Below are 288,358 nucleotides of genomic sequence, written 5' to 3' on the forward strand. Positions count from 1 at the left end.
CCAGTTTTCTCTCATAACTGATTTCTAGTTTCATACCATTGTGATTTGAAAAGATGCTTGATAGGATTTAAATCTTTTTAAATTTATTAAGAGTCATTTTGTGGCCTAACATGTGATCTAGCCTGGAGGATGTGCCACGTGTGCTTGAGAAGAATGTACCTTCTACTGCTATTGGATGAAATGCTCTGTACATATCTGTTACGTCCATCTGTTTAACATCAAGTTTATGTCCAATGTTTCTTTACTGATTTCATATCTGGAAGATCTGTCCATTATTGAAAATGGGGTATCAAATTCTCTGCTTTTATTGTATTGTTGTTTATCCTTTTTGAACTGTTAATATTTGCTTTATATATGTAGATGCTCATATATTGGTACAGATATATTTATAATTATTATATCCTCTTGATGAGTTGACCTTTTTATCATTATATAGTGACCTTCTTTGTCTCTTTTGACAGTCTTTGGTGTAAAGTCTATTTTGCCTGATATAAGTATGGGCACACCTGCCTTCCTTTGGTTTCCATATTTATGGAATGTCTTTTTCTTCCCTTCACTTTCAGTCTATGTGTGTCCTTAAAGCTGAAGTGGGTCTATTGTAAAGAAGAAACAGGTGGATCGTGTTTCAAAACCATTCAGCCACTGTATATCCTTTGATTGGGGAAGATAGCCCATTGATATTTAAAGTAATTATTTATAAGAATAGACTTACTCTTGCCATTTTGTTCATTGTTCCCTGACTGCTTTGTAATATGTTTGGTCCTTTCTCCCTCGCTTACTTTCTTCTTTTGTTATTTGATAATTTTGTATAGCAATACACTTTGACTTCTTTCTCTTTACCTTTTGTATATCTATTATAAGCTTTTGATTTTCCATTCCCATGAAGTTTATATAAAGCATCTTATATTTGTAACAGTATTTTAAGCTAATAATAATTTAACTTCAAATGCATAGTAGCACTTACATGTGGCATCTAAAAATGAGTTGAACCCATAGAAACAGAGAAAAGAAGTGATCGTCAGGAGAGAGAAATAGGGAGAGGTTGACAAAAAGGTACAAATTTCAAGTCTTAAGATGAATAAGTTCCAAGTATCTAATGTATAACATGGTGATTATATTCTATAATACTGTCATGTATAATTAAAATTTACTAAGGAGTAGAACTTACATGTTCTTATACACACAAAAAAAGGAAATATGTGAGGTGATGGATGTTATAATTAATTCGATGAGGGAATCTTTCCACAAGGTATACTTATATTAAATCATCACATTGTACACTTTAAATATCTTACAATTTTGGGGCGCCTGGGTGGCGCAGTCGGTTAAGCGTCCGACTTCAGCCAGGTCACGATCTCGCAGTCCGTGAGTTTGAGCCCCGCGTCAGGCTCTGGGCTGATGGCTCAGAGCCTGGAGCCTGTTTCCGATTCTGTGTCTCCCTCTCTCTCTGCCCCTCCCCCGTTCATGCTCTGTCTCTCTCTGTCCCAAAAATAAATAAAAAACATCGAAAAAAAATTTTTTTTAAATATCTTACAATTTTAGTTGTCAATTATATTTGTCAATAAAACTGAAAAAGTCACCCTACTGTTCTGTTTGTTCTTCATAGAGTACATTAGTTTTCAACAAGCTATTTCATTATAACTCTAAATAGAAGTCAACACAATTTAATCAAGCTGCTTAAATCATTGACTTAATGGGAAAGTTGGTGGCTTTCCTTTTTTAAAGGGAGACTTAGGGGTGCCTGGGTGGCTCAGTTGGTTAAGCATCAGATGTCAGCTCAGATCATGATCTCACAATTGGTGAGTTCGAGCCCCGCATCAGGCTCTCTGCTGATGGCTCAGATCCTGGAGCCTGCTTCAGATTCTATGTCTCCCTCTCTCTCTGCCCCTCCCTCACTCATGCTCTCTCTCTCTCTCTCTCTCTCTCTCTCAAAAATAAACATTAAAAAAAATTTTAAAGGGAGACTTAGTTTTGAATATATTGATATTCAAAATGACAACATAAAGATTAAAACAAAAATCTGAATTATGATTACTTTTTAAAGCTTAAAACATAATGTATATATCAACTTGTTTTCAATATATTTTCTTTATCACAGACACAATGTGATCTTAAAAAAAATTATTTTATATTCAAGATCTCCATCTGTGAAATTGGAGTAATATTTACCTCACCAGCTATTGTGAACTCTAAAAATGCTGAATCTGAATTAAAAATTAACATAGGTATACATCAATTATTTTACCTTATTTAATAATTCTTTGAAATAATGTTTTTTTTTAAATAATAGATTTATTTATGTTGTTCTTCTTCAGGAGGAGCTAGAGGGGAAAAAGAAAAACAGAAGGAAGAGATTGTCACTTCTGGCTGGAAATTTTATTTTTGCATAATTTATGGTATATATAAACTTCCACTTTTAAAATTTAGTTAAATATTTAATTCTTACGGTTGTAAATTTAAATTAAAAATCTTAAAGATCACAAAATATGTTATATATCATACATATTTATATACTCAATACCATGTCGTTTTATATATTACCAGTTGTCTGGTAATTATTTATTGTCTCTCAATTCAAAACACATTTTTCATTGCCCGCTGTTGCAAATGGAGCTGAGCCCTTTGCATAAGTATTTGTTCTTTGCTAGCCTCATGTCAAGAATTTCTGCAGCCTCACAGCTTCCCTGATGCCCAGCTCCAGCAGTTTAAGTGGCTTCTCTAAAATCAGGTAAGTAGTGTTCAAGAGTATCTCCATATAAAGGAATGGAATTCCTGGTCAATGGGTTAAGTAAGGTCAAGTAGCTATCTAAAACATTCGCACAATTTACATTCTTTCCAGCAGTGTGTAAGAGTTACTATGCTATAAATACTTGCAAACACTTGATAGTGTTTAAAACTAAAGTTTTATAAATGCAGTAGATATAAGAGGTATCCCAATTTTTAAATTTGAATTTTCCAAATAATAGTTGTCAAACATGTTTTCTTATTTATTGGTCATTCTGATTTCCTCACCTGTGAATAGTCTATACATCACCTTTGCACATTTATCTATTGCATAGGTTGGCTATCTTTTTCTGTAATGGGCCAAAGAGCTTAGGATTTAAGGCCAACAGGCAATGTCCTCAACTCTAACTGTTCTTGCCAAAAGGCTGAGTCTTTTCACTCACAGGTTATACACAAGCAGGAAGCAATCTAGATTTGGCCCACAAGAAATAGTTTGCCAACTCCTGATCTATTGGGTTGTTTGTATATTATTAAAGATTCACTTATATAATTTGGGTTCTAACATTTCATCAGGAATACAGACTGCAAATATCTTATATGTTAATATCTCTCTTACTGAGATCTTAATATTCTTATCATGGATTACATTTTTTTATTATTTTGACAATTTATATATTTGAGACTGTGGGCTTACATTTGTCCAAATTTACGTTTTTAATTATTTTAATGTATTATTTCTCTTTATCATTGTGGAGTCATCATTTTATCTTAAACAATCTTTTGTGCCTTGAGATTTATCTTATATTACTCTAGAAACACCAGTTAACTTTAGCTTAGAATTTACCTTAGGTGATTTTTCACTTTCAAATTCCCTCATACTATATTTTAGAAATATCCTTTTTAAAAGCTTATGAATGAATTTTTAATCCAATCTGAATATATTTTTCCTTAAATCTGAAATATTATAGGACTTACATTTATTGTGATTACCAGTATATTTATTTCCTCACTGACAAAATGGAGACAATAAAATATAACTAATAGTTAACTATGAGGTTAAATGAGTTAATATGTTCCACGTTTAGAAAAATACCAGTCAGATATATGTTTCAAATTTTAAAATTTACATATTATTGTTTTGGCCATCTTATTTTATAATTTTCCTTTTGTTTCCTTTTTTCTGTGATTCACCAGTTTTTAAATACTATTCTTAATATTATTTTAAAATTACTTTTCCCTCTCTATTGGTTAGAAATTATTTATCCTGCTTATATTCTTTTGGTTATTCTTATAACTTTACCAGGTATTTAACAAAGTATACAGTTAATCTTTTTCTCAAACACTATGAGAAACTTAGAACTCCTCAAATCTAACGATCCCTCTTTAGTTGTATATAATACAATTATATGTCAAATTATGTCAAATCACAATTATAATAAAAAAGTCTTATAATTCCACTTTCTCTTCAAATTAGTCATTGTTATTATTTTTATAGTATTAATATGTTTTAAACTGGCACATAATTACCAGTTACTCTGATCACTATTCTTTCTTGCATATCACTCGCTCATTTTTCCATTTTTCTTCCAGAAGAAAATGCATTTTTTAAAGTTTATTTTTAGCGAGAGTGAGCGAGAGAGAGAGAGAGAAAGAAAAAGGAAGAGTGAATGAGTTCAAGTGGGAGACGGGCAGAGAGGGAAAGAGAGAGAATCCCAGGCAGGCTCCGTGCTTTCAGCACACAGGCTGAAGCATGATTTGAGGCTGAAGCCCACAAATTGTGACCTCATGACCTGAGCCAAAATGAAGAGTCTGATGCTCAATCGACTGAACCATCCGGGCACCCCAAAAGAAAATTCCATTAACGATGAATATCTGTTAGTGGTAAACTCTTTGTTTTTACTAACCTGAAATTGACTTAATCCCCATTTGTAATTAGTAGTTCAACTGGACACAAAAATTTAGACCAACAATCACTTGCTATTAATATCTTGAGATTTTATTTCAGAATACACTGTATTTCTAAAATAATTTCCTTGGTAGTCTTTTCTTTGGTTACTTTTAAAGATGTTTTTCTTTAACTTCGCATTCTGCAATTTTAGTACTCTGTGTCTGGGTGTAGCTTGCTTTTTTATTTTGTTTGGGAACTTACTGTGTTTCCAGAATGTGAAGATACCCATCTTCGGAAAATTCTGAGGCATTTCAGATATTATCTACTGAATATTTTCCTCCATTCTCTACATTCTTGTTTTAAACTCCTAATAACATATGCTGAATATTCACATTCTATTCCACATCCTTAAATATAATTTTTTTCATCTGTCTCCCTCTTTTTAAGCTCTCCCAGTTCATAAATTATTATCAGCAGCTGTATCTAATCTAAATTTTAAATTTCAATTACTGTATTATTTTATTTCTACAAATTCAACTTATTCTTTTTAATTTTTATTTAATTTTATTTTAGAGACAGAGCACTCAAGCAGGGGAGAGGGGCAAAAGAGAGAGAGAGAGAGAGAGAGAGAGAGAGAGAATTAGGAGTGGAGCCTGACCTGGGGCTTTATTCCACGACCCTGGGATCATGACCTGAGCTGAAATCAAGAATCAGATACTCAGCTGACTGAGCCACCCAGGTGCCCTGTGAATTTATTCTAAAAAAACAAAAAACAACAAAAAACCCTATTTTGATAGTGTCTAAACCTTTCCCATATATTTCCTCTTTTTTAAATCATTTTGCTCTACATATAATTCCAGTATCCAAAGTTGTGAAGTGTAACTATGCCACCTGTTACTTTGGATTACTCTTACCTAAATATTTTATAATTTTTTCTTGTGCCATCACATCCCATTCTATGAAACATTATCTGTAGGGCTAATGTTTGGCGAGTATTTGCCCCTGGAGTGCCTTGTATGTGAGCATGCTCTTGAGAGGCTTGGCTATTCCATGGACCTGACCAATATTTAAAAAAAAATACATGTTGACTTGAAGAGGGGTGCAAATAATGAGGCAGTGAGACATTTCACTGTCCCACAAGTCACACTGTTATTGCAAAACATTTCTTTTCCACCAGTTAGGCCAGCATGGATTGGAGATTTTAGGTTTCAAGCATCTTAATGTGTATCATAATAAGAATTAGAATTCAGGGCACCTGGGTGGCTCAGTTTGGTTGGGTTTCTGAATTCAGCTCAGGTCAAGATTTCAAAGTTTGTGAGTTCAAGCCCCACATCGGGCTCTGTGCTGACAGCTCAGAGCCTGGAGCCTGCTTTGGATTCTGTGTCTCCCTCTCTTCCCTTCCCCCGCTTGCACACTGTCTCTCTCTCAAAAATAGATAAACATTAAAAAATTTTTTTAAATTAGAATTTATCAAGCACTGTTGGTGCTGGCAATAGATAGTGCTTTTTATAAGTTACATTGTTTAGTTTTACTTGTTAAGTGATTACATGAACAAATATCAGAATTTTGATACACTATGTCACCCCCATCCATCCATAGTGGACATCCATCCACTATGTCACCCCCATCCATCCATCCAAGTTGAAAATACAAACGATTGATGCAAAAAAAAGTTAATTTTAGAGGGCAATTGAAATTTTAAAAATAAATGCAAATAATACGACAGTAGAAAACCAAGGATGAGGAGAGGGTGCATGTTAATGCTTTTCTCAAAATACAAACCGTGTTATTTGGAATAATGTCCCACAAATGGCTGTAAGATATACATGCATGTATTATATTGCAGTTTTGACAGTCTGTGATCGCTTTTATTAGTGTTTATCTCTTTAACTAGAATTTAACCTTCACAGAAGCAAACGTGATTTTTTTTTCTTTTTCAACCTTTCATTAAACTATTAGCAAGTACTGAGCATATTAGAAGGCATTAAATTAAGCAAGTATTTCTGGAATGAAGAAATAAATGAAATAAGTGAGTGAATAAACTAAACTGCATGGTTGTAATAAGTCTTTTGGTTGGAAAATGACAAAACTTATTATGAAAGACCTTTTGTTCCCAGGGAATTCAAACACAAATAATAGACATTCAGTGGTATAAAAAGAACCTTAACAAATATATTAGATCCTTGTGGGAAATCTTCTTGCAATTTACTTTGATTTTTAATTATAGCCTCCTAAAGAATGTTCACTAAATATTTTTTTAGGATAGCTTTGTATATCTAAGCTTTATTATGTATAAGCCTTTCACTTTATTTGCTCTTTGTATTTAAATAAATCTTCCTATTTAAATAATTTAATGGCATGCCTTGAAATAACCCCTTCCCCCTGACCTCAACCTTAACACCATTATTTTAGCATTTAGCTGTCATTTCTGTGAGTCACTGATTCTGATGTAAAAATATCACAAGGGAATATAGATGCACTTTCACATTTTGATAAAAAATTATCAAATTTAATCCAATTTCTAAAAGTTACTCTTTTAAAAAAACTCCCAATGGAGCTTTTGACAGATATGAGATTTGTCAGTTCTTAGATTTGTTGTGTAGTTAAACATTATGACTAATATAATCACCCCTTTATATTATTTAACAGAAGAAACACTTGGAATTGGTTTTTTAAATGTAATTTTTAAAATACACTGAAGCACTAAGCACATGTTTATACTATTATAAATTGCTTTGAATAACCTTAGTTGCTATTTTGTTATTTCAGAAGCAAGTATGCTCAACACTTCGATAGCTGGCCAAAAATAAAATGCTGTATAACTAGTTTTCCAGCTATATGAACAACGTAGGTAGAGCAAAGTAAGAGCAAAGGGATTGGTAAAGCCAGTAGCTCGTATTCAGATAGAAATGACCCATAGTAAACGTGAGTAATTTCGTTATTCACTTAACACCTCCACCCTGGCCGCAAAGGCAAGATAAGACCCGGCTACCAGGACCTTTTATCCACATGTCTTAAGCCACATATCGGCTTCTTAAAGTCTTCTGTGTTCATTTGCTTTAACCCGGATATGTTGCCACTTACAAGTTTTCTCAAGTTAAAAGCTGATTTTACGGTTTTAATTTTTTACATAAAATATTGGATGAGAAGGGGGTTATATATAATGAGATGTGCTCAGGGCCCTATAATCCTTTTGGAGTCGTTCTGCGTGGTCTCTGCACCAGGACAGGCCTGGGGTCACGCGGTGAGCCTGGGTGCAGGTTGAATACGCTGGGGGTGGGCTGAAAGGAGAGCCATGAAACCAGTTGATGTCAAAAGAAAGCTTGAAGACTAATAATAACATCTCAAAATGTATTAGATCTGTGCATTGCGTCAATTATTTCCTAAGCTAATGGCAATATGTCTTAATTTTATAACAGTAACACTAAAGACTGACAGCTAACTATTCATCGGCAACCATTTACTATGCATTGAGGGATAAAAAGCTTTAATTCATTCGCAGGTCAGCTTTTTTTTTTTTTTCTTTTTGATATGCTCATTTTACCTAACTTTTCTTATTAAATAGAAGGTATTCCTTCAAGTTATAAATCTTTACGAGGTAAAGATTCCTGCAAGATTCCTGCAAATGCAATTGTTCCTGCTTTCTTCCTCCCGTGCCAGATTTCACAAGTGGTATTAAAGGTTTTCCAAAAAGCAAGTTTCATTCCCATTGTCACTAAACACAACTTCCAAACATTTTGATAACTGCCCTTAGTTTTAAATGTCACACATGGCTACAGTTTACTTTTAAAAGGTAACATTTACTTGAATGAGCTTGAGTAACCTTCAAGTAACATTTACTTGAATTCAAAGTAACATTGAATAAGATGTTTACATTTACTTCTGAAGAATAATAATTAGTCATTAGATGCTTTTAGAAATTTTCTCTGTGGGAGAACAAAATTTAGTATTTGAGGCTTACCCTGAAAATATATAGTAATAATAGAAACCAAATATGAGAGACTAAGAACTCTAAAAACAAAACTGGACAGCATTTGAATCTGATACTGTGATATATTAAAATTAGGCCTGGATAGCAAAAAGCCAGCCAATACAAGAAGGGGACGTTTGGAGACTTTGGAAATATTATTGTCTGTTCTTGTATACTTTCAAAAAATGTTGTTTTGTGAAATTATGCTAAGTCATGACCTCATAAATAGACTAGATTAATATTCAAGTTGACTTGAAAAATAATTTAATAAAATCATAGGAAGTAGGAGCAGTTTTTTTCTGTGGATAGCCAGTGAGGATTGTATACGAGTTAGAACTTTGGCAAATAGAGAGCACAACCAATATACTGATGTAGGGGTTGAAAATAATTTACAAAATTAATTTAATAAAACGCTTGAAACAGTAGCTAACAATAATTAACAAAATGACAACAAAGCTGTTTGTACTTGCAATTAACAACATATTTAAGCCCAAACTGAATTAATATAAAAATAATATGCAACGAATTGATATCTGACATAAGGTACGTTAAAAATTAATGTTCACATTGAAGACTTGAAGTTGTGACATCTCCAAATACCTTTTCACTTTCACTTCTCAGTTTTGTTGAATGCAGCTCGTTGTGGCCTAATATGATGTCAATGGTAATACCGAAAATATTTCTTAATGTAGAACACTACATTTCCCCTATCACGCCAGATAAAATAGTTTAATATATTTACTTTAACAAAAGTCCATGGTTACTAACTCTGAGCTATAGAGCAGGTTTTGTTTCTTTCATTTCTAGCACTAATTGTGGTTCTTAAAGATATCTACAGCTGATATTTGAATTGTCATGCTGTTCCTGAAAAGAACAATATATTTATCCTGAAAGTTTTACTGTAATTCACCCCTAAAGTGTACTTTACGTGGAAAAGTTTCATCATAAAAACACTGTCCACTATTTATACATGTCCAGATCGATTCGACTACATTTCATAGAACGAGCACAGATTTTTATATCAGACAAGCTGGCTTTCAACATCTCACTTTACACTGTGACCCTGGGAATGTTACATACCTTCTATGAGCCTCCAGTCCTGAATTACAAAATGAGAACATCACCACAATCCTCAAACAGAAAAAAAAAAAAAAAAAAGCTAGTGTCATGTGCCTAGCACCGGGCCAGGCATAGTGTAGACGTTAGGTGTTCATAATTTTTTCCTCCTTTTTGCTCACTCCTGATATATTTTGGCTAATTGAAGATTAGTGAAAAAATATGGAAGAAGTTTCTGGAATAAATCAGCTCCACTAGAAAGCTCATTATATTGCAGGCAATAGTGACACATTCCCAAAGTAATGTTCAATAAGAACCGAAGATTGGTTTTAAAAATGTATTTACATAGTATAATTCAAATGCAAGAAAATATTTTTCAGGGCAATGACAAAGAAAAGAAACAAGCTACACCTGTGTGTATAGTTTAATTTGTAAAAATGAAGAGAAATACCCAATTTTATTGAATGTCAAATGTTCATGGACAGGTAACAGAAACTAAGGTATTTCACGTAGTAATCTACGTCAACATCAAGACATATCAAAACAGAGTTTCTGTAAAGGAAAAAGCCATTTTTGTAATGGGGTTGATAATAATTAGACGTTCCTATTAATTGTCCATGAAATCTCCTAAGAAAGGTGCTACTTCAGACAGGATTCTAAGTAGAACTTGGCACATAAATTCTAACTTTTCCATCCCCCACTACGTTTCACCTTCTTATAGCTCCGCTCACCCAGACAACCTCACATATACACACACAATATTAAAAACACGCATGGCTTTAAAGCAGAAAATTCATTTTCTACAACAAAAGCAAGACACCGTATTTATACCCGATGTTCTCAGTCACGGAAATGGGTTTTCCTCATGGAGTTGCTAATTCACATACATTATTAAGTTCAACCTTTTGAAATGTGTGTCTCTAGGAGGATCTGTTTGATCATGTGCAAGAATTCTAAGGCATTATAAGTAGTTGTTCCACAGGACAAGTGCTGCCCTTGCAATGATATACTCTTGATACGTTTGACAAGTCTTTAGTCTTCAAATGCCACCAGACAGACATAGGGAGACATTCATAGTCTACAGGTGGTTGGCTCAAAGGTCAAAAATTTTGTTTAAAAAAAAAAAACGTTTATGGAATAGCACCATAGAAAGTCTTTCGGAAACAAATCCTTTTTTAACTGAATCCCAAGAAGAAAGAGAGAGAGAGAAAGAGAGAGAGAGAAAGAAAGAAATCTTTCAATGACTACATGGCCTACTTACACTTCGTTTCTTTCTTTTTTTTTTTTTTTAAATACAACATTAACCGTGACAACGTCAGCAATAACAGCTACGACAGGTTGACAACAACAGAAAAGACGATAGCAGCTCTGGTGACTTGAGAATGGACCATCCAGGCAGTCACTAGAAGAATTCTGTTCACACCTGTTGGGAGTTCTCTCACGCAGTTCTAAGACATCACAGCGCTTCTTAAGTTTGGTGTGAAAAGGCAGCACTTTCACTGAAAGAACTGAGTTTACCAATCAGATGGGCATTTTCCAGCATTTAAATAAATGATGTCTAGAGATTAATTGCAATAATGGACACTACTGACATTTCCAACTTGTCAAAATGCCAGTAAAATGAAGTGGTCACAAGATCATTTGCGTCTCAAAGAGGTGAATCTGGCCTGCAAGGAAAGTGACTAAGCTGAAGTATTCCAGTTTCCAAACATCGGACACACCCACAATTAAAGTACAAAGCACCCTCAAAAGACTCCCATTTCCCAACATCCTATACGGATCTGCATCCAAGATACAAAGCCAAAGCAATTATCCTCAGACGCAGGAAGAGGGTTTTTCTGTATATGACCTGCAAGACCATTTCATTTCTCCCAAATGTTGAAGAATTGTCAAAAAGAACACTTTGCAAGGTCACAGACCCTGAACTGAACTGCTTGCAATTGCAAGGCATCTGCATCAAGCTGTCAACAAAAGCTTGTGGAGTCTTCCTTGAAGTAACATGACGCCCTTCCGCCAGCTTTATTTCGATTTATACCATCAAGCATGGAGCTCCAATCTCCTGGTAATGCTGATCAGAGTTAGGTGAAAACTTCTCTTGTAGTACAGAGATAATTCTGGTCTTACAGTTTTCTTCTGTTCACACTTGTTATATAAAACATTTGTGCTAATATCTTCATTTAAAAAAAAAATACGTCTTCTCTCCATTCTGCACATTCCTTGATGTTCTGATGGAGGTTTTGGTGTTATTTTTTGGTATGCATGGTGTCTGGATATCTAATACTTTTGTATCTTATATGAAATCCTTTCTTGTTGATTGTGTCATCAGTGTGAAAATGAATTAAAACCGCATCCCCAATGGAGTAGATTTCTTCTGGTGGCTAAAGACAAAAAGAAACACACAGGCAAATAAACAAACAGAAGGAGTCATTTTTTTCTTCATTGAGATTCATATTTGGGATTGGGGGGGGAGTGGGGTATATATGACTTAATCCTCTCAACAACCTGGAATAGTGAATACGTGTGGCTTCTTCATTCTACAGATGAGCAAACGTGAGTTTCAGAGAAGCAAATGACATGCTCAAGATCATAGTTATAGGTAGTGGTATTGCTGGGCTTGGAACAGAAGTGTGTTTTCAAGTTGGTGTGTCGTTTTTTTCTTCCCCCAAAATTTTAAGCCAAGTTCCTTTGATTTAGAAATAAATAAGGTGAGGTTCAAAGAGCACAAAGAGCTATCAAATTTGTTTCAGAAGGTACTCTGAGGCAGAGACAGTTCCAGAATCCAAATCATCCCTCCCTTCCTGTTTCAATAATCTAAACACCAAGAATCTTTTTCGTTTCACTGCAGCTGGTATTTGGACAGGAGTTCAAGAGTATTCATGTTCAGTATTATTTAAGCAATAGACACTGATAGACAAAAAAAGAGCGGGGGCGGGGGGGCCTAATGTCTTCTGAACAAAGTAAGTCTTCAGAAGACCACTTGATATTTATCTTAAGCTTTCCTTTTTCTTATGTCTTGTGGCAACGCTCTGTGACCTGTACGCTGGCATTCTGTCCCATGCACAAGTGACACGCTGCAGTGGAACAGCATTCTGGTAGCACTGACTGAGTCCGCACAGCACTGGTGGACCCCACCACTCAGCAGGTGTATTCTTTGAGAGGGGAATGTCAACATGGGTTGTGTGCATATTACTTTGCCTTTATGCTTTAATTTAGGAAGTTGACCCAATTGTCAAAGGTGTGTGTTTAAATGTATTGCCTTTAGATTCTTCAAGGTTGAAATATTTATTACACAAGAAGAACATGAATAAAAAAGTTAGAATGTGGACACTAACAGCAAATTAGAGCTACCAAATTCATCCCTCTTGCGTGAGATTATTGAGAAAATTCAATAGAGATAGAGAAAGAGGTGAGGGAGAAGAGGCATAGTATAATTTGTCAAGCCAATAACAATACAGTGTAACCTTTTTTTTTTGTAAAAATATTGTCAATTTGTATATGGCACGCATAACAATCACCAATCATTGAGCTTTTTTTTTTTTAATCTGTCTATGGTTTCCTGCTGCTTCTGTATTTACCCCTGATCCACAGAATCGACCAAGCCCCACCGCTGTCGAATCGAGACCATCAAAGAGCTCAACATAGTCATAGCCACAGTCAGCTTCTTCCTCCACCTCGAAAATCGGGAAGGATAACTCCAGGCGAAAGCCACGTTCTGACACTACCAGCCATTCACAGTCGACCTGTCCTGGGTAGTTGTTATCACCAAACTGAGCATGTGAGTATAGATCTCTGGGTTTCGGTTCCGCTTTCAGTCGGCCGCCACACTCTGCCCGGGAAAGAAAAAATGAAATAAATCCAGTGAGGTGTCACAAGTCCCCTTTCAAATTTGATGTAGTCTAACCCTTCTCTACTTTCTGAATTCATTTTCATCACCGGATGTGTGTCCCATAATTGTGGGGTCTGTGCAACAGGTACTGACACGGGCACTACACACAGACTGCTGGGTTGGAATACCACCTCCAACACCTACTAGCTCAGTTAACTTTATACGAGTGATGCCATTTCTCTGATCCATAGGGCAAAATGCAGGTGATAACAATATAACAACAGTAGCAATCTTAGTGGGCTTTGAGGATTTAATGAATACATGAAAATCACTTAAAACAGTGCCTAGCGTCTAGTAACTCTTAATAAATATTTTTGTTGCACACGATACTGTTTTTAGTTCCAAATAACTAGTTTTAATAGAAAAAAGATCATTATCTTCATTCAAGTTTAATCTTAATTGATTAAGAACCCAGAATCCAAATGAATAAGAAAGAATGTAAAAATCAACAAAATATAAGACACCTGGGTAGCTCAGTCGGTTAAGCGTCCGACTCTTGGTTTTGGCTCCAGTCATGGTTTTGCAGTCTGTGAGTTCAAGCCCCACATCGGGCTCCCTGCTGGCAGTGAGGAGCCTGCTTGGGATTCTCTCTCCCTCTCTCTCTGCCCTTCCCCACCTCCCCACTCTCTCTCTCTCTCTCAAAAATAAATAAGCTTTAAAAATATCAACAGGGGCGCCTGGGTGGCGCAGTCGGTTGGGCATCCGACTTCAGCCAGGTCACGATCTCGCGGTCCGTGAGTTCGAGCCCCGCGTCGGGCTCTGGGCTGATGGCTCAGAGCCTGGAGCCTGTTTCCGATCCTGTGTCTCCCTCTCTCTCTGCCCCTTCCCCGTTCATGCTCTGTCTCTCTCTGTCCCAAAAATAAATAAACGTTGAAAAAAAAAATTTTTTAAAATAAAAATATCAACAAAATGTATAAAATTTCTATGTGTGTGTGCATGATATAGAACTCTACATAGAATATATAGAACAGTTTGACTTGGGTAGAAATATTCACCTAACTGGGTTGGGAAAAACATACACACATCCTTAATTGCAGTTACCTTTGTAGTTTCAGAAGCTACTAAGTATATTTGTGTTTGTAATAAATAAAAAAATTTAAATGCTCTTTTCACAGCTTCTTTTTCAGAGAGATATCAATAAACTTATGGATTACCAGTTATTGCTTTTGTCATTAGAGGTAAATACACCAAATAGATAAGTATGCATAAAAATTTATAGCCAGTGTAATTTAGATATAACACTTAAAATTTTTTTTTTCTCAGAAGCTTTGTAATCTCCACCCCCAAACCTCCTAATAACTAGGGCCTATATAGGTTATTATCCCTAATAACTAGGCATTATATGTATTATTATGGCAGAGGGTCGGGGGCAAAGGAGATAAAGAAAGGGATATAAACATGTCAGAAGCAAGTAGAGTTTCTTTCTATCTCTGTTTGTCAAGCACTGAGAGATCCCTGGGAAGCCACAATTTCAGTGCTAAGACCGGAAAAATCTCAGGAGAAGTGGAATAAGTTGGGAGGGGACAGACATGAAAGCCCAAGATGAAAAGATGTGGACAAGCAGGACACTGGCTATCAAACCACAACTGTGACATTGTCATGATCATGCGACCAAACCATCCTCAGCAGCACCCTGTGAGGATGGATTGCGCAATTACAAACACTTAGCTGGAGTTTTCAGGTCTGTGTACAGTTTACCCACACTGTGGCTTGGTGACTTTCAATAACAAAATATTTCTGAATCTCCAGGATGGAACCACCGTTCAGATGTGTCTAAATATATGTAGGCACAAAGACATTTAGATTCGTGTGTGTGGCTGACATCCAACTGGCGTTCCAACCACGAGAATGACTGCCCCCTAGGCTGTGCTCCATGGTGAATGTCAATGTCCCTCTATGTTCCCGGTGGCAGATGGGGCATCCTGCACAATCACTCGATATGGGTGCTACTACTGCCCGTGTAAAAAGCTGAAAGCTGGACTCATCTCTTAAATATTGTCTCTTGAGTCCTACAGACTGCGAACCTAACATCCTACCCTTCCTACCAGGGCAGGGCGCTCTTCTGAGTCCAAAAATTACGGTCCTTCCCCTGTGACAGAACCCCGCAGCCAAACTACCTGGGTCCAAATCTGGGCTCTGCCCTTCATCCGCTGTGGGACTGTATCTCACACTTCATTTCTTTTTTTTTTTTTTCTAATTTTTTTCTTAACGTTTATTTATTTTTGAGAGAGAGAGAGACAGAGCATGAACGGGGGAGGGGCAGAGAGAGAGGGAGACACAGGATCGGAAGCAGGCTCCAGGCTCTGAGCCATCAGCCCAGAGCCCGATGCGGGGCTCGAACTCACGGACCGCAAGATCGTGACCTGAGCTGAAGTCGGACGCTTAACCAACTGAGCCACCCAGGCGCCCCTCACACTACATTTCTAAGACAAGCATCATACACAGTAGCCCCACCCTGGGGTCTAGGCGAAGAGTGAATGGTTTAATATGTGTAAAATGCCTGGAAGGTAACTGGCACATAGGAAAGGCTATCTTAGTGGAAGCTACCACCATTTCTGCCGTAATTTTCCAGTGAGAACATTGAAATGCCATCATCTGTGCTGCTAGGGATCCATTCAGGTATGAAATGAAAAGCCGGAAAAAAATGAAAAAAACAATTGAAAACACTATTAATCTGCTACCATAATGGAAGACTTATATTTTTGAAGCCCGGGAAAATATTCTGTGAAAAATATTTCCAAATGTAATATGTAAGTGTATAAACCAGTGTAATCTCATTTAGAGGTTTTTTAGAATTCTACCTGTTCTCAAAGTTTGATATAATTGCCGGATTTGTTTTGGTTTCAACTTTTTAAAAAACTTTTATCCCACAGCCAGGAAGAGCTGAAGGCACAGACTGTGCGTTCGGAAGAAGGCTTTAGTTTCAGTGTGCCTGCCTTGTACAAACAAAGTAGCAAGACAAAGACCGGGATCCAGAAGATACAATTCTCTGCCAGTCCCAACTTCCAACAAAAATCAAGGAGGAAATGAACTAGTGGAACAAAATGGAAAAGGAGGGGCTCCTGGGTGGCTCAGTCAGTTGAACCTCTGGCTTCGGCTCAGGTCATGACCTCGCAGTTTGTGAGTTCAAACCCCGTGTGGGGCTCTGTGCTGACGGCTCAGAGCCTGGACCCTGCTTCAGATTCTGTGTCTCCTTCTCTCTATGCCCTTCCCCGCTCAGGCTCTGTATGTGTGTGTGTGTGTCTCTCTTAAAAACAAACATTTAAAAAAATTAAACAAAAATGGAAAGGGAGAGTTCATGAAACCACTCAGGCTCTGTGTGTGTGTCTCAAAAATAAACATTTTAAAAAAGTAAACAAAAATGGAAAGGGGATTTCATGAAATGTTTGTGAATCTGAAAATGACAGTGAAGGGTTATAACTGGGTTTTATTGAAAATTTCTAGAAAACGGCAATATTCAAAATAAATAAATTACATTTAAGGGTGACTAAAAATGTTTCAGAAAGTTCACCGGCTTTCGTTTATCTGTTTCAGAGCACAACTGCATTCCTATGGATCACTGCTAAAGCTAATAAATCTGGAATTAATGATCCAACAGTGAAAAAGAGACAGAGACAGAGACAGAGACAGAATTTAGTCCACAGAATAAAACTTTTAAGAACAAACATTTGAATATTATATGCAGAAGGGGTGTGATTTTAATATGCCCTGAGAGAAATTCCGTACGCAGAAAATAACAACCAGAATGAGGGCAATTGCTTACGAGTGTCTTTGAGAATCCTTGTGGCAATTCTTCAAAATTTAGTTCATGTATCATTTAATATGGTCCCTATAAAGGATGTTTTTTAGGTAAATACACTCCCCGCAAATATTCTGTTCATTTACTAAGTTGGAACAATATAAAAGTAGTGTAGCATGTCAGCAATATTGTTTTTAAATCAATTGTTTGAATGTACTTTATAAGCTGCCAGAACATCTTCTACGGAATTCTGGAAAATGAAAATAAAGCTGCATAAGATAGGTGACAAGAAGGGAAGAGAAGCCTGGGGGTGACTTTCCTTTTAATTTGGAAAGACATGATTGTTTCCTGATAAAGTATTAAATTCCCAAAGAGGTCCTGTAACTTGACCTACAAATGCCTTTAGTGGACATTCTAATTTAATTGAGTTAAATCAAAATTTCCTTGCTAAGAAGTTTAATAATGTATTATTTTTTTTTTAATGTCATTGATAAATAGTATGATGTTGTATGCTACAGGAAAGAAGTCCTACCAGACGGGCCATGTTTTATTTTATTCATTTATTTTCTTAATATTTCAAGTTTTTATTTAAATTCTAGTTGGTTAATATATAGTTTATATGTGTGTGTGTATATATATATATATATATATATATATATAGTTTCAGGAGTGGAATTTAGTGATTCATCACTTACATAAATACCCAGCACTCATCACAAGTGCCCTCCTTAATGCCAATCACCCATTTTGCCCAACCCCCCACCCATTTCCCTTCCATCAACCATCAGTTCCTTTTCTGTAGTTAAGACTCTCCTATGGTTTGCCTCCCTGTCTCTGTTTTCTTTTTTTTAATGTTTATTTATTTTTGAGAGACAGAGACAGAGAGAGAGACAGAGAGACAGCGTGAGTGGGGAAGGGGCAGAGAGAGAGGGAGACACAGAATCCAAAGCAGACTCCAGGCTCTGACCTGTCAGCACAGAGCCCGACGCAGGGCTCATACCTGTGAACTGCAAGATCATGACCTGAGCCTAAGTTGGATACTTAACCGACCGGGCCACCCAGGGCGCCCAGATTGACCATGTTTTAAAATATTATTTTCTCTTCACATTTCCCCCTTTTTCTGTATGATAGCCATATCCTCTGAGAGAATACACAGGAGATATATATCTATATATCTATATATCTATATAGATATATAGATATATAGATATACTTTTTTTTTTTTACTGGAGGATTTGTTTCCTTTCATAAGTTTATTTAAGGGTAGTGGAATACCATTTGTTACCTGATTAAAATATATTTAGGCTTAGAATTTGGACACTATCAGAGAATAAAAAGGACTCTTCCCAATAAAGTCCATTACTCATGGATTTTTTTTACATAGCATTACTTGTGAAAAAAAGTAGCCATAAAACCATATTAGAGCAATATTTCTAATCAGCTGGCTTCAAAATTCATGGTATTACAAACTTGTGGACAAAACTCAAATTTTATACAGAAATATATATAAATTTACTCAAGCAAATTAAAAGGTGTATTTCAGGGCCCATCAATAAGAGTTACAGATATTCTAGAAGCAGTTAAATAATGAATAAGAGTTTTATACATGTAGAAAAAATTGACTGATGTAGTACTGGACTTGGCTGTCTTGTCAGTAGAAATTGACTGAAAAATCCTAAGTACAGAAACATCTGAAAATCAGAAGTTTAACTTGCCAGACTGTAAGCTGTTAACAGGCAGGGATTCCTTCGATTTCTTTATCAACTCCCACAAATTGCTAAATTTTTTGCTATAAATTACCAATACCTTACAGTCTATCCAAAGCTGGTGTCAAATAAATATGTGATGAAAGACTATGGGATAAATTAACTTATTAAAGAGAAAGCTTTAGGAGACATAAATAGGAGGCAGCACCTCAGAGGATTTCAACATGTATGGCTACTAGAAAGTAACAGTATAAAACAAATCTACCCAGAAAAGATGCCTGGTTAAGTGAGAGCAAAAATTTATGCATCAAGAAAAAAAAAAACACAGATAATATGAAAAATTTTGATAACAGCAAATGAGCCCGAGTTAAGAAGCCAGGATTCTAATACCAACTACTATTTTTTTGTTCTACTTCAGGCATTTAAGTTTTTATTCAGAATCCTTAACTGTGAGATGACAGGGCCGGATTAAAAGATATCCAGGGTACGTTTTCACCTAATGAAAATAGGACTCACGTTGCTCAATTGGGTATTTGAATGAATGTGAACAGAACAGGGCAATAAAATAGGCCTAGCCGGTTACATACTTTAAACAGAGGGTTTTTTAAAACTTACATAAGGAAAAATTCAATCTCTACCATTGCTTCAATAACAGACCAGTTTGGTATCCTTTTTCTTCCTAATCTGAAACTTTTACGTTAAGAGAAAATATACTGTGGTGGAAAGTATGTGAGCTTTGGAGATAGGTAGTGTAAAGATTAAATTCAGGCTTTGACATAATTTTAGAAATCTCTACAAAATAATTAATCAATTTCTTTATCTGAAAAATGAGAATTTGGAGGATTAATTAATTTTTAGAGATTTCTAAAACTTCTTTATCTGAAAAATGAGGATAATAATACATCGTATAGTCTTTTGAGGATTCAGTATACGTAAAGTGTATATATTAAGTACATGTGTGTGCCTAAATGCCAAATGCATGCTATATAGACCATCAGATCTCAATATGTGATCTCATTGAGAAATTAGATCCTAACAATGGGTTCTTAAGGGTAATATAAACACTGCAAATAGGGTTCATGAGCAGAGGCCATGCAAAATTAACAAGTTGTGGAGTTTTACAGCTATAAGAAACCTTAAATAGTAGTTTACAGATAAAGAAACAGATCCAAAGAAACAGATCCAAAGAAACGATCCTTTCCAACGTTCCCAGCTAGGTAATGGCATCATTAGACCTAAACCCCAAATGTATCAACATACCAGAACATGATATAAGTCTTAATCCTTTTACTTACCAAAGGTAAGAAAAGATAGTATGAGATACTATAAAAGTAAGTTTTTACTAACGTAAGAAAGAGGAATTCATAGACAGGAAAATTAAAAATATGATATAGTCAGATATTTCAAGAACTTTGACAGCATATTTTTATACTGCTTCCTTGGAACTTATGATACCCAGGATATTAAAGTATGCATATATATGCCATAAACTCTGTGCTATCAGAAAAGTATTGATGAAGTAATGGGATTCCAATCATTCCACCCCTTCAATGCATAACAAGTTATCAGGAAAATATTTAAAGAGTACATGTCAAATGGGTGGAAAATCAGTACAAAATGTCTATAGTCCATGAAAAATTTTTCTCAAACATAATATATATAATATATAAATATAAATATATAAATAATTTTAAATATAAATATTTATACTAATCCTGAGAAACAATTAATTTGAATTATCAATGAGTCCAACAATTCCTAGTATGATCAATATTTTGACAATATTCACTTTTTTAAAATGTTTTTTTATGTTTATTTTTGAGAGACAGAGAGATACAGAGCACGAGTGGGGAAGAGGCAGAGAGAGAGGGAGACACAGAATCTGAAGCAGGCTCCAGGCTCTGAGCTGTCAGTACAGAGCCCGACTCGGGGCTCGAACTCATGGACTGTGAGATCATGACCTAAGCTGAAGTCGGATGCTCAACTAACTGCGCCACCCAGGCGCCCTGGACAATATTCACTTTCTCACATATAGACTTCAGTATAAATCTAATGCTCATAACAAAATGTATTAAACTGGAAAGTAATATTGGATAATGGAATAATTAAAATTCTGATTTCTCACATAAAATTAAAAAAATTCAAACAAAAAATCAGGAAACCATGATGAAAATTACTACACTCAAAATGTTTCCTGGTAAAATATGTATACTATTTCTAGTGCGTTTTACACCAAGATAGATTTCTACCAGGCGGTGTCTAAACGGTTTATGCATCATGAGTGCCACTAGGTGGCACTATAAGCTAAATGACTTTAGGAAACTACAATCAACTGATTTTTTATTTTTAACTGAATGAAAAAAAAGGACATTTCCTAGACATTTATGAAATATATGATTAGGCTCGCTCCAAGTTATAAAAAATGTTATTCTACATTTTGCCTAAAATTTTCCATATTTTTCTAAATTATATTTTATTTCTTGAAGATTTTCATTACAAAGTCAAATTAGGGATTAGGATTAGGAAAAAGATTGTGTTGCATACCTAATAAAGGGAAAAACAAATGAGGCTCTGTAAAACAGAGAGATAAATCTCAAAACTGAGATTTATAAAAATATATTAATTTAAAATCTAGGTAACCAGGTAGGATGTTAGATAAACATAATTCTTGAATACTAAGATATAGATTTTTAACTGTTAAACAGAACATATAAATCAAACTGCCAAAGTGAATATGGAACATATTATACAAATATTTAGAGATAATTCTACCTGGTCATACTGCATTGAACATGTATGAGATCAAATTATTGCATTTCCTTTTAATGTTCAACAACTACAAAGACATATAGGTAGGATGCAACATTGCTCTCAAATATTTTACAAAATGCTCCAGTGAGATTTCTTCTACTGTCCTCAGAGATTCGTTAATGTTCCTGTTATAGGATCCACTGCATTCATTCCCGGAAGAGAAACCTAGATCTTAAGAAAGAGAAACATGGCCCTGATTTGCTGACCTGTAGAATGTGTGGCTTGAAAGCCTTTTCTTTGAACAGATGCATCAGAAATAAACCGAACAAACATTTTATTTCCGGTGGCCACAAGGGGCTCTGGTATCTTGCTGCCACATAGTCGTCCAAGAATTGGTGATTTTTCTGTTTCTCCATCAAATACTTCCAAGTGATCATAAGCACACTCTTGATGCTGCTCAATCTCAAACTCACTAAAGGCCTAGTTAAAAAAAAAAAAAAAAAAAAAAGGAAGAAGAAAGGAAAAGAAAAATAAAAAATCACATATCACTCAAAATGGGTTCTTTCCTTTGGAGCAGAAATACAGATCAATAAAACATGCTCAGGACATATAAATAAAGAAATCCATGTGGAGCATTACTGAAAGAGTGTGAAATCAACATGATGTAAAATCTCTGCAAAAACATAAGGAGGAAAACAATGCAATAACTCCAGGTGAAATTCTACTATTCAACTATTTCAACTAAATCTACTATGACAATCTACTCCAAAATATAGACAAATTGTAATCACAAAGTGACATTTTATTCTGAATACAATTCTAAGTTTACACTGAATGCATCAGAAAACAAAAATTGAATTTTAACATTTTTAAATTGTTTTAAAAAGTTGAATCCTCTGGTTTTGATGATCATAAACTATTGAACATCATATACTACCTTGGATGTATTTTGTGTACAAGTACCTTGGGACACTTAAGCAGAAAACCTCTTACAGTTATTGTTATATCTTCACAAAAATTAAGCACAGTAAATCTTAATAGGATAACTAAAAGGGAATTTTCACTATATACTTCTTTATTTAGATCCTACAAACCCATATTATTAGAGAGTCCTAATATGATTTTAGGCTACATTATTGTTAATTTACTTTTAAGATAGATGGTATACTTATTTTAATATTTAGAGTCTCGCCAAGTTTAGTATGCCTTTAAAAATTATTTTAATTTTCCTGCGTAGTAATTTTTATGTATGAGTCTGAGCAATTAATTATTTTTTTATACTTGTAGCAAGAATTACTATCAAACTCCACTCACTGGGCCAGAAACCAGTGTTAGCGAAAGACTCGCCCTCATGTAGCACACTACCTACACTTGTGAGTTCATCAGCCAGCCAGCGGCCTCACTTCCATGCTTTCACAAAGTACAGAAGCAAATTCTTAAAATGAAAATTCATTAAATGTATAACACATATTAAACATCACAAAGGAACGTGTAATCGAGACAGACTGAAAATAGTAATGTCCAAACTATTAATAATTCCAGGAATTCTAGGTTATTTGCCATCGCCAATTAAGGCTTTTTCCTTTCCCTGAGAAAACCATCATGCCTTCAAGAAATAAACTATAGCTTCCACTAAAGTCTATGGAGCAAAGCTAAAACAAAATAATAAGGGAAACAACACCAAAGAAAGAGAACATGTACTCAAAAAATTCACTAATGTTGCTGTGGTCTCTGCAGCTTAAAATATTTGCACAAAACTTTTTACAGACATGTATTTAATGCAATATGGTGAAACTGTCACAATTCTAAGTTTAATTAAAACCATCAGTTTTGTAATTTTGAAAGAAAAAATCGACTAAGAATTAAGAATGGTTTTCCTTTGGTGCTGACCACAGTTATCTATCCCTTAACACGTTGCCATCTACTATCACTGACTTCGGAGGAGTAAGGGAAGAAACGAAAGAAGCAATTTATATTAATTAGGGAGGAGGAGAAAGCAATGGAAGCTACTTAAAAGAAGAAACAAAAGAAAAGAAAGAGGTCTGATCTCTGCTGTTGTATATTCCTCCGCATCCTACTTAAAAGTATAAATTAAAATGTTGTAACCAACGAGCCTCAGAGAGTCATTATGTATTATAATTATAATGGGTAAAAAGGATTGTTCGCTGCATTCTACCAAGACACTGGACAGTGTGAAAAAGATTAAATAGAGCACAAAGAGTCTTACTGGAAACAAATCAACAAAAAACAATGCAGAAAGATACAGTGAACAAGGAGACTTTAGCAGAGTGTATTTATCATGAAGTACAACATTCAAAGCAGGGTGATCACTGAAGTTTTCCCCTTCTGGGAATCCTGGGATTCTCTGCAATCCAGTGGCAGAGAATGGAGTAGAGCAGACGCAGTGTATGAGTGATATAGAAGACTCTGAACGGATGGTCGGCTGGACGTCCATTCGTTTACCTGTCTACCGATTCCATGTTTATGGCCAACCCCACGGACGGAAATGCTGTAAAAGGAGAAGGCCAACCCTTCAGGTTTTCTGCATCTCATGAGACGGTACTCAGTCAGCTTCTAGGACTTTTGTGACATATACACAGTCTCAGTGTCAGTTTGTGACTGTCAAGAAACCAACAGGAGAAAACTGGCTTATCCTCACTTAGAATTTCTGCGGATTAAATATGAAACCAAGCTTCTGAATTATAAGACCAGGGTTATTTCAAGAAAAAAACAACAACAACACTGTTTCAGGAAAATGACAACATCTGAAAACCATTGCATGTTGAATAACTATCTCTTTTGAATGTGGTTTAGAGTCATTCATCTAAAAAGACCAGAAAAACTTACTGTGAAGAAGTGAAAATTGTAAGAACGATGGGGGGTGCGGATGGGGGTGGGGGTGGGGTGATGGCATTCTCAAGCATATCCTGTGAGTAAAAGTTAAAATGGGATCAGAATTTACAGACCACACATGTTCAGTCCATTGAAAAGTAAGTGAATGAGATAACTAAGTGACTATTTCACTCCCTAATGAAATGCAGGATGTCTGGAGTGAATCATAACATCTGTTTTACAGAACAGAGCAACACCACACAGAGTGGCAGTGCGTTTGTGGGCTGGGGGCATACTGACACCTGGTTTGGAGCCAACTGGCTCCCGCTTTTTATCAAATTACTAATGGAATCGGACTGACTCTGGAAGAGTCAAATTAGGCAAAAGTTTTGCAGCTGACATATTCCCAAGTGATGCAAACAATTCTCCTTCATTAAGGTCTTAGTGACTTTTCCTCCTGGAATTGGTAGCAGCTTGTTAGTTCATCTGCAAAGATTGGGTGGTCCTTTTCCAGAAGTCAGTCTAACCTAAATGCTTCCACACAAGCAAAAGCGTGACCAATTCACATGCCGAGATCTCATAAATCTGGCCTTTCATATCATAGAGATATTCACATTAGAGACCTCCATATGTAGTGACATTGCCTCAATAAAAAACATTTCTAGGCCATTGAAAGGTATTACAGGGGTCCATGGGACACTGGGAAAACCTCAAAAAATATTTTTGTAGAATTCCTAAAGATACAGTGAGACACACAGTTTATTATTTTCTTTTATGATGCGTCCTGAGCCATGAATATCTATATCTAATTAATGCAGAATACGGAGATTTCCAGCCACCAGGAATCAATGTCACAGAATTGCTTCCCTCGCACCCCCGAAGACACTTAGAATCCCCAAACATCCTTCAACTACACAATGGTAACAGGACAGCTAAGCAAAGCTGATGTATGGAGCGGTAAGAAAGTCTGATTTCTGCTGAAACACTGCCCTCTTTTTTGGTACTTTATTTTTCTTAGGTGTTTACACTAAAACTTTATAGGCATTTTAGTATTCGAACATTTAAACCTTACTCATTCCATGATTATATTTCTATGATTTTAAGGTTACTAATCTAAGTTTAAAAAAACAAAACAAAACAAAACAAAAAAGAGCAAATAACCATGAGCTCTCATCAGAAATACTAATGGATTTCCCACAAGGCAAACCAAGAGCTTAAGGAGTCTCATTCAAAAGAAATAAAATTGAATTCTCATTTTGGGCTGTGGAAAGAATAACTATGTGTTTCTGGAACTCCCAAGCAAGCCTAATCTACCTAGCTGGCCCCCCGCCAGGCTTCCATATGCAGCCTCACATGAACATCTGTAGAGGTACTTTGATTGAAAATACAGGCGGTGGCTAAAGGGTAAAGTCATCCTGAGTTGCCTTAGATATTCATAAAGGACAAGAAAATAAAATGATAGCATTCAATGCAAAAATAAAATTTAGCCAGCGTGACCATTAAAAGCGAGCGAATGAAAGACGCTGATGCAATCTGAGCAGCTGTGAGATAAGATTTAGCACTCCCTGGGCCCAGCCATCCTTCGTCTTTTCCTGTCTTCGGTAAGAACTGTCAGTTGGTTTCCCACAAGATACTGGAAGGAGTAAAGGCCACTGGGAAAAATGGCAGCATGGAATACAGACCCTAGCCTTCTGATTCAAATGACCTTTCTTCCCCCCATGAGTCCTCTATAGCTGTGGTCAAATACACTTTCTGTGAATTTATAGTGGAGAATTATGTAACATTTGTAGGTGCTTTTGTTTTCTAAATATCCCATATCTAAAGCTATAAATTGCAACTATATAACTTCGCAAAACTCCAGGATAGGATAAGTCAAATAAACACGACATGAGCACATATTGCTATATGCTCCTATGCCTGGAATTTTGTTTCTGTTTTGTTGGTTTGTTTTTGTTTTATTTTCTATTTAATGTGGAGCAATTCAAAACATTAAAAAAGTACCAAAAATGTAATGATGAGTCTCCAGAATCAAGACAGGAGGAAACCAGGAGTAAAACAGATCCTTGTCTTATTCATTCAGAACTTGATCTCTTTTCTAATAAGAAGACATTTTTCCCCCCAACTACCTTTTAATCAAGGTTTCTTTCTATTATAAAGCTATTATCACATAGTCAGCATCTCCTAGTTAAACACACACACAAACACAGAGAAAGCAAATGTATTAGTTTCCTATTGCTGCTGTAGCAAATTACCGTAAATTTAGTGGCTTAAATGACACATTTTCACTCCCTGTCAGCTATGAAGGTTAGATGTCTAAAATGGGTGAGCAGCACCAGACCTTCCAGAGGAAGGTGATGATCTGTTTCCTTGCGTTTTGCTCATCTTCTGGGGGCCGCTCTCATTCCTCGGCTCATATCCCTTTCCTCCATCTTCAAAACCAACAGTATAGCATCTCCTCTCTGATCTCCTGCTCCTGTCTTGTAAGCACCCTGTGATTACATCAAGCCCACCCAGATAATCTAGGATAATCTCTCCATTTCAAGATCTTTAATTTAACCACAGCTCTTTTTGCCACATAAGGTAACACGTGCACAGGTTCTGGGGATTAGGACACGGGCATCTTTGGGGGATGAGGAACATTATTCTGTCTACCACAGAAATTAAGAGCTAAATATTTCCACCCTCTGTGATTTCAGGGAAAATAATCACAAACAATGATGGACTTCATGATTTCAAACCCTTTTACCCTGACCTTCTTAACAAACTAGGTAAATTCTGCCTGGCAAATCTAGTTTTCAGGCTATTTTTGCAATTAAACAGTTACTGAAACACAACCACGTCCATTCATTCGTGTACTGTCTGTGGATGCTTTCACACCAAAGCAGCAGGTTAAAATTGTTGCAACACAGACTACACAGTCTATGAAGTCCATATTATTTCCTATCGGCTCTTTAAAGAAAAGGTTTTCTGACAAATAATTATTAGCTGTAGTTTTAATTGTTGGTACTGAATTTCAACTTCATAAGGCTACACAAAAACTTGATCATGGTTCAATTACCCAATAAAAAGGTATATAATTTTTACTATTGATCATTGTCATAATTATAATTGCTATTTGGATATCATATATCAGTGTTTATTGGCTTCTACAGGGCATTATGCCAAATACTTAATATACAAGTTCATTTGATACACTTACAACATTCCTAAGTATTATCTCCAATTTCCTATCTAGAAATGGAGACTAAAAGGATGAGTATCTTTCTCAAGTATCATCTCAAGATGGCTAGTAAGTAGAAACCTGACGTTTAGACACAAGTCACTTTAAATTCAAAATATATATGGTCCTAATCTCTCTTTATTTCTCTGTTGTATGTTCATTTTACTTCATCATTATAACTTTGTCTTATTAACATTTCCCATTGAAATTAGTATATATGCACACATATGTAGCAATTATGGATCTTTTTTCTCTCTGATGCAGGATGCTAAAATAAATAAAACAAAATAAAGTAAAAGGTACAGAAAGAATCTTGGCCTTGAAGGTCCTTAGACCCCTGCCAGCTTTACACACTTACCAACCCCCCTAAACTGCATCCTTCTCCACAAGTGTCATTTGTGAGCCCAACTTGAGATGATATGCATGATTCCACTTTGAAACCATTAGGCATTATACTGACATTAGTTCTCAGTGCTCTTTAGTCCAAGCATGATGTTGTGAGGCGCAAGAAGTACCCTGTGAAGCTACATTTTATTATCTGGAGAGCACTCTTAAGAAAAGGCAAATTTGAGAACATTTATGTTTTTATTTGTGGAATTACGTATGAGAGAGTGCCTATTTTACAACTTTTTAAAACACACTATCAGGTTCTCAGGATCCCAGCTCTCCAGCTTTCATGTCATGATCTCACAGCTGGTGAGTTCAAGCCCCGCATTGGGCTCTGTGCTGACAGACCCTGGAGCCTCCTTCGGATTCTGTTCTCCCTCTCTCTCTGCCCTTTGCTTGCACTCTCTCTCTCTCTCTTTCTCTCTCAAAAATAAATAACTATTAAAAAATATTTTTAAAACATTTGCCTTTTTAAATTTTTTTCTTGTTTTTTTTAACGTTTATTTTATTGTGTTTTGTTGTTTTGTTTTTTGAGAGACAGAGAGAAAGTGAGCAGGGAGGGGCAGAGAGAGATAGAAAGAGAAAGAGAGAGAGACACACACACACACAGAATCTGAAGCAGGCTCCAGAGTCTGAGCTGTCAGCACAGGCCCTATGGGGGGCTCAAACTCACAAACCGTGAGGTCATGACCTGAGCCAAAGTTGGATGCTTAAGCAACTGAATCACCCAGGTGTCCCCCCCACTCAAAAAAATTGCCTTTGAAGATTTTCTGCTTGTGTATCAGGTGGTATATACTACAACCGAATAGTATTCTGGCTATACATTCTGGACTCTACAGAGTAAATCTGTCAGGAGAGTACATATCATCAAGCACAGGAGAGTGCTTGTTTTAAGCCATGAGGCTTTGGGTTAATTTGTTACAAAGCAATAGATAACTGGGGCGCCTGGGTGGTGCAGTCGGTTAAGCGTCTGACTTCAGCCAGGTCACGATCTCTCGGTCCCGGAGTTCGAGCCCCGAGTCGGGCTCTGGGCTGATGGCTCAGAGCCTGGAGCCTGTTTCTGATTCTGTGTCTCCCTCTCTCTCTGCCCCTCCCCCGTTCATGCTCTGTCTCTCTCTGTCCCAAAAATAAATAAAAACGTTGAAAAAAAAAAATTTTTTTTTAAAAATAAAAAAAAATAAAAATAAAGCAATAGATAACTAAAACAGTACATAAAATAGTTGCATTAAAATGCCAAAAGCTTTAAATTTCTGCATATCTGTAATAAACTGACCACTCCTTATATATAGCTCCGCCCTTATATTATTGTACACTAATATATATTAGATAGGGATTATCACAATATGAACCAAAAGAATATATTCATTATAAGTAAATATTATGCACAAGAATGCTCATATCTCTCAAAGGGCGTTGGATTTTATTATTCGTTTTACTCCATCATTCCAACACTGTCTAAATAGGCTCGATATTTGTAGTCTTATATATAAACCAAATTAACTAAAATATGTTTATCTCAAACACAGAGAAAGGTTGGTTTTACCCACAAACGATTACTTGCATGTCAGCCAATATAACTCAGTATCAAGTTAAAGGAATATTTGTGCTAGAAAGAACAGCAGGTCTCTTAAAATTCACAAATATGGTAGCTTTCTTTATATCTCATGAAATTCTATTTAGGAATAATTTCCTTTGCTTCTCTATGAATACGTGAAATATTTAGAAATGTTTATTTTTCCATGCAGCCTAAGTAAAGAAGGGTAACAATATATGAATTGTAAAGAAAGCTTCAAGATGCACCGAAGAGAGATCAAATGTTTTCCTTACTTTTTCTCTTTGCCTTAGCCCATAATAAAGAGACTAGCTTGTAGCTAAGTATCTATCAGCAGTTCTTGGCCTAAGGGCATTAAAAGATTTAATAATTTTTCAAGTTTCCTTGGAATTCATTTTCCAAATTCAGTTTGGGTTTCAGTTCTTCCATGAAAATTAAGAATTTCAAAGGAACCAGGCAAAATGCATTTATCTGGAACAATGTATCTTTTTGATAAAAATCTCCTATATAATAAATGTCTAACCATACAGGAAAGTGACTGAATGGTGTGATGTGGAATTATAAACAGTGTGGGCCAAACGTCCATTGGTTGCTACCTGCTACAGATGGTGATTTTGGTTTTAAAGTAGATTAGTTAGTAGTTATATAACAGGGAAACAATGACAGTAAACATAAGCAATAATGTTGAAATAGTAAGAATTAAAAACTATAGAACTGAAATATCACTTGAAGTTGGTAGCTAATGTTATGACGCACTTTCTAGTGATTCTAGCTCTTAGAGTGTATTGAGAGTTAGGTTTTGTATGAACACCATTTATAGGATAAGGGAATTGGAATTAGTATTATGTTTCAATGCAGAAACTTTGGGGTGTCAGTAATGTGTGTTTAACAAGCTGTCCAGGTAATTCTGATGAATGCTAATATCTGAGAAAGCCTGGCTTTAGACCATAACTACACCACAAAGATCACAAAGTCAAATGCAATCAACATTTGCCTAGAGCTTCTGTTTTCTTTCTGGGAAATTCCTTCTTAGGATACGAGTAGGCATGACTATTGTTGACAAACATGCTTTATGTTCTGACCCTCAAGTGGAATATCTGCATGAAAATTAAAGCTTGCAATTTGTGAAGGAATATACTGTCCTAGAATTGGAAGGGGTGTTCAATAAGCTGAAAGGTATATAACTAAGAAAGAATAAAATACTGTCGTGTTTAAAATTGGGGTAGATCAAGAGTTCTATTTCCTTTTGGATATAGATAGCGGGAACTAGTGTTGCTTCTACCCTAACAACAAGAAAAACCCATGTCAACTTTAAAGATCACTTTGCTGAATACGTCAAAGAGCTGATGTCATTAGTCAACCAAGTAATATGCAGTCCACTGAATCTCAGCCTCCTCCAAGGAGAGAGGAGACACAAACACCTGTTCACCAGTGGCAGACCCTGAAAGGAAGAGATGCTGGGTGCCATATAACTAGGTAAGAAGTCTTTACAATAAACTGGTAGAGGTCAGGTGTGGACTAGGGGAAGAGTCCAGAGCCCCTGGGAGCTGTAGACATAGGGGAGTTTGCACCCACTTGCAGTCTCTTCTCCATGGACCTCAATCTCCTGCTCATGAGAGAAATTGTGGGCACAGCAGGAGAAGGCCAAATGCTTTCCTCAGTGTTGCAGGCTTGGAGGAGGAAAGTGGTCACTGCCATGAGCAAAACCATGAAGCCCAGAGGCAGCCTTTCTCTGAAAAACAAACTGTAAACCTCTGGGAAAGGGAAAGAAAACCGTCACCACCAGGGCAAGGACAAAGACTCACGGAAGCCAGGGGAAAGGTAAAACAACAATGACAATGACAGAAAAAAAAAAAACAAAAAAAACCCCAAAAAAACACAACACAAGGAGCCACTTTTTCCCCTGGGGAACTGCTGGTCACAGGTTCTTAAGGCAGCAAGAGTAGAGACTTGCTACCACTATAGAAGGTCTTCTCTCATGGAAGACCAACCAGAGATAGAAGATGGAGTTTGGTCACCACAGAGAGAAGAGGCAGGACTGCTGAGGAAGGCCATTTCCAAGACCTCAACAATCGGGGCCTGTTTAAGGTGCAAGCTGTACCAAGACAACGGAGAACCCCTTGCCTTCCCCACCGGAGCAGCAAATACCAAGTAACAAGAAACTGGGGGAAGGAAAAGTATGGAGAGAGAAATAAGTCATGGTGGAGATGAACAGGGAAGCTAAAGTAGCAGTACTGCAAAAATGCCTCTGAAATCCCAGCCTCCAATCTAAGAAAAAGGTATTCAAGGCCAATGTCGCATTGAAGGTGATGGTAGGAACTAGAAAACCCACACTCAGCTTTACTGACTAGATTCCTCAACACCAGCCCCTGCTGCACCCACACATGTGCTAACAGCCTCCAGAAGAGATGTGTCTATTTCCAGACATAAAGTCTCTACTGTTATCCACATAATGTCTGGTATTTAATAAAAATTATATGACATACAAAAAGGCAAGAAAAACAAACCAAAAAAAAATCGCACCACTAAGAGAGAAAATAACCAACAGAACAGACTGAGACATGACCCCTATGTTTAAACTATGAAATGGAATTTAAAGTAACTATGATTAATATGCAAAAGATTCTAGTAACACTACAGACAACATACAAACAGTTGGGAAATTTCAGCAAAGAGATGGTGTTATGGACTGAATTGTGTTCTCCCCAAATCCATACATTCAATCCCTAGTTCACAGTGTGGATGCATTTGGGGATAAGGCTTTTAGGGAGGTAATCAAAATTAAATGAGGTCATACAGGTGATGCCCTAGTCCCATAGGGCTAGTGTCCTTGTAAGAAGATAAGAAGGCACCACAGCTTACTGTGTCTGTGCATACACAGAATAAAGTCTACCATAAACTGAGTGGCTAAAACACACAAAAAATACTGTCTTATAGTTCTGGAGGCTAGAATTTCAAGATCAAGGTGCTATCAGGTTTGGTCATGCCTCTTCTCCTGGCTTGTAGATGGCCACTTCATTGTTCTGTCCTTACATGGCCTCTATTCTGTGTATGCACAGACACAGTAAGCCGTGGTATCTCCTTAGGAAGAGGAAGTCTAAGGATATCAGTATCCATCTAAAAAAAGGGCAACTACGTGATGCAAAAATGACATTCCACAAGCCACAAGGCAAAATTAATTTTATAAAAAAATACATATGCTTTGTTTATGAGGCATACAGAATGGGCACAGCCAGTGCTATGCTGGGTTTAGGCCGATAGTCATTTTATTTCTTTCTTGCTGAATTTCTGATGTGTTTTTGTTCATTTACTTTCCCCATTTGCAAATATCATTACCAATAACATGTTAGGAAATAGAGCCTACTGTTTTGCAGTAACGCTGATAATGCCTTTTAAAGCATCCAGGATAAGAACACCACATGAGAGCTACATGGCTGTCATTGCTGTCACCTTGATCTAGGAAATCAGGGATTTATTTAGTGTAAGAAGGAAAGCATAAGAAAGAAAATATTTTCCAGCAGCCCACTAATGCAATTCAATTAAATAAACATTCAACTTATCTCCATGTGCTAGCCACAAAAGACATGGGCAGTCCACTTAATAGAAAGAGGGATGAGCTCACTTACTAATTTGATCCGATGGCCAGGAGTGGTACTGATTTCCCACGTGCATTCCTTCCTGCTTGGGTACTTGTCTGGCCAGTTTGGACTGGTGATGAAGCCACTTGGACTGTGGATCTTCTGTTCGCACTCAGCTGTGCCAACAACGATAATATAAGTCAGTCTGGAAATCTAGCCCAGGGTTGGTGTAGCAAGAAAGTAGCCCATTTACCCACTATCCCGCTGAAAGATTTTCCTCAGTACTAACTAATCACCATGCCAATCTCTGTTATCACAGGCATCTGCCTTGGCAAACATGTTGCTGAGCATAATCAGGCAATGTTTGTTTTCTTGCTCACATGAAATTGTTTACAATGAATCAGATAGATGCTTAAAAAAATGAACTATTTTAAATTGCTAGATCTGAAAGCTCAGATTTTAACAGAGCAACATATACTGACATCAAAGCTATCAACGCTTGGCATGTACAAAATATTTGAGTGCAATGCCACAAACGGGATTCAGTGGACTACACCATTTTCAATTCATTTTTTTTCCCATTGGCAGAAACATCATTTACAGCTAATTGACATCATTAAGCCATTTTATGGATCATGTCTTTACATTTTCCCTCACCCTTAGTTAAAGTAAACACTTGATATCTAAATCATAGTTTTAGCTGCTAAACTAAATGAACCCTAATTTCATCAAAGTAAAATGAAGCGTTAAGGGGAAAAATAACTAAACAGCTGCTAGTCATGGAAATAACTTTTAAACTAATTTCAAAGACTATTTCATTCATTTAATATGAAATTTCTTTTATGTTTTTCACAATAAAATAACCTTACCTTAAAAGAGACTACTCCACATTGTTTATATCAAACCTCAAAAACGTTTAATATAAAAAAAAATATTTAATATCCTCAGGCTGTGTCCATTCTCTGTAATTTATGAAGCAGCACCCTACCCATTCTAACTTAGACTGGGAGTTTTTTTGTTGTCTATTAAGTTTCCTATGAAATCCTTTCTTGAAAATATTTAAAAATATTTAATTTTTAAAAATATTTAAAAATAAGCAGAGAAATAAGGTATCTAAATTGTATTTGCTACTTGTGAGCCACAAGGTATATTCATACTTTGCAAAAGCTCTTTTTTTTCTCTGAATTATCTTCCAATGCTGTGAAATAACTGGACTATTCCCCAGCCTGTTTATTCAACAAAAAACTTTACTCAGTTACAAATATCAGTCTTCATGGGTTTATCTTCTCATATAGAAAGTGAAAAAAGGAAAAAAGAAATTCTTGTTTGCATATGATTCTGGGTAATATCGTTAGCTCAATGAAAAAGCAGAAAAAATAACCCTGACATGTGACAATATTTGAAAGAAACTGAATGGAACAAGGGTCAGTTCAGGATATCCTGTACAATTCCAATGTTAATACAAAGACCTGCTATCTAACCGTGATTCTAGCCAGGGACGTACCAATCTGTATGTGCTAATAACTAAAGTTATAAAATCTGCCATGGTAATTCTTTCAAAATGGGCACAAATCCAATTTAAGTAGAAAATTCAGGAGCAGACCCTCTAAGAATGAAATCAGAACTGAATAACTATTTCTTGTTTCCATCTAGCTCATACTGGTTAAGGAGATACAGATAATTGTTCTTATAAAATTAGAATATTTTAAGAGCTTAGGACCAAAAATGAATAGACTAATATTGTGCTATTAGAATGCTTTTTTTTTTTTTGGCCAAAATCATGACTTAAAACTTTAAATGGCACCATTTTCAAATGTCTTTCCTCTGGTAGGCATTTGAGTTTGATACTACTGGTATTTACAGTGCCATCGCTCATGTAGCATAGATGAGATATTTTGGGGAGGGAAATTAAACCAAATGCAAAACATTTAGCAGAAGTTAAGTTTAAATGTGGAGACTGTTACAGGGTCTGTTCTATAAGGACCTGGGGATAATGTGGTGCTTTTCTGGCTGCCAGATGGCATCACAGCCACTTCTATATCTGTTTATACAAAGTTATTCGAATGCCACCCGTGTGTGAAGTGTAGAACTTCTGGGTATTATGAAGTTTCCATTAGTAGGCTTGGATATCTGAACACCGTACATGGTTTTTTTTTTTTTTTTGACATTTGAACAGTCAACAATGATATTACTCATTGATATGATTAACTCTACTTGGAAGCAGTGCTTTACCCAAAGTGCATGAAATTCTGGATGTTGTCAAGAAAAGAACACTCCCTTCGTACCTTCCTTGCAGTCATGTTTATTTTCATGCAGCACAAATCCATTACGGCACTGACACATGTAGCTCCCCATTGTGTTGACACACTCATGTTGACACCCGCCATTATCCTTAGAGCATTCATCTTTGTCTGGTGAAAAGATAACCCCACACTTTAGTAAGTAGCTTTAAAAACAAAGGATATCAAAGGGGAGTCTTTTAGTTGCAGTTAACGCTGGCAAAGGGTAAACTAAGTTACAGCTTTCTTTGTTCCCAACATAAAAAAATAAATAAATAAGTAGAGTGTCTTAGTTTTACCCACTCCTTGTTTAGCTTGGAGCCTTAGACCATGAATTGAGTGTCTATGACTATTGGCTGTAGGATGACAACCTGTAGCCTTACACTCCGATGCTGGAGTAGGAGTTTTGAGTAGGAGAGAGGAAATGAATGGATCTTTCTCCAACTAATCTTAAACATTTATTGCCAATTTTTAAAAATAAATAAAATTGTGAGTGGTTTGAATAATTGCAAGAACTGGCATTTAAGTAGAGGGAAATTCTTTAATATGTTAGCCATGGTGTATAGACAGAGGCTAAACAAGGTTCCAAAACTTGTGTATAATCACTTAAAAAAAAAAAAAACACTCAGCATACCTACTGCAGTTGATTTTTTTTTTTTGTTAACTTTGCCGTTATGGTTAGCACTAATGAATCTGGACACTTCATAACAGTCCAAGACAAAACAAAATAAAACAAAACAAAACACAAGTATCATTAGATTATCCTAAAGAAGTAACTTAACTTACATATTTTAAGCAAATATACTCCAGTAGACCAGTTTATTAATAAGTAATACCCTGAAGAGGCTTTTAGTGTGTTAGAAGCAAAGGTTAGAATAGGAAACATGAGCTTTAAGAAATAGCCAACAAATTCACTACAGGGAAAAAAGCCAAACTAGATTAGCAGGCAGTCAATCCAGTGAGAGGCATCAGCCACCATACTATGTCACTCAGCTGTCATTCCATGGCTGGCTTGTCCATTAAAGTCAAAACTGGCAGATTGCTCCTGACACACACAGATGATGACACATCACTCAGACTTTCATCACTCCCACAGCATAGAGAACAAAAGGACACATGACAGTTACATCAGAGGTTGGCTAAATTCATAATTTATACTGTCAACTGATTTTTCTAGTGAGAATTTGTGAGCTCATGGTGGCACCCAGATAGCTAAAGCTATTTTTGTATTTTTATCAAATCAATATTCACTCTATGGAAATGGGTTTAGGAAAAACTTTTTTTTATCAAAGAATCTGATAGTAATTTTTAAGGATGCATCTATTTTTTTTCACTTTTGGAGACCGATTACATGACATAGCACACACATGGGATACTTTCATGTATTGGTAATATCGGAATACTCAAAATGCATACAGACAGTCCCAAAGTTTTAAGGAATGTATAAGAATCAATGTATCTGTGATTTATATGCTATCTTTAATACCTCCCCTACACTTTTATTACTTACTATGTAGCCTAAGAAAAAGAAAAAAGAGTAGAATAAAGACAATTGTTCTCTAACAGTGCATCAACATGTATAAGAAATCAGAAGCTAATATAGAATTAGCCTTCTAAAATTAATTTTAGAAAAATTTAAAATCATTTCAAAGCCCCACTCTCTTAATTGTGTCAACAGGGAAAATTATGGTTTATGAGTTATGAATGACTTCTGCAAAACAGGGGGATGGCAAGCCATACTTTTTACCATGATGGTTGTCAGCTAATTTTAAATTTTTTTCTCAACTTTTTTTATTTATTTTTGGGACAGAGAGAGACAGAGCATGAATGGGGGAGGGGCAGAGAGAGAGGGAGACACAGAATCGGAAACAGGCTCCAGGCTCCGAGCCATCAGCCCAGAGCCCGACGCAGGGCTCGAACTCACGGACCGCGAGATCATGACCTGGCTGAAGTCGGATGCCCTACCGACTGCGCCACCCAGGCGCCCCTGGTGTCAGCTAATTTTAATGTGACTTTCCAGAGACTCTTTAGTTAAGATGCTTCATATGTATACACACATATGAGTGGATGTAGAAACTCACTTCATCTTTGTTAAATGGAAATAACCAAGTTAAAATTTCTGGTGCCAGCATTACTTACTCTGAAACAGACACGTATTTCCCATGAAAATGTTTAAATAATGAATGTCTGGTGTACTTAAAACAAAACTTGATAGAGTGAACTTTAGTTGTACTATATGTCAACCAGACATTTTTTTTTAAGTTTACTTATTTATTCAGAGAGGAAACGGGGGGGGGGGGGGGGGGGGGGGAGGGGGGCGGGCAGGCACAGGAGAGGGGGAAAGAGAGAGGAGGACAGAATCTTAAGCAGGCTCCATGCCCAATGCAGAGCCCAATGTGGGGCTTAATCTCATGACTATGGGATCATGATCTGAGCCAAGATCAAGAGTTGGACACTTAACTGACTGAGCCTAGGTCAACCAGATTTCTGAGAGTTCTTTGGAAATCTAATAACTGCAAGCAAATTAGTTTAGAGAAAATGAGTTCCCATTTACAACCGACTGGTGAACAGATAAACTGCTCAGTGACAAACCCTATGATAGCAGGGACTACTGGAATTATCTTTTTATCTGGAGCTGGTTTTAAATTAAAAATAAGTTTTTATTTATAATTTTTAAAAATAATTTTAGTGGAAAAATAAGAAGGAGGGGAAGAAGAGAAAGAGGAGAAAGAAGATTTTATACGGTCATTATTGTCTAAGTAACCATCGTACTATTTTCCAGTTTCCTTGTTGATTGGTGTTTCCTGCCTTCATCTCCCCATCTGATGTGCCAAATATAATCAATGTCACAAGAAAATAAGAGTAATAAAAATGCAATGTTAGAATATCTATACTATATATACCATATAAATGTATATATTATATACACATTTATATATATATTTATATATACTATACATGCATTTCCATAGTATATATAGTATAGATATTTATATATGTACTACATATATCTATATATACAGATATATAGATATATATATACACACTAGAATTGAGCTAAAATTCAAAACTAGACTAATCAAAATCAAAACGGCAACTAAAAGCAGTAGTTATCATGCCCAGCAAAGTAGCATAGAAAACTGTGCCTCCACGTGTCAAATAATCAAATGAAAAGAGAAAGTTTCAGTTAATATTGGAATACTTAAAATTATGCACACAATTTACACTGGAGAGACAAAGAAAGCTATTTATTTAAATTAATGTTGTTATCTAGGGAGTAGTGCATACAGTGTGCTTATTTTAAAAACAGTTGTTTCAATAGAAGTAAATAAACTCTTCTAATTAAAGTGAATGTAATATCTGATCATCTGTTCATAAGAAATAGCATCATAAAAGACAAATTGCACAAATATATTCTGGACTTCTTATATATGGAAGTCATCAAACTAGAGATACAAACTATTAGCACACATGATTATATTTCACTTTCCTTTTCTCCTCCTAGGACACACAAAGTACAAATATGTTGAACAAGGAAAATCCAAAAGAGAGAAGGGAGGAGAATGGGGTTTTTAAATATTTCTCAGAATATTTGCATAATAAATTTAATAATTGAGAATTCTATCAACTTATTTTCATACTGTAGTTTCATACTGTAGTTTCATACTGTAGGCACAAAAATTTAAAAATAGTTTTTTATTAGTGAGAGAAACAAATGTTTTGTTCAGTAGAAATAAAACATTTATTTTCTGCAGATGGAAATTAGCCTCCTTCTTTGGAATGGACATATCTGCTTTCCATTCCTTCATGTTAGATAAAGGAAAGGTCCATTATTAGGAAAAAAGGAGGTGGCATTTTCCCATCAGAGGCCTTCAGAGTATCTCTGAGACTATCAGAAGCCATCAGTCTATGAATAATACATACTGGATGGAACTGAAGTGGTAACCTGTATCAAATTCTTGCAAGATTCAAAAATAAAAATTTTCTCTTTGCAGAAAGCTTCCTTGTCTGTAGGGGAAAAAAAAGTAAAGGGTCCATGCAAACAGAACAGAAACATATATGAGCAGACATACTCACACTAAATGACAAAACATAAAACACAGGCCCACGCACACTCCCACATAAACACATACACTCCCTTGCATATGGGCACATATACACGGCACATTCTAGTTTTAACATAGAACTAACAGTAAATGATCATCTTCAGAACAGCACTAATAAACTAATATTACACGGTCTGTTAACTAACCAGAACTTTAAAAAAAGTCTTGAGGAAACAATGGCACTAGTAAATTCTACTGAGAGCTATGACTAGGACAATTCGCTCTTTCCAAAACATGCAAAACTTTAAGTATCATTAATAATAAAAACTTGTCAAAATCATAGGAAAGTTTCAATTGTTTAATTATTTGAAATTAATCACATTAACATTTGAAGTTTTCTTAGAATAATATCAGGCTGAATTTCTAAAAATATCTACAAGCATTCCATTGGAGAGCTGGTGTACAGGAGGAACAAGGTATAGAACTAACTGTAGGAAACATTAAAAAAAAATTCCTTAAAAGAAAGGCGGGGGGGCAGGGGAGGAGGTGGCGACTGGGTGGCTCAGTCAGTTAAGCATCCGACTTTGGTTCAGGTCATGATGTCACACAGTTCATGAGTTCCAGCCCCGCATCGGGCTCTGTGCTGAGCTGACAGCTTAGAGCCTGGAGCCTGCTTCAGATTCTGTGTCTCCCTCTCTTTCTGCCCCTCCCTTACTCTCTGTCTCTCTCTGTCTCAAAAATAAATAAACATTTTTAAAAATTCCTTAAAGAAGTAACTGTATGCAGTGAAAGCTGGAGAAAATGAAGAGCATGTCTGCTGAAATCACTTGAATTTAGAGGTAGAAAAGTCACACAGATTATTTTATGACTTCTACATCTGTCACAGACAAACTGGAAGTCAGGAAAGCTGGATTTTATTCCATTTCGGTCACTGAGCAAGTCACTGGGTCCATCAGTACTTGATCTGTGAGAGACTGCTCTTAAATGAACTTTATTCTCCAAATTCTCTAATACTTAACTCTAATTTAATTCTCACCAATACATCGTCACCTAAAGAAGAGAGAATGTTTAATTCTTATTGGCCAAATCATTTTTAACAGTCTTTTCAAATAATGAATGCTAAAATTAAATTTTTAAAAACCCATCAAGTTTGACAAATATTGCTGCTTTTGCAGGCATAAAATCCTACTAATATTTCCTTTAAGTTTAATCCATTTAAAAAAAAGTAACTTTCTTCTGAGAAGAATACAGTTAACTTTGCTTAACCACATAAAATAAGTAAACTATATCATGTATATCTGTGCAGATTTATGTCCTTGTGTTCAAGTATAAAATCGTGCAAAATTAAGTGTGGTTTTACTATCATATGAAGTAAGGTATTAGTGTTAACTGAAAAACAAACCTCATTCAGTTAAAAAAGATAACAGTAACATATTGTTTGACCAGATCATCTTTTAGGAAATGCTTATGCCATTTCTGATTTAGCTAAAAAACTGAAGAGGTACACAATTTTATATCATGACTTTGTCCTTATTTCCTTATTAGCTTTCCTAGTACTTCATTATATTGTTTTTAGAATATATTCTAAAATCAGTACAGTATAGGACACTTTGATTTTGGTGGTGGACCTTGTGGACTTTCTGCTGTATAATATAGTAGTAACTCCTAAGTGTTCAAGCTATAGCATTTTTCATGTCTAATGAAAGATTTTATTATGTTAAGGTTAAGATTTTAAATCATAACTTATTGTGATGGTTTCTTATTTTCATCAACATGTGACAGAATTCTTTATTTTGCTAATAAGTTCTCTTAAAAGTCATTCTTCTGATTCCATTTCTTAGGTCTATAAAGTGCTTATTTAAAATGAGAAGCTATTGGCACCCCTGGGTGACTCAGTTGGTTAAGTGCCGACCCTTCATTTTGGCTTGGATCCTGATCTCACAGTTTTGTGAGTGCTGACAACTCAGAGCTTGCTTAGGATTCTCTCTCTCCCTCTCTCTCTGCCTCTACCCTGCATGTGCTCTCTATCTCTCAAAATAAATAAATTAAAAAAAAAATGAAATGAGAAGCTGTGTACGAAAATAACTGGAATATCTATGTGATTATTTTATTAAATATTTCTCTTTTGGAAATGATGCTATAAATATTTTATTTCACTGTACACATTTAAAATCTAAACATATTTTCTTGTCTTTTTATTCTTGATGTATCACTTAGCTGCAAGAAATCTAGATTTTGAATATTTTTTGTTTCCAAATAATATGGAATCACCTACTATCAAATGTTGTTTCTTCTATTTATTGAATTCCTTGGTAATTATTCCTAGTACAAGACTGTGGAAAAAATAGCTGAACATGTTATGTTCTTCCCTCTGTTTTCATAAACTTATAGTCACTTCTGAAATATTTAGAACGCTGGTTACAAATAGAATCACTTAGGACTTCATATCTCTCAATTAACATATACAATACAGTAATAACACATTTATTCCATTGTCTATAATAAGATAATACTATTAAGTAACTATAAAGTTAAAATTATAAAATTTAAATCAACTGAAAATACTTACATTAGGATTATTAACCTGTATTAGTATTTATGAAGTAATTAATGAAAGAGATGACTTTAAAATTTTCTTCACTCTCAAAGGTCAAAGTCTATTAGGTAAATGTTTGCAAATTTAGAAACATTTGGGGTAACAGTTAGAAATATGCTATGTGTTTTTCTTCTAAAGTTATTTTTGTATTTGATTTGAAAATTGAAAGAAATTGGACAAAAACTATAATGCACCGTCTTCCCACCTTAGCACAAACATTCTTGGTATTTTTATACAGCAACTTTCAGGTTTGTTCCCCTCCACATGCTTAGCTGTATGCATAGCGTGCAGATAGTTTGTACCTAGATTTCCATTAATGTTTTGTCACATACAACTTTATACACCACAGAATCTTTAAACCATCTCTACTGTGTGGAAAAGTACACAAAGTGTATTTGATATAATTTACTTACCATTTTCTTCCTGTCACAAAATTAGGTTGTTTCTAATTTCTATCACTATCATAGTATATTGAAATCCTTCTTCCAGATTTTGAAATATTTCTTTACAAATATGTCTCAAGAATGAGATTTCTGAGACAACTAGAATAGTCGCTGTAAATGACTCTTGATCCCTATGCTAAATTTCTTTCTAAAGAGTTTGTTACAATAAATCCAGTAATACGTTTTATCAAATACCCCAAGAGTAAATTTTAACAAACAAACAAAAAACTTTCAATTTTGTTTGTGAAATATAATATCCCCATGGTTTACATGCCTACTTTCTAATAAATATAATGAATTATTGAACTTTGAACACATAATTATATATTATTACATTTAAAGCATTATTAGATCTCTGAAATAACATTTTTAATGTGAATAGAGCATGTCTATTAAAATAGGTGATCTTCTGTAAATTATGACTTTGTAAGAGATCATGTTTAGGACATTAGGTAAACTACGAATGTGTTACCGTCTCTTGATAGTACCACAGCAGCTCTTTATTATAATATAATGTTGTTACCTCCCCTTTCCCTGAGCAAACATCGTCTCCACCAACCTAAACTCCCAGGAAATTAAACGTAAAATAGATTTAATACTCATCTAGAACCACAGTATTTTAAATATGAATTTGACAAACGGCTGATATTTTTCAATGCATCACAAAGAAACAATGGAAATGTATAGTTAATGATAATTACCTTGGAGTTACAAATTATTAATCTAATAAAGAAGTGAAAAGTATATCTGTTGTTTTTCAGGTCACAGATACGTTGAGTGTAACACATAACGAAGGCTATTTGCAAAGGGCATGATGGGCTCTTAGACAAACCAGGACATGCTGGGGTTTAAATGCTTGTGGCACTGAGCCGTTTACTTAACTCCTCAGCTGTTTCTTCTGTCAGGTGACTATAGTAGTGAGAATATTACATCCTTATTTTGATTATTAAAGAGGTGATGCATGCCTGCATAATAAATTTTCAAAATGGAAGCTATCCTATGAACACCCGGGGTTTAATTTCCCCCTTGAAATTCATTGTTCCATTTACTTCACTACCTACATTCCATCAAACAATCTAGACTAGACTCAATGTTACCTAGTTGATTTATACTTTTTAAATATAGCACTGATAAATACCAAAAACAGACACAATTTCCTAAAATGATCTGCATCAGTGAATATGATTTACAGCAAATTAGTTGTTTTGGGCTCAAGTACTCCCAAGGTACTCAGATAATTTTACAAAGCACAGGTACACAGACAGGAATAAAGACTTGTACTTGGATGTGCTGGAGAACATCATCTTCTTTATGTCCCCTTATATTTGTATCATAAGAATTAAAGTAGCATGCTGTATATTTCAACAGTATCGTTCTAAAGACACAAACAATCTGTCTTTACAATTTGAAAGTTTTTCCTGACCAATAATATCAGATAATGAGTTTTAAATATTCTGAGTAACTTTAAATTTAAGCATCCTTTGCCACCGGTATATGGAGAATGTATCTTTTAAAAAGGTAATTATTTAGTAAAATGTCGGACTATGGACAGTGAAAAAGATCCTGAATATTATTAATATTATGATAAAATTTATTCACTTTATAATTTCCATTTTTAAAATAAATACTTTGGTGGTTCTAAAATAAGAACCCTTATCTCTAACCACTGAGTCACGTAAAATTTGTAAAACATGCTATGCAGAAAATAGTGAAGTCTAAGAAAGCCTTGCTTTCATCAAATTAGGATATTAAAATGCTACTTTGAATAACATAAATCTTAAATGAATGCCTGAGATGAATTTTTAAAAGGCAATTAAATCTGGGGGAAGAAAGGCAAGGTGAATAAGACAGCCAAGATCCCTTGTATTTTGAATGTACTTCTGTGTATGACGTGGACCTCAATGGAGTTTGTGAACCATTAACTTCAATTACACTGAAAACCCCAAACAAACCCCGGGCACTGTAAATCTCATTAATTTTAAACACATGGGGACTGGAATAAATGGACTTTGAATTAACTCAATCCAAATTACCTAATATTAAAATATAATTGGAATTCAGTTGCTTTAAACTGCTTGCCAGTCTGAAAGGCAGAATAGATTGCTATACTAGGGTTTATTATAATTTTATCTACTTTTGAAGTTTCAGCATATTATCTTTATAAGTAAAGTATGATTCCAAAATTGGAAAAATAAAAGGAATTTTCACTGATATTTCCATATATTTCCTTAAAGTTGAGGGATGTTCTAACAAATACAAGCTCTAGAAGAGGGACATTTTGCTATGAGTTGGTTAAACTAAATATTAAATTCCAAACAGAAGGGTCAACTGTTAAATATACCTGATAATCTCTTATTTTTAGTAAAATTATAATGTCAATATTTGTAGGTTTCATACTATAATCTTTTCTATAGTGGTAAGGCAAAGTATGATTTTCATATCAATTTAGCAATAAGAATGAAAATATAATAAAAGGAAGAAGAAAAAGGTTGTTAAATAATAAGAACAAAAAATGTGTTGGTTAAATGAGATCAGATATTCCAAAAACAAAGATAAACCATTTTGAAAAAGCCTGCCACTTTTTCAAAGTCTTGTATCATTATCCCCATCCATTTATAAAGTCACCGTATGAAAACACTGTAATAACTTTGTGTTATTTGTATTAGCCTTCATAAAATTTGATTGTTAAGTGTTTAGGAGCTACATTTTATCAGGGCCCCAATTATTAACCTTCTATTTATAAGTAAAAAAAAATTGTTAAACCTACAATAAATGTCCGTGCATTCTATGTCCCTCCAAGTTACATTTACAGAAAACTATGAAGAATAGATAATAATTTAAGCCAATCCACCTTGAAAGTCCACGATATACACATGGAATATTGATACCTGAGAAGAAATGTGCTTTGAAGCCCTTCTTGGATACAGTGTTGTCAGATCTGAATTCAATTCTCATATTGTTGAACTGAGATGTGATCACTTCAGGCACTTCGGCACCACAAAATTTGCCATGCAATTTAGACTCCGAGGAAAGGCCACTCCAAATCTCCACATAATCATATTTGCAAACCTAGAAAAAACAAAAATATTATAGACACCAGATTTTAAGAGTCTCATGCTCTACTGACTGAGCTAGCCAGGCACTGTATAGTCACAGATTTTAAAGTGTCAGAGGATTGACATTCATTTTTGAAAAGTCTACTATTTCTTTCTCTCTTTAGTCCTCTGGTAGTCAAATTGGAATTAACAAGTAAACAAACAAACAAACAAAAAAATCAGAGAAAGAGTCCAAATATGAGGTGGATGGCATGAAAAATAGACTAGTGAATTTTGCTCTGAATACCTATTTGTATATACAAATGTGTGTTTGTTTATATGTATTCACAATATATTTTTTTCCCAAAGAATAGAGTTTAGGAGAACTGAGATGAATATTTGTTGAGATAATGGTGCTGATGGTCACGAGAACATCCTTTGCGGCCTTAAAAAAAAAAAAAATTAAATGTTTAGATATTTTCACTAGGAACTGTGAAAGAACTTGTCATGTGCTGTCTTAGTTAACGCTGACAACAATTACATCAAATTGCCATTTAGGGACACCTGGGTGGCTCAGTAGGTTAAACATCCGACTCTTGGTTTTGGCTCAGGTCATGATCTCACATTTTGTGAGTTCGAGCCCCACATCGGGCTGTGTGCTGTCAGTGCAGAGCCTGTTTGGGATTCCGTCTCCCTCTCTCTCTGCCCTTCACTTGTTTGCTCCCAACCTCTCTCTCAAAACAAATAAACTTTAAAGAAGAAAAATTTTAAAAATCTAAAAAAATTGGTACATTTAAAGTCTATAAAACAACCATTAACAACAGAAACCTTCCTTTCTACCGTAAAGATAAGAAAACTGAGGTTCAGAAATTTTTAAATAAAATGTCCAAAATTATACTTATCATGCATGGCAGTTCAGTGAAAACAGCACAGAGTTTGCCTTGGTCCAGTGCTGTCTCCCAGAAACACTGTGTCCTAATCAGAAGAGTACCCTTAGGAAATTTCAAAGACACAGACACTGTGGTATACAAGAAAAAGGATACCTCGTCTTTCAAATTCATCAAACAAATTGATACTGCTTAACTTCTTTGAGTTGCTAGGCACTATAAAGTTACTCTGTCCCTATACCATAGAATTGCAAACAAATAAAAACTCTATGTGGTCGAATGGAGAGGGGAATTTACACTAAAATAAAGTAGACTCATTCTGTTTTATATGTAACGCACTAACAACACCAAAGTGGAAGAAGCTACGTGAACACCAGGCATTATTAAGCAATTTTATGGCTACTCTAACAGATGTTTCCATAATACACTTCTCCAAAGTTCCAAGAGAGCACATTCTAAAGAATATATCTTGCATGAATGACCTTATTACATAAATGTGTAATTAGCAAGGTTTAACAATGCATATGATTGAACCCTGGGGCATGATCTGTACTTTGCAATATGTCAACTCAAATTGAAGTTTCTTGTGATATTAATTAGGTGATAAATAAGCAAAAGGTTGTTAGGAAAAAATTAAAAGTTTACAACTTCAGCCTCTGTTTAGAGAGGGCTCTGGCACAGACTAGGAGAATGTTACCAAGGTTAAAGTTGTTTGACATCATCTTTCCTTTGGATATCAATATAATGAATACAACAATGGACTTTAAACTTTGTCCGATATTCTATAAGTCAAGTTTTTGCTCATGTCTTTAAGTAAGCAAGACATCAAACCACAAAAATACACAGAATTCTATAACAGCCTTCCACATAGTAACATCATTATAAGTTTAAGAAACTTGGGATATCTTATCGAGTTTATAAAGGGTCCTTCCAGGAACAAAGAACATAGCACCCATGGGAAAAATGCTTTCAGAATAGTGACCCATTTATTTAAAACCACATATCCCCCCATCCTCTTGAATACAAACTTCTAGCCTTCCTAGTAACATCTATCAACTAATGAATCAAAAATGTTGTATCTGTCACAACTAATAGCTTCAGGGGAAACTGACAGAGTAGAAGTCATTCAACACTAAGTTCATACCACATCACAGAACTGGTAGGGAGATGATCATTTTCAAAAAGGGTCGCTCATATGAAACCTTTTCTAAAATTGCTATAAAAATCTGTTCTTCATTTCAATATTTCTCAAAATTTCAGGGAATTATTAAAGGAAAATGATATGTCATGTGGACAGAGTATGTTAGAAACATAAACAGTTTTTGCCATCATAAAATGTACACATGATGTAAGGAAGGTCTCAAAAGAGACCAGCTGAGCTCTCATTTCTATAATTCTCTGAAATACATAAGTTCATCACCTGTCAGATGTTAATTTCCTTTAAGGAAACACAAAAGTCAGGAACTTCTTACCTCAAAACCATTAGTAGGACTAAAAAAATGCACACGAGTGCCTTGATGGACTACTACAGGCAGAATTAACAGAAAAAAAAAATAAAAGGAATTAAGAAAAAATAAAGAAAAGCAGGAGAGGTGAAAAACAAAGACAAAATAATGGTGTAAAAATCCCTAAATATTACCAACTATTATTTCCCAGGAGAATAGATACATTATATTTCTGTTATCTCACTTCTTTATGAGTGTTCAACATATATATGTATGTGTGTGTGTGTGTGTGTGTGTGTGTGTGTGTGTGTGTGTATGTCAGAGACAAAATAATTTTTGAGTTAATTTTATCATACTTAAAAGTTTTAAATCATGTTTGTTTTAAAACAACCACAGAAGTCATTGGAAGAAAAGATATGGAAGTTAGAAAATTAAAAAAAAAAAGAAAAGGAAGTGGGAAAACTCAACAAAACTGAAATTAAACCAATGTTGACCAATTATACAAAGGACACAGTCCTAAAAGTTCTCATTTCTAGACTTGACATTCCATTCGAATTTGGTGTGTGTGCACTAGCAAGCACCTAGGAATTCTTAAATAAATGATTTCGCTTGTTTGAATGTGGCCACCTGGCAGAAAATGGGTCCTTTATTACAATAAGCTATATTTTGTAAAGGAAAGATAGAGTCAACTAAATGCTTCTTTGATTGAGATTAAAAAATTAATCTTTATTTATAATCACGAACATGTTCATAATGAAAAACTACTTAACGCTGAAAATATACTCATTGCCACAAGTAAAATAGAGCAGGTTATTCTAAATGGCTTCTTCCCCCACTTTATTTATTTCAAAGAGTTGGGGGATAGGGGCAAAGGGAAGGAGAGAAAGAATCTTAAGAGCTCTGTGCTCAGCATGGAGCTCGACATGGGTCTCAGTCGCATGACCCTGGGATCATGACTTGAGCAGAAACCAAGAATTGGATGCTCAACCAACCCAGGAGATAGCTTAAATAGCTATTTTTGTTTTGACTCAAGCAGTGGATATTAGTTGATTGATGTTTTTAGAAAAGTCTCTGTGACATGAAGTTGACCTTAATTTTTCCATATTTCTTGGATAAATGAAGCTGTATAATAATACACTAAGTAAAAACTGCCTCTAGGTAATTTTCAGTCTCCTAGAAACAGTCTAAAATATCATCCAATGTTGGGGCACCTGGGTGGCTCAGTTGGTTAAGTGCCCTACTTGGGCTCAGGTCATGATCTCGTGGTTCATGACTTTGAGCCCCACATTGGGACTCACTCTCCAGCTCAGAGCCTGGAGCCTGCTTTGGATTCTGTGTCTCTCTCTCTGCCCCTCCCCTGCTCACACTCTGTCTCTCTGTCCCTCAACATACATAAACATTAAATTTTTTTTCTTTAATGTTTATTTATTTTTGAGACAGAGACAGAGCATGAACGGGGGAGGGGCAGAGAGAGAGGGAGACACAGAATCGGAAACAGGCTCCAGGCTCCGAGCCATCAGCCCAGAGCCTGACGCGGGGCTCGAACTCACAGACCGCGAGATCGTGACCTGGCTGATGTCGGACGCTTAACCGACTGCGCCACCCAGGCGCCCCTAAAATTTTTTTTTCATTAAAAAAAATAATAATAAAAATAAATATCATCCAATGCCAACAGAAATTACAAACAGTTGCAGAAATGAACAGTACAGCAAAGACTATAACATCTATATGACTGTACTTCTGTAACCCTTCCCTCCTTCTCTCTTTCCTCCCTTCCTCCCTTCCATTTACCAGGTTGTCTTCAGAGGTTCCCAAAACACAACAGAAAAAAAAATTGCATTTATTATTCACTTACTTCATTGCCTTCCAATTCAAAAAACTCAAACTTCATAGAAATTCTGTATTGGGTTGGTGCAACCACTTGCCACACACAGTTTTTATTAGGAGGGTACTCCTTGGGCCACCCTGGAGTGGTTATAGTGCCATTAAGTTTGGTAAGAAGTCCGCCACAAGCCGCTAGAAGGAAAGAAAAGGACAAAGTTTTCTCCTATAGAGTCATTCCCTTCTTAGCATCTTTCCATCGATAACCAAACATCTCAGCATTAAATTTCAACCATCTTCCAGATTTTTCAAAATCTAGAAAGTCTCAGTCTCGGCTCCTTAGTTTTTACTACAACTATTTTAATTATCTAATCCCATTTATAAGGCACTAATTCGTAGTTTTGGATCCAAACAAGCTACGACTGTGTAACAACATTTCAGATCACTTTAAAGTTAGGAAAACAACATAAAGAAAACTGGGTGTCAGTTCTCTTATCTTTTAAATGGGTAGTATAATACCTACACAGTATGGTTGTAAGCATCAATATAGGCTGATGTAGTGAGACCAAAATCAGTTGTTTATCTCTTCAAACTCATTTTGCCCAAGATGAGCAAGTCTTGGGAGTTAGTGAGCTAGCAAGCTAGATACACTAGAGTAAATAGATCATATTTGTTATTTGAAAACCTCATTTAACAACTGTTTTTTCTTCCCCTTTTGGATGATCTATTTAAAAGAGGTACTATTTAATACCTTACCTCTCTTGCTTATTGTTAGCGAAATTAGCAAAACAGGGTATCCAAAAGTAAAAAGAACACATATTGTACAAGGTTTGTAACTAATTCCTAGGGAGTCAAGAGTTACCTAAAGTAACTGCTCTCTTTAATTGCCTTTGTATATATATGTGTATGTATGCCTATATGCGTGTGTACATATGTATATTACTACATTTATTCATGTATTGTAAAAACTTCCTGTACTTTCACATCTACCACTTTTTGGTAAATTATTATAAAGTAAAACAATTATTCTTAGGCACCACACTGAACTAACAACCACATTGTCTGGTATACAATGTCCTCTGTTTTAAAGATACTGTATCGCCTACTGTGTCTATTTTATCTGAGTACAGAGAGCAGATCAGTAGTTTAATAGACAGGATGGAGACTTTTGTCACAGAGAAAAGTTGAAACTTTTAAGAAGAAACAGAGAGACTGACTCTTTAAACTAGGTCAGGAAGCAAAGACGTCCGCCATGTTTGCCACTGTTATGTCCTCTATTGCAGACACCAGAGAGAGCAAGGTGCTCATTTTTAGGGAACTTCCATTTGCACTTTTGTGGGCACCACCAAAAGTAATCACCAAAGTAATAAATACATCATGATAAGTAATGCTAAATTGCTACAAGCTTTATGAAGATGATTTGGGCAGACATGTTGAGAGAGGAATAAAGGAGGAAGTGACCATTGGAAGGAAGACCAGTGTGTTTATTTTGTAATCCAAGCATGGGGCCTGTAATAGGATGAAGCAGGGGAGATGGGAAAAAGACAAAGCTTTAAATTCTGAAGGAAGACATCACAGGACATGGCAACAAAACATTGTGCAAGAAATCTCCTCTTAGAATGTGTAGAGGAAATGGGGAAAACAGCAAGACCTCTTTGTTTATGAATCATTTATCGATAAAACACATTTAGCTCCAACTTTATATTTGTGCTAAATGCTAAAGATACAAAAAAAATTCAGATTCAGGATTCTGCACTTTAGTAAGGGAGATGTACCCATAAAATATGTTAAGAAAAGGTAAAAATAAATGCCAGACAGATGGATAAAAATCTAGGTTTCAATAGAGACAAAAGTAGAAATAGATGGATAGATAGATGGATGATATAGATAAATAGTGACAGCAAGAGAGAGAGAGAGAGAGAGAGAGAGAGAGAGAGAGAGAGAGAAATACACATATAAACAAGGTGGCCTGGTAACCAAAGGAGGAAATGACTGATTCTATAACAAGAACCCAGGCTAGGAGTCATGTTAGCTATGACGAAACACTGAGTCTTAGGACTCTTGAGGAAACCTCTTGAGGAAAGAGGTTTCTGTGGAGGAAAGGAAAGAGGGAAGCAGAGGGGAAGAAAATGACAGGATAGGAAAGAAAGAAGGAATGGAGCCGCGGTGGTGATTTGGAGGATTCAGGCAGGAAGCGCCACCTGCAAATGCAGCCCTACCTTCACAGCCCCTCTTGTCAGGTCCCAGCTCGTAGCCGGGCTCACACACACACTGGTAACTGCCCAGTGTGTTCAGGCATCGCTGTTCACAGCCCCCACGGTCAGGTTTGGCGCACTCGTCTTCCTCTGCAAAGATGGCGAAAGTTAGAGAACAAGAGACACAGTATTTGGTTTTACATAGTAAGGTGTAAAATTTTCTGAAAATGTGACACTTAATAACTGAATAAAACAGGGACAATTGATTTCTTCAACAAAGGGGAAGGGGCAATTTGTAAGTCCTTGACAGCTGGTATACCAGAATTCATGTCACTACAATCTAATTAGTGTATAAGAACCAAGGGAGGGACTGGAACCTTCTATCAGTGCCAACTGAAGATCACCTTATTTCAGACAAGTATGTGGGTTTTTTTCTGATTGTTAAGGGCTAAAAGAATTCTTACAATGTATAAAATTTCCAGAATAAAATAGAAAGGCTTACTGAAAAAATATAGCTTCACCTGTTGATTTCATAGTATAGTTTGCTAGATATCCTAAGAAATGCTTTTAAAGAAATGCCATTAACTGCAAAAATGTAGTGCACAAAAAAAGTTACAATACAATCTTAGATTTAAAAAAAAAAAAAGCCATGAAGAAACAGCTTATGGTAAATGTAAATTAAAAAGAAAGAAAATTCAGAAACCTACTGGACCTCTTTAGGGGCGCCTGGGTGGCTCAGTTGGTTAAGCGTCCGACTTTGGCTTAGGTCATGATCTTACGGTTTGTGAGTTCAAGCCCCACGTCGGGCTCTGTGCTGACAGCTCAGAGCTTGGAGCCTGCTTCAGATTCTGTGTCTCTGTTTCTCTTTCTTTGCCCTTCCCCAGCTCATGCTACGTCTCTCTCTCTCTCTCTCTCTCTCTCTCTCTCTCTCTCAAAAATAAATAAACATTAAAAAAAAATAAAAGAAACTACTGGACCTCATTAAATGTAAAGCTTTCAGCACTTTCTATATAGACATACTGATCCAGGAAATATTAAAATTCCGTATTTTGTAAATACATATGCTATTTTAATTACACATGGAAATATAAATATATATATGAAATAAATACATATAAAAATATACACTATTTAAAACAGCATAGATGATAAGATATTCCATAATCTCAACCTTCAGAAATAACCTAGTGTGAGTTAAGAAAATAGCAAACAGTATTCTCAGCAGAAACTCTGCGTTGGCCAAAGTCCAAGCATTTTTGGTAACCAAATATATAAACATCACAGGAGAGAATCTTGATAGAATTTTTCTTCTACTGTAAAATCCTACATATAGAGAAGAACTAAAGCATGTAAACGTACATTTTAATAAACACTTTTAATACATCTAGTGAAAGCGCCAATGTTTTATGCCTTTCATATCATATGGTGAATAGCGAAGTAATGCTCAGGGAAAATCCATTATAATGTTCTTTAAATAATCAAATGTTAAAATGTTTGGTTATTAATCACACTAAATTTTGACATACACAACTAAATCCATCATTTATTATATAAAAATCAGTGTAGAGAAAGTTTTGTTTCTCTCCCCATAAAAGAGTTTTTACAATGACACACTTATGGTTAAGTGCCTATGAATTTTCCAAATGCAAATTTGACACTATGTGCACTAAAATGACTTTCTTTTTACCTAAGTAATACACCCCAAATATGAGACATGAAAATACACTAAAATTTGGTTATGTGAGTAAATATTAAAGCTGATCAATAATAATTCTTTGTCAAAAAGGCATTTTCGGTATCAGAACATCCTACGAAGGAGGCCATACATTATTTTCAACGTGGTGAGATGTTGTTATCTATAGGATGGTTTAGAAATGCTGTCACTTGGAAATCAATTGATGAGTGATGTATCAGTAAACTTTCTTCTGATCATGAATCCCATGTTCATTATATTGCAAATGTTTTCTCCCTGTCTGCATTCCCTTTCTGGATTTTGCCATCTTGACTGTTTCATAAAAAGCAGATGACAGAATATCCTAATGAGGCTCCCAGCCTGTTCTAGAAAGTTCCTAATTCCAGTATTATACCGGTAACCTTCTACTATCAAAAGTCATCCAAATATCTTTCCCAACAGTGCATTCAGTATAACTTTCCTCTCTTAACTCGAAGTTAAAGATCACATTTATTCCTCACAAAGGAAATATCACACTTTAAATCACTTCAAATTACCTTTAAAAAAATTGGCAGCAAACCCAGCCTTGTTCACAGTTCCGTCAGAAACGAATTTCATCCACAAGGTGTTGGAGGTAGATCTGATATCTTCAGGTTTATCATAACCACAGAAACGCCCTATCAAAGGGCTATTTTCACTGTTTCCATCTCGAACTTCTAGGTAGTCATAGGCACAGTTGTCATGTCTTTCAATCTGCAATAACAAAAATATGCGAAGATATACATATTTTGAACTTTTTAAATGTTTATTTATTTATCTTGAGAGAGAGTGTGTGTGTGTGTGCATGAGTGGGGAAAGGGGCAGAGAGAGGGAGAAACAGAATCCCAAGCAGGCTCCTTGCTGTCAGCAAGAGCTGGAATCAAGAGCCAGATGCTTAACTGACTGAGCCACCTGAGCGACCCTGTGAAGATATATCTAATTAGCAGATAAAATAATTTCTATACAAAGACTATTATATATGCTCAGTGCCATAGTGCTGACATAGTCACATAACAAATTACTTACAGAGCTTTTCTTGTGAGTGTGCATGACAATATCACAACACCACCACCCATGAATAAAGGGCATAGTTTTCTGGTACACAGGAAGAGGTAAAAAAAAAAAATCTATGGAAGAGTGCATCAGAATCAACAAATGCTAACTGCTTCATAAAAGAAAACAAAAATACAAGTAGTACAAAGCAAAAGAAAATACAGACTGAAAGTTATTAAAAATCTGGGCCAAATATGGTATAAGCAATGTATAATTTGTCCTGAAACATAAAATCGCTGGTAGTTTATCAACAAAACTGTTATTTTATTCACAGAGAAGCTTGATCCAAATTCTGTTGATCAATATTGCACTGTTTAAGTTCATAAATCTCTTTTTAAAGAAAAATCTGATAATATAAAATTACATTCTTTCTTGTCCATGAAATTCTTTACCCATAATTAGCACAGCTATAGAAAGACTGCTATATAGTAGAACGATACACTAGTATATTACTAGTGTATGTAGAATCAGCACTGGCTAGCCCTTTTTTTTTTTTCAACGTTTATTTATTTTTGGGACAGAGAGAGACAGAGCATGAACGGGGGAGGGGCAGAGAGAGGGGGAGACACAGAATCGGAAACAGGCTCCAGGCTCTGAGCCATCAGCCCAGAGCCTGACGCGGGGCTCGAACTCACGGACCGCGAGATCGTGACCTGGCTGAAGTCGGACGCTTAACCGACTGCGCCACCCAGGCGCCCCGAGGCTAGCCCTTTTTCAAGGTAACATGGCTGTTCGGGTGAGCCTTTTTACCCCTACACACTCCTCTTAACCCCTATAATCTACAGGAACTCAATCTCTTTCTTCAAACAACTAAATGCAAATAAAAGCTCAGACCTTTGGCCTATAAAGCTTTATGAAGAATTGCATGTTCATGGACCTATGTTTTGGTCCCCAAACTTCTAAAAACAACAAACCAAAATTTACAAATTCGCTCTCAAATTATAAGACAATTTCTAAACAAAATCCTTATTCTTTTCATAGAAAATGGGTATTAGCCCTGAAGTCTTAGTAAGTCAACTACTGATTAGATATTTAAAGCTAGAAAGCACAGACGTCCATAATTAATAAACCATGCAAAGTATCACATCTTGTCAACTATTTTTCGACATACAATTCACTACTTATTGGAATTCTGTTACACGATGCAAGTCAGGAAATACATTCATTCCATGGAATCACAACCTGAATGGATGAAACTGCTGGTAAAGTTGGTTGAAGAATCTATTTCATCACTTGTTGATTTGTCAATACGTTAAAAATGACAGACTTCAAATAAGAAAGCATACGAACAAATAGAAGAAACAGACTTTGAAACACAGATTAGGTCAGAACTAATCACCACATTTGCTGCTTTCCTTTTGCCATTCACAAATCAGGATTCATTCACTCCTCCAACAAATATTCAGTGGTTATTCTATTTTAGGCACTCTTCTCACTGCTTGCTATGCAATCTTTTTTTTTTTCTTTCCAAGATTTTATTTAACTTTAAGTTAGTTAACATATACTGCGGTACTGGTTTCAGGAGAAGAACCCAGTGATTCATCACTTATATATGTAACACCCAGGTCTCATCCCAACAAGTGCCTTCCTTAATACCCATCACCCATTTAGGCCTCCCCCTTACACCTCCCTCCAGCAACTTTCAGTTGGTTCTCTACAGTTAAGAGTCTTTTATGGTTTGCCTCCCTCTCTGTTTTTGCCTTATTTTATTTTTCCTTCCCTTCCCTAATGTTCATCTGTTTTGTTTCTTACATTTCACATATGAGGGAAATCATATGGTATTTGTCTTTCTCTGACTTATTTTGCTTAGTATAGTATACTCTAGTTCCATCCACATCATTGCAAATGGCAAGACTGTATTCTTTTGTATGGCTGAGTAATATTCTGGTGTGTGTGTGTGTGTGTGTGTGTATACCAATATATATATACATATATATATATATACCTACATATATATAAACGTATATATATATACAAGTGTGTGTGTATATATACATATATGTGTGTGTGTGGGTGTGTGTGTGTATACCACATCTTTAGCCATTCACAGTTGACGGACATTTGGGTTCTTTTCATAATTTACCTATTGTTAGTAGTGCTGCTATAAACATTGGGGCAGGTGTGCCTCTTCAAATCAGTATTTTTGTATCTTTTGGATAAATACCTAGTAATGTAATTGCTGAGTCGAAGGGTAGTTCTATTTTTAAGTTTCTGAGGAACCTCCACACTGTTCTCCAGAGTGGCTGCACCAGCTTGCATTTCTACCAACAGCATAAGGGGGTTCCCCTCTAATGCATCTTCACCAACATCTGTTGTTTCCCGTGTTGTTAATTTTAGCCATTCTGACAGGTCTGAGGTGGTCTCATTGTGGTTCTGACTTATATTTCTCTGATGATGAGTGATGTTGAACATTTTTCCATGTGTCTCTTAGCCATTTGCATGTCTTGCAAAGAATCGGTACCATTTATAATTGCACTAAAAACGAAAAGACACCTAGAAATAACCTAACCAAAGAGGTAAAAGATCTGTATTCCGAAAACTATAGAACACTCATGAAAGAAATTGAAGAAGACACAAAGAAATGGAAAAATATTCCATGCTCATGGACTGGAAGAACAAATTATGTTAAAATGTCTATGCTACCCCAAGTAATCTACACATTCAATGTAATCCCTATCAAAACAACACCAGCATTCTTCACAGAGCTAGAACAAAGAATTCTAAAATTTGTATGGAACCAGAAAAGACCCCGAATAGCCAAAGCAATCCTGAGAAAGAGAAACAAAGCTGGAGGCATCACAATTCCAGACTTCAAGCTGTATTACAAAGCCTGTATACAGTATAGTACTGTACAAAAACAGACACATAAATCAATGGAACCAAAGAGAGGAGCCAAAAATGAACCCATAACTATATGGTATGCATCCTTCAGCAAAATGACAAAGAGCCTTACCCTCCTGGACCTTACACGTTACTGGTGGGTAGAGAGCAAAGGGATAACAAACAGGATAAATAATTAAATCATAAAATATTAGTGACTAATAAATTCTATGGAAAAATATTCAGTGAAACAAGAAGTGTGAGAAGTAGCATATGCAGGGGAGGGCAGAGGGAGAGGAAGAGGGGGAGAATCTTAAGCAGGCTCCATACCCAGAGCGGAACCCAATGAGGGGGCTCGATGCTGATGCAGGAGGACTCAATCTCACATTGTGAGATCATGGCCTGCACCAAAATCAAGAGTCAGATGCTTAACCAAGTGAGCCACCCAGGTGCCCCTACTCCTTTCAAAATCAGAGTTCTCTATAAATATGAGAACATTTCCAGATGCCTAAGGCTTTTTCTTCAGTCAAAGGGACACATAAATAAATATCCCCAACTCTCCAAGTGTAGAGTCGGTATCGATAAAAGAATAAATAACAACACGGAACTAGTGACTAACTGTAGGGAAAAGAACCAAAGGTGTCAGAAAGCCAACCTCTCCTCACCTGCTTGAGCAGCACAGAAAGAACTGCTCCTGACCCACGAATCATTTTGGAAGAGAAGAAAAAGAATGAATTAGAAGAAGAAAAGAAGTGAGAACACACAACAAAGAAAGAAGCTGCTTTTCAAAAGTCAATTAAGAAAAACAAAATTGCTTCATATCATAAGCCATACTGAGTAAAAATAAGAAGGTTAATTAGAATTGGTTTTCAATCACTACTTTGAGTAGATAACTGCTTTTCAAAATTACTATTTTAACAAGGAAGAAAACAAGATAGACACTACTGAAAAAGAAGCCAAAACATTTGTACTCCTACAGTGATTCAAAAGAAATAGGATAATGGATATTTCCCTGCACATAAAACTTACTCTGTCCTTGCAACAGATATATAACAGATCCTTCTAAATTTTAATTTAAAGTACCTGCATATTCAGGTTACTTAGTCAACAAGTAGAGGTTTAAATATTTTATACGATAGACAAAGTGCAAATACTTCATGGGTGAAATGCATCAAAACGGCCGATTTTAGGATTAATTCTACTTGTATCTATTTATGAATTACGTATTACTTATTAAATATCACGCACTTGGTGTTAAGGCTAACAAAACAGAAACATATACTGTATTCTTACAGAGTAAACGCCACAGCTGTTCAACTGCTTACAAAATAAAAGTTGCCTTATATATATGATATTTATGATATTATCCCTGTATAACGACACTTCTAAATATCTTATCAATGATCTCAATGCTCTTTGTTTACATATTTTTCCAGTTTAACTGCCTTAATCCTGATTGCAATGTGAGCATAATGACTCTCCTCTATTGGTGTTAATTATAATTATGCCTCTTCAACTACATCTACACAACAGTAATGAGGGTGAGCACAAATGAAAGTTTGAGTTCTCTTATTTATGTCACTTGTGTAACATTTTCTCCAGCTATATCAATTACTTCATAAATACACAGAACAGACAGACAGAAATAAATATGATTGAAACTAAAGGGTTGATAAGTGTTATGTCAGTAAGCTCCACGAGGAAAAAGAACACCAAAGTCAAAGATTTATAAAAACAGAAAAAAAGAGGGGCGCCTGGATGGCTCAGTTGGTTAAGCGACTGACTTCGGCTCAGGTTATGATCTCACAGTTCGTGGGTTTGAGCCCCTTGTCGGGCAGTGCTGACAGCTCAGAGCCTGGGGCCTGCTTCGGATTCTGTGTCTCCCTCTCTCTCAGCCCCTTCCCTGCTCACACTCTGTCTCCCTCTCTTTCAAAAATAAATAAATGTTAAAAAAGAAAAGAAAAGGAAAAGTAGTTTCTTCTTGAATTACATCACAGACACAGTTCATATCTGGAACCTGAATGCAATGTCATGCACAATTACACATATAATAAATGTGGTTTGATAATGATGATGCTGATTTATTACAGACTTTAAGATAATCAGAGCATAAACCATATTCCAATGGGGCAAGGTTATCATAATGTAAACAGACCTAATATGTACACATAGGATACAACGAATGTGACAGTAAGCTCTGAACAGTTTTTGGAAAACTGTGTTTAAATGATATTGGAAGTAGATCCAAACACACACAAAAGGAAGAATGACTACCAAGACCAGCCAGAAGGGGTTAATGTTACGTTTCATTACTACGTGGGCGCTCATGCCTGTCCTGGCATGTTAGAGAGGAAGCATGTAAAAGCCGAGTGACGTTTATTTAGCAAGAACCCAAATCAATTAAATGTAACCTACAGTAGTCAGCCTCTCATTCCAAAACTGCAAACTCACGCAGAGCTTTGTGCTCAGTGCATGTGAGTGAGCTCTGACACTGAAGGAAAAGCCAGCCTCAAAAGAAGGGATCGTGCCCAGGCTTAGGACCCATTTGCACACTTTTCCTTCATTTTATAATCAACTTTCCAAATAAATATTGCAAAAACATCTACCTAGTTATTTGTAAAAATCTCTGAAAACTCCAAAACTTCCCGATAATAGTTTCAATAAAAGCTCTCCCATGTCCCTGAAAAAGTGAAAATGGATTGAAAAATTCTCTGCTTGATTCAACAATCCCATTTCTGCATATATACCTAAAAAAAACTGAAAGCAGGGTCTCAAAGAGATGTTTACACATTCATGGTTATACCAGCATTATTCACAATAATCAAAGGTCATAATAATCCAGATGTCCATCAACGGATGAATGAATGCACAAAATGTCAAATATATATACAATGGAATGTTATTTAGCCTTACAAAGGCATGAAATCGTTTCATGTGCTGCAACAGGGATGAACTTTGACACTGGGTGAAATAAGCCAGTCACAAAAAGGCAAGAAGTGAATGAGTCCACTTACATGAGGTACCTAGAGTAGTCAAATTCATAGTGACAGAAAGTAGGAAAGTTGTTGCCAAAAGTCGGGGGGGAGGAGAGAAAGGGGGTTGTTTTCTGAGCACAGAGTTTCTGTTTTGCAAGGTGAAAAGAGTTTTGGAGACTGGTTGTACAACAATATGAATGTACTTAACACTAATGAACTGCACACTTTAAAAATGGTTAAGGTAGGACCACCTGGGTGGCTCAGTCAGTTAAGTGTCCAACTCTTGGTTTCGGCTTCGGTCATTATCTCATGGTTCGTGAGTTCAAGCTCTGTGCTGACAGTGTGGAGCCTGCTTGGGGTTCTCTCTGTCTCTCTCTCTGACCCTCCCCTGCTAACTCTCTCTCTCTCTCTCTCTCTCTCTCTCTCTCACTCTCTCTCAAAATAAATAAATAAACTTAAAAAAATGGTTAAGATAGTAAATTTTATGTTATATTTATTTTACCATACTAAGGAAAACAAGTCTCTCCTATGACTGTTAGACTGTAGTTCTAAAACATAATTAATGTAATCCACTACATAAGTGATTAAACTTTTAAAAATAATATAATTTAAAATCTTATACACAGGGAACGATGCTAAAGTCATTACTTTTTGCTTTGCAGGAAAAAATTTTTAAGAAAAACATGACTAAAAAACAATGTAGATTAGCATTTACCGTTAAACTAATTCAGGAGAAGTTCATTGTCTGTGTGGATTCCCCATAAGTACACTACTAAATTTGATTTTCTTTTGTTAAAAACATAAAAATAAAAATGAATTAATTTTAATAATGGGAAAAAAATCCAGTAAAGTTTGAGACATAATGCTATCAACAAAATGAATTTTGAATAAAAGAAAAGACAGGCTTAACAATAGATCATTATTTTGCTACTATAATATTTCATATTTCACTACTTAATATTATTTTACTATTACTATTAAATATTTAATATTAATACTAGATCATCACAGGTCAAAAACAGAGAAAATATATATATGTCCAACCGTGTGAAAATGAAAATCATGACTCTGCATTAGTTCTATTTTCATGTGACTTGGGTTTTTTAATGCTGCCACTTGGATTTTTTTTTCCTTCATTACACAAGTATTTTAACTCTTTAATTTTTTTTTTTTTCAACGTTTATTTATTTTTGGGACAGAGAGAGACAGAGCATGAACGGGGAAGGGGCAGAGAGAGAGGGAGACACAGAATCGGAAACAGGCTCCAGGCTCTGAGCTGTCAGCACAGAGCCCGACGCGGGGCTCGAACTCACGGACCGTGAGATCGTGACCTGGCTGAAGTCGGACGCTTAACCGACTGCGCCACCCAGGCGCCCCTTAACTCTTTAATTTAATAAATATTTACTGAAAACCTACTATTGCCTGGAAATATACACTTGACAGTGGATAAATGGTGGAGAATAAAACAGACATGTCTCTGAATGACAAACACGTGTTGATTAAACAACACAAGTGCACAAATGAAGATAGTCATAAAGGGAAAGAATTAATACTATGAGAGAATATAGATGCCTCTCTCTGCTACCAGGATGTGGGCTCAAGAGTGCACAGGCTGTGGAACTGATTTCAGTCATAGTGCTACCAATTATGAATTGTGTGACTTTGAGCAGGTTATTGGAAATGAACACAAGCTAATCTTTCAGAGTAGAACTAAAGCCTCAACCATAAATCTGAAGAGCTACTTAATTCTCTTTGAAGTCATTAATCAAGATATATTCTTAGCCAAATAGTACAATGTGAACAGAAAAATGTTAACTAATTAAGATCTCTTTGTCTTGGCTTCCTAGGTCATTTAAAAGACTACTTAACTTAACCAATATAAATTATTTAGAAGAATGAAAGGATTACTTTTAGTTGGGCAAGCCACAAAGTATCAAGATAAGAACTTTTGTGTATAGTTTACAGCTTGCAGTAGTGATGGGTAAGACTATTAAACATTTGCGATTTTCATAAGGGAAGTATAACCAAATCAGCGTGTCTTGAAAGGTTGACAAGTACCTCAAACTTAATCCTACTTAAATTAATGATGTGGGATTTCAATGTAAACATAAGTAAGCTCTGGGTTTATTTCACTTCTTTTCTGCTTTATTGACGTTTCTTTGAAGTTGTTACTATAAACATTTCCAGTCTCCCAAACTTTTTCTCTTCTGTATTTCTGCACACTGAAAGTGCTCCAGTTAAATAGCAGTATAGAGATTTCTTTGCAAATAACTCCAAAATGATGTCCGACATGATAAACAGTCATGTACAAACCCACTTCCGTATCGCCCTTACGAAGCAATGCACCAGTAACTACTAGAGAGGAAAAAGCTTCCCAAATATAATTACAGAAGTATCAGGACTCTATTGGCCTCCAGATAGTATCCTTTCTTGCTCAAAGATAACTGAAATTCATTAATAAAACACTTGTTCATATTTTCGTTCTGTACCTACATTAAAATCTAAGTAGCATTAGGAGAGGTAAAATCATGACATAAATTCATAGAAAGGTATAAATAATAGATAACTAGTAAGTTCTTTACTGTAGACTTCAACAAAATGATGGGCAAATTTATCTTAAAGGCCCTTTTACCTGAAAGGGGAGAGTGTACCATAGAGAATAAAACAGTTATATAAATAGAAACAGTTTTTGAAAAAAGGCAAAGACTGATAAAAAACTGTTTTGTCAGATAAAACCACAAAACACTATGAAGTGGTGAGGGCTGTTTTTTTTTTTTTAGTTATACATCTTCAATATAAAATGTATAAGCTGAAGATTGAAAATATATTACATAAATAAAAATAAATTGACATGAACAGATACAAATTAACTAAATGAAACAAATCACCTAATAACCACCAGAACAAATTAAAAACATAACCAGTTGATTCTCAGTTTTCATGGTAGTTAGTTATATAAAGTTGCTAAAAACACTGAATTAGTGAATACTGATTTATTGTTCCTGGAAAACTACAAAATTAGGTTCTTGTGAGCTTCTAGTCACAAAATTTTTGTCAACCAATCAATACACAGCCTTGTTTTATGTGTGTTTCTGGTGAAAGACACCTTAATATATTGCCAATTCATGAATACAACTCACAGGCAACTGCATTATAACGCATGCCTGAACAATGTTTATATAACACATACATTTCTCCATAAGGCACATCATAGCTGGGAATGTGCATGTCAGATGACTCAAATATTTTGCAACTCTGTGCATGTCCATGAGTGACCCAGAAAGAACCATGAGTATTAATTTGGGGGTTACAAATTAACTTTAGTTAGTAGGAAAATTTGAAAATATAGAATCTGTAAAAAAATGAATATTGACTATACCTGGATTTTGATGCTGGTTTAGTACTGACTTATATGATACTAAGTTAATGGCATAAGTTCACTTGCCATATCTAAAAGATTTAGATGATATATTAGAACATCTCTAAATTCCTTGTCACTTCTCAATTTCTTAGAACCTAGGATCTAGTCTAAATTGAGCTATATGGCATATCAGGTCCACATAATCCAAATTTTTCTTATCTACCTATCTAAACTTGTTTCCCTCTATATAGAAACATTAGTATCTTTGATAAAGGAAGAATATATTAATTTCCACCCACCAATAATCATGCATTCACACACTCCCTTACCTATAATCCACCCATTCTTTCATCTCTCCCATTATCATGTATTAATCACACATCTGGTGGTGCTGGAGATATGGTAATTGACAAGACAGATTAAGATCCCTACCCTTTGGTGATCATACTTTAGTGAGAGAGACAGTAACCATGTAAACAAACAGACCCATAACACAAATTCCAGTAGTTATAAGTCCAATGAACTGAAATAAAACAGAAGACTGGTTTATAGACAATTGTAGGCAAAAAAAAAAAAAAATATATATATATATATATACATATATATACATATATATGTGCATATATATATAGAGAGAGAGAAAGAGAGAGGGAGAAAAAGAGAGAGAGAGAGAGAGAGAGAGAGAGAGAATGGTGTCTCTGTCTTCATGGCAGAAACACCAGGGGAGTCCAGGCATCACCCATGAGCCCAGAGACTCTCTCGCCTCCACGTGCAGGCTGTGTAATACGTTTCTTTGGTACTTACCTCTACGCCTTTGCATGTGCCATTTAATTTCCCAGACATATTTCCTTTTATCGTGAAAAAATCGTCTTCTCTTATGTTATCATGAGATTGTGTTATATGCTCCTGATAATTTTGCATTGCTGGAAAACTTAATTCTTGAAATTATTTGACTCGTATTTGAATTTTGATATTTAGAGTTACTAAGCAAGGACTTTTTAAGTAAGTGATGATAAAGCAGAGATCCAAATGAAATGAGAGGAATAAAAGCATGGATTTAGAGGTGTTAAGAGCATCAGAGATAAGAAGACCAAAGGGGCTGGCTCAGAGAGAGTAAGAGGAACTTGGGACCAATCATGAGTTGCCTTGGGCTATGATCCTTCAGTCTGGGTTCTATTTTAGGTGTAACGGAAAACTCCTGAAAGAATTTAAGCCTAGCGTTATGACCTAACTCACACTGTAAAAGTATCACTCTGGTTGTTGTGTGGAGATCAGGATACGTGGGGCAAGAGTAGAGACGTGAGGCTCTCACTAAGCTCCAAGAGAAGGAGTAGCGGTGAGAACCGAGTAGCTGCCAGAAAGTGGGATAAAGTGGTCATGTATGGGACATTGTTGAAGACAAAGCAAATGAAATATGCTAATCGATTGTCCTTGGGGTTTAAGGGAAATATTGGAATCAGGGGTATTCCTTGAGTAAATAGTGACATACTGAAATAGTAAATACGAAAATAGGGAAGACTGAAGAAGAGTGGGTTAGTGAGCGGCACAAGACAATCAAAGGTTTGGTTTTGGTCATTTAAAGATGAGAGACCTATCTGACATTTAAATATGTCCAGTATATTAAAGAGGAGGAAGAAATATAAGGATGGACAGAAACCTAGACATAATAGATAAAATGTACTGTCAGCCAAACTATGACAGGACTTTTCCCCAATCCCAAATCTCAGTAACAATTTATTCACTCACTCAATCAATAAGTATTCCTTAAGCAAATACTCTGTGTCAGCTATGGTTCTAAGTGACTGAGATGTAAATCTTTCCAGTCATTACACTATCCTATTGTTGAAGAATATCACTGTAACTATATTGGCCTTAAAAAAATAAATAAATAATGACTGCAAACCAGCTAAGCCTCCTGTATCTCAGAAATTGTATCTCAGTTTTGGGGTGCATGGAATTTAGTTTTATATGCCTCCACTGAAAACACTTCTGTAATAAAATTGCATAAAACATTCAATTATATATTAAAAGAGAGCTCATCTCTTAATTATCTGCAACATCACAAAAATACAAATAAAGCAGTCTTAGGTAGATAATTTTTCACTGAACTGGCTATTTTGGTCTAAATAGGAGGTGAATCTTATGCAGTCCTAGTTTACTGTTAACAATAAGGTGGTCTATTTGAATAATTGTTGCCATATTACTGACCCATGAAAATAAGAAAATTCCAGGCACCTGGGTGCCTCAGTTGGTTAAGCGTCCAACTTCAGCTCAGGTCATGATCTCATGGTTCGTGGGTTCGAGCTCTGCATTAGCCTCTGTGCTGAGAGCTCTGGAGCCTGGAGCCTGCTTTGGACTCTGTGTCTCCCTCTCTCTCTGCCCCTCCCCCACTCACACTCTGTCTCTGTCTCCCTCTCTCTCTGAAAAATAAACACTGAAATTTTTTTTTTAATATCAAAATTCAAATACGAGTCAAATAATTTCAAGAATTAAGTTTTCCAGCAATGCAAAATTATCAGGAGCATATAATACAATCTCATGATCGCATAAGAGAAGACGAGTTTTTCACGATAAAAGGAAATATGTCTGGGAAATTAAATGGCACATACAAAGGGGTAGAGGTAAGTACCAAAGAAACGTATTACACAGCCTGCACGTGGAGGCGAGAGAGTCTCTGGGCTCATGGGTGACGCCTGGACTCCCCTGGTGTTTCTGCCACGGAGACAGAGACACCACTACACTCACTGCACTCAGTGGCAAGGATACTCTGGCAGAGGATGGGGTTCTCTTCAGCCTTCTGACTGCTTGGACAGAGAATCAGCCTTCTAATCAGTGAAGAAATAATCTCCAATTATGGCATCTAGATCTCCGACCCCTGTCTGCCCCTACTCACACCACCTCATTATTCCTTCCCACTTCACCTTGGGGTCTCAATTTCCAGGCCGACTCTTTGATATAAAATACCATGGAGTTCTTGACAAATGTCCCCATCTGCTGGCTTCGAATCTGAAATAAGTTCCGCCAGCCCCACCAAAATGACTCATCAGCCAGCTGGGTAGTTTGGAGCCCAGACTTTGCTCCAGAATCCTGACTAACCTTTGGTTTATTGTTCCCTCATCTCAGAACGCAATGTTGGTGCTGATCTCCTCCCCGATATACATTTTTGATGAAATCAAAGGCGAAAAACACTCAAATCTCTATTTCTGATAGGAAGTTTTCTGCCTAATGGTAAAAAGGTGAAGAAGGGATTTTCTCCATAACAACAACAATAAAAAACGAGGGTCTACCTTTTAACCTCTTAGTTTACAAGAGAAGTAAAAGTTCTATTATTTAATGGATTCTTCAAGCAGTCTTGGGAAGGAAGCCTGTGCATTTGTCAAAAGAAACTGTGGTCAGCACTTCAAACATTCTAATTCAAATGGCACAGTTAACGTAAACTCACTTTAATCTTCTTGAAAATGTCTGCAACAAGAGGAAAGAAGGAAAGAAAAAAAAAACACCTCTTTCACTCTTGATGTTACATTTTATAGGCAATCCTTTGCTTCTCTGCTGATTGAAAAGTGGATTCTCTGGTTCTCTGCTCATTTAATGAGGATCCCCTTAAATGGCACTGTCATTTATGGAGGATATGTTCCGTGAAGGTTGCCCAAAAGACTTTACCTCAAAGGCCTGAAAGGTCAATCCGACATAGTAGTCTTCTGACACTGTTATTTTCCACACACATTCCTTCATCGGTCTGTAGTCATCAGGATAATTAGGAGACTGAATCTGTCCCTCGTTTTTACGTATCTCACCTCCACAGATTGCTGAGGGCAAAAATAATCAAATAAATAAACCCAGAAGTGCCATTCCGTTTTCATTTTCTTCTGAGATAACATTTTAGTTCAGTGCCTGTGGCTGAGTACATAAAGACCAGGTTATAAAAATCAAAGTTGGCTGGTTGTACTGTTGTAAATATTTAGATGGCAAAAACGTAGTCAGTTAACTATAAATATTAGATAACAGCAGGGGACTATAGGATTTTTTTGGTCACTATTTATTTACATCTTTGTAAAAGACAGCATTTTTTTTTTAACTTTTAAAAACCTTTGGAGATTTTGTAAATATATTCTATGTGACAGAATATTCTATCATATTCTGTATGATTCCCTGAACTGGTTCTTACAGTCTTTTGACCTTTAGGTAAAATAGTTGATCAAGAGAGACGCTCCACAGAACTCTCTGGGCCTCTGGCAGTAGGCTAGCATCATGTGCTCAACATCTGTGGCCTCATCCAAATAACCCTCTTCACTGCCATACAGTTAATCTCTAAAACAAAATGCTTCTGTTTATTCAAAAGTTTAAGGGAAGCAGAAATTTTCTGTCTTCTAAATTACCTAAACTCGTGTGCTAGCAGAGGCAGGAGCAAGAAAGGTCTCTTCAGCCCCCAACCTGGCAAGAAAAGGGCTGCTTTTAAAGCCTGGACGCACAATGCCAGTTTATTGTTTTAGAGAAGTATAGGACAAAGCATCTAGTAAATTCTCCCTTGAATGCCGACTCTCCCACTTAGACAAAGCATGCCCTAGAAATGTGTACAATTGCTTTCTGTGCAGTTTCCTGTGACAGAGAATTTCAGCAGTATAGGGACCAACTAGACACAAATCTAGTACAAAGGAAAAATCATAATTTCTTCATGACATTTTAATACTATCATGGAAAGAAATGGAAATTTAAGAGCTCTTGTGCCATTTTCCCGTCACATACCCCTGCATACATTTATATGCTACTCTATCACTGGTATCAAAAAACAGGTTCTTCTTGCAATTTAAATGGACTGAGTATTTTTCTTAAAATCAGTCTTGTGGCTATTATAACCCAGATTTAGAAAACTTCACAATTAAAATATGGTTACAATATCATTCTAATGACATTGAGAGAAAAGACATCTCTGCTAAGAGATCTAAGGGGAAGTAATCTCTAAAACTTAATGTGACTTGCCTTCATAGACAGCTGCAAAGCCTTTTCCCACCCAGTTACTGCTGCTACGAAACTCAATCCACATTCTGCTGTCTGTAGAGGTAAGAACTTCAGGCAACTTGTCCCCACAGAATCTACCTAAAAGAAATAAAAGAATAAAGAGAGACTCCTAAATATGACTCTATATTCTAGTTGCTTTCCACTCTAGCTACAAATTATATATATATATATATATATATGTATATATATAATTATATGTACATATGTATGTACACATGTATATACACATTATATATAGCCTGACTTGGTTCCTATACTCTATCCTGAGTAACTAGGGCTAGAAGTATGCTTAATATTTACTTAATAAAGGTATACAAATAAAATAATCTCTTCAAATCTATTTATAAAATACAGGAACATACCATCCTCAGATTGGCTGGCTGATGTCAGTATCATGGTCTCCAGAATTAAGAAACAGCTAGTGCAAAAGACATATTTGTAAAAGGACAGACAATACATTAAGGTCGGGACTATTCTTTCATGGAGAACAGAAAAAGGTACAAATGATCTGAGATCAGAGTGGTCACTGTAGAGTATAGTAACTTGGTTAACGATGTGTCTCAGCCCGAAGTGGAGTTCTTGGTCTAGTTCGGCTCAATGACGACCCATCGGGGAGACCCACATACTGCTTCAAGGATCTTACACTACTGGACATATTCCATCTCATAAATAAAGTTATAATCTGTAGTGCAGTAGGCAGGTTGGCAAACAGGACCTGAAGACCTGGGTGTGAGTTGTGATTATTTTCTAATTGTGTATCCACAGCGGAGTATAATACCAAATGAATATTATAATACCTGTCATTCCTTTTTTCTTCCCTCAACCTTATGCAAGTATTTATTGGCTCGCTGTATGTCTGCTACTGTGCTTTAAATTTCCATATGAGGACAAAATGGTTGAATACAGCAATCCACACGAAATAATTTTACAAACAATACATTGTCACCCATTTTTGTGTGCCCCTGGCAGGGATGTCATACATAAGTTTAGTAAATGAAAAATGGTAGTCAACTTAAATTCATACTAAGAAACAACTGATGAAGAAGCGTCTTCCTAAATGGCAAAGTAAATTAGGGATATGCAAAAGAGAGTAGTGTTTCTTAAACTGTAATGTGCATAAGAAATGCCAGCGAGTATGGAAAGATACAGTCTCTAATTCAGAAAGAATGGAGTAGAACCTGAATATCTACATTTCTAGCAAGTGATTCTGATGTTGCCAATCTGATGGCTATACTTTAAGGATCAGATCTTGGGGGAAAGAGTGGGAAAAACTTTCCACAGAAAACCACGATCAGGTTGAACCAGTCTGGTGAGCCACTATATACTGAAGCATATCCTGAAGCATACTATATACTTATAGCATCCTAAAAAAGAAGTGTGCTTCAATACTTAGCTTTAGATTTGGTTCTTCAATATGAATTTAATGAAATGTGCTCTTATGAACACACGTACACACATAACTGCTTCACCTAGACTAAGAAACTAAGTGTTCAAGACAATGTGTTCCTCAATCTAACTTATCAAACTAGTTCAACTCTTTATTTTTTCCTTATTTTTAAACACTTCTAGAATCTCTTGGACTTATTAAGGCTTTTAACACACTTTTGACTACAACAGCGTCCATTCAGCAGGTTTTAGATGTTAAGAAAAAAGATCTGTATGGCACATAAACACAACTGAACAGAGCTACTCCTAAAAATAAAGGCATAGTTGCCATTTCAAAAAATGTATATAAAGAGAGAGTAGATACACGCTCACAACAGCACTCACCTTTAAGTAAAACAGAGGGCAACAGTAAAGTGCCTCATGCAAGTTAATGGTGTGGTCTGTGGTTAAACTTTGGCAGTCGACTTTTGTAAGCACCAAATATGAGCTACAATTTATGATACAAAGTACAAATGGCTCTTCTCAGCCACAAAAAACTCTCTGAGAAGCAAAACTGTGACGCCTAGAGGAAGGGCTAACATGCGTGGCATAAGAAATCAGCCACCAAACATGTAGCTAACAGCTCACATTCTACTGCCTTAGCAAACAAAACAAAACACTTATAAGCACACTCACATAATCGATCTGGTTGCTGCATTAAAACAATAATGCTCAAATTAAAAATATATAGGCGAAAGCTATTCTAAATCGTTATACTCAGATCCAAGTATTTCCTCATAATGTAAGCTACTTTAAAATCAATCTACTTATTTGTATTTTTGCTGAAGTTGAAAAGAGTACAATAGAAATTAAAATGTGCACCCCATACATTGTTAACTCTAAGATAACTCTTGAGTGAATCTACTCTGGGGGGCACCTGGGTGGCTCAGTTGATTAAGCATCTGATTTTGTCTCAGGTCACAAACTCACGGTTCGTGAGTTTAAGCCCCATGTTGGGCTCTGTGCTGACAGTTCAGAGACTGGACCCTGCCTGAGGATTCTGTGTCTCCCTCTCTCTCTACCCCTCCCCAGCTCGCACCCTTTCTCTTTCAGAAATAAGTAAAAATTAAAAAAATTAAAACAAAACGAAACAATCTACTTTGGGCAGGACAGACTATATGTGTGGCCACATAGAGGGTAAATACTGTCTTACCAAGGAGGGGCGATTTCCTCCAGCAGCCATCTCTTACTTCAATATAGTCATACCAGCACAAACTGCTCTTGTATAGGTCCATCGTGGTAAAATTTAAAACGATCTGCAAATTGGAGCAAAACGACACAAAGACGAAAACGATTGTTACCGCACAGGCTAATTTGATTGCTGGAGATTAGGAATCCGGGACTACAAAGAAAACAGATTCATAGCTAATTCTTTTTTTTTTCTTTTTTCTGTTAGTATACCCTTAATATAGTTTCTTGACAAATGCCCCAAAGAAAGAAAATATTTTCTCATTCTCATTGATGTCTGACAATATAGAACCACCATGTCAACAGTTAAACTAAACATTTTAGCAATCAAAGCCAAGTTTCTGTAGAAGTAGTTTAGACAATATTGAAACAAACAGAAATCTTTATTCAAATAGTTTGTTTTGAATGTTTTAAGATAAATATGACTTAAACCATGAGAAATTCTGATTTTGCCATGAACGTCTTCTTTTTAATAATTTATTTCAAAGACGACCAGTCAGACATCTATAATTATGTTAAAAATTACCACCATGTGCTATGTTCCAAGAACATAATATCATTGTGTATGTTGAAATGTTTTAAATACAGCTCTAAAATTTGAATTTGTCCATGTAAGTATAATCAAAGACAGATGTCATTATGCTTCTCTAGATCCAAGAATATATATTCAAAGACCTTTTAAGTTAGAAGATCTTGCACATGACCCCTCATTTTGTACTTTGTTTTGAAGTGATGCTGCTTTTTGTGGAGATGATTCAGATAACTCAAGAACAACTCTAGGAGGGATAACTTTCTTACTGCTTTATAACAAGAGTTTGTTTTTCAAATAATTAACTCTTCTTGATTACACTAAAAGTAGAGCCAAACTAACATGAGAAATGTACCTACCTGAAGTAAAATTCACTTGGAAAATAGTTTTGTTATTCCCAAAAACTCATTCTAAACTCTATTCTGCTTAAAGTATCTAAGATACTTGAGGTGTGCAGTAAACCTGTTTTTTACTCCAGAACTGAAATGGACTTTGGCCCAAAGTGACCAATTATGAGTATTTAAATAAATGCTTCTAATCTAAAACTATAGCTTGTGATAACATTGAAAGAATCCTCTGGTGACAATATAAAAATCTGAATGTAAGGGTACTCTCGAGCTCAAGAAATGAGTAAAATATATAAATAAGCAATCAATGCTAAGTCCATATTCCAGAAAAGTACCGCCATTTTTGTGTAAGGAAACATATACTTCTCCCCTTTCTTGAATATAATACTTAACATAAGTTAACATAAGTAACTTAACATAACACTTAACATAAGAAAGAAACTATGGCAAATCAATCCTTTTTTAAAGATTTTTAAAATACCTTTTTATAGTTTATTTATTTTGAGAGAGAGAGAGAGAGAGAGAGAGAGAGAGAGAGAGAGAGAGACTCCCAGACAGGCTTCAACTGTCAGCATGAAGCCTGAAGTGGGGCTCAAACTCATGAACCAGGAGATCATGACCTGAGCCGAAGTCGGACACTTAACTGACTGAGCCACCCAGGCGCCCCTATGTCAGATCAATCCTAAACTAACTTATTTCTTCCAAGAATTGAAGATATAGCATAATAATAAATATTTCTCATGGCATCTTATATTTCAGCAACACAATGATCAATAAAACTGTACGCCAACATTGATGATACTTGCCCATATACTCATTTTATAGAGATAGAAACTAAGAATCTACCTATAATGAAAGTCTGTACTTTATAATGGCATTAACATCTCACCATTAAATTCGACCTTTTTTGGTTTCCTTGAACATGTACTTTCTTAATTCCAAGAGATGAAAGTAGAGGCACACTGTTCTGTTTTTTAATGTAATACAGTAAATGTAGCACAACTTGGTTTTATTTAATTGTTCATTTATTTCTATCTTATTTATAGTTTCTCTTTTTCTCCTTTTTCTTTTCCTTCACCTAATTTTATCATTCAAAATATTCTCAAAACTGTTACAAAAATTTCCAAAATATCCAAGGACACAGGACTGATCATATTTTTCTTTCTTTTTCGGTACTCCTCAACATTCGATTACCAAAATACATAGTTTCGAACCATTTTTTTCTGAGGTTCCCAATACATTTCGACTCCATCTCTGAATACCAATGCAACATTAGGTTATTCTTACGACATAATTGAGAAGTAATTTCTGGTTTTTCTCCTTAATTTTGTATTTACTTTAAGCCTGCTACAAATGCAAAACACTACCACTGCCTGATATTAGGTTTCATTCTACATTTGTGTTTTCTCTACAGCAACCACCAGGGATTCGAATCTGTAGGATCATATAAGAACTCAGTTATTATAGTAAAAATGGCAAAACTAGAATTTAGACACAAACAGTAGACCCTAAGGCTCATTTTATGGTTTCCTTCTTGGATCTAAAGGTGGATTTTATAATGGTGTGCAAATAGTATCACTTCCTCTTCTAGGAGGGAAAGAAATCAGCTAAATTGGAAGTATGTATATGGTCAAATTGTATTCAAAATTGAAACAATGTGGTTGGATTGCTAACAAGTAGTTAATATTTGAAGTTCGGAACACACACACACACACACACACACACACACACACACAGTTGGAAGGGGATAACTCTAAACAGAAAAGTTTCCTATCTTGTTTTTAATCTTCTATTTTAAATGCCAAGCACTGTGGAGGAACAAAAATGGCCGATTTTAATATAAAACACAGAGTCCTTTAGAAGCAGAAAATGCAATAAAGATAGGTTTTCTAAAATCAAATCTTAGGGCTCTGACCTAGAAGTAAAATGCTGGCCTTTGACTAAGGTTGCTAGCAGAATCCATACTTGAACTGCAAATCAAAAGCACTTGGAAAATATCTGGTTGTCTTACATTATATTATTTTATGAAATATGTTGCACCTTTTTTAAAGAACGATGAAGGAAAAACTACCTAGCACAATTATATAAATGTTTATTTCTTACTGTAAGTATCAATTTAGCAGTATCAATTTAAATTTAGTCATGGCTCCCCTGGAACATGAGATTGAAGGAGATACAAGGAATAATTTTAAGATCTCCTGTGATCTGTTATGAGTCTTAGTTGCTAAGTTAAATTGATACAATTGCTGTGGAGTTTGCTTATTAATACTTTGTACAGAGTACAGAGTCTTGAAGAAAGGCAGATCAACAGACAAGGGACTGGATGCCTGCGTATCTCCAGAGAAAAAAATAATCAAAAAACTACTGTCAGCATAATGAAGACATTACTGACTACCTACACTAATTCCATGAGCACCACAGAAGGACTAATTAGAATAATGTTTATACCTTACAGTGCTGAGGATGAGGAAGACACAAATCTTATCAATTAGACTGATATCATTAAATGGCTTTTTAGAAAAAAAATATTAGAATCAAAAGCAGTAAAATAAAATAGATTTCTGGGTTCCAGCCAGAAGGAGCTTGGAAAAACCTAATTATCTCTAGCGGGACTATAGGTTTCTTCTCAGGAATAAGACTAAGGGGTGAGAAGATCAGTAAACTATCCTCCATGGGTCAAATCCAGCCTTCAGTCAGTTTTTGTAAAAGTTTGTTGGACCCATTCCTTTACACATCGTCTGTGATTGCTTTTGCAATATGATAGAATTTAACATTTGAAACAAACTGTATGAACTGAAAAGCCAAAGATATTTACTGTATATCCTTTCCAGAAAAATTTCCAAACTCATGGAATAATTGATCATTACGCTTTTGTTCAGCCCTGAATTGTATCATGCCAAAGGGAAAAAATTTACATCTTTTTTTCTGCAACTGAAAGCTATTTATGACTGGGCATCAGAGAGCATGGGTTCAGGTTCTAGCTTCTTGGTTTGCTAGTTTACTTAAACTTTCTTAGTTTGAATATATTTTCTTACCATAAAAGCCCTGGAGGCCACAATATCAAGCTGGTCTCAGCAGAGTTAAATCAGAAGGATTTAATTGGATAATGTTAGCAAACCACTAAGGTAATCTGAAAGCATTGTTAAGATTCTCATGTATTAATATTTTCATGGTAAATATAAATCCTCATAATATAAATCCTGAAGATAGTTATCAAATAAATAAAACCACTGACCCAATTTACTTAATCCAACTGTGCTGGGAAACATAAAAATATCAGCTTAATTATAAGGTTTCACAGGAAAATCAACACATTAAAGTAAGGGATTCTTACTTTAAAATCTAAAGAATAGACAGGAGAACCTGGGGCCTTGGCTCAAGTCCCTGCTTTACAACAAACTAGTTGTATGCATCAGGTAGATCCCTAATTCCATCAGGGATTTATTATATGACAGGTAAAAAACAGGCATTGGATTATGACATAGAGTAATTTCTCTACTTAAAATTATATGATAACACCTGGATTTTGACATTTTGATGTGTCATTACCAACTACTCAGAGGAACATTTTTCACACCTCCTCTTCCTTAATTCCTACTCCACTCCATACTTAATCAATTCCAATTTGCACAATTCCCCTAATGTTCTCCCTCCATTTTCACTGACCTCGTTCTCCATACCTCTTTGCATTAACTGAAATAATTTCAAAAGCCGTGTTTGGTTTTCAGGTTCACTGGTCTCTAATTCACCCTACCTGTATGGCCACTTTAATCCTTTCAAAGTTGGGTACCAGTGGGTTCACATTCAACTCAACATAAATTTCTAAACCTGGACATCACGACTCTAGGGTCATAACCCACCACTGCAGCCTCATCTTTCACTACCTCAAACACAGAATCTGCATCCCACCCATCCCTGACTTCTTGCCGTTGTGCCCTGGAAAAAGCACCCCCAATTCCAGCACTCCTTTATTCAGGGTGTACGTAATTCCTCCCAGGACACCACTCTCACTTTCCCTGTTTCTGGAATCCCTTTATACCTTTCAAAGTCAGTATCAAAAGTCTAGATCTCTCAAGAAGATCTGAGCTCTCCTATCTCAGCATTTCCACTTTGCTTGCTTCTTATTTGTGGTGTTGTATGATTAAAAAAAGACTTGATTTATTTAATTATTCTCATGTATTATTTTTCATTATCTTATTTTTGATTTGTGTACTCAACACCACTTTTCCAGAAACACAAAACAAAACAAATCACTTACGTTTTCTTCAGAAAAATATAAAGTGTAAGTTTAATTTCTTTTACTTAAAAATGATTTCATTATTATTTATTTAAAAAAATTTTTGCCCAACTTATTTGAAAAATAATCTTTATAAACAAATATATGACAAGTCTTTTTTTGCCCTCAAACACAGTTCTGGTCTTTTTAGTTTCTTCTATTGATTCAGAAGCCTGTTTTGACATTACCACAGAGGATGAATTACCAAAGCTCCATAATGTTTTTCTATCATCTTACAGTGCAATCCACTTTTCTTCATTTTTTTCTAACTTGCCTTGGTTATTCCAACCCTTAATATTTAAATTTTTTTTTAACGTTTATTTATTTTTGAGACAGAGACAGAGCACGAATGGGGGAGGGACAGAGAGAGAGGGAGACACAGAATCGGAAACAGGCTCCAGGCTCTGAGCCATCAGCCCAGAGCCCGACGCGGGGCTCGAACTCCCGGACCGCGAGATCGTGACCTGGCTGAAGTCGGACGCTTAACCGACTGTGCCACCCAGGCGCCCCAACCCTTAATATTTTATAAATAACCTCTGAAATAATTGGGTATACGTATAAAACAAAAATCTATTGGAAATTTACTGCAATTACATTAAAGCTATACATTAATTTGGCCTACTTAAAAATTTTTAAACATTTAAAAAAAAAGGGTGGTTCAGTCAGTTAAGTGTCCGACTCTTGATCTCAGTTCAGGCCTTGAGTTTAAGCCCCACATTGGGCTCTGCGCTGGACATGAAGCCTACTTAAAAATAAATATATAAGGGCACCTGGGTGGCTCAGCCATGATCTGGTGCTCAGGTCATGATCTGGCAGTTTGTGAGTTCAAGTCCCAGCTGTTCAAACTGTGCTGACAGCTCAGAGCCTAAAGCCTGCTTTAGATTGTGTGTGTGTGTGTCTCTCTCTCTCTGCCCATCCCCTGCTCACGCTCTGTCTCTCTCAAAAATAAATAAATATTTTTAAAAACTAATAGATTAAATAAGTAAATATTAAAAAAAAACACCTATATATTTATTTGGGAAAAACTGACAATTTTAATATATCCTGACATATGATACATATCTCAACATCCTGCTACATGACAAGCTAGTTTTTTTAGTCCCACATTAAAGTCTTCAGTTTTTAAACTCTGTTCCATTTTAACATATTTGTTTTACCTGATCAACTTAAGTGTGTTTTTTTAGTTGATTCTTCTGAATTTGTAAAAAGATAAAATATATTCTCTATAACTAAAGAAAAATTTAATGATTAGCTCTGCCAATTGCAAATTGTGTGGTGTCAAGGGGGTTACTCAATCCTTTCTTAAGTTCAACTTCTTCATGTATAAAATAGAGATAATTACAATACTAAACCCGATAGGGCATGAGAAGTTTAACACGGTGCCTGGCATAGTAAATACTCAATAAATATTAGTTTCTTATATTTACTAAATTGAAAACATTCCTGCTATGCTTAATTCATCACGTTGTCATTCAAAATACATATTGAACTCTAGTGTTGCCAGCATTTATGAAATTTTTAGCCAGCTTTTTCTTTCCATTTTGATACAATTATTTGACAAAATAATAGATTTTATAATACTGAACTATCCTCATAATACTGAGCCAAAACATTTGCAATCTTGTAAATTATGCGGCTTGATTTCATTTGATTAAATTTATACAACATTCATGTTTTTATATTCATATGTAGGGCGCTTGACAATTTTTTCATATGTGTTGTGTATGCTTATCAGATTTTTACTAGTTTAGTAACATAAATGGAGAGATTACACATTGTTATACAATGCATTTAAAATGCATTTTATTACATGGGAGAAATCTTGAGATTTTAGAATTTGAAAAAACTGCCATGAGAAATCATCTGCAAACAGCGTAATTTTATAATAATTTCTGTAAACTTATTTTATATGGTTATAATTTATTCAATTTTTAGGTGTCATTAAATCACTTTTGGTATCTTCAATTTCCAGGATCCTACATTAAGAAATATTTCAAATGAAAATATTCCTGCCGGGGTGCCTGGATGGTTCCATCAGTTAAGCATCTGACTCTTGGTTTCAGCTCAGGTTATGTTCTCACGGTTCATGGGATCAAACCCTGTGTCGGGTTCTGCAGTGCAGAGCTTGTTTGGGATTCTCTCTCTCTCCCTTTCTTTCTACCTGTCACTTGCTTGCATTCGTGTGCACTCTCTCTCTCAAAATAAATAAACAAACATTAAAAAAAGAAAGTATTTCTGCAAGTTTTGATATGTCGCAAAGTTAAACGTATAGCCAATTATATACAGTGAAACTACATTATCATGAATTCAAGTAAAAAAAATATTTCACATTTGCAAACAGAAAAAAATACTTCCCAAAAATGCTAATAAAAAAAATAATCTAAAGTATAAACCATAGGCAGGACAAAAATGAGATTTAATGGAAGTCAGAAATGCAAGAAGAAATAATGAATAAAAGTATTTGATAAATCTTCAAATGCTATTGAGAATGAATACTCATGTACAAGAGAATGAAGTCACCTTTAACTTAAGCCATATGCAAAAATTAATTCAACAATGAATTAAAGACCTAAATGCAAAACCCAAAACTAGAAGAAAGCATAGAGGAAAAGCTTCATGATTCAATGATTTCTTGGATATGGCACAAAAGCACAAGCAAAAAAAGCAGGAAGAGTTAAGCGGTGCTATGTCAAACTAAAAGGCTTTTTTGCAAAACAAATAATCAACACGTTACAAAGGCAACTACAGAAAAGAAGAAAATATTTGCAAATCATATATCTCATAAAGGGTTAATAGTCGGAATATATAAAGAAATCCTAAACTCCACAAGAAAAAATAAAAGAATCCTTTTATTTACAGCTAAATAATAAATTTAGATGTAAATTTAAAAAAATAATAAAGTTAATTAAAAAAAGAAAAGAAAACCCTGCAATGAGATATTACCTCTGACCGAAAAGGATGGTGACTTCCAAAAAAAAAAACAAACAAAAAACAAACAAACAAACAAACAAACAAAAACAGAAAACACTACATACTGGTGAAGATGTGGAGAAATTGGAACCTTTCTACATTGTTGGTGGGATTGTAGAATGATCCGACCACTGTGGGAAACAATATGGAAATTCTTCAAAAAATGAAAAACAGAACTACCAAATTATCCAACAATTCCACTTCTGGGAATATATCCACAAGAATGGAAAGGACTGTCGTGAAGAGATATCTGCATACTCATGTTCATGGTCGCACCATTGACAATAGCCAAAAGATGGAACCAACTCAAATGTCTATCAATGGATGAACGGATAAACACATGCGGTCTATACATATACTGGAATATTATTCAGCCTTAAAAAGAAAGAAAATCCTGTCACAAGCTAAAACATAGTTAAACTCTGAGACCATTATGCTAGATGAAATAAGCCAGTCACAAGAAGACAAATACTGTAAGCTTCCACTTATGTGAGGTATGTAAAGTAATCAACCTCACAGAAACAAACAGAATGGTGTTTGCCAGGAGTTGAGGGGTGGGGAAAATGGGCTTGGTTAAAAGGTACAGAGTTTTAGTTTTGCAAAATGGAAATGCTCTGGAAATCACCGTCATCACAATGTGAATGTACTTAACACTACTGAACTGTACACTTAAAGATAGTTAAGGCAGCAAGTTTTCCACGTGTTTTTACCAGAATAAAAAAAATTGGTAAACATCTGTGCATAGTTTCACAAATGTTAAGTGCAAAAAAACAATAAATCTCATTTATGTCAGGATGAAACAAACTGGAAGAAAAATACAAAAATAACAGCATCTAAAAATGAAGATAATGAGAATTGTAATCTTTTTTTAGGATATTTTTATGGTTTGGGAGAAGGATAAAAATACTAATTAAATATGACTCCATTAAAAAGACTGCTAGAGCGGTGCCTGGGTGGCTCAGTCAGTTAAGCCTCTGACTTCGGCTCAGGTGATGATCTCACAGTTCGTGGGTTTGAGCCCGGTGTAGGGCTCAGTGCTTACAGCTCAGAGCCTGGAGCCTGCTTTGGATTCTCTGTCTCCCTCTCTCTCTGACCCTCCTCCACTAATGCTCTGTCTCTGTGTCTCAAAAATGAATAAACATTAAAAATATTTATAAAAAAAGACTGGTAGAGGGGCGCCTGGGTGGCGCAGTCGGTTAAGCATCCGACTTCAGCCAGGTCACGATCTCGCGGTCCGTGAGTTCGAGCCCCGCGTCGGGCTCTGGGCTGATGGCTCAGAGCCTGGAGCCTGTTTCCGATTCTGTGTCTCCCTCTCTCTCTGCCCCTCCCCCGTTCATGCTCTGCCTCTCTCTGTTCCAAAAATAAATAAATGTTGAAAAAAAAAATTAAAAAAAAAAAAAAGACTGGTAGAAAAAGCGTACCAAATATGAAAATACACACTTAAAACTTTCAAACCAATAGAGAGAAAATAAATGAAACCATAAATTCAATACATAAAAAGGCAAAAAGTAAAATAAAAAAAACAGAGTGGAGCATACAGAATGCAAAAAAGAAATAATAATATATCAGTAATCACAATAAACGTAACTGCAATAAACACTCTAGCTAAAGACAAAACTAGCCATCATGAATTAAATAAAAAATTAAACCAAACTATTTGCTTTCTAAAAGGGACACACGTAAGACACAAGATCATAGAATGACTGAATGTCTAAAGCAAGATGAATATATATCAGGCAAGAATATTAATCAAAAGAATGTGCATCCTTATTGATATCAGAAAAAAATAAGGGTATTGACCTAAATCATAACTAGAGATAAAGAAATTTAGTATATAATAACAGTTTGATTATCAAAAAGATGTTATATTCTAAACATAACATGTATATAAAATTTAATAATATAAAACAAAATATATTTTAAATAGTATTTATTTTAGAAAGTAAAGAGAAATTAGTAACTCCTTTGAATACTGACAAATATTAGCATACCTTTCTATTTGATAGATGAAGTAAAAAATAATCATTAGAGAATATAACACTTCACAATTAAAACACTAATGCATATATAGAGAACTTGGCATCCAATTACTGCACAAAACACATTTTAAAGAAATAATTATTCTTTATGAATATTGGCCACTTCCAAGGTCATCCTGCCAGCCTCAAAATATTTCAGGGACTGACACCTTACATACTATAATCTCTCATCAGAAGTGACTAGAGGGGAAATTAATAAGAAAAAGTTGATTGGAAAAACATGTGTTTACAAATAAGAAAATGTATGTTACCAAAAAATATGTTGGTTGAGAAGAAATAATAAGAGACAAAGAAGAAAATGAGAATTGAAAAATAGCAAAAACACAGTGTCAAGCTAGTGAAATTCAGATAAAGTAGCTTTTAGAAGGAAATCTATAGCCTTGAAGATTTGTATTGGAAAAGAAAAAAATTCTTGGAATTAGTGAGTTAAACTTCCAACTAAAGAAGTGAAAAGAATGGCGAATAAACCCAAATTTTGAAGTAAAGAAAACAATAAAAACATAGAATGAAAAATGAGTTGATATTGTTCATTGACCACTTAATTGAATTTATTTGCTCATCATCATACACATTAAGAAAAATAATTTTAAAAGATGATAAATGTGTTGATTTCTTCCTATTTGCAATATTTTGGAAAACACAGTTTTATTGGCACTCATACTGATAAGAAAAGTGAATTAATTCTAAATACTGATGGTATGGGTGCTGCAATTGGTTAGGAAGAACAATTTTTTTCCTGATACTATTTTGCTCTTATGAGTTGATTAATTTGATTAATCTTGTTCCAAAACTTTTTGTATTCTAGAATTTTATTTTCAAAATTATGTATAGTTTTAAACTTACTCTCATTTATCAGATATTATATTTTGCTTTTCAGCACCTTTTTAAGACTGACTTTCATAATATATTCTCATAACGTTTACTCAGAAATCTAAACAGAAATTGATCAACACCTGTAACTACATTATAACACAGAGTTTTCGTTCTTTTTTTTTAATTTTTTTTTTCTTAATGTTTTTATTTATTTTTGAGACAGAGAGAGACAGAGCATGAGCAGGAAAGGGACAGAGAGAGAGGGAGACACAGAATCAGAAGGAGGCTCCAGGCTCTGAGCCATCAGCACAGAGCCCGATGCAGGGCTCGAACTCAGACTGTGAGATCATGACTGAGCCGAAGTCAGACACTCAACCGACTGAGCCACCCAGGCGCCCCGAGTTTTAGTTCTTAAACGGAAAACAACTGTATGAAGAATTATGTATGCATTCCTGTATTCCAAATGAGCTGTAACTTTTTATGTTTAAAACTCTTCACATCGCACAAATGTTTCATTCAATTTTCATTTTGAGTTTTTGCAACACCCTGGACAGCTCCATACCAATGATCCTCTTAACATTCAATTATCAGGAATATCAAACTTTCTTTAACCTTAACTGAATTTTCACCAAAACTCTAAGTCTATTTGCATCATTCCAGATAAATCAGCCACAAGCAAATGATAGAAATTATTTAATAAGTATCAAAAATAAATATAAATATCAATACAATCTTGGTCTGGGAAGACTTTTAAGATTAGCATTCAAGACAGAATCCAGAAGTTAATAGATTTATTCATTTCCTTTCTGACTAATTTTTAAATGTATAACCAAACTAAATATAATAAGGGAAACTTTCTTCCTTTTCAATCCTTATTATGCCATGACTTCCAACAAAAATGTTGAAAAAGAAGTGGTGTGATAGAAATAAATACTTTCAGAATTTTCCCAAGAATAATGATATTTGCAGTAATTTTTGTCAATTTTCTTTCTGAGATTAATAAAGTATCCTATGCCTAGTTTGCTCAGGGTTTGTTGTTGTTAAATAAGCAATAGAGATTTCTTCTTGATTTAACCGAGAGACACATCTAATAGTGTTTGTGTATACACACGTACACGCATATACATTTACCTTTGGTTTGGTACAGAGGATTTTACATCCATATTCAACTGTGAGTTTGGATTATAATTTTCCTTTCTTATATTGTCCTTGTCAGGAATGCTATAAAGTTTTTGCTAGCCATATAAATAGCAGAATGGATCTTCCTTTTTATTCCCTGGAAGAGTTTATATAAGATTACACCTATTTGAATGTTGGCTAGAACTCACAATTATGCCATCTGAGACTGAATGTTCATTGCTGAAAAAGATCTAACAATTTAATTAAATAGGAATTCATTTTCTTTAGTGGTTATAGGAGTATTCAAGTTGTTTTTTTCTTCTTGAGTTAGAAGTCAACAGTATTTTGTAAGAATTTTCCCATTTCATCTCCATATTTAAGTTATTGGCATAATGTTAGGCATCTAGAGCATCTATGGTTATGATAACCTTTTTATTCTGATTATTAGATAATTGTGCTTTCTCTGTTATTCTTTTTCTTGTTTGATCTATTTTCAACCATGTTCCTATTTTGCTAAGTTTTCTCAATGTATCAACTTTTTCAGACTTTATATAATGCTATTTTCATCTCATTAATTTTATCTTTTATCTATTACTTCCTCCATTATGTACTTTTCTGTTTATTTTACTACTCTGTTTCTAGTCACTCAAAAGGGATGTCTAACTCATTAGTTTAAGGCATTTTTTATTTGCTAATGTGAGCATTTAAGTTGTGAATTTCCTTCTAAGTACTGCTCTAGCTGAATCGTACAGACTTGCTATTCAGTATTTTTGTTGCATTATAGTTGAAAATAATTTCTCATCTTCCCTATAATTGCTTCTTAGTTGAACTGGATATCTGATATATATTTCTTAACTTTGAAACGTGTGGGATTTTCTAGTTATCTATCTAATACTTATTTTTAACTTAATTTCATTGTGCCTGAGAACATAATCTGTATTATTTCAACACTTTTAGAGAATTTACCATTTTTTAAAGTACATGTTTCAGAAAGTTCCCAGAGTTTAAACAATTGCCATTATAAAATTTTTGAGTTTTCAGTCTATTATTTGAAGAATCAGATAACAATAAAAATAAAGCAAATTATATTTAAAAGAAGATGAATCTTAATATTTATATAAGACTAAATAAGAACTCTCGATGGTATGCACTACCTTCTCCCCTGGGGTCACTGAAACTCTCCAGATGCAGTGTGTATAAGAAGGATAGCCATTTGGAAATCCTGGAGAGGAAAGGTTGCCGTTGGATTCTTGAAGGGTTTCTCCACATGCTAAAAGGAAAACAAAAAAGATATATATATATATATTTGATTTTTTAAAGAGATAAGGTCATTCTTTAATTTTTAGGAAAGACATGGACACCATAAACAAAGCCCTGAGTCTTCTGTTGCTAGACAAGAATGTATACTTGTACACTATAAAGACTTTTCGTTCCTAAGTTTCTTCTTATGGCTCTATTACCAGGATTTCAGCGTACTTAATGGAATCATTAGGGCTAACCATAAAACAAGATTAAGAGATAAATAATATGGCATTCATACATTTCCTCCTCATGGGGACCTTCCTCATTCATTCCTGAGGAATCCATAGGTCACCCATACTCAGATTCAGGCCAGTGGGTATCTGGTTGATGTAGCTATGGGATCACATGAAACATTATTAATATTTTCAGTATAAAATGAGGCTCAGTTTAATAGCAAATATCACATCAAAATTGACAACAGAGAAATCTTAAATAATCACTAGAATACAACCAATAAACGTGGTATCTAAATATCATACACAATGAAAATTTTTCTCAAAATGAAAAAAATTGAAAGGTTAAAAACATGAAGGAAGAATAAAATTTTCCAACAAGATGTAGACATTTATTTACTCTTTCATTTCTGTTGATCATAAGTAAAAATTACTGGGAAAGCAATTATGTTTTCCTCTTACTAAGGCTGTCTAATTTCTTGGAAGTAATTATCAGTCAACTGAAAGAGCAAATTATCAGCTGCTCAGCCTCAAGATCTGTGTGATTGACATCTCTAAGGCCATTTCAACAAAGATACAATTAGTTCATTGGTTCAGGTTAGTGGTCAGAATCGTTCTGTAATGGGTTTTCCTGTTGCTTTTGTAAGACATAACATGTGCCATATGAACCTAGGCTGCTTAATTCAAGAATAATTCCTCCACTGCAGCCTGTCATCTTTATAACCTTCACTCAATAACTTAAAAAAAAAAGTCCATCCTCTCTGAAGGAGACTGAAATCAGACTGAGATATTACCATATTATAGAGTCATAGCTACCAGCAGGTGAACTCTCATCTCAACAAATCCTCCATAAATAATAAATGGTTTTGCATATCTTAAGTTAAATGAAGAAAGAAAGATGGTGACTTTGCAAACAAAACAGAGCTGTAAAAAGTCTGATATATAAATATTTATTTGAAAACATAGATATTAAGTTTGCACAACAAAATACATTTTAAGTGGAAGTAAGCAGTGTTTATTCTGATGAATAGGCAGATAAAACCAACTTTAGAATAAAATAACAATGCTCAAGGTCAAATACATAATTCAGCACTTTCCATGAATCATGTAAGGGCTCTTGATAAATGTAACATTACAAGAATCCTTAGAAAAATGAAAATTTATTAAGATTTTATTAATGCAAACAATGCACTTCTGAGTAGGATCAGTTCAGATGCTAAATAATCATTTGGGAGTTGAGTGTGTGTCAGTAAAAAAAACTATAATTCATAGCAGTATAAAAATAAATTCTTTAATGATTGAAAACTACACTAAGCCACACAGAATGCTGGTACTGGATTTACTAAGTGGAAATAAATCAATTAAGTATATTTCATTCATAGATGTACACAAATAATACTGTTCTGATAAAATGGAAAACTCTATAAAGTTAAAATAAACAGAATACACAGTTTAATTCAAAATATTAAGTAAATTTGGGGCAACTGGGTGGCCCAGTTGGTTGAGCATCCAGCTCTTGATTTTCAGCTCAGGTCATGATCTCATAGTTCATGAGATAGAGCCCCACATGGAGCTCTGTGCTGAAAGCACAGAGCCTACTTAGGATTCTCTGTCTCCCTCCCTCTGCACCTCGCCCACCCCACATACACACACACGTGAACTCTTTCTATCTCTCAAAATAAATAAACTTTAAAAATATATATTAAGTAAATCTATTATATAGTACTTGCTCATAATGCCTATAACTGTTTGTGCATTTACCTCAGTAAGTGTGGTTGTCCCAGGCTACCTGATCCCTACTACAAAAGATATTTCACTTTCCCCAGCCATACATTAATTAACGCTCAGGTGTAAAAAGCAAAGTCTATTATTAAAAAACTAAAGGAAAATCAGCAAGAAAAAAAAGTGGCACTACTAAGTTAAAATGCATTGTCGGTTCATTTACTCAACAAAGTCCATGGATGAGAAAACTAAGTTTTAGTTATGGCATTACCACTTATTAATTATGCCATACAATTAAGTCACAAAAGTTTCAGCTTCAGTTTTCTCTTGTTAAGTGGTCATCTTATTAACATATACTTAATAAAGTTGCTTTGTAGGGGTCAAATGTTATTATGCCCTGAATCCTCTTAACCCATAGAAACCTCTTCCAGGAAGATTGTGGTCTAAAGGGTTTGAGTACGTGTTTGAACTTAATATGTCATATTTAGGAGGGAAAAAAAGACATAAAGAAATATAAGCAGGCAAATTATTATTATAACTGTCCTAATAAAAATTACTGTAAAACTAAATATAATTCAGAAATTAAACTTCTATCTCTATAGGCAGATGACACAATCTTAAAGTATAAAACAGTAAACATTCCACATACACATAAAACTGTTAGAACTAATAAACAAATTCAGCAAAGTTGCAAGATACAAAAAATCAGTTGCATCTCTATACACCAACAGCAAACAATTTCAAAAGGAAATTAAAAAAATAATCCTATTTATAATAGCATCAAAAATAATAAAATACTTGGCAATAAACCAATGAGGCAAAAGACTTGTACACCTTAAACTACAAAACACTGCTGAAAAAAAAATTAAAGATAACACAAATCAGTGGAATGATGACCTGTATTCATGATTGGAAGACACAGTATTGTTAAAATATCCATATTACCCAAAGGAATCCACAGAGTCAACACAATCTCTATCAAAATCTCAATGGCATTTCTTGCAGGAAGAGAAAAAACTAAATCCTGATATTCACAAAGAACCACAGACCCACAATAGCCAAAACACTCTTGAGAAAATCTAAGCTAGAGTCTCCCACTTCCTGACTTTAAAACATATTACAAAGCTACAGTATTCCAAACAGTATGATACTGGCATAGGATAGACATATAGACCAACAGAAGAGAACAGACAGCCCAAAAACAAACCCATGTATATATATATATATGGTCAAATGATCTTCAACAAGGGTGACAAGACTACTCAATGGGGAACGGATAGTCTCTTTAACAAATGGCATTGAAGAAACCAGATATACACATTACAGAAGAATGAAATTGGACACTTTTCTTATACCATACACAAAAGTGAACATAAAATGAATTAAACACTTAAATGTAAGACCCAAAACTATAAAACTTCTAGAAGAAAACAGGTGAAAAGCTTTAGAACAGTAATTCTGGCAATGATTTCTTGGATACAACACCAAAAGCACTGGAAATAAAAGCAAAATGGACAAGTGAGACTACATGAAACTAAAACAGCTTCTGTGCACCAAAGGAAATAGTCAACAGAGTGAACGACAACTTTCTGAATGGGGGAAAATATTTGCAAATCATATATCTCATGAGGGGTTAGTATTCAAAATATATGAGAAACTCCTACAAGTCAATAGGAAAAAACAAAATAACCCAATTTAAAAATGGGCACAGAAGCCATATAAATGATCCACCTGCATACGAAAAAAAAAATGCTCAACATCACTAATCATCAGGGAAATGCAAATCAAAACTACAATGAAGTAACACTTCACATCTGTTAGGATGGTCATTATCAACAAACAAACAAAAGCAGAAAATAAGAAGTATTTGCATGGAAATGGGAGAAAATGTAGACTTTGTGCACTGTTGGTAGACATAAAATAGTGGAGCCACCATGGAAAACAGTGTGGAATTTCCTCAAAAATTATATATATATAATTCCCAAACGATCCAACAATCCCACTTCTGGGTATTTATTCAAAAGAATTGCAAACAGGATCCTGAAAAGACATGTGTGCTCCTGTATTCACTGCAGCATTATTCACATTGGCCAAGAGACAGAAATACTCTAAACATCCATCAGTAGGTGAATGAATAAAGAAACTACGGTATATACATAAAACAGAATATTATTCAGCCTTAAAACAAAGAAATCTGTCATATGCTACAAAACAGATAAATCTGGAGGACATTATGCCAATGTCAGTTACAGAGACATTACAGTTACGGAGAGATAAGTACTGCATGATTCCATTTACACAAGGGTTCTAAAGAGTCAAACTCATAGAAGTGGAAAGTGGAATGCTGGTTGCTAGGGGCTGGTGAAGAGGGAAATGAAGAGTTGCTGCTCAGTGGGTATAGAGTTTCAATCATGCAAGATGAAAAAGTTCTGGAGATCTGCTGTACAACCATGTGCATAGAGTTAACAGTATTTACTGTGCAATTACAAATTTGGTAATAAGACAGATCTCATATTATGTGTTTTGCCAAAATAAAAAACAGTTAGTAACAAAAAGGCAGTTAAACTTCTAAGTACTTTATCATAGGATTAATTTCACTTCCGAATCAGGTAATTCACATATACCTTATTCTTCCAGAATAGAACATTGTGTTTAAATTGTATAAATGCTATTTGGATTGTGTTTTGTTGAACAATTATTACAAACTCTTTTCTTATTAATTACATGCTTAAATTTGCAGCTGTCTTCACTTCCATCTACAGATACTGTCCTTATCAAATGTCTGTAATATTATCAAATACCAAAGATTGAGAACTTAACTTTCTCCATATTCCATAGGATCACAATGATAATTTTATTAAGGTTACAGAAAACATAGGTAGATATACACAATAATTTCTGTTAGATAAATCTCTTCCCATAGGAGCTTGACAAATTCTAGATTAGGGGAAGAAATAAAATTGTATCCAATCAACTTAGTACTACCTAATTAACTTATATTTATATCCGTAAGCTTTTAAATATAATAAATAAAATGTGGGTTTAAAATGACTTTAAGACAAGGAAATGCTAAAAGGAATCCTAAATCACCTGAGAAATAATGTGAGATTAATTACTCCAATTATGTTATTTCTTAAAATGTTTTATTTTTGAGAGAGAGAGACTCACACTTGCGAGTGGGGGAGGGGCAGAGAGAGAAAGGGGACAGAGGATCTGAAGCAGGCTCCATGCTGATAGCAGCAAGCCCAATGTGGGGCTTGAGCTCACATGTGGGCTCAAACTCACCGTGGGGCTCAACCTCATGGGGGTTCGAAGTCCTGAATCACAGGATCACAAGATCACAACCTGAGTCAAAACCAATAGCCTGGTGCTCAGCCCACTGAGCCACCCAGGTGCCCCTAATTACTGAAATATTTTAAAGCACATTTCAATAGTAACTACCTAGCCTAGTCTGAATCACCCTTTAAAATGAAGCATAAGCGCCCACTCCAAGGAGCCATGCTCCCCCAGTGTGCACTCCTCACAGAACTGCAGTAGCATCCTTTAAGGATGAGAGTTACTTCCTCACTAAGTGATATTGTCTGTGTGATACCCCAGAGGCTCAGCCATTTGTGTGTGTTGTCTATGCTTCCTCTTCTGTGGCCACAGCATCTGGCACGGTGCCTTTCACGGGTTAACGGTGACTCATTCATTCATACAGCAACTATTTATTGAGCACTTAATCTACATCAGATTCAGAACACCAAGAGGGAAACCCCAACTCTAAGCCCACGACAGCTTATACTCTAGTGTGGGAAATGGCAAATGAACTGATGATTAGATGAGTAAGATACAAAGACCAGGATCAAATAAGGCATTTACCGCCGTAGAGTTCTGGGAGACCAGAGAGTCTTTAAGGAGGACGTGACATAGGAGCTGAATCCTCAATATGAGCTAGGATTTACCAGGATGCAGTTGCCAGCCTTCTGGCTGGAGGAAGAGGCCAGAGGCAAGCATACTATGGTGTCAGGAGCGTGACGAAGGAGAGGTGACAAACTAGGCTGTAGAGGAACTAACTAGAGAAAACACTCAGGGAAGAGTGGAAAAACTCTTGAAGTGACATAATGGAAAGGAAATCAGCCTTTATCCTACAAATAGGCAGAGCAACATTTGAATGTTAAACAGCCACTTTAGGAGCTCCCGGTGGCTCAGTCATTTAAGCATCCGACTTAGGCTCAGGTCATGACCTCAGGTTCCTGAGTTCAAGCCCTGCATGGGGCTCTATGCTGACAGCTGGGAGCCTGGAGCCTGCTTTGGATTCTCAAAACTAAAATAAATAAACATTTTTTAAAAAGCCACTTTAACAGAAACATGGCCAGAGAAATAAAGAGATGTAAGAATGGAAGCAAGAGGTGAATTAGGAGGCATTTCAGCAACCCAGACAAAAGCGGAGGTTCCCTGGACTAGGGGATGTGCAAGAATCCAAGATTTTAGGAAGGCAGCAGGACTGACTCACTGCAAGAAGTGAGGGAGGAACGAGGTGAGAATGCTCACCACAGTTCTGGCTTCGGCTGCCTGAGGACCTCTGCACGGTATCATCCACGGAACTAGGGAATGTTTACAGGGAGATGAATAAATGAGTCCACGAATAAATGCGGGAAAAAATGTCTGAGTTAATTCTTTTGCATGTGGGGCAGTATTTTAGCCAAGAATTCTGTATATACAAGCCTGTATAGAAGGTATATACTACCTGGAATCTCAGAAAATTAGATGAGGAACCAAGAGATTAATGCTTTGGCAAACTGCCAAGAACCTTATATCAATTTTAAAGGTAAATTTAATGAAACAAATGTTTAAAGCAGTGTGAAGTTTTTAATATTCAGACTCTATGCTTGCTGAACCTGGCCTTCCATCCCTAAAACCTCCACACAAATGCGCATCCATAGACAGGGATATCCTGCACACATACTGTGTGTGTACCACACTGAGAGCTTTTAAATCTGTGAACACGGACTGTACGTGTGCTAATGTGTGAATACGTGTATGCTTCTATGTAACAAAAAAGATTCTAATCCTCAGAAGGCTCTTTCTTTTTACATAACCATTTATTTTATATTTTTCCTGATTTGATTAGGTTACTTGACATATTTAGTTGGGGAAGATTTACTGAGAGAATATTAGGGTTGATAGTGGGTATAAGTACTAAGTAAAAAAAAAGGGTTATGGCACTAGATAAAAACTAAATTAAGACAAAATGCAAATGAAGACCAGTGACTGTTAAACAGTTTAGAAATAAAAAAGGAAAGGAAATCCTATGATTAGATCAAAGTAGAAAAATACACTGAGAAAATGATAATCACAAGGAAAACAAAGAGAGAAACAATAGCACACATTACTGATTTATGAAGAGAAGAAATATCCACTCCAACTCATGTGCCCTAGAGAAGATCTCCTTCAGAAGCAAACTGCTGATTACTGGCATAAAGGGAAGATGAAGAGTATGATGATAATAATAATAATAATCCACCACTACATGGGTGTATCTGGTCCTGACAGGATGTAGGATGCAAGGGATTTTAATGACAGGTGTTGAAAGCAGCATTAGTGGGCATCCTTTTAGGGTTCCTTAATGCTAGAAAGACTTGGCAGCTGTCCAAAGGACACAGGATTGGCCTTTGAGCAGCACTGTCCTGAAACCTAATGAATCCTGGGGTTTAGCAGCTCTCCCTTTGTTTCCCTTCCTTCCCCTTTCTGGGCCTACGTGGCCTAGCGATGGATGACCAGCTCTTATGTCGGAAGAGTGCCAGGGCTGTGAAGGATCATATTCTCTCTTTATATTAACAATGCATAAGGAGATTGTTCTTGTCTGCTTCTAAAAGAACAAGAAATGGCAATGAAAATAATTCTAAACCAAAGGAAACGTTATCTTTGTTCCATCACCTTAAAAACACAACTTTATTCCTGAAGGGAGCTTTTTCATAATTAGTAGGCACCGACTGCATAAGTAATTCAGGTTTCACATACAAATCTAATTTATATCTTTGGCATATGTATATAGACAAACATAATAACGGATTACACGTTCTTTATCAGCTAGAAAGTCTCACAAAAAACAACAGTGCCTATTGTTTTAATGGAATTAGAAATACATATATTTTAATGCTGTTCATCTCGAATAGATAAAAACACATTTCCTATGTTATTAGTGGAACAGCAACAATATTTTCAGTCTGCGAATTATAACCTGCCCATTAGAAGTCTGCCCTCTTGGACCCAGGGCCCCTTGGACTTATCACAGACCATAAAAGCCACAACGTCACATATTTAAGTGTGAATCAGGTCGGCATTCCTTTCAAGATTAAACTTTCAAGGAATACCTTTATAAAATGCAGATCTAATAGAGCTTTCAGCATAAACTGATACAAAGTAAAGAGTTGGAATGGTGTAGCCAAATGCCTCTGATTGGATCTATTCACGAGCAATTTCTAACAAAAGAAAACAAGAGAAACTCCAAAGGAATATGCAGTTTTATACCTTCTTTCTGTATTAAAACCAAGACATAGCTAGGGGCACCTGGGTGGCTCAAGTGGGTTGTTTCCCACTCTTGGTTTCTCAGGTCATGATCTCAGGGTTCATGAGTTCCAGCCCTGCATCGGGCTCCATGCTGAGAGCACGGAGCTTACGTGGGATTCTCTCTCTTGCTCTCTGTCTCTCTGTCTCTCTCTCTCTCTGTCTGTCCCTTCCCCCGGTTGCTCGCTCTCTCTCTCTCTCTCTCTCTCTCTCTCTCTCAAAATAAATAAACTTTTTAAAAAAGTACAAATAAAAAAGACACAACCAGATTTCATTTTATAAACACTTTCTTCCCAGGTGATTCTCAAATAAGTCATCCTATTTAGTCTTCTATGTACAGTTATGACTCTTTAACATTATTCCACTGATATTCTTGGAGTTACTGGTAAACCTACTACATCAGTGTAACTTAAGTTTATTTGGCCTATATTTATACCAATATCATTAGGACTCCCCATTGTAAAGTAATGAAGAATGTTAAATACATAACCATATACAGGGCTCAAAGCTAAGGACTGCAGAGAAAGACACACACACACACACACACACACACACACACTGGCAGAGAGAGAGAGAGAGAGAGAGAGAGAGAGAGAGAGAAACAGAAAGAGCAAGAGACAGAAAAAAGAGAGACAAGGAGGGATTTGTTTGGTGGGCATTAAAAAATCCAAGATAGGAAAAAAGTCATTCTCAAAGATTTCGTGAACTAAAAGTTAATATATTTTTATTTTTTAATACATATATTTCTTAGTTCTGTCTTCATCATGCCATTAATAAGCAACTTGCCTTTTATACTGCTTTAAAAACACAAGATATCTTTCTCACTGATGATGATACCTTCATGAATGTGGTTTCACTGTATTAACAAACCAATTTACACATTATTACTGCATTTAAAGAAAAAAAATAGCCTATTTATGTATGTACATAATGAAAATCTCAAGTGAAAACTATACTTACCTTCCTATTAATAACTTAAATATTTAAGACCTATAGGCTGAAAATTATAGTGTCACAAATTTTTACTACTTTGATTCCTAGTCACTGCCTTTCTTACAATTCAGTGTGCAAACGTATCTCCAGTTTGCTAAGTGTTATATATATGTATATATGTTTTTAGAGAGACAATCAAACTGGTTTTATATGTGAACTTTCTACTCATTTAAGTGCTATTAGTCACACAATTTTCCCACAAATTTTCTACACTCAAAGTTAAAAAGTATGGTACATCCAGTATTGACAGAAATTACCCAAAGATCATTCATTTCTTTTGTCACAGTGGTACCATTCACTTATAAATCCATCTTTCCTGTGGAAATTTACATTAAAAAAATAAACACCACACATACATTCATATATACATGAACCAAAATTGGGGGGAAAGCTGTGCTAACCAAAGCTAAACATATTTCTTAGAATTAGGATGTTTCAAAGGATTTTGACTACGGAGGAGGAGCATAAAATATGCAGTATTTCCATTTTGGAAGCAAACCCTTTTTTCTCTCTTAGATGATTGAGTCTTGGAACATTCTTACTAACACCTTCCCTTAATCTCTTTTTCACAACTTTATCCAGTAGCAAAACATACAGTAACTCACTAGCAACATGGCTAGAACTCAGTTTTTTCAAAAAAAGTTATAAAATTCAAACTAATAAAATTTGAATTTGTATACCATTAATGATAGTATTTGCAAGAAAAAAAGATCATTTAGTACTCAATTCTGAAATTGAAATAAAAAATATTCTTTTTACGTTGGCAAGAAAATTCAACATTTGACTCTGAAATCATGCAACTATTTAATAACAACTATGAAACAATCATGCTTTTTTGCTCTTTTACTTGTTAAGTTAAAACAAATAAAACATACTATCCCTGTGCCTTAAATTTGATTTCTAGCAATTTGTTTTTAATTATATCAATGGGTGTTCCAGAGTTCTCTCATTTCATTTTATGATTAACTGACTTTGAACTGAATACGTCACTTGCCAGCATGGAGAGACACAAGTAAACAGTTCAGTAAACTGTGGCTTATTCATCTGGAAGAGCGCAATCAGGCACAATTATGGTTCTGTTTTCGTATGGTGCAATACCTGGACATCTATACAGCTTTCTTGCCTGTGCAATATCTCCTTTGCTTAAACGGGTTCGCTGACCGATTGCAGGACGTATGCCATTATCATCACGAGATGGGAGGATAGTATCCAGAAACATCCCCCTGAAAAAAATCAGAAGCAAGCCACACATAAGTCACCAAATTAAGACAATTACATTCCTTACAAGTATAAGATTATTTTTTTTCAAAATCGTGTCAATTAAAAGGAAAAAGCATCAGTGTTGAAATTTAAATAGTGTGCCAGACTTTCAAAACACGTTCATCGAAGTAGGAAAAAAAAACAGTTGTGTTAAACTGTATACCTAGCATAAAGTCAGTGATGAAATTCACTTTAATTTAGAAATTATTTTTAAAATCTAGAATTCTACATAGCTTCCCACACCAAGTAAACCATGGTTTTTATTTTAGTCTTTTAAGCAGATCTAAGAACCCTTGGATTACTAAATTGTAAAACAAATTTTCCTCATAGAAATCTATTTTCAAGGACAATGTATAATACATATTTTTAAGGTTACTAAGATTGTAAAAGTCAAGCAAAATATGTTATTTTTTAGTCAAATTACTAATTAACCCATGTATTCTTAGAAGTCCAAGTATCAAAGTATATATTAAAAGAACAAGAAAAAAGAAAGTGTCAAATTTTAGAAACAACAGTTTAAAGCAAAATAGTTTTTTTGATAAATGCACACACAGAAAGAAAATAAAATTTTCGGGGTGCCTGGGTTGCTCAGTTGGTTAAACATCAGACTTCGGCTCAGGTCGTGATCTTGCAGTTTGTGGGTTCGAGCCCCACGTCAGACTCTGTGCTGACAGCTCAGAGACTGGAGCCTGCTTCGGATTCGGTACCACCCTCTCTCTCTTCCCTTTCCCTGCTTGCACTCTCTATCTCTCTCAAAAATAAACATTAAAAAACAAACTTAGGGGCGCCTGGGTGGCTCAGTCGGTTGGGCGGCCGACTTCGGCTCAGGTCATGATCTCGCGGTCCGTGAGTTCAAGCCCGCGTCGGGCTCTGTGCTGACGGCTCAGAGCCTGGAGCCTGTTTCAGATTCTGTGTCTCCCTCTCTCTCTGGCCCTCCCCCGTTCATGCTCTGTCTCTCTCTGTCTCGAAAATAAATAAACGTTAAAAAAAATTTTTTAAAAACTTATAAAATGAAATTTTCGTGGTAAAATTAAGAGGATAAAACTAGCAATGCACCCATGATGCTAACTTAGAGACACTGAGTTGTGAGACCAAGGTCGTGATAAAACTCAACATCTTCTTAATATTCAAAACTACAAATTCTGAATATACTGCACTAAAGATAATCTTAATTTTGCAATGAATATCAACATTTATAGCTCTAAAGGAAGAACTGAGCTTAAAAGTTAGAGTGGGAAACTATTCCAGTGGTAAGAAGGATTTCAAAAAAAGAAAAGCTTTCTATAAAAGTATTTGAAATTAGTTTTTTTATTATTATTATTCTAGGGAGAGAGAGAGAGAGCAAGAGCAGGGGAGGGACAAAAAGGAGAGAGAGAGAGAGAGAGAGAGAGAGAGAGAGAGAGAGAGAATCCTAAGCAGGCTCCATGCTCAGTGCAGAGCTCAACACGGGGCTCAATTGCATGTGGGATCTTGACCTAAGCCAGATTCAAGAGTTGGAAGCTCAGCCAACTGAACCATCCAGGTGCTCCAAAAGTATTTGAAATTAAGAAATACAATTGTAGGGGCGCCTGGGTGGCGCAGTCAGTTAAGCATCCGACTTCAGCCAGGTCACGATCTCGCGGTCCGTGAGTTCGAGCCCCGCGTCAGGCTCTGGGCTGATGGCTCAGAGCCTGGAGCCTGCTTCCGATTCTGTGTCTCCCTCTCTCTCTGCCCCTCCCCCGTTCATGCTCTGTCTCTCTCTGTCCCAAAAATAAATAAACGTTGAAAAAAAAAATTAAAAAAAAAAAAAGAAATACAATTGTAAAAAAAAAAATTTTAAATAAGATGAAAGACATGATACGCCTTTCCAAAACTTTAATGAATACATTGTATATTAAATACAAGTTAAAGGAAATTTCACCTCTACTTATTCTTTCCTTTAGGGAATACTAACCAAGCACTGTTGTAAGTCTGGATTTATAGCCTTTAATAAACACTTATGATTCTCACATTTTAGTGTGGGGTGAGAGACATTAAACAAAAGATTGACAACTGAGATAGTGACAGGTACTATGGAGAAAAAGAAGTGAAGATGGATATTGATTACCCAGTGATGGGGTAGCTTTTAAACAGTGAGATCAAAGGAAAATTCACTTGGAAGTTGACAAATTGGGCAAACATGAAGGGAGTGAAGGCGGGGGCATTGTGGGTAAATGGGAGTAGAGACTTCCAGAGAGAAAAACAGGAAATTCAACGGCTCAGAGATGGGAGGATCCTTAAAGTGTTTGAGTGTCACACAGATAATGTGACTCTTAGCCTGAGGAAAACTGTTAATATTTGGAAGATGGTAAACAGAGGAGTGACATGATCTATGAGTATTTTATGACTAACCTCTCTGGTTCCGAGGTCAGGGTAGTGATCTTTTAGATAAAACCTGGATAACGCAAATAGAGAATGGAACTCTATAAATTTAAGTATCTATAGAACGCCACATGCATACTGCCTGAGATAAAAGTAGGGAGGGAAACTAATGATTTATGGGAGTTGACTAGCAAAAGTGAGAGCTTGCACATACTTAATTAGATACAACTACAGCTAGGCCAGTGCAACTGAAGGGGAAGTAGAGCTATAAAATAGGGTAGCATTGAGAAAAGCCATTCTTCAACTACACTTCATGAATCAACATATACATTAAATAGGGTAAGTCCAAATTAGTGAAGGGCTGCCATTTCTGTAGTACTTCAGCACCAACAAAGTATTCACTGTTTTCTATTTCTAAAAACAGATTTGTAATCTTTAAAGGTTGATTTTTTCCAGTTTTCAAAACAATTCAACTTGAAAAGGTCAAGGACATCTTGGCATGGATATATTCAAATTCAGACAACAGAGTGATGAATTTTGACTTCTCTCTACTGAGGTAACCTCTCATTCAGAAGGGGGTAAGTCACCATTTCTTTTGTTCTTTCTTTGTGGTCAGGAAGTTAACAATTCTCTCCCTCCACATCCAGGCCATTAATTAATGCAGGCTCTTCCTGACTATCCTCAGTGAGGCACTATCAATAGTCCAGAGACAGATTACAAAAGGCTTCACATACTAATCTTCACTGGCTCCATCTACATGAGAAGAGTGAATGAGCTATGCTTTTTAAAGAAACTTTGTAAAATTTTGTAATTTTTTTATTAATGAAAAATGAGCAATCCCAGTTAACAAGCCTCTATATTCCAAATTACCCATGCATATAAAGATCCCATTTATCTAGTCCTATTCTCCCTAAAAGTAAGTACCCAAATCTGCTGATGGGCTACATTCATGAAAACAACTAAAACTTTTACAGACTCCCTGGATCCAGAATAGAAAAAATACATAAAATTTCAAATATCTGCATTAATAGAATGAAGAACAAAAAACCACATGTTCATCTAACTGATGTAGAAAACTCATTTGACAAAATTCACACCTTTCAAGATAAAAACTTTCAATGAACTAGGAATAGAAGGAAACCATCTCAACATAAAGACCAGGAATGAAAAACCTACAGCTAACATCATACTCAGCAGTGAAAAACTGAGTTTTTCATCTAAGATCAAGAACAAAGCAGAAATGTCCACTCTCACCACTTCTATTCAACATAGTATTGGAAGTTGTAGCCAGAGCAATTAGGCAAGAAAAAGAAGTAAAATAAGAAAGAAAGAATTGAAATCTTCTCTCTTTGCAGATCATATAATCCTATATAAGGATCATATAATCCTTAAGGAGTCCACAAAAAAAGTTAGAACTAATAAATTCAGCAAAGTTGCAGCATTCAAACTGAACACACAAAAACCAGTTGCAATTCCATACAATAACAATGAACAATCTGAAAAGGAAATGAAGAAAAACAATTCCAGGGGCATCTGGGTGGCTCAGGCGGTTAAGCGTCTGACTTCAGGTTATGATCTCACAGTTTGTGAGTTCGAGCCCCATGTCTGTCAACACAGAGCCTGGAGCCTACTTCAGATTCTGGGTCTCCCTCTCTCTGCTCTTCCGCCGCTTTTGCTCTGTCTCTGTCTCTCTCTCTCAAAAAATTAATAAACATTAAAAACTTAAAAAGAAAAAAGAAAAAAATCCATTTAAAATACCATCAAAAAGAATAAAGTACTTAGGAATAAGCCCAACCAAAAAGGTGAAAGACTTCTAAATTAAAACTACAAAACATTGTTGAAAGAAATTAAAGAAGACAAAAATAAATGGAAAGACATTCCATTCTTATGGATGGCATGGACATTCTATGCTTAATTTGTTAAAATGTCCACATGACACAAAATGATCTATAGATCCAGCACAATCTCTATCAAAACCCAATATAATTTCTTGCAGAGATAGAAAAACAGACCCAAAATTCATATGGAATTTCATAAAACCTCAAATAGTTAAAAAATTTTGAAAACAACAAAGTTGGAAGACTCACACATTGTGATTTCAAAACACCTTATTAAGCTAAAGTAATCAAAGCAGTGTGTTACTGGTATAAAGACAGACCTATAGACCAATGGAACAGAATAAGAATCTCAGAAACAAACCCTAGTAAATACAGCAAATAATCTTTAACAAGGGTGCCAAAAACAATCAGAAATGTATATATCTATTTTTTCAATAAATGATACTGGGAAAACTGAATATCCACATAAAACAATAAAGTTAGGCAATTATTTAAGCTATATAAAAAGTTAACTAAAAACAGATTAAAGACCTAAACACAAATCCCAAAACTATAAAAATCCTAGAAGAAAATAGTGGAAAACCTTCATGACATAGAATCTGGCAATAATTTCTTGGATATGACACTAAAGCACAGTTAACAAAAGCAAAAACAGGTAAGTGGGACTACACAAATAAAAAAAAAACTACTATGCAGCAAAGATGAAAAAAGGAAAATATTTGCAAATTATACATCCAATAAGGAGTCAGAATGTATAAAGAACTCCTACAATTCAACAACAAAAAATGAATAATCTGACTTTAAGATGGCCAAAAGAATTGAATAGACATTTCTCCAAAGACAATACACAACTAGAAAGCACACAAAAGGATACTCAACATGATTAATCATCAAAGAAATGAAAATCAAAACCGCAATGAAACATCAAGTCATACCCATTAGGATGGCTACTATTTAAAAAGAGAAAAAGAAAAAAAAAAGAGACAATAACACATGTTGGTAAGGATATGGATTAATTGGAACACTTTGTGTACTGCTGTGGGATTGTGAAATGGTGCAGCTACTATAGAAAACATGATGAAGTTTCTTCAAAAAATTAAAAATAGAACTACCATATGATCCAGCAATCCTATGTCTGGGTATATATGCAAAATAATTGAAAACAGGATTTGGCAAAGATATTTGCATACCCATATTGATAGCAGTACTATTCACAATAGCCAACAAGTGGAAGCCACTCAAATGTCTATCAGTGGATAAATAGATAAACAAAACACGGTATATACATACAATGGAAAATTATTCAGCCTTGAAAAGGAAGGAAATCCTTTCACATGCTACAACTTGGATAAACCATGAAGACATCATGCTAAATGAAATAAGCCAATCACAAAAGGACAAATACTGTATGATTCTACTTAATGAGGTATCTAAAGTATCCAAGTTCATGGAAACACAAAGTGGAATGGTAGTCACCAGAGGCTGGCAGGAGGGGAAATGGGGCATTATTGTTTAATGGGCACTGGGTTTCAGTTTTGCAAGATGAAAAAGTTCCAAACATCTGTTTCACAACGATGTGAATATACTTAACATCACTAAGTGTACACTTAAAAAATAGTTAAGATTGCAAATTTTATGTTCAGTGTCTTTTAACACACGCGCGCGCACACACACACACACACACACACAGAGCTTCAAATACTTTGGAGGTGATGGCTAAGAACTGTGACAACTAATTTTTCTCCTGGAATTCGGTTTTTAAATATATGTACGAGTTAGTAAACATTCTCTTTAAAGATCAAAACAATAAAATAATGTGAATTGCATCAACTCTTCTCACAGGTAGATATAGTTACTTTCACTCTAAGTTCACTGGGAAGACTGAATAGGATAATTTTGGAAGAATAAGACAAATAATGGGTCAAGACTGGTTGGCATGCAGCACCATGGTGTGGGGGGGTGGGAGCGATGGACTTCAGGCAGCAAGAGCAGAATGGCTTATGGAAAAGAAGAAAAAGAAGCAATTTAAACATGTAAAAGAAATGCAGAATGAGAGGAAATATATATTTTAGATTTTGGTATAGATTCATAATCTATAAAAGACAGAAAGAATGAATTATTTTCTCCTCTTTCCACTACTTCCTATGTTCCAAAGAATCAAAAGTCAGTTTAGCTCTAAATAATATAATACACCAACATACGAGAGGTGTCTTGGCTGAACTGGGACCCGAATCCCATTTGTTACATGTTTCTATGAAAAATTCAATTCCAAACACTGATCTAAAAATAAAGTTTTATAACTCTTTGAGATTAATTTCAGGCCAAATTTATGGGTGTATTTCTACCAAAACTTAAAATTCAATTCCAAAAACAACATATATATTATACCTGTATAATACATATATATATATATATATATATATATACACACACACACACAGTATATAAATATATAAACTACAGGTATAAACTATATATATGTATATATACACACTTCAGTAGAAAATAATTATTAAATACAGTGAATAATTATTAAAATAGAATTCACACTCAATTTTTTAAATAATATAATTTTGTCTTTTTAAAGGAGCATAATTTAAAAATGTATCTAAGTATTAAAAGCTCATTGACACATCATTCTTTACTTTTTATTAAGAATTATTTTAGGGGGCACCTGGCTGGTTCAGTTGGTGGAGCATGGGACTCTTGATTTCGGGGTTGTAGGTTCAACCTACAACGTGGGCATTGGGTGTAGAGATTACTTAAAAAAAATAAAAATCTTTAAAAAATGAAATATTTTAAAAAAAAGAATTTATTTTTCAAAAGACAGGGGTATTAATTTGAATTTTTTATCTCCTTTCGGACCCTGCCCTTAGAAACAGATGTTTGAGGGGCATCTGGGTGGCTCAGATGGTTAAGCATTGTACTCTTGACTTTGGCTTAGGTCATAATCTCACGGTTTGTGGTTTTGAGTCCTGCGTCTTCTTTCTCTTTCCTTCTCTGCCCCTCCCCCGCAAAATAAATAAACTTAAAAAAAAATTTTTTAAAAGAAATAGATGTTAGATGAGTTGTGAAGTGGACATAAGTGGACAAAAAAGAATGAGTTAGACATGTGAGTGTAAAATGAGCATAAATGGGGAAAGGGGATGATTTCAATGATTTGACAGATTTAAATTCCTTACCTGGGAACTATTTGCTTGATGACGTCATCTTTAGAATAAAGTTATTGAAACCCAAATTTATTGCATTCTTTAAAAATAGCATTAAATCTTTAATGAATTTAAGGTTAATAAGTGGTGAAATTCTAAATTACATGAGGCAAAATATCTTCATAATATGTTCTTTGAGAATTAAATTAGTTAAGCACCTTTCAAGCATAACCAGTAGTTGAGCAATAGAAAATATACAGTAGAGAACACAGCTTAAATAGAGAATAAACATTCCAACTCAACAACCAAGTACCCTATGTGATTTGTGAATGCCTAAGTTTCCTTAAATGATGCTATGCCAATTTAAAATACTGATTGGTTTAATAATCATTTTCATTGAACTTTTAAAATTGACTTAGGAATATAAAATAGTTTTAATTAATTCATACCATTTTAATTTTTAATCTGAATGTATGTATTTGATAGGAAATGTGAAAACATGTTTTTAAAATCTCAAATGCTGGTGTTGGCTATAAACCTTAATCAAGTATTTTTGTACTTGAGGGCAACAGTATTTGAAAGAGCTTCAAGTTCTAATGTTAAGCATAGCTTTGTCAGGAGCCACACGGAGGAAAGGAATTAAAAGTCAAAAGGTATAACCTGAGACTCCAACCTTGAGAAGGTGTTCCTGGCATAGTGCATGATACTGTCAAAATCGTATCTTTCTCCAAGTGAGTTTACTTCTCCAGGCTCCATCTTCAGAAAATTGTATTCTTGACCTAAGAAACATTTCAGAAGCCTTTTAGCAGACAGAGACAAGAACAGAAGAGCCCCTCCTAAGCCTGCATCTGCTTTTTAGTAAATGCAAGTTGCAGCTAAATGCGAACACCCAGGTACGTGCAAAAGTATGCATGCTGTTTTCACTTAACATCACGTTGAAACATTAATACTGAATTTCATTAATAAGTTAATTTGGGGGGAAAAAGGTAGATTATCAACAACATACTTTGGATTGTTTTGCATGTATATGCTTTATGTTCTTATAAATACTTTTTTTTTTTAATCTCACTGCTTTTTTCAACACTGCAGGAATGATTATAAAAAGTTACATCGTTACCAAATGGGACTCCACCTTTCTCTTAGGACTACATTTTCCAAGATCAACCAAAATTATCTTTTGCTTTAGAGTCTTTCTCTGAAACACTGAGAAAAATATAAAAAGAGTATTTGCATGTACACATAACACTGCAGGCTTTAGCTATGTGACTTTGTCACTAAAGGCAAAAACAATAGCAGCAGATTTCACTCAAAATTGAAACAAGATTCTCTCTGATGAATCCATTCCAACCTCTACTTGGAGGGTGTTTTGATCGGGAAGAATATGCTTGAGAACTTAATAATTTATTTTTGCTTTACTTTTCACAACTGTTATTTTAACTTCTGGACATTTTCCTTTTAATAGGTTTCTCAACTGGTTGTTTCTATCTGTATTGTTACACGGTTTCTTGCAATTTGAAAATAACAGACTTAGATTTGTACATCCATGGCAGTTGTTCCAGAAACAGAGAATTTCCTCAGATAGAGATGAGACCTCAGTGACTCTGTTTTCATAATTTCAGTAGCCGAAGACAGCTGCTTTAGTGGCTCACGTAACTTAAAAAGCTTTGAAAGATCAAAATGTAAAGGTGAGTTCCTAGAATTCCAAATTCAAGGTTCCAACTTAAAATGGAACAACACTCATCTAACTATGTTTTTATTCCACTCATCTAACTAGCTTTGTATTCTAGAGTACAACACTCATCTAACTAGGTTTTTATTCCAACTGCCATATTACTATGAAAAATATAAATATCACATTAATAAAATTTTCCTAACGACAATAAAGAAATAGAGTGATACCAAAGTATAGTATGTCTTCTGCATGTGATAAGGAAAAGTGGTGTGCGCAGCACTAACGATTAAAGAATCATCCTGAAGTGACAGAACCCAAGTCCCAGACTAAAGTGTTTTGGTCTATCTTTCAATTAATTCACACATTAGCTAGTTTTTAATGAGCTAACCAGCTTGTACAGTGAAATATGTGTTCCACAAATCTCTGATGTGCCTATTTGTACTATAACTATTTTCAGGAAATACTCTGTATTCTTGCCAACCTCTCACAGAAGCAACTGTTAAAACTCATATTCATTATTCATTATTCATAAGGAATAAAAACTCATAAAAACTCATTATTCATAAGGAATAAGTATGTTTTAACATATCCAGTTCTGAGGTGAGGTTTTCATAAAGCTATGGAGTTGATTTTATAGATACTAATCTATGCCCAGTGGAGAGTGGAGATTTCAAAATCCAAGCACACTATGGGAAGATATTCTCTAGTTAAAGCAAAATGCTTCATAAAAATTTCTGAAAGTGGAACATTAAGCAACTTTAGTCATAGATTCTGAGGCATATAATTGAGCACTTAACATGCAGGTGACTCAGTGTTTTGTGCTAAATAAAAACAATATAACCATACATGGTCCAAATAAAGAAAACTGAACTTATTTCATGAGTAAAGGGAAGAAGACCAGAGATACAGAGAACCAGGGGAACTCACCCTAAACAATTAAAAAAAAAAAAAGATGATGAACCTTCTTCTTGAAGGCATATTCTAAAATGGATTAAAGTGGGGCACCTAGACGGCTCAGCTGGTTAAGCATCTGACCCTTGGTTTCAGCTCGGGTCATGATGTCATAGTGATTTCAGTTCAGATCATCATGATCTCGCAGTTCATGAATTCAAGCCCTGCGTTGGGCTTTGCACTGACAATGCAGAGCCTGCTTGGGATTCTCTCTTCCTCTCCCTCTCTCCCCACTGCTCTTTCTCTGCCCCTCCCCTGCTTGTTCTCTCTCTCTTTCTCAAAATAAATAGAGAAACTTAAAAAAAATAAAAATAAAATAAATAAAATGGATTGAAGTAATACAATCCTTGTAACAATCTGGTTCCTATTGTAGTTACTAATTTTGCATATAAATGTGAGGCTAAAGTCTGCACTTATTAGACATTGCCCTTGAATAACAGTTGATCTTAAGTTTCTGAGCCAGAGCAAGTCATAAATTTGTTGAAGATTAATCTCCAGCATGAACTCTTTCATACTAGAGTTGCCCTGCTACACTAGTTCCAAATACTCAGAAAATCTCACACAATAAATTCTTTCTTTTGCATTTGCCTGAATGTTGAGTCACCCAGAGTATGAATAGCCATAATTTCCTAAGCACTGTGTTAAGTATTATACATTTATATACTACTTACATATTTCTTGCTTGTTTTAAATACATCCTTATGTTAAAACAGAGTCCTATTATTAAGAGTAAGAATCATTCTTGAAAGTTACTTCCTTTATAAGATGTTTTCTCCACGTAATAAAAGAAACTTAATAGCTATGGTTAACAGCAAACTTCTCATTAATTGATAGTTGAAATCATTTCCCGAAATATTGTCTCCTTTTTATTTCTTTCTTAATGATATAAAGTAAGATGAACTTTGATAGCTGGCTCAGGCATTTGAGCCTCCTATATTGGGAGTAAACGTTTGCTTTACTTCTCCTTGATAATCAACACTACAAATGATTTCATCATTTTTTAAACTGATGTACAATTGACATACAATATTATATTAGTTTCATGTGTACAACATAGTGATTAGATGCTTGTATACACTGCAAACTGGTCACCACAATAAATCTATCACCATCAATCACCATGCGGAGTTAATAAAATGCTGACTGAATTCCCTGTGTGGTACATTACATCTCCATGACTTACTTATTTTATAACTGGAAGTTTATACTTCTTGATTCTGTTTACCTACTTCATATCCCCAAATCCCCTCTCCTTTGGCAACCACCACTCTATTCTCTGTATCTATGAATCTCAGTTTTGTTCTGGTTTATGCGTTTGTTAGTTTTGTTTTTTAGATTCCAATTAGAATTGAAATCATGCGGATTTGTCTTTCTCTGTCTGACTTATTTCACTTAGCATAATACCCTCAAGGTCCATCAATGTTGTCACAAATGGCAAGATTTCATTTTTCATGACTGAGTAATATACCAGTGTGTGTGTGTGTGTGTGTGTGTGTGAGAGAGAGAGAGAGAGAGAGAGAGAGAGAGAGAGGGAGAGGTCTTCTTTATTCATTCATTTATTGATGGATGGATACTTAAGTTGTTTTCCTATTTTGACTACTGTGGATAACGCTGCAATGGAGACAGGGATGCATATATCTTCTTGAATTGGTAATTTTGTTTTCTTTGCATAGATACCAAGAAGTGGAATTGTTGGATCATATGGTAGTTCTATTTTTAATTTATTGAAGAACCTCCATCCTGTTTTCTATGGTATCTTCACCAGTGCATGAAGACTCCCTTATCTCCATATCCTTCCAAGACTTGTTATCTCTTGTCTTTTTTATAAAAGCTGTTTTAACAGGTATGAGATGATATCTGATTGTAGTTTTATTTTGCATTTCCCTGATGATTAATGATGTTGAACATCTTTTCATGTGCCTGTTGCCTATCTGTATGTCTTCTTTGGAAAAATGTCTATTCAGAGCCTCTGTCCATTTTTTTAAATTTTTTTTTTCAACGTTTATTTATTTTGGGGACAGAGAGAGACAGAGCATGAATGGGGGAGGGGCAGAGAGAGAGGGAGACACAGAATCGGAAACAGGCTCCAGGCTCCGAGCCATCAGCCCAGAGCCTGACGCGGGGCTCGAACTCACGGACCGCGAGATCGTGACCTGGCTGAAGTCGGACGCTTAACCGACTGTGCCACCCAGGCGCCCCATCCTCTGTCCATTTTTTAACCAGATTATATTTTGTTGTTAAGTTATATGAGTTCTTTATATATTTTGGGTGCTAATAACCCCTTATCAGATATATGATTTGCAAATGTCTTTTCCCATTCAGCAAGTTGCCTTCCATTTTATTGATGGATTCTTTCACTATGCAGAAGCGTTTTAGTTTGATGTAGACACATTTATTTTTTCCTTTTATTACCTTTGCATTTGGAATCAGATCAAAAAAAAAAAAAAAAAAAAAAAACATTGCTAAGCCTAAAGTCAAAGAGCTTACTGCCAATGTTTTCTTCTAGGAATTTTATGGTTCCAGGTCTTACATTGGACTTTAATCCATTTTGAGTTAATTTTTGTGAATGGTGGAAGATAGTGGTCCACTTTCATTCTTCTGCATGTAGCTGTCCCGTTTTCCCAGCACCAATTATTGAAGAAACTATCCTCTCCTCATTGCATTGTTCTTGCTCCTTTTGCTATAGATTAATTGATCACATATGTTTTAGTTTATTTCTAGGCACACTATTCTGTTCCACTGATCTATGAGGCTGTTTTTAAGCCGGTACCATACGGTTTTGATTACTGTAATTGCGTAGTATAGTTTGAAATCAGGGAGCATGATACTTCTGGTTTTGTTTTTTCTTTCTCAAGATTGCTTTGTCTATTCAGAGTCTATTACGACTCCATACAAATTTTAGCATTATTTGTTCTAGGTCTCTAAAAATTGCCATTAGAATTTTCATAGGGATTGCACTGAATCCGTATATTGCTTTGGGTAGCATGGATATTTAACGATATTAATTCTTCAATCCATGAATATGGAATATGTTTTTACTTATCTGTGTTTTCCTCAATTTCTTTCATCAGTGTCTTACTAGTCTTAGTATATAAGTCTTTCACTCCCCTGGTTAAACATATTCCAAGGTATTTTATACCATCTGATGCAATCATAAATGATTGTTTTCTTGATTTCTCTTTCTGATAATTTATTAGTGTATAGAAATACAATAGTTTTATATATTAATTTTGTATTCCACAAAATTTACTGAATTCATTTATTGGCACCAGAAGTTATTTTGGTGGAGCCTTTAGTTTCCTACAAATAGCATCATGTCATCTATAAATAGTGGCCATTTTACTTCCTTTCCAAATTGTATGCCTTTTACTTCTTTTTCTGATCGAACTGCTGTAGCTAGAACTTCCAATAGTATTTTGAATAAAAGTGCCAAAAGTGTCTTGCTCCTGACCTTACAGGAAACACTTTCAGTTTTTCACCACTGAGTAAGATATTAGCTGTGATTTTGTGATATATGGTCTTTATTATGTCAAAGTACATTCCCTCTATACCCACTTTGTTGAGAGTTTTTATTATAAATAGATGTTGAATTTTCTCAAGTGCTTTTTCTGTATCTTTTTAATTGATCATATGATTTCTATGTTTTGTGGGGTTTTTGTTTCCAATTATTATTTTTTAATATAATTTATTGTCAAATTGATTAACATACAGTGTGCTTTTGGTTTTGGAGGTAGATTCCCGTGATTCATCGCTTACATACAACACCCAGTGCTCATCTCAACAAGTGCCCTCCTCAACGCCAATCACCCATTTTCTCCTCATTTTTATATTTTGTTAATGTGGTATATCGCATTGGTTAATTTGCACGTTTGAGCCATCCTTGCATCCCTGGAATAAAATGCACTTGATCATAGTCTATGATCCTTTTAATGGATTATTTTGGTTTATTAATATTTGCTAATACTTTACTGGGGATTTTTGCATCTATATTCATCAGGGATATTGGCCTGTAATTTTCCTTTTTTGTGCTGCCCTTGTCTGGTTTTAGTATTAGAGTAATGCTGACTTTGTAAAATGAGTTCAGAAGCATTTCATCCTCTTCAATTTTTTGGAATAGTTTGAGAAGGATAGGTATTACGTCTTCTTTGAATATTAAGTAGAATTTACCAATGAAGCATTCTGGTCCTGGACTTTTGTATGTTGGGAGTTTTTAGTTACTAATTCAATCTCTTTATAAGTAATTAGTATATTCAGGTTTTCTATTTCCTTATGATTCAGTCTTGAAAGATTGTATGTTTCTAGGAACATAACTAATTCTTCCAGGTCACCCTATATGCTTACCTATAATTGTTCATATTAGTCTAATGATCCTTTGTATTGCGATGGTATCAGTTGTTACTTCTATTTCATTTCTAATTTTATTTATTTCAGCCTTCTCTTTTTCCTGGTGAGTCTAACTGAAGGCTTATCAATTTTACCTTTTCAAAGACCTAACTTTTAATTTCATTGATCTTTTCTATTATCTATTAAGTTCTATTCCATTTATTATTTCCTTTCTTCTACTAACTTTGGCTTCATTTGTTCTTTTTCTAGTTCCTTTGGGTGTAAAGTTAGATTGTTTATTTGAGATTTTTGTTTGTTTGTTTGTTTTGTTTCTTGAGATAGGCCTGTATTGCTATGAACTTAACCTCTTATAATTACTTTACTGCATTCCATGGATTTTGGTATATCATATTTCTATTTTCCTTTGTATCTAGGTATTTTTTAATTTCTCTTTTAAATTCTTCAATGACTCAGTGGAGAAAATATCTTTTCTCCATTCTTTCACTTTCAGTCTGGTGTCCTTAGTTCTTAAGTGAGTCTCTTATAGGCAACATAAAAGTGAGTAGTTTTTAAAATATTCAGCCACTTTATATCTTTTGATGGGAGTATTTAGTCCATTTACATTTAAAGTAATTATTGATAGGTATGTACTTATTGCCATCTTGTTGACTGTTTTCTGGCTGATTCTGTAATTCCTCTCTGTTCCTTTCTTCTTGTCTTTCTTTTTATCCTTGTGGTTTGATACCTTTCCTTAGTGTTATATTTAGATTCCTTTCTCATTTTCTTTTGGGTATTCACTATAAGTGTTTGCTTATGGTTACTGTCAGATTCACATATAACATCCTATGTATATAACAGTCTATTTTAAGTTGATAGCAACTTAAATTTGAATACATTCCAAAACTACATTCTTACTCCCCCCCGCCCATGCTTTGCTTTTGATATCACATTTTCAATATTTTTATTTTATGTACCTTTGAACTGGTTATTATAGTTAATCTATCTTTTTCTTTTGACCTATTTCATACTAGCTTTATCAGTTATTAACCTGTTACCTTTACTATACATTTTCTTTTCCCAGTGACATTTTTACTTATGTTTTATTGTCATTAATTACCGTCAGTACTTTTTTATTTAAAGAAGTCCTTTTAGGGGTACTTGGATGGCTCAGTCAGTTAAGTGTCTGACTTCAGCTCAGGTCATGTTCTCACGGTTTGTGAGTTCAAGCACCACGTCAGGCTCTGTGCTAACAGCTCACAGCCTGGAGCCTGCTTTGGATTCTGTGTCTCTCTGTCTCTCTGCCCTCCTCCATTCATGCTCTGTTTCTCTCCCTCTCTCTCAAAAATAAATAAACACTAAAACAATTTTAAAAAGAAGTCCTTTTACAGTTTCTTGTAAGTCTGGTTTAATGGTTATGGATTCCTTTAAAGTTTTGCTTGTCTGGAAAACTCTCTCTCTCCTTCAATTCTGAATGATAACTTTGCTTGGTAGAATATTCTTGGTTGGAAGGTTTCCCGCCCCCCCCCCCACTCCTTTTAGTATTTTGAATAGGTCATGCCACTCTCTTCTGTTCTGCTAAAGTTTCTTCTAAAAATTCTGCTGATGGCTTTATGGGATTTCCCTTGTATGTAAGCTTTTTTCCCTTGCTACTTTTAAGATTATCTCTTTGTATTTAACTTTTGATGTTTTAATTAGAAGGTGTCTTGGTGTGGACCTCTTTGGGTTCATCTTATTTGAAACTCTATGGGCTTCCTGGAGCTGGATGTCTGTTTCCATCCCCAGATTAGGGAAGTTTTCAGCCATGATTTCTTCAGATAACCTTTCTGTTCCTTTCACTCTCTTCTCTTTCTGGGACTCCTATATGCAGATACTATTCTAATTCATGTTGTTCCATAAGTCCCTCAAGATATTCCACCTTTTTATTTTATTTTTTTATTTTTTTTTCAACGTTTATTTATTTTGGGGACAGAGAGACAGAGCATGAATGGGGGAGGGGCAGAGAGAGAGGGAGACACAGAATCGGAAACAGGCTCCAGGCTCTGAGCCATCAGCCCAGAGCCTGACGCGGGGCTCGAACTCACAGACCGCGAGATCGTGACCTGGCTGAAGTCGGACGCTTAACCGACTGCGCCACCCAGGCGCCCCTATTCCACCTTTTTAAATTCTTTTTTCGTTTTGCTACTCTAAGTGAGTTCCATTGCTTTGCCTTTCAATTCTCTGATCCATTCTTCTGCTTTATCCACTCTATTGTTGAACCCCTTTAGTGTATTTTTCATCCATTATTGTATTCTTCAACCCTGTAACTTCTATTTGGTACTTTCTCATATTTTCTTTGTTTAAGTTCTCATTGTATTCATCCATTCTTCTCCCTGGTGAAGTGAGCAACGTTCTGGCCATTACTTTGAACTTTTTATCAGGTAGACTATGTATCTCTGTTTCATTAAGATCATTATCTGAGGTTTTGTCTTGTCTTTCATTTGAAATATATTCCCCTGTCTCATTTTGCCTCTTCTGTATTTGTTCCCGTGTATGAGGCAGAACAGCTACATCTCCCAGTCTCGAAGAACGGGCTTTGTGTAGAAGATGACCCATGAGGCCCAGGAACAAAATCCCCTTGGCTACCAGAGCCAGACACTCCAAGGTATCCCCTGTGTGGGGTACATGCACCCACCAGCGGTGGCAGAGCCACAGCCATGGCTGTGAGGTGCTTGCCCGGCTGTGGTATGGCTATGGCACAGGAGGGGTAGGGCATTTGCCTAGCTGTGGTAGATCTGTGCTTTGGGAGGGAAAGCCTCTTGTCTGGCTGACTGTGACATGGTTCTAGTGTGGGGAAGGGTGCTCTCCCAGCTGGCTGTGGCATAGCTGAGGCACGGTGAGGGGGTCTGCGCCTACCTGCTCAAGCAGGTTAGGCAGACATTGCTAAAATGGCACCCACCAGTGTCGGCATTAGCAAGGAGAAAGAGGTTGAAAAAAATGGCACCTACCACTCCTTCTGTCCCTGGAGAGTCCCAACACATTCCTTCCTGTCTAGTGGTCACTTTACGATTAGTCATTGGGTCTGCTTCACATAAGGACTAGGTGCTTTTCAAGCTGCTGTTTTTGCACTGGGTCATAGGGTGCGTGAGCCTGCATGTGAGCCCCTTAAAGGCAGGTTCTCCGTTCCTTCCAGTTCTATTCTTCTCCTGGATACAATCCCTCATGGTTTTATGTTTGGGGGGCTCATCTTTCCCGTGCAGGACCCAAAGGTTGAGGTGTCTGATGTAGGGCCCAAACCCCTTGCTCCACAGGGGGAAGTGCTGTACTTTTGAGATCTCATCTGATTAGGGGTCATCAGGCCTAGAACTGGATTTTTTGGCAGCAGGTATGTCTCCACCTCTCCTACCCTCTCTCCATGTGGGTCTTTAATCCTTTGTTGGAGAGGCCCTGTTCATCTAGTTATCAAGATATTTTCAGAGAAAGTATTCCACGCATAGCTGTAGTTTGTTGTGTCCATGGCAGGAAGTGAGTTCAGGATATTTTTAGACTGCCATCTGGAACCACCCTCTCCTCTTCTCCTACTTTATCAGTCTTGAAATGACCTCTTCCCTAGGACATCATATTCAATGATTTTTCTTCTACCTTTTAGACCAAACCTTATTGGTCTTTGGGGGGATTTTTTGCCATCTCCTGCTTTCTATCCTCAGGTGTATTTTCCTCTCCCTTCAATATTTCCCTAGACAGTCAAATCTACCATCAAATTTCCTTCTCTAGATACAGGCTGAAGTTTAGACTCACTTTTCCTTTGTGTACTAACCACTTCCATTTGGATAATCCAATGGCTTCTCAAGATCAAGGATTTCCTAAATAAAATCATTATCTGTCTTTCTCACTCTAAAAATTATGTTGCTTTATCCATATTTCTTCCTTCATTTGATGATGTCACCATTCATCCTGTTGCCTAAAAATAAATCCTTGAAGATTTTCCTTCCTATGTTAGTGTTCCTCTTAAAATATATTTGAAAGGTCACTGCCTCTTATTCTTCTTGAACTGCACTTCCGTGACTGAAGACTTAGTCATCTCTTATAAGTTACTTATTTAATCTTCTTATAGGTTTCCTTAACTTAAGTTCATCCTCCCCACCTCAACTTTCCCATCCTCAGTTAAGGATCTCCAAGCTGAAAGAATTCTTTTTTTTTTAATCTTTTTTTTTTTTTAAATCAGAACTTGTTCTGCTTTCAATCATCAATTATTCTCAGTAGCTAAAAGATAAAATCCGGGGCACCTGGGTTGCTCAGTTGGTTAATCGCCAGGCTTCGGCTCAGGTCAAGAGTTCAAGCCCTGCATCAGTCCCTGTGCTGACAGCTCAGAGCCCAGAGCCTGCTTCAGATTCTGTGTGTCTCTCTCTCTGCCCCTCCCCCCACTCACACTCTGTCTCTCCCTTTCTCTCTCTCAAAAATGAATAAATATTAAAAAAAAAAGATAAAATCTAAGTTCCCTAGCTTCATATAGAATATCCCCTACGATGTAACCTCATTAGGTAATTACCAACTCATCTCCCATTTGCAACATACCATGTAGCCATAATGGGAAAATAAAAATGATTTGATTTTCTATAATTATAGCTATGATCATGATTTTTTTTACAGCTTAAAATTCTATAACTCTTCGGTGCACTTTCAACACTTTTCAGTTCCTTTGTGACATCTCCCTTGACTCACCAAGGCATTTTGTTACACGTTGCTGGGACTTTATGGTATTCTCATCATATGACTATAATTACTCTTCTCACCCACTTACAATCATGTATATATACGCACATACCCCACATGAAGCCTTATATTTTTCATCACAGCATTTTCAACATCTAACAATGCCTCAATAAATAATTAGAACCAAACATGTGATGAGCAAATACATAGATCAATATCATTAATTACAAGAAATTCTAAGGAATTCAATGTTTGTAACTTAAAACTTGCCACGAATAAAGAAATAAGGACAAATATTTACTTTTCTAATGCTTGAAATACATATGACCTTATAAGATGATTCCAAAAAACAGAATTCATCTTTTGGTAATTGAAATGTACTGATCTTTAAGAATTTATGAAAGTTAAATAAAAAGCTTTAAAATAAGGTTATTATCACACATCGACTATCAGAGAAAATTAAATTTTAATTATATCTGATATTTCAACTACTGAAAAAATTCTTAAGAATTTATCTTCAGGGTAGTTGAAGGAGAATTCTCAAAGAAACTATTTAGACTATCCCAGAAATGACTCATTTCCCTGAAATTTTCTCCAAAAATTGTCCCTGGTATAATATAGATTTCTAAAGTAGCAGCACATTTCATGTCAAACCTGGGATCTTTTCTAAATCCCTACCACATAAAGTATAGAGCTAAGTATTAAAAATGCTGTTAAAAATTTAATACTATCAATTTGTGGCTCAATAGCCTACACCCACTCTTGGAAAGCACAGAAGTTTAGAAATAAAACAGCTAAAACTTAAGAAAAAAGATCAAGCATAAAAAGTACCTAAGATCATCCAGTCTGAAGGAAAACAAATTAAAAATATAATACCATCATGGGTATTTTTTTAATCAGCAAAACGCTGATTCTACCATATCGAAAAATCAGTTCACATTTTTTTAAGAAAAACTTAAATAAATACTGTAAACACAACTAAAAGATATTCTGTCAACCTTAAACCCAACATATTCTAAAGCCTCTCACCTGGCTGGATGTTTTCTCTTATGATAGTGACATGGTTATCTCGATCTGGTCGTGTGTGTTCATGCCAAAAGCCTATCACATGGCCCAATTCATGAACAACAATTCCAAATTTATCACAGTTCTTGCCAATAGAGATTGCCTGAGGCCCATTTCCACGCCGACCCACATAAGAGCAGCATCTGCAATAAAGGAGAAAAGGGAGATGGTGGTGGAAATGATAAATGAGTTACAGTATGATGAAACTTTGGCAAGAATTACAATGGCCTACAAAGCCCAATACATTCAGAGGCAGAACAGCCTTTCATCAATAAATACAGCCCATTTCTAATATCCTGGTAAACTTACATACAACACACATCCTCACATAATCACTGGAAGTGCTTTTTCACTAACTCATATGTTACAAGATATGCCTTCACTCATCATTGGGAGAATTCAAAAGATATCAGAAAATCAAATACTTATGATGGTGATTAATGTGCTAAACCCACAATTAATTATCAGCCCACATTTAATACTAATATAGTTTTTTATTCTCAAAATCCATCTACTGTGGTAAGTAACTACTTTGTCACTATGGTTACCTGGCAATAATCCATTATTTCAGTTTTGAATATAAAAACAAAGTTTATTGTTCCTCTTTAAAATAAACAGAATTAAATTTCTTTATGAAAGAAAGACAGTTAATCAAAAACGGAGTTACTTTTCCTACTCATGGGAGAATTTATCTCAAGAAGAAAACTTTTAAAAGAAGGAGCCAATGAAGGAAAAATTAGTTTCAAAAGGTAAATTATCTAGAGTTAACTGGTGAAGAAAAATCAACAGCCGGCATAATTATGACATTTGCTAATATAAATATAATTATATCTAAAACTTTGATACTTAAGGTTTACATTAAAATGCTTATCTATAGAATCACACCCTGAGACATCAATTGAGGGTAAGTAATTGGTCTTGGATAGTTGGTGATCATGATACACAAGACGCCAAACAATTTTGTATTTCTTTTTATTTCCTCTTTATTTTTTTAAAATATGAAATTTATTGTCAAATTGGTTTCCATACAACACCCAGTGCTCATCCCAACAGGTGCCCTCCTCAATACCCATCACCCAATCGCCCCTCCCTCCCACCCCCATCAACCCTCAGTTTGTTCTCAGTTTTTAAGAGTCTCTTATGTTTTGGCTCCCTCCCTCTCTAACCTCTTTTTTTTTCCTTCCCCTACCCCATGGTCTTCTGTTAAGTTTCTCAGGATCCACACAAGAGTGAAAACATATGGTATCTGTCTTTCTCTGTATGACTTATTTCACTTAGCATAACACTCTCCAGTTCCACCCACGTTGCTACAAAATGCCATTTCATTCTTACTCATTGCCACGTAGTATTCCATTGGGTATATAAACCACAATTTCTTTATCCATTCATCAGTTGATGGACATTTAGGCTCTTTCCATAATTTGGCTATTGTTGAAAGTGCTGCTATAAACATTGGGGTACAAGTGCCCCTATGCATCAGTGCTCCTGTATTCCTTGGGTCAATTCTGTGTCATAGGGTATTGCTATTGCTGTGTCATAGGGTAGATCTATTTTTAATTTTCTGAGGGACCCCCACACTGTTTTCCAGAGCGACTCAGCAGTTTGCATTCCCACCAACAGTGCAAGAGGGTTCCCGTTTCTCCACATCCTCGCCAGCATCTAGAGTCTCCTGATTTGTTCATTTTAGCCACTCTGACTGGCGTGAGGTTACAGTATCTGAGGGTGGTTTTGATTTGTATTTCCCTGATGAAAAGCGATGTTGAGCATCTTTTCATGTGCCTGTTGGCCATCCAGATGTCTTCTTTAGAGAAGTGTCTATTCATGTTTTCTGCCCATTTCTTCACTGGGTTGTTTTTCGGGTGTGGAGTTTGGTGAGCTCTTTATAGATTTTGGATACTAGCCCTTTGTCCGATATGTCATTTGCAAATACCTTTTCCCATTCCATTGGTTGCCTTTTAGTTTTGTTGATTGTTTCCTTTGCAGTGCAGAAACTTTTTGTCTTCATGAGGTCCCAAAAGTACATTTTTGCTTTTAATTCCCTTGCTTTTGGGGTTTGTCAAGTAAGAAATTGCTGTAGCTGAGGTCAGAGAGGTTTTTTCCTGCTGTCTCCTCTAGGGTTTTGATGGTTTCCTGTCTCACATTCAGGTCCTTTATCCATTTTGCGTTTGTTTTTGTGAATGGTGTAAGAAAGTGGTCTAGTTTCATCCTTCTGCATGTTGCTGTCCAGCTCTCCCAGCACCATTTGTTAAAGAGACTCTTTTTTCCATTAGATATTCTTCCCTGTTTTGTCAAAGATTAGATGGCCATACTTTTGTGAGTCCACTTCTGGAGTCTCTACTCTATTCCATTGTCTGTTTTTGTGCCAATACCATGCTGTCTTGATGACTGCAGCTTTGTAGTAGAGGCTAAAGTCTGAGATTGTGATGCCTCCTGCTTTGGTCTTCTTCTTCAAAATTACTTTGGCTATCCGGGGCCTTTTGTGGTTTCATACAAATTTTAGGATTGCTTATTCTTGCTTCGAGAAGCATGCTGGTGCAATTTTGATTCAGATTCCATTGAATGTGTAGATAGCTTTGGGGAGTATTGACATTTTAACAATATTTATTCTTCCAATCCATGAGCACAGAATGTTTTTCCATTTCTTTATAACTTCTTCAATTTTGTTCATAAGCTTTCTATAGTTTTCAGCATACAGATCTTTTACATCTTTCATTAGGTGTATTCCTAGGTTTTTTATGTTTCATGGTGCAATTGTGAATGGGATCACTTTCTTTATTTGTCTTTCTGTTGCTTCATTATTAATGTATAAGAATGCAACTGATTTCTGTACATTGATTTTTGTATTCTGCGACTTTGCTGAATTCATGTATCAGTTCTAGCAGACTTCTGGTGGAGTCTGTCGGATTTTCCATGTATAATATCATGTCATCTGCAAAAAGTGAAAGCTTGACTTCATCTTTGCCAATTTTGATGCCTTTGACTTCCTTTTGTTGTCTGATTGCTGATGCTAGAACTTCCAACACTATGTTAAACAACAGCAGTGAGGGTAGACATCCCTGTGGTGTTCCTGATCTCAGGGGGAAAGCTCTCAGTTTTTCCCCATTGAGGATGATATTAGCTGTGGGCTTTTCATAAATGGCTTTTATGATATCTAAGTATGTTCCTTCTATCCCGACTTTCTCGAGGGTTTTTACTAAGAAAGGATGCTGAATTTTGTCAAATGTTTTTTCTGCATCGATTGACCAGGATCATATGGTTCTTTTCTTTTCTTTTATTAATGTGATGTATCACATTGATTGATTTGTGAATGTTGGACCAGCCCTACAGCCCAGGAATGAATCCCACTTGATCAAGGTGAATAATTCTTTTGATATGCTGTTAAATTCTATTTGCTAGTATCTTATTGAGAATTTTTGCATCCATATTCATCAGGGATATTGGCCTGTAGTTCTCTTTTTGCTGGGTCTCTGTCTGGTTTAGGAATCAAAGTAATGCTGTCTTCATAGAATGAGTCTGGGAGTTTTCCTTCCCTTTCTATTTGTTGGAACAGCTTGAGAAAGATAGGCATTATCTCTGCTTTAAATGTCTGGTAGAATTCTCCCGGGAAGCCATCTGGTCCTGGACTCTTATTTGTTGGGAGATTTTTGATAACTGATTCAATTTCTTTGCTGGTTATGTGTCTATTCAAGTTTTCTATTTCTTCCTATTTGAGTTTTGGAAGTGTGTGGGTGCTTAGGAATTTTTCCATTTCTTCCAGGTTGTCCAGTTTGTTGGCATATATTTTTTCATAGTATTCCCTGATAATTGTTTGTATCTCTGAGGGATTGGTTGTAATAATTCCATTTTCATTCATGATTTTATCTATTTGGGTCATCTCCCTTTTCTTTTTGAGAAGCCTGGCTAGAGTTTATCAATTTTGTTTATTTTTTCAAAACACCAGCTCTTCGTTTCATTGATCTGCCCTACAGTTATTTTTTTTAGATTCTATATTGTTTATTTCTGCTCTGATCTTTATTATTTCTCTTCTTCTGCTGGGTTTGGGGCATCTTTGCTGTTCTGCCTCTAGTTCCTTTAGGTGTGCTGTTAGATTTTGTATTTGGGATTTTTCTTGTTTCTTGAGATAGGCCTGGATTGCAATGTATTTTCCTCTCAGGACTGCCTTCGCTGCATCCCAAAGTGTTTGGATTGTTGTGTTTTCATTTTCATTTGTTTCCATATATTTTTAAATTTCTTCTCTAATTGCCTGGTTGACCCATTAATTCTTTAGTAGGGTGTTCTTTAACCTCCATGCTTTTGCAGGTTTTCCAGACTTTTTCCTGTGGTTGATTTCAAGCTTCATAGCATTGTGGTCTGAAAGTATGCATGGTATGATCTCAATTCTTTTATACATATGAAGGGCTGTTTTGTGACCCAGTATGTGGTCTATCTTGGAGGATGTTCCATGTGCACTCGAGAATAAACTATATTCTGTTCCTTTGGGATGCAGAGTTCTAAATATATCTGTCAAGGCCATCTGATCCAATGTATCATTCAGGGCCCTTGTTTCTTTATTGATCCTGTATCTAGATGATCTATCCATTGTTGTAAGTGGGGTATTAAACTCCCTTGCATTACCACATTCTTATCCATAAGGTTGCTTATGTTTGTGATTAACTGTTTTATATGTTTGGGGGCTTCTGTATTTGGCACATAGATATTTATCATTGTTAGCTCTTCCTGATGGATAAACCCTGTAATTATTATATAATGCCCTTATGCATCTCTTGTTACAGCCTTTAATTTAAAGTCTAGTGTGTCTGATATAAGTATGGCTACTCCAGCTTTCTTTTGACTTCCAATAGCATGATTGATAGTTCTCCATCCCCTCACTTTCAATCTGAAGGTGTCCTCAGGCCCAAAATGAGTCTCTTGTAGACAGCAAATAGATGGGTCTTGTTTTTTTATCCATTCTGATACCCTATGTCTTTTGGTTGGAGCATTTAGTCCATTTACATTCAGTGTTATTATAGAAAGATATGGGTTTAGAGTCATTGTGATGTCTGTAGGTTTCATGCTTGTAGTGATGTCCCTGGCACTTTGTGGTCCTTGCAACATTTCACTCACAGAATTTTCCTTAGGATCTCTTGTAGGGCTGGTTTAGTGGTGATGAATTCCTTCAGTTTTTGTTTGTTTGGGAAGACCTTTATCTCTCCTTCTATTCTGAATGACAGACTTGCTGGATAAAGGATTCTCGGTTGCATATTTTTTTCTGTTCATCACATTGAAGATTTCCTGCCATTCCTTTCTGGCCTGCCAAGTTTCAGTAGATAGATCTGCCACTAGACTTACTGGTCTCCCTTTATACGTTAGAGCCTGTTTATCCCTAGCTGCTTTCAGAATTTTCTCTTTATCCATGTATTTTGCCAGCCAGTTTCACCATAATATGTCATGCAGAAGATCGATTCAAGTTACGTCTAAAGGGAGTTCTCTGTGCCTCTTGGATTTCAATGCCTTTTTCCTTCCCAAGATCAGGGAAGTTCTCAGCTATGATTTGTTCAAGTACACCTTCAGCCCCTTTCTCTCTCTCTTCCTCTTCAGGAACTCCTATGATATGGATATTATTCCGTTTGAATGCATCACTTAGTTCTCTAATTCTCCCCTCACACTCCTGGATTTTTTTTTTAATCTCTCTTTTTCTCAGCTTCCTCTTTTTCCATAATTTTGTCTTCTAATTCACCTATTCTCTCCTCTGCCTCTTCAATCTGAGCTGTGGTCGCCTCCATTTTATTTTGCACCTCATTTACAGCATTTTTTAGCTCCTCATGACTGTTTCTTAGTCCCCGGATCTCTGTAGCAATAGATTCTCTGCTGTCCTCTACACTTTTTCAAGCCCCGCGATTACTTTTATGACTATTGTTCTAAATTCTTGCTCTTGATCAAAAATGATTTAAGCAAACAATTTTTTAAATTTATCAAATTAAAATAGAAAATTTCCAAAAATTAATTGCCCAAATGATTCAAAGGAATTTCACAAGTTTTCACTTTCCACAGTAAGCATATTCAGTAGTCCTTTTGATTGTTCACAAATACAAATATTTGTCATTGCAATTATTTCTGTAGGCTTTAAAGCCTTAACCATCTTATCCTATGCCACAGATTTATTATTTATGAGTCTATTATAACAGTTAACAAAGCTTGATAAGTCAATAACAAAAAAAGAGGTAACCAGTAAGAAAAAAAAACAGGAAATCTTGGTTTTGCTCCCATATTTAATAGCATTTTTCAACCTAAACACAGATATTTATCAAATACCCAAACAGTAAAGTATTAGATGTAGAAAAACACAAAATTTGCAAATTTTGGAGATATTTAAACTGAATCATTCACTACCATAGAGCAGAAGTAGTTAAACAAATATCTGATGACTATATAGCAACTAAATTACACATGCTAAGTCATTCTTGCTGGTTGTATTCAAATAAGAAAATACCTCGCAAATCAAAATCTGGGAGATAGTCAAGCCATGTGGTCAACTTATTTAATCTAAAACGCCTTCTTTACCATAATTTCACCCTTAGCAATTTCCAATATACAAGGTGGGATTCCATAACAGAAATTGAAAATACATTTCCCACTGACTTACAATGCTCCTGTGAAAGAAGAAAAATATGGTGATTTGATTCATAGTGTTTTAGGTCGAGAATAATTCTGGATGCTCAGATGAATAAATAACTAAATATATGCACATAGAACTAGGTGTGGAATGACAGTGTAATATGTGTAGTTTATAAAAAAGTGGTTTAAGGATGTCTAGGTATTAGCCTCTAATGTAGCTCAGGTGATGCCATTTTTCTTGTATATGGCTTTTGTTTTTTTTATTTCTAATTCGTGTGCTGCTTTTAAAACTTGACCACCAAAAGTTCTATTTATTGTCTCAAGAAAGTTTCACCATCTATAGAGAAGTGACACCTCTCTCTGAACCACAGACAGTAATCAAGTAATCTCAAACCTGCTACTCCTTACCTTTGCCTCAGACTGGGGAACCAAAGCACCATTGGAAGTTGCCTATAAGATAATCTATCATGACATCCAAGAAGATGTCCTCTCCACAGCAGTCTTTACTTAACACTGAAATAATTTAAAAATGTAAAGTCATATTATGTCTCTTCTCAATATTCTCCAATGGTTCTATGACAAATTGTGTCAATGTTCAAAAACATTCATTACCCCTCACTGGAAGATAATTATACTTCCTTATACCATTGATGTTGAGTTTGGTTATGTGACTTGCTCTGGATAATGTCATGTGAGCTGTGTAAATTCTGAGAGAATCTTTAATTTTTTTTTTATGTTTATTTTTAAGAGTGAGAGAGACAAGAGTGTCAGCAAGGGAGGGGCAGAGAGAGTAGACACAGAATCTGAAGCAGGCTCCAAGTTCTGAGCTGTCAGCACAGACCCTGGCGCAGGCTTGAACTCACGGAACCTGAGATCATGACCAGAGCCAAAGTCAGATGCTTAACCATCTGAGCCACCCAGGTGCCCCCAGAGAGAATCTTTAATAGTCAACATGGTTGTCAATACTGTCTCTGTTTGATCTGCCACAATTGCAATGTTCTAAAAAGAGGTTTCGGCATCATACTGAACATTAAAGTGATAACTCTGGAGTGAGACACAGCCAACCAGTGATGGACATGCAATATAAATAAGGAATCAATATCTGTATCCAATATCCTTATAAATAAGGAATCAATACATTACTCTAAGCTACTGAGGTTTAAGGGTCATGTATTACAATGACATAAGTTGTTTCAGCTGATTAATAAAGCTCAGAGGAAAATCTAAAGTACAGTACTTACAAATAACTGTAAAGATCCTACATGGTCTTCACACATAAATGTCTTACCATACGGATCCCATCTCTTCTTACTGTCCCTGTAACTCACTGTACCTGAGCCATGTGGTCTCCTTGCTGTGCCTTGAGCATACAGACAAGCTCTTGCCTTAAAGCCTTTTTACTTGTTATTTCCTCTGTCAGGATCTCTATTCTCTCAGGCAGCATACGACTTGTTTCACCTGCTTTTTCAAGTTTTTGTGCAAATGCCTTTCCATACCATTTACATGACTTTTCTTTCTGTCCCTAGAATTTACCGTCTATTAATACATTTTATATTTCATTTATTTTCATGGTTTTTTCTGACGCCTTATCCTAGAACATAAGCTATTTGTGGGCAGACAACTTACACGTTTTACACACTGATATCTCTAGCGCCTAAAATATAGTCAGGCTATAGATAGTACAGCTCCATAGATACCTAGAACACACTGGTAATTGCAAGAGCTTGGGGTGGGAAGTAGTGGGTGGGTCAAATGAGTGAAAGGGGTTAAAAGGTACAAACTTCCAGTTACAAGATAAATAAGTCCTGCAAGTGTAATGTATAGCATGGTCACTGAAGTTAGTAATACTCTATCACATACTACAAAGTTGCTAAGAAAGCAAATCTAAAAGTTCTCATCGGGAAAATAAAAATGTTGCAACTATGTGAGGTGATGTCTGTTACCTAAATTTATTGTGGGAATCATTTCAAAAAATTTTTAATGTTTATTTATTTTTTAGAGAGAGAGAGAGTGCAAGCAGGGGCGGGGCAGAGAGAAAGGGAGACACAGAATCTGAAGCAGGCTCCAAGGCTCTGAGCTGTCAGCACAGAGCCTGATGTGGGGCTTGAACTCACAAACCATGAGATCATGACCTGAGCTGAAGTTGGATGCTTAACCAACTGAGCCACCCAGGCGACCCGTGTGGGAATCATTTCACAACATATGCATATATCAACACTTCATGGTAGACACATTAAACTAATACAATGTTCTATGTTATTTACATTATAATCAAACTGGGAAAAGATCATTTTCAAAATAAATAAATTAATAAATTAATAAATACTGCTACAAGAACAGGTCTTGTTAAGTGCAGAAGGGAGCTAAGACTCTGGTGGTTATCACAGAGTACCCAAAGCAGGGGTGAGGATGTTTATGGCCAGGGGTTAAACATAATCTTCCCCCAATACCTCCGTCAACCTGGCTCTCCACTTTTTCCATTCATGTGATTCTATACATTATGTAGTAATCCAATGAGTTGTTGTTTTCTGCTTACGTTAACCAGTCCCTATTGTTTGCAAGCAGGAATCCTGGCTGGCACCCCTCTTCTGTCAAACTGTAACTTCCTTGCAGAGAAAAACACCTCATGTTCAATTTTATAGTCCGCCATTTGGGACAATAAGTGGCACAAAATGAAAATGCTGTAGGTAAGGATATAAGTGACTACTGCCATAATCTGAATAACCAAACTGACCAAAGCTAAAGACAATTTAAAACATAAAATCTAAAAAAAATAAAAATAAAAATAAATAAGTAAATAAGTTAACCCTAAGCTTATTTGTTTGGTTAGCTGTTTTTAAGGAATCATTAACATTTAGCAGGTAGGAAAACAGTAAGATTGTTCAAGAAACTATCTAGTAGAATAAGAGAGGTAATATAAAATAGAGGATATTCATGGGTTAAATACCTAAATCTGAGACCTGAAACCATAAAATTCCTAGAGGAGAACACAGGCAGTAATCTCTTTGACGCTGGCTGTAGAAACTTCCTTCTAAATAGGTTTACTGAGGCAAGGGAAACAAAAGCAAAAGTAAACTACTGGGACTATAAGAAGCTTCTGCGCAGCAAAGGAAACAGTCAATAAAACTGAAAGGCAACCTACTGAATGGGAGAAGATATTTGCAAATGACATATCTGATAAAGGGACAGTATCCAAAATATGTAAAGAATGTATCAAACTCAACACCACAAAAAACAAATGATCCAATTAAAAATGGACAAGTGTGCACTAACTGATGAATATATAAAGAAGATGTGGTATATATATACACAATGGAATACTCTTCAGCCATAAAAAACAATGAAATCTTGCCATTTGCAATGACCTGAATGGAGCTAGGGAGTATTATGCTAAGTGAAATAAGTCAATCAGAGAAAGACAAATACCGTATGACTTCACTTCATATGTGGAATTTAGGAAACAAATGAGCAAAAGGATAAAAAGAGAAAGACAGAGACAAAGTTAAGAAACAGACTCTTGGGGCACCTAGGTAGCTCAGTCTGTTGAGCATCTGACTTTGGCTCAGGTCATTCATGATCTCATGGTTTGTGGCTTCGAGCCCTGCGTGGGGCTCTGTGCTGACATCTGAGAGCCTGGAGCCTGCTTCAGATTCTGTGTCTCCCTCTCTGCCCCTCCCCTGCTCATGCTCTGTCTCTCTCTGTCTCTCAAAAATAAATATTTTTTTAAAAAAATTTTAAACAAACAGACTCTTAACTATAGTGAACAAACTGATAGTTACCAGAGAGGAGGAGAGTAGGGGATGGGCTAAAGAGGTAATGGGGATTAAGGAGTGCACTTGTTGACATGAGCACCACACGATGTATAGAATTGTTGAATTGCTGTATTGTACACCTGAAACTAATATAAGACTGTAAAAAATTTAAAAGTTGTGCTTAAAAAATAGAGGATATTCAGCAATATAAGGTTGTATAGTAGACAAAAGTAATATATAAATTTCTGCCTTACAAAGAAATAAATCAAACCAGTTGTTATAAAATAATCATTTTGCTAATAATTAATAATCTTGTGAAATAAACAAATGCCACTGACGACAATAAATATTCACTTAAAAAGTATTTATTGTTAAGTTTAAACGTTTTGCCAACATAGGAAGAGAGAGTTAAAGCATACGTCTCATTGAAGACAGATCAAAGATATCATATACTAAAAAGTTCTGAACTTTACCTTTTGTTTTTTAAAAACTTTATTATTTTCCCACTTACCAAAGATGTGATATGGAATTAGGCACCCAATAAATATTTAGTGAAAAAAAGCTGATTCTAGCAAAATAAGAGGGGAAATAGAACGTGCTAAATAGTACAAGTTGTTTCACATTTAATAATTCTTCTATTAATATGAGGACATTATTTTAGCTTCTATTTTTATTGTTTTATTTTATATTTTTAGTATTTATTTATTTATGTATTTATTTTGAATGAGAAAGCACTGAGAGAGTGCAAGCGGAAGAGGGGCAGAGAGAGAGAGAGAGAGAGAGAGGGAGAGAGAGAGAATCCAAAGCAGGCTCCATGCTTTGCACAGATGCCCCACACAGAACTCCATCTCACCCCAATGACCTGAGCCCATATCAAGAGGCAGGCGCCTAACCAACTGAGCCACCCCGGAGCCCCCTGCTGTTTTGTTAAAAACTACAATAGCAAGGTGCCTGGGTAGCTCAGTCAGTTAAGCCTCTGACTCTTGATTTCAGCTCAAGTCATGATCTCATCGTTCATGAGACTGAGCCCTGCATTGGGCTCTGCGCTGACAGAGTGAAGCCTGCTTGGGATTTTCTTTCTCTCTCTCTCTCTCTCTCTCTCTCTCTCTCTCTCTCTCCCTCTGCCTCTCCCCTGCTTATACTCTTTGTCTCAAAAGAAATAAATAAACATTAAAAAGAAAAAACTACAATAGCTACAAGTTGCCTTAGTGGGTAAGCTTAGTGGGTAAGTAAAAGGAAAAAAGTGATATGAAGTGGTAAGATGTGTTTGCCTACCATTTTAAAGCCAGAAATAGAACGGTCAATGTTGCCATCAGTATCAGTGGCCCTACTTTACAGCCTCTCCGTACTCAATGGAGAGTTACACTAGATATTATTAAATTTGATGCCCTATGTGCAACAGCTTTTATGATATAAAAGACACAGTACTAAAGTCCAATAGGAGTGTTATGTGTTTGACTTGACATATATCTGACTGCAGTGGCCCTCAGTATGTTGTGTAATTACCAACAACCAAACACTTTAATAATTTTGATTAATATCTATGAGATTTAAATACAGCATCATCACAGAAAAATCTCCTTAATGATGAAATAACTGTTTCATGAAATTATGGCCAATAGTGGTAGTTCCAAATGAAATTTAGAAGTCATAAAATGGTCAGAATGGTTAACAAGCCAATGGTCGATTCCTATAAAATGTATCAATCTTCCCATCACTGAAAATGTAAAAAGGGAAACTGAGTATCAAAACAAATGATCAAATGCAATATTACTACCAAAACAGTCAAAATTATATGCATATGTAAATACTCAAAATTTAATTCCAAGAGTGTAAATACAGATTTAAAGATCTGAGGGCAATTCACACCTTCAGTATGCATTTCTCTAAAGTCATTACAGTAATCATTAAAGTGCATGCTCTACAATACGTCTTTAAATCCTTACATAATTTTATTTTAGGATTACATTGAATGTGCTTTAGCTGATGCATAAATTGTCAGGATTTTCTCGATCACCTATCTGTAAAGCAACATGCTGGGTGTCCCAAGGGACACAGAGATAAGCTACCAGCCCTCAGCACTGATGAAGGCAGACCTATGAACCAATGGTGGGAATGTAACTATTATAGCTGTGGGTAGAGCAATGACCCACTGAGGGCAGCTCAGAAATGGGTGACAAAGAAATATGTGAATGATTTCCACTGATAAAAATGGAAACAAAGGCAGTCCAAGCAATCAGAAAAGCACAAGCAAAAAACATGAAGAAATGACAGTGAATAGCAAAAATAGTTTAGCAGAATAAAACAAGTAAAATGAAAAATTTTTTTTAAAAAAAGCCAAATTAATGAAAGAACATGAGCGGAACTATGAATTTGTTACAAACAGAAATTTATCAATAAAATAATGTATGCCAGTGCTTTGTTTGTATTTGTTTTACAAAATTGAAAGGTGGTAAAGAAAAAAGAAAGATGTATTGATCTAAATACATTATGTATTTAGAAATATGTAAGCTGAGCTATATCCATTCCTATTAGATAACCAGAAGGAAGGAAGGACAGTCTAGATTTGGATCTTTTAAATATTAAATAGATATACAGAACTAGGAGGCATTCCAAATGTAACCAAAACCTGTCAAGCTAAAATTAGAGTAATTTGGAAGAAAACATTACCTGAATAAGTCAAAACTAAAAAATTATAGCATTTTCCAAAACTATACAGAAAAAAATAATGTATTATTTTGACCCCTAGATAGAGCCAAAACTAAAACTGATTACTTAAAAAATGATTTTTAATGTTTATTTATTTTTGAGAGAGAGACAGAGACAGAGCACAAGCTAGAGAGAAGCAGAGAGAGAGGAAGACACAGAATCCGAAGCAGGCTCCAGGCTCTGAGCTGTCAGCACAGAGCCCGATGCAGGGCTCAAACCCACAAACCATGAGATCATGACCTGAGCCAAAGTCAGACACTTAACTGCCTGAGCCACCCAGGCACCCCTAAAATTTATTACTTTTTAAGTGAGGTTAAATGTTGTAGGAATACATGATAGAAAAATCCTCCCCCAGTACCTAGTGGGGGATCACATAATCCTCCCCCAGTACCTAGTGAAATATACATTCCCTCCTCCCAAATTATATGTGATCGGGCAAGGACTATTTCCTCCAAAGGAATTAAGCATTTTTACTTCCTCATTGTAAACTATACTAGAGGGTATTCAGATAGTTATAGCTGACTAAAGAACATCCCTCTGTATAGAAGGATTCTAGCTAATAAGTGTAGACGGGATCAAAGGAAAGAACCAATTAGAGCATCACTCTTTTGCAATGATGAGAACTTTTACCATGGAGGGACTTGGCTGTCAGTGCTGGATTCCACTGCTCAACAGCAGCATCACTGACGTGGTAGACCCAGAGCGCGTGCTTCCTGACGGGATGCAATGTAAAGCAGACGGCAAACCCTAGCAAGTGTTCTCAGCAAGCACCCATTCCATTTAATCAAATGTTCGAATGTGGAAGCAGAGGGGAGAGAAGCTCGAAACCTCTCACAGTAAACCGTCTTTAAAGGACACAGCACTGCTTGGGGAGCTGCTATTAATGTCACTTGGCTACATTCTAGGATTTGTGCAGAGACGTGGTGGCAGAAGAAGCTGCAGATGGAAGCTGTGGTAAGTTCATGGCATTCTTTAAATGTTATATCAAGGGATTTGGATCTTATTCGCAGGCTAACATTTCTGGGATACTGATGCGTGTTCTTCACTTTTGAAAGAGGGGCATGGGTGCTCTCGTGTTTCAAGAAATTTAAAAAACACTGGGTTCTATATTCTCTTCAATTGGTTGAATATTCATAGCGCTCCTTAGCACATTGCTGCAGAAATACCTACTGAAATGTAACACAGCATTTCACAACTTACAGAACAGTTGTTTTGGAGAGTATTCGTTACCCGCCTGTAAGGAGAAAATCTAGAAAACGCCACTGTCCGAGGAAGCACTGAAACACCTCAAAAAGTGTGGTATCTTGCTCAGTCCAGCATTTTTTGAAGATAATTCTAGTGGCAGGAAGTTGGTGAAGGAACACGGGAGAGCGTTCGGAATAGATCAGGTGTGGCACGACAAAGAGATAAATATGCACTGAGGCACTGACATAGGCTAGAGGTGGAAATCAACAGACACGGTGAATATCAATGTAATCTTACTGCATAGGTTTTAGACGGAGCACAAGAGAATCACCAGACAATGTTACCAGTTTCCAATTCAGATGAGTGGGATGTTGGCCATACCACTGTTACAGTTGCAACACAAAGAAAAGTAGTTGACCTGGTGGAGAAATACACTTGGGGTAGGTGTATCATCAAAGTGTGTGATCAGAGAATATATTTATTTAAAATATAATATTTTCTTGGGGCACCTGGGTGGTTCAGTCAGTTGAGCATCCGACTTCGGCTCGGGTCATGACCTTGCACTCTGTGAGTTCAAGCTCCCTATTGGGCTCTGTGCTGACAGCTCAGGGCCTGGAGCCTGCTTGGGATTCTGTGTGTCCCTCTCTGTCTTCCCCTCCCCCACTCACACACCATCTCTCTCCCCAAAATAATAAACATTAAAAAAAATTTAATCTATTTTCTTATGTAAAATTCACACTTTCTCATGGGCAAAATGCTAATTCAAATATTGAGACATGAATCCTACTTATGGATTTTTTCCCCCCCGTCTACACTTGCTTAAGTCATTCCCTGGTTCCACTTACCCACAAGGTCTATACGTGAATACAATGTAACTTTCTTCATCACTTCTTTCGATAAAAGTCACACACGTGTGCTTTTCCCAATGCCTCATGGCTTGCTTGAACATGGCTCGCTGGCTGCCTGGAAAAATGGCAGGATGTTAATAAAAGAGTGTGTGTCTTAAGCAGTAGGGCTATATGCTGGCCCCTTCGTCCTGAGTCCGCATGGGCAGTTCAGATGCCATCACGCTCACTAACCAACAGAGGTAAGCCTGGAGCACCACAAGCGAGCGCTCTTAAGAATGGACACTCCCCTTACAATCAGAGATTTGAACTCAATGCCTTAATACATGTGTACAAGACTCTATAAACCGGACATACACTCTACCTGACAGTGGAAGAGAAATCAGCTTCCAGACATGAGCACATTTGAAGCTCAGTTTAAAAACCAGAATAGTACTTTCAACCTTTAGAGCTCAACACTAAAGACATTTTTCAATTCCAAAAACATTCTAAACTAACAAGCAAGGTGACTGGAGTATTTCTCATGCTTGATTTAATACTATGTATTATATATTAATTATGTATATATATATATATATATATATATATATATATATATATATATAACTCTGCAAAAATACACACTTAATCTGTATGATAATACTTCTTCATAAAAATAAACACTCTGGGAATATCTTACCAGTGAAGTTGCCTCCTATAACATAAGGAATAACACCTCCGGGCCATATTCTTTCTGTTCTTGATGTAGCAGCTCTGGGAACTCGATTTTTCTCATTTTGCCCTGAGAATTTTAGAGGTACTTTTCCCTTCACTGTGTTGTTTTGCTCCAAGCCTGCAGTGACATTTAAAACATTCTGTGAAACAGAAGTCCTTGGTCAGGGAATCATTTCCTCTTAAAAGACTGAAGTTAAAATGTCTTATTTACATATTTGTGTAAATATGCCTAAAGTCAATGCATTAAAGAACTTCATTTACCTTACATACTTGAAAAACATTAAAATATTTAAGCGTTTCACGTCAAAATCCTATTTCTTAATGATGCTCTCTTAGCAACTTTAATGAATTCTCATACAACAGTCTACAACAGATAGAAGTCAGGCAGACTTGTAGGCCACAAAAAAAACCTGTTTCCTGTATTCTAATACTAGAGCACTGCCAATTCACCACCAGACGATAAAATAAATGTTGTTTAAAAAGTCACAAGATATTCGAAACTCCTCTTAACTCTTGCTAAATCCTTCATTCTTTTAAATCAGGATTGATATTCTATCGTATGGCCTAAAATTATGAAGATTGCATTACAGAGAGGGTAAATGAAATAATGTTGAGCTAGATATGGTCTCGGCCTCCTGGAATGCCAGTAGATCTCTGTTCAAATTTCCTCTGGATTCACATCCAGATGACCTAGCATTATTTAGAGATCAGTACACAACGTGAACAAGCCAACATAAAATGCAACCTACTCTTAGAGAAGCTTTTGAGTCTGTAGTCATTAATTTTCTTGGTGGCCTTTCAAAATATTTAAAAAAATTTTTTTTATGTTTGTTTATTTTTGAGAGAGAGGGAGAGACAGAGCATGAGTGGGGAAGGGAAATAAAGAGAGGGAGACATAGAATCTGAAGCAGGCTCCAGGCTCTGAGCTGTCAGCAGAGAGCCCGACATGGGGCTCAAACTCACAAACTGTGAGATCATGACTTGAGCTGACGTCGGACGCTTAACCGACTGAGCCACCCGGGTGCCCCAAAGTATTTTTGTTACTGTTTTTGTTTTTCCTAAATCTTCATTATTATTCATTCTTATTCATCTACTACCATTGACACAAATAACCCACTGGTTTATACTTCAGACACAACAGTGAAAGTATGCCCCTATTCCCGTGTCCCTAACAGGTCTAGTTTGCTTGGGAAAATTATCGCTTGGAAGTGTGTACTATCAATTACTTAATTAACAATTCATTAATTTAAAAAAACATTAGGATATAAACTTTGAACAGAAAACTCTTCTAAAAACTCTAAAATATACGAACAGTGTTTAACAAATTCAATACTAGAAGTATTAACTAATTATGAGACCAGAAGGCTGTTTTTCTATGTATGTTTTTGGAAGGATCAAACATTCTCAACTATTTTCTTAATCTAACAAATCAGTTTCTCAATTTACTTTAAGTGCAATTTATTTCAAAACAAACATTTTTTGTTAGATTAAACATTTTTTGATTTGATTAAAACTGATGTAGTTCCATGCTTGATAAAAACACCTTAGTGTGATAACCATTGCACCGAAAATAAATATCAACCGTAAAATAACCCCCAAATACATCTTATAATAAGGAGAAGCTGAAAATAAGTTAAAAAAACATTTCAACTTTACATTCTATTCATTAAATTTAAGTCCCAACTTAAGTTCTAAGAAACTTACATTAAACATCAGCTAACAAAAATGATACAGGACTTTTTCTCAGCCTATACCCTTTACATGCTTTGCATATTAATGGCAAACTGAACTGCTATTAGTATAATATTTACTGTACATCAAGTCAAGCGTCTGCAACTTTAAACATTGATATACCAGAGCCAATTCTTCTTATCCTGTCTATAAGCCGGTAGAGAGCCCCTCGTTTCTTTGACATACTATGGTCTCCAAATCCACCTTAAGAATAAAAGAAAACAGTTAAGTTAAACTCATTGTATTTAACTCTTGCAAATAAACCATAGCAACAGGCTACATTGGTTTCTCTTTGGACATCTTTTTTTTCATGGGGTCTTACAGTGTTAGAGTCATGAATACCCATAAATCTTAGGAGAGTGTAAACATTCTACAAACACAATTTTGGTAGCTGAAATCAAGGGGGTGAGGGTGATCCAGAGAGCAATCTAAATGACTTTATTTGGACATCATGGCAATTGAGTCATCTATTGATAATTCAGAACATTTTTCTTCACTGTGACCTTGACATCACATAGTGTTATATAGGATGACAGCAAGCTGTTCTGCCCTGTTGACTGCATTCCAGCTATGTCTCCAATGTAAACTGAATATTTTCAGAAGTCAAATCAGCCATTGGAAATAAAAACATTAGAAAAGCAAATGTATAGTGCAAGTCTTGCTCCAAGGCTGTGATCAATTTTGAAAACATTTTTAAAAGCATGTTATACTTTATAATATGTTCACATAAAACTAGAAAATTAGTTTTGATAATTTATAAAAAACAGTAACACATAATTAGAAAAACATCACAGGAATCCAAAAGGATGTTCAGCAGCAAAATGCATTCCGTTATGCTATGTAATTGGCAACACTTATAAAAATAGATGTAAAGAATTTTATAGCTCAAAAGGTAGAAGAAGAGGTCAGGATAAGGAAATATGTCCTTTCGCAGTTTTACCAACTAGAAAAAGGCTAGAAAAGGTAGATTTCCTGTCATCAAGTCAGAAACCAGAGCATTTAAGGAAAACCCAAGTCCTATGATTCTCATTCCAGGGCTTTACTAAAATGCTCTCCTAATTTTATCTCCTATTTTCCTTTTTTGTTTAATTTTCAATACACAAATAACAAAAAGTCAGCACTGAGCAAACAATATAACCACTAATGATATCTGAACAAGTGCAGATGAATTCATATCACCAGAGTATGGTTCATGAGTCTCTTTAGGCTAAGACGATGAAAGGGCCAGAAACCCATAAAGACAACCAACTGTTCTTGGACCTTGAACTATTTCTTTCCAATACCTTTTCCCCCTTTGAAATTAATACCAAAACTTATTTACCTAGATTAAAGCTAATAAAAACAGAAATAATAACAAAAACCATTACATTATATAAGCCTCTTGGAGGAAAAAATCAATTAAGTCCTTATAAGGCAAATAAGTTAGAGTGCTTGTTCACTGACTAATAACCTGCTTGATTATTTGCATTACACAGTCACATTTTTGCTGTGCTACTTGAGAAAAATTTTTGAAATTTTTTCATTGAACATTCTAGAAAGATGAGGTAATATTTGAATGTATTCATTCCTAAGTAGTTATAAGAAACATTTTTGAAGAATGGAATTTATATGTTTGAAATGATGATTTTGTAACAATTATAACTTCATATTAGACAGGCCTGAAACACATATAAATAGGTTTAGAAGAAGGTTAATTATGAGGAAAAAAAAGTGTCTTTAGTTATAAAATTATAAGGATAACAGTAATTATAAAACTTTACAAAAACAATGCCTCAAGACTACTAACAGCAATGATGTTCCTCATATTTAGCAATCTTTAAAAATTTTTATAGAAATCAAAATTGCAAAAAAATTCTGTGTAGGCAGTTCATTAAAATAGAAAAAAAAAGAAATTGATAAAATAAGTGGTTATTTCTCACATATTCTAAAAACAAACTAAGTATATATTATGGGAAAGACAATACAGTTTGAAAGAAGAAAATAAGAAATACAGTTAATTTGATCTCCTCACTTGTAAAAATATTAGTATAGCTACCCCTCATAGGGTTATTATGCAGATTCAAAAGGTTAATATCTGAAAAGCACTTAAATCAGGCCTGAGACATGGTAAACATTACAAAATGTTTGTTAAATTAATAAAATTAAAACTATTAACAAAATATAAATTTGCAAATAGGCTCATTTATGTTTAAGAAATGGAAGTTGATCAGCAGGACATGAAAAGTGATTGAAAGAGTACTTTTAGCATTTCAAAAGTATCTTTTCTGCAAAATGAACACAAATTCAATCAAATAATCAACCATACCTGTGGTATGTCCAAGTCCAAAGGGATTCTGTGTAAGGTCAATTGTCCTATCAATTTGAAAGATACTTAAGTCTTCATCATCTAAGGCAATATCACCCCAAAACACAGCTAAAAAAGAAAAGTTCAATTAAAATGAAATACTTCAGAGCAAAGTCAATGCAAACAAAGCTAATCAGAAAATTTTGAGAAAATTATGGAAATGTGGTTCAGATAGATATTTCAGAAAGTACTTATAACTGAATAGAATATTGAACCTGTAATAGTATAATATGAGCCACTTATAAAAGGATATGACCCACATTTCCTTACTTTAATGTTTGAGGGAGGGGAGGGAGTAAGTCATTTCTCTGAACCAAATGGTCACTAATTTATGGGGGATCTTAGGAAAGAGTTCAGCACTCATGGCTCATTTGCAAATAAATGAAAGTGTGTTTGAATTTGCGGTGGATGCCTGTGACCAAAAGCAGGTCTTCACAGCCAGGTAGCAGGAGAGGTAGTATTAACTAAATATTTTACTGTCACAGCACCTTACTCATCACACTTGTATACAATTATGATACACTTCCTCTAAATATGGCATTGCCTCTGAGTTTCTGTGAAATGTATAAATACTGAAGTCAGTTCATTGGCTTAGTCAATGTTAGTTGAAGTGACTAAGTCACTTCACTGACTTAGTCAATGACTAGGTGCTACACCTTTGATCTTTCATATTAAATAAAACATTGTCCAAATTTTCAGGAGCTTCAAAATCATTGACCCAAATCCTGAAAACACGCTATCTTTTATATCCAGTCTTTTATACTGCTTAATAAAATAAAGCTCTACAAACCATTGTGGGAAAAAATGAGATAATTTCTTTAAAATCAGTATATGGGGGAGCCTGGGTGGCGCAGTCGGTTAAGCGTCCGACTTCAGCCAGGTCACGATCTCGCGGTCCGTGAGTTCGAGCCCCGCGTCAGGCTCTGGGCTGATGGCTCAGAGCCTGGAGCCTGTTTCCGATTCTGTGTCTCCCTCTCTCTCTGCCCCTCCCCCGTTCATGCTCTGTCTCTCTCTGTCCCAAAAATAAATAAATGTTGAAAAAAAATTAAAAAAAAAATCAGTATATGAATTTCTCTTTTAAAGTCAGAAATATACATCAACAAAAAATGTATATTTGAGTCCAAAGCTAAACTAATCAATCTCTTAGTGCTGCCAGATGTCAAAATATAATAACTTTAAGAAACACAGCAAATATAGAGAATAATCATGAGATTAAACATTGACAAATGCCCTGGAAGTTGTGGGATATTGTTTCTTGATACAGGCTTACAAATTTTCTTTTCTAAAATTTACTTCAAATGTTTCTTTTGCAAAACCAAATGGGAAAGGGGGAAAATGCATTAGAACTTTAGGAAGTGGAAAAAATCCTCCATACTTTTCCAATCACTGTCTTTTAGTAGATTTAAAACTTAATACTTACGAATTTTCACTATAAAAAACTAGTTAATAAAGTGAGTTAATTTATACAATTTACATTTCAATGCCGAAAGCAATACAATACTTTAGGCTTTGGTCAAAAGTTTATTATGTAGAATTATTCACCCAGTTTAGTTCCCTCATGCAAAATGATATAAGAAGGGGTTAGATTTATGTGTAAATCTAGAGAGGGAGAAGATAGAAATTAGTTTAAGGAAGGTTATCACCTCAACATGCGGAAAAATATTCACTAAAATTTGAATCCTCTCATCAACCCCTCTCTTGTGCCCTACTGTCAATGGAAAAGCATGAAGTAGGGAAATGCTTACTATCTTTCACTATTGTAGAGACAAAGTAATGAAAGGTCTGTAGAACAGTTTATAGCACTGGCTAAGAGGCTGGTCTTGATGCCTGAAATTGAATCCAGATTCTAATCAGCTTCATATGCATGTGGAAGAAACCGTTGATGCTCCACTCCCCTAAACCCAGACATCTCAAGAAATAGATGACCTGCCTAAATAAAAAAAAAATTGCAATTACATAAAAGACTGGCTAGTTTTCATAAAAAATAAATTTTGCACCTTTTCCCCCCAATATTTTACACTTTAAGGTAAATTAAAGTTTGCCAGTTATTTACATCTTCCATCGTATGTATTTACGATACAAGTAGTTGAGGGCATGGACTGGCAGTGACTCTCAGCCTGGCTCTTCCTTTCTTAGAGCAACTAGAGACACTAAAATAGTGTTACTCTAACATTAATTCGAATAGGAATCACAGCAGATCTGGTTAAAATGGAAGCTCTGATTTAGGAGGTCTGGAGAGGCTCAGATCCTACATTTTTAACAAGTTGCCATTACTGCAAATAATTGTCATTGCCATCATCTTGACTAGCATCATTTTTTTTTTCTCAAGAATAAACTCCTCTCTGAATCAGCTTGTTAACTTGAACACTGAGGCACTCAACCAAACAAAACGTAGTTTGTCAGTACCCCATTTATATAATAAAAGTAGTATGAGTAAAATAAAACTCAAATGTGTTTTAGATTTTTATTTTCTTGTAACGACTTTTCACATGCAATAGGATTCATGTCTTGATGGATGGATTATATCAAAAACAGATCTGCAGTCCAAAGATATAACACTTCACAGGAGCAAAAACATTACTTCTGGGGAGAAGAAAAGGCACAAGGCCAGATGATTCTTAAGAGGAAACAAAACCGTTCTGGAAAACATAAACCCATTTTTTTTTTTTTATTTAGTGTTATTTTTCCTGAACTCAAAGCTTCAGAACGGTGTGGCAGGTCTGAATACACCATGAACCGCTTCAGGAGAAAACCAAATATTTCTTTGAGAACAAGCAGTAGTGAACGACAAAGCCAATTCATTTCTGTGCAGACTTGATATACACTGCAGGCCATATATATCTTTAAATGTTGATACTATCAACATTAACAAAAAAAGAAAAAGCAGCCATCTTAAAATTACAACCCATCACACAGTTTAAAACGCACAATTTCTTTCTTTGTATTGCACACATCTGAGGGTTTCCTTAATCCATCTTCTACTTAAATCTGAGTGTCTTATTTCTCCATGCTAGAATACTTTACTTATGCATTGGTGTAGCAAACTGAACCACAACCCCTTATATTACATGGATTTAGAATTTGCATTATAATCTAGTATGTATTTGTTATTCAGGCTCCAAGATATTTCTAATTCTCAAATCCACTTTGGGGTTTTTTACTTTTCTTTCTTTATGGTATTTTCTATTTGTTTTGCATCACAAAAATGAGAAATAGTTTGAAAAATATGAATTACTACTCACTAGCCCCATTTAGTACAGTGATTTGAGGTTGGGGCTATCAGAACTGAAAGGAATACAGGAAACTGGTTATAGATCATAATACTAGGGAAATGCTCAAGTGCAATTGGAATATTTACTATCTGTTTGGAATTCTGCTTGGATTCCTATGGTCAAAAATGGGTTTGGAGCTAACCAATAGGCCAACATAAAATGTCAAGAACAATTTTTAAACTACATGGAAAACCACAGGTATTGTTTTTCTTCTGAAGGCTATTTGCATTCATTGTACTACATTTTTATTTCTTTAAATCGAAGACCAAGGAAGGCAAGTAGCTTTTATTGTAGTAGGTAGAGTAAACATATCTTATAAAAGAAGGTATGGTCAGAATAGGCAATCCAAGGTTGGGACTCCCTACACCACGACTTTCAGTGACACTTCTTCCACCCACTTCAGGATTCCCCAAAGATCTTTAGCCCTTCCTTTCTGAAGCTGGGATCCAGAAGTCAACTTTAAGGAGGCTTCGACCCTGCGATTTCCTAAAAGCTGTACACAAAACATACATAGGAGTTTATGCACTCAGTCACATGTCTTGCAGGGGAGAGGTCCACCACAGGCTGTCAGAAAGGATCACACAAAGTAAAGAGCCACTACTTTTGCCAAAAGCAAAGCCTTCCCGTCCATTCAGGAGAAAATGCTTGCAAACTAAACACCCTCACAAAAATGGATGCATTTACTTGAATTAATGCTAAAGAATCTGACAGCTGGTTACTACTTGACAGTGTACTGTAATGGAGTCTCCTTGGGCATTACCTACAGAAAGTCCTTCCAGAAGGACTTCTGTGTCCTGCCTGTGCTTCCGTCAGGAGTAGGCCAGCACGCAAGATTTCATACCATGTTTTCAACAGTCTGATTCGTCAGTCTAATTTTGAAAATGCTGACCACAGGAAGCATGTGTCACTCATCTTTAAACCCTCACTTGCCAGAGTGCCTGACATAAAGTAGGTCCTCAATGTGTTTTGAGACACACAAAAAATGCGAATGAGAAAATACTGTGCATCGGGCTATAAATCGTGCATGACAAAAATAAGGCTAGCCAGGCTATGTACTTCACAGGTTTGCCTTAAGACCCAAAATACTGATATTCACCATTCCACGGAAGGAGTATTTTAAATCCTTTCAATCCAGAGTGGATTACTGTTATATACTCAAAAAAAAAAAAAAATTTAAAGGGCAACTGTCTTTTTTTTTTATTCCAGTACTATATATTATTAAGTGCAGTCATGGGAAATGTGTCTGCTTTTCTCTACACATCACACTGATATGGTCAGGAAATACGGACTGAACTAGGAGATCTGTTATCATGAGATTTATGGGATTTGAAGAGATAGCTCAAAGATTCAACAATAGCCATGACCACTTGCTCATTACACTGTTTTCATATACAGTTTAAACTTTCTGCTTTTATTGATATTGGATTTAGGGAGGAAGAATGATGCCATGTGAAGGCCTGACAAGGCTGCTTTGGCTGCTGTAGCCTACAATAAAGGCTGAGTAAAAATTTCCTCGGACAAGGACAACAATGAAGTCTCAAAAGTCAACTATTTTTACTTGATTGACAACCACTAAGCAAATTCCCAAGGAAAAGTAAGATTTGGCAAAATTCTAATTACACATTTTGGAGACAAGGTTCCAATACTTAAAAGGGAAAATAATTTTCAGCTGGCATCTCATATGCACAGAATAAAATTTTCCCCCAGAATGACACACATAAAAGTCAATTTAAGTTCCAAGTTTGGGAAACAATTATCTGAAATTTTTAAAATCTTAATACAACATAGAAATAAATATGTATATATTTATATAGACTTTCATAATTACTCTTCAAAAAATATAAGAATGAGAATTTTTTAAACTTTTTTAATGTTTATTTACTTTTCAGAAGGAGACAGAGACAGAGTGTGAGTGGAGGAGGGGCAGAGAGAAGGAGACACAGAATCCAAAGCAGGCTCCAGGCTCTGAGCTGTCAGCACAGAGCCTGATGCAGGGCTTGAACCCACAAACTGCCAAGTCATGACCTGAGCCAAAGTCGGACACTTAACTGACTGAGCCACAACAGGCATTCCAAGAATTTTTTTATGCAGTATATCTCCTTCTTAAATTTCTTTTTTTTTTTTTAAATTTTTTTTTTCAACGTTTATTTTATTTTTGGGACAGAGAGAGACAAAGCATGAACGGGGGAGGGACAGAGAGAGAGAGGGAGACACAGAATCGGAAACAGGTTCCAGGCTCTGAGCCATCAGCCCAGAGCCCGACACGGGGCTCGAACTCACGGACTGCGAGATCGTGACCTGGCTGAAGTCGGACGCTTAACCGACTGCGCCACCCAGGCGCCCCTCCTTCTTAAATTTCTAATAATAAAAAAGTATTTGCAGTCCAATTATTGTAGTGAGTGTTATTAAGAAAACAGCCCATGCCATCATAAAGAATGAAATCTTGCCATTTGCGATGACCTTTGGAACTAGACTGTATTATGCTGAGCAAAATAAGTCAGAGTAAGACAAATGCAATTATGACTTCACTCCTATGTGGAATTTAAGAATCAGAACAAATGAACATGGTGGGGTTAGAGAGAGGCAAACTGTAAAACAGACTCTCAACTGTAGAGAACAAACTGAGGGTTGTTGGAGGGCTGGTGGGCGGGGGGGGGGGGTGCTAGATGGGTGATGGGTACTAAGGAGGGCATTTGTGATGAGCACTGGGTGTAAGTGATGAATCACTGAATTCTACTTCTGAAACCAATGCTACACTATATGTTAACTAACTTGAATTTAAATAAAATCTTGGAAGGAAAAAAACAGCCCATGAAATGTTTTATTTAAAATAATTTCTAGGTTGTTTTTTTTTCAAGATCTGCATTTTCACTTCTACCATATATTATCACATAACATGAGCAAAGCCTTCTCATCTGCATTAAAAAGTGTTCATAGGCTGCTAGGTGGCTCAGTCGGTTAAGCATCCGACTCCTGATATCAGTTCAGGTCATGATCTTGCTCATGAGATAGAGCCCCATGTCTTCATTCAGCATGGAGCCTGCTTGGGATTCTCTCTCTCCCCCTCTCTCTGCTCCTCCTCTGCTCACTCGTTCTCTCTTTGACAATAAATAAACATTAAAAGAAAACTGTTCACATAGTGAGATACAAATGATGAGTTAAATAAAATCATACACTGGGGTGCCTGGGTGGCTCAGTTGATTAAGCATCCGACTTCCGCTCAGGTCATGATCTTGCGGTTGGTGGGTTGAACCCTGCGTCAGGCTCTGTGCTGACAGCTCAGAGCCTGGAGCCTGCTTCAGATTCTGTGTGTCTACCTCTCTCTCTGCCCCTCCCCCACTTGTGCTCTGTCTCTCTGTCTCTCAAAAATAAATGAATATTAAAAAAATTTTAATAAAGTGGATTATATATCCTTCCCTCATAAACTGGATTGAAAGGTGCCTCTGGGTAACATGATTCTTATCTGGCCATTTTCAAACAAGATGTCTTCATCCACCAAAGACAGAATTTTTGAAGGGAGGGGATACAGTGTGACATAAAAATCTAGATATAGTTTGGATTACTGATTATATATTAAAAAAAAAAAAAACCTGTCCAAACATCCTCCAAATTGAAAGGTCCCTTCAAAGAACCCATAACTGTCACTAGAGTGAAACACAGTCTTCTTTGATTATTTCCTAAATCAGGAAATAAAACGTAATCACAATACAAAATCAAATGTTCAATCTGAAATGCAAAACAAACATATACATATGCACATACATACACACATACATATATATACCACGCTAAAGCAAAGAATATTTCTCCAGAATATGGAGACATTTGATAATAAAGTCATTTTCCATGATATTAATGAGTTTCAAGATGAATCTAGATTGACCAATACATTATGAATACAGATCACAAGCAACAAGTTGTCTTCTTTAAATCTTATATTTTTCTACTCTAATGCAATTGTACATTATGGATATGAGTAAATGCTAAATTTTCAAATAAACATCTTTCTTTTTAAGTCAGAAAACAAAATTGTTCTCATAACAAAAGATCCATTGAAATACCATATCAATCTGCATTTATAGCCCACAATGCCCATGGATAGGATTTCTCAGAACATTTTTAAAATATCACCCATACCACAAATATTCATTCTGAACTCTGTCTCAAAAGAGAAAACACTGACAAAAACGTACTTTGATCAAACAATGTAAAAATAAATACTGAATTTTTTTTTGCATATGACCTAATAATTTGTTACAAGCTTTAAATTTAGAAAACAAATTACTGTAGTCCGTCAGTTTTTAAAAACTGCCATTCTTACACTGCTCAAAAATGAATATATAAGCAACCGCTACCGAGATTTGGTTTATTTATGTTTCCCACATCATACATCTTGTAATGACAGAGCAAACACTTGTTTTTTCTTCCCTCAGGCCTTTAATTGTTTACACTTGTGGCCACTTGTGTGGGCGTCAACCCTGATACTTCTTTCTTAATTAAGTTTGTTTATTTTCTAAATATTGACACTAGCTCTTGGAATAAATCTTAATGTCTTCCTGGAAGTAAGACTGTTCATGCAAATTTGTTGTTTTCTATATTTTAGCTACATTTTACCCACTGGCTGGTCATCTATTCACATAAACAGAATCTTTTTTTCCCCACTTTTTTCCATTTTTTATTTAGTCTACTGTTAGGAAAGACTGAGAGAAAATGCTACATTCCAACCTTTGTATAAGATTTCCTCTTGAGCACAAGTCCAAGGCGGGGTTTTTCTTTGGTTAATATCCCCCACTGCCAACCCATAAAACAACATGTACTCAGTGAAATAAACTTTACAGAATTTAAAAACTCACTGATATCCTAAAAAACTGGATTCCATGCACTGATTTCTATTTCTTACTCCCATAGTCTCAGGGATTTTAAATAATTGGGAAGATAAAGGGAACTTTACTCACACCAAAACAAGCAAAAACTGAAACAAACAAACAAACAAACAAACAAACAGTGAAATATCCTGTCAATATTATTTTCAACCTTTTAAACTGGTACTTTAAAAGATCTATAGTGGCACCTGAGTGGCTCGGTCAATTAAGCATCCGACTTCGGCTCAGGTCATGATCTCATGGGTCCTTAGTTCAACCCCCCATCAGGTTCCATGCTGACAGCTCAGAGCCCGGAGATGCTTCAGATTCTTCATTTCCCTAGCTCTCTGCCCCTCCCCCACTCACGCTGTCTCTCAAAAATAAACACTAAAAAAAATTTTTTTAATAAATAAAAGATCTATAAAGTTTCGGTAGCTTATACTAACATTAAATGTGTAGTGTTTCCACACTTGTCCAAAGGACAAAAATACAGATTCAAAAGGGCACGTGCACCCTGATATTTATAGCAGCATTATCAACAATAACCAAACTATGGAAAGAGCCCAAATGTCTATCGACTGATGAATGAATAAAGAAGATATAGTACACACACACACACACACACACACACACAGGAATATTAGCCATCAAAAAGAATGAAATCTTCACCATTTGTAACAAAGAGGATGGAACTAGAGTATATCATGCTAGCGAAATAAGTCAAAGAAAGACAAACACCATATGATTTCACTCATATGCAGAATACAAGAAACAAAGTAGATAAACATATGGGAAGTGGGAAAAAAAGAGCCTGAGGGAAACAAACCATAAGAGACTTCTAACGATAGAGAACAAACTGAGGGTTGATGGAGGCAGGTGGGTTGGGGATTGGCAGGTAGGTGATGGGGATTAAAGAGGGCACTTGTTATGTTGAGGACGCGGCATTATATGTAAGTGATGAATCACTGAATTCCAACTCCTGAAACCGATAATGCACTGTATGCTAACTAACTAGAGTTTAAATAAAATTTTTTAAAAATTGAAAAATAAAAGATAAAGCAACTTCCAAAAAAATAAAAATAAATGTGTCGTGCTTGTTATTAGTAAAATGCCCTCATCGACATTCCATTGAAGGCTCAGAAAACCCTCGGATAGTATTGATTCAAATCACTAAACCTGCTGATAGAATTTAATTTTAAAAACTTACCAGGCCTTATTGTTCATCATAGAATGTATGCCTTTTATTTTATGTAGCAGTTTATTAGCATTGGCTTTAGATTATTTGTTACAGTTACAAGATTCTGAGTTGAGAAGCTGTCTAAAAACTTCAGTTTGAGGTCATGCTGGTGACTCATCTTAACCACATGAAGAAGGTCTCACATGGGGAATGAAGAAATAAGTGTTTCCCTTCTTTTCAGATTTGCAGAAACAAGAATGTTACCTGCATTGGCATATGGAGATGACATACTTTATTGAGAAAATGGAAGTGATCTACAAAGGAAGTATGCACTAAATGAAACTGAGTTAATCATAATGTGCATATGGGAAAGGATAAACCACCCAACTCTGCTTACCTAGTTGTAATATTAATGTTATTGAGTAATCTGCCCATAGTGTTTCAAGCCTTGTTTAGGGTAATAAAGGAAAAGAAAACAGATGTTGAAATATAAATAGGGGCACCTGGGTGGCATAGTCAGTTAAAAGTCTGACTCTTGATTTCGGCGCGGGTCATGAGCTGGAGCTCTGCTCTGACAGCGTGGAGTCTGCTTGGGACTCTCTCTCTCTCTCTCTCTCTCTCTCTCTCTCTCTCTCTCAAAAATAAATGAATAAACATTAAAAAAAAATGGCCATTAAATCCACAATCTCTCTGTAGTGTTACAGATGAGTTCATTTTAAAAGAGAATAAATTACAAGTTCTTAAAAAAAGCTTCCAAATGCATAACCTGAATAAAAATTTTACATATATATATATATATATATAATTGAGCAAAATAATCCAGTGGCATAAAAAAACAATCCATATATTAATTCACTTTAAAAGTTGTTAGAGGCTTATAGGGGTGCCTGGGTGGCTAAGGTCGGTTAAGCGTCTGACTCTTGATTTCAGCTCAGATCATGATTTCATAGTTTGAGTTTGAGCCCCACATCAGGCTCTGTGTTGAGCATGCAGAACCTGCTTGGGATTCTCTGTCTCTCTGTCTCTCTGCACCTCACTGCTCTCTCTCTGTGTGGCTCTCAAAAATAAATAAACATTTAAAAAATAAAAATTAAAAAATGACATAGAAGTTGTTAGAGGCTTGGGGCACCTGGGTGACTCAGTCGATTAAGCATATGACTTTGGCTCAGGTCATGATCTCCTTGCTAGTGAGTATGAGTCCCATGTCAGGCTCTCTGCTGACAGGTCAGAGCCTGGAGCCTGCCTTGGATTCTGTGTCTCCCTCTCTCTCTACCCCTCCTCCTCCCCTGTTCATGCTCTGTCTCTCTCTTTCAAAGATAAACATTAAAAAGAAAGAAAGAAAGAAAGAAAGAAAGAAAGAAAGAAAGAAAGAAAGAAAGAAAGAAAGAAAGAAAGAAAGAAAGAAAAGAAAAGAAAAGTTGTTAGAGACTTATAAAACAATGTCTAAAAAAAATTTTTTTTTAATTTTAAAAAGGTCTTAAAGAAGCCCTCCAGAAGGGACTAATGTTTAATGTTTAAAATCCATTTTTTTCTTGAATTTCATTAGTGGTCTCTTATGAAGTAGCAAATAAATAACTATCAGAGCCACAGTCTCTGAGAAAAAAGTAATTTAAGTGTGTACTGTAGCCAATTGTAATGATGGACTGTCATTCAGGGACAGCGTAGTTAGAGCTATAGGTATATAACGTAAAACTTATGTTGTGAGAAGTTGCTAGGGCGATGTGACTAATTCTGGCAGTTTTATCTATTTTTAATATTCTTTGCAATGATTCAAAGTGACCCTCAGGAACCTGAGCCTACTAATGTTTTGAATGGTAAAATAGAAAAAAAAAGAAGGCTAAATAGTCCATTTGTCTTTAAATGGTTGTTAAAGGAACCTACCTAATATACTAAATTGTTTTCCAGCTTTCTTCAATTACAATTGACATATCACATTGTATAGTTTAAGGTGTACAAAGTAGTGATTTTATATATGCTAATATATCCATTGTCTTATTCACTTATAAATTTTATGTGTAGGGCAACAACTTTTAAAATCTACTCTTTTAGCAACTTTCACTATACAATACAGTATTATTAACTTAGTCGCCATGCTGTGATGTACTAAATTATTAATCCCTAAAGAAAGAGATTTTGCCTTACTTATTTTTGAGTTCCTAGTACCTAGCATAATATCAAGCACAAAATAGAAGTTCAATAAATAATAATCAAGTTGTCTGCTCGTTTTTAACGTAATAAAAATAATATATACACATATTTCCTAACTCTGACCTAGAAAAAAAAATAAAGCCTGGGGGGGGAAAAATGAATGACCAACATACTGGTAATAAACACCGTGAGCACCCAGGAAAACTTCCCAGTAAAGCAATCAGGGCTCTTTGGGAAAAATTACTGATTCTAAGTTTTAGTTAGGAAATGAATAAGATGGGCCTGGAATATATACCATAAACCAGAAAGCAATGAAGCTACCAGAGATAAAAGTGTTATGTTAAAGGATTCAGAAATCAGTAAACAAGCCTCCACCGGCCAAAACTGGGACAATTGAAGCATCGATAAGGATAATCAACAATCGTATTGTACACCATTTAGTCCATTAGCACATAACACTAAAACAGCAATTGAGCACCTTTGAAGGACACTAGGAAATCAATTCATTTTCTTTATGTAAAGGTACATATAAAGAGAAACAAATCTTAAGAAACACATTGCATGATAACTAGTGAGACTAAGTATTGTGTATACATTTTTAGAAAAGTCTTCTCTTTTGAGAATGGGCTGTTCCCACTTTGGGGATGGTTTTCCTTTGAAAGGTTTGTCATTTGCTTATTGATTGTAGGTTCTTGTTATACACTCTTGATACCAATTTTCTTTCATGACAGTAGTTTCTGATTTATAGTCAATGTTGATTATAGTTAATTCAATGTACTCAATTCATATAAATGCATTTAATTTCAACACAATAAATTTGATACACGTTTCCTTTATGTTTTGTGCTTTTGAGTCATATTTAAGCAGCACATCTTAAACACTTTATCCAGTTAGAGAAGACCCTTATGCACCTATTTTGGATTTTAGCATTTTGATTTATAAAAGAAATTGACCCATACTATTTTTGCTCTTATTTTCATTGTCTAGCTTTAGAATCAAAATTATACTAACCTTATAATATGAGCTGGCAGACATTATTTTTCGTAGTCATCATTTGTGTAAGAATGGGGTTATTTGTTCCTTAAATAGTTGGCAGAAATTATTTGTAAATGTGTGTGGGCATGGTATTATAGTTAAGGGCATGGTAACCTAGATGTTCCCTGTCTGCACTGCCCCTATAACTATAGAGAGTGATACCACTAATAAAGTCTTTTCTATGGCGTATTTTTAGAGGATGCTTTGATGGGCTGCCCAGATCCCACCTCTTGATTGATTCCCAGATGCTGGAAAGGTTTTGACTGAAAGACATCAATGTTAGCTCTCTTGGCTGAAGAGCAACAAAATCCATAGCCAAACCCACTTCATATATGTAACCGGCATCATATGTCTGGCAGAGGACAATGCTTAAAGGTATAGTCACATCACCCCAACTTCAGACTCTCATCCTAACATCAGCTCTCATCCTCTACAGACTGATGGCAGAGAAAATTTTTAAAAAAGGTCCAAAGCCAAATACTAAGAGTTATAGAACTTTAAAGTAGGGTTATCTTCCCAATCTCAGCAGGTAAGCTATACCAAAGTTATGTTCGACTTACAAAATAATGGTACACTGACACATGGGATGAAGAATAGGAGTTGAGGCACCTAAAAATCTTGAACCTCAAGATTTATCTGAAACTTCCAGGTCTGAAGAAGGGCCTACTCCATCTTATTAAGGACCAGTGTCCTTCCTTTTTTTTTTTTAAAGATTATGCAGTGACCCTATCCTGAAAAACAGCATGCACCACTCAAGATCTGCCTTTGCCTCCCTTTCTGGCTACTAAACCACTAACTAGGGTTAAACAACAATATAACCTGACCAGGATGAGCTGGGCCCAAAATAAGCAAGGGCTATATCCCAAAGGACCTATAGAACCTAGCCAACTTGTACTTTGAGGAGCCCAGAGATTGCTCAAGGACTCAAATCTAAGAGTGGGACATAAAATTATGTAAGACAGAGTTTATTCATCTGGAAGCACTGTCCTGTGATATAGGTTTTAATACCCTTTAAAGGACACCAAAGATGATGCAAACATGCTATTAGGAAAAAGCACTGAACTACCTTAAGTGAGAGAGAAATGCCAGAAGGGTCATGTCAGAGGGATTACAAGTCTCAGAGAAGTAAGTATGCTTGAATGGACGTACTATGCTCAGTCAGAAAACCCACCAGATGACTATACAATATCAAAGGGCCTTAAAGATTCACCACTTTACCAAGGCTATAAGGAACACACTATTGAAAGAAAAAACAGAATCACTAAGAAGTGGTAATCTTCTGAAAGCCAAGACTGATGGCAGAAGATAATAAGTATTACAGAACTGGGCTCACTGACAACAGGTGTAACAGAATCCAAAAAGAAACAAAACAAACAAAATAAAACCAAGGTCGTAGGATTCTGCTCCTTTACCATAAGCCAGATAGAGATAATTATCATAAGGCATGGTGAGGGTGTAGTCTCATGCAAGAGCCCTGACCCTCAGAGTATTATGATACAATTAATAGAACATGGTATCCAAGGGTAAAATAGATGGGCAGCCAACAAAGGGTATTATTCAATCAAAAATATGAAAGCTGGATGTTCAGGAGATTAAGAGTAGTTCTATCCCATCTCCCCCAAAGTATCCTGAGCTTCAAGATATAAGCCAGTTTTCAGAACTGGAATCCATATACTGAAGGAGGAATCAGGGCTCCAACAGAAATAACTCTTTAATGCCATAAAAAATATTTGATAATGATTCTCCAGTCCTTTCACAGAGGCCTACAGCTATATCCTTGGATGAACCATACACAGATATTTTGAGAACTGTTGGAAACAGAACATGAAAGGAAGACATAGCCCTTAAAATTGAATAGTAAGAAAACATGTAAAATTAGCAAATTCTTAACAACTGAGTGTGGACCAGCATCACAAAAAAAAGCCAAGGAGAGAAACAGAAATGACCCTGTTACCATCACTCTCAGCTGCCCATATCTCCACAGCTCAGGACTCTGAGCATTTAGACATCCTGGTTCACAAGAAAAGAGCTTTTCTACCAAATGACAAGACAAGATTCCCACCGAACTTTTAAACTATGATGGCTGCCAGGGCGCTTTCAGCTTTTTGTGCCAAGGGACCAGCAGGTAAGATAAGGTGTCACCATCCTGACAGGGTAACTGATCCTAATCATCAGGAACTAGGACTGCTGCATACCTGGAAATGGAGAAATATGTTTGACAGCGAGTAATCCTCTTGGGCACCTCATAACACTTTCTTCACCAATTGTGATTATAAATGCAGGAGCCATGGCCTGAGAAGGGTACCGTAAGCAGTGGCTTAGCATCCTTAGGGATGTGGGTGTAGGTGACACCACTAGATAACCCACCTAGACTAGGCGAGGACAATCTAGTATCTAATATTGCCAACCCACAGGGTGATACTTTGGAGAAGAAAAAAAGAACTCATGAATTCCAATTTCTGTTGCACAGGATAGATACCGGATCACAAGCGAACCAATTCAATTTTATATATATTATTTATTCTTCAAAAAAGAGTAATTATAGTCACTTAAATAATGTGTTAATTTGGGGGTACCTAGGTGGCTCAGTCGGTTAAGCATCCAACTCTGGATTTTGGCTCAGGTCACGATCTCATTCTTCGTGGGTTTGAGCCCCGCATCGGACTCCATGCTGACAGCACAGAACCTGCTTGGGATTCTCTCTCTCCCTCTCTCTCTGCCCCTCCCCCACTCATGTTGTCTCTCCACTGTAGTGGATTCCCATTGGATCATTTCCAAAACCATCATGAATGTGTATGTTTGTGTTCCTTTATTTGTACATTTTAAAAATGTCACAGAAAGAAAGGTTCTTTAAGGAAGCAGCAATGTTTACAGTATTTTTAGAATATTTCACTTCTAGTATAGAGCATCTCTAAGCACAAAAGTAGTGAATAAATATAAAAATTACCTGATTAATTATAAAAATAGGTAAAAGCAGAGACTAAAATTTTTTAATTTATTTTTTTATTCAAAAAGAGGTCTTCCTTGGCCTTAAAATGCCATCAAAAGTTTAATGTTTACATCTTATGAAGTAATGAGACACTCAGAATCTGCTCTAGCTTGTGTATTTAAGTTAATGAATTCCCTTAGATTTTTAAAGAATTAAAATCTGTGTGGGAACTATAGATTCCTGTGAAATTATACATACAACATTACACACAGTAAAACTCTAGCTAGGAATAATAACTTCTCACACACTTTACATGATAAGAATGTGCTCTAGCAATGATAAAATATACAAAAAAAAGATTCTTCAAAGGATCAGTTAATGTTTTCAACATTTTAATATGAAAATTACAGTAAAGCGATTCTGTACAGTACAGTACTTCTAAGTACAGTGATTAATAATTCTGAACTCGCGTTCTACAGTTTATTTTCATGACATCAAGAAGGCCACACATCCGTGAAAAAAAGAAAAAAGCAGACGCTGAGTAATTTCTGTTAGATCATCTGTAAAATAATAACCAAAAAAACCCAAAACAATTTATGACACTCTCTGTTATCATAACTTGCATCCATTTGAGGATATTTTCCATATATTTTTTCTCAGAACTTGGCTTAGAGCTAGAATTGTTGAATTTGGAGCCTCTTTGAATATATGCGACATATATGCAGCATTTTTAATGTGTGTATAAATAAATACTTATGATGTTATGCATGCCAACTCTACCATATAAAAGTTACAGACAGTCTTGATGCTTAACGGGTTAGGGTCCTGAACTCTTTCCCTACTGAAACACAATAATAAAGGTAAAACTACATACATAATGAGAAGATAAACTAGTTAAGCATTTCCATATAATTAAACATGACTGACGATATTTGGCCAACCATCAAGGCATAAATTAAAACTGTAAACTGAACTCAAACTTTCTGGACCAGAATACAAGTTAATATTGGCAAGGCAATATTTCCAAGTTCAAAGAAGAAGGTCCCATAGTTATCAGAAATCTCTCATAAAATACTTGAAATGGATCAGTAATTAGCATACTGCTTAAAATACTCAGAGGTATAAACTTAAGGGAGAAAGCAATCTTCCAAATATGTTTTGCGTTTTGCTAAACACAAAACATCTTAATGTGCAACTTAATTTTGCCAAGCTCAAAACACTTCCAGGTTTTCCAAGGCTTAAGACGTACACATTTATATCCTTTCTTTTCACCACCCAGGCAGCAATGAAAGTAGCTTTCCAAAACCACAATCAATATGTCTTTGACCCAAGTTCCCTATGTAGCTCATCATAACTATTGCTACAGTCACACAGACAAAGAAGCTAGCTTTTAATTCAAGAGATGAACTACTATAACAATTCCAATCCCACGGTTTGAAAAAAAATGACACTGTGGTAGAAAATATTGCAGTTTGAATCTCTTTTTCGTAAAAAAATATTGGCAAAACAAAACTTATCATCTCCCCCTTTTTTAAGCTATCAGTGTGATCAAATTGGCTTAGCTTTTCTCTGGGAGAGCTAATACCTCCATGTTTTAATAAACACGTATTTAATACAGCTATTTAGCAAATAATGGTTCTCTAACACATAGCCCAAAAAAGTAAGAACTGAGCCTGAAACTGATAACCTCATTTCTAAAGAGCAGTGAAAAGGCAGTGTTTTTAGCCATTCACTTGCTCAGTCTATGTTCTGACGCAGAGAACTAATGAATTAGCGGCCGGGGATAAGGATTCAGCATTGGCACTGCATGCAGAAGAAGTGTACTTAGAAGTGCTTTGGCCTAGAAACAACAGTTTGCTTACTGTTAGAAGCACATGAGTCCTGAAGGTATGTTATATTATGGCTACTAATACAGTATTTCTTCCAAAACAATCTCAGAAATTTAGATATGTACTTCGTGTTTAGAAGGTCCAGGTTGTGAAAGAAAAGGCAACATGTACAAATTAATTAAAATTCTTGTTCTGCAAACGGGATTCTGAGACCGAAGACAAATAAAGCATCATAGATGGCTTCTCTCTGATGCTCACAACTTGGACAAGGAATGCAAAACGTGCTATGCATGCACTTAATTCGCATAATAATCCTATGATGTTGGTCCAGTCCTTTCATGGATATGAACAATGAAGTTCAGTGAGGTAAACAAACTTGTCTTAATTTAATTTTGGTTGGGGCTGAAATTCAAACCCGGCATTTTATTGTTATGTTATATGAACTGATGAGTAAATCTTAAATAGAAAGTAGAATATTGCATTATTAACTCATGAATAAACCTTAAATAAAAACTAGATTAATTATAATCGAATAGGGGATAAACCCAACATAAATTCTATCCCTTGCCTTTAAAATTGTTTTCCTTTCCAGCAATATCTTAGTATGTGAGCTTTGTGATTGCCCTCTCCCTCTGCTCTATCCTATATTTAGGGTGGATCATCCCATTCTGTTTACTTGGCCTTCATCCCATTCTGTTGAGCTTTTCCATCTTTTCTAATGTTTCTGTCAGTATGCCAGGCCAGCCTCTCATCACCAAATAAACGAACTCATCAGTAGCTTTCATATTGGCCTCTGGCATACCACTCCATCAGATTAATCTTTCTAGAACACTTCTAACATTACCTTTCTGCACAAAATGGTGCCTTCAACAAATGGCCTCATCTTCAACAAATGGCCTCATCTTCAACAAGTGTGAGCCTTGGACTGTACACATTAGAATTAGCAAGGAGTTAGGAAAAGTGTTGATACGTGGCCTTGAACTCCAATGCAATGGAATCTATCATCTCAAGATAGGGCCCATAAATCTGTACTTTAGCTCGAAGTATGATAGTTATTTATAAGCCCTAAGGTTGGGTGCCCCCCACGTCTAAGTCTGGTTTCATCCTTTGTCCATCTTGTTGGCCTTCTCATTGTCCTGTGGCCACAGGCTTTGTTCCACTCTTTGCCTTCATTCAAGCTGCTTGCAGTGGCTCCCTTTCCGTCCCATCCTTGTACTTTCTAAGTTCAAATCCACATCCTTTCCTGATGCCACTCTAAATACTGTAATGCTTCTTAGTATACTGGGCAACTAAACATTTCGCATCAAATTCTTAGATGACAACAAAATAAAACAACACACGTGTGCCTCACTTCATGAAAAGACTACTGACATTCTTTCTCAGTGACTCACAGTAGGCACTATGAACACAGATGATTGCAAACTGCAGGAATACACATCTATGTTGACATGAAGGTCACTGTGTCCTCCTCTGGTTATATGGGGCCACTTCCCCAGCGATCTGTATCCTTCCTTCCAAAAGCTTTGCTCCGTCCTCTTCTAGTTTTTAGACTCAAAGCCAGTAAGTAAGCTTATTTAAAAGCTCTGGCAGTAAGGTTCTGATAGAAATTCCAAGAAATAAAATAAAGTGCCCATTTAACAAATGGTTTTATGACACAGATTTGTGCTGCATGTTGGAGCTCTTCGTTTACTTTGATCCAAAGCTCGACCTTTTAGGGTTCAAAAAAGCTCTAAATCTAACTTCAGAGTAAATGGGTGTTCGTAAAATCTTTTGTAAAGGGGTTTTAATCTGTAGGATTTCTTAAAGGTAAATGTAATCTCATCAAAAATTATCCAAACACGTCTACAAAAAAACGTAGTATTAAGTCTTTTTGAGTCTATGATATGTCTATATTTAGGTTTTGGTTACTCTTATTTAACACAGAAACAAAGTCATGGACAAAGTAAAAATGGAGTTTTAGAAATCTAAACATTCTGAACATAAGCAATCAGGTAAGATCAATCAACACAGTTCTCAGATATTAAAAATGAAATATAAATGCCCCAAATTATGCAAGGATGACTGAAACGGATGGGTTTATTTATGTTTGGCAGAACTTTCAGAGAATCTTTTTATACCCATACCGCAACCCTCTGAGGTAGGAATTACAACATATGAGGACATTAAAGAGAAACTCAGTGGATCATCAGGGTCAGAACTAATTGGCATTAAGGTCAGAACTGGGGCCTAAATCTGTGTGACAACTTAAAAAGTCTGAGTCTTGGGTGCACCATTTCCAAACATGTGTACACACACACACACACACACACACACACACACTCAAACACACAAAGAATTTGACACCTAAAACCTGCAAATCCAAGGTAGTTCTCACAACATATTATTCATAATTATTCTCATAACTAACTTATTGTGTATAACGAGCACTTAGTATGATACAAGGATTGACACACAACAATTTACAAAGTAGTCTAATTTTTTCCCCATATTTTAAAACACTAATGAAGAAATTGAGTCTTAAAGAAATTCAGCCAGTAAATCACTAGGTTCAAACCCAGTCTGATTCCAGAGCCCAAATATTTAACTACAACTACTCTCCTAGTATCGTTCTTTTATCGCACTTCATTTTAATGTAGATGCCACAGTGAATAATAATAACGTATAATGATGTATATGCTATAATATGTCTCCCTCCACCCTGCCCACATTGTAAAATCTTAATGGGATTCTGCCATATTTAGTTCAAAATCTTGAGATTCTGGCACATCAGCTTATAGAAGTTTTTCATTAGGTGTTAGTGACCACACAACACCAGCAAAGACATCACTTAACACATGTTATTTCAGTAATTGGCAATGTTTTTAATAATGTACTGCAGCCCTGGTATCTCTTTCTTCCATTTCTCCCAACCACACACTTCTTTCATTGCATCTGTGTTCATGCTGAACGCACAGCTGCTGTGAATCTGCAAACCTCACAGCCATTACCATGGAGACTCATCCCCTCCTATCACGTATAGGAGACAGACTCTTACCTATTGAGATTTCACCCTTACTCCTCATAGTTTATGATAAATTATAGAAAACTGAGATCCTTCCAGCCTCCCAATGATATTATGCATTTTCCCTTCACCTGGATTATTTTTTCTTGTTTATTCATTATTTTTCAGTCCTCACTATAAAATCTTAAAATTACAGAACCAAAGTGCAACCTTCCTTGAGCTGTAAGGAAAATATAATTTCCCCAATTCACCCTCCCAAAAAAATAAAATACAATATATGATGAACATAACGTAGTTATAACCATCATGAGAAGAAACTCATCCAAATACGTGCTCATTTAATTCAAATATGTGCTCGTTCAAATCTTTGTATTTGAATCTTAAAAACCCAGGGGCGCCTGGGTGGCTCAGTTGGTTAAGCAGTTAAGTGTCTGACTCGTGATTTTGGTTCAGGTCATGATCTCACAGTTCGTGGGATCAAGACCCCGTCAGGCTCCATGCTGACAGCACAGAGTATGCTAATTCTCTCTCTCCCTCTCTCTGTCCTCCCACTAGCGCTCTCACTCTCTCTCTCTCTCCCAAAATAAATAAAACTTAAAAAAAATCTAGAGTGGGGTGCCTGGGTGGCTCAGTTAGCTAGGCTCAAGTCATGGTCTCACAGTTTGTGAGATTGGGCCCCATGTTGGGCTCTGTGCTGACAGCACGGAGTCTGCTTGGAATTCTGTCTCTCTGCCCCTCCTGCCCCTCTTCTGCTCATTCATTCTCTCTCTCTCTCTCTCAAAATAAATACATTTTTAAAAATCTAGAGTATCAGACCATTTGCTTTCTTTTTCTATAACACCCTAGTATTGTGTTTGGCTGGTTTTTCCTCCACCGTCCACCATACTATTATTAAGCCTATAGTCATAATTTGTTCCATTTATCTTCTTATGAGTCCACGAATATTTTCCAGATCTTTTTTTTTAAGTTTTTTAACGTTTATTTATGCTTGAGAGAAAGAGAGATAAAACATGAGTGAAGGAGGAGCAGAGAGAGAGGAAGACACAGAATCTGAAGCAGGATTCTGGCTCTGAGCGGTCAGCACAGAGCTCAATGTGGGGCTTGAACCCAAGAACTGTGAGAGCATGACCTGAGCCGAAGTCAGATGTTTAACTGACTGAGCCACCCAGGTGCCCCACATTTTCCAGATCTGTAAAAAATATCTTCCTTTTGGGGAACCCATTTGCTTCCTCTGTGTATCTATCCCTTTTACTTTTCTCAAATGTACGGGTATTCTGAGTATTTCAAACAAATAGTTACAGTCATTCTTACAATAAGATATTCTTAGAATCCTCCTCTCCCAGTATCCTTTGGTGTTCCTATTGTTATTGGGGAATGTTGTGTGGTCCTCTGCAGCATTCTTACACAAATGTAATTAGTGAATATTGGAAAGAAGCCAGTAATTATTTGGAGGAGTTACAGTAATAAAGATCTAAAATAAGATATAATAAAAATAAATTTTGAGTTTAAAAATAAAAGCCATATGACAGTACCCAAATTAAGAATTCTAGCCAACGGAGTAAAGTTTGTAATACCTAAATTAGGTGAGCACCTATGTTTGATAAATAAAAATCAAGGAAGGCACAGATACAAGGAAATATTACAACTTTATTACAAGAGAATCTGCCACAGGGTCCCTTCTTAGGTCTAGAACCTTCTGAGAAGGTTCCCCATTGGAATTTATTTCAATTACAGAAGGCTAGCATTCACATTCCAATTCAGAAACAACTTTTCCCTGATAAAGTTAAAAAAAGATTGAAGGGAAATGATGACCTACTATTAAATAAAGAGAAGTGTTTAAGTAGCATTGTGTCCTTGACTAAACCGAGTGAAATTCACTCTTCACTTGTACAAAATATATGACGAAGAGCAAATGGACGACCCATCTGAAAGGTGTTTTTTATGACGAATAAATACCATTGTGGTTACCATCTCGGCAAATGGAAAGCAACGATAACAAGAGCAGCGGGGTGCTGCAGCATGAGGTGATATATAAATAGATGCTCCATGGAGAGAACACAGCCGGGGAGAGGCAGGTAGAAGTTTGCTACTGGTGCTGCAGCATTGGCACAGTTAACCAGACTCCAGATGGAGAAGGGAAGCTTGGGGGAGCCAAAGTATGCAAGAAGCACAAGCTGTCCATCTGGCAGTAAGCACCTCATGGTTCCTAAAAACTGCAGGTTGCGTGAGAACCTGCGTAATGACAATAAATATCAAAGGACAAGTACTATACTCACTCACTTGGACCTGTCGCCCACACTGGATCATCCGATCCTCTATTACCCAAATCCCGGGTTTAGTGTCAAAATGTTGAAATCACACATCCTTTCACCAATGACGCTCATAATCGCAATATCAAACCCAATACTTATATTACTATGCCTTGACAAGACAACTGCTTTTCATATCTTATTTTGTCCTTCATTATTACTGCACATGAGACAGGTTAAGGCTCTTGGAGAAATTTTGGGGAAAAAAATGAATCTACCAGCATTATAATTAAGTGAAGTTGTAAATGAAGCAAATATGTCAGCAATGAAATCTGTATCATACCTCAAGTTTCCTTTTTCTTTTCTTTTCTTTTTTTTTTTTTTTTATTTTTGGGACAGAGAGAGACAGAGCATGAACGGGGGAGGGGCAGAGAGAGAGGGAGACACAGAATCGGAAACAGGCTCCAGGCTCTGAGCCATCAGCCCAGAGCCCGACGCGGGGCTTGAACTCCCGGACCGTGAGATCGTGACCTGGCTGAAGTCGGACGCTTAACCGACTGCGCCACCCAGGCGCCCCAGTTTCCTTTTTCTTTTTAAGCTCATTCTTACTCCTTAATAGGACACGCTTTGCCTATTATAATTTGGAAGATAAAACAAAGACAATTTTTCTTTACATTACCGGATCTATAGACTTTTTGAAAGTATTTATGTTTTTCTCCCACTCTTTAGAATCACAAAAACAGTAACCATGTATGTCTCTAGAAGGCACTCAACATCCTGGGGCAATAATCCTTCACTTCTTCATTTACTTGCATCTCAAACCCTTCAATCCATCCGTTCTCATCAATTTTCATAAGAAATCTGTAAGACGCAAGAACAATTATTAAGTGAAGGGTCCCAGGTCACAAAATGATGAAGAGTATCTAAAATTCAGGCTTTTAATTCCTTGTCCATGATCTCCCTACTTCACTTCCTCATTATTCGAATCACTATTCAAGATCAGGGGCACCTGGGTGGCTAAGTGGGTTAAGTGTTCAACTCTTGATTTCGGCTCAGGTCATGATCTCAGGGTCATGAGATGGAGCCTTGTGTCAGGCTCAGTGCAGTCTCTGTGTTGAGCCTGGCTAGGATTTTCTCTCTCTCCTTCTCTCTCTGCCCCTCCCCTGCTCGTACTCACTCACACTTGCTCACACCCTCTCTCTCTCTCAATATAAATAAATAAACAAAACACATTCAAGATCATTCACAATTCAGAACTCACTCCCAGACAAGTTTTCTTCAAAACCAGAATATAGTTCCAAATGCTTTCTTGAGATTGTGCAAAAATTTGTAGAAGTTTTACCTGATCTATAAGATTTCATAATTTCAATGGGCTAGCAATATATACAAAGTAATTATGAAATATTATAGAAATTCAGTATAACCTTGAATATTTTTCATATTTAAAAGAGAATCATTTCACATTTTCCTTGACATGGCCAAATTGTAGAGTACGCTAATTTGATGAGCAGGAAACTCTTTGTTTTCAAATATGATGAGACATATTTTACTACAGGTACTATTTGTAACTGCAAACATCAACCTTTTTATTTCTACCTGTTCAGGGCTACCTGGCCATCAGAGCAGTTGTTCAGATTTGTAACAAAAGTGTGAAAATAAGCACAACGCTATACAAAGTACGATACGAAGTGAATTAGCAGTATTCTAGCACCGTGCTCTTTATTCTGTTTTAGTTTTGTAAATGTTTTTATTTATTTTTGAGGGGGGGGCAAGGAGCAGAGAGAGATGGAGGCACAGAATCTGAAGCAGGCTCCAGGCTCCTGGCTGTCAGCACAGAGCCCGACGTGGGACTCAAACTCATGAACCTTGAGATCATGACCTGAGCCGAAGTCAGACGCTTAACTGACTGAGCCATCCGGGCGTCCCTAGCACTGTGTTCTCTAATATTAACAACACTACTCTAAAAAGGATGTAAATGCATGACTAACTGAAATTAGGTTGACTTCATAGAAATGGACCAATGAGTATAAAAGAGTTAAAACTCTTTCTAGAGTATAGCAAGGTGCTTGTATTGGTCACCTAAAGAAACTTCACTCCCCTGTAGAACACAGTGGCTGAGCAGGGAGCATATGGAAGCACCCAGCGCTAAAAGGAGGAACTATCTTTGCCACCGGTACCACCAAGTCATACACAAGTGACACTCAATTTAGTCAGACACAATTACGCAGACATAATTTAATCAAAATTCTTCTCAGCATACCCACTGGATCACTCTGGGAATGCACATCATTAGCCTTCCCTTTTTGACAAGACATGTCCTCTTGAGACTCTTTCTGCCCTTCAAAGACCACCTAGACCTTCTTGAATATAGCTACTAAAGCCTGGTATTAATTGTTCATGGGCCAATGAGACCAGGACAGACCTCTTGTCAGTGGCCCCATTTCTGCCAGCGGGTTGAATCTGGGATTCCCTTTGGTGCCATAAACCTGTGTTTGGCCACTGCCCCATAGCCTGACCAGTCTTGATTTGTCCATTATTTTGCTGACTCCAACACTTTGCCCTAAATTCCAGCCCTCCTGCACCTGAAGGTTTCTCTCCTTGAAGGATTTTAACCAGAATTTGATTTCATTAATACACACAGGCTATTCAGGTTACCATTTCTTCTTAGATCAGTTTTGGTACTCTGTGTCTTTCAAGGAATCAGTAAGCGGTCACACTTAGGTGCATAGGAGATTTTTTGTAGTTTTCCATTTTACTAATTCTGGGATCAGTAATTACAACCTCACTTTCATTCCTGGTATTTGTAACTTATGTGTTGTCTTTTTCACTTGGCCAATCTAGATAGAAGTTTGTTAATTTTATTGAATTATTTCCAAAGAATCAGCTTTTGGTTTCATTGATTTTTCTCTAATGATTGTCTCTTTTCAACTTGCGAGATTTCTGCCCTAATGATTGCCTTCCTTTTGCTTGCTTTATCTTTTGTTTTCTCTTCTTTTTCTAGATTCTGAAGGCAGAAGCTCAAGTTACTGATTTGATAACTTTTTTCTTAAAAAAATTTTTTAATGTTTATTTATTATTTTGAGAGAGAGAGAGAGAGAGAGAGAGAGAGCGCACAAGCAGGGTAGGGGCAGAGAGACAGGGAGACACAGAATCTGAAGCAGGCTCCAGGCTCTGAACTGTTATCACAGAGCCTGATGTGGGGCTCCAACCCACAAACTGTGAGATCATGACCTGAGACAAAGTTAGATGCTCAACTGACCGAGACACCCAGGGGGCCGATTCAATGTTTATTTTTGACAAGAGTGTGTGAGTTGGGGAAGGACAAAAAGAGGGAAACTGAAGCAGGCTCTGCACTGCCAACCACAAAGCCTGACGTGGGGCTCAAACCCACCAACCATGAGATCATGACCTGAGCTGAAGTCGGATGCTCAACCAACTGAGCCACCCACGCACCCCAGAGAACTTTTTTCTTTTCTAATGTAAGCATTTGACACTATAAATTCCTCCCTAAAAACTGTTTTAGCAACAACACAAATATTTTGATATGTCACAGATTAAAATTCTTTCAGCTCAAAATATTTCCTAATTTCCTTTGATATTTCTTCTTTGATACATGGATTATTTTGAGATATTATTGATATATTATTTAGTATTTCCAAATATTTGATTTTCCATCTGTTCTTCTGTCATCAATTTCTACTTTATTCCATTATAGTAAAACAATATAAAACATAGCTTAAATAATTTTTTAACTTAATAATAAGGTTTGTTTTATGACCCACAATGTGGTCTACCTTGGTTACTGTTTCATGTACACCTCTATTGAAAGAATGTGTATTCTGCTATGAGAAGAATTTTCTGTAAGTGTTGGTCAGGCCAAGTTGCTTATGTTGCTCAAGTTTTCTGTATATATTTGCTTATTTCCTGTCTATTTGTTGTATCAATTAGTGAGAAAGTAATGTTGAAGTGTCCAAATATAATTGTACCCTTCATTATTTCTTTCATTTCTTTTGATTTTTAATTCACATATTTGGAAACATTATTATAAAAGCCCTGCACAAATTATGTCTTGGTGAGTTGACCCTTTCATCATTACATAATATTCCTTTTTGTCCCTGGTCGTTTTCCTTCTTCTGAAGTCTTCTTTGTCTGACATTAATATAGTCAGTCTAACTTTTATTTTTACTCAGATTTGTAGAGTATATCTTTTTCAATCTTTTTATTTTTAACCTATTAACATTATATTTCAAGTGAGTTTCCTTGTAGACCACATATAGCTGGCTCTTTCTTTTACAGCTAATCTAATAATCTTAGTCTTTTAATGCTGTGAACCATTTACATTTAATGTAATTATTGATTTGATTGGGTTTATAACTGCCATTTTAGTATTACTTTTCTACTTGTTCCTTATGTTTTGTTGTGTTAGTTTTCTATCACTACTGTAGCAAATTAGCAAAAATGGAATGTGTTAAAGTAACATTCACTTATTATATCAGAGTTTCCACAGGCCACAAGTCCTAGGCACAATGTGGTTCAAATGGTTCCTCTGCTTGGAGCTTCACCAAGCTGAAACTGAGGTGTCGGTAGGGCTATACTCCTTCATGAAGGCTCTAGGGAAGAATCAGCTTCCAACCTCTTTCAGTTTGCCAAAAAAATTCAGTTCCTTGCAGTTGTAGGGATGAGGTCCCGTTTTTTGGGTTTTTTTTTTTTTTTTTTTTTTTTTTGGCTGGCTGTTAGCTGAGAACCTCTCTCAGGTCCTTAATGTTACCTGTATTTCTCATCACCTTACCCTCCAATAACAGGGGTTCAGTTCTTCTCCCACTTCATATCTGACTTCTTTTGCTGAATCTCTTATGTTCTTACCTACCTCTTCTTCTGTATAAGGGCTCTTGTGATTACAGTAAGCCCATCTAGATAAACCGGGATAAGTTCCCCATCTTAAGATCAGCTGGTTACACCTTAATTACATCTGCAATGTCCCTTCAGAGCAGTACCTGGAGTAGCTTAACTGAATCGCCAGAAGAGAATTTGGGGGGGAACACTGTTAGAATCACATCTACCGCAGTCTGCCCTCAGGCCCCCAAAGTTTCAGGTCTCTCCCAAATGCAAAACACATTCACATCTCTCCCAATGTCCCCCGAGTTTCATCCCATTACAGCATCAACTCAAAGCATAAGAATCTCATCTAAATCTCATCTGCTCAAAAGTCCAAAATCTCTCAGCTAAATCAAGTGTGGGTGAGTAATCCATTAAAGTGAACTCCTAGGAACAATTTTTCTCTAACCATGGACCCATGAAATTAAAGACACATGTTATCTGCCCCAGTACAGGACTCTGAGACAGGCATAGGTTGTCAGTAACAAACATGCTGGTTTCAACAGGGGAAAAATGAAAGGTAAAGCAAAGTCCCAGGCCCAAAGCAGTTTCAATATCTAGGCAGGAAAAATACATTAGGTTACAAGGCTTGGGAAGACCCCTCGTTGGCACTTGGTTCTGCCCTCTAGGGTCTTAGTTTCACTCTTTGGGCTCATGATTCTGCTCTCCGACTCACCTTCTGTTTTCTCTAAAATGTAGCACCTGCTGCAGCTGGGTAATTCTATCCGTGGTAGTTCTATCTACCTGCCAGCAAAATTCTCGAGATCAAACAGCCTTATGTCATCTCAGACTCTCTTGTCCCTTTCTGTCCCAGCTGGCAGCATTTCTACCAGTATACAATTCTCAAGAACCTTGAGGGCTTCATGCGAATTTCACACCAGTAGACAAGATGCCTCTCTACAAATCTTTCCTAGGTAATCTTTTCTCTAATTCTGGGTTCTGTTGAGATGGGCAGAGGGACAACACACTTCAGATGACAAGAAGCCCCTTGGTTTGAATGAGGAGATCTGTAAGTCACCCTTAATCTCTTCAAAGAGCCTTTTAGTACCTGAAGGCTTGATATTTTTATCTTTCTGAAATTTCTGAAAGAGTTGTAGAGTCACACCCTTAGCCTTTTCTCCAGAGCACTCTTTACTGACAATAAATCTTTTAATTTCAGAGTCTTCTCCCATCTGGGTAGACGAAGAACCTCCAAAAGCATTAAATCCTTCTTCCTTTTTGTTTAATAGTTTTTCCTCCAATTTATCTTTCTCTTCTCACATTTTATGATAAGCAGCAAGAAGAAGCCAGGTGTTATGGAGTGAATGTTCGTATCCTCCCCACAAAATTCGTATGTTGAAATGCTAACCCTCAGTGTGGCTGTATTCAGAGTAGACAAGTAATTAAGGTTAAATGAGGTCATAAAGGTAGGGTCCTGATCCAATAGGACTAGTGTCCTCATAGGGATAGACAGGAGGAATTTTGCTCCTTCTTTGCGAGAGCACGAGAAGTCACAAGAGCCCACAGCAAGATGTCAGCTGCCTACAAGCCAAGAGAAGAGACCTCGGAATGAAATCTACCTTGCTGACACCTTGATCTTAGACTTCGCAGCTTCCAGACCTGTGAGAAATAAATTTCTATTGCCTAAGCCATCCAATCTGTGACATTTTCTTATGGCAGCCTGAGCAGACTAATACACCAGGTAATAATACCCTTAACATTTTCTTTGGATGTATCAAGTAAATATCCAAGTTCATCACTTACAAGTTGAGCCTTCAGGACAGTTTTTCCAAGTGCTCTGCCACTATATAGAATTCATCCCTATTCCTCCAGTTCCCAATAACATGCTCCTTATTCCCATTCTAATTCCTCACCAGAAGCATCCTTAATGTCCATATCCTCTACTGGCCTATTCAAGGCAATCTAAGCTTTTTATTTTTTTCCTATCATGTTCCTCAAAATGTTTACAGCCTCTGCCTATATATAGTCTGATTCCAAAGCCGTTTCTACATTTTTAAGCATTTGTTACAGAAGCTCCCTACTTCCAGGTAGAAAAGTCTATACTAAATTTTATTGCTGCCATGACAAATTATGACCAATTTTGTGTCTTAACACAACACCATTTATCTCAGTTGCTGTAGGTCACAAGCCGAGGCACGGTGTGGCTTGGCTGGTTCCTCTGCTTCATGTATCACTAGGCTGACACTGCCCTCTTTACTGGAGGCTCTGGGGTAGAGTCAGCTTCCAAGCTCATTCAGGTGGTTGGCAGAATCCATTCCCTTGGAGCCGTAGGGCAAAGTCCCTGAGGTCTGCTATTCCTCGGGATCTCCTTTCAGCTTCTTAAGGTCACAAGCCTTCCTCTTCACCTTGTACCTCCAGCAACAGCAGGTTGAGTTGTTCTCACTCATTCTCACACTTCAGATCTCTGACTTCTGCTACATCTTTCTGACTCTTCTGTCTTCTGCTTTCAAGAGCTGATGTAGTTACCTGAAGAGTAGGTAGCCTCCTTATTTTAAGGTCAACTGTTTAGTGACCTGAATCCCATCTGCAAAGTCCCCTCACAGTAGGGGAAATCTATTTTGATTTCATATAATCTTTTCAGTGGTTGTTCTAACGTGTAGAGTCTACAGTTGACACTTTATATCACTTTATAGCTAACATCAACTTATCTCTCTCAAAAATAAACATTAAAAATAAATTTTTTTAAGTTATCTTTACATGCTACCTTTACCCCTCCTCTACGGTGTGACCAATTCCTGCCCAACTTTTACCACCACAACAACACTGAAACTTCTCTTGCCAACACTGGTGATATTTCAGGTGGTTTACTCCAACCTCTTGGAAGCATCAGGCAATGCAGACCACTCATTCTTCTCTCAGAACTTCACAATCCTAGCTTTCCTCTTGTGCTACTTGCTGTTTGTCCTGACTCTCTATGCTGAATCCGCAAAAATCTGCTTCTTAAATGTTGGGATTTCTCAAGATTCTTCCCTGGACTTGCTTCCTTCTCAGTAGTGCCTCCCAATTAATTATATCCGGTTCTGTGTATCTGAATAGTAGTAACATACCAAAGATTGCCAAATTCCTTTCCTTAGTTGAAACCTCTTTCCTGAGTTTGAAACTCATATATCCACTAGTTGCCATCTTTACTTGGATCTCAGATATCTTCACCATAGCATGTCCACAACCTTTTTTTTTAAGCTTGTTTATTTATCCATTTATTATTTATCTATTATTTATTTTGAGAGCACACAGAAGCAGTTGAAGAGCACAGAAAAGGAGAGAAAGAATCCCAAGCAGGCCCCTGCATCATCAGTGCAGAGCCTGATGCGGGGCTCGATCTCACAAACTGTGAGATCATGACCTGAGCCGAAATCAAGAGTCAGACACTTAACTGACCGAGCCAGCCAGGTGCCCCACATCCAAAATCTTTTAATCCTCAAATCCAAACTTGTAACACCAATGCCAGAATTACCCATCTACAAAAACGGCACCAACAGTATCTTCTCTCAATTTCTATCTTCTTTTTTTTCCCACTCTACAACTACCACTGTGTCCAAATGCCCATCTCCACCCCTAGATGTTATACAAGTCTCTGAATGGGATTTCCCAGTTTACTTTCCCACATCCAATGCAAGTCTCTGAATGGGCTTTCCCAGTTTACTTTCCCACATCCAATGCTTGTCTCCAAGAGCAGTGAATCAGAATTCCTTTAATTATAGACCTTTTCATCCCTGCATAAAACCTTACAAGGATTTCCCCTTATACAATGAAATAAATCTAATTTTGCTTAAAATGGTCTTCCAGTCCCTGCTAAACTCTGTAACCTCATTTCATGCCATTATCTTGCTATTATGCTCCAGCCACACTGGAGCACACAGGAACACATAAAGCTCCTTCCTACCTCAGGAACTTTGCTTTGATCTCCTTTTGCTTCTCTTCAAGGTCTACTATTTACAGTAGAGAAGACAATAAGAAAAAACACAAACATAACACATAACATAGGTATAATCAGGTAAATAAATAATATTATGACAGACAACATGGGGGAACAAGTAATTTTGGCTTGATGGAGAAGGCCTCTCTGAGAAGGTAATTTTTAAATTGAGACCTATATAATGAAAATGAGTCAACTAAGTAAATAAGCCATGAGCACTGAAAGCAAAAAGAAAAGTGTATGCAAAACCATGAGTCCAGAAAGAGGGTCTGTGCTAGAAGAAGTGAAATATGACCATGGAGACGTAAGTGCTTAGAGTCAGAAGATAAGGTCCTCTGACAAAGTTGGAGAGCAAATAAAGGCCAAGTCAGGCAGGGTCTTAAGACAGCAGATGAGAAATCTGGATTTTATAAACACATTGGACAGCTTTGTACAAAAATAAGCTTCATGTAGTGCATTTTAAAACATCTTCCCCTAAGATACAGCCTCAAATCAACTGTTGGGATCACTAACAATAAGCGCATCTCCAAACACTGAAGGTCCTCCAAAGGGGCATTTTATCCCTTTATAATGAAGTTGTATCAGAAGACTGCGTATTCTCAAATAGCTGAGTCCATAAGGCCTGAAACAAGAATTTGAAACTACTAAAAATACATACACACAGGCGTAGAGAGGTCAATCCCCATAGGAAGGGGGAAGAGCTAAACGCAATAATATTATGATGGGCAAAAGCCAATACATATTGTGCATATGCAGCAACAATAAAAAAAAATAACGATAAATATTCAACTCCAATAAAATACACGGCAAAAAAGTCAGAAATGAAAAATAACTTCAATCTACTTTAGCAGCTTTATTTATATGGTGCATGCATTTTCTTTTTCATGATTTTGCCTTACTATGGCTTTAAATGATGAGGTCAGTAATGAGTATTTTGCTTCACATTTTCCAAAGAGTACATGTGGCTTAGGAGGACTATAGGAAACAATTTCCAAATAACCACAACTAGAACTCAGATTCATGGTTTACTTAATACTTCCTGGCATGAGTATTTTAAAGGTTCACTTTTAAGGAGATAAGCAGTTTTCTTTTAAAGGAAGCTTACTTTATTATATAAATTTAATCTACTATTTAGAAAAATCGTGTTAAGAATATCTGACAGAAACAAAAAAAGTAAAATGCTACCAAGAGAGAAGAGATGGTCTTTTTTATGATCTTTTAAAATGTGGAACTCCAAAGCTCTCTAAGAAGATTTCTAAAGGCATAAATAAAATTGACATTATAGAGTATACAACTAATAAAGTAGGGCTCTTTTTTATTCAAGGAGATTTCTAAGAAAATTAACATTTGCTTCTCCATAAGAAAGCTTAAAATTTATAGTTGGGAAAATAAGTTTTTAAATTGTTAAAGAATTTGATTGGAAAGAAGAAAAACCCATTTCAGCAATTATTCTATTTGCATGAGCCAGCAATCCTTTCTCATATGCTGAGTATAGTAAATGAATAATGGAATTAATCCTGCAGTGCAATTAATTTTGATTTAAAGCACCCGGATAAATATTGCAAGTTTAAAGAGAAATAAAAGGAACTTAAATTTCCCATTCACCTTTGATAATTAAAGGAATTTTTCTGCTGTTTTCAACCATTAAATGAAATACTTTACCAAACAAAATGTTTTCTGACACGAAAATAAATTGTGTTCAAGAAGATACAGGACCAGTAATATACTACATTGTTGGGTGTTCTGAGAAAGCCCAGGCATGTGAATAATCTCGGACACTACTAATAATCCCCAAAACAGCTCTCATTTGTTGTGTAAGCTTCTCATGGCATGCATGCACATTTAGCATATTGTATCTCAATTCTCACAGTTATTCTTTGAGGATGAAAAGAGTATTGAACCCATTAGTACAACTGGAGAGGCAAAAGCTAAAAAAAGGAACTTGTTCAAACTATACAACTTGTAATTCAAAAATTATATACTTCTCTCAATCACTATACTATAGTATACTAGTACTGAGAGGTACTTATCTAGATTCTGGTAATAGAAACACAGGTCGTTAAGTTCTGCTTCGGCCTGTCAAGGAGGTAGACCAAAAAAGCAATGAGTATAATGCAAAATTAAAAGATAAAACACAACAAATGCCATAGAAGCCCAGCATCATTTTTTTTTTTTTAATTCAGCCACAGGCGCACAGAGAAGGAAGCCTTTCCGCTAGAAGACATGCCAGGATTTGAACTTGGTCTTGAAAGGAGGATGAAGAGTTAGGCAGGAGAAGAGACGGGGAGGGAAGAACCTCACAGGAAAGTGCATTACAAAGCCACGCGGATGGGAAATGGCCAGATAGCTTCCGGCAACTGCAAGTGCCAACATTGTTGACAGCATGAGGCTTGTGGAGAGAAACGGCCAAAGGCGAAACTGGAAAAGATCTCAGCAGATAGCCCTGATGAAGAAATTATGATGTATGGTCCTTTCGGGAAAGCTACTTAGTCTTGCTCTGCTCCCATTTCCTCATCTGCAAAATGGGTTAATAATACCTACAGGTTTTGTGAGGAGTAAATGAATTAATGACCACAACTGGAAAGAATGGCACACAGTAGCTATTCAAATATTTGCTATTCTTGGCCAACAGAGGAAAAAGCAGCTGGGCCCAGATTATACAGCTAGTAAGTGTCCTGGCCAGGACCTAAACTCAGGCCGGAGGAACTCCTAAGGCCATTATTCTAACACAACCTGAAGTCCAGTGGCTTAAAAAAATGCATATGCTACAATACGATTCAAATAAAAAATGTTGGTTTTCCTCATTTTTTATTTAAGAGCTCCCAAATTTTAAAAAATCCAAAAGTTTTAAAAAGTCAAGGTAACAGGAAAGGAGAATGAAATAACAGGAAAAAGAACCTGAGTACAATAATTACGTTTTATGATCTAGTAAAATAAAATCTAAAAAATAAAAAAAACAGAAAGAATAAAAGGAAGGAGGAAAGGAAGGAAGACAGGCAAGCTAATAAACATTAGGTATTGGTTATAACATTTACTCTCTGCATGTGGGAGTACTTTGTCCAGGCAATTATTTCCTATTTTTAACTTAATTTTAGGTTCCTTTTCAAATGCATATACTTCAAACTTAAATACATTTTCAGGTTGGCATTGGGCTATAAAAATCCCAATGATTTGTTAAGGTGTCATTCTAAGTTAGATCAATTGCTAAGTTTCACCAACAATGAATTATTAAAATATGTCTAAGCCTCATCATTCATTAAATACTTTGTTCTCTGTTTCCCTCCTCACAGATTCTATAATGGCTTGTACTTCTGTTTCACTCACTCCTGGTATATGCTCTCTTTATGCTCAATTTCTTGTCTTCATTTTACCTCCACTTTTCTCCTGAAATTTAATTCTTGCCTCATCATTGGAACAAGCTCACTTTATTCTATAGGACCTCATAGGAATTACACTTTCTCAAGGCCTCCCTTTTATAACTGGCAAACAAGGAGCAGAATCTTTTTTTGCATCATTATAATAACAAAGTGATATTTAGCAAATGCTTTAGGTTCAGAAGTAAGGACAGTAGAACAAAAGTCACCAAAAAGAAAAAAAAATCACATCTTTCAAGTTTACCAAGAAGGCATCTGTTTTAAGCTTTTATATAACTTTGAGCCAACTACAAAGCTCTGAAGATACAGGAAACATGTCTTATTCTCAGATCTAAATGATATAGAGTGATCATGAATCTCTGGTGTAACAAAATCATGTTAAAATTCTGAATTATTCTGTATATAGAATAGTAAGATAAGTGATTCTAAGAGACAGGACTGAGCAAATGTATAACATTTACAGCAGGATATAGAATACCAAGAAGAAACAACCCAATAAATGGTGAATGCTTACAAAATGCAAGGGAGTCTGTCCCCATCCAATACTGTATCTGCAAGACCCACATAGATAATAGAGTTTGCCTATGTGCATTCTGCTCTGTAAGAAAATAGATGACACAAAATATGTAAAAGGTTACATATCCACATCACGTCTGTCTTAACAAAAATATAGACAGGAATGTCTAGAAGGGCAAAAATCACATGCTATTTTCTTTAAAAGTTTCTAGTTTACACATGTACATATTAATGTTAAATCTTCTTTTCTTGAACAAATTAAAAAATAAATTTATCTTCCCCATACAACCAGTTTATTCATCATAAAATTACCAATCTCTTGGTTATTTTTACGCTGTGTATGTGTGTATGTGTGTGTGCGTATGTGCAGAGAGAGAGAGAGACAGAATTATTTTGTACAGTTCTTAGGAATTTCAGCTTCCTGATAACGGTTTGATGGAATTTACACCCAACAGATTACTTTACTTATACAAATGTGTGATATATATCTCTTACTAGAATAATAAGAATAATAAAGGAAAAAATAACTCAAACTGTATTCAAGCAGCAGCAATGGAAAGAAAACATGGAATGCAATCACATATAGTTTTGAAGAAAGAATCAAATGGATTGCTTCACTCTCCAATTAAATATGCAGGCTGTAATTAAAGGCAATTCTAAAATATCAAGCCTGATTGCATAGGAAAATTGTAGTGTCCTGGTTTAGCAATGTGAAGAGGAGAACTGATTTGGTAAGGAAGAGATCTTTAATTTTATTATTTGACTTTTATTAAAAATGGGTAGAACACATAAATAAAAATGCCCAGTAAGAAGATGGAAATCTAGAACTACTGTTTGGTTACAGCTCAATATGATAGTCTAAGTGATCACTGATGGAAAGACAGAAAATTGATAATTTTACAACCCAGAATTCTATCCATGTGTAAGACATAATATGGATGAAAGTGGCATCATAAGAATAAACAAAAGAATAAGGTAGACATACAAGAATAAGAGTAAAGAAAACCAGGAAAGCCAAAGGGAAAGAAATTCTAGCAATAGTAGTACATTGTGTCAAATGCCACAAAAGACTACAGTTTATATATAAGAAGTCCACAGGGGTATTCAGGGTGCAGACTTCTCAAGATGGATGTGTGAAGACATTTCCATACACTTAAACTCCCAAAACTCCCCCTAAGCAATAAATACAATAAGAAAGAAAAGTCTAGACACCATCTAGGCTGAAACTTACAAATATCTGTAACCCAAACAGTAAGTAGATAAAAGGAGAGTAAGTGACTTAGTAGAGTGGAAGAAAGATAAGCTTCACAGAATTAATGAAGAGTGAATAAGCCAATTTGCCTTGTGGAACCCTCAAAATGTTCAACGATGGAAAGTTCCAAGTATAGTGGAAGGCTGAGATGAACCTGGGCTGAAAACAGTCGGGTCATCTTAAAATCTATTTAAAAAATGGTTGAGTTCCCAGACCCTACTCCATTGAGATCTGTCAAGCTACCCAGAAGAATAAAAGTTTTATAGATTCTGAAGAAACTGAGCCAATTAGACGTCAGATTTGGGGACACTAAACACAGAATAAACCCAGGATGAGAAGTGATATTCAAAACACAATGGTTAAGTGATATTTTGCATGGTCATCAATGAGATCCATAGTCCCCTTTTCTTGCCCCAAATTTATAAGATTGGAGGCTCATAATACTAGGAAGGACACTAGTGACTCTTTCTTTGAAGGTAGCATGCCAACACTAAGAAACACATTTACAGATAATTTTGCAGTTACCAGTGAATGACCAGCTAGTCCTATAATCACTCTATAGTGAAGCCCCAAATCCTGCAAGACCCACCCAGGCGCACAGAACTTCCAATTTGCATTTTAGTACTTGACACTTATTATAATTGGATAGTTAAGAACCATCAGACATCTAAGAAACATAATCAACTTGGGGGTGGGGGGTGCAGGGGGAAGAGCAAAGCAAAGAAAAAAGGGAACTCTGAGGAAATACAGAAAAACTTCTAGGAAACCATAATTAATATCCATAGACAGACAAAATGACATTCTAGCCATGAAACAAGATGTTAGAAAAAATTTTAAATATAGCTTAAATAAAATATTTAGTAGAAAGGTAGGTAAGGAAAAAAAACTATATGCAAGTTGCAAAAGCCTGCAAGATAGAAGAACAGAAGAACAGTGATTTTAAGGGGAAACTCTAGGAACAGAAAACAGAGTCAAGGTTGCCAGGAGACAAGGGTGGGGAAACGGACTGATTACAAAGGAGCACAGGGAATGGGGGCTGGGGTGGGATATTGTGGTGCCAGCTTAAGGACTGCATACATTTGTCAACATATCAAACTGTAAACTTAAAAAGCAACCTCTAGTGCATGAAAATTATGTTTAAAAAGCACAAGACATAGAGATGGAGTCTTAATCCTTTGGGGCTGCTATAATACCGCAGACCGGGTAACTTATAAACAACAGACATTCGTTTCTCACAGTTCTAGAAGCTGGGAAGTCCAAAAGCAAGGCGCCGACCGTTTCAATGTCTGCTGAGAGCCAGTTTCCTGGTTCTTAGCAGGCCAAATTCAGGCTGCGTTCTCACATGGAGGTAGGGGCAAGGGAGCTCTCTGTGGTCTATTTTATAAGGGCACAAATCCTATTCATGAGGGCTCCACCCTCATCACTAAACTACCTCCCAGAGGTCCCACTGCTAAATATCATCACATTGGGAATTAGGGTTTCAATATATGAAGTTTGAGGGAACACAAACAGTCTATAGCACATGGAAAATGGGAAAACAAAAGAAAAAGTAATTAGAAAATTATTCCAGGAGGCTAAACATTCAACTAAGGGGCACCTGGGTGGCTCAGTTGGTTAAGTGTCTGACTTCAGCTCAGGTCATGATCTCACAGCTCATGAGTTCAAGTGTTGGGCTCTGTGCTGACAGTTCAGAGCCCGGAGCCTGCTTCAGATTCTGTGTCTCCCTCTCTCTGCCCCTCCCCTACTCACACTCTGTCTCTCTCTCTCTCTCTCTCAAAAATAAATAAACGCTAAAAACATTTAAAAAGTCATTATAAAATGAGAAAATTAAAAGAAGAGGAGAAAATTAAAGAAACATAGACAAAAATCTTCTTCAAGCTGAAGAACCAGATTCTCCTCATAAAAATGTTTCACCTAGAGCCTATCCAATGAATGAATGAATGAAGACTTACACTAAGGCAAATGTTGGAGAAATTTCACAACAGTGGGTATGAAAGCAGAAAAAGGAGAAGCATGCAACTTAACGGGAAATAGAAGGGCTGCTGATTTTTACATAATATTAGATGCTAAAAAACAGTGAGGCCATACTTTCAAAATAATTAAGAGAAACTGTGTCCACTCTATTATTTTATACCCAGTCCCTGAAAGAAACAAGACAGCTGATAAAGATTATGATTTTTAAAAATCCTAAAATAAGCATATTTGAAATTATATATTAAGAAAGCACATAGTGTACCTGAAAGTATCCACCCATAACTATCAGCACCAATATATAATCTAGTAACATTCTGGACTTGAAAGAAAAAAGCAATCCTGTGGGCATCTAGACAAAAGGAGTATAGGGCATATTAAGGAAAGAAAATAATTTTCTTTGAGAGTAGTGCCTTATTTCAGAAATAAATGGAGAGTATAATTAAGATTCTCAAAAAAAATAAAATAAAATATGAGGCAAAGGTTTTTACCCAACAAAACTTTCAGTGTAAAGAATACAAACTGCTAGCAACATGAAAGAACTCAGAGAATGTGGCTACTCTTAGCCTTCTTACAGAACTACTAGAGAACGAACTTTAGATAACCAAAATGAGTAGAGGCACATCAACAAAAGAGCTTGTGTGCAGCATTTAATAAATAGGCACTTAGAGAACAAAAGAAAATGAAGGTTAGAAGGAAGAAAAGATTGTATGTTGCTGTTAGAAACTGACAAAAAATGAAGGCTAATAGATGTATCATATGCAAGGACATTTGTTTTATTATTTTTAGTAATCAGAACTGGTAATAATAGTCCTAGTATTGTTGTTCAGAAAACACTGTGTATAGTAACATGGGATAGAATAATTATGGAATTTTCTAACTCCTCTGTGTCCTTGAGAACCAAAGTGACATAAAAAGATTAAGTAAAAACCCAGGGATCCAAAATTTGAATTGGCAGTGTCTGAATGAACTCATAGGTAATTTATCTTTAAAAGTATATAGTATTTCCTAGTTTTTTCCAGTGAAGAGGCTAAGAAACAATGATAAAAAATAGATGAAGAAATCTTGGAACATGAGAAGGGAGTAGGAACAACAGAAGGACCAGAAAATTAGGTGTCTACAGGAAACTATGCTCCTCGCAAGTATTATAAATCATATTTGATGATTGATACAAAAATTACAACATGATCTGATACTCAAGACAATGATTTCATCCCAGTTTTACTGAGACACAATTGACATATAACGTTGTGTAACTTTAAGGTGTACAACATATTGATTTGATACACGTGAATATGGTGAACCAACTACCACTGTAGCCTCAGCTAACACCTTATAACATCACATAACTACCATATCTGTTTTGTGGTGAGAACACTTAAGATCTATTATCTCAGCAACTTACAAGTATATACTATGTATTATTAACTATAATCACTATGCTACACATTAGATCCCCAGATTTATCCCTCTCAAAACTAGAAGTCTGTACTATTTGAGTAACATCTCCCCATTTCCCTCACCACACAGTCCCTGGTAACCACCATTCTAGTCTCTGCCTCTAGAAGTTTGGCTTTTTTAGATTCCACACATAAGTGATATCATAGGGTACTTAAGACGATAATACTTAAATATGGCAATGGTAAAGGGACCTAAATGGAAGGTAGGTTTTCATGCTTCAATTAACACAGTACAATGTTCATACCAGTAGATGGTGATAAGTCACATATGTATATTATAAAACCCGGAGTAACCACTAAGAAAACTACCCAAAAAAAGAAAAAAAAACCCACAATTAAAAGCAGTACATGGGGCGCCTGGGTGGCTCAGTCAGTTAAGCGTCCAACTTCGGCTCAGGTCATGATCTCATGGTCCGTGAGTTCAAGCCCTGCGTTGGGCTCTGTGCTGACAGCTCAGAGCCTGGAGCCTGCTTCAGATTCTGTGTCTCCCTCTCTCTCTGACCCTCCCCCGTTCATGCTCTGTCTCTCTCTGTCTCAAAAATAAATAAACGTTAAAAAAAATTTTTTTAAGTTTTAAAAGCAGTATAAAGGAAGACAGATTCTCAATTTTATTTAATTGCTGTGAAATAAAATATATCAAATGTGTTCAAATTAGTTAATTATGATTTTTTAAAATAGTCATTGGTCCCTTTTAGAGGATGACAGCAATTGAAATTATTGTCTTCAAAACCATGTAAGTAAAAGGAAAGATTCAAACATTTATCGTGCCTTTCCTATATGAACTGTACCTCTGACTACTAGCCAAAAAATAAATGAGAAAAAATATTTTATGAAATTATTTATATAAACGAAAAAGAATGACCATTCTTGTAACTCTCAAAGAATTAATGGAATTATTATAGGCCTTAAGTGTCAACAGCCACTAACACAAAAAGTTAAAACTAGGCATGATGTGCCTGCCTCCTGATAAAAGGAACATATACCACCAGAGAGATGTAACTTGAGTCTGATTATACGTCTGGATCCGGTTGCTAAGTGCAAGAAATCTAGAACGCGGAAGAACAGGCTGAATGCACCACAAGTTTCCAAATCAGCAAAACATAGATCAGGGTAAACTATAACACTTAAAGGGTACAAGTTCTTCCTGAAGGAGATTACAAGGGAAAGAACAAGATTGAAGGGGAACCTGTAGATTAAGAGACTTCAAAGATCTATCACATTTTTTAATGGGCCAGACTAAACTACAGTGTCTAGGAATGCACTCATAGCTGATAAAGCCATAGGGAAAAGTGGTTATTACAAAAATCAGGGTAGTGGTTACACGGGCAGAATAGGAGAGGCCTCTGACCGGGGTGGAGCTCGCGGACGGCTTCTGGAGCCAGGGGCATGGTTCTACTTCTTGACCTGGGTAGTGGTTACACCTTCTAATTCACTAAGCTATAGGTTCATTTTGTCTGGTTTCCCACATCCGAGTTTTATTTTTAAAATAGTAAGGCCTAAAACAGGTTGAACTTAGATCACGTGCACGAAGTCAGTACTGCATTAAATTGATATATTGCTACAGCAAAAGAGACTGATGTCAGACAAGTAATGTGGACTCTTCCTGCATCACTCCCTCAGCATGTTCCTGAGGGAACTAAGCGACAAACATTATTTGTCACAAGGTCTTTTGTCACAGAGCTACTTCTAACATGATCTATTTACTGAAGCTTAATAACTTGAAAAGGCAGGGGTGTTGACTTCAGACAGATGTAAATTTTAATCCTGATCCCACTTCTTTTCAGTTCTATGACTGATCCTTTCTGATTTTCAGTTTCCTCATCACAAAATGGGAATAACCACTGTCACTATTGTTTTTAACACTGGAAAATTTTTACACCAAGTGCCAGAAACAGTTCAGGCCCTCAAGAAATATCATCTACTATTAATCAAAAATTAAATTATTAAGTTACTAAAATTCTTTTTCAAATTCTTATTTTTATCTTCAACAAAACATCAGATCCCAGAATACGGACTTTCCGGAACAAAGGAAAAACAGAAATTCAGTTCATTCCATTTCCCACTAGTAGCTTCCATGTATTTTGAAGCAATAAGAAATACTACGGCTATCGTTTATTAGGGGATCCTGTGGCCATTGTGATAAACACATTAAAATGTATTAGATCTGCCACAAAGTAGACGGAGCTAGAGTATATTATGCTAAGTAAAACAAGTCAGAGAAAGACAAATACCATATGATTTCACTCAGATGTGGAATTTAAGAAACAAAACAGATGAGCATATGGGAACAGGGGAAATAGGAGAAAGGGAGGCAAACCATAAGACACTCTTAAATACAGTGAACAAACCAAGGGTTGCTGGAAGGGAGGTGTGCAGGAGATGGGCTAAATGGGTGATGGTTACTAAGGAGGGCACTTGTTGTGATGAGCACTGTGTGTTATACGTAAGTGATGAATCACTAAATCCTATTCTTGAAACCAATATTGTACTACACGTTATCTAACTAGAATTTAAATAAAAACTTGAAACTGGGGCGCCTGGGTGGCTCAGTCGGTTAAGCGTCTGACTTTGGCTCAGGTGATGATCTCACAGTTCATGGGTTTGAGCCCCATGTCGGGCTCTGTGCTGACAGCTCAGAGCCTGGAGCCTGCTTCAGATTCTGTCTCTGTCTCTGTCTCTGTCTCTCTCTCTCTCTGTCCCTCCCCTACTCATTCTCTGTGTCTCTTTCTCTCTCAAAATTAAATAAATTTTTTTAATTTTAATAAAAAAAACTTGAAGCAAACAAAAAAAAGAAGATCTGGTATACAATGGAATATTATTCAGCCACAAAAAAGAACAAAACCTTGCGCTTTTGCAATGACATGGATAGAGCTAGATAGTCTAATGCTCAGTGAAATAAGTGAGTCAGAGAAAGACAAATACCATTTGATTTCACTCATATGTGAAATTTAAGAAACAAAACAAAACAAAACAAAAAACAAAAAAAAGAAGAGAGAGAGAGGCAAAGCAAGAAACAGAGTCTTAACTATAGAGAACAAACTAATGGTTACCAGAGCAGGGGGAGCAGAGATGGGTGAAACAGGGGATGGGGATTAAGGTGGGCACTTGTTGTGATGAGCACCGGGTGATGCATGGAAGTGTTGAATCACTATATTGTATACCTGAAACTAATATTACACTGTATATTAGCCAACTGGAATTTGAATAAAAAACTTGAAAAATAATTTAACAATTAGATTCTAGAGGGCACTAAGAAGGGGATGTGGCCATCAAGAGATTGGCTAGAGGTGATCCCAGAGTCTGCTGGAATGAAATCAACCATTACTATAATGAAAACATGTGGTACAGAGCAAGGAAAAAAATCTCTTGCCTTTTCTTTTCAAGTGAACTTCTTCTTCACTGCCTTTAGCTCCCCGGGTCATTCTCTTAAAGCTGGGCGTCAGGTCTTTGTGCCTGATTTCTAAGCACGGCTTCTGTACCTTTTAAAAGACATCTGAATCATTACCTGACACGGAGGCTCATCCTCTGACTTGTAGTTGCCAGGACTAGAACAGTCAGTGTAAGTCACATATCAGAGGTTACAGAAACGATTCTGAAAACACCATGGTATTTTTAAAATTATTTCCTCTATGATAAAGAGTGTCTCCCAGCAGGCATTCTGCACTTAAAGAGGGAGGATGAATGCCACCCTGAGAAGGCAGTGGATATGACTTAGGGGAATTTCCAGCAACACAGAAAGGAGAAATAAAAGGAGCTCATAGAAATTTGAAGGATAAAGAAAAGCAGTAGGGGACTCAGTCATCAAGAGTGTTGAAATAGCAAAGGGTACAGGAGAGGGGGGGTGTGGCTCAGCATGCTAAAAGAAAAGCTGAATGCTAAGCGGGCCAGAAAATCCAGGAGGAAAGTGACAGTCAAGTGGATCTATTCCAATTGGGGCCACCGAGCCAGAATAAAACGCCAGTTAGTACCCCCAAGCTCCTCTCAAACCCTCATGAGTCAAGGAAGGTATTCAGGGGTATTTCTCCCATGCCCTTAGCAGGATACAAAGATAGTTGATCACGGAGTATAAAGATCATCAAAGTGATCCTGAAATTAAAAGCTAAAAGACAGACTGCCAGAACGGATGGACTGTCAACCTTGGGCTTTTAAACAATGGTTGCGTCAGCAGGGACATGCGTTCATCATCCCTGATTTCCACAGTGAACTCCAGCCAAGAAAACAGCAGTGGGCACAAGCCCAGAATTGTCTCCCCCAAGCAGACCAGTGTGAGCACTGGATGATGCTCAGATCTGATGGGGATGTCACAAAACAGCCTCCCTTCCCTGCCCCCAGACACCCAGATAACATCTCAGCGAGTCTATGAGGAGAAACTGATCAGATAAGGGAAGTGAGCTTACTGAACAATTATGGAAAATGAAACTGAGGTAATTACTTGGTGCTCTAAGTACCACCACCACAATCCACACCACCAGCAGCATGCAAAGGAAGCTTTAAAAATAAGACACAGAAGAGAAAAATGCTAGGGTTTTGTTTTTGGTTTGGTTTTCAGGTTTTGGTTTGAGGGTTTGGGGGACACGTATAGTGCCATATAAATTTGTGAAGTCTTATACAAGAATTTGAGAAGTTTCATATACTTAAAGCCACTTTAACATTCTAATCGGAAGCAGTAAACGTACCGAGGGAAAATAAGGATCTTACTGTACAGTTAAGTGCAGTATTCTCTCTGCCCAACACTGACACCGGAGCTTTCCATACATCAAGTGTCACAGTTTATTCCACAGTGCAGCAGATTTAAATTTTTAAATCAACACACACAACATGGAAGGCTTCTGTCACAGTCAAGGGAACACAAAAACTTTGCTGATTTTAATGTATTTAAATGTATTATTAATGCATTAATAATTATATACTTATAATTAATATATAGTTATATACATAATGATTTAATGATTATTAAATTCTTTTAAAATTGGGGCGCCTGGGTGGCGCAGTCGGTTAAGCATCCAACTTCAACCAGGTCACGATCTCACGGTCCATGAGTTCGAGCCCCGCGTCAGGCTCTGGGCTGATGGCTCAGAGCCTGGAGCCTGTTTCCGATTCTGTGTCTCCCTCTCTCTCTCTCTCTGCCCCTCCCCCGTTCATGCTCTGTCTCTCTCTGTCCCAAAAATAAATAAACGTTGAAAAAAAAAAATTAAAATATTTTTCTGACAATTCCAACTCTCTTTAATAACACTAGACTACAAACCAATTCTAAAGTACAAGAAGGCATCTGAATTGTGATTCGGATTAAACTAAACGCAGTACTCACTTCCCATTCGCAGTCTCCATTTTGAGTCTCACACCTGAGCTCTGCCTTCTGACTTAGGCAAGGTTATTGCAGATGCTGAGTACCCTCAATTTGAAAGGTTTGTAAGCTACACCTATATAGGAACCTACCCTTTTGTCTCAATGTAAGCAGCTACACAGAACTTTATAAAGATGATGAGAGTCAGGGAAGAGGAGTACTTTGTTAGAAATACTCACTTTCTACACACAAAATTGAGAATGTCCCAGTAGAAAGAAATAATCCGGAAGAGACGGTAATACAAGGAACAGGGTGTGTGACATTTTCAGACTCACAAGCTTATGGTGATCTGTGGAAGAGGTGAAATAGCAGTGCTATAGATTCAAGAAAAGGAAGAAGGGCAGGGGCGATTATTCACATGAGTGTGGACTAAGAGGGAAATTCCTGGTCGCGGGTGTCTCTGGTAGCATTCCTGGCCTGTCCTCCTCACCTCTTTTCACTGTAATCTTAGTCCTTCCCCAAGACAAGTTCCAATTAGGCGGAGATGGTAGGTGGTATGTAAGCAGGTATCTCACTACCTACTCCAGGATGTCCAACCCTTCTCTGACTCTCCATGGGTTCATCCGCTTACAGTCAAACTCTATTGGTCACTCTTCTGACATCCTTACTGATGAACTTAGGATAGAGCCTGTTTTCCTACCAAAAGCCATAGAGTGAGGGGACTGTATCCTGAGCTTCTCAAGTATCTACCACCTGCAAGAAACGTGGCTTTGCCTCAGGCCACTTCCTCTTTGTAAGTGCAGTTTATCTCAGAATGAGCTGAGAACAACCCCATGAAGAATACAAGGCTAGCCACTGCAGTCTCCAATATGGGCACACTTGAATGCATTAACTTTGAAGGAAGAGAAAAATAAACCCAGTAGAAATCTAACTGTGTAAAAAATTAAATTAAGCTTAGAAGACGCTTAAAAATTAAATTAAGCTCAGAACTGCAAACTACCAAATTACAATTCAAGATAACTTTCTTAAGTTAATTAAAACAGTTCTCTGTCATTCTTAATACTTTAGTCATGGGATATAGTGACCTGGCTTTATAATCTCAAGAAACATAAGTATTCATTTGTATCAATAAATCCATGAAATAAATTATAAATGGTATTTTATTAGTTGTCTTTCTTACAAGTTTAAGTCTTTAAATGTATTCACAAGTAAAAAATGTCATCTATAAACTAAGGATAATAATTATCCTACTTCAAAGAGTTGCTGAAGAAAGGAATCATAAAGAGTACTTAGAACAGTGCCTAACACAGAATTAGTACTTTATAAACATTTGCTGTTGTGACTGTTATCTATTCACTTCCCAAATATAACTGGTGACACACTATTCAAGATCACTTTACAGTCACTACACTACTATATGTCTATGTTTTTTCTGGAGTGCTTATGAGCTAAACAACATATTTCCTTATACATTTTATTTCAACATTTGCATTTTTAAAGAATTTCTCAAGTATGACCAAACAAGATGCAAAGAAAGTATTTGGGGTTCCACTTCTTTGAAAGAAAATAATTTCTTTTGCCTAGGAGAATAATGACCCTGAGCGAATTTATCAAAATCACAGAAATTAGTCTGCATTTACAAAAAGCACTTCTTTAAAGCAAGGGTCAACAGACTTTAAGATAGTAAATATTCTATTTTAGTCTTTGTGGACCATATGTTCTCTGTTGCAACTATTTAAAGTCTGCCATTGTAATGCAAAAGCAGCCACGGGCTGCATGTAAATGAATATGACTATTTCAATAAAACTGTCTACTCCAGGTCTCAAGCATACAATAAATAACTATTCATATAGAAAGCAAAATCTAATAGATGACGAAAGAATATGTACCTGTTGCATGATGAACAGTGTTTAAGAACTCAAACTATTTTCAGTTCTCTTACATCACACTTATGATTGCTTATCCATTAATTCTTCATTATAGTCCCTCTGATATTACCACTACTGCTCTATACCTATCGAAGGGGACACGTTGGCCTTAAAACACATTTATTTGTACCTTCTCCTCCTCTTACCAACCTGATGAAGACAGCCAAACTCCAGTGATTTCTGGGAGAATACACCCAGGCCTTGATTTCTGAACATTCCCCTTTAGCTCAATCGAGATTAAAAAGTATTGGCTTAATTTAGTGGCCAAATTAGCAAAGCTGTACTGATTCAACTCCAGCCAAGTCAGCTCTTTTCTGGGATATTTATTAGGTTGAGTGATGCTTAAACAAATTCATAATGAAGAGTTAATCATGAATTTTACATTCTGGTGGGGGAAAAAAAAAGATGTTGCCAAATATCAGACTACTTAGAATTTAATCATACAAACAGGGCACTAATGGACATCAAGGTTGGAAAAATATTTACTTGTGTTATAAAACCTTTTACTTCTTCAATACAGACATTACTTCCTAAGTCCTAAGGAATGAACAGCAGCAGGTATTACAGGATTTATTTCTACAAGGAGAAGTTCAGAAATCAAGAAATAAAGTGTCACAGAGAGTCGACTGCTTGGCTGGAAATAGAAGACCAATTTCCTGAACTCTCATCACTGTGATATCTACTACATAGCTTCTTTTTATATCTGGATATTTCCAAAGGAAAGCAACTGAAGGAGTTACTCCATTTCAATTCACTTCTCCTAAGAAAAAGTCAGACTTGCTGAGGGAAAACTCATGTATAATTTGTCTACTTCTTTACAGACAGTAGGAAGACGAGTTTCTTTCAATACTCTTGTTTCCTTTCGTGACCTAATCTGAAGGAGGATACCGACTTTCACAGCTGCAAAAGAAAGCCGAGTGTGATGGTGACTTAAGCCAAGCTGAGAACCACTAGTTCGGCAATGCCGAGCAGCATTTTGGTCACCCAAAGCCAAAAACTACTGTCACTTTGTGCCAAAAGCCTTGGCGCGATCTCTGCCATCACGCTCTCTACTTTAGAAGAACTGAATGGGATGACACTGCCCTTGGTTCCCCTGCATTTGTGAACTAAATCAGCAGTTCTAATTACTCAAGCCCATTGCCCCAAGGGGGTTCTTAAAATTCAAACTTATTTCACGGGTATTTGATGGGGTGAAAAAATCAGTCACTTTTTTTTTTTTAATTGGATTTGTTGTTCCTGACTTTTCTGCACCACAAGCCACAACATTAGCAATGAAGCAGCAGAGGAGGCACAAGTTACAACAAGTAGGAGAGCCAGGAGCCTGAGGGAATCCTCAGACTGGAACTGAGGCTGGCAGTGCTTGGGGTGTACACATTGGAAACGAGTGAATGGCAAGGAGTTAGGACCAGGGCGAAGGGGTAATGTTTACTTTTCTCAGCTTTAAGCTTCTTTTGGAAATTTCTGATATTTTAAGGCAATAGAAGAAGAGTATTTTTATGCAGTGATCATGTTCCAGCCATACGGAAACCTTGCAGAGTTAGAGAATATTCCAAGGCTTGGCATAATTCTACGTCTTTGTTTATGCCATTCCTTTGGCCTGCAATGCCCTTCCTGCCTTCTGGCAAGTCCCTCATCTAACCCTCCAACAGTCTGTCAAATTCCACTTTCCTTCTGATGAGGTTCTACCCAGCTCTGTTTACCTCAGGTAGCAGCTGTCCTCCCCTGTCCTGCAGAACTTTGATCACACTTCCATTACAATGCTCATCACGGTGCATGGTCACATCTGTTTACGTCTGTCTCCTCAGTTACGTTGTGGGCGTTTAGAAATCAGAACCACATATTCTGGTCTTCTGTGTCATTTCACTCATAGAATCTAGCATGTTATTTGACACAGAGGAGGTACTCATGTCAGGCTGAATAAATTGTCTAGCCGAACTATTTTAACTTTGTTGGACTAGAAGAAACCTTAGATCCCGTTCAGCTCTGATTTTGAGAGACAAAGAAATGAAAGAGTTTAAGAAACATGTCCAGGGCCAGAGCTACAGGACAGCTCTCCCGAGTCCCTTTTCATTCTGCACAATACCACACCTTGGGAAATGACTGAACAGATTACCTTAGCACAAAACAGAGAGTCAGTCACTCCTCTCCTCACCAAGTTACACATGCCTCTTTAAGAACGAGGAATGGAAAAGGGAAGAAGGAAAAGGAAAAAAGAAAAGAGACAAGGAGGAAGCCAAATTGTAAACACCCCTAGATCAAGGTTGTTTGGCCTCAGCACTACTGACATTTGGACTGGATAATCCTTTGTTGTGAGAGGCTTTCCTGTGCATTGCAGGATTTTAGCAGCATCTCTGACCCCCTCTACTCACTTAGATGCTGGTAGCAGCCCACCTCCCCAACTGTGACAACCAAAAATGTTCCCAGACTTTGCCAAATGTCCCCTGGGGGCATAATCGCTCCAGGTTGAGACTGACGGCCCCAGGCGAACAATCTCAGAGGAGGTAATCTACACTACTTCAAACAAAGTACCAATAAATTAGCATGTTTCATATACTGGCTTCAAACCAATATTCTCATATTAAGCATAGAAGCCAGAACCTGAAATACTTAATCCTCTTACATTTCTATTAATCCATTTTATTAAAAACAATGATGTTGTCATTTGGCCTATAACTGTTAATACAACAACTAGAGAGAAAGAAAGAAAAAGAAAGAGAGAGAGAGGAAGAGAGGAAGAAAGAAAGAAAGAAAGAAAGAAAGAAAGAAAGAAAGAAAGAAAAGAAAAGAAAGAAAGGAGGGAGGAAGAAAGGGAAAGAGAGACCTTGCTAAACCTTACAGTTCTAAAAGAGATTAAACATACTTAATGTGTAGATATAACCTTAATAATTTTTATTTCAGTTTTACTTTAAACTTGTTTAAAAGTCCTTCACACATAAGAATCACAAATTCATTATTCCTACAAAACACAATCTAAGGGAATAAAAATTAGTGAAAGAGGAAGCAAATATCTTTGACTTGATTTGAGTATATATCTTCCAAAACCCATGCTTTCCTTCATGGTATGCAAAAGTCTTTAATTAAGATTTTAATGTACCTGCGTTTTTGTTTTTTTTTTCTGTTTTGATTCTTAAAAGTAATTCCAGTATTTATAGTTCTGTTCTAATTTCTAACTGAGGAGTGTAACAAATTCACATTTCAAAACTGAAATATTAAACATGAATAGTCAATGGCCAGAGTTATTACTTTTTATTTTTTATAAAATCGGGGTTTATCAAAAAAAAAAAAAAGAATAACCCAAACCTAGTCTACTCCATTCATCTAGTCCAATAAAACCTTATCATGACTTACTAAGTAGAGTCCAAAACTGTACTTGTTCAATTGTATAAACCACAACGTCCCATTTCTGCAAAGTTAATGAAACAACAGTCAGCCAACACAACTGGCTGGCTGGGAATTCTTGGGGTCTGGCCTCCAGCTCTTGGCTTTGACAGGGCACCACTGGATGGTGGCTGTCCACTCAGCTTAAACAGCGATGAAGACAGCATATGGCACTAATGCCAGCTGCCATGTCCAGAACGACAGCAGGGATCCCTGAAACTCAGGTGGTTTCATCACTACACTGTGCAAACTGGATCCAAATGACACTCCAGGTTCACCCTTCTGCTTCTGCTTCCTGAACCGAGTAGCCTCCTATTTCCCACCCCATGTTACCATCCCCTGTGATCTTCCTGATTCCATAAAATAGGAACTTTAACCAGGGGAAAGGGCAAATTGCCAATCACATTATAGCCAAATTTCATTTCTTGTGGGGTTTTATCTACCCACTCACGCTTTTAAATGCAATTAAGAGGAATATCACAGCTTTAAGTATGAGGTTTTTAAACAGAAACTTTTTCCATCCTGCTCACTATCTCCTCAATAAGGCCTTAAAACCTGATAAAAAAGCAGATATAGATAATAAGGAGACAGATAATCAAACAAGACACACACACACACACACACACACACACAATTTTATTTCCACTGCAATCCACAGGCTCCCAGGTTATTTGAGAATCTGGAATGCTAACAAGACTGGCAAATCATAATTACTGCCACCAACCCTTCGACTCGTGACAATATTCAAAATTTAATCTCTTAAACTAAAATTTCATTTAAAAATTGCATTATATTCCTACCCCAATGCCTCATTAAATAGTAGAGAAACAACTCTTATATTTCAGATTCCCTCTTCTAATAATTAAGATCATATGACTATACTTAAAATAGTTTACTTATAAAACTTTGAAAACTGATCACTAAAATGTTGATAATCTGCTAATTCCAAAAGTCAGTCATTTCTTATTATTGACTAAATGAAAGAAAGTGCATGCTGTATTTTGGGATTTTGATGATGTTTTTGGGAAAATTTCCCATTTTTCTCATAGCCTTGTGGCTTGGAGGCAGGGCTACTGCATATGATTCTACTATTTATTATACATGTGCAACAGATCCTGAGTGACAAAGGGGACACAAACCCAGCCCAGCCTCAGTGCCAAGCCACATCTGAAAGGAAAAGTGCATTACTAGGATTCCTCTGCTCAGAGGTGGCACGTTCTTGTAATTTATCCAAAGACAAGTACACGCTAGCTAATCCCTACCTGACAGGTACACTACAGAACCTCAAGAATCACTCAAATGTGAAAGAACAGGCCAAAAAAAAAAAAAAAAAAAAAAAAACTCAATGACCAGAGAACAACCCTTTCAAATTCTGTGCTAACTGCTAGATCATAACCCTCAAAGGGCAGACTCTGTCTAAAGATCACGTTCCAAAATCCCAATTTTTACACAGATGTAAGTTCTAAAAATCCTAAATCGATGCTAACAAATAGCCCAAATTATTGAAGTAATTCCCTGTTGTTTAACTTTTATGTCTTTATCAACATCAGTCTCTTTATGCAACAGAGAAAATATAAAAATTCAATGTGGCACATGAATCCCCTTTAAAATAATATTACTTATGATGGGTACGTTTGAGGAAAATACTTCTGAGGTGTCCCACGGTCAAATTAGGGCTTGTGCATCGATAGAAATCATTCTAAAATCTTGGGGCAGAGAACAGAAAACAAGGAAGGAGAGCAAGAAAAGACATGGGAAGATAGGCGGGGAAGGAAAAGGATGATTATAACAAAGAAATGAAGGGAACAGAGGAAAAGCAACCCCGATTTTCTGCCTTAGGGTAATTACAGAGTGGTAAACAATATTCATGCAAATATCCAGCTTTCTAAACCACTCATTCAACTACAGGTTTCAAAAACAAACAACCAGCAACAAAGAATCACACAAGTATTTGATTCTAATAAGTTTAAAGAGTTTCAAAACAGATACTTCCCTTGATTTAAGATGTTTAAATTATGGACACCAAGATAAATAAGTTTCTTACCTCCTGTTACCCATTCATTTTTGGCTTTTTTCTCCCTTCTCAGTGCTCTCGGCCCAGGTCAACTGGTACACACAGTTTCTCAGAGCCCCAGTCAGCTGTTCTGGGATCAGCTCTGACAAGCACAGCTACCCTGGTAAAAATGAGTTCTCTTTGTCTTTCTCATCTGAGAGCTTTCCTCCCATCTCAAATCAAAAAAAAAAAAAAAAAATCAACTTTGACTGTTATCTGTTTATGGGATTCAGATTTTTATGTGCATCTTCTCAAACTCTGCTTACTTTTCCTTTTTAATGCATTACTTTTCTGTTTCTGTTCTTCCCCGAGTTTTCATTCTAAACATGTGGTGTGGTTTTAAAAACTTTTTTCTTTGAATTATGAATGGTAGGGACAGATCCATCCAAGGAGTTTCAAACCACAGAAGAATCTCAGCCGAAGTGTGACTATACACACCTATCAACACCACCTGTGGTTTTATTACTCACTGGGGACCAAAGGCTGCTCTCCTTTTTCTGGTCCAGCAGCTTAGAGCTTCACCCTGTCTTACTACGAAACATCAAGGGAAAGATGTCAAAAAACTTTATACAAAACCTGCCAGGATGTCTAAGCAATATAATATCGATGAAGGAGAGGGCCTGCAGGGTATAAAACCTAAGGTCAGGAGACAAGCAGGAAGTCCCATCATCCTTGGAAGGTATGAGAGGGGGAAAAACAGAATGGAGAAAGACAGAGAGGAGAGGGGGAAGCTAGAAAGAGGGCAGAGGAGGGAGAGGGAGGAGGGCTGGTAAAGACCGTCTGATCCGGGACATGCCAGGGTAGCTTAAGCTGCTTTCCTAAGTATTTTGATGTTGTTATTCCATGCATTCCAGCCTACTGTATATTTGAATCACTTTGTTTCTTACTCTTTTTTAAAAATAAAAGTTACACAAAAAAGAAAATCTTATTTAAGGCTGCTGGATAAAATACCCAGATCTGAAGTGTTTTGTTCTAAGTGTTGCGCCCAAAAGATTAACAAATCTTCTACAGCCTGTAATAGTTAACCAAGTAATCTTACATATGTAATCTCGTTTCATCCTCACAATCTAGAAGGGTAGGCACTCAGTGAACTTAAATGACACTCTAGTAAACTGGGGAATGGGCACCTAAAATATATCTGGGGCTTTTTGCTTTATATATCGTGTTCTTTCCAGTATCCACTATTTTAATATGTTATATAGGATGGATTCAATTAAAGAAGTAGCAATATATAAAACATTGATTTTGTATAAGTTCAAATTTGTTTGTCAGAGTTAGATGCAAGCCATTATACAGAAAAATAGAAACTAATTTGAATCTTTACTTACTGTAGAACCTTCTTTTCCCTTCTATATAATGAAGTATTATAATTTTATGTAAGAGCTCTAGAATTCAACTGTACAAGAGAAATGATCTCCTCATCATCTTCAAATACCATTACTTTATAACTTATACGCAGAAAAACTATTTCAACAGATATTTAGATCCTCAGGACTTGATGAGAACAAAACTCGAAGTATATATTTTCTCCTCTTTGTTCATAATGAAAATTCCATCTTAATACATGCATCATAATGTAACTTCATTATTTTTCCCGAAAGGAAAAATTCAATCCCTGTAATTTATCACAAATGAACATTATTTCTACTATTTTTTGTTATCCATTTGTACATATACCAAGTATTTTATGATACAATTTACTAAGCTATTACCTTTGGGAATTCCTACATGGTTGGGAATTCATGAAGTAACAACTTCGAAAGGAAATAAATCTGTACTGAGCAACAATGTTCAACAATGATCAAACTCTAACAGAATTAAAACAATCTCCAAAAATATAAATTTGTACCTTTGCCCACTTAGGCATTTATGAATCTATTTATGCTCACCTTTAAAGTCCAAGAAAATTTTAAATTAGATTCTCTAAGTTTTCTCTAAACTTTAATTGATGCACATTTTCCAGTAACTCCAATTTCCTCAAAGTAATATTTTGGAGGAATTGAAACTATCAATGGGAAATCCTAATGAAACAAAAAAAAAAATTGTATCTTTGAACTATGCTTTTCACCAGAGATGCATAAGAATTTACTACTTTAGAAATACTTCTAAAGTTTTATTTTAAGTCAGTGGCAATATTTGGGTGTATTTTGATGACATAAAACACACACTGAAAATAATCATTTCTATGGCTGACTTCATACAGACCTAAAATCACTGAAGGGATTTAGCCCCCCAAATTAGGAAGTCACTTACATTGACTCTGACCTCCCATCATGAGAAGTCCAGGTGCTTCTTCTTGAACTTCAAGGGCTCGGGCAGCCCAGGCATTGCCCCAACACTGCTTAGAGCAGTGGTCAGTCTGGAAGTAAAGAAGCACAGTAGTATCCCAGAGTGAGTGTTTTAAACAAGGCCTTCAAGAGGCACTAACACTGCATCCATGATTGGCCACATGCCATTTGAGACTATAACATTATCCCACCACAGCAAGAAATGGTGATGAAAACCTAGAATGAACTGCATTTCTCCAAAGAATATATCATAAAAGGGTTATAAACACGTGTTTCTATATTGCCATTCATTGGAAATGAGCTTTAATGGAATGATATTACACCTCCATATTTAAAAAAATTCTGAAACATACAGAAAGTCAATGAATTATATTGTTGTTTATAGGTAAGAACAAAATCATATGAATATCATAAAATAGGTAAAATAATTTAAATGAGCTTTAATTACAGAATGTATTTGTTTTGTTTACTCTCCCATCTTTAAAATAATTTAATAGATATCCCATAGCTAAACTAACTTAATACACATACATCCCATCATTTCTGAATAAAGTACAATATATTACTTAACATATTTTTATGTTAATGTTAATTAACATAATTAATACATTAAACTCAGAGTGACCAACTGGAAGTGGCACTGCACTTAATCCTGGCCTGGGAGAACTCTACAGAAGAGCTTGACCAGACTAGCTCAGGGATACAGGAGCTATTCCAACATCTTCACTCACTCCCCAGTGCTTTAGGAAACACAAATGTATGCTATCCCTAAGGCTCATCTACCAAAACAAGGCCTGAGTTACAAGGAGAGGTCTACTCCAAGGGTTTTGGGGACCACACAACCTCATTAAAAATAACACAATCTGGAGTAGCCAAAAGAAAGCTGTGGAGGAGACTGGAAAAAGCACTGGTTTAAGAGGAAACCAAGATTCTGTTTCAGTTCTGAAGATAAATGGTTCCGTGACTTCACCAAGGTCTAGAGCAATTCTCTGTTTCCTTTCTAAATATTGGCAAAAACAAAACACACACACACACACACACACACACACACACACACAACCAGATGGATGATTCTGACCCTGATCGCCAGGGAGCTTTTGAAGAGTAGGCCTATATTCAGTCCCCATTCACAGAGATTCTAATTTGATGTAATTAGAGTATAATGAAACATAAGTATTTTTTTGGACTTCCAGAAATAAAACTTAAAAATGGCAAATCTAGAATTCCAGACGATCTCAAAGTTTCCTCCCACCCACCAAATTTTATAATTCTGTACCATAGCTCATTTTGCCACTCATGGAAACTATAAAATATACATTTAAAAAAAAAAAAAACGGGTTTCAAATGGTAGACAAAGAAAGCATTACACAACTATTGAACCATATAAATATAAGCCTGATTTTTTTCTCTTTAAAATGATTTACTATTATATACATGTTTATATCTTATATGTATTAATATATACATGTGTTGTTATGTATATATATTATGTATTAATATATATGCACATATATATATATATATATACACACACACACACACACACACACACACACATGTACTGGGTTGGGGTGGATAAAATACACCTATCCAACAACTTTTAAGCCAACATTTTCATTAGTCTCAAATTGCACCTACAAGTAAGTTTTTATTCACTTACTATGAAAAAGTAGCATCTTTATATTGCAATTTTTTAAGTCACACTGATGACTAAAATTTTAATTTCTCACTCTTTTAGAAGTCTACATTTCTTATTTTTTACTTGTATGAGTCTACAGTTCTAACATCTTAGAAACCTAAGAGGAAAGTGAAAAGTGGTAATCAATACTAAAACCTGAGAAAGAAAAAAAAAAATCTTTTAAAGGACAACACAGTTATGAAATAAACCTAATTTTAACTAAAATGTGCTTTATAGATGACTCATGGTTTTGTGCAAACAACTGGGAGAATTAGAGTGTGTATGCTTTATTGACAGGACAAGGGAAGAAGCAAATCCTATAAATATTCAGAAGCACAATCCCTTGTGAAAGCAAATATCAGCTATAAATAAAGAGTAAAATAAATGAAACAAAATGTAAATATAAAATGCAAATATATAAGGCATTCACTAGCAAACTCTAAGGTTACCACTAATAAAAGTTGTGACGGCTGATGTCATGGAATACTACAATCTGTAGGGTACTATTAGTACCTCCATTTTATACCCAAGAAAGAAAGATCAGATAATCTGAGTAACTTCTCCAGGTATTCACATTTAGAAATGTCATAACTAGGATTTAAACCTAAGGCAAGCTTGACTCCAGAGACTCTTACCCTCTAAATGTTCTAGCAGAGCACAAGAATAAAGGAGAAGTCATTTTTAGGTGGTCCTTCATCATGACTTATACCAGTCAAACACCAGAGGCAAAACCAACTTTCTGCCCAGAAAAGGCTTTAGAAGAATCTATATAAAGTTCATGGACCTTTTCTTAAAATGTTAACTTCATTTCCATACTTTCAAAAGAATACATGCATTTATTTATATAAAACGAAAAACAGAATGGAAAGTTGGCCCAGAAATACCATACAATATATAAGCTCACAATCAGTTCTAGTGTATTAAACACTACAAGAAGCCCAAAAATTGTCTCAATGCTACCAGCATGAAAAACAGATTGAAGAAAAAGGAGAAAAAGGAGGAGGAGGAGGGGGAAGAGGAGGAGGAGGGGAAGAGGAAGAGGAGGGGAAGAAACGGGAGGGAGTGGGGGAGGAGAGGGGGAGGAGAAGAAACCCTTCTAAAAGTAGGAGTTTCAATAACCCTGTAAAGGCCTCTTTTCCATCGTTGATAATACTCATGACTTTTCGGATATTTACGTAAAGAAATCTTGGGGCAAATGCTCAAATCTGGATGTAAAACAAGCAGCACAACCAGTTCTTTGAAGATCTTTTGGTTCTAGTTCCTGCTCTGTCAATGACATAACCTTATTCTCCCTAAATCTCACTTTCTTCCCTTACAAAAATGAGAGGGTCAAAGTATACTGGTGAGGTTTTTTTTCCTAAATAATTTATTAAGGAAAATTTCAAACATACAGCAAACATCCAGCAAAGTTGAAAGAATCACAGGCTGAGCACCCATAAATCCTCCCCCCTACATTTTACCATTAATATGTGACTATCCTTGCTTCATCATGTATCCGAGCAACAATCTACCTTATTTCGGTGCACTTCCAAGCAAGTCACAGGCATCGACACATCTCCCCCTAAATACTTCAGCATGCTATAATTGAGTTCGGTAACTGTTTAGTTTTTTACATAAAACACACATATAATAAAACAGAAATCTTAAGTGCATACTCACTTAGTTTTAATAAATGCATGGACCCAAACTCCTTTCAAGATATAAAATACTATGTTGTTGAGTTTCTGAGTTTGTTTTCTAAGTCACAGAAGCCAAGATGTGGCAAAAATAGAGAAGCTCTATTAGAAGTAAGAGTGAAGATCTTCATCCTCAGTGGTCCCTCTGCACTGCCTCAGAGTTCTTAGAGCCCAGGGCCCCTCAAAGGGGAGGAAATCATCCCAGCAGATGCTCTGTGAGACCCCCTTCCAGCTCAACACAGCCATAGCCTCTTAGCACAGATGAAAACAGTTAAACCACTCTGACATTCTCTGCCTTTCACCATACATGAAACAAGGCCAATTTCTCAACACTTGGAAGTTTCACTGGTAAATTATAATTGGTTTAATTGTTTGTTTATTGTGCTTAAGGCGATCCCGTATTTGTGTCTCAGATATTCATCTTTTTAAAGTGATTTTGAATGGCAATTAATATTTTCCCACATTAGGGCCAAGCTCTAGTCGTAAACTGAAATGCACCTTCAAACATTCTGGCCAGTTCCCAAATACAGTACTAATTTGGGTCGGTATTTACAGTGACAAGTGGAGTTTTCTCCACATCAGGATTATAATTCCTGCTGAGATCAGTCTCTCTCTCTCTCTCTCTCTCTCTCTCTCTCTCTCTCTCTCTCTCTCTGTGTGTGTGTGTGTGTGTGTGTGTGTGTGTGTGTGTCTGTGTCTCTGTCTCTGTCTCTTACATTTTGACTTTGACATAATGTATATCTTTTGAGTAAACAAATGCCCTACAGGGGACACATGAGATGTTAGTTCAGCTCCGCCTTTCTTGTGTAACTTCAGGCCACTCTGCCAGACTTCCTGGGCCTCAGTTTTCCAGCTGGTAATATTGAAGGAGGGGTGACTAAACAATCCTCAGCATTAAGAATGTCAATAATATGAGCAGTTAACACAAAATTCACTTCAAAAGAGCCATCTTCCTGAGAACAATTAAGTACCTGGCAAAGAAAGATACAAACCTGTAGTTCATCAGATTACTCAATTATCTTAAACATTCAGTCCCAGTCACAAGATTTAACTGTAGAAAGAGACTTTCTCTGTTCTCAGTAGTTATGGAATCCTGTCTGAAGAGTTGGTCCTTATTCTCTTCTTCCCCCCCGCCCTTTTTTTTTTTCCCTTAGACCATCTTCATTAAAAGGAAATTCCAGTTTGGGCTACTATTATTTAATATGTTTCCCAGAACCTCATAAAAGAACAATATTGCCTGCCATATAGTACATTTGTATGAAAGAGGGCCTGATCTATGATGATCGGTTCCCCCTCCCCTTTGTATGCTCAGATATTTATATTTTAGCTGAACTATTAATCATCAAATTGCCTCTGGTAAAGAGGATATAAAAAGATACACTCCAAGGCATACTCAAGTAAAGGAGAATTAGTAGAATGGGCAAAAAAAATCTGGTAAGAATACTTTAAACCATGAGCATATTCATTGCTCAGGACTATTGGAGGACAATTCTCCAAGGGTCTCTTGTGAGCACATCTTGTAAGCAGAAGTATTGATGTCCTGGGTTCTAGGCCATCTTTTGAAGGATTTTTGTAGAGAGAAGAACCTATGCAGACAGAGCAGAGGGCAGATTTGTTTGCTGAGTAGTATAACATCTCTCACCAGGGCAAAGTCTGGGCAGGTTTGTTTGCAGTCCATTATAAAAGAGTTCCCTAATCTCAGGATCCCCGGTTGAGAGGGGAATCCTCTGAATTAGTACCATCCACCTGGCTGACTCCACGGCATTCCTGAGGAACCTGGGGCACAAGAACTCTCACAAACATGGAGTTCATACTGTTTGCTGTGCTAGACGTATTAAGCGTCTCTGTCTCTGAATCAAAAGTTTCGGCCAATGTCTATGAAACGATACCAGGCTATCCCGTTAGCCTGCAAGGATCCTGCTGCAGGGACTGCAAACATCTCAGACCATCCCCAGTTCTTCACAAGGGCACTGGCATTGCCCAAGTTTTAGCCTGGTATATCCCTCTGTCTCAGCTGAGGGATCACTCAGTCTCTCTCTCTTTCTCTCTCTCTCTCTGTTGTCAGGGAACTCTGAACTGGCTTGAACATCAGACCTCCACATAGCTTTCGTGAAGTCAGAGTACTTGATGAGTTTGAATGGCGCTACAAGTTGCATTTTGCAGAATCAAAAAATTACAAATGTTTATTTACAAAAGGTAACCTGGGAAAAATAACATAAGTAGATTCAAGACTTCTCCAAACCTGCATACATATAACATTTTTAATAAAGTCTGTTCTCTGGGATAGCAATGGAAAAAAACACCCTGACATTTTGCAAATGGTAAAAAGTAAAAAACTAAATACAAAATACTATTCAAATGAAGGAAATGAATATATTTAAAAAAAAAATCCTGAGAAGAGTTTAAACATCATTCCTTATTGGTGCTATTAGCCACTAAGGAAGGTGAGGGATGAGAGAGGACTATGGAGACTTACTGCATTGACTTCTTGTAGTCTTGGAACTTCCCCAGTGTGTGCTGTAAATAACTATAAACTAAAATGCAAGTGTTTTACACAGTACCTCAGTTTAAATGGCTACTATGAGACAGCTGTTATTTTGCACAACTGCAAATTAAGGGTAAGGTGCAGGAGGAGAGTCTCAATAACATGGGATTCTGTTTTGGAACACAGTATTAACATCTTTTCAACTACACTTTCATACCTAAGCAGGATCAGCTTTGCCCTGAATTTCTCAGGTGAATAAATTATACATTTGCTTTAAGCGGTTCTCTGTAATTATGCCATAGTTCAAAAAGTAATCTGCATGTGCTGCCTTAGAAAAATAACACGAGGTGCTGACTCTGAAAAGCCTCTTCTCACACAATAAAAATAGACAATAGTCAGGAATGTAAAGACGTAAACTGTGTTCTGTTTGTCTTGAGCACTGAATAACCCTCTTAGCATTGAGTGGACGTTCATTAAATAGTCACTAACTAAATTAACATAAAAAACTTCATTTGCATCGAGTATTTTAATTATCAACTCATGGTGTACTGAAGGTAACTAAAAAATCAATGATACGGACTAGTTATTCAAATAAGAAAAGTGCTCACTGAGAAAATGGCTGAAATCTCTTTATTTCAAAAACTGGAATAAACATGCAATTACTTCACAGTTTACGTGGTATGGTGATGATTTTTAAAAAAAAAAAATACTTCCTTGTAAACCCCAATGCATAAAGTCATTTATATTTGATTAAAGAAGGAAAAAGATCCAGGAACTCAACCCCCAAATTTCTCTTTTCATTACATGTAATATGAGCACCTCTATTGGGAATACAATTCTAAGTGTAATTTACTATGTGCTTACACAACTCTAAGGACAAAAAAGGCACATTTTTCTGGAGATTAGAGTATCTGCTCATAACAGTTTGCAGTAATAAAGTTTCTAATCAAAGTGCCATGACAGAGTGAGAACTCATCGTCTAACTTCCCACAGCAGGTAGAGAATGCAGACCACTGAGCCAGGAGAACATCTACACAGGCACTTGCTCCAGGTAAAGGTATCACAATGGGCAGAGATTCTTAGACTGGCAATGCATGAAGCAAGACACATTTTTCAATATACATTTCCAGGTTCCAGCTGAAGGAACAGATTTTACGCTTCTGATCTGTACCTCAGGATCTGTCATTCCAAAAATTTCTTCAAGTGATTCTGATACTTTGACGGGCTTGAGAGTTGTTCACATGGCTGACAGAAAGAGGGTAGGAAAGCAGAACAATCGACAACCCAAATCAAGTTCTGGAATGAGAATTAGAAGGCAGCAAAGGAGTAAGTCAAACTGGAAGGGCTCCGTGTCTGACAATTAAGAGAGAAATGGACGTCAGAGACTCAAGCTGGCGATCTTCCTGTTAGGACCAGGAAGACAGTCAAGGAAAATTGGACGCATGGGCCCCTAGACTGTTAAAGAAGGCGATAATGCTGCCAACAGAAAATCTATCATTTTTAAGAACATCTTTGACTCTAACTTTTCCACAGAAAAAAAAGAAATATTGCCACATTCAGCAGACCCATAAGTTCTAAGATTTGTGTTTCAGAAACATTAAAATCTGCGCAATGCAATTTAAGACTAAAGAATATGAGGGTAGTTTTATAACATGAGAGGCACAGGAAGGAGATGTGAGCACTTCATTTAGTTAATATGAGAAGTTAACTTAAAAAGGAATAAGGGAGGGTGCGTGGGTGGTTCAGTCGATAGAGCATCTGACTTCGGCTCAGGTCATGATCTCACAATTTGTGAGTTCAAGCCCCGTGTCAGGCTCTGTTCTGAGAACTCAGAGCCTGGAGCCTGCTTCAGATTCTGTGTCTCCCTCTCTCTCTGCCCATCCCTCACTAGTTCTCTGTTTCTCTTTCTCTCTCAAAAATAAATAAAAACATTTAAAGAAATAAAAGAAAAGGAATAAGAGAGTGAGTTCAGAAACAAGGCATCTGACAAAATCAAGCAAACTCTGGTTTTCCCACTCTGTAAACTGAAATAAATCGCTGCTTCCCCACATCAAGGAAGGTGTACCCCCCAAAGGACTGAGAGAGATGTATTTAATGATTGAGATTTCAGGCTCAGAACTCAGGCTTGGGTTTCATCACTTAGCTGTGTGAATTTAAGCATGTTAGTTAATCTTGATAAGCCCCAACGTCCTCATATGTAAAACTGAATGACGGATGGGTGATAACAACAGTAACTATTTCAAGTGGTTATTATGGTTATGGGAAATAATGTATTATTTTACGAAATTACTTATCCAATCCACATTACAAGTTCAGCATTATAATGTACCATACATTTCAGTTACCCAATTTCTTGAATACATTAGTCCAAAGATTCCCTTTCATATAGTAGTGAGGAAAGGGCCCCACATCTTGAAATGTGTGGCTTTCCACAGGATCACAGGTACCACAGTTGGAGTTAGTTTTAGAGACTCTACTCAAACTCCCTCATTTCACAGGAGAAATGCAGACGTGGAGATCAAATGGATATGAACTATGTCTTCCTGCTGATGTCTAGAAATTGCTTAAATGAACTTTTTCTTAGAGTTCTTCATTTTTTTTCATGAAACTGAAGAAAGTAACACATGTTCGTTATAAACAAATCAAACAGAACTGAAGAGATAAGTAAGTCTCCCTTAATTGCCCCTCCCAATCCAACCTGCTCCCCAGAAGTAACTCCTTGGTACGTGTGTCCCCTGAGACTTTTTTAATGCGTTTACAAATACCTTTCCACATGATAGATGTGCTCTCAGCAATACACCAAGCCCTGAGACACTGGTTTCAAGGCTTTCAGAAAGTTAAGCAGCCAGGACTGGTATACAAATTTCCTGATTCTCAGTCCAGGGCGCTCTTCACCACCCCGTGATTCCTTATGTCCCCGTAGACTGTGTCACTGTTTATGTTCTAAACATTCTTCTGTGATTTTCCTTAACATCAATTATTTTTCTCTACTTTATTCTGACCTCTAATTGCTTCCTACTTATAAAATACATTTGTAGAAATTTAGCAAGATATTTGACAGCAGGGTATTGAAAATTAACTTGATATTTGTGACAAAAAATATATGCTACGATAAACTGTAAAACTACAAGCAACTCAGTCACCTTCTCTGGTCTCCGTTTCCTCATGATAAAAATGAGGATGATGACTCCTTATTACTTACTTCTCACTCTGTTATTGTGACAGCCATGAACATTGCTTCATCTAATGAATAAAAATGTTTAATCGCTACAGTGTTTATGATGGACTTTTCTTGAACTACTCCATGCCTAACATACCATTATGCCCATAGCATGGTCTAGGAGAAAAAAAAAAAAAAAAAAAAAACAACTCTCCAAGTTTCTTTCAAGTTCTGTTTCAACATGCCCTTACAGCTTTCCCATTCTTGGCGGCCTCACTCCAGCTTATTCTAAAGCAACTGAATCAGTATCAAGTACCTTAACGGTTCCTCATCTTCAAGATTTCAGAATGCTGGAGTACCCCAGAACCAAGTTCTTACACCTCTTCTCTTCTTTATCTGCAATCATTCCCCCTAGTGATTCACCCAATCTCACCTCTGTAAGTACCACCTGATGACTTCGAACATCGGATCTCCAGCCCAGACTCCACTCTGAACTCTAAACTCATGCGTCCAGCTGCCATTTGACATGACCACTTGGATGCCTAATTAGCATCTCACCTCCACACATTTAAGACTCAATTCTGACCTGCTCATCTCTGTGTTCCCCGTAATCATATTCTTCCAGTTGCTCATGTTTTAAACTTTAGATTCATTTTTGACTCTTTCTCTCAAGATCCCACATTATGTTCATCAGTATATCCAGTTGGCTCTGTCTTCAAAATGTATCCAGAATACAAACACTTCCCTCAGCTTCTTAACTCACACCCGGTCTATGCCACAATCATATCTTGCCTGGATTACTGCAATGGTCCACTCATCTTCTCTTGCTTGCTCCTACCTCAAATCTATTCTCAGGCATTTAAGGAGCTTCCGAGTCTAAACCCTGACTCCTAGCCTAATTTCCAAACTCCTTTACCTGAGTTCCAGGCAGAATGAGTCTAGCTTAGTGCTTTCCACTCTCCTCTTTAAAGGGTGGTATAATGCAAAACAGAGGATTCACAGTTGGAAGACCTGGATATGAAGAGCAACACCACCAGTTATCAGTTGTTCACACCCGAGACATTAACCTATTGTCTCAAACTATTTTTAAAATGAGAATAACAATGCTACTTGTTCTATTAGGTTGTTGTAAAATCAGATTAGAGACATGAAAGTGTTTGAAAAAAAATCAAGCTCTATAGAAATATTTAGTCTCCATTATAATCCAATCCTTTCTATCTACTTAAAACCCAGTCCGTATCGCTTTGTAAAGTGTTTCCAAGATGAACTAGCAAAAGAATATCTTTCCTATAGCACTGTTGGTTGCAAACATCTACTATATTTCAATTCAACTTATATCAGGTAATTCAATACTGCAATGCTGTTTAACTCATCATAAGTTTATAAAGTGTCCTATGTGGAACTGGCTTTACTCTGCATTTTTTTAATTACAATCATTGGTATATTTATTCTGTTGCTCCTGCCCAGATTATAATTTCTTTTTAGGACAAGATGCTCTCTATGAGGGGCGCCCGGATGGCTCAGTCGGTTAAGCATCTGACTTCAGCTCAGGTCATGATCTCACGGCTCGTGGGTTCAAGCCCCATGTCAGGCTCTGTGTTGACAGCTCAGAGCCTAGAGCCTGCTTCGGATTCTGTGTCTCCCGTCTCTTTTCCTCCCCGTCTGGTGCTCTCAACCTCTCTCTCTCTTTCTTTCAAAAATAAACATTAAAAATATATATTTTTTAAAAAGATACTCTCTACGAGATATTCTTTAATTTCTCACATATTCCACAGGTGCCTATTAAAAGAAAATGTACACATTTTTTATAGCTGATGTACCTATTTGGATATAATGAATAGGTATTACTTTAACATCTTGCTTCCTATATTGAAAGAAGTATCTACTATGGCCCTAAAAAAGAAAGGGCATCATGGCCTGAGTATAAAAATGAATACATAATGGTCTTTTAATAAAAGCATAACCATGACATATTCTTAAATATTAGTTCATGCTGAACTCTGGTCACAAGCATAGTTTCCATAAGAAGAAACAGTTACCAAGTTGTATGTTTATCGTTTTTAAACTTTTTTGAGACCACTGTGTCAAAAACCCAAACTCAAATAATTTCAAGAAAAATAAGCAAGCTGTCAGGATCTCTTCAGCTTGTTTTGTTTTACATGTTTTAGTTGCAAACAACTAGCAAAATAAATGCTTTCTGATTTCTCTACTACAATGATGCAGAAAATATAAAACAGGTTTAAGGAGAAGTCAAAGTTAGGAAGCTAAAATTCTGGAAGTGAGTTTGATTCCTCAGTGGAACAGTTCCAGGGATATGACATCAAATCAAATGGAAAAGACAAAGACAAAATAGAGAAATAGAGAAGTTGGGAAAAGGAGCCTTAGTCTACTATCCTGTAAAATGACTATACTGAGATACAGGCCTAATTCAAAGAGGTAATTCACTAAGGGTGAACAAAAGCAAATTTTAAGAAATTGGCTAGTCGTTTAATTATTCTTTTGTGGATAAGCCCGAGGAAACTGCAATAATTAATCTAAAACTAATTAAATATATCTTATCTTCTTCCTTGTAATTTAAATAATTCTCTGCTTTTCACCTAAACTGGTTGACTGTCCACCATAAATTAACCACGTATTCTATGTGCTAGATTTTTTTTCCTTAATTCTGTATTTCCTTTATGTTTTCAATTGGAGCAGCAAAATGAGACAATTGTTAAAAGTCCAGACTTTGGGGGCACCTGGGTGGCTCAGTCAGTTAAGCACCTGACTTCAACTCAGGTCAAGATCTCATGGTTCATGAGTTCGAGTCCCACACCAGCTCTGTGCTGATAGGTCAGAGCCTGGAGCCTGCTTCAGATTCTGTGTATCCCTTTCTCTCTGTCCCTCCCCTGCTCACACTGACTCTCTCTCTCTCTCTCTCTCTCTAAAATAAACATTAAAAAAAATTTTTTTTAAAGACAGAGCAGAAGGAAGTGTTAAACAACACAAGAGATTTACACAATGAAAGAAACATCTTTAGCTATCCTTTCCCAGGCTCTCCATCCCTTTGAGTAGACTGAGATTGTCATCTCGTGCCCTTTGCTCTGTACTTGAATGATTTATTTTAACATTTTTGTAGGGTAAGTTGGGTAGTTACAAACTCGTTCAGCTTTTGCGTGTCTGAGAAAAGTATTCCAACTTCATTTCTGAAAGACACCTTCACTGGGTAAAGGATTCTAAGTTGACCGTGTTTCTCTTTCAGTACTTTGAACATGTGGCTGCACCATCGATTAGTTAGCTTTGCTTACAGTGAGAAACCTGCTATCATTCTTATCTTTGCTCCTCCACATGCAATTCCTTTGTGTGTTCCTCTGTAATGTGCTCTTTTCTCTTGCTTCTTTAATATTTTCTCTTTATCGCTGGATTTTCAAAATATGACTGCAATGTGACATAGTGCAGTTCTCTCCATGTTTCTTATGCTTGGGGTGTATGGAGATGATTGAATCTACGGATTCATTGTTTTCATCAGATTCAGAGATTTTCAGTCATTATTTATTCAAATAGTTTTCTAGGCTGTGTTCCACCACCACCACGCTGTGCTCCCATCTATCTCTTCTCCTTCAAGAATTCCAATTACTTATGTATTAAGTCATTCAACCTTGTCCCACAGCTCACTGATGCTCTCTGCTCATGCCTTTAAGGTCTTTTTTCTCTTTGTGTTCCGTTTTGCATAGCTTCTTGTATTGTGTTCAAATTTACCAATCTTCTCTTCTGCAATGTATAATCTGTTGGTAATACCATCTAGTGTATTTTTTATCTCAAACATTGAGTCTTTCATCTCAACAAATTTGATTTGGGTCTTTTTTATACCCTTTATATCTCCACATAACATGTTAAATCTTTCTTCTAGCTTCTTAAACATACAAAATACCACTGTAATAATTATTTTAATGTCTTTGCCTACTAGTCCTATCATCTGTATCATTTCTGAGATTTTTCTCCTTTTGGTAAATCATATTTGTGTGGTTCTTTGCAAGCCCTGTTGAGTTTTGAGTTACTTTTTATTATAAAGACAGTACAATGTCACATAAAGTTTGGGGAAATTGAATAAACAAAATGATTCATAACCTGCCATTCTAATACTGCTAATTTTTACATTTTCTCATCTATACTTTGTCCATATCCCTGTATATTTTACACACTTTACATCACAGAACTATCCTTAATATTACCCACAAACATTCAGATATAAAAAGGTGTGTGGGGGAGAATATACATATATCTAACACTAAAAAAAACTTCTGAAGTGCTTTCTAGTTTTTATATACATGCATGTCTCATTTTTGCAGCTGTAAAATCAAAGTATATAGTCAAATTCATATTTTTATGCCGTCATTTTATAAAACAATCTTTAATATCCCCATATAGTCTTTGTCATTATTTTTCTCTTAAATATTTTAAGGATTAAAAAATTATGAGACAATTTATGTTTATTTTACAAGTAAAATAATTCAATTATATGAAAGAAAAATTACTGGCAGACTTCAGAGATATTGCAGGTTCAGTTCCAGACCACCTCAATAAAGCAAATATCACAATAAAATGAGTCAAATGAATGTTTTGGTTTCCCAGTGCATATAAAAGTTAGGTTAACACTATACTATAGTCTATTAAAAGTACAATAGCATTGCATTAAAAAATACAACAATGTGCATACCTTAATTAAAAAATATTTTCTTGCTCGGGACACCTGGGTAGCTCAGTTGGTTAAGCGTACAACTTCAGCTCAGGTTATGATCTCATGGTTTGTGAGTTAGAACACTGCATCGGGCTCTGTGCTGACAGCTCAGAGCCTGGAGCCTGCTTCGGATTCTGTGTCTCCCTCTCTCTGCCCCTCCCCGGCTTGGACTCTGTCTCTCAAAAGTAAATAAGCATTAAAAAAAATTTTAAATATATTGCTAAGAAATGCTAACCATCATCTAAGCTTTCAGTGAGTCATAATCACTGATCACAGATCATGGTAACAAATATAATAATGATAAAAAATTTGTAATATTGTGAGAATTACCAAAATGTGACATGAAGTAAGCATATGCTATTGGAAAGATGGCACTAACAGACAAACTTGCTCAATGAAGGGTTGCCACAAACTTTTGATTTGTAAAAGAAAATACTCTATTTGCAAAGTTCAGTGAAGTAAAGTACAATAAAGTCAGGTATGCCTATACATGGTCTCCACACCCAATTTCAATTGCATTTCCTTAACTAACAAATACTAATACTCTGGTGTGTATCCTTCCTTATCTTTTTCTATTTCTTTATCTTTCATATGTAAACCATATATAGACAAATATATAATTTTTGTTTGTGGGTTTTTTGGAAACTCACTTTTTTTTTCATTTATTATACCATGAATACCTCTCAAGGTCAAAAGACACAGGCTTAACTAATTCTTTCAATATCTTCATTTTATTGCCTATTCAACAATACAACATATTTTAATCATTTTCCTAATAGACATTCCCACTGTTTCCAGTATTTTCTTTTTGTTTTGGGGGGTTGCTTTTTATTATTGTTTTTGTTTTGTTTTGTTGCCTCTTAAAGCAATGCAGCAATATTGATTGCATGCCAGATGCAATACTGATTGAATTTTAAGTTGTTGGTTGCTGGATATTTTTATATTCCTATGAACATCCTTGAGTTTTGCTCTGGGAAGCAGTTAAGTTATCTGGATCCTTTCCGGTCTTTTTTTTTTTTTTTTTCAAGTTTTGTTGGAAAGAACCAGCACGGTGTTTAGTCTAGTGCTAAGTTTTTCCTAATACACTAGATAAACATTTCCCAGATTTTACCTTCTATCCAGTAAATTATGGAGTTTTTCCATTCTGCTAGGTGAGAACAGAACACTATTACCAGCTCCGTGTGAGCGCCCAGGAATTTTCTATCTTTTTGGGGTAGTTCTTTCCTGAACCTTGGGGAGTCTTCTTAAATGCATGCACTAATCACTAGTCAGCTAACTATTCGGGTTGGACACTGCTGAATAAAACAAAACAAAGGGATTCTCTGCAGATCTCCAGAACTTTTTCTCTGCATATCAATCTCCCCTCTGGTGTTTTGCTTCACAAACTCTAGCTGCTTTGAATTCTGGACTCTCAGCTCCATATCCTCAACACAGGGAAACTTCTGGTCTCTGTCTGGATTCTCCAACCCTGTCCTATACAGAATAAGCTGAGGCAGTGATAGGGCTCATCTCATTTGTTTCCCATCTCCCAAAGACCACTGCCTTTGGTTGCTTGATGCTCAATGTCTTGGAACTACTATTCCTTATATTTTGTCCAGTTTTTTAGTTTCTTCAGGCACAGTGATAGTCTGGTCCCTATTACCCCTGTCTGGCCAGAAGCAGAAGGTCCATAGTCTGAATTTATTAAGATTTTATTCAGTCGCATTTCAGAAATATGGTCACTCAATTTGGATCAAATTTTCTTTAAGTAGTGACCACCTATATAGAAAACCTTACTAAAAAAGAGCAGTTTAAAAATTATTATCATTCTATAGAAGTTTATAAGTTTATAAGACTATCAAGTACTCTCACTCAAAAGCTCAGGGCAAGCTTACATGCTCACTAATGACTCAAAATGACAAGGATAGTTTGGAGTACTGACAAGGAATGAAGTTGAGGGAAATAGCTACCATCTTGAAGAACTCTTCTAATGTAAGGTCAGAAGAATTTCTTTAAAAAAGAAAAATTTCTATAACCACAACCCAGATGGAGGTTAAGGAAAACTGAGCATAATGCAGAGGCACCAATAAAAAGAATTCAAAAGTTTAAGGGCAAGAGAGTCATCCGAGTACCCAAAGAGCTGCCCAAAGGCACCAGTGGTGAAGTCGGACTGGGTTCTCCTCAGAGCTGCGTTCTCCACCCTCTTCTTGTCTGTTCCTAGCACATTTATAAAACTGGCCTAATCTTCCATGTTAATGATTTTTCACACTAATGACTTAATACTCACTTACCCAGCAAAGAGTATCTCTGTTTTAAAAGAAAGAGGCACAGAGAGAGCAATGCTTAATTCAAAGAAATCACTAATAGCATGTTTTCAACAAATCCTACTGAATCAGTGAATGACACACGCACTAACTCACCTCCATTCATACATACAAATCCCCACCACCCACTCTACTTATTTGCATAATGTGTTTCAACACAGGTTAAGCATGATAATTGGGATTGGTCAGGACTTCAAAACAGCATTGTCGTGCCCTAAGGTGAGAAGTTTTGGCTATAAATACTAAGAGTACACTCAGAGCTATATTTTTACAAATTAAAGAATAATATTTTCTTTGAGGACCTATAACTAAAAACTAATACAGGAAATTTTGAATGAGTTAATTGTTAATTGAGGTTAAAGTCATATTAGTAAAAGTTTTCATAACCATGTGAGGAGAGGTTAAAGAAATTCTGCTTATTTTAAAGGAGAAAGGAAAACCTTACCGATTTAAAAAAATAATAGATCGAATAATGGTGGGTTGCTTCTCTATGTTTTCAAAATCAATAAAATAGAATGCATTACATATCAAAATATGCTGAAACACATTCCCAATCTACATCACAGTAAATTAAAGAAAAGTAAAATCCTAGCTTTTCCTAACACGGTTACAGAGTAATCATATTTGCCTTAAGGCAGCAAGTCAGTGCAGATGACCAAGTACTGCTTCCTTCAAGCAGTGTCTTTCTTTCCCTTGCAAATCACAATGGCTTGCTTTGAATTCATTTGGATTTTCTTCCCCCCTAAAATTTGAATTGAATTCTTTCATGTGAAGGGCATTAAAAATGTTTACATTTACAATGAAATCTTCACACAAAATTCAGGAAATTTCTGGAGGTCTTCTTATGCATACCTAGGACTGAATGAAAGTCAGCTAAAAACAAATGGTGCCTTGATCATGAAGAACCAAATTAGACATATGGTACATATACCAATGTATATGTATACTGATATACATATCAATATAACTTTATGGTTATATTTAGCATAAAATAATACATTCATTTTATTTTATTTTTTTGAAGGTCAAGTTCTTTTACTAGAGTTGCATATAAAAACAACCTAAAAGAAAACTATTTTTTTTGTAAATTAGTTTTAAATAAAGCCATTGAATCACCATAATTTTTAAATTCTAAGAAAAAAAAAATGCCTTGATGACGCTTAACATTATAAAGTCCTTTTTAATATTTAAAATCTGTTGTAAAGACTGCTGTTTCTCCCAACATGGCAGATGAGGTACTGGAGCTTCCTGGAGAACTAAAATTGGTACATAAAATATTTTTAAAATCTCCCTGATGTATGACAGGATGAGTAAACATTTTCATGGCTGAGTGAAGGAGGGAACCCAGAGAAGTATGTGGAAGACTAAAGCCAGCTCTCAAAGGAGGGCATTTGCCTAGATTGGTTGACCTGACTATTGAATTTTGTTGTCAACCAGGGCTCAAGAGAAAGAAGGCACATGCAAGCCCCACCAAAGCTGAAAGAATAATAGGATAACCCTCCAAAACTCTGAGATCATCTGGGTTGTCTCAGTATAAGGAAGAATGAAAATTAAATTCCTACCACCCCAGGTAACTGCACAAAACCTGATTATCTGGAAGCCTGAAATTAAACAGAAGAGAGAAAAGCAAACATCCTCAAATGTCATATGCAAAAATCACCCCGAAAGTAGGTTTGCATTCTGAATTTACACTACGATGGTAGCACAATAAACTCAAGTGGCGAATTTAGTTTAAACTTGTACTGAAATGTTAGCAATGCCATACACTGGACAGAAATGAAGAAAAATCCTTTCAATTCACTAAAAGAACAAATAACTCCAATCTTCCACAATATATGCCAGAGTATTTACAAGGCTAACACAACCTTGACACCAAAATCCAAGAACAGTAAAAGAAGTCAGGTCAATTTAACTAACGAACACAGAAACAAAAGTTCTAAAGTATGTATCAATAAACTGAATGGAGGGAAGGAAAAAGAATGATGTATTATGTTAAAAATTGGGTTCAACTCAGAAATGCAAAGTGGGTTAATATTAGTACATCAGTTATTCTAATCCACCACACTAAATGGCAAAAGAAAAAAAAAATAATCGTATCATCTCAGTATAAGCAGAATTTCTTAATCTGATAAAAAGTATCTTATGTTTTAAAGACTATAAATAGCATAACTGATAAATAACTTAAAGCATTCTACTTAAAATTGAGAACAGAGTAATCTAGTCCTCAGTCATCATTTCCTATAACACTGGAATACCATCAGCACACGAGGCAAGAAAGTTTTAAGTTAAATTTAAAGCATAGGGATTGTAAAGAAACAAAGCTATATCTTTACTGCAGATCATTTGATTGCCTGTGTGAAGAATATACAGATAAATTATTAAAATTAATGAGAGACTGGCAAGGATTTGGGGTAAAAAGTAAACATATCAAAAATCAAATGCATTTCTATGTAATAGCAGCACATGGCCTAAAAGAAATTTTGTATCATCAAAAAATAGAAAATATATATAAATAAATTTGTCAAAACATGCAGAAAACATTGTTATAGTTAAAAACACTAAAAATTTCTTAAACAGTATTAAAGAAAGCCTAAACAAATGCAGATACATACCATATTCATGGATTGAAAGACTCAATATCATAAAAATAATTCTTTCTAAATTAATCCAGAGACTCAAGGCAATTCAAATCTAAATCTAAACAGTAGGACATGACAGTTGATTTCAAAGTTAATATAGAAGACAAAAGTCTAAATACAACAAACATATTCCCGAAGAATAACAACAAGAAGGGACCTATGATAACACACAGCAGATATGTGCAACTCAAAGGGATTTCAAAACCAAATTTATTTGCTTACAAAAGACAAACTTGGTTTTTGTTTTTCTTTTTCTTTTTCTTTTTTTTTTTTTTTTTGTGCTTCTTACCTTGCTCTGTATCATTGTTTCTCCTCCAGTCACTCAAGTATACAGCCATGGAGACATCATCTTTGAGTCCTCCTTTTCTTCTACCCTCTGACCTTCACTCCAAGTCTGTCCAATTGGTGACTGGTCTCTTAAATCCAATCCCTCTTTTCTATAACTACGGCCACAGTACAAATGCAAATACTCATCAACACTTGGCCACTACTTTTACTATAGCTCTAACAAGCCTCCACGCTCCCATTTGCTCCTTACTTCCTACAGCTACCACATGAGACCACTGTTTACATCCTCACTTATCTTTAAAAAAATAAGACTGTTACCAAGCCAGTAATCTGATCTAAGTTTTCAATAAATCCCTATCCCACTGCAAAGGGGATCAAATTCACACCCCCTCTGGGCATTAAAAATCCTTTTACATTGCACCTTCCCAAATCATCTCTTGCCAAAGCACAAACCTTTATATACCCTCTGCATTACCCACATTAGACTATTTACCACTTTCTCTTTCATAAAATTCCATGAGTCTCCATACATAGCTTCAGTTTTTATCTTAGTGATTTGACTCTATAAAGTTTTGCACCACCTTTTGTCCAGGAAGAAACTTATAAGCCAAGATCCAACTCAAATGCCACCATCCTTAAGAAGTCTTTCCAATCCCAAACATAATTAATGCATTCCTTCCTCTGTGTTACTGCAATATTTTGTCACACTTTCATATTCATAACTGAAATATCTGTTGCTTTTTTTCTGGTAGATTTGAAATTGTTATAGGAAGGGACACATCTTGTATTCTCCAATCTTCCTGAAACACACCAAGTGTAAAATCTTGGTTGTATTAATTTACATCTGTACAATGCACCACACTTATGCATTTAATCCCTACCTACTTATTATAGACTAGGTATCACTATCCCATATTACAAATGAGAGAATTTAAATTCAGCAGCATTAACCCAAATTATATAATTAAACACAGAAGACCCCAGACATGCACCTAGGTCTCCTGACACAATATCCAGTGTTCTTTAAGTTAAACCATACTACCTAGATTCAGGCTATTAATTTCTATTGGAGTTCATTCTTTACTATCATAAAAGCTCAAGAATGAAAACTTCTTTTGGCAATGATTTGTTTGAGAATTTGAGACTCTTCATTTAAAAAAATTTACATAAATTAACTTATGATAAAAAAACTAGTTATTCACTAGACAATTCAGATAAACTGAAAGTTTGAGAAATTTAATTTTATACAGATAATTAACAGTACACACTTGTGCCAAGTAAAAGAATGTTTTCAAGAATAGATATGTGATCAATTGATATAAGAATGCATCTTTTAATATACTGTATATTTCAAAAAATGCTTTAAGTGAGAAAAACTTTGCTGTAGATTCTTTAGAGCTCTTGTTCTCTCCACTATGAATATTGACCTCCAACTTGAAAGAAGTGAATTTTCCCCATCCACTGGCCATTTTCTGCTCATCTGCAGTGCAATCATCTCTTCTAGGAAACAAATAGAGCAACACTCAATTCTAGTGGTGATGTGAGACTAACAAGTTCTGAAACACACATAGGTGCTGCTCACATACCTGGTCGCTGTTTGGGCAGATGTTTTGCTGATGGACTGAGGTTGGAAAAGAGGAATGGGAAATTATTCATAAATGCTTTCAAAGATAATTCTGGCAAAATTCAAGTCAGGGAACTGCACAGCCCTATTGCAGCTGCAATCTGTTGGTTGCCATGATTTGGCTGGAGCCATGAGAAACCTGAGGCCTTCATAAAAGTGCCTGCTGGAGAGGTGTAAACATCTTCCCTTTCCTCTCAATGAACAGTATAGGCCGTTGGTCCCACAACTTCCTGGTATCACTTCAAAGGAGATCTCACTTCTCATGTCAGAGACACCAGGGTGCAGAGAGCTTTGTAGCTCAGACAGCCTTAGGGATTCCTAACCTCAGGGACTAGGTCCCAGAAAATCAAGGAACATCCCCAAGGTTACATACGAATACAACAGCAAAGTCTGTAGTGGAAATTATATCTCTTACTACCAATTCAGTTTGCTTTCCAACTGCCATACCACTACCCACACAGAATTATTTAAAGAAAACAAAACTTATATTTCCTTTTCAAAACCACAGGAGAATACTGCAAGTAAAAACACTAGACTCTTTTTTTTTTCATTTATCATCAATTCTTGCTTTGCCTGGACCTGTAAGCAAAGAGTCAACCATGTACACTAAGATGTATTTAAGGATAAGGATACTGCGTAAAGGACAGAAAAGTACTCTAGCAGATAATGTAGGAAAAGATGACAAAAAGAAGTTGAAATTTCTAAATCAAGCTATCTGAGAAAAACAAACGGAAATCATATTATCAATACAGACTTCTTCCAAATAACTGCACAATTATTAGTTACATCCCATCCCAGTCCACTGCCAAATAACAAAGCTTGCAAAGTACTTGCTTAGAAGTTTTCATAGCTCTACCCTTCACTCTTCATATATCATGAGTAAAGAAAATTCGAGGAAAAAATTATAAGAATATATTTCTTGATTGTCACCATTTATAATAGCATCCATTTTCAAATACTAAATTGAAATAATTTTAGCATATAGTTATGCGATTAGTATATAAGCAACTATTAACACATTAGCTGTATATTATCTACTTTTAGGTATTCTCTACCTAAAAGTGGTAAAGTTAAGGCTGCACCAGGTCAGGGATTGTATCATATTTCATCTTCTGGAATTCCAAGGATAAATCCATGTTTCATCCACAGTAAGTGTTCAATAAAGGTTTGATGAATTTACGAATATTTGTAGTTTAGAGCCATGTGCTTACACTTAGCTCTGTGTAAACACAGGATTATGAGTATGTAAGCTCTTCAACTTAATCCAGATGGCAAATATAATGTGTACCAGAAATTGCCGAAAGACTATATAGCCAAGATTCTATTCACATATTATGAATGGGAATTGAAAACTGTCAATATATTTTGGGTCTATTAAGCATTTGAGCAAATAGCCAAACCTTTCCTGTTACCTTTCCAAACCTCCCTTATTTTTCTACTGGGGATTTAACCTCTCAACTGTAAAATATGGAGGACTTGAGATATGAATGCATTTTTGTATATGACAAGAAAAAAGAACTTTATCTACAAATGTTTTTATAAAGAACACCTTCCCACCAATAAGTAGTTGCAATTAAAAAAAATCCTCTACCTCCTATATATTTATGGCACTATGAGTAAAAATTATACAGTGTTTACTCTGTTGCAGACAGAGTGATTTTTACTTCACATTCATTTAGTTCTTATAACAACACCGTGAGGGTCATAACGTCGTCTCCATTTTATAGATGAGAAAACTGAAGCATAAAAGGTATTGCCAAAAGCCACACACAGTCACCATATGTGTGGGCTGGTATTAGAAGTCATGTCCTTCTTATTCCAGAGCCCAAATTTTTAATAGCAGCACTATTCTGTCTCCTTAAAATCTTAAAAAATAATAATAATAATTTTTGAAGCCAATCCCAATTTTCAAAAATATGCCTATCTGAGAAAGAGAGAGAGAGAGAGAGAGGTAGAAGGAGGAGGAAGAGGAGGAGTAGGAGGAGACGAGGAGGGGGAGGAGGAAAGGAAGAATGAAGCATCATGGCAACACATGGAATCCAGAGTTCTGGATTCAAATTCTGATTCTATCACAGAGCAACATATGATAAGTTACCTTAAAACCCTAAGCTATAGGTACTATGCAATACAGAAATAAGATATGTTATAGGATACTTTTTATGATGCGTACAGTTTTGTACATGAAGCCCCATTCTACCATGACATACACTAGAAATCTGGTCTTATTGTAAACTTTTTAATCTTGGACACAATGGAAGTGTATCCTATAATCAATATCTTTTTTCTGTCTTTACTCTTGGACACTAGTTCACCCAGCAAATCTCACAAATCTCTTTCCCCACAGAAACATAAGGCGACCTGATTTAGGTCATTATTTCCGTTACCCATTCCAGATGGAAAATCCTAATTTTTCCTCCCCTGGTCACTGCCTGCAGGCCACACTTCCCAGGTCCACATATATACTATTTCTTCCCCTGGGACTAAAAAATATATATGAAAGAAAAACTTCCCCTTGGTTCTTAGGTTTAGAAAAGAAGGAAACAGAAAAGGGAAGCCTGTTTCACCAGATTTTGTTCTTACCCATTTGTCAGAGAAAAAATACAGGCAGGAACTCTTCCTTCTAGAACACATGATAATTTGCTAAAAGTAGCATGTTTTCTTCAAAGAAATTGTAACTTAGTAAATATTACATAAAGTATATATTTTGAACATGCCAGACTTCCTAGTCTTAGGAAACCACACTGGAGTTCCAAGAAGTTTAGTTAACCCTATGATCCCCCAAAGCTTTGGAGCTTTTGACCTTAGGGCTTTCAGACAAGTTAGGATTGAAAAGATAAAGTTATTTAAGAGCCTTCTCACAGCATATTTGTTTTCTCAAAGGCATTCACGCATCATTTACATACATACTGTACACAATAAACCACTTTCCTGAATCACCTGCATTTGAAAGGAAGTTCTTCACACTCTTTATGGGCTCATAATCATGCATTCAATGAATACTCAGACAGCAAATCCAAAGTGTGAAACAATTTAACGCGTTACCACACAAAATGTCAGAGCCTGTGCCAAGAACCAGACACTAATGACGACGAATTCTGCTCAAATCCAATTCAGCCTCTGCCTTCACTGACATGAGAAGCCTGCTGTCACAATTAAATACTTGGGACAATGGGCAGCAGTGTCTCCCTGACACTATTTAGCGCTCAAATATTTCTCTAACACTATTAAAATTAACCGTATGCATTTTGTATCCGTCCCGTACATAATTGGACATTTAGTTTACAACTCTCCACACTTAGAGAACACTCTTTTGAAAGGGACTAGGGTCTCCCCTGTATTCCATGCAATTGAAAGTATTGGCCTTACTCCGACAATATACGGGTTATAAAAGGCAAGAATGCTAAAGACAAAATGTATTCTCACTACAGAAAACCACTTGCCAAAAGGGATAGAGGCCCAGGGCACAAATACCATCACCTCAACTGCCAGTCTTAATACATTTGTACTGGCTGAGGAGCCACTACAGGGGATTCAAAAAAAAAAAAAAAAAAAAAAAAAAGGCATCTGAAATACAGAACCCAGGTTGAGGTTCAAATTCTCACCACTCAGTAAGTATCATGACAGGCCCACCACTGAATCTTTCTGAGTCTGTTTCTTCATTTGTCCAAAAGAGGTAACAATAATATTAATTGATGGCGATATGGTGAAGATAGAAGACTATGTAAAACGTTTAATGTGAAAAGATGAACTATGTCATTTTGACATGACTAACAAAGGCAATTCCTAGACAGTGAGGTCCAAAAACTCATTCTCTAAGAAAGGTCTCCATGTGCCTGTTTTCTGGTTATACACGATGTTCTTCCCGGAGATATTTTAAAGGTTTAATTAACTTCCAGAATTTGAGTACAAAACACAAACTATCCTAAACCTTCACCTCTAGGTATTTGCGGTCAGAGAGCTCAGCCCTGAGGAATAGAGCACCATCCTTTCAGTATGACTGGTCCACTGAAATGGTGCCAAGTGGGTTCCCAATGTTGCACAAGAGCAGAGATGATTTTAATAAGCACTTCAAATCTACTCATGGCCAAAGAAGAGAGCTCAAAAATGCTGAGATCAGCTACCAGGCCCAGGGCCATTCAAGGAGTCCCTGTGGTACACAATCCACGTGCTAACAGTTTAACACAGATGAGAAATGTAAAGAATGAAGAAACTATTCTACCCTCCTACACATCCACCTACACTCCCCCCAACACACAAATTAAATGTCATCAATAGGAAGTTCAACAACACAGGGAAGATATCAACTGTCGATAGTAAATACATGCTTTGTGACTGCATCCCCATACAACTCCCTTGATTTGTAAAATGGTGCAGTGTGTCAAAAACTGTTGAGATATATATATTTTTTAAACATCAAGGTAAATGCTTTGAGTATTTACACAACATTGAATTTTGTTTGAGAAAAATAATATATTTCGAATCACTCCTGACCTTCTAATGTATGGTTTCAACATTTTAGAACTATTATCGTTCAAGAAAGTTTTGTGTTTTTGTTTTCTAATATGGTCTAGAGCAAATAGTTTAGCTCAAACTATAAATGTAAATTGCAAGAGAAGAGCTGAGTAAGACAAATGTCTCCTTGGTTCACTTTCTGGATTTCAATTAACACCTAATTTACAATACTTCTTAATACAAATATATAGTTGAGCTCTTTAAAACAGCTTGACAGGATTAGCCCACGTTTTGTAAAGAGCTGATAAAACAAGCATTCCATTAGCCAACCCACAGTGTCTCAAAATCTAATAGTCAATATCCCATTTTCAGGGCTGACAATGGCAAGAACTAAATAAATAAGCAAGGGATTCCCTCCCTCCTGCTCTCTGGGAAAGAACATATTCTATGCAATTCATTCCATAACTTTAAGGCTATAAATTGTTTTTAATGTTCCTCCCTAAGCATCATTATTCAATAGATAACTAAAGGAAATAAACCACTAAAGCCATACTGCTAAATCATTCTACTATATCCAGAGTTGGGGAGAGGACTCTTGACTCCCTCATTTAGGAAGGATAAGTCCAGGATTAATTTCAGATCTTGGAATATGAAAACTGTAAGAGGCCTCAAAATTCCCTCAGTTGAGGATATTCTACAGGCCCAGAAACCTTGCCAGGCACCTGAGCCTCAGCCTGGCCCAGGCCTAGCTATGGGCTCCAGATGCTGCAGGGGGCTTTCCTACAGTTCAGGGGAGCAGTATGGCCCCCTCCCCCCATCTCCCCAGACACCAGATGGTCCCAGCAGGATGTGCAAGGCCTCATTTTAAATGGATTATTCACCTCTATCTTTTCCAAGCATTCTTAGAAAAGCTTAGGGCAGTCCTAATTTTAAATATTTAAGTAGATGGGTCTAAGGTACTATTAAAAACAATAGATAATATTCTAAAAAGAAAAACAATAATGATGGTAAATCACTAGCACTCAATACTATCTACCTGAGTTCTAGAAAAATTGAAAGGCTAACCTCTGTCCAGTACACTCACTGTTGAAGAGGCCAAAGGGATCATTAATGTGACTAATATTCTTAAGGTTTACAAAGAATATGATGGTAACTACAGGCAAGTGAGAATAAATGTTGAGTAAGGGAGAGTTGCTAAGATGCACAAAAATAGGATTCTTACATACATAATGGGGGAAGACAATATGGTTTCTGTAGAAGAAACTATACATGGCATACATCAGGCCTTCATAGAAAAGTGAGCCATCATGATGGCAAGAGGAAAAGTAGGGAATTACGTGCTAACTTTCTCAAAAAGCCTTTGCTAGATGGGCTCTTAGGCACGTCTAACTGTTCCACCAGACTCAGGAGGCCTCAAAAGAGAAGGGAGGACTCAAACAGCACCTGCTGAATTAGAAATCATAAAGACTCCATTAATTATTACCTGAACTGCCTCAGAGAGGGGATTCCAGTTAGATTTTGAACTTGTAAATGATACCACCTTCTTCAGGGATCAAAAACTGGGAAGACACCAGGAGAAGATGTGTAAATCAACAAACAAAAAGGAGTTTCAAAGCCAGCTTCCTCTATGGGGATATATTTAAGAAAAAAAATAGTCCACCTAATTCATACCTAGTGACAGTAACTGCCATTTATGGGCCAAAAATGGATGTGAACCCTCACGACAAGGGCTAAAGAATTACTCTTGTAAATGATGAACAGAATTCAAGTGTATAGAATATAATGTCTATCCATCCCTTTTGCAAAAACTGTACTCTGGCCACTTCTGAGTTGGCACCAGAAGCAGGAGAAGGAAAAAAAAAAAAAAAAAAAAGAACAAAGCAAGATCTGAGGAATGAAAACTGAAAGAGAAGAGGCTGGTTAAGGGAAGCCACTCTACGAAATGCATTTTTAACATGAGGGTTTGGCAACCTAGAGAGGTGCTGACCAAGAAATATATGCCTCAATATTTAATACTATGATAGAATGAAGTAGACACCGGGTTGGACATCAAATTCTAAAACCTCATACCTAAGAGGCTGGCAATGAAGCTAGAAAGTACAGCACTGAGGACCAAAAGAAAGAAAATCTTTACCAAGAAATTATGAATTTATGAAAATTATCCCATGAAGAATTGATGAAGAATTAGTATACCAGGACCCTGGGACATTAATTGCAAAGAAAAGCGGAAAGGAGAATCCTTTAGGATGCCAAAAGCCTATTTCTATGTAAACAGGCTTGTATATGCCACTCTAAAGGCAAATTTAACCTTGCAAGTCACTGACCTTTAATCTTGTTTGGATTTTTTCCAAGCAAAGGAGTCATTTACTGAGGAGATTCAAAGTAGAAAGTCTTTTTTTTCAGGGTGTTCACACTTGTCCAAGAGGATAAGGACAAATCTTCTAGACAAACATTTTACGTCATCGATCTCCTCCGCCTCTACCCATCACTCACAATAGAAATTCTTCAATCCCCCTTCTTACCTCTTGTATTTCGATTGCCTGAGCTTTCCAGATACCCCCTTAAGTACAAACAGAGAAAGAAAGGAGGAAGGCAGGGAATACAGAGTTTATCAGGTTTCTGTTTTTCCAGGGAACCTCTAGACAAATCTGAGAGTTTAACTTGCACGCTGAATTTGCCCAGGCTCTTCATAGATATTAATACTCAGATTAACACCTACTGGAACAGTTCCACACTGAAGCAAGGGTATGTTCTGGAATGGAATGGACCAGTACAACACCGAAACAGTCTCTGTTCTGGAATGACTTCCTGCAGCATCAGCTTCCTGGTGTCCCTCAGGAACCTTCTGAACTAGACAGAGTAGGATTGCAAACTCAGAGGACTACATACTACGCTGAAGAAAGACAGTCAGATACTCCTTTGAATTATCTGCTTCTTTGTGATTATCTACAAAGAGAGAAAGATTAATTACCTACATTCTGTCCTAACAGATTTGGCTATATAAATATACATGAAGCTGTGCTGTACTAACTTAACCTACTTTTGCTTATACCCAAATGTCTAAGTGAAAGTTCAATTAAATTAACCCGAGGCTTCCTTTCTGTCCCATGAACTTGAAATTAGAGTTCTCATGGATATACAAATTATACCATTTCACAAATGTATTAAGAATGGCACAATTTTAATGTTATATTTATATTTCTTCTTGAGTCACATTACTGGTTAAAATAGAAGTTTGTAGATGAGGAATGAAGATCAACACTTATACTCCACAGATATCGAGATGGAATTAAGAACTTTAGCTAGATACCAACAGTGGTAATCTATCTCCCTGTGATAAACATTAAAAATCAGCTATGACCTCTGACCTCAAAGACTTTATAAGATGAAACTATGTTCTTAGTCATTTCATACTTACCAGATATGAAAGTAACTGCACTTTTATTAGTCTAGACTCTAGGTAAACTCGGACAAATTTCTATTGTTTGCATTTCAAGGAAGACCTCCAAAAGGCCAGCTAAGAATGCAGTGTTATTGTCTGTCTGTCTGTCTATATGCATGCAGGTTTTGCAGCCAGGAGACTTCAAATCAAGTTCTGGATAATCTTAACAAGCATTTGACCTCATGGAGCATCGGTTTTCCTATCTGTGTAATGGGAAGATTCACCAATTCCACCCAATTGGGCTGTTGTGTTGAACTGAAAATTATGGTTTCATTAGTCATTATGACATCAAGCCACTGTATAGTCTGAGGAAAATTAGGACCCTTGTTAGAGAAGGACACTTTATTTCATGGCCCACGTCCTCCACTCTGCTCTTGGAAAGGGCAGACAAAGGTATCCCAGAATCTGGAGAGCACCCTCCGTGCTTTTGTGTGGCATTCTTTCACATATCTGTCCTCATCTTTCTTATTTTAGTGACCTTTTTTTGACTCTCGTTTGGGATTTCAATGTACTATTTAATTTTTTTCCTGTTATTACAACTTTTACTTGTCTTATATAGTGCCAAAAGAGAGGCCAAGGGAAAAACAAAAAGGATTTTGCCACTCTTTAGCCAAGATGGTAAATTAAAGCCTTCACGTCCCTGAATTTTAAAAGGTAGGGTTGATCATTTAAAAAGTGATGGCAGGGGCCCCTGGGGGGCTCAGTTGGTTAAGCATCCTACTTGGGCTCAGGTCATGATCTCATGGTTCATGGGTTCGAGCCCTGCATGGGGGCTCTGTGTTGACAGCTCAGAACCTGGAGCCTGCTTGGGATTCTGTGTCTCCTTCTCTCTCTGCCCCTCCCCCTCCCCCTCCCCCTCCCCCCCTCTCTCTCTCTCTCTCTCTCTCTCTCTCTCCCCCCCTTTCCCTTCCTGCCTCCCTCTCAAAAACAAATAAACATTAAAAAAAAATTTTTAAGTGATCTCAGATTTTGGACATACTTCTCAGCCTACCACTGGTGCCATTCTTCTCTCTCTTTCATGATACATACACAACATACACATACACACAGGTATGCCTCTTGTACTCAAAGATAGGGAAGAAATAAGATTAGAGTAATAACCCATTCAAAGTTGTTTTCATTGTTTTATCTTCAACAGCTATGCTCAACAATAAACCAATATTAAAGGAAAAAACAAAACTAAACACTCTTAGAATTTTTTTCCTTACTCTAGATGTTTATTTACTGAGGATAATAAATATTTATCCTTGAGTCATATTTCAATACACATGGTGCAACCATTTAAATTTCAAAATTGAAAACAGTCTTAAGTAGAAAACAAAAAACAAAACAAAACAAAACAAAAAAACCAGTATGTTCACCGAATCTTATTCTGTACAATTTCTAACATAAGTCTAAAAACAACATAATTTCTGAAAATAGTACTAATTTTTGACACTTCTTATATTCATATTTGAAGTCAATGATTTTCAAAGACATAAACTTTTACTTGAATCTGTATGGAAAACAATATTTATTGTCCTGAAATCAAGCCCATGATACATATGCCCTGGTTTTTTCATATTAATAGCTGGTTGAATTTTTCACACAAGAGAGCATCAGAATAGATGTTTCCCTAGACAACCTTTAGAAACACTTCATTTCTACCTTATGTAAAACAAGAAAGTACACAATTTTCACCCAGCTGTAAACATGATTCAAAACTAATTTCCCAATAAAAAGTGTGCTTTGGGGAGTTGTTACAGTACTGAATTCTGGTTGTCCAGTCGCTAGTCACCCATCCTGGCAGAATGATGTCTCCTTCTCCAAACCACCAGGGAAGGCCCAAGAAACTTCTGGCGGGACAGACTTAGTGTTAAAGGTGTCAGGAGGAAACTTACAAACCAAATGGAATCAAATGAGAATTCCAAGCTCCAGACTGACAAGTTTCTACGAAGCTACTCCAAGTTTTGAACAACTATCTTCAGTAAGAGGGCACCAAGGAAGATCTGATAACGCGCACACAGCACACATTCGCTCCTTGTCAGAGCAATGTGTCATCAACGGTACAAAGCAACAAGGGAATTTCCAGCATTTTCTTTCACTGTGTGCATTTCTCCTTCCTTCAGGACCAAGAAAGGCTGAATAAGGTTTACCTAGCTATAAAAAGGGAAGAAGTCGCAGTCACATACCGACCAAGCCCGCACAGAATCCGGAGAGGCAGACACACTTTTGGCACTTTGCCCACTCCCTTCCTCTCTGCTTCGCCAAAGCCCACACCTCTAGAGATGGGACAGAACGTGCTTACAAACAACCCTACCAAGTCGGCCCCAACACCCCTCGTAACCTTCCTTCCGAAGTTGGTCGTGAGTCCACCACACTGAATTCTGGTCACCCCAACCTCCGCTGCGCAGGGCCAGGGACCTGGCGCCTCCGGAGCCCCCGGGACGCTGCGCTCACGTGGTCACCGGCCGCGGCACGTGCGGATCCGACCTGAGGCGGCGGGAGCTAAGCTCCGCCCCGAGCGGGAGGAGGACCCGCAGAGGCACTGGACGCGTTGGGCGGGGGGGGGGGGGGGGGGGGGGGGGGGGGGGGGGGGGGGGGAGAGGGGAAGATCCCGGGGCGCTTGGGGACCCGCGAGGGGAAGCTGAGCTTCAGGCAGTGCAGGTCAAACTGCGGTTCCCAGGGGGCGTACACAGGAAGGAAGGCGCAAGTTTGAATGGGGTAACAACTTGGACAATTTTTTTAAGGTTTATTTTAAATGGGCAAATGCATTCGAATTCCATCTAGCATGAGAGCTTCCAAGGTCGTCCCACAATCCCCTTTTCGCCCGGATCCCACACTTGAAATCCCTGGCAAAAGAGGGAAGCAAAGGTGTCCCGAGGTAGCAATCCCACCCCCACCCATATTTGGGGGAACTCGAACCAACTCGGTCGCGGGCGAGCACCGGGGAACCGCACCCTGGAACAAAGAGGAGGTGAAGTCCCCTCCAGATACATATAGCCCGCTGAGCGTTGGTATTTAAAACCCACGGCCAGCCAGCTGTGTGTAAGTCTTGTTTCGTTTTGCTGGGGGAGGGGAAGGGAATCCGAACTCTGGACGTTTTTCCCAAACTGGGAGATGGGAGCTTGGCGTTCGATCCCACTAGCACAGAACTCCAGTCAACTCGGGCCACGGCGACTGCCACTTGGGGGGTGGGGAGGGGAAGGAAAGAAGGGCAAGAGAAGGAGGGACGGCGGAGGGGCTGGCGAGAGAGGGAAGGAAACAGGTGAGCTCCCACCGCCACCCCTCGGAAATCCAGCGCGACGGACCCCGCGCGCCACCGTCCCGACCTGGAGAGGCACTTACCGGCTTTACAAGGGTCCTTGTAATCTATCGTGTCCGTTTTATCCTCTTCGTTCCCATCAAAAGTGTAATCATAGTCGAGGCCAGCGCAGACCCAAAGCTCCCCGTACAAAACAATCCCCGAGGCCACCAGCAACACGAGCATCCTCGGGGGAAGCGTTTCCAACCCCATCCTCCTCCCCTGGAGGAAAAGGAAGGGACGGGACCGGGAGGTGAGGCGTCCGCGGTCCGCGCTGATGTGCGGTGCGAGGGGAACCGGTGCTCCTCTCCCCACCGGGAGGCTCCTCGGCGACACTGGGGCGTTCAGGTGTCCGAAGACATACGGATGCCGTCGGGACAGGAGAGAGGGCGAGAACTGCCTGTTACCCCCAGTCGCAGGGAGAAGTTGGCTAGGGGCCCGCGGGTGGGCGGAGGGCAGGTAAGGAGCTCGGCTCCCGGAGACGGGGAGGGGCAGCTGCGGGCAAACTCGGCTCTCGCGGAGCGGGCGCTCGCAGCCTGCCAGGTCGTCCTTCTGGCGGCCGAACTTCCCGCGGCCGCGGCTGGGCGAGCGGCGCCCCGCGGGCTCAGCTGCCACCGGAGCTCGGGCTCCAGCGCCGCGCCCCCGCCGCTGCCAGGACCCGGCGGTCGAGCGCGAGCCGCCGCCGCCGCCGCCGCCTGCGCCCGCCGCCGCCGCCGCCGCCGCTCCGGGAAGATGAATCCGGTCTGCACATCAGCACATCTGAACTGAAAGGGGAGACCGAGGAAGGGGGTGGGGGGCAGGCATTTCTACGCCGCGAGACCTTAAAAGCCTGCAGAAGCCAGCAAAGCAACTGACTGAAAAGAGCAAAAGTGTGAGGATGTGGGGATGCACCGTTTGCCTCCCCCCCACCTTCCCCAGGCTGTCTTTTTACCCTCTTCCTAACTTGAAAAAAAAAAAAAAAAAATCTTCGCAGCATCTAACCCAATCACTTGCATCCTGCTTACTTATTCATACAATCAGGGTCAGGATCCGGGCCACAGCCTCCTCTCTGACTTCTTTTGATAGCCTTATACAAACAAACAGACACGAGCGCGCTGACAATTCCATTTATATTTTACTAAAGATAAAAATGAATATATTATGTATCTGCGTCCGCGAACAGCAATTAATAGATGATGTACGTGTCAGCCGAGAGTGCCAGACCGGGGGTGGCGCGAGGGATCGTGATAACTTAGCTGCAAACCTCTACTTCCCCTCCCCCCAAATAAACAGCGAGTGTGTGTTTCTTTCCTTTGCTGCGGCTTAACCTTAGTGCAGCCCGGGAATGGAGGAAAAGTGTCTGAGCCTTCGCGACTTGGGTAAGGAAATAGACTGCTTTAAAAGTCTTCCAACCAACAAAGTTTTGCTAAGAACTAAGATCCCCAGAACTGCAATTAAAAAAAAAAAATCCAAAATCAAGTTACAGATTGCAGCAGCAGGAAACGCTAAGACCTTGCTGATGGGCTGGCGCTCTGGCTCACGTGGGCGCAGGAAGGGAAGTTGGAAGGAATACTCGGGAAGCAAATTTTCTGTGACAGTTCTGGCGCCCATGCCCAGAGTTGCTCGGTATCCTTCGACTTCAGTTGTTTTACTTCTGAGGAGAGTGTGTAAAACCTGGCAGCAGGATCAGCGAGGTAAACCACATGTCAGCCTAGCAGACGCAAGACAAACACAGGTTGTGGGAAATAGGGGAGGAAAAAAAAAAATCAGAGGAAATCTCTGCAAAACCCCTGTTGTGAGCAATTCAGTGGTTTCCCCACATCTGCAAGCAGTTTCCAAAATAGGTGAGAGGACTTCTCCCCCAGACTGGTGATTGGGAGTCTTGCCTTTTCCGACTCAATCTTGAACTGTCACTTTGGCAGTGGCTTGTAAAAAATCTTCTGTTCCCTTTGCATTTTTATTTAACATTTAAATGCCCCCCTTTTCCATCAATATACAGTGTTATCTAGAGGAAAGTATGAAAGTAACCATCCTCCCTCCCACACACATACTTTTGACAGGTAGACCCAGTTAGGTTAGTGGATTTGACCAGGTATTATGTTTGTTAAAGAAATATTGGAGGCTAAACTCAAAGAAGTATCATCCATTTCCAACTTAAACTAAGACTAAAAGGATGAGAGGACTAGGTAGAACTGATTTGATATTCCTGGCAAAACTGGGGCTTTCTCAGAGGCCGATGCAGTAACAAAGCCTTCTTCTGTAGATCTCAAACTTTTAACCCCAGGTCACAGAACAGAGAGCAGATCTGAAAAGAACATGTTCAATAAGTAGGTAGAGGTATTTGGTTTTGAAATCTCTTGCTGAGTCATTCTCAAATTCTTTTACCCATCCAAAAAAAAAAAAAAAAAGGTTTGCATAATTAATAATGGTGTTGCTGTAGTGCAGGGCTAAACAAGAATGTATTCTGCCCATCTGAATGCCTAGAAAATGCAACTTTCCTTTAGAGGATCCTTGCTCTTGAAAAGCTGCTAGCATTGTCCCTACCTGCTATCCCCAAACTTTTAAAATGTCCCTTGCTGATGTAAATGACTGCAAACATCTCCTAGACCTTTTAACATAGGTAAATTTGGAAGAGTTTGTACCTGGAGTCTACTTAAACATCACTTACTTTGCAGGAATAAGTATATTCATTCATTTTCCCTGAAAAAAAAAAAAGGTAATATATAGGGACATCTGCCTCATCATATAATGATGCCTATTATGGTTTCCATACAAAATTTATCATTGCTCAGTTTCACAATTTTATAAATTTATATTCTAGATTTAGAACCTCAAATCAAAATATAGAAATGTTTCTTTAAGGCTAAAATTACCTGTAGAGAATAGTTATTTACACCACAATATCCTAGGCCTCAACCCTGATTTATTTATAAATATTATTTTAAAATATTTACTGAATCTAACTCTATAGTAATAAAATACTTACCTTTAAATTTTGTTTCTATAGTTGTTGTGATCACAAACTAAAAGTCGGCTTTTTTCCCATGTGCATTAAAAAAAACATGAATTGGCAAGAATTGGAAGAAAACAAAAAGCAAGAATATGCATGTTAGGAAGGAGTTGAATGTTCAGTCAGAATGTAGCCACAAACATGTGCAGGATGTGAATCCAGTCTCCCTTAGGAAGATAAAAAGAGGAGATTGATTCCTTTAGTGAGACATGTGCTGAAGTAACCTTGGCTTCTAGTTGGCACCTGGCCCTGACCACCATCACCACCTGCAGCAGAACTCCATCAGCCCCCAGCACTCTAGGGAATAAAGTCACCCAAGAGAGCTAAAGCAAGAGATACACTCTATGCCAACTGGTATATCCTGTTGGCTGTCACAGTAATTTAAATAAACTTGCCCTGTGGATAATCTGAATTAGAAATGTCTATTTTCTTGTCTAGTCATTTTGTAAAAGGCTAATTGTTATTGTTGTTGTTAGGAAACCAAGTAATACATGAATATATCCTGCTCATGTCCCTGGTTAAAAAAAAAAAAGAAAAGAAAAACCTTGTTTTGTGAGCATAATTCATTCTGGAAACATGCTTGTAATACAAAGCACTCGTATATCAATGCAAATTTCAAGAACCATTGACTAAGTTGTGATCATGTGATGTTCGGCATCAGACACTACTTGTATTGCAAGACATCACTCGTTTATCATATCAAAAGTTATTAGAAATGTTGGCTCATATTGCAGAACACTCACACAACAAGTTCCTCAGGATCCAAGGTTTTACTGTAATTTAGATGTGAATGGAATCAAATGCGTTTTCCTCTCTCCCTTAGTCTCACTCCCCTTGTCTGAAGTAAACACTTTAACCTGTTAACCAAATAGTATATACAATGACTGGCTTCTGTGAAATTGTCTTCTCTGAAGGTTAAAAACAGAAAATATTGGCAATTTCATATGGTTCAACCTACTGTTTCAAGGCTTTTAAAAAAATCCTGCTTTGAATTAATGCTGCTGTTCTTTGGAATTACATTTTAGGCATCTCAGATAAATATATTTCAATGAGGAGATGATTCTCTGGGCCTAAATGACCTCTGACTTTCACATTTTTTTAAATTTCACATTCTATGGGTAATTTTTTATGTCACATTGTTTCATATGTCACTATTACAGGATGCTCCCAACTCTTGATAATTAGCATGAAACTACATTCAATCAAAATCTGTCTGTATTGCTGTTTCCTAAGTAACAAATATAGTGTCAGGGACAGAATGAAAAAATGAACAGAAGGCAGTATTAGCTTCACAACAAAAGTGTCACAGAAGGTGTTTGTTTGTTTGTTTGTTTGTTAAGAAAAAGACATACACCTCCCCCAGGAAAAGAAAGAAAAAGAAAGAAAGAAAGAAAGAAAGAAAGAAAGAAAGAAAGAAAGAAAGAAAGAAAGAAAGAAAGAAAGGAAGAAAGAAAAGAAAGAGAAAGAAAGGAAGAAAGAAAGAAAGAAAGAAAGAAAGAAAGAAAGAAAGAAAGAAAGAAAGAAAGAAAGAAAGAAAGAAAGAAAGAAAGGAAGGAAGGAGGGAGGGAGGGAGGAAGGAAGAAAGAACCTTTCTCCTTCAAAGGCTTCTGGTCTGACTACTGACTAAGAGTCTGTGGTTATTGGGATTCCTGGGTAGCTCAGTTGGTTAAGCATCTGACTTTCACTCAGGTCATGATCTTAAGATTTCCTGAATTCTAGCCCCACATCAGGTTCTCTGCTGTCAGCGTGCAGCCTGCTTTAGTTCCTCTTTCTCTCTCTCTCTGCCCCTCCTCTACTCTCTCCATCTCTTTCTTTCTCTCAAAAATAAATATCAAAAGAAAAGAAAAGAAAAGAAAAAAACCAGTCTGATTATTCCTTGGTACTTACTGGTGTGCTGTACTACCTTCTTCTCTAACATATCCTCAACTGTGGGGAACAGAGATCCCCTTTGTTTTTATGGCTTTTTAACTCTTGTAACTCTCGCTTTCCCCCCATTCTTATGCGATCCTTTACAGCACACATATGCTGTATCTCACCTTCTTTCTCTTAGGCTCTCTCTCTGCCCTAAGCAAGTCTACATAGCATCTCCTAATTCTACTTCAGTGTCCCAAGGTGTGGTACTTAAACTACCAATACTGCCTGAGATCATTTTAGGTAACACAGTGATAACTTTCTAAAAAAAAAGAACATGAAAAGTTACATACATCTGTATATCCCATATACACATATGTTATAAAAAATTAATTAACAAATTCGCAATTGCATATATTTCTCCTGCTACTTAGATTAAAAAGCAAGTTGGTTGCTTTATGAAATTAAGTCGAAAATAAAGGTAGCACATAAAGGTTAACTGATACTTGATAAACACCGATCTGACTCACTTGCTATGTACCCATAGAGCCCCACACTGTCTGTGGACCACAACCTTTTTGCGGCTTCCACACGCCAAACCTCAGTCTATTCCTTCTCTTACTTATCACTCACTGTCACGTCTAGTAACACAGTGCAAAAAGGCCATGTTTGTACACAGAAGCTGCGTGTATTTACCATTAGCACTTTAGGTTGGGTCGCTTCTTTAAGCATCATTTACTATTTAAGTCTCAAGAAGAACCACTGACTTGTGTATTCAGTAACCATGTATTATTGCCTAATGACATCCAGAAATGATTGTATTCTTCATTCAGGCATCAGCTTGCCAAAGGAAAATGGAAGGAATGGAATGGAATAAGAAGAAAATCATCTCATCTCTCACCCGATGGGACTCATAACCGTAGTCCACTAACAGGTATTCAACTATGTGACCTCCAGGCCTACACTGAATCTTCACTGTTTTCCCCTGAACAACTAGCGAGGGAGGTACAAAAATATGGAGCTTGGAAATGATCCCCCAATCAAAATTCCAGTGCTCTGTTTATTAGCTTAGTAGTGGTAACTTTGAATCCACTTTTTTTTTTAACCTTGTCTGTCCTCACTTCCTTCATCCATAAAACAAGGATAATCTTAGGGGTAATAATAATATTTAATAGAGTTGTTATAAGGATTAAGTTAGTTAATATATGTGATACGCTTTACAATTCCATATATAAGGCACTTTTGGTATCTGTTTGCTGTTATTATCATCCTAAGTGAGTTCTGAAAAGTCAAACTATATCCAGCCCCTCTAAACATATTATTTGAAGAGAGCCTTCTCCTTCACTAAATGGAACTAAGTGGTATAACTCTAAGGTAGAGTGATTTATTCAAGGTGATGCTGGAAAGAGACAACAGACAGATTGGTTAAGGGCATGGGTTTCACTAGCAGAAAACAAAGTTTTAAGTCTGACCTTGTCAATTAGTAGCGGTTTTGCCTCAGGCAAATTACTTCCCTAGCTTCTCTCTCTTGGTTTTTGAAACAAGAATAAAATATCGATAGTGTCGAAATAAGAATTAAGTAAGATTATGCATGCAGTGTACTTTTGGGTGGGTGTAAGCATATTTTAAAAGGTGGTTATTATTATTAATCGGCATTTTCCTAATGATTTGTGTGGAAATCCTGTACACTGTGAGCTTTTCCACCGTCAGGCAAGAAATTCACTCACACACGCACACACACACACACACATACACATACACACACCTGGGTACAAATTAAATAAAGCTAGGACAATTTTATTTGTAAATCCCTCTAATACACCCTGTATCAGTTTGAAATAAAGATTTAGGTGACATTGGTGGTGTTGCTTATAAATTCCCCAATAATATGCATCTGTGACCAGTGTCTAGAATGTAGGTTTCCCAACTTTTGCTATGCAATCTCCTTATCAAATAAAATTTGTACTTCATTTCATTCAACTTTCCTCAAGAAAATTAAAAAATAGTCACTGACACCTTCAATAAAACATACTATATACTTCCAGTGCAATGAGGATAACTTAATTTTAAAAATAAAATAACTAAGTAGTACCAGCTTCTTGTGAGATAAAAATGCCCAAACTACATAAGGGCCATTATCCAAGTCAATCACTTCCTAACAGTCTTCTGATCCTATGCTATTATAAAGGGCTAAGATGAATAGATACATAAATAGGGGCGCCTGGGTAGTTCACTCGGTTGAGCGTCGGACTCTTGATTTGGCTCAGGTCATGATCTCACGGTTCCGTGAATTTGAGCCCCTGCGTAGGGCTCTGCCTACTGCCAGGGGAGCCTGCTTGGGATTCTCCCCCTCTCCTTCTCTTTCTGTCACTCCCCTGCTCATGCTTTCTCTATTTCTCTCAAAATAAATAAATAAACTTTTTTAAAAATGTAAAAATAAATAGATGAATAAATAAAAATAAGCGATAAGAGAATAAGTATGTCTTTTAAACACACTACTGTCACCTCATAACTTCTGATCCTCCGCTGGCTCCCTAAGCTGTCTGCTTTTTGGGGGCCTGCAATTCTGCTAGTCCTTCCTGCTGACCAGTGATGGGCAGGGAGAAATGCATGTGTGATAGTGGCCAAGAACCTCTGGCCCCAGCTAAAGCCCAGTCTTTCTTCAAGCCTCTGGTGAAGCCCCATTTTGCATTGTATCCGTCCTGACTCCCCAGGTTATATTCTACACGGAAGTGTCCCTGCTCTGCCTTCCATTCAAGTCCTGAGAAGTAGACGCCATGTTTTTTCCATGCACATCTTTTCCATGACAAAGGCCCCGTATTTTCTGTGCATGAATCCCACCAGATACATATCTCTAACTAACAAAAATAGAATTCAGTTTATTTCAAAAAGCTAAGTAGTATTCTAATATTCCATCACAGGAAATATTTTACACTAGAATAAGCCTGAAAATTAATTTTAAACTCTACCTACTTAACATAAATGCAGTGTTTGGAATCAGAAAATGTCTCTGAATCCTTGCCCTTGGACAAGATGTCTTTGGACGCTTACTCTTTCTCAGCTCAATTTTTCTCACCTTCAAAATAAAATGCTCACTTCATACGGTTATCTTGCAATGCAAACACGTTGGGTACATGAATCATTTAGCATGGAGCCGGGCATTTGACAGCAGCTCAGAGGCTAGGAAGTCCTGGTCTCTTCTCCCGCCCACAAATTACAAATATCCATGAGAGCATCAACAATCAGATCAGAGACTCAGAAAGGAAACTTGTAATAAGCACTTACAGAACAGTAGGGGAAAAAGCAAGATTTCCCATCACAGGTTAAAAGAGAATCTGAAGGGAGACCGGAGAAGGAGAATGCCTTTCCTCATAACAGGACTCATTTACCTCAGGATTACATCATCCCATTCCGTAGGTACTAGGGACTAAATGTCCAAATAGCAGTGATCCCCATAACTAACTTTATTAATTTACCTTCTGAAAATAAATTTCTGACAGCCTGGACTTATCAAAGCAAGCCTCTTTCAGTAATTAGCAAATAAAAACACAATATGCCAAACTGACTTAGCTGGGAAAAGCTGACATTCTCTACCAGCCTCTAGAATAAGTTGTTGGGTAATTGGTTGGTATATATTTACAACATGTATGACTTCAGGTTTTATGATGCATTGTAAAATCACCAGGTTATTTTATAACTTATTTAACTCTATTCATCATATGCAGCTGCACTTACACACTGGTTTTTCTGTACTTCTAAACTCACCATTATGCTCTGGGCTGGTTTCGGGGCCAGGCCAACTTCACTTGGTAAGCTGCACTGAGCTTTCAGGTGGCAATAATTAATGACCTTGGCCTTCATCTTCAGGCATTATAACTCACTTTGGGTCACTTTTGCAAGTCCTAAAGCAGTAATTTTGCACCATAAAACCAAATTCCGATCAATATGAAGCATCTGAGGTGTGTTTATTTATATATGTATTGCTTTTCATCTGCACAGCACTTTAACAACATTAACTAATGGTCCCTAAAATAGGTGAACATGGTGTGCTCAAGGCTAGCAACACCAGCTCTAAAATCCTGAGACGCTGAGGCGGCTCCAACTCGGAGGGGACAATTTCCTTTTATGTGATTTCTCTTCCTCGCTTCCTGGGGAAAGTTTTCATTCAGATTTACTCTATGTCTGACACCCAAAAGAAAAAAAAAATCTGTCAACAGAACTGAGCACAACTGAGCCAGGGATACCAATTGTCTGAACAGTGGATTCTGATTGTCTCACAGGTCAGTAGAGCACTAGAATATCCACATTGCTTTTGCCAGGGTACACAGGAGAGCTGGGTTATCAAAAGCTAATTACCCAGACAAGGTTTTGAAAGCACCCCTCATCCTCAATTATCTAGCTATTTCAGAGGACAATGGGTGTGGTGCTTTAATTTTTTGCTAGAGGGAAAGTGCTGACATTTCCGGATAATTTCCTCCGTTTTCTACTTTAGTTAGCATGTATTTGATAGAAGGTTATACCCAGTGCTTTCCAAATTATTACCACTCCTCTAAAAACACCACCATCTGTGAGCTGAGGTCACAGTTCATTTGTAAGGCTGTGCTTAGTATCACACTCCTCACTATTGAGTATTCTGGTTGTCACAGAGATGGACTGGGTTGCTGTCCCTTTTTCTCTCTGTTCTACAGAAGGATTTCAAAAAGTCTGCTCGTTCATAATGGCTCCAACATTAACATAAAAAGTAACTAAATCATATTGCTAGAGCAATTTCTAAGCACAGGCTGCCTTTTAAAATAAAATGTTTTAGTAATTTCAAAAAAGGATAACAGAAGATTTAAACATTTCTAGATAACCTGTAGAAATGAATTTGGTTCTCCTTTGTTTTCTTGCCCTATAATAGCAATTACTACAAGAAATGGAAATTGTCATGTGTTTGGCTTTAAAATCAGTGCAAAGTTTATGACTTACTCTTTTGAAATCATCAGACCACATGCAAAGAACATAAAGCCGTTTGCTCTTAATTACTAGTAAAACAGGAAAGCAATTAGTAGAGCAATTAATTCAATATGTTGTAGGACCTTTTATTAGCCATTTTTATTATAATAACCCAACATATAAATGCCTCAGTTCTCAGGACCTGTTCCCGAAGAATAAATAAACCTATTGTAAACAGGTAGCTCTTCATAAAACAGAGTAAGTGCCGATAAGTGATTTTAACTATACAAAAAATATAATATCAGGATTGACCAATTACTAACTTGTGTTCTTCTTACCTCTCAAAATTAACTTGCTCCTAACTGAATCAATATTTACTGCTTTGATCTCAGTATCTGAGTTATTTTTAATAATTTCCCCAAATAAGAAACATCAAAGGGAACAATGGGATGATAAATTTTAATTTAACTCAATAGAACTTATTTTATTGCAGAATCAGTTGTTTCTTCTCTCACGTGTCGAATACTATAGGCTGAAGTGATGACAACTTTTTTGATCTGTAAGATTCCCTGTGGCTTTTGAATTGCCCTCAAAGAGGAGATCTGTTTTTCCCCAATTGTCACATTTTTCCATAAGACTAATCCTTTAACTATGCTGGCTCATTTCAGGGTAAGTTTTCAGAAGGGTTGCTCCATTTAAAAGTTCTCCTGAGGATTTATAATTGGTACTTTTGCACCACAATTGCAAGAGATTTTTGTATATTTTAAGCATTATTTTGTTTTGATAATACTCTAGTTACTATGAAGGGCAGGGCAAAATAAATAAATAAATAAATAAATAAGTAAAAAGTATGAGATCCATATCAGAGTTTGAATACTGAAAGGGCTGTTACAATCAAACTTGAAAACGGAAATTACCAGAGGAATATTTGCATGTGAAACTTACCAGATAGAGCCTGTTAAGAAAAGGACAGGATAGCGTTACCTCCTTTTCTAGCAATATGATTACTAAAATATTTAAAGAAATAATGAGTTTGTAAGAGTTGAATTTATAATACTCATTGGGATACCAATTAAATATGTCTGCCACTTCACAAGAGAGAAAATAGACTACTAACCGTAGCCATCAGATAACCTTAACTGTATTGAAGCATTTACTCTGTAGAATGCTATAGCAATCCTTCAGATCCTATTCTTCTGCTAGGTCTTTAAAGGCCACGAGGCACTGAAGCTCTTAGTTTCAAAGGCAGAAGCGGTGCAGGAGGTGAGCACTAATTAGCCTTAACAGGTTTTAGAGTCCGGTGTTCTAATTGGCTCACTGTCTGAGGCCTTGCCCAGACCATACAAAGAGGATGCTTTGTGCAGACTACCTCTGGCAACTGTGTCCTTGTTTGCTGGTCAGTTTTTTGACATCCTGCGACCTCTAGTGAGAACCAGAAGTTGTCAGCCAACATAAATTTCCTTGCTGGGTCTGAGTCCCTACAGGAACTGCAGAGATAGAAAAGAACTTGGGGAAGGCTCATAGAATACTTTTTTTTTTTTTTTTTTTAGATCACAGCATTAATTCAGGTTTGAGAGAGTGAAAATGTTTAAAAATATGTACCTTTAGACGTTTTTGCTCAGGTTTTCTAGGGATTACATTGCAGTCATTAAATATCTTCTAATACTACACTGTAAAAAATTAAAATGCATGCAAATGAAAGGGAAAATGGTGAAACATCCAATAATAACATAAGCTGGGTATCAAAGGAAAAAATAAAATAATTTAAAGTGGGCAGTCATTTGATATTTGTTTTCCAGCAAATTTTTGCAAATTGTATGTATAAGAGAGTATATAATTATACTGTATTTTGAGTAATCCTATAAGGCATAGTATTAGTCTCTGAAATGAAGATATTAATTAAGTGCATTTCAGTGCAAAACGTAAATGCATAAATAAGTGAATGAGGCATGAGTAAGAATATCATGGCCTTAATTCTCAAAGCACAAAGTGTACCACTTGGCATGCTGCACATGCTAGAAACTTTAGTTGTGATAGCTAATAACTTTGATAATGATGCGTAGTTGTTTGAGGTCAAATGTATTTATTAACAGTATAATATAGGTACATAAGGGCAAATGACACATGATTGCCACCCTGACTGAATGTACAATCTAATAGGATGAACAGCAGGTATAACTTGATAGGATGTGATAAGTACCTTATATGATGAATAATGAAAAATCACAGATGTTCTATGAAAAATGATCACTCTCGCTTTAGGAAATAAGGGAAGAATTTTTATACGGTTGTTGGACTTTAATAAGGAATACAAGGGAGAAGGAAAGAGGAACAAACAAGCACCTTTCAGCTTCCTTCGATGCCATATAAATTTCATTCATCTTCTTTGGCCTTATTTTAGCCTTTACTTAATCTCTTAGGCAAAGATGGAAAATATTATTTCTTTGATCTTACCTTGGGTAATACTCTTATATTTCTTCCCAAATTTCACATATATTCTATAACATTCTATATTTTAATCTTTCTGATGTTAATAACAGTAAGCATATTAATGCATTTGTTTATATCAGGACATTTGGTAACACTAATACAATTCAAATGAGCTTTACACTTAAACACTTATATATGGTTTTTCAGTGTTTCAGGGCTATAGTTGCTATAGGAATTATAAAATGTATCCACACTTAGAAAACTGGAACACTCCATACCTCTTTACTGCCATAACATGTAAAGATGTTCCAAGAAGCATGAGTTCAATCTATAATTCTTCTTGAAAAAAGGTAAGGTGTTTTTGTTGTTGTTGTTGTTGTTGTTAATTCATTGATTATTTCTGAGGGAGACACAGAATGCGAGCAGCGGAGGAGCGGAGGGAGAGAGAGACACAGAATCCTAATCAGGCTTCAGGCTGTGAGCTCTCAGCACAGAGTCTGACACAGGACTCGAACTCACGAACCATGAGATCATGAGATCATGAGATCATGAGCCCAAGTCAGACGCTTAACTGACTGAGCCATCCAGGTGCCCCCAATAAGGTAAGTCTTTTGATCAAATAAATATTTTCTTGGAGATACGTTTCATGAATAACATATTTTATATTTTATTTATTTTATAAAATATCTATGTCCCCCAGACTAAATAAATGTATGTAATTTAACTGAATCTCCAACTTTTTTTTTTTTTCAACGTTTATTTATTTTTGGGACAGAGAGAGACAGAGCATGAACGGGGGAGGGGCAGAGAGAGAGGGAGACACAGAATCGTAAACAGGCTCCAGGCTCTGAGCCGTCAGCCCAGAGCCCGACGCAGGGCTCAAACTCACGGACCGCGAGATCGTGACCTGGCTGAAGTCGGACGCTTAACCGACTGCGCCACCCAGGCGCCCCTCATTGTCATCTTTTAGAATACTGCTACCCACCATGGTAGCCAATAGCCAAATATGGCTCCTGAGCATTCGACATAGTCCAAATGGAAATGTGTTCTAAGCTTAATACACATATCAGATGTCAAAGATTAAAGGGGAAAACTGGAATGTAAAATATCACAATACTTAATTATTGATTACATGTTATAATGATAATATTTTGAATATATTGGATAAAACAAAATGCATTATTAAAAATAGTTTCATTGTTTTCTTTTTACCTTTCGTAATGGAGTTGCTAGAAGATTAAAAATTTTGTAGGTGGCTCACATTCAATTTCTGTTGGACAGTGGTATTCTAGAACTCATGAGAGTGTACCTTTTAAAAGAGCCAATTTTGGGGCGCCTGGGTGGCGCAGTCGGTTAAGCGTCCGACTTCAGCCAGGTCACGATCTCGCGGTACGTGAGTTCCAGCCCCGCGTCAGGCTCTGGGCTGATGGCTCAGAGCCTGGAGCCTGTTTCCGATTCTGTGTCTCCCTCTCTCTCTGCCCCTCCCCCGTTCATGCTCTGTCTCTCTCTGTCCCAAAAATAAATAAACGTTGAAAAAAAAAATTTTTTTAGAAGAGCCAATTTCACATCCAAAACTTTAGTTGCAAGGAAGTGAAGTAAAAGTAGGGTTTAGCTCTGTAGTGCCTGTCATTCAGAGAGCCCTCCTAATTGAAAGCTGAAAGAATACTGAGCAAGTGAAGTCACTGTATGTTCCATATGATGTATTTTTTAGTAAGAAGCTCAGACACTATCTCCTAAGGTTTATTCTTCACTTTGTAATGACTTTTGATAGTATGTGGTTTTATCCTAATTTTATTATATTTCACTCATGAATTATTTAGATTTATTTTTTAATTTCAAAGCAACTGAGTTTTTGTTTTCTCTTTTTATCAATTTAATACTAATTTTAATTTCCTTTTATTTATTGTTATCAAAGAAGGTGATGTTGCATATTTTTTTGCTGTTTGAAATGTATTAAGATTTTGTGTGGCCAAAAGATAGCCAGCATTGCTAAAGCCCACATAGGCAAGGGAAAGGAACAGGTTTTCTCTGCTTTAAAATAGGAAGCTAAGTTTGTATGTGTTAATGTCTTCATATAAATGAAGACTGTCACTACCTTTGCTTTTTTGTTTGTTTGTTTGTTTTTGTTGTTGTTGCATTGTGTTTTGTTTTGGGTCAGACAGATCTGCCAAAATAGGGATGTTTAAAGTTTGCAACTTGCTACAAATAACTTAAAATTAGGAGATGAAGTAAGACTTTTAACAAATCAGCAAAATATAGACTGGCGTGGGATAAGTGTAATCTACAACATAAACATAGGGTTGTCTGGTTGGCTCGTTACTAGAGCGTGTGACTCTTGATCTCAAGGTTGTGAGTTTGAGCCCCACTCTGGCTGTAGAGATTACTTTAAAATAAAAAGGGTAAATATGAGAACCACAAAAAGTTCAGTGTGATGAAACATTTTGTCTGTGGGGATTGGAAGAAGACACCATACAGGATAACACATTTTATGTGATTTTTTATTTTTTTTAATTTTTTTTCAACGTTTTTTATTTATTTTGGGGACAGAGAGAGACAGAGCATGAACGGGGGAGGGGCAGAGAGAGAGGGAGACACAGAATCGGAAACAGGCTCCAGGCTCCGAGCCATCAGCCCAGAGCCCGACGCGGGGCTCGAACCCACGGACCGTGAGATCCTGACCTGGCTGAAGTCGGACGCTTAACCGACTGCGCCACCCAGGCGCCCCTTTATGTGATTTTTTAAACGTGAAGAGTTACAGAAGAGGGGAAGAGGTTATAGCCCATGGGAACAAATAATCAAGGTGGGTCTTGTGACAAAAAAAAATGGTTGCTAAAGCTAATGATACAGATTGCCTGGAATGTGAGTTACATATTGGGAAGAAGAGTTACATACTGATGAGCCATTCACGATTTTGAGAAAGAGAGAAATATAATAGAGTTGATGGTTTTGGAAGATTAATCTGGTGTCATTTCCAGGAATTATTCAAAAGCAAAAAGGTGTGGAGGAATATATTGCCACAATTCATGTCACAGTCATGACAGCGAAACTGTCAGTTCATTCAATGGAGTATTAAGTACTCCATTAAAAAAATGAATTGCTATGAAGAAGTCATTCATAGAATTTGATAAACTCGATTAACTTTTGTTTTCCAGTGGAGAGGATAGCAAGGGAAAAAGAATAGTCAACAACTACACAGAGTCCTAACCAGAATGACCAGAGATGCTAAAAACAGAAATGAAAAGGTCAGTAAAATATGTTCACCTCCCTATTTATATCTCCTCTGTGCTCAAGTCTCATATATTGAATTGCCAATCTCTATTTGAATATTCCTTACACATCTCAAAGTTAGCATGTTCAAACTAAGTTCTTAAATCCAAACAGGTCTTCTCCACCCTGACTGAACCCCATATTGTAGCCATATTGCTTATCTCAATAAATTTTCTGCCTGCATATTAAAATTTCTTTGAAAATGTTTTGTTATTAGCTACATAATAGTCTACCTTATAGAAGCAACAAAGTCACTTTCACCATATCTCAATTGTTGGACTTTTGGACTTATTCCCAATTTGTAGTGCTTCAATGAGTATTCTCACATATACTTAGATCTTAAACCACTTTCATTATTTACTTAGACTATATTTTTTCAGGATAATTCAATAGAAGAAAAGCATATAGTGAAAATACTGTCAAAAATCATGATCTGTATTTAAGCCCATTTTATATATTACCTTTTTAGAAGGTTTTACCGTGTTAATGTCCTATCAGCAGCATATGAGAATGTGTATTCTCACCATATTCCTACCCAATAAAGAATATAATCTACTTTAAATCTTTGACAATTTTAAAGTGCAAAGAAGTATTATCACATTAACTAGAATTTATTTGATTAAATACTAGTGGTGTTGAACAATTTTTCTTATATTTATTAGACACTTCTATTAGTTTTTCATGGAATAACCTTTATAATCCCTGCCTAGTTTTCAATTTGACTTTTTTTTATTTTCTTCACATGTGTTTTTTGTAATCACTGTAATTATTTTCCCCAAGTTCGTTATTTTTTTAATTAATGTGACATAATGTGACATATTAGTGGCACAGAAATTTCCACTTATGATGGTCTTAATTCAATCACTCTTTATTTTACTTTATGATCTCTCTATTCATATCTACAGTTTAGACAATAAATTCAATTTACCATCTGTACTTTTTATTTATATTTCTGCTAGCTTGATACACTGGGAAACAAATTTCCTAACACTATTTTACTGACTAATTCTTCCTTTTGCAATAATTTGTGATACCAGAATCTATTTATAAACTATGGACTTTGTCCTTTCCAAGTGTCCATCTAAATAATGCTGGATCTACATTGTTCTAATTATTTGGATTTATATTATATGCACACAATATGGCATATAACACATATTATGCAATATACATTTTACTAGGCATATAGTTATTTGGCAACACTATTCTCTTATTAGTCTTCTTGTTCAAAAAGCTCTTAGCTAATTCGACCCATAAGCCTCTGTGAGAGTTAATTTTATTGACTGGGCCACAGGGTGCCCAGATATTTGATTAAACATTATTTGGCATGAGTCTGAGAGGCTACTTCTGAATCAAATTAACATTTGAATTGGTAGACTAAGTAAAGTAGATGGCCCTCCCCCATGCCAGTGAGCCCAAGTTTGGTTTTTCTAGAAAACTCTGACTTCTACAACTTCTAACGAGTTTAAACAAATAAAAGTCCAATGAAGACTTTTTAGGATTTTTTTTGAAATCATATAAAATCTACAAATTAAGAGATAATTGACATCTCTATACTAACCTATATTTTTATTCAGAAACATCTTTCTTTTTCATTTAAGTCAAGTTCATTGTCTCTAAAATTTGGTACTTGTTCTTGATAAAGCTACTGAGCTTTCATTAGTAAAGTCATTCTTAGGTTTTTTTTTTTTAATTTTTTTTTCAACGTTTTTATTTATTTTTGGGACAGAGAGAGACAGAGCATGAACGAGGGAGGGGCAGAGAGAGAGGGAGACACAGAATCGGAAACAGGCTCCAGGCTCTGAGCCATCAGCCCAGAGCCCGAAGCGGGGCTGGAACTCACAGACGGCAAGATCGTGACTTGGCTGAAGTTGGACGCTCAACCGACTGTGCCACCCAGGCACCCCTCTTAGGTATTTTTAATTGCAAATAAATGAGATGTTTTCTATGAGAATAGCTCATGGGATATTGAGCTCAGTTGGTACCAGTAGACTCTGATTGTTCATCATTGTGGGATCCTGATTTCTTCCCATGACAACTAGGCACTCAAATATTTGTTTAATAAAGGATATGGTTTTTGCCTTCCTTTAGCTAATGCTCCTTAAAGAGGGTAGTGAGTTTTACTTATATAAAAAATATTCTTTGGTCCAAGTTCACGTCATGGTTTAATTTTGGGAGAATAGTTCTTCTAAATCATGGGAGTTGAAGAGCCAATAAAGAAACTACTGGACAAAGGCAGTCTGTTTCTCTCTGGCCTCCAGTAATACATTTGGGAACTCGTTATCTTAGCTCTCTCAGAAAGATAGCTCTCCTACCTCACTAGAAATACTACACAAATATAGGAGGAAAAAGAATAAGCTTGTTAGTTTGTTTGTTATTGTCAGCATGTTTCACATATGTCATCAGTTAGCACCAGCAGATGAATCCACAGCAGTGAGGCTGGTAAGATCGGTTCCACCCTTGACTATTAAAATAATCAAATCATTTTGATTTGCCACTCACATTAATACTGTTGCAACAGTGAAGTTTATTGAAAGGACAGTAAAAGATCCTTTTTATTAGAAATTAAATATCCTTTCTAAAAGCAGCACATCAAATTTAAGCTGTCTTTTTTTTTGTACATCAAGATAGGTGGAATTTAAAGTATTAATACCAATCAATAAGGTATATACCAATTAAAGTTGGATATTTGCATACATTCTCTATAGGTGTCAGCATTGCTTTGTAATAGTTCTGTGTACAGGACTGTTCCTCATGTCATAGGATGTAACTTTTATGTTTAATTTTGGAAGAGCCCATTTAAGACTTTAAGACATCTCTTGGACTATTTATTTTTTTAACATAACAAGTTGTGACCAAATGATTAAATTCCTGTTGGTTAAAAAAAAAAAAAAAAAACACCTATATTTATGTTTCTGCTTCAGGCATGAATAAGCACTTCCAAGGTTTTGCATGGCATTCTCTGGGTTGAAAAATAAGATGCTTTGAAATATATGCTATAACATTCTTAGAGCCTAATTCTATTTGGCATATTTTAGAAATGATATTCCATTATTTGTAGTTGAGAAAACAGTTAACAGCATTCTATGGTTTGATTCAAACCACAGATACCCTACCATTGCATCACCGTGTGCATTCCATTGTTCTTAAGATTCCCGGAGAAAAAGGCCCAGATTAAGCCTACGTGCAAGATGTATGCCATAGTAAAAACATGTAACCAGTTTTACAATTGGTATTATAAAAATAGCTACAACTAAAAAAGAAAAAAATACATAAAATTGCATAGCAGAAGATAGTTCGAAGTAATTATGTTCTGATTTTTTTTTTTTTTTACTGGATTGAGTTATTAGAGAGCACTTATTTAAAAAGGAGAGATGGTATAAATTTTATGGTCATACCAAGAGGGTATCTATTCTTGGGGTGATTTCTCATATCTTATGGTTTTAGTAGAGATTTTTTTATTAATACTTACTATGTTCAAGGCTCTGAAGATTCAGTGATTACTGACACCCTAAAGTTGTGGAATCTGACTTAATAAATGCTCTATGAATCTGACTTTGCACCCGCAGACAGACCTGCTATGACAGCCTCCACCAGTAGGTACTGATTTAGCGCTGACACAGTTCTCATTCTCCACAGCACTGTGGATAATAGGAGCATGTTCAACTTATTATGGACATGAGAACACTTACAAGAGACGCAGATCACTTGAATTATGTTCAAGTTTGTCATTACAAAATCACGATGACAAGTGTTTATGGTAATAAATGACTATATACTAGAAATTGTAAATGACTATTATAATTGTAAATGTTACAGAGAAAAATCAGAGTCAGAAAATGTATAGCCAGGTGTAACTATTCAGTGTGGAAGTCCCTCCAAGCAAGATAAAGAGGCTTATGGGGCGCCTGGGTGGCTCAGTCGGTTGAGCGTCCGACTTTGCTCAGGTCACGATCTCGCGGTCCGTGAGTTCGAGCCCCGCATCAGGCTCTGTGCTGACAGCTCAGAGCCTGGAGCCTGCTTCGGATTCTGTGTCTCCCTCTCTCTCTGGCCCTCCCCCTGTTCATGCTCTGTCTCTGTCTCAAAAATAAATAAATGTTTAAAAAAAAAAAAGATAAAGAGGCTTAAAATTTTTTTTGTTCGATCAGTTGCTTTAAATGGTACTCTAGTAACTAGTAAAGTTATCAGCTTCTTTCTTTTATATGCGATGGTGTGATAATATGTTAGTAAATACTATCCATTTTTTTCTTCAGTAAATGATGCCAAAATAATTTTATAATCTATTTTGCAGCTTCTTTTTAGGTAGACATTCTTTGAAACATCTGAAATAGGGTAGTTCAGGTGTGAAAAAAATCAAGCGCAGTTTCTCTTTAAATACCACACAACATATGGAATCTCACTTGTAGCTGGCAGCGATTTGGGAGGAAAAAAACAAATCAGAAATTTCCTCCGTATCTCTCCAGAAATTGAATCCTTATGAACCAACTCTGATTATTTTCTCATGTAAAAGTGAAATAAAAATGCAGCTGAAGCACACTACTTAGAGAATATGCCACTCTGCGCAACTGATTGTCAGCATGAAGATACGTAGACGGAAACTGTTAGAAAGGCACTCTCCTTACAGATCAAATTTTTTTTTTTTTTTTTTTTTTTTTTTTTTTTTTTTTTTTTTTTAGGTGCGGCCAGACGGATGAATCCCTTTTAATTGCTCTGAGGAATTAACTTTGGAAATAACCTTCCCCCTCCCTGCCCCTCCTCCCCGCCCACGCTCCTCCTCCAAGGCGTGTCCCATCCAGTTTGGGCAGGAAGCCGCTTTCCCTGGAACAGTCCAAGCTGGGATGGTGTGGAGAGCCACTCCCTGAGGGCGGGAGGACCACAGCACCCGCGGCCAGCGCCTGAGGACAGAGCCTCCGAGGATGAGGACGAGGAAGCTGATGCGCTTGGCCGCACAGCCCCTGCATCCCATGGTTCTGCAGCGGAAGAGGGGAGGGGACTGTTCAAACCAAAAATTCTCCTACCAAGATTCATTTAAATACAGTTAACTTTTGACACATTTCAATGAAAGCCATTTTCTGATAAATTCTTGGTAAGACATAAATTCTTACAAGGACAAGAGGATAATTTTCTGAAGATTAATGGCCAAATGACAGCAAAATGGTTTCCGTGGTTTGAGTCACTAGGACAGAAGTATCTAGTGTCAGAGCTGGAAAGGAACCATTGTACACTTTAATTCAGTACTTTCATTTTTACACGTTAAGAAAACTGAAGTCATGGTTAAGAGGCTTAACCATGAACCTGCAGTTGCTCAGGACCAATTCCACCAAGGCAGGTCTCCTCCATGTGATGTCAGTATTCTTTTCATTCATCGGTGAACCGTACAGATGGATTTTGGATTTGGAATATCCTAAATAGATTGTGCCACTACATACAACTGGTTCAGCTTTTTAAGTTCACTTATTCAATTAAAACTTAAAATAAATGTGTGTATTTACTAGTTGTCCCACATCAAATAAACTTTGGGAAAAGTTTACATTTTAGTGAAATATAACATTTTTACATAAAAGCAGCCTTAAAAATTAAGTTGGGCAATTGGGGGAAATTGCTAAATTTAGCCCAATCTTTTGTGTTTACGTATATTGTAATACTATTTCAAATAAAGATTTACTTTTTCTTAAAGAATTTCTCAGTATTTTTAGTTGTAATTAGTTCAGTCTTTGGGCTAGGTGTTAATTATAAACATCCTTCCACAAAATAGAAACATAATGGAATTTCTGAGAGAGGATCATATATTTTATAGGAATTTCCACACTGTTCTGCTGGCACTTAAAACAAAAACCACATCCTAGGAATATTTCACTGATATTCACCTATATTTAGACCAAAGTTTTATATCATATTTGCAATGCATACACAAGACTTCACTCTGATATTTATTAAGCCATGCTATCATTGTCTATTGAACATAATTTTTAAAGTGTCATTGATTAAAACTTGGATAACACCCAGTCATTCTTTCCTCCTGGCAACAAATCTCAGTTGAACTGTTTTTATTTTTAGGTTGTCTCAAATAATTAGAAGCTACTAATGAGGTTCCATAGGGTATACACTAATGTATGTCCTGTGATAATAAAATCTATTCTCCACCACAAGTATGCTCATACAGTGACCATGCATCCTGGTTTCCCCCAGTCAGTCCCAGTTTGGTCCTATTGCTCCAGAATCGCACTGTCCCTGCCACTCTCAAAAATATCTATTTACATGGTAATTAATATGATTACTATAGCGATATTGCAAACAAAAAAATAGTATTTACAGTCCTCCTACTATACAAAAAAAAGATAAAGTATGAGTGAAACTCTGTTTAGAGTTTACTCTATGAGTCTGATGTTGCTGCTGTAATTTAAGACTGAATCCCTGGTCACCTCTGCCTTGCTGCTCCATTGTGCATAGTCTCCATGAGGTTATTCTGAGGGTCAACATGTTGTTTGTTTCACAAAGACTTCAATTTAGCTTTAGGAATGGTTGCATGGGATGGCAAGGTCAATGTTGCTAATAATCTTTATCTTTTCTCTCTAAAAAGTTCTGACTCTTCCAAAAATCTATATGCTGTGGTTTCTGACCTTCCTTCATTACCACAGAACACAAAGCTGTTCTGCTTTCTCCTTTCTTCCTTATCATAAAAGAACATCTGAGGGAGTTCTGAGTTGAAAGAGCTTTCAAACATCGGCCAGAGTCTTCAGATGGTTGTCAGAACAGTAAAAATAGCTCGTTTACGTCAGCCTCTATGTCAGGAATACTTAAAAATTAGTAATATATTAATTTTTATATATCATATTACTTGAGCTTATAATCTTGAATTATTTAACTTGTGTTTTGGAGATTATCAAAGTTGATAGTAAAGAATAATTCACAGAGCCATATGCAATTACACACTGCTCTACTGGCAATATAAGATAGAAAATGATACCTCTATTGTTGCTAGATATTATATGACTGCTGATAGTATTTATAGTACTAATTTGTTAACTGAGCTCTGGCAAAGGAGCATTTTGTTCTTCCTATATGACCATGGTGCACATCTCAGCAGTCACAGAAATCCTGGCACAGAAGTTCATTTATGAAAAATGCACTTTTCCGTGGGTGGTCCAATTCTACGTCTAGAATTCCCCTGGATTGCTACAGATTAATAGTATTTCTCAGTGCACGTGTATGTGATGTGTGGAGTGTGTGTGAGCACAATATGTGGTGTGTGTGTCATCTGTGGCTGTGTGTGGCTGTATGCAGGTGGGAAAGAGAGAGAAAGACAAACCAGCTTTAAACACATTCATATCTGGAACGGCTCATGCCAACTTCACCACCATGGCGGCTCACAGGGCAAGAAATGATTCAAGAGAAAAAAAAATTTTCCTTGAACTAAAAAAGATTATGACAAAGAAAATGAATCCAGTTTGAATGCCAAAGTAAAATTTAATAATATTCTTGGTATAATGTATCTTTAGATAAGACAAAAATATATGTGTAATTTTTCATATTAAGAAAATGTAAGATTAAAACATTTCATTTGAGTGGTGCCATGTTAATCCAACATAAAAGGCTCAATTAGAGACCTACGTGATTTTCAGAGTTCAATTGGAAACATAAAAAAATTAAATTCCTTAGAGTCAATACTATATTATAACCAAAATATCAACTCTTTTGTCAAGTCATAGCAAACTTAATCATGTCAAACATTAGAGGCCATACGAGTAAATGAAAATTAGAGATGAAATGAGGAGATAAGCTTGTGGAACTCATAGCTCAAAGAAATAATGAGATTCAGAGCCTCACTAAATTCAAAGAGGATAAATAAGAAGGTTAAAAATGAACAAACAAAAATATGCCACTGAATGGCCTATGACATTACCTTCATTTTTTGGTTCAGAAAACAAGGCATCAGACAAGTGACCTGTCATCTCAAGATTGTCGGCCAGTATTGGTCTGTATCACTCTCAGTGTTAACTCTCAAAGTTTTTTAAACTTTAAACTGAATTATGAAAATGAGCGCTAATGTTAAAGAGCAGACCTTGATCTCGCTAAGTGTCCAGATCAGGTAAGGCACACACAAAAAAAACTACAACGAGATGATTATAGCACTATCTAAGAGATTCTTGAGTGGAAGTTATACAGTTAAATTATCTTGATAATTTCATTAACATCGTAATTATTATTATTTTCAAATATTTACCGTGTATATACACAGCTGGCCTTCCCTTGTAGTTCCATATGGTCTTCTTGGGAGCCAGGAAGTCCTGACACACTTGGGTACGACCACCATTGGCCTTTATCTTCAATTCCTGAGGCTCACACAGGTGCAGTTTCCTCCAGGACTTACCCTTCTGATCTGGCAGCTACACCTCCCCCATCAGTGGACACCAGGCTCCCATCAAGCCACAGAGAGGAGGCCTGGCTTCCGTTTTTCCCTTCCTGGGGGTTTTCAGAGACTCCAGTGGCTGCTGATTATGCAGAGCTCTTGAGGACAAATCATTGGTTAGCTTAGGAGAGATAGATACTATGAACTGAGAGCTAAGAAGGTGACTCTGTTTTCAGAGTTCTCTTCCAAGCAAGGAACTTTAAGCCTAAATTTTCTAGACAATTAGAAAATCATTCATTGTATATATTCCATATGTCTATTGGCATCATACAAGTTTGCTACAAATATAATGACTAATACCATGCTGGTAAGAAAAGATTGGATTTTGACATTTTGAAGACGTAGGAATTTTTCTCATCATATAAACCATGATGATATCAATATGCATACCAACATTTATAATATTAATTGTATTGCACATTATATTAATATGTATATCAATAGAGTGTCTTTCTATGTATTTATATACTTAAAAAATAGTGTCTCAAAATTTATTGCCACTTAATAGTCTGATATAAGAAAAACAATTTTGTTTTAACTTTATAAACATAGAAAAATCTACTCTTTTCTTACGTAAGAAAAAGGCACAAGAATTTTCAGCAAAGTTACTGTTTTCTCTCTGTTTTTACAATTGATTAAGTCCATTTTGAAAAGCTGGGGCCTCTTCAAATTATTGTATTCAAACTCCACATACGTGGCTAAATTCTTACTAAGAAAAAGCTTTCTATCTAATTAATATGAATATCTAATAGGAAATTCCAATTCATCTTCACAATTTATGAAATTTTTAGATTATGGTAGAAATACATTATCTTTTCTGTGAATGAAAACTATCTTCTGGAAGAATTGATACTAATGATTGCCCCCAAATTGGCAAATTTGAAGCCAGAAGCTTCAAACCTTGTTAAAGACAATGTCTAATTCATTGTAAGTAGCGGTGTGTGTGTGTGTGTGTGTGTGTGTGTGTGTATGCAGAGAGAGAGAGACAGAGACAGAGAGAGACACAAAGACACAGAGAAAGTATTGGCATAATAGAACAGGTTTTCAAAACTTACTTTTTAAATTGTGTATGAAAAAATAGAGATTTATAAATTGGTAAAAAATATGTTTGGGATTTTTGAAAAAGTACGAGGGATTTCAATTATGAATTAATTGAAATTTTTCTGGCCAAAGGTCTCCTCAAGGGACATCACTAATTAAGATTTTTCTGAGTAGATATTATTTTGTTTATTTTTTGTAATTGCTTATAAGCCTTTAAGGGTCATCTTTAGGAACCACAGCCTGAAGAAAAAGAATTTGTAATAATGCCACATATTAAGTAGGCATGCTATAAATACCGACCGATGATCATGAATTGGCACCATATGATTCGAGGCTCTGGCGTCTCACACGAAATTTGGTTAAACACGAAATTTGAAAGAAAAATGTCAAATATACTTCTTTCTTAATTCATTCTGTTATCTAGCCTATATAATCTTCAGGCCTTTTAATGAATAGTAGCAACTACATTTTCTTTCCTTATAGGAAAGCAGACTTTTTTCATGATCTATAGAACACAGAGCAGATTCACATGGCTAATCATCTCTACAGATTTGAAAGTGCATGTGCTCATGTGTGCTATTTGTGTGTGTGTGTGTGTGTGTGTGTGTGTGTGTGTGTTGACATACAGAAGACAGCAGTTACTCTTCGGGCAATTTTCACTAATTTCCTATACTCCTCTTGAGTTTTCAAGAGGGTATTTTTGTTCTGAGATCAATGGTTACATTTTGGTCCAGGAAGATCTCTTAACAAAACAGGTTCCAAATAAATAATAGATCCTTTAAAAAAAAAAAAAAAAAAAAGCTTTGCAAAGCATATTGAATTCATTTGTTTTTTTCCCTCGAGTAGTCAAAACCCACAAATGACTGAAGCCAGCAGATAAAATCCTAAAGGATATTTGGCCCCGGAAATAAAATCCTCATGTATATTTGGCCCCGGATAACTTGAAAACACTGAGTTTATCCTGTGGACACCGCCAGGGATAACAAACTGTTCATGAAGCAGACCCAGGTCAGGCATGAGAAGCGACTGAGAGCTGTCACAGACTTTGCCACTTGAAAAATCTTTTGTACCAGTTATGTCCACTCTTCCCACCTCCAATCACAAAAGTGTCTTTTGTTTGTTTGTTTGTTTGTTTTGTTTTGTTTTGTTTTTTATTGGACTTTATCTAACACAGTTTAGGACTGATCACTATTGCAACAGGAAAACTTTGAGGGTTTTGTTTTTGGGTTTTTGCTTTTTGTTTTTGTGTTTGTGTTTGTTTTTGTTTTACAAATGTGTTAGGAAGCCCAACACACTCTATGATTTCCTCACTCTATTGGAAAGAAAAGCAATTAATTTAAAAATACTCTTTAATCTTAGTATCTGTGGCAACATGTCAAGCTTTAAGTCAAATGTTAAGTGCCATTTCTTTTAGCCTATGATCTTTAATTGTTACTGTTTTATTAAAGGTTATCAGTATGACTTAGATTAGTGGTATAAATGATTTGACAAGTACCTCTATGCGTCATTACTTAAGAAAAACATACGTAGCTTAAAATCTCTTTTATTAGAATAAAAAATGTCACATAGTAGTAGCAGTAATTCACAAGAGTATATTTTATTGATCAGTAAGTTTTTTTTTTAAGTGCAAACCATTTCCTTTCAGGTTGAAAGTCTTGACCTTTTATTTATTTATTTTTGATAAAACCCAGAGCTTCATTTCAGTTTTATTTTTTATTGCTTTTTGTAAATGACTATCCCTGAGTTAATAGTTTGTATATCAATAGACTACTTAGATTATATACATATATAGGATCTGTGATTTCTCAAAGAGAATGAAATGAAGTTATTATTGGAGATAGAATTTGGAATTCCTAGTAGTTCCTTAATTTGAATACAATTTTAATACACCTCTTCTCTTGATTGTACTTACATTTTAGAAATCTGGCTGACAGGTAAGAAAACAAGAATGAAAGAAATATGTTAGTAGAAGATTCTGTTGATTGGGACTTCTAAATAAATAATTTTGGGGTCACCTGGGTGGCGCAGTTGGTTAAGCATCCGACTTAGCCTCAAGTCATGATCTCGCAGCTAGTGAGTTCCAGCCCCGCGACGGTCTCTGTGCTGACAGCTCAGATCGTGGAGCTTGCTTTGGATTCTGTGTCTCCCTCTCTTTCTGCCCATCTCTCACTCATGCTCTCTCTCTCTCTCTCTCTCTCTCAAATAATAAGGACTTTAAAAAATAATAATTTTTGTTACACTTCTAGAATGCTTACATACTGAAATCTAAGATAAACTTACAGTCAGGTTCTTCTCTCTTCATCCTACTGCATGTTCCTAAAATAGAACAAGTTATTTTTATCATTTTATAATCAAGTGATATGATATTTTGCTACTCCAAAACCTCAAATTAGACACTCCAGAAACAGAAGTATTTTTGTATACAGGCCCAGAATAAATAAGGAAGAATCAGTCTCAGACCTTTGCCTTCAAGAGAAAGCAATTTCCAAAGCATTTAGTTCCATCTGGTTGTGTTTGAGTGTTCCCTAGGGAAGAGAAATCAATAAAATGGTGTATGTCAGAAGTCTCCATATATTTTTTAATACTTTTACCTGTTGGTGTATTGTCTCAATTTCAAAGTTTGATACACAAGGCTATAAGGAACTCTTGCAAGCCACAATCTTCCGTGCCATTCTCTCTGCAAACATGTCACCTAACTTCAGTGTCTTTGGCAGCTTTTAGAGCTGCAAGTTTGCTTGTTTGCCCATGTTGCTACAGAAAAATCTTTCCATAAGGTTACATAAAATGTTTTCCCCCAAGGACCTGTAGTATCCTTGGGTTTTATTTCAAAATAATAAGTCTACAAAACCTCTGCATTTATTTATAATATTCTCAATATTTTTTTGTTAAGAGAAAATATTTCACTTTGTAAAATAAAATTTAAATATTTTTATTCTTAGAGAGAACATAGTTTTTTTCAAACATAAAAAAATAAGAGAATCCCAGGCTATGACATCTGTCAGAGACATATTGAGCTGTGCTCCCATCTACTGTAAAGCCTAGATAGAATTTCCCTTAGCTGCTATAAATATTTCAGAGCTTCTGGGAGCTAAAATATCTCCAAATCAGATGAGGTTGCTGATCAATTTTAACCAAGTTACAACAGATCATACTTAATTACAGCCTTGTTTCACGGTGGAGAAAATGTTAATAATTTAAACAATAGTAATAGCTATCATTTAGACACTATGCTAGATCTCATTTGTTTATTTATACTTTTTAAAGTTTATTTATTTATTGAGAGAGAGAGTGTGAGCAGGGGAAGGGCAGAGAGAGAGGGAGATAGAATCCCAAGCAAGCTCCCCACTGTCAGCCCAGAGCCCGACAAGGGGCTTCAACTCATGAACTGTGAGATCATGACCTAAGCTGAAACCAAGAGCCGAACACTTAACCAACTGAGCCACCCATGTGTCCTACTAGATCTCATTTAATCTGTACAACAACACCATTAGCTGGGTACTAAAATTTTCCCATTTTCTAGATAAGAAAATGGAGATTAACAGAGGTTGATCACCAGTGTCAGTCATACACCTGTAAGTGGTTTAGCCATGATATGATCTTGTCCATTCCAGAGACTATACTCCTTACCAACACCCTATGCTGTCCATGTTCCCCATTGTACATGGTTTGAAATTAATTTACAGTCCAAAATTGTTTCTTTTTAAATCTCTGGGAAAGTGAGAGAAGATACACTGAGAGTGGTCAGTATCTCCCGTGATAGGGCATGGAAGCTTAGGACAAAGTAAGCAAGTTTTTATGCCTAAATATAAGTTAAAGTGGAAGTTTTGGAGAGGACGAGAGAAGAAATTTCCATTTGCAATGAAGCTGTTCCAGAAGGATCCCCTTAAACCTCCATTGCTGAAGTGGTGAGTGAGTGCGTGAGTGCGTGTGTGTTTAGGCTACTCTGTGAGCAACCAACCTCAGAAATTTGGCTCTGATCCATCCTGCACTGCCAATAGAGACCTGTCCGGAAAATGAACTCCATTAATTAGAGAGCAGAGTCAAACATGGTTTTATTCAGAGGGCCAGACACAAGTCAGAAAACATGCATGATATCTTTCACATTAAATAAAAAGGATGCACAGAGGCTAAAATCTGACATTTAGACAATTGTTTAAATTTTATTGAGAAATGTTCCAAACTATCTAAGCCTGGAGGAAAGTGTAACCCAAGCAATATTTGTATAATACAAATAAATGAGTATCTAGTACAATTAAATCCTTCTATTTTAATTAACTATAATACAGTGTAAATCCAAAAAAAGGGGGGGGGGGTGATAAGGGTAATAATGAGAGGCCAGAAGGTACATAGGAAGAGAATCCAATCGAGTATACACAAAAGGAGGGGACCCTCTCAATAGGTGAGACTTGAGGTTGAAGTTAAGGAATAAGTGCTTCTTTGGCATTCAAGGGCAGGAAAGGTGGGATAAAGACCTAGAAATGCTAAATATTAACACTAAGCCAGAAACAAATGATAAGTATATTCATCAAAGTTTTTAACTTTCTAAAGAATAACATTTTTTTTTATTGTATTGGGGGGCAGGGGAGAAGCAAGTACCAAAAAAAAAAAAAAAGGCACCTATGCTTTGCTTTTGCTCCTTCCATAGCACTGTCCATTTTTTTGCACAATCCAGAGCAATGCAGCTGTAGGTAAGGAAGCTCTGAGGATACAGAATATCCTGGAGGATAGCATGCACACTATTAATGTCACAGACCACATTGCCCAGAAGAGTTTGCCCATAATAGAGAGATGCTGCTTCTGTGAGAAAAAAAATGGGATAGTCTGTGAATTGTTTTATTCTAACTGAGAAGGCTATCGATCCTGGTTCACAGCAAAGCAGATGGTATGGGATATGGAGAAGGGTGTATTTGTATATCTAAGTAGTTCTGAAAATACTGGATAAATCGAATGATAATTCAGTTATGGGTTCTACATATCTTTTCAATAATAACTTCCATTCTTATATAGTAATATTTTGGGGCATCAGGGTAGCTCAGTTGGTTAAGCTTCCGACTTCGGCTCAGGTCATGATCTCACACGGTTTGTGAGTTCAAACCCCACGTTGGGCTCTGTTGACAACTCAGAGCCTGAAGCCTGTTCAGATTCTGTGTCTCACTCTCTCTCTGCCCTCCCCCACTTGTGCTCTGTCTCTCTCTGTCTCTCAAAAATAAATAAATGTAAAAAAAAATTAATATAGTAATATTTTTTGTGATTCTTGGTTCCCTACTTGGTTAGTTAAAATGAAGTTTAATCAATCTTTCTTAAAATAATAGAAAAAAATCATTTCACCCATCACAAGTCAAATTTGAAAAAAATAACATAGATAAAAGTGTTAATTTAATAGCATTTTCAGTATGAATATTGTTACCATTTAATAGCATTTTCAGTATGAATATTGTTACCAAAAGAGAGATTTGAGTGTTACAAGGAAACTTGATCTAATGGACAGCCATATTTTGAGTTTAGTTGTTCTTAAAATTAGAAGCTCTACATTATCAACAAAACATCTAGCATTATACGGTCTACTATAGTGAGAAATTTAATACCCTCTTTCTGTCTTAGAGATAATTGAATTTAGAATAAAAACACCTCAAGACAGCTAAAACGTCACCTTCCATGAGGATTTTTTTTTTTTTTAACAGTGATGGGAGAGTATTCAGAGATCTAGGGTGTCCTTGTGAGACATTAACCTACTGATGATCCATTTAATTCATCTAAGTTGAATTAATAGAAATGAAATAAAGCTTAGGGAAATATTAGCAGAGTTAGCTTCTCTTTTTCTGTTTTTGTTCTTTTGAGAGATACAGATAGGAGAGGAGTCAAAATTTTGTGAAATATTTGTATTGATTGATTGATTGATTGAAATGTCTATTTGATAGGGAAACTACATAAATAGGACTTGAATCTATTTTTAGTGCTTCATGATCAAGATGTTACAAAGGATGAGCAATAAGCCAACATAGGTCTATATATTTAGAATTTTTTTTTATTTAGAAAGGGAGGTAAGATAGGGCATTGGATTATCATATACTTTGTCTTTTTACTTGTATTTCTTTTTGCTCCCCCTTCTAGTTGCTTATGCTGATTAGATACATTAATGCAAGGACAAGATGTCTCATTCATAAACAAGACTACATCTTGTAGTCTTGTCTGACGATTTCAAAATTGTCCATAGAAATAATCTAAGGATTTATTAAGCACCAAGTTAATTGCTTATCAAGCAGTGATTTTTCTAGCACTAGGTAAAAAGTTAAATTATCTTAAATATTATATTACTCTAGCCCAAATTTACTAGATAACTCAGTTTCCTGTCTTTTGAATTATTTTTTTTTTCTCCCTGGGGATAAAAAGCAAATGTCAGTTCTTAGATGATACAGACAAGAGGAAAGGGAATTTACACTTGAGCACATCCTATGTATACCAGGCATTGTGTTAGATGCTTTCTATATCTATTTTGATTTAATCCTCAAAAAAAGAAACTTATAAGTTTATAATCTCCATTTTATGGATAAATAAATTAAGGTTTATAGAGTAACTTATTTCTCTATAAGAAAGTACAGGTTTACACTGTTTTAAATTTAAAAAGCTTCTATCAGAAGCTTCTATAAAAAGCTTCTATCAGATCCATTCTGATGGATCTCAAAAGTTCTTTCTCATAGTGTACAAACCCATAAAAATAATTGTTTGCTATTCATAGACCCCCATGAAGTGAGATGCTATACATCTGACTCAACAAAATGAGCATTTAAGTATGTGAACAAGAGTTTCTGCGTTCTAATCCTAGATGTGAGCTACATTTGTGACTTACAATGATTGTCTTTTTGGCTAAATGAGAATTTAAAAAACATTGATTTGATGACAATATTAGATGACAATGTTATTATATTGTATTAATAAACAGAGCTGAGATGTCTCTGAAATACTACTTTTTATGTCATTGCTTATTTCTAGCACTGATTCTGTCACATAAATTAAAAATTAGATGCGTCTAAGGTTCTGTTTTGCTTATACTATTTTTTTCTCCTTTTTTTAATGCAGTGTAATTACACGTACTTTTAATACTATATTATTATGCCGGTTCCTTCTAGCCTCAAGGGGCCTATCATGTCTTACTTAAGTGACCCATTAAATGTTTCCTAATGCAGAAATACTCTAACAAATGAAACATATTTCTCACTGCGTAATTGTAACAAATTATTTAATTTCTCTCTCCCTTTCTTCCTCACCCTCCTCTTCCTCCTTCCCCCTCCCCTCTTCCTTCTTTTTCTTTTCCTCCTCTTCGCTGTCTTCCCCTCCTTTTCTCTCTGTCTCCCCCTCATCTATTTCTATCTATCTCCCCTCCTTCTTGCCTAACTTTCTCCCTCCCTCCTGTAAGGTAAGTTTTTACAACCCTGCCTTTTTCCAATTAATACCTACAACAGGGCCAGGCATTGTCCTCCGGGCTAAGCACACAAACTACTGACTCAGTCAATGCTTCCTTCTTTCTCATCCTAGTAAACTTCCTCTCGTCTTGAATCCTGAGCTAAAAGCCTTTTTGTGAAGGCTTCCCCAATTTCCTCCAAACAGAAAAAAATCCCTTTGTGTTTCTGCAGAAAGAGTATAATGGCAGTATTTAGTTACAATGAAATAATATCAGTATAAGTAAAGTTGGATGCAGCATGAGGAAAACTAGCAGAAGATTACATTTTTGTAGCAGAAAATTTACAAATAGGATATGTTAAATGTGGATATCCATATGGATTAACAAATCAAATCCATAGCTACTCAGACTTTACATCACCTACCTGATGAGCAGCATTTAAGCGTGTAGTACATGTGAAGGATGTTACTCAGAAAATCCAGAGGTCCTCATCCATAACTCGATTCTGTCCCTAACTGTCTAGTAACTAACACTGGGCAATGGATTTATTCTCTTTGATTCTGAATTTCTGTACATATGTATTCTGAACATCATAAAATTGATAAATTGTCTATAAGCCAGACAACTCCTGATGTCCTTCCCACTTATGAATTCTACAATTTGAGAAGGTTTACATGCCCTCAGGGAACTAAATCTTAGTGGTTTATCAACTCCCATGTTATAAACAACCTTATATCCAAATACAATGTTTAAGTATACCTAATTTTGTAAAGTTCCTTTCTCTTCGACTTATCAGCTGTTTGGCTGAGGTGGCAGGTAAGGTTTTATTTTGCTTGGGTTTTATTCCTCATGCCTCATACTGTGCCTTGAAAACAATACAATAGTTTCAATGAAGTGAGATGAGAATAAATATTGTCCTCACAGCAATGGTAGCCAAAGTTCAGCAAGTAGAGAGTAGGATAATGGCCCATTTCCTCTTTTGTATAAGCATGGGTGGTAGCCAAAGGTACTCTGTTGAATTTTGCTTCCTGTATACACTATGTATCATTGTGCGTGCTACTCAGGCCAAATTTTGGAAAGTACACCCAGTGGAATTTCACACCAGGTTTGAAGGAAGGGAAAGACAACAGAGTGAATGTACTTCCTCCCTCCCCCCCCCCATTCCCACCCTTTAACAAACAACAGAGAAGACTTATATATAACAAACATTTCCAGTGGAAGAAAAGTCTGGTTTATCAAGAAGATGAATCAAATATCAAGTTATTCTTTTGGCTATGCGCTCCAGCAAGAAGTCTAAGCAGTTACAATCATCGCTAATCCACATGACAGAAGGAGCATGCTTTCCTGCCCTCTACTGACAGAAACACTCATGAGGATGAATTTCCCAGCTCCTGGATATCATGGCATCTAAGAGCTCACCTGTATACAGGGCCCAGATTTACAGCTGACTCCCAGATAATACTGAGGAATTTATGAGGTGAAAAAGAAATCGCAATTTAAATGGAAAGGTGATTGGGAAGGACCTTAGCCTGACTACAGAATCGTGTCAGGAAAAGCCAGTGCAGGAAAAAGATAGAGGGGAGCCAGTAAAGGAAAAGGGGCTCCAGACAGCTGCAGAGGTTAAGGGTCATTGTTTAAAAGAGAGCTTTGGCATGAGTTGAGCCAACGAATAGGTACACTGGAGAATAACTGAAAATGTGGGGTGGATTAATTATGCTGTGTGCCTCAATTTCCCCATCTTTAAAATGGTACTCACATGAGACAGTTGCTTCTAAGACTGACTGAAGTAATGCAAAGCATTTAGCATTATACCTATTAAGTATTCCAGAAATATAAATTATTGCTATTAATGTGATAATAATAAAGGGTAATTATTTTGTGAACAATTTAAGAAAAAATTCTAGTTATTTGGGACTAAAGGAGGGCAGAGTGTATAAATTAAGGGGTATAATCATCTTAAACTACAGAAGACAGTATGAGGATGATTCCCAGGTTGATAATGGAATATAAAAGAACTTCACAAATATAGTGAAGTATAATTTGTTTAATTTTGATATAGAGAATTGAAAAATGGGAATTAGAAGCAAATATAACAACCTAATATTTTTAACAGGACTTAAAATAAGCTTAAAAAGAAACCTAAGCAGGTGTCAGAGTAAATTAAGAAAAATAAATATGGAGGTAAATGCCAAACAAAGAGAACAGGGAAATCCTGGAACCTTCCATTAGCCTGCGTAACTTCCTTCCCAATTATAGTCATGGAAGATATATTAGTAGAACAATTTGTAAACAGCTTGATATATTCCAAATCTGACCAATCATTGATAGCATTTTTTTAAGCAGGGTCATCACTGTCCTCACCAGGGATATTACTATCTCTACGTGAGAAATTTCCAATGACTGTGGAAATAGAATTCTCTGGCAGAATCAACTGGCTGCTATCCATGATAGTATATCCTCTCCAGAGTGAGTAAAGGAATTCTCATTTAAATGAACTGAAAGTGACTTTCATTATAAGATGAATTCTAGTGTGCAGTAAATAGTAAGTTCTTAAATCAGCTTTTGTCTTTCATGAAAGTTTTAGACATCCATTGAAAAAATGAGCAAGAGATACATACACACAAAAAACATTGAGTAGAAAAATTTTAGAGTGGGGTGTGTGTGTGTGTGTGTGTGTGTGTGAGATCACACACATATGTATATACATATCTCAATACTAGAGATTTTTGCTGCTTTGGAAAAGAAAAATGGAAAGTTGGAGAGGAGGTTAGGAATAAATTGTGGAAAGTAAAACATTGGGAATATGCACTTTCCTGAATCTATAGAGAGAAATAATCATGAGAAATGAACTGATAAGGGAGCTCAGTTACCCGGATCTGCTCAGAAGGCAGCTTACAGATGAGGCTGAATAAGAAAATGAGTACAGTCCACATCTTTATGAGATCACCATGTGCTGAAAGATCCTGGGTGCCATCAAGAATGTTATTTTAACATAATCTTTCAACACAAGATAATGTTATTTTAAATACTACCTGCTTTCTAGATAGATTTAGTTACTGAATTTATAGACATCGATGGCTGATTAGATTACAGGTTCTCTGATAACTGGGATTTCTCAAATTGTTGTTTTCCCATGTGGAAATTGTCTTTTATTCTTGATATAAAATCCTGTTGTTTATGTCCTTTTAAATTCCACTCATGTGTAATAAGTAACAGAGTTTCTCACAGGCTGTCCATGCAATTAATTCTTATAGGGAAAAGGAATCACGATATTAAGAAAGAAATCTTTCTCATTTAGGGAATGATAGGAAAATGTCACTTGTGTATATGTAAATTTTACTTGAGATAAACAACATTAACATATGAAATACTGCCTTACCAATCCTGAAAGTGTGTGCAAGGCATAGTAAAATCTTTCATTTATTAATATATGCTGGTTACCATTTTCTGTATTTATACAAAAAAAGGAGGAGATCCAACTAGAAATCTCAGCCAAACTGTACGGGCCTTGGCTATAGTTCCGGAGACATTAAACCAGTTCAGTGGATCAGACAGATTCAGGAAAGATATTTGCACCTATAAGGTTTCCCCTTCTCCTTTTCCCTTTGTACACTTTGCTCATTCGCACACATGAATGTGCAAAAGAAAAGCTAGTTTATAGACTCTTAAAATACTTGGAAAAAATACTTTACCACTCACAATCACTTTAAATAATACTCTACAGGAGCATGAGTCTTTTGCTCTGCTGTTACAGACACAAAGTATTTCTGACAGGTATTTGTTACTTTTCCCCCACATTTAGAATAGTTTTCCGGGCACCTGGGTGCCTCAGTCGGCTAAGCATCTGATTTCGGCTCAGGTCATGATCTCCCCGCCAGATAGTTGGAACCAGGCATAGAGCTCTGTCCTGACAGCTAAGAGCCTGGAACCTGCTTTGGATTCTGTGTCTCCGTCTCTCTCTGCCCCTCTGCTGCTCACACTCCTTTCTCTCTTTCTTTCTCTCTCTCCAAAATAAATAAATGTTAAAAAAAAAAAAAAGAATGATCTTTAGAATAGTTTTCTACCATGGATAGACTTCAAATGAATGGTCACAAATTAATAAACTGGTAGATTGGAGACTGGCAAATATAAGTAACTAAAATTTAATTATTTGAAATGGAACTTAATGGAAAGATAAAGAGACTTGAAAAAAAAATGGAAGCAAATTGTATAGACCAGCAGTGATGGGATAAAACCAGAGTGAAGTTTTATCCTTAAAAAACAGGATAAAACTTGGGGGTCGGTAATGAAACATGAAAGGATTATTATGTGTTGCCAGAGGGATCAGAATTGCCTGATTTTATTTAAATCTAGTCAAAAATTTACAAATTCACAAATAGTCAAATTCACAAATAATACTGAATTAAGAGGTACTGAAAACCCCAAATATTTACAGCTTGATTTTTTCTCTAACTAACCTTGCAGACAGATTAAAAGGACTATTTTAATAATTCATATCTGACTAATCTGATTTATAAAAGTGAGGAATATTCCATTCCCATAGAAATTCTCAATGCTGTACATTTCTCTTTTCCTCTATCTCTAACAGATCTTTATCCCAAATCAGGCAGAAATAGCTAAACCCAAAGACTCAGGTAAGCTCCTTAGAAAAGCAGACACAAATGTAAGTCAATGGAAGTTGCAAAAATTTATCTAAATCTAAACTAAATACAGATAGAAATTTTGATTCATTCAAATTAAACATGAATGTAGCCTATACACTAAATTATGTGTAAACATCTACATAGTAAAGGAACTTTTACTGATTGCTTATTAGCTTAAGCTTAAATTTACATAAGACATTAATGAACTATGCAACATCAAGTGTTATACAAAACATTCAGTTAAGGCAGATTCCACTGAAGACCTCTCAGGCAACTTACGTATTCAGATAGGCACAGTTGAAGACTTATTCCCATTTTTAACTGTATCCTCCCCAAATGCCAAAAGAAACTACATGCCATCAGAGACTTGAAATCATCATTTCTCAAGGAAGTTTTCATTAGAAACTCAATTTTTCCCAAACCTAAGAAATCCATTATGACATACAGCAACAAGGTAAAGCCAAGATGAGTTCAGTTAGAATGGTTCCCAATAAATTTTAAATATCCTACGTGTTTGTGTCTGATTGGCCCAAATCTAGTGATGCTGATTCTACTAAATCAATATATTTAGCAGAGAATTTGAATCTCAAACATTTTTGAAAAGAAAATATTTATTTTGAAACAAAGAGACTTCATTAGTTTCCCAATGCTCAAAACAAATACAGTGGCTTTGATTATTATTGTTTTCACTTTCTGAAGGCAAGCTTTACCATATAAAAAATGAAAAGTAGGGTTAAAGTTCAATAGTCTAAACACCTTTACATTTTTCACTTGTTAATCATCACCTAAGTCATTTCCAAGCTTAAGGAATAATAACTTTCTTCAACTCATCTTTGGGCTTGTGGGTATTTTCATTAAGTCATCAGATAAATTAATCACCCACCAAAACTTACAAGCTTTAGTATAAAAGGCTTTCACCAAGAAGTATTGGAGAAAGGCAGTTTGTAAATTGTGGGTAGTTCTAGTCATTGGTGACTGAGAAAGAGCTGGCTCTGTGTCTTTCCCCAGTCAGCTCACCCTCTTAGGGTCCCATTCATTCATGCTGTTCCTGGTTTCTAGAAACTTTCAGTCTCCAGAAACTTCTCTGATCATTTGACTTTCTTCAAAATTAACCAAACTTGTCCCCATTTCTCTAGGGACCCTCTTTACACATTTTCAGGAGATGACTAGTTAATTCAATAAGAAAATCTGTACTTAATAGATACATTTGCGTGTGAACAATAGCTCTGATAGGCAATGTTTTAACCCTGCAGCCAGGATTCTTGTAGTTGCAAACTGATCTGTCAGTATTTTTCAAATTTTAACAGATAGTCTGTCTTTTAAGGGTCAGTTCTCTTGGAAATGAGTTCCAGCAGCCTATCCTAGAGCAAAATACCATCAAAATATAATGGTGGTAAGTTTCATTCTTCTTACCTGCACTAATAGAATCACTACTAGATACTCAGACGGATGTTACAATGATAGATATTTATATAGGGAGTTATTTCACTTAAGAAAAAAATTCCTCGTTCAAAAATCAAATGATTATTGTTTTTGTAACATGTGACAGATTTTCTCTCTCTCTCTCTCTCTCTCTCTCTCTGTCTCTGCCAGCCTTGGCACCCTGGCTCTTTTCATGCTGCTTTACATAATTGGTCGCTGAGTAGATGAAGCTGCCACCTGTTCACAAATATAACAAATCACTCTCCTCTGAGAGTATGACTTAACTGAATCATGATGGGATAATGAGCCTAGACAGCAGTTTCACATCTGTGTAAACATGTATTCACTTCATAAACTCAGTCTGATAATTTCTCAGAATAGAATAAAGGTTCTATTTAAGTGATAACAGTGTAATTATTATGTTGGTATTATTTTGATTTTAAGCAATTCTTCCACTTCACCCTTTCTACTTTTCAATTCTACCCTCTTTACCCCACTTTCACTGAGAATGTGCTAGATCCAGATTCTCCAACTGAAAGCAGATATAGATATCTGAAAAGACAGCCTTCAATCAAACAATCAGGATATCACATTTCTGGACCTTAGCTCTGCATCTTTCTTTGCTCAAAGAATACGGAATATTTTTATTCATTTTTCATATACTGGAGTTTTCTAAAGGTTTTTAAACAACAGGGATAATCAGCATTAGTACATAGCTGGAAATATACTGTGCCTTTTTATTTTAAAATGCTTTGAAGGATTTAAAAGGATTAACTGTCATTATATTATACAACATTTAACTGGTGAAAGAAAATCTCATAGCTGCAGGGCTATTTCTAGCCATGTTCAAGGGTTCATGGGAGACAGTCTACTGTAAACGAGTGTCTGAAGAAAATTTACAAAGTTTCCTCAGATTGCAGACTCGATAACATACATAATTTCTACTTAAAATAAGTAATGTAAGAACTAATTCAACCAGACCCCATTATACCAAGAACATCACCATATTTTCTACTGGAAACATTCCAAGTGTTACTTGTAAAATGCATATTAGTAAAGGGGAATTTTAATATAATGATGAAGTTGTTATGTAGAAAGATCACCTCCATCTGACAAAAAGTATATACAATATACAAATTCCCATATCTTCTAATATCATCCTGATTTTTGATTCTTATAAGGAGAAAGAACAATATTTTCATCCAAAATCTAAAAAATATGGAGTATAGGGGTGCCTGGGTGGCTCAGTAGGTTGAGTTCCTGACTTTGGCTTAGATCGTGATCTCACGCTTCATGAGTTCGAGCCCCGCATCTGCTCTCTGCTGTCAGCTCAGCGCCTACCTTGGATCCTGTCCCCCTCTCTCCCTGCTCTTCCCATGCTCACTTGAGCATGTATGTGCTCTCTGTCTTTCTCTCTCTCGCTCTCAAAAATAAATAAACATTAAAAAATAAATAAAGAAAAACTAAATAAAAAGATGGAGGTTATATCTGATAACTTCTTTGACTACCATACTTAATTAACAAGTGACAATTCATTTTCTACCCCCCATATTCAATTGTTTATGACAATCATATTTTTGTGACATATTATAAAGAAAACATGTGTGTGTGTGTTTTATTTATAAATATACACATAGAATGCATAATAAGTTAGTTCGTGTCTTCTTAATAAGGATATTCTTACAAAGTGTGTTTTGCTTAGGAGTCTTCATAATTTTAAAATTGGAAGAAGCCTCTGAGACTGCATAACCTAAGCCTTTCATTTTGCAGATAAAGAAATTGAAATCCCATAAAACCGGTAAGTCCAGAGAGCGGTGGTCTGTGAGAGCAGGAACCAAGACTGTTTTGTCAATTCTTATACCTACAGTGCTTTACAAAGTGTCAGGCAGGTGATCGATAAATATTTGTTAGATGAACGTGTGAATGAAAACCAAGACAAGAGAACCAGAACTGCTCTACATACCTTTAGCATTCGGTTTTCACAAGCAACACCTATTTGATCTGTAGCAAATACGGTTCAATAATTATCAAGTACTTTCTATCAGGGAGTATGCAACATCACATGGAGAAAGCATTTGCCAAGATGAATGATGTAACTCTTGCCTCATGCAATTGGTTATTATGGTTTAACATCATTGACAATAAAGTAATTGCTAAAAAATAGTTGCAGGGGCGCCTGCTGGCTTCATCCGTTAAGCGTCCGACTCTTGATTTCAGCTCAGGTCATGATCTCATGGTTGTGCGCTCAAGTCCCAGGTCCAGCTCTGCACTTGCGTGGAGTCTGCTTCAGATTCTCACTCTCCCTCTCTCCGGAGGTGGGCTTCCCCAACTCACGTGCTCTCTGTCTCTCTAGAAATAAATAAGCATTAAAAAAAAGTGCTTTAAATAAGAAAATTAAAAAAAAAACAGTTACAAAATACTGAGAAGGGAGAAGTTATTTCTCACTGGTGGTAGTTGGAAGATCATGAATGAAGTGGTATTTGCCTACACCTTGAAAAATCAATTAACAGAGCTGTTAGAAAGGTCCCAAGAATGTTCTAGGAAGAACAAATTTGAACAAAAACACAAAGGCAGGAAAAGGCATGACTTGTTACGGTAATGATGCGTGGTTGGCAGGAGTGTAGTGCATGCAGTTAGAAACAAGCCTGGAAGAGACGGGGGAAGCCAGATTGTGGAGGGCTTTGAACGTCCATGCTTGAAAGCAATGAGGAAGGAAGGCTTTGACCAAAAAGTAACATACTATGGAACTATCCAGGTTGTTTTGGCTACAGTGTCCAGAAGAAAGGAAAGATCAAAATTTTCCTTAGAGTCCTTATGTAGGGCGCTGAATTATGTGTTGGATTGCACAGACAAGAAATCCTTCCTTTAAGAGACCCACTGGGATTCCTTGCACATAACGCTATTATTCATTATGAAATGACTACTAGTAGCACGGAGGTGAGAGAGAAAGACATACATGGGTGGAGTGAGCAGTGAAAGGAGAGGAAGTGGAGGAGAAGCTTTTGCATTTTGAGGACATTTATTTTGAGAAAAAAAAAAAGATGTTGTATTTTCTGTCAAAGCTTCCAGGATTGAAGATCATTTGAGACATAAATGCTGAGACCAGGAAATATAAACAGGAGACTCAGAGACATAGGAAATTGAAATGGACATAATGCAGAAACCCCAGAGAGAGACATATGAGCCCTCTCCTCCTGAGTATTGTAACAACCACTGCAAGTTACCTGCACCTATATTACAATCCAGTCTAAGCACCAGATGCCAACATTTGTCAGGTTATTTCCAAATAGAGGAACACACATTTAAGAGTCAGTTTGTTTCCTTCTGTGTTAATAACTGAAACAACCTCAACCTAATTGCGAACTCTTCACTTACTACATTGCCATCCATTAGGAAGAACTGTAGGGTTTCACTTGATGGCTCTTTTAAATACTTTAAAATTGCATCCTCCAACTGGAATTTAAACAACATTGGAATCCAAAAGCATTAATGGTTAGACAAACTAAACAGTGCAGGTATAATCGTTGACGCCTTTTCTTCTATGTATATAGTACGTCCCAAAGAGTGTTAGCTGAGATTGAAACATATAAGCTAAGCTAAAATGGATCTCGACTTTCTATTATATATTAGTTTGTTTAAAATTAGTGTATGGGTGGGATGTTATCCTTTTTATAAACAAATGTATGTAAGAATCATTATTGCTTCCGCATAAAGAAAGCAACATTTACAAAGTACCTTTCCCTGTGCCCTGGCATTCTGCAGCCATCTCCCATTGAGATTTAAACTCAGGACCTTCAGAGAACAGACGGCGGGGACCTTATCTTCTTGCTGACCGCAGCATGGGGCAGTGTAACTTGGTCTGATAGTGCAGCTATTTGATATATAATGCCTCTGTTAGGTCTTCCATTTGCCTCTTTTTTTTTTTTTCAGATAAACGCTTTATTTTCATCAGCAATAAATATTTCATTTCTATTTGGCCCGCCCCCACAAACTGACCTGGAGCAAATAAAACCAACAGAAGCAATCCCCTTTGTTAGATTTAGGTTTGGATGGTAGTACATAATCAGTAATCCAGATTTCTCTCTTCTGGTGATTTTCATCAGGCAGAGTGATCTCGAGTTGCACGTGCAAGTTGTGCTAAGAACAACGGAAACTGAATAAATTCTTGGGAAAAGGAAGATGCGAAAGGATCAGATAGATTCTATGATCCAAATAATTCCTCATTTTCAGCAGATAAATAATGACCCCAACAAGACACTGTAATGGATTTTTTTCTTCTCATTTTTTATCTCATTTTTCTTCTCATTTTTTATAAAGATGTCTCACTGATCTAGATAGGAGAACAGGTTTTTAAATCGTACTAGTATTCTCTTCATTTCTTTCTCAGACACATATATCTACATTCATAGACACAGGTACTTTTTTTAAACTTTGTGACAGAAACTACTTACAAAAGGCAGAAGATTTGAGAACACAATGGAAACAAAGAACTATAATAATAATAGTATTACTTAGTTATCAATAGTATTACTTTATTATGTTATTAATTCTTGGCCCCATTTTTCACCTATTCATATCATGCTTGAAAGGAAGCCTAAGGTATAAAAAGATGAGAAAGAAAAAAAAATCAAAGGAAGTGTTTGAAGCATACCACTTGATTTATACTCTTTAAAGGACATAGCATGTGGACTAAAATTAATCATACCAGAAGTCACATGATTTTCACTTGCGGTCTAATGAAAAACATGTTGTGAATGATCTGTCGTAGACAGATAAGAAACAAACATAAAAATGAGTATTTAACCAATAACCCTCATTACACCTACTCAAAGTCTTGATGGATCAGAAAGCACTTCCAAATATGTCAGAGCATGCTCGAGAATGTGGCACGTGGTTAGAATTCTATGCAGGAGGAATACTATTCACAGTCAAGTTCAAGGGAACAGCTCACCTGACATACAAAGAGAAAATGAAGAATGAGGAGCAGCAGACAAATGGTATGGATAACAGAATATCACTTGAGAGTTTTTACTCTTACAACATTTGAAGAGAATACTCCATTTCTATTAGTCTTCTCTAAAAGAAGCAATTCGGCCATATCTTGCTACTTCGAGAAAGGAAAATATGTTTTTTGATTTGCCTTTATTGTACACTATTGTGGTCAAGTGTCCTTTGTGACATATGTTTCTTTTTCATTTATGAGGTATTAGAAACAATTTACAGACTCACATCCGGAGAAAATGAGTACTATAGAATAGCTACCCTTCGGTTTTCTTCTTTTCCAGTTCCACTCTTGGTGTTAAGATAATCAAGTCTGCATATTAGGCATTCTTTTTAAAAAGAATTATTTGACCACAAAAAAAAATCAGAAACTTTTCTAAATTAATAAAGACCTCTGTATAGACACCATTATATGGTAGGGATGCTGTATTTCACAGTAAGTCACTGTTATCAGACATAATAATTCTTAAGCCCTTTTAACTGTTAAATTTGTATCATGCTTACTTTTATGAATTTAAAATGAACTCATAACTGAATTAATATTTTAATACCTTAACAATAACTATAGAAGCTTTGGAAAGCTTCTATTTCTATTTTATCCACAGAAGAATTGAATTCTCCTATTCCTAAACTCTGGCTTCATAAAACCTTTGACTTTCCCTTACAATTCACATACGACATCAGAACGTTGCAAGTAAAAATTGTAGTTTCAAAAATAGTATGTTAAAACTACACTAGAGCTTTAACTTAAGAAAAAGCAATAAATATTGATGACATAGGAATAGGAAGCAACTGTAAAGTAGATAATTTTATTTAAGAAGTAACATGGGTCAAAATGATTTATACAGATAATATATAACAGATAACACTGAGCAAAACTTTTGTATAAAACAAATGCTTACTGTTGTCACAGCTGGGAAAGTGACCTTTTCAACTTTTTAAGGCTCCACCTTTGTGAATTATTGGCAATTTCCTCACTATTGGGAAGGCATCCCCTTCCTCAGCACCATGTTCTTTCTACTTCTTTCTATATCTGTGTACACAGTAACTAAATAAAAACAAGACTATTGGCAAGTTAAATGTTTTTGCTGTGCAAACCACAGTTTTTCTGGGAACTCCTTTTTAACCAAAATCTAGAATCTTTGAGTGACAGTTGTAATATTAGAGCACCTTCTGGGAAGTGCCCTGGAAATGTTCTTGTTACGTTGTGCTTGTTCGAGAAGCATCTTGGATGATCATGAGAAAGGAATCCAGAACAAAGGACATTAAAATGAAATTATTCTGTTTGTAGAATAAATAGTAATCATTACTTTGTTCTTACCACTTTTCAAAATTAACTCTTAAAACTTATTTGGCCTAACACTCCCAGTTCACCAGGAAGGGCACTAGAACAGCAAGGATGATTTGAAGCTCGTCAGGCCACTGATGAGGGGTTGATGCCCGGGGTGAGTGTCCAAAGTCACCCTAACGCTATTTGAATTCCTCAGGCAGCTGCACTGGTTTAAAGAGTCACAAGGTCAATAAAACCAAGGGGGAAAAATAGTCTTAAGAGACCCTGTTAACATTTCTTACGAGTTTGGTGTTATTTCATATGTCAGAAGCACTTTTTTTCTTTCAAAAGAGCTTTTTTATCTATTCTTTTGCTTGCTTCTTGTAACAAGTCTCTGTTACAAATGGAGAAATCAAGGCAAACTAATTTCAACTTTCCCGTGTGAGACTATGCCCAAAACACCCAGTGGGGGTCAAATCGCTGCTTCTTATCCTACTGTTTGCCATTAGACTGTTTTGCATCCTTCGTTCGGGCTCATAACTGGTTTCAGAGTATTTTTGTTTCCGATGGGAAAGGAACTTCAGAAATATAGTGAGGCTCCCATAGGACTAGATTTATCGAAGGCTTTTCTAAGTCCTAATGAATTGCCAACTACCCACCAGGTTAAATTCTCTGAGTCAGTGTTTTCAGGAATAATGTCTGTTATTTGGCAACTGCTAGGTTCCTTACAACTGCGCCATGGTGTTCATCAAAACTGCATTTGAGGAAGTCACTTCTTTGAAGTGATCAATCTTATTATTGTAAGAAAAATTTAGTGGGGACTTCCAATTCTAGCCATATGGAGAATTGGAGTTCCTGAAAATCTTGTCAGCAAAAGACTTAAAATTGATAGTTAAAATCTTTAGAAATTGTTAACAATAAATATGGCTCATTTATTTATTAAACATTATGCATCCTGTATAAATAAAACTAAAAATAGGAAGGAAGTAAGCAGGGAATATCAATCAGTACAAATAACTCTGTTCATTTCCTGTTGCAGCATAGATCTGTGCAACTACAAAAATTATAAGACATCATAAGGAAACAGAAACAAAATGTGTTAGCTTTTAAAAACAGCATATATGAGGGGTGCCTGGCTGTCTCAGTCAGTAGAGCATCTCACTCTTGATCTCAGGGGCGTGAGTCAATCCCACGTTGGGTATAGAGACTACTTAAAAAAAATTTTTTAATAAAATTTAAAAACAACGTGTTTTTCTGGTTGGATTAGAGCTGCTAAAATGAACTCAGATTGAGACTTGGCAAGAGATAATCCTTGTAACTACAGGTCAAAGAGAATATGGAGTGAGTCAGGGAGGAGGGGTGGTAGGGAGGAACTTTATGATTAAATAATTAGTATAGAGGCTTAAAACTTCCGTGGAACTTGTTTTCTCCTCCCTATTAGTATCTCCAATTCTACCACCACCTCCCCCCCCCCCCCCATCCTTTTTCTAGGTTGGTCGATCCAACAGTACAGGACTGACAGGGGAGAAAGGACCACAGGCTTAGCAGGCTCTGGGAGATGTGTTCCAGGCACAAGATAACAGGGCACTGATGGACAAACTATGTGAGTCCTGTGGGTGGAGAAAACAATGCTACCAAAAGCATATCAATGCCACGCATAAGGAATAATCCTCCACTTTGAAATAGGACAGATTACAGAACACTGTTACTTGATATTTCACAGAAATATTCATAGTAACAACCAAACAAATTTTCCTTTGATACTTCATCATTTCTCTCCTCTGGGTAGTTAAATTTTTCTTTGAAACAGATATTTGCCTCTAGCATTTGCCTTTTATTTTCTTGCTTTTTCCTTTCTTTCTTTCTTTCTTTCTTTCTTTCTTAAGTGCTGTTTGTGGTAAATATTTTTAAAATGATTTGAATTTATTGTCATGCCTACAAAAGGGAAGGGAGTGTAAGAGGACTAAAATGAGGTAATAGAGGGAATCTGGGAGGTAATATAGCACCAAAGAAGGTTTCTAACCTGAGGGCATTCACCAAAACTTGGAGTTCTTCAGTCAGCTTTCATCATGTTGAGAGGCTAAGAAAACAAAGTCTACAGATTTCCCAGGACAGGAAAGCTAACAGAAACACCTAACTAAAGTGGAGAATGCAAAGAGTTATGCCCTTAGTGTAAAGAAAATCCAAAATAAAACTAAGGACAGGGGCACCTGACTGGCTTAATTGGAAGAACATGCAACTCTAGATCTCAGGGTTGTGAGTTTGAGCCCCACATTGGGTGTAGAGATTACTTAAATAAATAGATGGATATAAAAACTTAAAAAAATGAAACTAAAGACTGAAATATATCTCAAAAAACATGTCTATCTTGTTGGGGTAAAAGGAAAAAATATATACTGATAATTAAGAATAATAAATTAGGACTCACCTGGGTTTGTGGCCAGAATTTACTAGCAAGTTTTCAAAGTCTCAAATTGAAAACGTATTTTATGTATTTATTTTTTAACTATTTTATTTTGTTTTGTTTTGTTTTATTTTATTTTATTATTTTATTTTATCTAAGTTTTTGCGACAGAAGGAGACAGAGCACCAGTGGGGCAGAGCATGAGAGAAAGAAAATCCCAAGAAGGATCCATGCCCAGTGGGGAGGCTGACTCAGGGTTCAGTCTCCACCCTGAGATCATGACCTGAGCCAAAATCAAGAGTTGGATGCTTAACCCACTGAGCCACACAGGCACCCTAGAAAACTTATTTTAAATTGGTCTTGAATCAAAAGTGTTTTCAGATACCTAGTATAAATAAATACAATCTTCTTAGGAAAAACTCAATTTCAGCCAAAGTAGTAATTCCCACAGATAACTTCTCAAAACACATGAGTGTACAGTAAAATATTACAAAATATTGAATGAAGCAACAGAAACAAAAGACTGAAGGGACAGATTTCAGAAATTCCTTATACTGGAATAATCAGGTACAAATATAAAATAATAGTATCTACTATGTTTAAATAAATAAAAAGAAGACACTGAAAATATATACAAGCATAAAACTAAAAACTAGAACAAGAACCCAGAAACTGGAAAAAAGCAGTTTTGGAAAAGAACTAATCAGAACTTTTAAAAACAGGGGCGCCTGGGTGGCTCAGTTGGTTAAGCGTCTGACTTCAGCTCAAGTTGTGATCTTGCGGTCTGTGAGTTCAAGCCCCTGATCAGGCTTTGTGCTGACAGCTCAGAGCCTAGAGCCTGCTTCTGATTCTGTGTCTCCCTCTCTCTCTGTCCCTCCCTGCTCATACTTTGTCTTTCTCTCAAAAATAAATAAACATTAAATTTTTTTTAAAAGACAACTGAAAGAAGTTTAAGATTTCTTTAAAAAAAAGAACTTTTAGAAACAAAAGTATAACTAAAAAAATTTAAATTGGCTCTTGTATTAAAAGCAGATTACACTGTTGCAAAAGGAGAATTAGTAAACTCAAAGATAAATCTGAAGAAATTGTTTAGAATGTGACATAAACAAAATGCAGATTAAAAAGACATGAAAGATAAAATAAAGACAGAAGGGAAACAATGGGAGAAAGGTGATAATGAAAAGATAATGACACAGACGTTTCCCAAATTGTCAAGACAGCAATGCTCAGATTCAGAAAGCCGGGCACAGTTAAAACCATACCTACACTCATCATGGCAAACCTCAAAGCACCAAAGACAAGGAAAGGGTCTTAAGAGCTACCAGAGGTAAAGGCAAATTACGTACAGAGAAATGATACGTAGAGTGATATCTGTCTCCTCAACAACTATCAAAACCAGAAGACCATGTAATCTTCAAAGAACTGAGAGAAATCAGTTGTCCATCAAGCAGTTAAATTACCTTTCAATACAGAGAGCAAAATACTACCACTTGAGGAAAAACAAACGGAGACAATTGGACACCAAGAGATTCTTACTAAAGGAAACTTTAAGGATGACTCTAGGAAAACAAATGTGATTCCAGGTAAATGGCCTGAACTGCATAAGGGACTGGTGATCAATGGTAACTATTTTAAGTTAAAAATATCTGTGTAAAACATAACATTAATGGCTGATTTAATGAATTAAAAAATTGAATGAAAATATGGACAAGAGTAGAATGTAAAATAAAGGGAGTAATGAGAGTCCAGGAATAGGCTAAAATTATTAATACTCAACTTTTTAAAATATGCATGTTAAGTTTTATAATACAACCCTGAAAGGAATAAAAATAAACTATTAAACTTTCATGCTACTAGAAGGATAAAAAGTAATAAAGAGAAAAAGAATCCAAAAGAAGGCAAATAGGGAGAAAGTAAAATAAAAATAAAAATTAGGGCAGATACAAAGCTCAAAAAGTAAAAATGGTAAAAAAAAAAAATTCAATTATGCCAGTAATCACAATAGTTGTATTTGCATTAGTTCTTCTACTGAAAGGTAAATTTTTCAAACTGAATTTTATTTTACTTTTTGTAATTTTTTAATGTTTTATTGATTTTTGACAGAAAGAGAAAGACAGACAGAGAGAGAGAGAGTACCTGCACATAAGTGGGGGAGGGGCAGACAGAGAGGGAGACAGAGGACAACAGGGAGCCCAGAGCTGACAACAGCAAAGCCCCACAGGGTGCTTGGGCTCAGGAAGGGTAAGATCATGACTTGAGCCCAAGTCAAAGTGGGATGCTCAACAAACTGAACCACCCAGATGCCTCCAAACCGGATTTTAAAAGCAAAAGAGAAGGAAAATCAAAGACAGCTATAAGAAAAAAAATGTTCTAATGGTAACAACATAGGGTGATGAATGTGTTAATTAATTTAATTGTGGTGACAATTGGACAATGCATATGTATATTGAATCATCGCATTACACATCTTAATATATATACTTTTATTTTTCAATTATACCTCAATAAAGTTGGTGAAAAAGGTAGAAAAGACGGCTGTAAGAATAATGCCTAAAGAATATATATTTCCACATTATATCTATTTTATGTTTCACTTTCAAACATTCTTTAAAACATGAGGAAAGACTGCAAAAAGCAAATTCTAAAAAAAGAACACTTGAAGCAACTTTAACACAATACCAGTTAGATTTTAAGGCATGAAACAATACAAGGACACACATACTTGTATGAAAAATATTTAATTTGTAAGGAGTATTGCTATTCTAAACTCTTTATGTGTAACTTTTATAATAACGTAACACCAAATATTTAAAGCAAAAGTTCACAGAAATGAAATTTGAGAAAACAACCATCATTGTGGGATATTTCAAACACTGCTTTCAGTAATTGAAAGAACAAAATATCATTTGTGGAAAATATTTCAGATTTTAATAGTGCCATAGTATTGCTTGCATGTACTATTAAAGAGTATAATAAAAAAACTTTATTTAAAGATATGTATACATGATACTTAACAATTAAATAGAACATATGCTTTTCAGCACACAAATAATTAACATGTCCTGGGCCATCAACAAACCCTAACAAATATCAAAAGATTTGTATATTTCATATTACATTATTTTCCAGAATCCAATTAAATATCAATTACATGTAAAAAATTAGTTGTAACAGAAACAATAAACGTTAGTCAATGATCAGATTAAATGGTCAAATTTCCATAATTGTTTGAGATATCAATTCTCTGAGTTGGGAAAAATAATATTTAAAAAAAGAGGGAAAAAATAACTAAACACCTGATGGGCAAAGAAGAAATGATGAAAAGGAGAATATGTATAGACTACATTAAAAATGAACAAAAAATACCAAATATTGAGAGATAAATTCTAATTTAATTGTTGGAGGGACATTTATAGCCTCAAACATTTCCATTAGAGAAGAAGAAAAGTTGAAAACTGTTAAATGAATTACCTGATTGATGAAAAAAAAAGTAGAATAAGCCCCAAAATATATAAAAGTGGGGAAATAATAAACGTAAAGTCAGTAACATAGACCGGTAATATATAATAGAGAAGATCAAGAAAGCCCAGAATTGGTTCTATGAGAAACCTCTAGCGAGACTGATGAAGGAAAAGAAAATGAAAAAACAAAATAAGCATCAACAGAAATAAAAAGGTATCTAACCACAGATGCTAAGAGATTAAAGAGATAACAAAAGGCTTATTATGAAGAATTTTATACCAATAAATTTAAAATGTAAACAAACTGGGAAAAAAATTCTAAAAATTGTAAAATTCTAAGAATTTTTTATTAACTCAAAAAGAATAGAAAACCCCAATAAAAAACCCTGTAGCCACTGAAGTAATTCCACACACAAAAGAAACATAGACTCAGACGGTTTTCTCGGTATACACTACCATAATTGTCTTAAGAATTGTAGAAAATATTAAAAACATAGAAAGAGTGGCAACTATTTCCAAATCCATTTTTTTTAAAAAGTCTGGCCCAAGTTTGATATAAAAACAAATAAGGGCTTTACCATAAAGGTAAAAATGTTCTCACTCATAAAACCATTTTCACTCATAAAACATAGATGCAAAAACCTGAACAAAATATTTGCAGAACAAAATTGGGTTGGGGCGCCTGGGTGGCGCAGTCGGTTAAGCGTCCGACTTCAGCCAGGTCACGATCTCGTGGTCCGTGAGTTCGAGCCCCGCGTCGGGCTCTGGGCTGATGGCTCAGAGCCTGGAGCCTGTTTCCAATTCTGTGTCTCCCTCTCTCTCTGCCCCTCCCCCGTTCATGCTGTCTGTCCCAAAAATAAATTTAAAAAAACGTTGAAAAAAAAATTAGGTAAATAAATTGGAATGAAGTTTGTTTTAATATTAGAAAATTGGTTAATGATCAATTGGTAAATTACCCACATTAACATATTAGAAGAATATGACAATATAATCATTTCAACAGTTCAGGGCACCTGGATGGCTCAGTCGGTTAAGCTTCCAACTTCGGCTCAGGTCATGATCTTGTGGTTCATGAGTTGGAGAGCCGGGTTCTGCTCTGTGCTGACAGCTCTAGAGCCTGGAGCCTGCTTTGATTCTGTCTCTCTCTCTCTCTCTCTGCTCCTCCCCTGCTCATCCTCTGTCTCACAAAAATAAACATTAAAAAAATTAAAAACAAACATTTCAACAGTTCAGAAAACATGTTCATTAAATTCAAATCCATTCATGGTTTTTTACCATGCATGTTTAGAGAACTCTGAACAGAAGGCAACTTTCTAAGACTTAACAAGTGTATCAGAGAAAAATCTATACCAATCATAATGCTTAATGTAAATCATTAAAATAATTCCCTTGAAGATCAGAAATAATATCCACCATCACTACATCAGCCAAATAAAATCATTAAGGAAAGAAAAAGAAACAAAGATTTTAAAAAATAGAAAAGGAAAAACCAAAATTATTATTTGTAACTGACATGATTGTTTACGAGGAACATCAAAGAAATCCACAGAAACTTAACAGGAACCCATGGGGGAGGGGAAGGAAAAAAAAAAAAAGAGGTTAGAATGGGAGAGAGCCAAAGCATAAGAGACTGTTAAAAACTGAGAACAAACTGAGGGTTGATGGGGGGTGGGAGGGAGGTGAGGGTGGGTGATGGGTATTGAGGAGGGCACCTTTTGGGATGAGCACTGGGTGTTGTATGGAAACCAATTTGTCAATAAATTTCATAAAAAAAAAAAAAAGAAATCCACAGAAAAATAATTAGAATTATTAACAAAGTTTGGTGAATGTGGATGGGACAAATTTAACAGGAAAAATCAATTGTATTTGAATCAACCAGCAAACATTCAAAAAATACAATTTACCAAAAGATACAAAAATTTACTCTTCAACATATAATATCTAAGTATAATTTCAATAAAATATATGCAAATAATTGTGAAACTTCTTGAAAACCTTCAACAGACATTAGTAAGTGGAAATATTTACCATGAATATGAACATTATTCATATTATTATTGAAGATTATTAGATGTTGCAAATTCCACAACCTTCTTCAAATTGATCTATAGATTCAATGTAATTATAATTATACTTCTAAAAATTATTTTTGAACATTAATCTTAAATTTTTATGGAAGAATAAAAACTCAATAATCAAGAAACTCCTAAATACGAAGAACAAGCTGAGGAGATTCACCCTACCAGATATCAAAACATAATATGCATATAATAAACCTAATTAGACTAAGTTAATTAATATTTTGTGGTATCGGCATAGGTTAACTCACGTAACTTTAGTATAAGAAAAACTGTCATACAGATCACTGGGGAAAGAGACAACTTTTTAATAATTGGTAAGAACAATTGATCATACTAATGGAAAAAAAATGGATCACTGCTTTTCAGCATACACAAAATCAATCTTAAGCGGATTCAAGACCTAAATTAAAAAGATAAATCTATGAAAATTTTCAAAGTGGCACAGGAAAATATTGTAACATTGGAATAAGAAAGGATATTTTAAACACAAAAAGCACAAAACTGTTGGTGAAAAATACACCAAAATTAAAGAAAAGGCAACCCATAAGTCAGGAGAACATAGTTTTAACACTTAACTGGAGATGCATTGATATCTAGATTGGAAAATAAACTTCCAATTAGTTTTTAAAGACAATACCATAAAAAAATTGATGAAGTCCACATTAGGGTAATAAGAAAGCAGAGCATATAATCAAAATGAAAACAAAACAGTCCACGATATTCTAAGTGCATGCTCTTAAGGTAAGAGAGTCATGTGCCTCATCAACATTAGCCAGTGTTGCTGGTAGCCAATACCAATGTCCTTTGGGTATGTCTGCTGCTCACAAAACTGTAAAAGATATACAGGAAAACTGTACATGACTCCTGGAATAATCAAAGTGATCAAAATGATGGAAAGTAGAGCTTATGAAAAATTAAAAAAAATTTATTTTATTTTTTAAAAAGAATTTTTTTTTTAACATTTATTTATTTTTGAGACAGAGAGAGACAGAGCATGAACGGGGGAGGGGCAGAGAGAGAGGGAGACACAGAATCGGAAGCAGGCTCCAGGCTCTGAGCCATCAGCCCAGAGCCCGATGCAGGGCTGGAACTTGCGGACCACGAGATCGTGACCTGAGCCGAAGTCGGACGCTCAACTGACTGAGCCACCCAGGCGCCCCCCCAAAAATTTTATTTTAGAGTGAGAGAAAGAGAGAGAGACAGAAGCAGGAATGGGTGGGGGGTGGGGGGAGCGAGGCAGGGAGAGAGAGAGAGAGAGAGAGAGAGAGAGAAGCCCAAGCAGGCTCCACACTCATCACGGAGCCCCACATGGGGCTCAATCCCACGACCCTGATGCCCCAGCCAAAATCAAGAGTCAGACGTTCAACCAACTGAGCTACCCAGGCACCCCTGAAGAAACACTTTTAAAAACCAAAATATTTTAACTTAACAAATAAGGCAGGTCAGAGTCAATGTGAATGGCAGGGCTGAAATAGAATCCAGCCTGCCTGACTCTCTCTATGTTCCTGATCCTTTACTTTGGGAATCTTGTCTTACTAAGTCCTCTATTCTCCTTCCCTTGTTCAGTCCTGTGGGAAAACTAGGGTTTATCATGTTTTAGAAATACTTCCCCATCATTAGACTTGAAGCATGAAAACCAAAGAGGTTGGGATTTTTGTGTTTCTCTGCCTTGCCCAGGCATTTTGTAGTTAAAAGAAAATGAAAAAGAAAATTAAGGTGTAAAGGAATAAAATAGTAAGAATTTTGTGTTTAAACTCTTCAAAAAAAAGTGGAAAATACATTTTTGTGTTACCAACTCAAGTCCTAGATGAGATCACCTCAGTAAGGAAAACGACTGGGTTTTTCATGATTTTGCAATGTTGTCTGTGTAATAGGACTATTTAAAATGTTTGCTAAGTATCTAATGGAAAAACAAAATAAAAGATGCCTTTTGAACCGCATCATAATTTTGGCAGTTTTCACTTTATTACTATTTTCTGTTGTCCTAACAAGATTTATTAAAGAGGATAAAAGAGGATTAACTGGGATTCTGTACTCACTGAGAATGGAGCAGTTTCTGGTGACTCTGATTCAGTGATCAGTAACCCTGAAATCAAAGTTGCCACAGCCAGTGTTCTCGACATGGTTGGATAGTGGATTATTTCAATGTTTGGAATTAAGGATTAGGCATTTGTCATTTTGCTTCATATTATTCTAGAAATATTTCTGGTGGCATCTAAATTTACTACGCGAAGTCTGTGTCTTTAATATCAGCTTAGTAGAGACCTGGAGGAAGGGCGGTTAAAGGTAGGGTTCAGATGATTTGGGTTGGAAACCTAGCTCTGTTTCTTCCCGGCTGTGCAGTCTTGGGCACATTACTAACCCAATACCACCAAGACTCAGCTTTTAATTGTGAAGTGAGGACATAACAAAATGATATATATAAAGCATTCACCACATAGAAATATTCTATAATTAAACAATGACCAACTGGCATTCTGCATCAGCCAGGTTCTAGGTCCTGGGAAGAGCTGAGAGGCACAGAGAATTTAACTTAGAGGAAAGGTATGGACTTCATTTTCTTAAGTTAATTTCTTTATTATTGTCAACTTCTATTCTATTAAGATATTAATAATAAATAAAAACACTGATCATTTATGGTTTTTTTTTAAATTTTTTTCAACATTTATTTATTTTTGGGACAGAGAGAGACAGAGCATGAATGGGGGAGGGGCAGAGAGAGAGGGAGACACAGAATTGGAAACAGGCTCCAGGCTCTGAGCCATCAGCCCAGAGCCCGACGTGGGGCTCGAACTCACGGACCGCAAGATCATGACCTGGCTGAAGTTGGACGCTTAACCGACTGCGCCACCCAGGCGCCCCTCATTTATGGTTTTAAAGACCTTAACAGGGATCAACAAATGACAGTCAGTGAACTAGTCATCTGCCTTTGTAAATAAAGTTTTATTGGAACAAACATACAACCATTTATTTATGTATTGTTTTGGCCACTTTTGAGCTACACAACAGAATTGAGTAGTTGTGGCAGAAACAGTATATCCTGTAAGCCTAAAATATTTATTATCTTCCATTTACGAGGTTCGCCATCCTATTTCTTCCCAACTCCCAGAATAGCATTTGCCTCCTTTGCTTCTGAGATCCAACTCAAGCTTCCAGATCAAGTTCAAGCTTGCTTCTGAGATCGAACTCAAGCTTCCAGATCAAGTTCAAGCTTCTTAGGAAGGCTTTCCAAAATTAACATCTTGTTTCTTCTTGACATTCAGACACTCCTGGAAAGGATGAGGTCTTCTAGTCTTTGGGGTAAATCAGATATCACTTCCTTCCCTAATGTCCTCTCCACCAAAATGACTAGACAAAAGGAGAGCATTTTAACGGAATCCCACAGGCAGAAGGAATGAGTTTAGAGGCTATAACATGCCTGCGATGACGAACAATTGTGGGAGCCAGTGTGATGACACACGGATGTATATGTAGAGCAAATAGAGAAAAGGTTAAATGAAAGTCTGCACATTCGCTAACAACTGTGCCTTCATGTTTAACTCATGATAAATTGTTTTAATTCGTTTGTGGTCTCCATGTTGTTTGTTTGCTTATGGAAGAACTGTATGCAAAGATTGGAAGCATCTTTAAACTTCTTGCGTACTTCTCATAAGGTCAATGACACTGACGTAGATATACTCCTAGGAATCCAAGTGACATAGAATGCAATGTGAAGGCCCCTGGAATCTTGCAACAAGCCACTCTTGGTATTGTGCACATGGAAGGGAATACTTGAATTAAATAAAGCGCATAAGGCTGTAAAGTGATAAATGCCTTCTAGACCCCATTCTTGACCCGGTCAGCCCTATTACATTTGAACATATTGCCAAGTGGTTAAAACACGGTGCCTTCCAGTGCTGAATTGTCTGTCTTTAAAGTAAGTCTTTTAGGGTCATGGACTTTAGTGTCAAACAGATACACACTGGAATCAGTCACTTGACATAATATCTTTCATACCCATGAGCAAACAATCCATTCTCTCTGAACTTCAGTTCCCTCACCTACCAAATGTTAGCTATTGGACGCTCTCCCACTCCTCCACCACTGTAGAAAGCTGATTTAAGACAATAAAGAATCAGTCTTATTTTTCACTACCATTATACTCGTAAAGTATGTTATTTAACAGTGACAATGTATTTGATAGGATAACATTTTCCATGCAATTTCTGTATAGGATGTATGTTCAACCGATTGTAACTTCTAGAAACACTCATCTAAAATAATACTAAGTACCTGCCCAATCTACACAAAGGAAATTCTGGTTTTAGAATGTGGAAAAGTCCAAGCATCTTTGAATTATAAAAAATGTTTTCCATAAGAATGCTACATTATTTGCTTCAAATAATAGTTTATCTGTGAAATGTCAAGTCGAATATTTCAGTTGTGTGGGATGGTAAGACTTTGCCAAATCAGAAAAGAATAGGCCTGTGATGTAAATAAGCTAAAAATAAGACTGTCTTTCAGACAGTGTTCTGCTATCAACAGTGAGCAAATAATGGTGACAATGATACGCGTGTATACATCTAATTTAAATCCAGACTGTTAAGGAATATGACTGAATCGCACAGTGCCAGCCTTATATGCATAATAATGAATACATTGCACATTTATTTTTTTAGCATATACTCTTACAAGTCTATACTATGATAATACATACACTTTCATCTCTATAGTAGGATCACCCATTGTTTACGTATTGGCCAGCTTTTCGATGTAGTAAGTCGCTGCAGGAAAAAAATTAATGTAAAAGTTTTCATATTAATTGTTTCATTCTATAGCAGCCCACAAAACTAGTACCTAAGCCCAATATTTTCCTAAAGAGTACTATTGTCCTAAAAAGGTCATATTCTCTACAAAAGATATTTTATAGGGGTACCTGGGTGGCTCAGTTGGTTAAGCACCTGACTTCAGCTCAGGTCATGATCTCACGGTTGGTGGGTTTGAGCCCCACATCTGGCTCCGTGCTGACAGCTCAGAGCCTGGAAGCTGCTTCGGATTTTGTGTCTCCCTCTCTTTCTGCCCCTCCCTAGCTCATGCTCTATCTTTGTCTCTCAAAAATAAATAAAACATTAAAAAAAAGATATTTTATAAATGCTCCATCAGATACTTAATTACAAAGAAAAAATACAAAGTAAAGAAAAAGTAATGTTCGATGTACATAAGTTATCAGAATAATCTAAACTCCTTATTTTGCATTTATTTTTATTATCAAATTATGAGGCAATCAAATAGCAATTTGTGAAAAATTAAAAAAAACCACAGAGTTCAACAAGAATTGAAATTTTTTATAACTAAGTGTATTAAATACATAGTATCTTTCAATGCTTTTGTGTCCATAACCTGTCATATTTTTTCTTATATCTATTAAACTTCAAACAATTCTACTCATTGCTTGTACAACAAAGGACTTCCTACAAATTTTTAAATTTTTGAAAAAACCACAATCACTGCTCAATATTTTACTTAGAATCATTCTAAATTCTAAATATTTGGAAATCTTTCTGAAGTGAGAGAAGAGTAATCTGAGGTTAAAGAAGCCTTTCTGCCCCGGAAGTGGAGATTAAATAAGAAATAGGTTACCCGAATAAATAAACACAAGCATGAAAAAGGCACCAGGGGGCGCCTGGGTGGCTCAGTCGGCTGAACGCCGGACTTCGGTTCAGGTCATGATCTCGCGGTTCGTGATTTCGAGTCCTGCGTAGGGCTCTGTGCTGGCAGCTCGGAGCCTGGAGCCAGTTTCGGATTCTGTGGCTCCCTCTTTCTCTGCCCCTTCCCTGCTCATGCTCTGTCTCTCCCTCTCTCTCATGTAAATGAATATTAAAAAAAAATTTTTTTTAAAGAAAAGGCACCAGGCTTAGAACTGATTCTTTCATAGTAAACTCTGAGTAATATTCATGAGAGAATAAATTTTCTTTGGGTTTATTATTTTCCTCATCAACAATTGGATTTCACATATCATATTGTTGGTATAGTGTGTTTGCATGCGTGTGTGTGTGTGTGTGTGTGTTTGTGTATAAAACACCAGGCAAGAAACAAAACAAAAATCAAACATAGAAGTCAAAAGTCTTAATACCTACTGAACTATCTCATATTATTGCACCAAATTCTCATTTTATATTCAATTTGTAAAATAAGAATGATCAAATTTGACACTGTTTGCCTTCTTTGGACAGAACCAAAAATTAAACTGTTCATATAGTGCCTTAAAATACAAAGTAAATTACCCCTTTTATTCCAAGTAAAAGGCAGAAAGAAATTCTGGGTAAATTCCTTAATTTATAAATCTTCTGCTGATTTAATTTTTTTAACTTTCTATTAATTTAAATATTTTTAACTTTAATTGCTTTACTCTTTTTTTAAGTTTATTTATTTATTTGGAGAGAGAGAGAGAGAGCAGGAGGGGCAGAGGGAGAATCCCAAGCAGGCTCCTCACTGTCAGTACAGAGTCTGATGCAGGGTTCGAACTCACAGAACCGGGAGATCATGACCTGAGCCAAAACCAGGAGTCAGATGTTTAACTGACTGAGCCACCTGGACGCCACTACAACTTTCTTTTAATTTAAAGTGATAGTTGGAACTAAAGGACTTTTTCCCCAAGATCACTCCAGACCCTTCAAATGCCCCAAAGGACAGTACTTCTAAGTAAAAAAATGCAAAAAGCCATCTCTGCCAATGATTTTCCAAAGGATGTGTCTTCTCAGTAGGATATGATAAATACCAAACCCCTATATCAAGCAAATCACACACAAAAAAATTATACATTAAGGAAGACAAATAAATTATTCTGTATTGAGTTCAGAAAGTTGAGTTAACAGTGGCCAAGAACACCAAACCATCTAATGCCAGTCAGAGAAACTGAGGAGATCTGAACAAGATTAAACACAGCTATGGAACCACTTTGCTATTTAAAAAAAGACAAAAATTAGAAAGTATGACAGAAAAGTGTGTGTGGATGTATGCTTTTCTGGCCTCATTATATACTAAGATCTCAGTGTATCAAAGCATTTTAGCGAAACCTCAGATATGCTAGTTAAAACTCAGTGAGAAATCTGTTAGATCATCCAGCCCCTATCTAACCTAACGGTGCTGGGAAACACTCACCATCCTGACCGTGGTACAGCACTCTGCCCTCAGAGCTCAGACAACTGTTCGGGAAAAATATTCACTGCAAAGTCAAACATAAATACACAGATTTGGATTTTATCTTTATTTGCAAATAAAACTTACATTTAGGGGCGCCTGGGTGGCACAGTTGGTTGGGCGTCTGACTCTTGATCTCAGCTCAGGTCATGATCTCGTGGTTCATGAGTTTGAGCCCCACACTGGACTCTGTGTTGATGGTGTGGAGCCTGCTTGGAATTCTGTCTCTCCTTCTCTCTGATCCTCCCCTGCTTGTGCTCTCTCTCTCTCTCTCTCAAGATAAATAAATAAACTTTTAAAAATTTAAATAAATAAATAAATGCATAGAACGTACATCTATTCTGTTGAAATGAACATCAGATGGTTTGTAGCCTAGGCCTCATACTTTTTTGGAGACTATATTGCTATAATGCAAATAATAACCAATAAGAAGTAACCAAGTGTTACTAAATATTATATTTTGCTATAGAGCAACCTGGTTAGCACCACTCAAACCCTTTCATTTAGATGTTCTTTCACGTGTTTTTAGTGCATTTCCATTATAATCATTATCATGGTTGTAATTTTTGTTGTTGCTGTTATTATTATTATTATTATTTTGGGGGGGCTTGAAGAAAATATTATAAATATATGTAACTTTGAGAAGCTGCTGTTTTTTATGCTGTCAAAAATGTCTTCCTGTTGCTGAATTTGGTTAAGTGGAGATTAAACATTGTGAAAGACAGAAAATAGCCATGAGGGGCATGAAAAATTGTTTCTTCTTAGGGTGAAAGATAGACTTGGTGTTTGGGGCGTTCTCTCCCCTCGTTTTAAGAGGGATTAGACATGAAGGTGTTAGGTTGGCTCCTTCCGACCATCTCAATAAGAAAGAAATCTAAATGTAGAGGATTCTGACTGAAACATTAAGTCACCTATTCTTTAGAAACACAATTAGATCTTCGTAGAGATTATTATGAAAGCAGCATTTTCTCATAGGAAAGTGGGCGGTTTCTGCAACATTGCAGAGAAGATAAACACAGCTGAGAAGAGAAACAGCCAATGGTGAATGGCCCTCTTTGGGGCATTGTTCTTAGTGGATTCTATGTACAGTGATAAAGAATCTTTAGCGTTAAGACTTTTAGCCTTTTATGGGGCACCTGCGAGGCTCAGTCAGTTAAGCATCTGACTCTTTTTTTTTTTTCAACGTTTATTTATTTTTGGGACAGAGAGAGACAGAGCATGAACGGGGGAGGGGCAGAGAGAGAGGGAGACACAGAATCGGAAACAGGCTCCAGGCTCTGAGCCATCAGCCCAGAGCCTGACTCGGGGCTCGAACCCACGGAGCGCGAGATCGTGACCTGGCTGAAGTCGGACGCCCAACCGACTGCGCCACCCAGGCGCCCCGCATCTGACTCTTAATATTAGCTCAGGTCATGATCTCACGGCTTGGCTCGTAAGATAGAGACCGCATTGGGCTCCACACTGAGTGAGGAGCCTGCTTGGGATTCTCTCTCTCTCCCTCTCTCTCTGCCCCTCCCCAACTAGCACGTGCACATGTGAGTGCTCTCCCTTTCTCAAAATACAAAAATAAACATTAAAAGAGAAAAGAAAAGACTTCTAGCGTTTTCTTTGCATTTTAATTCCCCCTTTATTTTCACCCAAGCTTTCAACATTTTGGCAAACTCTATGCTTGTTGTTAGGTGGGTTTTAGAAAAATTAAGGAGAGAGTACTTGTGCATACTTGAAATGAAATCAATCAAGGAGACTCACTAAAAAATGTAAAAGTCAACAAACCAAAAGGTCCAAGACAGCAGCCAGGAGGCAGAGATAATAAGAGAGAAATAACCCTATTGAATTTGTTGAACATGTAGGCAAGAAAAAGTACTGTACATTCTGTTTCGTAACCTATTTTTTCACTTAACTCGTTTTGTAGAGTTTACCTGTCATTAAATCTTTTCTGTTGTTTGAAAAATGTTGTCTTAGCCAAGTTGACCCATAATTCAAAATAGTTTATTGAGGAAAAAAGTCATAGAAACTTATGTTAAAGAATAATTTTGTTAAGGTTTATTTTTTTTGAGAGAGAGAGACAGAGTGTGAGCAAGGGAGGGGCAGAGAGAGAGAGAGATAACAGAATCCAAAACAGGCTCCAGGTTCTGAGCTGACAGCACAAAAGCTAATGTGGGGCTTGAACTCACAGACTACAAGACCATACCTGAGCCGAAGTCAGACACTTTACCCACGGAGCCACTCAGGCACCGCAAGAATAATTTTTAAATAACGGTGAAATTGTAACTCATATATATGTGAAATGAAAACATCGATGACTTTATTTTACCCAATAAGTAATGATGGAAGCAGTAAAGTGACATACAGGCATATCTCGTAGATATTGTAGGTTTGGTTCCAGATCACCAAAATAAAGCGAATAGTGCAATTCAGTGAGACAAATGGATTTTTTAGTTTTCCAGTGCATATAAAAGTTATATTTACACTGTAGTCTTTTAAGTGTGTAATAGCATTATGTCTAAAAAACCAATGAACTTACCTTAAAAGTACTTTGGTGCTAAAAATTGCTAACCATCTGTGCCTGCAGGGAATTGCAACCTTTTTTTTGGTGGAAGGTCTTGCATTGTGTTGATGGTTGCTGATTGATTAGGGTGGTGGTTGCTGAATGGCTGGGTGACAGTGAAGTTTGCACATTAATTGACTTTTCCCTTCATGAATGATTTGTCTGTAGTAGTAGAACTTGTTTCAAAATTGGAGTCAATCTTCTCAAGCCCCATCATTGTTTTTTCAACCAAGTTTGTGTAATATTCTAAATCATTTGTTGTCATTTCAGCAATCTTCACAGCATCTTCACCAGCAGTAGATTTTATCTCAAGAAACTACTTTTTTTGCTCATCCACGAGAGGCAACTCTTCCTCCGTTCAAGTTTGATTATGACGTCCAGCAATCGAGTCCCATCTTCAGGCTACACTTTTAATTCCAATTCTCTGGATTTTTCTACCACATCTGCAGTTACTTCCTCCACTGATGTCCTTAATCCCTCAAAGTCATCTCTGAAAGTTGGAATCGATTTCTTCCAAATTCTTGTGAATGTTCATATTCTGACCTCTTTCCATGAATCACAAATGTTCTATATGGCATCTAGAATGGTGAGTCCTTTCCAGAAGGTTTTCAATGGACTTTGCCAAGATCCATCAGAGAAATCACTATAGGAGCGTAGCATTACATGCCTTAGCCTGAGCTCAAGAGCTGTGTGTTCTATTGATTGAGCCAGCAAGTAGACCTTTATTGTTTTTAGATTTTGAGGCATAGTTGGGAAAGTTTGCCCCACTCTGAGATTATAGAGAAATATATCAATGCCTTCTAGAACTTGTGTGTTTTTATTTTTTCATTTGCATCTAGGATCTACTTGGTATTTATCCTGATGTATGCTTCCAGGGGTTTTGCCATTTTCTGCATGGCTACCCATATAGTTTATCACTCACATATTATATTTCATAGATCATCTTCTGTGTGCTGCCTTTAACAGTTTCCTGAAATAGCAATTCCTCTCTTTACTGCCTATCTTGTACGTTTTAATTTGCTTTTACCTTTTATTCTTCTTATGAATGTTTGTCATCTATTTGTTTTCATTTCCTTTTCTTCTGATTGCCTTTCCCCTTCTTTTCCAACTCAGCCTTTCTCAATTGTTCAATATCCTCCCATTTCTCGATACTGTATGTATTTTCAGAGAATGCCCGACAGTTGACTGAAACCTTTATTTGATATGTAAAAATCATGTTCAGAGATACATTCTTACTTTGAGCTTTAGAATATAATCCCTTTCCCTTTATTTTGCTATTTTTCAGACTCTTTATAGGTTCTAAGGTGGTTTATTTTTTTTCCCCGTATTTATCAAGGTTAAATTTATCCAGTCTAATAGCTCATCAGCTGTTAGAGAGTGTGAATTATGATCAGATTGCATGATAGAAAGTTTCACTGGAAAAATGATCAATATGGATAGTTCTCAATATAAACATTCATTATTTGATAGTGTGCTGTATTTTGAGGCTTCTTCTTATCCCACAATATGCTTCCCTTGACAGTTCAAAGTTGTATGTAAAGCACTGAGACTCCCAGTTCATGCTTCCAGGTTCTTTCTGTCTCTTATGCTACCAAAAATGTGCTCGTCCTGAAACTAGATGTTTCAAGATGCAAGGATAGACTCCTCTGTCCTCTCCCTTCATTTGGTGTTCAGGTGCCTTATTGGGGTTGCTAACTCTGTGCAGATGTGTGAAGTTACTGGCAGTGGTAAAGGTGGGACCAGAGTGAGTGGGGTTTTGGTATACTTGTTTTTAGCTGTCTCAAAATTTAGCCCTTTTGTAATAGTGAAATGCATAATAGCTAAAATGCATCTATTTTATTCATTATTTTATTACGAGAGATGTGTGATATTTTCACACATTGTTAAGACAGTGTCTGTTTCATGACTTAAAATCTAGGCATGCTGTGACGTACAATCTTACAAATATTTTGTTGATTCAGCTTTATTTGTTGTATTAGATTATCAATCCAGTTTTTAATGCTGTCTTAAATTCTTAATTCACTTTTTTCTGTTTCACTTAGCATTTATGGTACTGATATTTCCAGCCGGATACAATTTAAAATCAAAATCTCCTTTTGGTGGGAATATTATGTGTAACAATGTTTACATTTTCCACCTAAAAGTGATCAAGGCTATAGCCAAGGCATGATTCTTTTTCCCCAAAATAGGTGTGACAATCAGGTGAAATGAGAGGTTTTATAATATTCTATTACATACTGTTGACTTTAGCCAACATATGAAAAAAATCCTACTTGGCACCCGTGGTAATACATTTGTGTCAGTTTCTAACATAAGAATATTGGTAACTATTGAGAGGTGGAATAAACTATATCTGTGTTAAGTCTCTGCATAGACTCATTTAAACAGTCATGACTGAATTCTAGGTGTAATGTTGAAAAGAAGCATCCATAGACTTATTTCAACTTCCTCGCTATATGTACCCCTCAATGCACATTTGATGAAAAAGAAAAGGAAGTTTTATTTCCTTCTATTTCTATGCTGAAATAGCATGAGAGGAGAAGAATGTAGGGGGAGATTATCTAGCATAGTATGAATCACAGCTATGAGACTGATTCAGAAGGCAGCATCTCAGCTGCGTGAGATCACCAGACATATGGCGCCCAATGTGGCAGCTGACAGATGATTAGCTGAGTCATTTCAAGGTAACAAAGCTATATGGCATCTGATGTGATTCGGGTGTTCCCAAATATTTTTCTTTTTCTTGTCATGTAACCATAGAGAGTACCATTCTTAAGCCGCACTTGATTTATCCCATAGCATTTCCTCAATTCCTCTACTGCAAACTTTGCCCGTGCACCAAGCATCAGAGTGATTTGTCTAGAGCACTAAATACAAGCTATCTATTACTTTCTTTGAAAGTGTTTGGATCACGTCAGTCCTTCGGATGGTACAGAGTCCAGTAAGCTAAGACACACAGCAAAGAATTTGAACTTTGAATTCTAATGTTGGCAGGTATTTGCTGGACCTTAAGTTCTTTTGCCATTTAAGATTGCATTAGTAAAATTAACAGTGTACAAAGTGCGTATAAAGTATCTAAGTTAAAGTGGTTGTTGGGTAGGAAATTTTTTGCTCTACTCTTCAAGGTTTTTCTGACTTTCCTAAGAATTAAACTAAAACATGAGACAGATTAACAGGAGAAAATCAAAGTTAATTATATACCTATGGGGAATCCACATAAACCTGAGACATTCCAAAGCTAGGCTGGCAAAACGAGGTATATATGTCATTCTAGACTAAGAAGAACGGGTAAGGGGTCTGGGACTTCACAGGGAAGGAGAGTGCTTTATAGAAAGAATGGAAAGAGTAAATGTTTGGTAAACACAAATGTTTGCTGGGTCGTCCAGAAACATTGGGACATGGAGAGGAATTTTAGCAGACTTTGTAAGTTCTTCCTTGTCTACCACCCCCAGTTCATATTATACTGTAGTTATCTGTGGTGATAGCTCCTTTCTGGAGCAGATCCTCTATCTAAATTTTAGGCCCTTGGTTGGGGGATATAGGTCAAGCGATCTTCCTGATCCTTCTGTTCTTAAAAATAATCAACCTAAAATAATCCATATGCCAAAGAGACAAATTTTGGGTGTAGAAAATTTGCTCCCCTACATGGCCAGTTAATTGGAAGATCAAAGACATCAAATATACAAGTTTATGAGGATACAGAACATGATCATGGAATCTGAAGATCAGAGTTTGTTTATTGCCTCAATGCTATTCACATTCATTTCTGAGATAGAAGATATTCAATACACGAGAGAGTGAAATTAAAGTGGTAAAACATCAAATTAGTGCTATATTAATTAAAAATATCAATTTTTTTAATATTGCCATCAACTCGATGGTGAAATGTAAATATTCACAAAACT

At 36.3% G+C, this 288,358-nt stretch overlaps 1 protein-coding gene and 1 non-coding gene across 2 annotated transcripts; both read right to left on the bottom strand.

Annotated features, from left to right (window-relative positions):
• Positions 1 to 8,829: 8,829 nt before the first annotated feature.
• Positions 8,830 to 222,910, bottom strand: TLL1 (tolloid like 1). Its single transcript, XM_043566011.1, has 21 exons — positions 222,167 to 222,910; positions 135,540 to 135,647; positions 133,358 to 133,438; positions 131,469 to 131,621; positions 130,790 to 130,907; positions 115,669 to 115,847; positions 103,678 to 103,783; positions 95,516 to 95,640; positions 84,833 to 84,948; positions 71,551 to 71,653; positions 68,934 to 69,050; positions 67,617 to 67,762; positions 54,266 to 54,461; positions 52,061 to 52,186; positions 49,876 to 50,036; positions 45,542 to 45,722; positions 35,575 to 35,700; positions 33,338 to 33,465; positions 21,987 to 22,200; positions 13,214 to 13,464; positions 8,830 to 12,016 (listed from the first exon to the last, which is right to left on the bottom strand). The coding sequence occupies exons 1-21, from the start codon at positions 222,333 to 222,335 to the stop codon at positions 11,882 to 11,884; spliced, it is 3,039 nt and encodes a 1,012-aa protein (XP_043421946.1). The 5' UTR covers positions 222,336 to 222,910; the 3' UTR covers positions 8,830 to 11,881.
• On the bottom strand, positions 23,000 to 23,147 carry LOC122479285. Its single transcript, XR_006296330.1, has one exon. It is a non-coding gene; the product is annotated as a small nucleolar RNA SNORA62/SNORA6 family (small nucleolar RNA).
• Positions 222,911 to 288,358: the final 65,448 nt, after the last annotated feature.

The sequence above is a fragment of the Prionailurus bengalensis genome, chromosome B1, assembly GCF_016509475.1.
Source record: "Prionailurus bengalensis isolate Pbe53 chromosome B1, Fcat_Pben_1.1_paternal_pri, whole genome shotgun sequence".
NCBI classification, from domain to species: Eukaryota; Metazoa; Chordata; class Mammalia; order Carnivora; family Felidae; genus Prionailurus; species Prionailurus bengalensis.

Coding starts and splice junctions, on each gene's coding strand:
- TLL1 (XM_043566011.1), bottom strand. CDS start 222,335: ATGGGGTTGGAAACGCTTCCCCCGAGGATGCTCGTGTTGCTGGTGGCC. Junction 103,784..115,668: donor AAGAGAAAACATCCAGCCAG/GTGAGAGGCTTT, acceptor AATGTTTCTTAG/GTCAAGAATACAATTTTCTG. Junction 45,723..49,875: donor TTGAATTGGAAGGCAATGAA/GTAAGTGAATAA, acceptor TGTTTTTTCTAG/GTTTGCAAATATGATTATGT.